This window comes from Caloenas nicobarica, chromosome 4 (genome assembly GCF_036013445.1).
Source record: "Caloenas nicobarica isolate bCalNic1 chromosome 4, bCalNic1.hap1, whole genome shotgun sequence".
NCBI classification, from domain to species: domain Eukaryota; kingdom Metazoa; phylum Chordata; class Aves; order Columbiformes; family Columbidae; genus Caloenas; species Caloenas nicobarica.
This window is the reverse complement of record NC_088248.1, coordinates 66,449,702-66,738,059: the sequence shown is the minus strand read 5'-3', so window position 1 is coordinate 66,738,059 and position 288,358 is coordinate 66,449,702. Positions and strand designations below refer to the sequence as shown.

General features: G+C 39.7%; 3 protein-coding genes across 6 annotated transcripts; 1 reads left to right on the top strand and 2 right to left on the bottom strand.

Annotated features, from left to right (window-relative positions):
* Positions 1–19,335: 19,335 nt before the first annotated feature.
* Positions 19,336–22,176, bottom strand: S100P (S100 calcium binding protein P). The gene is made up of 2 exons (XM_065634772.1): positions 22,004–22,176; positions 19,336–19,504 (listed from the first exon to the last, which is right to left on the bottom strand). The coding sequence occupies exons 1-2, from the start codon at positions 22,139–22,141 to the stop codon at positions 19,355–19,357; spliced, it is 288 nt and encodes a 95-aa protein (XP_065490844.1). The 5' UTR covers positions 22,142–22,176; the 3' UTR covers positions 19,336–19,354.
* A 24,171-nt stretch (positions 22,177–46,347) lies between these two features.
* On the bottom strand, positions 46,348–80,656 carry MAN2B2 (mannosidase alpha class 2B member 2). Of its 2 annotated transcripts, none has more exons than XM_065633541.1 (19): positions 80,253–80,656; positions 73,147–73,293; positions 69,415–69,520; positions 66,843–67,015; positions 65,463–65,578; positions 64,292–64,469; positions 60,949–61,147; positions 57,992–58,182; positions 56,949–57,135; positions 55,901–56,034; positions 53,533–53,789; positions 51,446–51,637; positions 50,262–50,514; positions 50,051–50,161; positions 49,746–49,938; positions 48,958–49,110; positions 48,494–48,606; positions 47,476–47,593; positions 46,348–46,583 (listed from the first exon to the last, which is right to left on the bottom strand). In XM_065633541.1, the coding sequence occupies exons 2-19, from the start codon at positions 73,285–73,287 to the stop codon at positions 46,489–46,491; spliced, it is 2,910 nt and encodes a 969-aa protein (XP_065489613.1). In that variant the 5' UTR covers positions 73,288–73,293; positions 80,253–80,656; the 3' UTR covers positions 46,348–46,488. The 2 variants fall into 2 exon arrangements, with proteins under 2 accessions (XP_065489613.1, XP_065489612.1); XM_065633540.1 differs by lacking the exon at positions 80,253–80,656 and adding an exon at positions 77,416–77,603.
* A 344-nt stretch (positions 80,657–81,000) lies between these two features.
* Positions 81,001–281,883, top strand: PPP2R2C (protein phosphatase 2 regulatory subunit Bgamma). 3 transcript variants are annotated; one of them, XM_065633579.1, is made up of 11 exons: positions 141,435–141,504; positions 155,521–155,535; positions 167,407–167,421; positions 225,100–225,197; positions 225,809–225,974; positions 230,242–230,354; positions 231,614–231,791; positions 253,059–253,223; positions 266,686–266,855; positions 271,547–271,638; positions 281,491–281,883. In XM_065633579.1, the coding sequence occupies exons 1-11, from the start codon at positions 141,435–141,437 to the stop codon at positions 281,780–281,782; spliced, it is 1,374 nt and encodes a 457-aa protein (XP_065489651.1). In that variant the 3' UTR covers positions 281,783–281,883. The 3 variants fall into 3 exon arrangements, with proteins under 3 accessions (XP_065489650.1, XP_065489652.1, XP_065489651.1); XM_065633578.1 differs by lacking the exons at positions 141,435–141,504; positions 155,521–155,535; positions 167,407–167,421 and adding exons at positions 81,001–81,138; positions 81,344–81,424; XM_065633580.1 differs by lacking the exons at positions 155,521–155,535; positions 167,407–167,421 and having other exon boundaries at positions 141,432–141,504.
* Positions 281,884–288,358: the final 6,475 nt, after the last annotated feature.

The following is a 288,358-nucleotide window of genomic DNA, read 5'->3' as shown; positions in this document are numbered from 1 at the left end:
TCCTGACTTTTAAAAATGTTGACTCTTTTTTTTGCTAAAGCTGTGTTTTTACGGTGAAGGCCTACTCAATTTTTTGCTACCACTGCCTTGAGCCTTGTGACTATGAGACCAGCGTAAGGCAGTTTATTTTGAAACTAAATCTGAAGACAATCACCTTATTTAAACTGCTTATTGAAGACTTTATGTACATCTTTTATGTGTTTCTTCCCTCAAGAGCGAATGAGGGAGACAGGCAGGATTTTATTCTTCAAATAAATGTAAGCAGTTATCAGGGCTTGTTACTGAACTTACATTTTCTGGTGGATTTTCAGTCTTCTACATGCCCATTCCAGCTGTCCGCTTTTCATGCGAACTAATAGTATGGTGATGACTAGTGTTTTAAGTTGATTCTTGTATTTTTTGCTTCAATTTGATTTACTTTTGTGATAGAGATATCAATCACTGTGTCAGTCCTGGTTTTGCATGAAGCAGCAATCAGCCACTCTCAGGTTGGCATTAAATGACTGTGTGGGCTGGATTCCAGAAACCACCTGAGAAGTGTGCTGGTGCCTAGATATTTAAAACATATTCATGTATAGCTCTGCTCAGTGTAACAAGGCTTATATGAACTAAATGACTAAGCGGCGTTTCAGAAGTGGCATAGATGCCGCCAGGTCTCAAGATGTAGTGTGACAGCGTGTAAAGATACCCAAATTAGTGGCAAACAAGGTCACAAGTAGAAAACAAGCCAGCTCTGGAACTGAATTAACCCAGCAGCCTGCCCTGGCTAATTGGCCCTGCTGAGAGCAAGTGTGCTGGTTAATCTGGGTGCAGCATCATCCTCATACCGACTTCAAGACCGAAGCTGCTATTTTTGACGGGGAGGTCACTGTGATTTGTAGACACAGTAATTTGTGCAGAGGCTCCTGGCAGGGCATGGCCTGGCGGGAAGGAATGGCAGCGCAGGTCCCTGTTGGCTTTGGGTGAGGTGGAGGCTCCTCAATGCCCACATGGCCTCAAACAGCAGAGGCACACCTGGGTGGCAAGGTACGCTGGTCCCGGCGGAAACCAAGACCTATTGCTGGCAGATGCTGAGCTGGTAAACCCCACCAAGGCCACTTGGCTTGGCTCCAGCCCTGAGTGCAGGAGATCCAGGCAGGAGCAGGAGAGATGTGGGGCAAGGTGGTGGTGACAGGTGGAGAGAGGCTCAGGGTGAGGAGGCAGCAGGAAGGTGCAGGAGATACAGTGAAGACAGAGAGGTGATAGCAGTGGAGCCTGGGTTTAGAAAGCAAAATTTTTTGAGGCCTTTTGGAGCCATGAACACCCATCGGTTAACCTCCAGGAGTGCCTGGTGGATTCACTGCAGGGACTAGCAGGCTGCTGCTTCGCTGTTCATCAAAAGCCTAATCGAAACCAGGATTAGGTTCTTTTGAAAATCCATCCATGTTGCATTGGGATAGGGTATTCTGCTTATCACAAAAATATGCCTTGATAATTCACCTAATCAGATGGGAAAAGGCAGAAGACAGTGAAAGCTGGGAGATGAAAGGGAAAGGCAAATCTGCTCAAGGGTAGGACTAATCTGACAGTCCATCAGTCCATCTCTAAGCTGAGAGGAAGGGCTGTAATCTTGAGACTGTATTGGTAGGGTACCCAAAGAAAGTATGACACAGTTGAAGGCTGATTGTCACCTTGCCTTGCAGCTCTGCCTCTCCATTGCATACTTTAAAAAATAAATTACTCCTTCTAAACCACATCCTAATACATCAGTAAACAGGGCTGGAAACTTTTCAGGTTCATTTTATCCTGTTGTGGAAGCACATAGTAACCATTCAGGTACTATTAACGCGTATTAGTTTGGGGCTCCTTAGACTAAGGCAACTTTGCACTTCTTAATAGAGGACTTTTGAACTTCTTAATATCCTTTTATTCATGGTATCAGGATAGAATTTGCATTATTTTTTATATTAACAAAGTTCTTCACTCCTCTGAAGTCCACATACCTCTTTAATTTTGCTGTGGTGGTTGTTGGACCTCTTCTAGGCTGACCTTTAAATCTGGGTTGCATCTGTGACCAGGACAATCCTCTGATGTACAACTGAGGTGGCAACAGACTTTTTAGAAAGAATAGAAGTTGTTAGTGTGGTTCCAGCATGGCCTCTTGCTCTCATTGAAAACTGGGTTGTTAACTGTAAATTAGATTATTCCAGTCTCACCATATTCCTACAGTACCTGGTTTTATGCCATTTGTTTTTGCTTACTACTTCATTAGTTTCTTGCTTTGGGGTGTTTATTTTTTTGGGTTGTACGCATGCACACATGGCATGCAGAACAAGCAATGGTGGCGACTATTCTGCAGAAAAGATGCTGGTATGTGTTGTTGAGACAAATAGTGAGATGGTTTTTAGAAGAAATGAAGTCAGTATGTGTCCACGGCTAAATTCACTTGAGCTGAAGTGCACATATACAGTATAAATGCAACACTTTCACTCTGGCCTTTGTATTCAAAGAATTGTCTGGACAGCAGGCACACAGCAAGAGTCGAACCACAGTGGAAACCTAGATGCTGGTCAGCTATCTATGCTTGTTAGCTTCTTAGAGAACAGGTGTTTTTTTCAGCTTAAAATTATGAGTTATTTCAACCAGCAAGAGAGCAATATATTTACCTTGAAAGAAAAAAAATATATATTGATTGTGAAAAAATAACTTACTGGAGAATCCTGGAAAAAAGAAAACTCTTATTTCTTGTTCTGCTATTAAAAACAATAAAGCACAGGCACTCTTTCCTGCTCTGTCACAAAAAAAAAAAATCAAAAAAACCCCCAAAAAGTTTCAGTTCTGATTTGAAGAGACTAGATATAGGCAGAACTTTCTCAGCTAACAGGTCCAGGTACCAGCAAAGGAATTTCATGAGGCCTGAATGATTTTAGAGTTGAATGGGTAATTTATATTGCATGTGCATGACTTATTTGCACTTTTGTTCAGTTCTGACATATTAAATAAATTTTTTTGAAAGTATGATTAATCGAAGAGACATCAGGCTTTGGAAAAGTGTTCCTGCAATGGAGCTACACCACAACTGTTTTACCAAAATGGAAACGCATGTTTTTCAACCAAAAGGAATCGAGTGTTAGATGTCTCAAAGATAGTCTGCTTTCACAGATTTGCAAAACTTAGGCGGGAGGACAGGCAAAAACGAGCACCCCTTGCAGAAAGGCAGATGACACTGTGAAAGCAAAGGTGTGAGTGAGTAGCAGTGAACTCGCATGAAGGAGGAGAGAGGGGCAGGAAATGCTTCGGTCACTGCCTGCACCTTATTACACACAGAATAACCCAGCACACAAAGCCTTCTGAAATCAGCCTTCACATGTGCTGTCAGTCAAAAATTATTTATTTGTAAGACACGCCTTGATTCTTGCTTACAGGCTGATGAAGCCGAAGTGTTCTCTGGAGCACAGATGTGTTAGCAGCCGTGTTCTGCACGTGCACGTCGAGTACCTGCTCTGTGATGGGAGGCTGCTCGGGGACCAGCACCTGCTCTGCAGACGCAGCACATCTCCAGCATTTCCAGTCTCCCCCTCCCTCATCATATTTTTCCCTGGGGTCGCAGTGCTATCAATGTCAGTTAAGCCCAAATATTTTCTAGCTACAGAAAAATTGTTTTGGAGTTCCAAGTGACATGGTGAGCGAACTGACGAGCTTCCACAGCGGCTGGCTGGCAGTTTGCTGTTGACAGGGAAAATGCCAGGCAGCAACTCCTCCTTTTAATCCGCTGTGCAGCTTCAAGAATTGAGGACTCTGCTTTCTGTCCTCCACTGAAGATATCACCCCCAGCTTCCCACCTCCCTTTTCCCTCCAGCAGCAGAAGCCATCCCTGTGCTCACTGAGAGCTCTGCCGCTTCCCTGCTGCCCGCAGCCCAATGGACCAGCTTGGGTTTTGTCCCTGGCCTCCAGATACGAGCATGCAGGGGCTGGAACACACTTCCAGCATTTTTCAGACAATAGTAAAAGGTGATTAACCTCAACCTGTGAGCAGTCTACAGTTTGGGCGCAGTTACCTGGGCAAGTGCCAAAGATACCTTGAGTTCTAGGTTATAATATTGTGCAAGCTTGTCCCAGATATTACTTTGCCAATATAAAGGATAATCTGTGTTTCTTCATCAGTGTACCCTTTGACACACACACACACAGCACTGCTAATTCAGAAGATCTCAATTACTGTGGTTGGTCCTGAAGCTGCTTTAAGAAGCTTCTCAACCCTCGTGCAAGTTGTCCTTTTGATTTCTTTATTTCTACAGTCTGCTTCCAGGGAAATAAATATCAGTGAGGGCCACAGCAGGAGATATACAGAGCCCTCTTCCCTCTCTTGAAGAGGGAGCTTCTTTGTTAAGAAGAAGATACAGCAGAAATCCCACAGGACTGGAGACCTGGGAAGTCATCTCCTCCATGGCCCCATTACCCATCAAGTGCAATGGTCTCGCTAACCTGTGCACCTCCATTTCGCTACCCCTGCAAAACCGGTCCTGAAAAAGCAATCGTGTGTGTGTGTGTTTTGGGGATGGCAATCTGAAAAACCTCAGAAGCTTTAGATAAGAGAAGGGGTAGTCAAATGAATTACTGGGCTGGAGGGGAAGGGGGAACCCAGAAGAGCAGCAGTTGATTCACACATAAATCAGCAGAGTCCACTATCACCCAGCCAGACTAATGAATTATCCATCCAAAACCTGGACAGTTTCCAAATTCTACATTGCAGTTTTAGCTTATCTAATTAAATGTGTTTCAGAGGCTTTGCTTCTCTGCATGCCTCCCCAGAGTTATTTTGCAAAAAATGTAGGAAAAAAAGCAACTACCATTCACACCATGAATCCCAAATCTCCTGTACTTGGGAGTGCTCGATAAGCACCAGCCAATAATTAGTTACTAGATGCCTTTATCAAATAGAATGGCCAAGATTATATTCAAGGCAATATATTTGTCACCTGTGTTTGAGAGGTCATGCAAGGCTGCAGTTATTTCTGGTTACTCCTTTCAGGGAATAGCTCCATATCCTCTAAAGCCAGGCAGCAGCCCCTAAAGGCAGAGTGTACTTGGAAATAGTCTTAGTTTCTTTCTCATACACCCACACCTCAACAGAAGTTATTATCTGAATAGCTTGAGTCAAAATGGCTTTAAGAACAGGTCACAACAACCTGTACATATTTTGTTGGGGTCTCATAGCATGAGTAAATGCTTCCACTTGCCTTGGGCCGTGCTCAGAAGTGCACTGGAGAGAGAGTTCGTGTACTGTGGGGAACGCGGGAAATTTTTGATGTGACCAAGTGACAATCCTTTTCCCAGGATAGGGAGGGCTTTGGCAGACCTCTGTGCTGCATCAGCCAGCTGAATCTGCGAGCTGTATAATGACTTGCTCCTTGCAGTGTCTTCCACAAGGCCCACGGATGTCCCTTGAACTTCTCCTGTGCCTCTACCAGCAGCAACCTGCACAAAGCTCCTCTTCTGTGCTTCTGTGTCGTGCCTTCACAAGCCCTCCAGAAATCAGGCTGGTACAGTGCCTTCTGAGGAAAGAAATATTCCACAGTTATGTCCTGCCAGGGGAGGAAGTATGATCTTTAAATATAAAAGCAGATTTATTACATGAGAAAAATGCAGGGTGCAATTTGTCAGTATGTTTTTAATACTTTCTGATTTGGAGGGAAAATATTTTATTACAGCAGCAGTTGCCAGACCAACTGCTGTGTCCCAGCCATCCCCATGGAGGGGGCAGCCTGTCACCTGGATGTGGGCACAGAGGCTGAAGGGAATTATAGCTTTTTAAAATCACATATCACCAGTTTTAATATAGCCCAGGTTTTCAGTGGTTATTTACAGGCTGTTTTGTGACCCTGGTGACATTACTCTGGATTTACTCCAGTTTTAGTAGACAAGAGCTCACATGCTTCACTGCTTTGTTGTTCTCAACCAAAAGGTCTGGACAGGCACTGAGGGTGGACTCCCAGATTACTGCGGCGTAGCCTGTGCATACCAGTGATGGGAGAAGCCTGGTCTCCCCTTTCTCATTGCCTTGAAAAGAAGTCTTGGTCATTTGACCACTGTATCAACTGTCAGGTTTCAGGATGTATTCTCCAGGAATTCTAGTACAACTCTAACGAAGTGAAGTGCTTGGGGACTTTTTAATGCTCATGCCATAGTAGACAAGCTTGGCTGGTATGCCTCTACCAGTTCATCTTTGAGATAATAGCAGCAGGAACAGGCGTTTGCTGTTGGTTTACTGTCTGCCTTCTTATTTATGACCTTGTCCTCATAGTCAGCACTAGAAATTTTATCTCTAACTCTTCTATATATCAGCCTGAAACAGTCTTTTAAAACTTTCTGTTCTACTTTCTGTTAGCAGAACCTGGCTCTGCAAGAAGAAACCTCTTCGATTCCTGGATGACTCCAGAGTGTAAATCGTTGGCCCTCCTGGGAGCTCCCCAAATATCCAGCTTTAGGAGTTTTTGGCTCTAGTATCCTTGCTTTGTCATTTCTTAACATGTGCATAGTAGGTGCATCATTGCTGCGCCACTGCTTCTGCACTCACCTGGAGCAGGTGAATTTGGCCCAGAGGACTGAGACACGTCAGTCCCTTTCCTCTGAGCTGGGAGCATGGAGTGACAAGGACAGGTATGTCTTTCTAAGCCCTCAGCAGCCACCACAGTTGTGCTACCCCTCTTCTTGTGTTTGATGGGATCTCAGCAGCAGCAACGATGAAGGTGTGTTTTTAAGGGATCTGTCACTTGCCCGTGGCTGAACTGAGGACAGAAATGCAGTGTGCTCAGTGTCACTTATGGCTTTTATTAGGATACTACTGTCATGCTACTGGTAAGCCATTCCTCCATCCTGAAGCTTCAGTTTCCTAAGACCAGCATATATAAGTGTGAGTGTATAATTCTTCCCCTTCTCATACAGAGAGGAAGAATTCAATAAATTCTCCTTTTACTTTGAAAAAAAAAAAATTCTGACTTTTTCTTAAACTCAATAATTTAAAAAAGCACTAAGAATGAGGAACATCGAGTCTAGTCTCCTCAATTTCTCTGAAAATCTCCTATGCATGAAGCAGGAGAATAAACTGAGATTATTTTTTATCCAACTTCTTTTAGCCCTTAAATTTGCTCACTATATATTACTCTGTAGTGGATGCGCTTGGTTATTACTGCATATCTCCTTTCTCCCCAAATACTATAGAATGCGATACTGTAAGCAGTAAAAGCATACTACAAGCTAGTCCTATCCTTGCCCCTAGAATATAAGCTTTATCCTAGGGCTGGGATAAGAGGGCTTGAGAGAGCCCTGTGAGAGGAGGAGAAAGGAACAGAAAACAGCTCTTGGGCCACATCAGTATCAGAACTGCTGTTATCCAAGTTTCTTTAATATTCTATTCTTCTTTTTTCTTTCTTTTTTTTTTTTTTTTTTAAGTGAGCATGGAAATTTTTTTTCCAGATTACACAAATAGAAGGATTGTAGACAATGGGCTCCATTTGGGAAAAAAAAATCAGTTATTGCTCTAAGTAGGCATGATTATGCACTATTCCAGCAAGTACCTGTTTGGAAAAAAAAATAAAAGTGTGCAAGTACATACATCACAAAAGCATGAGTTTAGGGTCTGGGAATCAGGGCAAGAAGAGAAGGAGATCATGGATGGTTGACCTTCCTGTCTCTAACAGTCAATTCAAGCCCTAGTTTCTCGTTCATTGACAAAAGGGAAGAGAGCTTGAAGAAAAAGTTGAAGTGTCCCATCAGGGTGTTGAGGGGCAGAGCATCCAAAGGAGTCCTCTGTTCTCTAGTGGTGGGGGCAGCCTCCGGTTTGGACTGGGCAAGGACCAGTGGGTTGGTCCGTGGGGTGGCTGAGCAGAGAGTGTGGCTGCTGAGCAGGGAAGAGACTCTTCTCCTTTCTGATTAATTTTAACATTCTGCTCTGAATATTAGAGAGTACGTTTGCAACAGATGTTTCATGGGGAGAAACCTCTTTAATCCCTTCCTTCAGGCTAAATAGCTTTACAAAATCCTCCTCGTGGCTTTGATAACCCAGTAAAAATAACAGCTGAACTACAGATGATCACTAATCTTGCTGTATGCGTTCAATCACAAAATGGATGGCCAGTAATTTCTCACATGTAAGGGGTTTTTTGCTTAGATATGACATAAGTTGCACTTCTAACATCTCCTGATAGAAATCAAGAAATTGTAAGATTGATTATGTACTCTGGTCATCAAACATCAACCACTTTGAATAACAGCAAGATGAATATAGGATCTATTGGGATAAATTATTTCAGGGCTGGCAGAAGCCTGAGTTAATGTGATATAACAAGCTAAATATTACTCCATAAGAGTAGAAAAAAAAAATGTATATTCATGTTGAGATCTCTTTTGAATGAATGCCTCAGTCACTGTAAGGAACAAAGTCAGAGTTAGACCAACACTGAGCAGTTTGGAAAATCCCAGCCCTGAAAACTGTTAGAAGACATGTAAGCAACTAGACACTTATGATGAGAGATATTATTAACATTTTTTACTTATCTTGCCATACTGCCTGGAGGCCTAGTCAGGAATATGAACCTCCTTTGGGCAGCATGCATAAATTAGAGCAGACCTCTTCAAATTAATAAAATATACTGTGTTTAGAGACTGTTTCATATCAAGAAATATGTTTTCTTTGTGCCTCCATCTATGCTTCTGCCATTCAGAACTAGTAACAACTTAAACAGTGATTTTTTAGATGTGAAATCATCAGCAGCACATGGTCTGCCAAGAGTCAGGTACAGATTAAACCACTGGCTTTAGGCTCTGCAGCTTCTGGAGTCACACAGCTACACCAGCATCTAAATTGTTTCTAAACTTAGATTATTTTTAAAAAGGCAGTTCAGCTTTGCCTTTTATTGCATTGAGCTTTGCTGCTCTATGTAGGTCAATGGCCAGCCCGTTGGAGCAAACAGTCCTTGATCTTGCAGAAGCCAGTCTGGAAAGAAAACGGAGGCTCGAGAGCTTTGTGGGAGGGTTCTTGTTAAGTGGAGATAAAACCTGTTGGCATAGCTATTAATTACAGTTTTAATTCCTGGGCTTTTAGAAGGCCAAAGCCAGAGATGTGTCTGCTAACTTTGCCTGACTTTTACAGAATCTCTCACTTATCTCGAGGCCCCACCTTATCCACATGTCCTGAAGCGTTTGCTTTCAGGATTTTCCAGGGCGGACTGGGAAGACGGAGTCTACTCCTGTCTGGTGTGTCAGGCTGGAACTGGTTGCAGGACAACAAGGCCACCACCTTCAGTCCTTCAGCTGCTGGTTGTGCATAGCAATTCTTCGCCTATGGCCTGTGGAAATGAATACATTTGGCTTTATTTGGCCAACAATGAAGGGGTTTGATCCTTCCTCTACAGAAAGCATAACTGCTGTCTTGGTTCAATGCCCTGAAAGGTGATCCTCCCTTCTTGCACCATCACCAGCAAAAGAGGACATGAGAAAGGGTCTAAACCAAAAGTGGACATGGTCCCTGCATCTTACCTTGAAGCGATGCAGCAAAAAAAGTACCTCCTTATCATTCACAATTTCAGCTCTAAATATAGCCATAGGAATCTAGTTTCTTTCTTTTATGCTGCTTCTCCCATCATCTTGATATTTTATTTTCCTCTGTAAGCCAAATTGTTCTAACTTGAGATCCAGGGCTGGTGGCTTGTTTGCTTTCATTGTCAAGTATTGCTTTCTGTTTCACTGCTGTGATCCTTCACTTGTACTTTGAAACAAAGGCACTATGTAAATAGAGAACAAATGATACCCTATAGCAAAGCATCTGAGGCTCTTTTGTATGTTATCATGAATCATCTTCTATCACCCCATATTGTTGACCAGTTGTGAAACTTAGTACTCTTTGCTATCAACTGGAATTGAGGACCCAGCACTTTTTCCGAATCTCTTTGAAGGCTTTTACGAGCAAGAATCTTAATCTCCATATCTTTTCGCCAAGGTCCACATCTTGTCTGATGGCAATATATTAGCATTCTTGTAGCCTGGCGAGAGGAGGGTCACCACTTGTGGTCCTAAGTATAGTTGGCATATGATGACGTTTGAAGAGATTGTGTGGTTTTAAAGTCTGACACTAGGTCTGTACATTTTCCTTTTCTTATATTATTTTCCAGCTGTGCTTCAGTACTATGAATGTTTCCAAAGACTGAAATAAAAATTTCAAGGGGAGATGGGTATTTATTGCAAAACATCTAAACTGGTTAGCCTTCCTAAGGCAGTATAAAAACCAATTTTCTAGTTTATTTTTAGAATGCTAAATGAAGCCCAGGTCTTTAAAAAAAAAAAAGCAAAACAAATACAGTAATAGGCACCACAGACCAGTAAATATACTAAAAATTTATTTCCATTTATTTGAAGATGACTCTTTCAAAGAAGAGGTAGATTTGAAAAATGGCAGAGGTCACACCACCAGTGAAAAGCCCAGCAGCAAATAGCCACCGCTAAACCCTCTGGTTTAAAGCTGACCTCCTTGGGTTACAGAGAAGTCTGTGGATGGGAGAGCGTGCAGCACTGCTGGGTCTCAGCCCAGGCGTGGGGTCAGGTCATAGCAGGCTCCAAACGTCATCTCACAAGACAGCCGCCTTCCAGCATGTTTTGCACTGCACTGAGGAGGCGGCTCTGCCTGCACTGATTCCTTTCACAGAAAGCATTTCCAAGCACGCGTATTGGATGTTTTCATCTCTGAGAGGCAAAGTATTAAAGTCGTCAAAATTATGCTTTGCAATAGTAGAAACCTATATAAAGCTATCTCCTCTCTCTGTCATCTTGTCCAGAGTCTCAAAGCCTTGTCTGTGAGGTGGGTGGTGGGAATGATACTTGTGTCCCCTTCCTCTTAAGGGGTTAGAAGCCTCGCTCAGTATTTTCTGAAGCATAGAATTATTGCTACCTGCATGCTGCTGTCAGCAACTGCATTCCTGATCCCCCAGAAAGCTGGTCTGGAGGTCTCCTGGATCTCTTTAAAAAGCCTTCTCACACCTTTCCTGAGTGCATGAAAGACTCCTATGGAGGAGAATGTTATCCAGAAGTGGGATTGCCAGAAGACCCTGGACTTGCTTGACAGAGGGAAGCACCACACTCCTTATCCCAAAAAGAATTATTAAACAGATATTTAAAGCTGTTGAACTGTCTCTTGAAGAGCCATCCTGTCCTAATCAAAGGTATCAGGAAAATAAAATTATTTGTCCCTCTGCTTTCCTTAGCACTGAGCTCTGCAGAGGACGGGCTGCCCATACAGAGGTCCTTAGCTCATGCTTCTGTAGACAATATCCCACATTAACATTTATTCATTTTTATTGGTCTAAAACTGGGAGCACTGCAAAACCAAACCTAAAGCACAGCTTTGTTTTATCTGAACCCTGCTGCAAACCAGTCCATTAATTAAGTAATTGGATATAGCCTGAGCAAATTGGGAGCAAACATTGCTTATATTCAGCTCCTAATGTGCTCATTCTCTGAGGGCTGAAGGACTGGGCTGCCATGCAGCAGCTTGAGTCTTGCTAGAAAGGACAATGTCGTGCTGGCTGAACTGTGAGCCAAAATAGCAGCTGCCTCTGTCAAGGGGAGGGCAGTTCCTTTGCTTGATTTTTGGGGACTTAGCAGGAGGCAAATGCTTCAGTTTGTTATTTACAAAATAAACCACAGAGTGGCTTTCTGCTGAAAGGCTCCTTCATATTTGGGCAGGAAGAAAACAGGAAGGAAAAGAAGGAGGAAAAGGTGGAGAGTGGGGAAAAACAAGAATAGAGCTCAAATTCAGCTGGAGAAAAGTGCCCTTTCCTGCAGGTCTGCCTCACCCCACTGCCTTGGCTTCATCCTGCCCTTTGTTATCTTCTCTGTTATCTTCTCACAAGGTGATGTGCCTGCAGAGCCTGTGAGCAAGGGAAGGCCGTCAGCGAGGAGCTGCTGCTGCCTTGAGACGTGAGAAAGACGACTGAGTTTTCCTATCGAAAGCCTGGTAGGGCAGTAGCTGCATTTGCAGGAATTGCACTTCTCCCTGCCAGAACCAGACTAAAATAATTCTGCCTCGGAGGTGATGCCTGGGAATGATCCCAGCCTAAGGCATGTGGCTTTCAGTACGGTGGCATGTGGCCGGGGACCCAGCTCCGTGTTCCGACCACGTATTCTGCAGTAGTGAAATCAAGCAGCAGCCTCGAGTTTGCTCTGGAATACGCTTTCCAGCACCCCAAAACTGCAGCTCTGGGCTTTCTCTTTCTCCCAGCCCTACCCCCAGGCTGAGCCCCAGGCAAGGCACTTGTCTTTGCCTCCAACTACAGAGCCCTCAGAGGACAAACCTAGCATCATCCCTGATTTACTTGAGATTTATTATTTACTTTAGAACCTTTCCAGCTCCCCTACAGCTGCAGCTCTGGGCTTTCTCTTTCTCCCAGCTATTTCATCTGGAAAGTCAGTGATAGGGAAGAAGAGGTTATTTTTGTCGTGGGAGATTGAATATTTATTTCAGACAGTCCTCTTAGTACCTGCAGCAAGAGCAGCAGAGGGCACGGGGTCTTCGGCCTTTTACTTGTTCTGCAGGTTTTACTGTTCAGCCTTTTAAACCTATTAACTTACACTGATTAATACAAAATCTCAGGAAAAGTATGGGGAGACTGAACTATCTGAGGTCAACGCAGGTGAGGAAGTTAATTCAGAAACACAAAATTGACTTTTGTGATGTATCAGTGGCTTTCAGAACATCTTCATTTGAAACTACTTTGTCAAAGTGTCACAGACTTAAATTACAGAGTAGCATTTGGAAATGAGGAGGAAGAAGGGAGCTATAATCACTATAACAAGGATTTAGAGGCAGTAAGGGAAAATAAATATTTGAACATTAAAATGCTTCCAAAGCAAACCCACAGTCCCGGGACTTCAAGCCTTCATCAGATTGAAACCCTTTCAAGTAGCAAGGCTAAAACTGTGGCAGACGCCTGAATGTTCGTTCAGTCTCTCTGTGCTTGTACTTACATCCTGGAGAGGAAATTCCTGGCTCTTGCAGCACATCTCTGCTCAGCGTTCTTATCCATTTCTTTTCAGGAACATTTTGTTCTTTCTGAATGCAACACTCAATAGCTACCTAATACTTTAGAGACCTACTTCTGCCTGTCATAAGACTAAAGAAAACATTATTGGCAATTACATCTAAATAGGAAGCTATAAAATCAGAAGGAGAAAAAAGAATCGGTGCATTTGTTTGGATATAATGGAAAGGTTTACTAGGCAAAACCAAACCTATTTATATAATATTCTGATGCCTAGTCCTGAAGCATAATATCGTGTATGCACCTACTGATCATCTGCTGGAGAGTGGCAGAACTGTGCCTTTAAAAAAATTAAGAGTTTTCTCTTCTTTTAGACAATTAGCAGCTTCCAGAATGGAGCTGTCACCCAGAGGTTTTCAGGTTAGTACAGGAGTAAAAAAATTATTGACCAGGGGAAAATAAAAGGAATGAGTCTGGGGAAGAAGATGGCCTGAAAAAGCTGTACGAAAGCATAGTCAATTAGCTGCTGGAATGACTAATTTCCAGGTGGGTGGATCTGAGCAGACTGCAGAAACCTGTGTTAAACCCCAAGGCTCTGCCCCCAGCATGTGAGAAAGGTATCGCAGAAAGGGACCCGAAAGCACATCTGTGGGGGAGCTGCGTGCACACAGGCAGCAGCAGGTCGTGTCCCAGAGGACACCAGGCAGGATCCAAACCTCGCCTCCAAATGCTGCAGTCGTGAACCCCCTTTAGCAAAGCAGGTATCTTGGTCCTTCCTTGCAGGTGTCTGAGCAGGAGCCAGCTTTTTTTTTATTATTTTTTAAGAGCTTCCCCAAGTGCTGCTGAGTGGCTAGCGTGGGGGAGACATGCCAGAAGGATGTTCACTCTGCTGGTGGTGGGCTGAGAATCACCCACTGTTTTATACTGTTTTACAGGGTTCACTGGCTGCCTGGAGCAGGATGAAGATGAAGATAAGGAGGAGGGGGTTGAGATGCTTCCTCCCTTCTTCTGTGAACTTTTCAGTCTGTTGTGGAGAATATGGTCCACGAGAGAGGACTGGAGCAGCGACCACAGCTCTATCGCTCGATAGCTTGGTAATTTACCTAGCAAAGAGGATCTTTTCAGTCATGCTGGCTGTGCATTTTGGATTAAGTAGGTATGGATTAAAATACAGAATTTGCCTGTAGAAAGTATCTGGGACATGGACACCTGCACTGCTGGCTACATACTCCATCTACCAGGCTACAGAGATGTGCGGCTTCTCCTGCCCCATTTTTCAGTCCTCCTCATCCTTGCCGGTCTCTGGTGTGATGGGGGGAGCAGGTGGCAGGTACCCTGGGCCTCCTGCCACCCGGTCCTGCTATTTAATGTGCTCAGCTGGCGTGTGTGGGTTTCAGCTGAGGAAAGGTTTGAATGCAAATTTCCAGCTCCTACGGGAGCATTTCACTGTGAGACTGCTGCATAAAAGGCAGGTAGCATCTCCTCCTCCTCCTCTACCCACCTTTTATAAGGAAACCTGCAGCTAAAATGTATTTTGTGAAGAGCTTGATCTTGGCACTGCAGGTCAAGTGTTGAAGGTACACGTTGCTAGTGTGGGATAGTCAAAGGGCCTGGAGAGAGAAATGTCAAATTTCCGCCCCCAAACTGGGTTTACTGGGGAGACAAACATGATGCTTGACTGGGTGAATTATTTTTTGCATGAGCCCTAGTGAACTTGAAGGTAAAATAATGAGGAACCTTCCTAGGTAAAGCCACAGCGTGACTCCATGTGACTTCAGGGTTAGGTAACATGCCTGCATATACACTCAGAGAAAATACTTCAATATGTCATTTTAAAAACTGAAGAGCCTTGACAGTACCCCACCAAATTTTAAAATGGCAACTATAGATACTGGAATATCTTCATCTATAGGAGGTATCTGCTGTTAATATGAATTTATATTTTTTCTATGTAAGATAACAAAAATACCAGTTGGCTGGTTTGCTGCTTAGCTGACTTTTTAACCTCTGCCTTTCAGCCTTGCCTAATTTGAAACTCTTCACAGATGATGATTTCCCATATTGTCATCTTTTCCCATACCTTATTTTCTGTTAACCTGAGTCAAATATGTCCTGCTCACAACTGTTAGCTCAAATTTGCTGAACTGCTCTTGTCTTTTCCTTTCTCTTATATCTGCCTTATACTGTTTCTTAAACTATCTAATTCACCTCAATACCCTTAGGTCTAAGAGCTGGGATTAAATGATAGGTATAAAACCAGAGCTAGCGTCTCAGCAACTTGAATCTTGAATGACAAAAGTTTACCCAGGGAAGGAAATACACAGTATATTCAGGGGAAACTGTGGGTTCATAGCAAAAATTAATGATACTGGAGAAGAAAATTAGTGGAATGGAAGATATTAAAGGGACTCTGCTGAGATGCTTTTAAGTTAAATAATACATTCTGAAAAATCGCTTTTATTCTATGATAAGGTGGGAGCTATATGTTAATTTACTTTATTCCTGGATCATTTTCTCTCTGAGGTGTCATCAGTTGAATTTTCAGTACTACATTGAAATGAATATTTATCACTGAGTTACAGCTTTTGAAAGATCTGCAGGGAAAAATTTAAGAAGAGAACCAAACCCAAACTCCTTTTCTTCCCCCTCTTTCTGCAGCTCTGAACATGCAGAGCTCCCTCTGGTTAGCGAAGCAGCACACAGCATCCTTGTGCCCCTGGGCACGGTCTTTGGGCTCTCCAGGTGTCCCTGCGGGTACCGGGGGAACCAGGAGGTCTAAGGAGAGTTAAACACAGGGGTAAGAGTTTGCAGGAACAATGAGAAAAATAATATCCCACTCGTTTCATAGTGCACTTGAGCTGGCTGAGGGATAGCTCAGGTTCTCCTTTGCAGAAGTGAGGGTGCTGGAGCTCATGGCAGGTGGTTGGTGCCCATTTTGGGAGGTGGAGCAGCTACGAAGTGTCTTCATGATGCTGCGAGCAGAAGTGCAGATAAGCAGAGTAAACCAAGTCTTCAAATGCCCTGTGAGCACAGGTAAAAGCTGCACAAAATCAGGGAAATGGGCAAAATGGCATTAGAGAGTGAGTAAAATTGTGTGGGTATTGGACACCAGGGCCAGGAAGTTCAGAAAATAAGAGTGAAATATGAGATAAATCACAGTATTGCTCATGATGATATACAGCTCTCACTGCTGAACAGCATGGTTTAAACATCCGATAGATAAAATACCAATAAGGTGAATCTCTGGGCTGATGACAGGAGTTTTTCACCGATACACTCTTTAAAATATGTATTTTAAAAGCGATCTCAATGGGATGTAGCATGAAACTACAGTAAATTGCACAAGGGATTTTCAATTTACATACAAAGGGAAAGAACTTTCATAAGGATGAAACCGGGATGCTGCAGCTAAGCCCCACTGAAAGCCCAAGAGGTGGAGCCTCCGTGTGGCTCTCAGCTCCTGCTGCTTCCATTGCGATCCCTGCTCTTGATGGAACACACAATGTTTGTTTAGAAAAAATTACCATGATGTTAAGAACACTTCTATGTGGTGGTTTTGTGTGTGTGTGTGTGTGTGTGTGTGGCGGTTAATCTTAACAAAAATTCTTTACATTCTGTCTCAATAATGATACCTAGAATCTTGGACTCAGCGGGTAATAAAAAGGTTGCATTTGGTGCCACCCAGTGGTAAAAAAAATAATTTCAATGAGAATGGATATCATGCAGCAACACTGAGAAACCGTTCAGATGGTAATGCTGAACTTGGAAAAGGAAAAATACATTTAAAAAAAATCAGGATACACCAATCAATTGGTGACAGGTATCACCTACATTTCCACTAGCTAGCTAGATATGCAATACATGAAATTTACTTCTGCAATTTATAATCACCTTCTTCGCAGTAAGGAGAGTGCTTTGCTCATTTATAATCTTGACAAAATAGTGAAGGATGTGATACTGGAATCTGACAGCCCTTGCAGGTGATGAGCTACATAGCAGTCATCAGGCAGGGACACATGTGATTAGAGCTGTAAAGATATATCAAATGACTGAAATTATATGGAATATTATCTGAAAAAAAGGCTAATTTGGGATCCCTGGATTGGGAAGATTTTTGCACATTTTTCGTAGTTAGTAGTTTTCTTGCTCAGGTAGCACAGAGAAATATTACTGTTGCCAATAAAGCAAGTAATGTTATTTCTGCATGTGTAATATATGTGACACAATTAATTTCCAGCCATCCGGGAACTCAGCAACCCTCTGAATGTTGTTCAGCATGATTTTGTGCCACACTGTCATGTCACAAGGATTTGGGGACAGAAGGAGACCCCTGCTCAGAACGGTCTGTTACAGGAGCTCAGGCTGTAGCAGCGCTGGAGTGGGGACACACCATTGCTGTCCCTTTCAGCAGGGGACAGTCACGCTCGCACACACGGGCAGACACACAGGCATACGCTTTCTCTTTCTCGAGCAGTCTCTTGCATGCAGATACTAGTTATGAAGTCTGTTGGAGAACAAGGAATAACTGCTCATTAGCTTTTTGTGGTGTGTCTACGCTAAGCTGGGCATCTGTTCTCAGCAAGGTGCCAGGGAGAAGGTGTGAATGTGGGCACCACTGGGTAGTTTTTGGTTGCATATTAAGTATGTTCTCTGATTTAACCATGACCGTAGGCTAACAGCACCCATTGCAGTGCCGTTTGCAGCTGCACCAGCAAACTGCTTCCAATCGCAGCTCTAACGCTGCCTGGGTTTGGGGTCCCCCTGCGGGTATCCGTGCCGGGCACAGTGCTGGTCTGCACAGCAGCCACACATGGTGTGAGGGGGAAATGAGGCTCTGGTGGGCAATCACATCCATTAAAGGGTTTTGGGACACTGTGCCCTTGGTATTAGGAATAAAGTTTTAAGTCGTGTTTAGTCCATTTAGTCAGTATAACCAAACTGAGGAACAAAATGCAGCTAGTTGAAAGGACAGCTGTAATGGTTAAAACAGAGTGAAATAATCAAATAGGCCCCAAAAAGATGAAAATTCATCTCGAAAAAGATAAATACACTTAAACCCATGTATGCTTATACATGGTGATGAATGGGTTGAACCCGTGGCTTAACTTCAGACTCGGGGAATGCAGCAAAACTAAGTTCTTGGTCCAGCTCCATGTATGAGACTTGACCAGTTAGCTCATTGTACCAGGCTTCAGCAGGAAGAAGAAAATGTTTTTGCAGTTAAAGCAGCACTCTGCAGCTACAGAGCTCCTGTTCCTACGTTTGCTGTGCAGCGTGATCCCCAGCTGGAGCTGGAACGTGCAGCTGCATGTGGAGTTGCAGCATCTCTACCTGCACAGCACATCTGCACATGCAGTAGGGCAGGGAATGACCTGACTCTTGGCATAAGATGAGAATAGCACCAAACCGGACCGTTCTGAAGATAATAGAACTATGATTGGTTTTGTTTTGGTTTGGTTTGGTTTGGTTTTGTTTTTTTTTTTTTTTTTTCCAGTTTGCACTGGGATTTTCACCTGCAAAGTGCTCTGAAATAGGACTTGGTTCAGTCTTGCTCCAGCTACAGAGTCACAGCTGATGTCTGTTGAAAGTAAACTCCCACTTCTCTGTACAGACTTTTTCAGGTAAAACCCAAGAACTGCTGTCATTAGTCTTGCTTCATGCAGAAATATTATGGCATGCTATTTGGGGTGTGTTTACATTTATTTAAAATAAAATGGTTATAGTGTGCAACCCTACCTACATTGCCAATGGTGTAGTAATATTATATTGATGCAAAAGCCTTATCATGTTATAGGAACTAAATCCATCTGAGCTGGGTGAGATGAGCCTACATGGCAGCCCTGCAACAACCACACAGCTGTGGTACCAAACAGGCACACAGGCAGCCCCAGTGAGACCCGTCCCCTCCAGTCCCCTCCAGCCCTGGTGGCACGCATGTGGATTTAGGCTGCAGCCTAATCTGCCATCACTGAAGCTTGGCAGCTTCATCCCAGAGGTGCTGCGGCAGAAAAGCAGCCTGCAGCTGACTCATGGCCCCAGCAGCATTTACCCTTGTGTTGCCTCTGTGCTGGGATGAATATTGAGCCTTTTGACTAAGAACAGAATTTTAGAAAGCAGAGAAAGAGGAAATACTCAGTGAGAGTTAGTGGGAGCCATTAAACCCAGGCTCTTCCACAAAGGAGCAGAAATTAAGATTCAAGACAGGGAAGTAAGCGCAGTAGGGTTTATTTTCACAGCCCAATATGCTTGTAAACTGCCTGGCAGTACGTGGAAGAAGTGAAGGCATCCGTACCGCTAGCATATGGAGCCCAGGCAAAGACAGCTTCTTGTGAGCAGTTTGACAATTATTTGGCTGCTTTCTGCTCAAAATATTTGTGACAGCAACAAGTCAGAGCTGCCACAAAGATGACAAATTCTTTGAAGTCCACTTGGGAATCACCGTTTTCATCCAGGTTCTTGAAGACTTTATCAATGGCATCCTTGTCCTTCCCTGACTGCAAAAGAAAAGGAGCAGGTTGAGGTGAGAGGGGGCAAAAATGGTAACCTGGCATTGTAACTACCCATCGTCAGCCCAAACAGGGGCCCTGAGTTTGTTACACCTGAGAGCTGCAGTCACGCACCAGCATGAAGCAGCACGTTTGCTATGTTTCAAACAACATTTATAATGAGCGAGCTGTGTGATGCAAAGCCCCAAGGACATTGCCCAGCTGAACTAAATGCCGTGTGCTCCCCGTCAGCTCCCGTGGGCAGGCTGGGCTGGAGCTCGGGCAGTTTGCTGTTCTGCAAAATGGTGTATTCCTGGGACAAATATCAGATTTAAGCTTCATTAAGCACTGTTACCCCAGAAAAGATGCAAAAGGCCTCAAAAGTGCTTTGAGTGCTCCCTCTGGCTTTGGTGCCCGGCACAAGCCTCTCGCGGGAGCTGGTGTCCGGGCAGGCACCTCCTGCCTCAAGCGTGATGCGGAGCTTCAGTTACGGGGGGGAAAACAGCCGAAAAAGCTTTTTCTTTCTAAGTTGACATAATTCTGACAGGCTGACTGAACTAGTCTATCTTGAGGCTGATGTTGAGTAAGTCACCATTCAAGTAAAAGGAGATTTTTTTTTTAATTTTGCCAAAAAATAATTTTTAAAATAAGGCTTTTTCCCCTGACGTAGCATACAGGAGAGTTTTTTGGCTTGAGTTCTGACACTGATTAATTCCAGTAATTTTAGAAAATGCAGTTTTAAAAATAAACAAGGGATGGCGGTAGACACCTATCTAAGGTAGGAAACAATCATGTGGATTTCGTTGAAACTAAACAAAAACCCCCAAATCTGACATTAAACTAGAAAGAAATTATAGAAACATTTGGAAAATTTTCAGGAATTTAAAATTATGACTACCTTAATTGAAATCCGATGGCACTTCCTGATCATTGTCTAATTAACTAAATTTCTCTTTCTGTAATTTTATGTTTCACTTTAAATATATGCACTTTTAAAATCACTAAAAATTGAACCAATTCCCTAGATTTGACTGACGAATGTGTCTGGAAGGTTTTATTCCTTTTCGCTTTGCATATTGCAATCAGTTTTAATTTTATAAGCAAATACTTTGAATTATTTAGTGAGATAGAAGTCCCTAAACTACTTCTGAAATGCACATGGGGGAATTATTTTTTTGCAAACTCTTTACAACTGAGTCCAATCCTTCAGTCCTGTGGTACGGATTTATTTCTGCCTCTGACTGATTCGAGACCTTTCCAGCTAGTTGTGAGCTGTGTCAGGTATCACCAATTCTAAGACCAGAAATATTTATGAATACTTAAACTCTGTGTCCCAGAACATTCTTGTAAATAAAAAAAATTGTACAGATGTCAGTAAAATGCAAGTAAAACTTTTTTTTCTGGAAGTCAGACTTTTTTTTTTCTTCCCCTTGCGGTTATTAGTCTGCAAGACAAGATGTTTTGGTTTAAATTTATTTTAAGTACTGGCATTTTTTTTTTCTTCATTGATAAGATAGGAAGATGGGAAGTGGAGACTAGAACATAAGAGGACATTCAGCTAATTACCTCCATGGAAAATTCCAGTTTTTCCATTACTTTCAGGAAATAAGTAGAACCAGTAAGAGCAGCTGTGGGGAACTGGAGAAGGTGGTGCCTGGTCAGTAACCATAGTCAGGAACAACCTTTGAGCATCATCCCATTTGGTAGTTGTCTAGTGCAGTGGCTCCCCAACTTTTTTTAGACCAGATGTGAATGTCCTGGAGGATTTTCATGCCCCCTTAGAATTGTGATTTTGTTGTTGATATTTAAAAATATTTTCTGGATTTTTCATGAAGGAAAGCAAATAAAAACCAATTGAAAATGAAAAGCATTTGTCTCCCAGGCAGCTAAAGCTTCTACTATATTATATTAAGCATTTTGGATACCTACTGAGATAAATTATTTTTTATATATATATGTGTATATATATAAGAAACCTACTTACATGCACATGATGTTTACATACAAGTCTATGTTGTAAAATACTTCTTCAGGTCTTTTAGTATTAAAGACAAATGCAAACCATTTTGCTCTGACTTCACCTGTTGTTCTTGTTTATGCATCATTTTGATGTGCATACTGAGTCTAGAGAAAGTAACTGCATACATATTTAGAGAGATTCCCCATCTTCAATTAAGATCTTCAATTGCTGCAATATAAGTACCTTCACAGCAGTTGTGACATGACATGAGCTTATAAATTCAGGGAGAAACAGAAGTAGGTGAATTCTGAAGATGAAACCCGAACTATTTCAAAGCCATCGTCCTGAATGACGAATTTAGTAAACAGGGAATGGCCCTGAATATTAGAATCAGTCTTACCCAATATGTACAAAGGCTTTTTAATTTAAATTTCTTCTACAAACTATCGCATATTTCCGGATGTAATTTCCCCTATAATGCACTAAAATCTGTCTGCAGTGAGCCCCTGTGCCTGCTACACAGGAATGATACCGCGCTGTTCTCTTACCGAGAGGAAGTTTGGGAGCTCTTTTTCCAGAAGGGTCTTCAGTTCTGCTTTGGTGAGGGTTTGCCTGTTGCCGTCAGTCTTTGCATACTGGTCAAAGACAGCGATGGTCATTCCCATCGCAGTTTCCAGCTGAGACATGTTGCTGCTGGAGTGTGGCTTCCTTCTGAACAGGATCAGCCTCAGGGCTCTCTCGGAGGATGGAGGCTGGTCTTGTTCTGAGGTGCTTTATGCAACTGTCCCATCCAAGCCTTGGTGGCACACCAGAGGGACAGTTACCCCTTAGCAAACATCCGTATCTGAGCGCTGCTGGGAGTACACACCTCTGTGCTGGCAGCTATTCAAAACCCAGGCTTTATCACCCTGGTGTGGCTGGTACAACCAGTAGCTCACCAGTAGAAACCAGCCTCTCCTTCAAGATACACAGTGTGACTAACATATGAAAATCTGATTTTGATACTGGCTGTTTGCTCAAGAATCAGATTTGTTCCTTCAGATATCCCCATCTGAGCAGAGGGTTGATGGCCCAGCTTTGGCAGAGCGTACGTCAGCCTGCTCGGGAGGAAGGGGAGCATCTCGCTTCTCTTTCACTGCCATAGCTGAGGGCTCTGCGAGGTGCTGCCTGTGCGGAGCCAAGCGCTCGGCTGCCCTCTCTGCCACACAGAAGACCTTGTTGCGGATCAGATGGCTCGCTAGCACGCACTGGGGGTGGGATTCGCCAGATCAAAAAAGAAGTCTGTGATGCAGCCAGCTAACAAGGCACAAGCAGACACTTCATAAGGCACAAGCCTTATGGGGAGCGGCTGAGGGAGCTGAGGCTGTTCAGCCTGGAGAACAGGAGCCTGAGGGGAGAGCTGATCGCTGTCTGCAACTGCCTGAAAGGAGGTTGTAGCACGGAGGGTTTTGCTGTCTTCTCCCAAATAGCAAGTGATAGGACAAGAGGAAATGGCCTCAGGTTGCAACAGGGAAGGTTCAGATCGGATATTGGGAAAAAAATTCTTTATGGAAAGGGTTGTGAAGCAGAAGAACAAGCTGCCAAGGGAAGTAGTGGAGTCACCGCCCCCAGAGGTGTTTAAAAGGTATATAGACAAGGTTCTTATGGACATGGTTTAGTGCTAGAGCTAGGTTATGGTTGGACTCAGTGATCCCGAGGTTCTCTTCCAACTGAAATGATTCTATGATTCTATTCTATGATTCTAACGTAGTCCCCCATGGCTTGCTGTCAGGCCAGAGTGGATGTCTGCAACAAGTCTGATGAACCAACATCTCTCCAAGGCCAGCAAAAGGAGCCTTGCAAAGCCACTCCACAAAGAACTTACTAGATGGGGATATCTGAACGAACAAATCTGATACTTGAGTAAACAACCAGTATCAAAATTCATCTTGATCTGTAGTGAAATAACTTGCTATTGACCCTATGATGCACCAAACCTTGCAATAAAATGGACTGTACTGAAAAGAAAAGGCCACTTCAAAGTCCTGTGTTCCTCTGTAGCTTCTGATGAACTTTGCAATTTGCTTGAACACTGTAGTCTCCCATCATTAAACGGCCAAACACATTGGACCCACATCTACACACACCAGAGCTGTTTGAGGGTCTGTGCTGGGAGGTGAGTGGTACGTGACCAGTGGTAGCTCAGGTGATGGAAGCTGGTCAGCTACAGCTGCACTGAGTTTGGAATAAGTTAAAATTTGTGGCCAAGCAGCAGGATAACTTGGCCTCTGGCAGAATCCAGGTGGCTACACTGGACCTGGAGGAGCTCATTTAAGGTGACGGACATATACACTAGTGTCTGCAGAGTGAACACACTGAGCAAGTTACTTGGGGGAACCTACCAAAACTAGGGCATCATGCATGAATAATGCTGATGGACACCAGAGTGCATTCTCTGTAGAAGACCCTGACGATGGATTCCCAAAACTAAACCTGACTTTGGATGTCTTTGGACATACCTCTGCATGCTTGAAGATAATTTTCCACTCATGCTATGCTGTAGACAAGTTAGCATAAAAAACAGTTCTTAATTGAGAAGAATTAAACTCCTTTCTCCCAGACGTCTACAGCCACCTGTTCCCTGGGCGAAATCTGTACTGTAACATCTATAACATCTCAGAGCAAGACTATACATCACAAGTACATGGAAATCTAGCACCTTTCTGAGACAAAAACCCCATGATTTTTCGTGTTACATTCTCCAACAAAGTATTTTGCATTTCCCAGAAAACCACAGCAACATCTCAGGCTGTATGTTTTATCCAAACAGTTCATTACAACTATTTGTTCCTGTGACTTCAACCTCATGACATAGTTACAACCGATTCACATTAAGTGGGTAAGGATTTTAGGTGAAGTTTGAAGTTTTTACAATAAAGTGCATGTTGAAACCTGTGGGGTTCCTTCAGAAGAAGGAACAAGAGGAGAGCAAACAACTGGTGTTTGTGAGCTGTGAACATCATTTGGTATTTTCATACACACATAATGGCAGCCGCTGGTGTGTCAAGGGCCAGGAATTTTTCTTGTCCTTTTCTGATATATATCTGTAACATGAATATTGAACATGGCCATTAAAGAAAAATCAGTTCCTCTCTCTAAAGGAAAACACAAGAAAATAAAATGTCTACTTCCTGCATTCTCATGACTTTGAATCATGAATATCAGTGTTAATTATACAGAAGAAAAAAGTGCCCCAAAAAGGCAGTGGAGAGATCAACAGGATATGTCAGTATGTCCACACCTTTGCCACATGATCTGACAGAAAAGGTGTCATTGACCCATTTTCCTCTGGAAACAAAGATCACACACAGAGCTAAAACACAAAATAAAACACAGGGCTTGAATTTCTATAAACTGGAAGGTCAGCATGGTAGCACTGCCTGGTTGGTGCTTTTTTTTTTTTTTTTAATGTGTCACATTTGTACTCATGCATGTGCTCACACATCAGTACTACTCAGACTTTTCAATTCACACCTTTTGTATTGTTTAAATATTTTCTACAATTTGTTTTCCATTAAAAATAGCAGTTCTGTGCGCAAGGCACAGATTATTACAACTGTTTGCAAAAACAAAGCAGAGTACAAATAGGAGGCACACACAGGAGAGCAAGCAGTGTTCTGATGGCAACCCATCTGTCCAGCTCCCCAGTGAGGTAAGCATTTTCTGTGGACTTGTTTAAATTTTCTATTATTATTTTAATTTAAATAATTATTTGCTTTTTTCAGGTTTCTTTCTTTGAAGAATGGTACAGCAACAGCTTGGATGAGTATTTACTGAGAGTTTGTAAAGAAATAGGCCTCGCTGTTCCTAACTTGGGCCAAAAGTTTAAATTATTTAAGTGATACAAATGTGGACTGTCACACACAGAATTTTCAAAAACCATTCAGATATACTCAAATTTTATGGCATTTGTTCAGATGTTCAGGCTTACACGAGATTTGTGTGACCTTGTGCGTATTTTCTCTTAGAGAATAAATGTTATCCTACACTTTTTGCAGCAGCGTCTGTTTTGGAAAAGTCTGAATAAATACGTTTATCGGCTCTGCTCTAAAGAGCCATTTGTGTCACAGCCAGCTGAACAGCTGAAATGGGGTCACTGAGATGTTAAACTTCTATTAGAGCTTATCATCCCTTAAAGCTTATTCGAAAAGGTGCAGGAAGTTACATGAGAAGGACTTTTTTGACAATTTCCACAAATCCGTTCAATATCTGAATGGAAGAAGCACAAGAGGAAGAAAACACAACCTGAAATGATGAATTCACTGTTTTTCTTAAGTTGTATCTTGGCAGCAGTAGGAAAAGCACTTTATTTTTCTCTCAGCAAGAGGATAACATCTGAACCATAAACAAGCATTGCATATTCCACACTGAGATAAAATGATCAAAACCCTCAAATTTTCCAGTATCCTGGATGGTTTTTTCAACTTAGAGTATCAACACACTTTGTTTACTAAAGAACAAGGTTTTCCTTTGCACTGCTTCTGAAAACTTGCTCTAAGTCTGGTTAACAGTTCTTAAGGGTCATTTAATTTCTGCAATGCATAGTATATTTATTTATGTCTAGTGATTAAATGATGCAATTACTACATTTGTTTTGCAAAACACAGAAAGGTTAGACTGAACAGGCACTGATGAGGCATAGACAGAAGAGGATTCATACAAGCAGCATGTGGTGGTCAGTGACACACCGTATAGGCTCTGTTAATTATCTACGTAGAGGTTTTCATTATTTTATTATCCTTTACTTCTCAATATAACCTTAAATATGTTTTGCAAATGCAATTAGTAAGTTCACATACTGTTTAAGGGAAGTTTAAGGGCAGGTAAAATGGAGAAGCCCCAGGTCAGCTAACCCGCGGTGTGACTTTCTGAGTTGAGAGTTGGGGCAACAAAACTGTCGTCTGGCAAAGCTCTACCATGGGAAACAGACTTTCATCACTGTGTGTTGACTCTATGCAAACACATTTATTAGTGCACTCCGCATAGCCATATTAGACTGTAAAATCAATGCATATATTACAGCCAATAAATTTATATTTGCAGTGTAAATACTTCTGTCTAGTTTTCAATGCTTGATTGAATAATTTCCTGGATGCTAATCTTTACAGGGTTTACTTAATACTGCAGTTTTAAGGTTCATTATATCAAGGCTTCCAAGACTCCTTTTTTTCTTTTAATGGTAGAAAGAGGGGTAACACCCTAGGGTGACTGAATATTGTCCACTCAAGTGCTGTAGGCATGGTTTCTAAGTACCGTGACTTGTCAGTCAGTCTCACACAAGCAGTCGTTTGCTCTACTTTAATGCTTATAAAATCCTACTCAGATACCAGCCCATCATGCTGAACTGTAGTGAGCACAGTAAAAAGTTGTTCTATGGCTTAGTCAGAAAGAACAGGAAAAAAAGACAGAGAAAAAAAAATAACCAGAAAAAAAACCAAAAGAAAAATAAAAAGCTAAATGAGCTGTGAAAGAGGATGCTTGTTTGTGAACTTTAGAACAGACTGAGTGAACCTTTTAAAAGGCAGTTCCTGTTTGTTAGAGAGAGGTAAAGACATGCCAGAATGACTGAGCTAATTCCAAGAAAGCTTTCAAGAGACTTTTGTATGCAAAGAAGAAAATTTTTGCTGTGTTAAGCTCTCATGAACTAAACAATGCTCTACAAAAACACCTTTTCTTAGGGAAGGAATCCTAAGAGAAAGTTGCTTCGTGTTGAGTGCCCTTGCAGGCAATACATCCAGAGAAAACCTTTGCATCTCCCATAAAATTTTTTTTTTTTGAATTTTAAAATATTAGTTTATGCATATGTTGAAGAAATGAGAAGGGCTGACCTGCCATCACAGAACTGTGTGTAAAGGGAGATAATATCCATATACACAGTCAGGAAGATTTACAAGGCAATTTGATTGAGTGGAAGTTCCCCAGGCACACACATTTCACAGAACTGGCTGCTTTTGGTTTCCAGAAAGTAATTATAGGCTGTAGTGTGACTGCTAAGAACAAATAGGGCTTTTTCAGAAGGCAAACACTGACATTGTTCTCTCATTCTTAATGGGGCAGCAAATGAGCACGCTGGGCTCAGAAATACTGAAAGGTGGGGTGGGAAATGGGAACAGGAGCATGCTTTTGTAACAGACAATTTAACTGCAGGTTTCACTTATCAGAAGAAGAGGCGGCCTTCAACAAACAGGGAAATAAAAACCAACCTGCACGGAACTGGGAGAGTCCTTGACTTGGAAGGAGAAACCCAGCCATGAACAGACTCTCACTAAAGCCAGGGGCTGCTCAAGTGAGTTGAGGAAATATGGTCATGGGTATAAATATAGGACTTGCATTATTTTGGCCAAAATTTACCTTTAAAATGTGTTTAAATCTATCTAGATGGACTACCTACTGGGTGTATTTAACCGAGTAGCCACGTGTGTGACAATTACTGGTTAAGGTGTCTTAAAAATGGCCCGAATCTGTCTCAGGTTCCCACACTCGGCGCCCTTGCTCACTGCTCACATAAGTTTGCTACCACACTGCAGATCTGAAGGTGAGATGAGAAACCAGCTCTTATTCTTTCTACCCAGAGGATATCAGCTCATTTTTTCCCCTCACAGAGCTTGAATGAAATGGTAGCTACTCTTTCCATTTCCTTTCTTGCTAGATAGCAGTCCTTGTTTAGATAAAACCTAGAGCCTTTAGGTTAAGGTTAGACTGTATTTAAAAAGAAACTTAAAAAGGTATTTTTGGAATGTCTGCCATCTTATTACCTGACCTTTGTCTACTGTCTTAATTAGATACGCTTATGATTTTTTCCCCCTCTCCAGAATTAAAAACTATAAAGTGAAAAAGGGAGCAACACCTATTACTTGCTTTCAGGATTTATTCCCACAGCAGTACCAGAAGCCCTAACCATGGACTGCAATTGCGTTAGGTCAGGCAACGTACAGGTACAGCATTCCTGCCTCACAGAGCTGGTCTTTCAAGTTTAGGACAAGACAAGCACATCAGCAGATAACAGAACATAGAGCATTTCAGAGCAGAGGTACCTGACAGACCCAATTTCTTGTTATTATTTTGAACCCTTGCACTGTTTAGTTATATCTCTAACCTGTCTTTAGTCTGCTAATAATACTTAACACAGGTGCTGTACTTAATCCCTCTCTGCCTTATCCTTTTTATATTTCTCTGCCTCTGTGGAGTTGAATACTCTGTGAGATGAAGTTATGAAATAACTTTGATAAGAGCAACTCTGGCTGTATAAGATGTTGCTGAGTCCTGCCAACTGGCTGTACTCTAGAAAAACGACAAGGAATTAATTGTTGTCATATCCCATCAGACAACAAAATCCACCAGTGCCCAGCACCAGACCACAGCAACTTAGCCAAAGCCTTGTTACTAGAATGTAGTAGTCCATCAAAATCCTTCCTCCCATCTCAGTATTTCATATTATGTAGAAAATTAGAAGCATTTATAGATTATCATCTGTCCTTTCTCTTGGTCAGAGAAATTGGTTAATGCTCTTTTGCTCTGTGTATTCGTCAGTTATATTTGCATTTTCCTCTTTACAAAATACTGAGACAAGACCACTTATTAAAAGTAATAATAATAAAAAATGCCTTTACAGCCTGTGGTGGTTTTGGCTGTGATAGAGTTAAATTTCTTCATAGTAGCTAGTGTGGGGTTCTGTTTTGGATTTGTGCTGGAAACAGTGTTGATAACACAGGGATGTTTTAGTTACTGCTGAGCAGTTCTTACACAGAGTCAAGGCTTCATTCATCTGGCCTTCATTATACAGTTGTGGGGTCACCGTCTCGCAAATGACTGAGTCTGGGGGCTGTTCGTACACTGGGAGAGGCATCTAGCAGTAAGTATTTGAAACTCTCCGTCTTGCCCTTTCAAGTGGTAAAAGTTTCATTCATGGGTGGTTTGTGGGTGCAGAGATATAGGGATTTCAAATTTGGTCCAGCTGTTTGAAACACCCTGTATACTGCAAGTGGACAGTTAAAATTGAGATCATACTGGACACTAGAATACATCCCAAGGTTACAGAGCTCTTTATGTTTTGAATCTATCAAAATAACCATGAAGAAGAAAAAAGCAGAATTCTGCCTGCCCTGGAAAAGCCTCATCAGAGTTTGTTGCTTCCAAGTGGTACAGAATCAGAGATGATATACACGATGCATAGCTGTCAAACTCTTGTTGACTGAGTAGGACAGCCAGCGGGAGCTCTGAAAATACTCTGCTGGCTCATAGCCACTGCCAGCCATAGATAAAAATAGGTCATGATAAACTGAGCGTACTCTTCAACTGCCAGATGTTGGAAATGATCACGTTGAGCAGCTGTTAATATGGCAGCATTCTTTGCTGGTAGGAACCATATTTAATCAACAATTTATTAATGGTGTTGTAATGAAAATATGATCTGGAGACTATTAAACTGTGGCTTGGTGGCAATCACTTCATTTAGTGGTTTTCCTTTAACAATCCTCATTCTGCTTAAATAGAGAAGTAACCAGTAATATATGGAAAGATCAAAATTTACTGCACCCACTTACAGCAGTTCCTTGATCAGGGACCTGGCCTGAAGGTCACCACCCCCTGTACTGATTGTCACTTTCTTATGCGGGGGACAAAGTCACAGGATTTGTGGAAATCCAGAGTCCCGTTGGTGAGCCTTGAAGGAATATGGCACATGGCAGTGTTCCACTATGCATTAAAGCAAGCTATAATAATGAGTTCCAGTACAAAAACCATCGAGATTTTCAAGTGACTGAACTTGAAAAGGAAGGAAAGAAAATCCTCTTGCTTTACTCAAGTTGTACATAAATATCGTGAGATGTACTATAATAGTTTCTCTCAGACAGCGTATATTCACAGTGCAGTGATTACAGTGTATTTGGGACAGCAGTATATTCACTGCAGAAGGACATTCAGGGCAGGTTACAGAACAACCCAGGAAAGCAGATCCACACCAAACAGTGACCATGGCTGAGCTACAGCAATTCGAGAGGTAGCCTTGTGAACTGTAGTCACTATAGCATAGACAGAGCCAGAACATGAGCTATGCTGTACGGCCACAAGGATTTCATTACAGGATACTGAGCAGCAAGGCAGCCACACATTTTGACTACACAAACTGTTTTTAAAGGCTCTGGGAATGCTCATCTGCATCTACTGCACTGCCAGGTACAAGGTGTAACACACTGCTGGAACAGTGAAGACATTTCTCCCTGCTTTGCAGGCAAGGTGATCTAACCTCCAGCTAAGCTCTGAAAAAAAGATATAACAGAAGACGAAATAACTCTGGTACATAAATACATTCACATTTCAGATATATGCTCTTAGTATTCAGCAGTCCTTGGACAAGTGCTGACACCTCTGTTCAGACCTTGGAAGCCAGGTTTTACTTAAATTTTCAGTTTTGATTTATTTCTTCAGTGATTTATTCAAAGTTCTAGAGCTGGCAAAAGTGGAACAAGTGTTAACATGCGGATCTCGTCCAAGCATCCCCCACAGTTAGATAATAATTATACATAATAATATTAGATATAGCTTCATTTAAACCTATTATTTCATTGTGCACAGGTGAGTACCTTCTCTGGAAGATTTTTCATAGTGTGTGAATGAACTAAGACTAGCAGTCCCTTTCCATGGGAATATAACCCTTTTTGACATACCACTTTTGCTATCATATGGTCATCACTGATGACAGTTTCAGAAATCAGACTCTGTCCTATGTGTAGTACTGTCTATTTGGTCAAACAATTACCACCATGTGCATTTTTTTCTCTATCTTCTGCTATCAATACACAAGCCGCCTGAAGTAATGTTTTTGTTAGAGAATGTCCAGAAGATTTTTGAAAGTATGACAATACATCCTTTATTATTTCTGGACATGGAGGAAGAGCTGAAGACAGTCTTCTAAAATGACATACCCTCCAAATTCACAGACTCCTTACTGTGTTTTGTTAGCGACTAAACATTCAGAGACTGCTCGGAACCAACCTTTTTTCTTGTAGATTGTCCCACTGACATGCTTCTGACGGGAAGCTCGTGTAATGTGTCCTTCAGCAGCAAATTATGATACTGTTTTCAGTTTCATAGTTATTTAGCCATATTTTGGTTATGACGTTGTCCTTTTGGTTCTGAATGTCAAAGTAGATGACAGATCCTTGCCTCATTCTTGTTCGAGACTTTTTCAGCTGCCCTAGTTCGTGGGCTTTGCTCATCTGCTGCATTGGATACAACAATCGCAGTGCATTTGTCATCTTTTCCTCTTGAGTCATTGCAAAAAAGAATCAAGTGATTCATAAAGTGTAGACACAGCCTTAAAATGCAAAGAAAACTCCAGTCAAAATAACTTTTACCCATGAAGTCTATTCAAAATGAACTTTTATCCAAGACACCGCATCTAGCACAGCCCAAGGGGTTATAATTTCAGAGGTAGAGAGTGTCTCAGTACTAACATTGAAAGGCAAAGTCTTCCTATGTTTGGATTCAATTACCTTGGTTAATTAGGTACCAGGCACAAAGTACTTATTTAGAATACCAAAGATGTCAAGTTCCAGTGTAAACAGGTTCTCTGAAATCTGAAATAATTTAACTCCAGTATTTCCAAAAAGCTTCATCATACTGTTCCTTCTGGCTGGATGCTCTTTTGATGCAGTAAACTAGCAAACTGCTGTGGTATTCAGAAGTTATTCTGGACTGTGCAAAAATAATTTCCTAAGCACATGTAGGATTTGGGATCTTCAGGTAAGTCCTTTAGCAAAACCTGAGAAACGTCTGCCTGAAATGTGCACGAAGACCTGTGCTCACAGACCTATCAAATCAAATTCTCAAGCTGACATGGCATGAACCAGTAAGAAGGTGGAAGTCACCAAGTGTTTGTTTTTTGTCCTCACAGTTATACTTTACTATGGGGGTTTACTGTTTTTGTTTTGATGAATGATGTTCAGAATAGAGAGAGCTACCTGCTGGCTGGATGTCAAACAGGAGGCATGGTACGTATGGCCAGCTGATCTGGATCATGCTTCTGTGCATTTTTGCACAACCAGAGCCCCTCAGGAATGTGCTTTTTGTGTGGTTCTGTAAGCTGAAAGTTTGCATTAATGCTACAGCAGTGCTTAGATTTGGGCTGGAACCTGCAGAACTTAGCAATGAAAAACACATCAACTGCTCCAAGAATTCCCTTAAGAGCGAAATTCCCTTGCAGCTGGCAGAAATGTCTGGGAAGCACTCCCTGAGCATCTCAAGTCAGTGAATACAGGATGAATCTCCAGAGAGACAGAGAGAAGGGCCATATAGTAAAAGCTGACTACAGCAGCCAGCTTTGCTGTGGGGATGTTCACTCTCAGGTTAACCTAACTTGGATATCTGGAGCTATGTGTTGTCACCTGGCTTAATTGCTCAGTGTTGTTATGACATATGATACAGGTGAAAATAAAATCCAGGCCTCGATTCAAGTTCTGTGATACAAGATTGCATTTGCAACCCAAAGAATCGCAAAAAACCATGACATAAATTGGAGACTGTAAATAGCCTTGCAGAGGCGTGCAGAACCTTCACGTTCTCTGTTCTAGAAATGATGCCCAAGCCTTCCCAGAATGTACAGTAAATTTCCAGGCTTAAAAAAAAAAGCATAAGCAAAGTAAAACAGTAGTGTGAACTTTTTAGAGACTTACTTCTGCACAAACACAAAGAAAAAAATTAAATTAAAGCAATCATGTTCTGCAACACAACTGAAAGGCAATGAGTGTAGCACCAGAGACACCATAATATTTGCTTATCACTACTGGTTTAATTTATTTGAAATACAGTGTCCATGCACATTGTATGTACTGGCTTTACTAATCTACTGGATCTCTTGAATGATTTATAAGATCCAGTTATGCTTTAACATTTTAAATGATGTCACTATGAAATCACTCTGCTTTCCTTAAAATAGCAAAAATGTCTGTTACACTGTGGCTCACAGATGCTAAACTATAAAGCAACAACAAAAGATCTTCTGTAATTGTATTCACACATTCTCTGGATGAGTCTTTCTGTTCATGCAGACCCTGAGCAGTTAATGGCTACTACTCTTCACTCTGCACCACCTCTGATGTTTGCTTTCCCATTCTCAACCTTGTTTTCTTATATCTTCATTAAATATTAACAAGTAGAAGAGTGATCCATTTATATCTAGTAGTTAGAATATTATATTACTATGACCGGACAGTCTCATGCATTGTATTTTTAAAATTTTCTACTATGATATCTCCTGTAAAAGCAAGTCTCTCAGCTTCAGTGGGAATCTACATATTATAAGGAATGAATTTTCACAGCTATACATTTTCTTTTTTTCAGAATGATGACTATTGCACAATAATAGATATTACTGTTTTACTACCTGCATCCTGATATTCTCTCACCAATATTTCAGTACCAATATGACCAAACCAAGACAGAAGCCACGTTCCCTAACAAGAGAATTCAGGAATGTGTAGACTCAATAAATGCTGTCACGACCATGGGCTTCAGCATTTTGCATCCCATCTGTGTGGCTTGTCAAAGCCTGTCCAGCTGGTTGTAATGGAAGTTGCGCCTGCCTATGCAAGAGTTAAATTAGGGCTTCATTCCCTTGTCCACTTTATGTTTTAATGTAATTAAAAGATGAATAACTGCCTGGAAAAAGGAGCTTGCCTGCAATCTGCTACCTGCTCTCAGCAAGTGCTGTAATGACCCTATGGCCTGAAGCTGGTCCAAGCCCCTTGAGCTTGATATACAATTATATGTAAAGGGACTTTATTGCCATTTTTTGCTTCTTATGCACTTCTTTCACACAGTCTCTATATTGATATTCTGCACTTTTTGCTGCCCTCTTTTCCAGGCAATTTTATAATGTCGCTAAATATAACGACAGAATCCAATACTTCCCTACTATATAAATATATTTTTTCTTATTTCTGAGTGTTGTCTCTTGCAAGAAAACTTTTCTTTTTTCTTTAAACCTTTCACGTGTAGCAAGATGCTGTCCTAGGGACAACATTTTTTTGCGTGCTTTCTGTTCAGCACACTCCCCACTGCCTCATTTGGAAAGTACTTCTCTCATAGCGAGAGTCTTTTTATAAACCACTTACCCACTCAGCAGAATTACATGATGAGTTTTCCTCAGCTGCTTCATTGGTGGATTCATTTCTCCCATGAAGTTCTGCAACTTCGAGCATCTGCTCCTCCTGATGCCTTCCTGGTGGCACAGCAAGCTGTGCAGAACCTTAGCAAAAACCAAATTACACTCACTGCTTGCTTAGTGTCCATTTCCAGAGTCACACTGGTACCCTGCCAGAGTTCTACAAAGCTCTGGGATGAGGAGAGCAGAGCCCTTTACGGTCAGTCTCAATGACAGGTGCCAGAACAGTATTCAGCTTGCAGATAAAATCAGCTACCTCCAGGTTTCTGAACTCCCCTTACACGATGGAGAGCTGGTCAATGGAGTTTGTGCCGTGAAAACTGATCAAGGGAACTAATCAGCTTACCCTTAGTAGACACCTACAATGGGTCACTTCATACAGTTGCCTGTGTCAACTCCACCGACCAAAAGAGGAGCTTAGGGACTTCACTTGTATAAATCCCCTCCTCCTGCTTTTTTAATCTGCAAGTTGAACGGCACCTCAGGTTACAGATATTCCACCTGTATCCCCAACGGCTCACAAGCTGACTAAGCCTCACATTGCAACCATAATACTCATGCTACAGTTACTTAAGAGGCTGCCTTAGGTTACTTAGTTTACCCACCGCCTGCAGATGCTCTACATTTATACTGGTCCTGTACCCTTGCCATTCACTGTTTGTGGCTGCTTCCATTGTTCGTTTCAGGATTTTGATTAAAAAACCACCAAAACAAAACAAACAACAACACAAAAAATCCAAACCTAAACAAAAATAATTAGTTAAAAAAAATTCATGGCTTAAAAAACTTAGATCAGATCGAAGTCCCCAAGGCTGGATCTTTCAGATGTCACTTTCAGGTATCACTATCAGGAGTAAGACTATGATGCAGACCTTAGTTCTGGCTCCTTGCCTTTTCAATCTGCTAAGAAATTATCAGAATTGATATCGTCCAATACCCTAGCCTGGTCAAGATCTTCAGACTAAGTGCTCGCTCTTCCTGGAAAGATAAATAATGGAGGCAAATATCTGCAGGAACACTCACTTAGCTACAAGTTGTGCCTTTCAGCTTGAGGTGTCCGTAGCAGATCAGGACCAGGTGAGCAAAAGTTACACACTGCAGTTCCTCTTGGTGATGCCTCTTAAGTGCGTCTGTCAAGCCATCTCAAAACAGGCATCTAACTTAGAGAGTACGTGTTAATGGAAATACTCACCAGAAAGCTGTGAGCGCTGTTTCTTTTTGTAGCAAAGATACAAGCTTCCCGCTGCCACTAAGAAAGGAATAACAGCCCATATTGGCAAATCCCTCTGTTTCAACGAATGAGCTTCTGCAATTATATGAAGTTATGTACTATTCAAAGATACAATAGAAGAACAACATCGTAGGAAAAAAAAAGCGACTTCAGGAGTGAACCAGCACATCCCTCCACCCAAGTGCAAGGTCATCTATACTTTCCCATTCCTCAGGGATGCACATCTGATGAACAGTAACATCAATCCCTCCAATAGCTCCTCCAGTTTGACAGTTTCCCCCTCAGTGTCTAATGTGAGTCTTTTCTTCTTGTAATTTAAGGCTATTACTACCTGACCAAGAGATCAAATCACTTAACTCATTTTAGGAGCTTAGATTATTTTAACTCTTTAATAGCCCCTTACTTTCATTTCCCACCCTTTTGAACACTACTTCATTCATTCTCTGCCACTGATGTTTTCTAAATCTTTGACAATTTTTCTGCTTCCCTTTGGACTACCAGTTGGCCAACAGTATAAAATAGTTTCCAAAACTGGACTGTGCTGGATGAACGGAAAAGTTACTTCCCGTGACTTGACCAGCTGATATATGAGTGATGTTTGGTAACGTTAGAGGTCTAGTCAGAGCTATTCCCCTAGTCTTTCTCCACAGTTGAGAGGTAGAAAGAGACAGGTAGAGATCAGCATCTTCAAGAAGTGATGCATAGTGTCTTGAGGCAGTTGTGTAACAGGAGTGAGATAAATTGTTTTCTAGGTATGACCCATTCTTTCCATAATTCAAGGTGAAATATACTTCACTCCTATTGCTGAAAATTTTGTGTTTGAATACTTATTGTATTAATGCTTTTCAATGCTAATTCAGAATTGGAACCTTAAATTCCTCCTCTGTAGAGGTTAACATATGGCTATAATAAAATAATAAGACAGCCTATACAAAACATTTTGTCCCAACAATTTTATGGACACAAATCTTTAAAAATATAGAGCCCATACTGCTCTGTCTTCCATATTGATTTATCTCCAACTTTTTATTAAGAACTTGTAATAAAAAGATAAAATGGTTACTGAAGGGTACGTATTACTGAACAGAGTAACCATACGATGGTTTCAGCCACTCCTTCCCGCAAGGCAGATTCATTCACTGTCTCACATCTTGCCCACCAAATCCCTCTGAGAAGGAACCGTGTTTGTGTCTTGTGTGAAATACCCAGCTGATGCACAGCTGTTCTGTAAACCTTAACTATAATAATAATTCCTATTAGCAAACCCTTAGAGAAGAAAACAAACGCTATGCTAGGGGTATTAAGGCAGAGAGCTTAAGTCAATTGTCATGAAGAGCTGTTCAGGTCCTCTCTGTGTTTATCCCATTCATCCTGAGATCCACAGCACTGAGGGAAGGGTGTGGGAGAGGGAGGAAATGTATAAAATAGTTCAAACTGAAGAGTCTTATGAGGACAAGTTAAATGGCACACGTATGTTCTTGCTAGCTTACCTTTCTCTTCAACAATCACTGTTGTCCCATTTCCACAGAGTTTCTTACAGAAGGGTATTTCAATAATTATCTCACAGTAGTAAAATCCAGTGTCATTTACATTGGCAGATTTTATCACTAGCACATCCTTTCTTTCATGGGTGACGTTGGATACATAGAAAAGTTCTGACGATACAGTTTTGGTTATGTTCTCTTTATTAACAAGATACCAGCTTACTCTATACCTCACAACAGATTTTTCCCAAATACAGGCAATTTCAGTGTAGTCTCCAATTGATAGATGTATTTTCGTTGGTGTTTGGATGACTGTTAAATTACTGGGACCTGTAGCTAGTGGAGAAATACACATAGATTTAGAAGTTAAAGCAGCAAAGAGATGAAATTACAGCTGTGATGTCTACAGTCACAGTATTTAAAATAATATTAATACTGTAAAATCATTACTAAATTATTTTTTAAGATTAGTTACTACCCACTTCTCCTATGAACAATGGCAATTACTTTCTGGCTAAAGGAAATTTTCAGTCTGGTGTGTTAAAGCTCTCCATCGTTGTCTGAGTGCAATAAATGAAGATTTTCTGTGTACTCACCAATATACTTATTTTTTATTTTCAACAAAAAGCTTTTATAATAGAGGTTGAGTCTGAAGCATATGAAACACTTCATCTGACAGATAAGGAATGACCAAAAGGAGTAACTCAGAAGGATTCATCAGTGAATACAGAAAGACTCATCATGATAAAAGAAAAATCCACTACAATTTTTGTCATCATGTAGTTGTCCTGCACGGCTTCTCACTAGTGACAAATGTACAGCATTTCTGAGGTGGGTTCTTCAATTTTGTTTGAATTTCATTAAGTTTTTGCTGACAAGTAGTTTATAGCATCAAATTCACCTGCTTAGTTTAATAAATATACAATATACCATGCGGACCAGAGTTGTCTCATCAGGTCTGTTGCCTGGCTTCTAGCGAAGGCTGACTTGGATGGTATGAGAGGAAATCAAACTTTTTACTCTTTCCTGTTTTGAATCTTTGTATCACTCACTGTCCACACGCAAAGTGATCGACAGGAGATATTGTGCAATACTGTACAAAATATTTTCTTCTGAAGTGAAACCACTGTGTGGATATCAGACAACCTTTAAAAAAAATTCTAATAACATTGATGCTCACGAAAGTGCTGATCCTAGAAAATTTATCCCCATGTCTTCTGAGACCATTAGTTTCATATGCGGCACGATGAATTATAATTTCTTTTTTTTCTAGCATTTATACTATTAAACTGAAGAACCACTCATAATGAGAGCAAACTGCATGATTTTCTTCCAAATTTGTTTGTAACTCAAGAACATTACACACCAGCATATAAGCAATGGGATGATTTTGCCCCTAAAATGGCATCTGATATGTTTTATCAGAATGATGCAAATAATTTTTTTTCCTTTGCCCTTAGAAAAAGCCACATATTCATCATACCTAAAGGAGTTAGGCACCTCTACTTTTTCCACAGTGCAGCGCTCAACAAATCGCAGAGATCAATATGGACTATAGGAGTAATATAAACAGCAGAAAAAAAAAGGGGGAAAGAATTGATGTAGTATGTAAATGACAACTTAGAAGCTGTTCAAGTGTCAGAGAATTGTTCACTAATTTCAGTTTTCCTGTTTATTTGTTTGTGATCTAAAATACAGTTGTGCTATAGGCTGTGCTACGTTTCCCTCTTGTGACTTTATTGTCTTTCTGAAAAATATTGCTGAAAAAATCATTTTGCCCTTGCTTAATCTCTTAGTTTTGCCTTCTCTTTCATTCCATTTTTCAGTTTATACTGAACATCTTCACTATTATCCAGTGCAATTTGTATTGAATAAGAAACATGAAACGCTATCTGCTTTGTATTTCAGTACCTATGTAATTGAGAACGAAACCTCCTTAACATTTTAAAATTTTACATTTGGTGCTTGTCGCAATAAATATTCAAGTCTGAAGGTCTAAGAAAAACGGTGCTTGCATTAACCTAACATCATTTTGGGTGTCAAAGTGTGTGATTTGTGCCTCTACACTTTTTCTACACCAATCTCTTTGTGAAAATACTTTTTGATTCCCCATGCATTTTAATTTTTATTTCAGTGTTATGAAAATATAGTTAACATTCTCCTTGTCACACACACAAGTCTATTTGAGGTGGACACACTGTGAGAAGCTTTTTAAATCCATCTCAAGGTGACTAACTGTAAACAAAACAAAGAAAATAAACAGCACTTACCCAAGGAGCCAAAACACATTGTTAAAAGAAGTCTCAGTGAAATGATGATCATCATGCAGGATTATTAGCATTTGCATCAGGGTGTCTTTGTTGAATATGGGTGAAATAACATATGAGAGCCTGTCAGATTCGTAGCTTAACTTCCTCTTCCCTTGTGTGGTCAGGATGATAGAAACTGAAATGCAACCCACATTTTCCCTACACTCTTTGAAACTGCTGTCACAGATGAGTCTGCTTTAGAGCCCAGCCAACCTGTCTGAAATCAGAACATTTCTTCTTCAAATTTTAAATTGTGTCCTAACGGGTTACTTCTCAACACTGGACGAGCCTCTCTTCTGATATGACATAAAGAACTGCTTTTCCCTACCAACAGTGGTCTCATGAACATTTGCCACCACACTTCTGCAATCCTTCATTTAAAGGCATTTTATGAAGATGAGGCTTCTTTAACTACTGCGCACATGCTTGTCAGCAGCCTCTTCCAGCCAACCGGATGAATCTTATCCAAAGCCAAAGAGACAACGATTGTACATCGGTTACTCTGATGCCAAGTATTACTCTTGTCTTACCACACATTTCGTTGCCATCTTGCAGAAATCTTGCCTAAATTCTTCCCTCCTGTAAAACGTGCTTTCCTGTTTTTGCCTTAGCGGTAGCATAGCTGCATTGGCAGGAGCGAGGGAGGAAGGCTGAATTTGAAGACCACACTCGCTGTGGCCCCAACGTCCCGTAACATCAGTGGGAAACCACCCAGGACACCACGCTGTGCGTGCAACACTGCTCACTATTACCAATATGGGTGCAGTTGCATTAATGCAATGCAAGTGTCACATATATTAACTAAGGCTTGTTTCAGGAAGACCACAAGTATGGGTTAAATAAAATGAGGTACAGTTACATCATCATCAAGTTAAGGGCCATGCTGAAAAACTTATTTGCCTTAAATTATTAAAATAAAATTCTACAAATACAGATAACTCTATGCTGCTTAATGTTCTCCAGTACTGATTTTTGGCTCCAGCCCAGAATCACTTATATTGCCTATCCAGAGAAGTGGAAGACAGAACATTGCTTCAATTTTCTCAACTTACCCAGCCTTATTCCCTTGACAGATGTTTCAAATGCAAAGGTGCCAGATCTCACAAACATGTTCAGTTGGATAACATCAAAATTGTAATGACAGAAGTTAAAGCAAAAAAAAATCAAGTAGAACATTCTGAGAACATGAATCAGTTACATTAAGAAATTGATAAGAATCTGATAAGAACCTGTCAATCACAAAATTTCTCAGGACTAACTGCAGCACTGGGCAGGTGTCCAGAAGGAACTGAACTGCAATTTGTAATGAAGACACTGCCACATTTAAAGCCTGAAGCTCCATTCCTTTCCATTTGTCAGCAAAAGCGGGATGCATCGGCTCACCTGCTTCTCAGTATCTGCCTCACAGAGGTAGTTTCCAGTGTTGTTTAGATGGCCAAGTAAAATTAAAAATGAGGCAACAGCAAAGGTAAATGTCACAAAGTGCTGTAGGCTATCTGAATTTCTGAAGTTACCACCTTTTAGAGCTACTGAGGACATAACAAATACCTTTTCCTTCAAGTGAATGAAAGGATATATTAAAACAAATAATTTATACTTAAAGATATTTTAAAATTATATTAAATAATTCTGTTAGCATTGACATTTATGTTACCTTTGGTATGACCGATCAAAGACGTAGAATAAATGAAGTGTGCATGCGTAAATTCAAGGGAAAAACTAGTCTCTCTTGTATTTAAATATCTACATTTGTGCATTTAGCATTGAGTTATGCAGCTGGCAGCCCCAGCATGCACAACATTTTGTCTAGAGACTAGGTGAAGCTTTTTCAATAGTGCTGATAGCTTATATTTACTGTGAAAGATGCTTTGGTTCTAATCCAAAGCATCTACTCTTACAGATGAAATGAACTAGCACGAAGAAAAAGAGGTTGTGAAAAAACTTTATTTTTAGCCCAGGTTACTTCATTATACCGTTTTCCAACACGACCTCACAAACTCTCATCACAGTACTGCTGAGTGGGTGGAAAAAGATGATGACAAAATTTCTTAAGCCAGCTTTGCTGCCAGGATCAGTGCATTGCACAAAACGACTATATGGCTCAGGAAAGCACCTACAACATAAAGATCCTTTAAAATTTTATTTCTTCAACTTAATCTTAGTTAATCCTGGACACTGCATGGATGAATTTGGAGTCTGCAAATGTGTGACTTTGCTCACCGATGTGCCAGAGATGCTTGCAGAGCAGCTGCTCATTGCAGGGGCTCCCTGTCCTTGGAGAGACAGTGATGGTCACAGCCAGGCTCTTCTGGATGCTTCGCACAAATCCATCTTGCCAAAGCTTTTCTCCACCATGTTCAATGAACACCAGTGGAAGCATACCAAAAAATACATTTGAAACTTTCAAACAAAGAGGACCTAAACCCCCTCCCACCTGCTTACCCAGATGTCAGACTTGCTTGAGGGCTTGTAACACAAGTATTAATGAGCAGCATTTTGGAAGCGTTACTGTCGGCTGGGAAAGTTACCACTTTCTACAGCAGCATCGAGGAGAGTCTGTGTGAAACTCAAGGTAGTCCAAACGAGTTTGTAATTCTGCTGCATTGGAATAAGAAGATGGAGCAAATACCATTTACATTTATTTGTTACAAAAACTTAATCTGAAATTTTCATACTTGAAATAAAATTCTGAAGTACTAAGTCGAAGACATGTTATCAGGTAATTAAAAAAAAAAACCAAACACATTTCCTTTTTCAACACCTTCTTCAAAACATAACAAATCCTTGAGAAAGTTGCACGGATGCCAAAAGAATGTTCTGATGAAAATGGAAATTTTCCTTTTGTTGTGCCTAACTCATGAATCTTCCCCTCTTCCAACTCAAACACAAGGTGAAAAACATGCTACCATTTGGGCTTTTTCATCCAGAACCTAACTTTAATGTAACAGACCTCATAACTTCTCAGGACAGTCAGTGGTGTTCTATGTGTTCTGTATGATACATACACATTATTAGTTTTGTCCAGCTATGATCCCAACAAAACCACCAAAACCTTAACTTGGTATTGACTCTAGGATGCTTCTTAGCACACTGATTTATTAGCAGAGAAAAAACGCAGCTGATTTATTTTCCAACTGTGAATAATAAATTACTTCTCAGTAGCTAAAACAGCTCCACAGCACAAATGGACTGACAAAACAAATATGCCACAATTACTTTTCAAATTGTTTTTAAGAATGCCAGTGATTCTTTTACCTGATCTGGTGATTAAAGTGATCTGCAAAAGTTCCCTTTCAAAAGAGCAGCCATGTAATCCTTACACAACAGAAAAAGAATGGTCAGGGTACTGGCTTCAATACATCAATCGGCAGGACTTTCTTAAACAAGATATTAATAAATACTAGCATGAAAAAGAAACTATTTTCTTTAGCTTTAATTTAGGTTTGCACCTGGCTTAATGTAAAATAGAGGTTCTCAATGAACTTTTCCTAGAAAGCAAAAAAGATAACAAAAAATTAATTTATTTTGTGAGTCCAGATAACTAATACCTACATTTCAGGAATGTGGATGTAACTCGAAGTATTGAGATAGAATATGGCAATGGGAAGTGGAATATAACTAACCTCACCATGTGTTTGCCAAGTAACGGCAAAACCTGTCATCTTCAGGGCCTGGCAGTATTTTCCTTATAACTTTGTAAGTGAGGCTTGCAGTTGTACAAGGCAAGCCATAGCAGATGCTGAGAAAAGCTAGAGCCAACAGAGAAAACATGAAAAAGTGGCCTTGGGTACTGCAAAAAGGAGATGGTAAAACAGGGTTTACCAAGAGCCACTCTTTGTCCTTGGACACAAATAGGACTCCACCAGCTCTCAAGGACATTCAAGCTTCTACTCCTCAAAACTACACAGAATGATGGAACAAATACAATTCAGCTTCTCAGGCAAAATATAATCATCTCCCACAAGACCCAGAACAGAAGCATCTCAGAGGGTCTGCAGCCAGGAGCTGTGGACAAAATTATCTGCTATCAGAAGCTTCTGCATTTCAGACTTTTTATATCAGTTTCACCCTGACTGCTGGTCACATCCTCTCCTTCCCCAGCACCCAAGTGCTCCGCTGTCTCCTCTTGGATCTTTCGCTCTAACTGCTACTTCCTTAACTCCAACCAAAATTAAAACCCAAGCTTAATTTACCATAGCACAAATGTACAGCATGCATGCGTGACTTTTTCCTCTGCTTATAACATTACCTCCACCCTCTTTTCTTCTGAGTGTCCCATCTGATATATGGTTTGAAGTAGTATTTAAGTACAGAGTGGCCTGATTTCTATCAAGTCTTGATGTAGCACTGCAATATTTCTCCTCACTATCTTGATACATCTGAGGGAGGAAAAAGGATGATTACTAAATGGGTCCTTCTACAGAGATTTGAATGCCTGCAGGCTTCAATTTGCTTGGGCTGAGATTTCTCAGGAAAAAGAACACATAAAATATGCAATGACGACTTCTTACAGCGGGAATGCCGTGCTTTTTACAGACTACAGTCTTGGATGCCTCTGGTGCAAAACAAGATTTGACTCTGGCAAATCATTCCCTGATGGCCAATTGCACTGAAATAACTCCAGATAAAATATTCTAGTTGGTTTTGTTTGGTGTTGTTCCCCCTTCCCCTCCCCCCAACAGATAAATCCGCTGGTAATAAGGTAGTCCTGTTTATAGTATCTTGCACACAGCAGGTTTCTGTAGGATTTGTTCTAACACAGCCTGCTAGAAACACATCAGCCTGACACATGGGAAAGCAGCGCCCAGAGTGAGCAGCTGTAGGATCCTTTACTGCTTGGCCAGGATCGACCATGCAATTGCTCACTGAAGATCCAGTTCAACTTTTATAATCTACCAGCATGACTTGCTGTTACCAATATGTGTACCAGTGAATATCTTTTCAGTTACAACATATGAATTGTAATCATACCAGCGTGTAATGTACACACTATACCCATTATACTACATGGCATAACCAAGCAGGGAACGAGAAAAGATGTACAAGCAAGGAAAATTACTTAGCTGAACACATTTCATTTCCCAAATACATGCACGAAACAATGAAAAATAGCTGCCATTGTGCTTTACTGCATCCTAGTTACAGTGCTATATACTTCTCCTTTGGGCTTAATGTTGCAGGAAAATGGCTTTTACTGCAGCAGGGCAGGTTCGATTGCCATATCACTAAATATTTATAGCCAAGTATGAAAAACAATCAATAGAAAATATGAAACAACCTTTCTTTGCACAGTAACCGAATGTGGCCATTTCTGCAGTGATTTTAATGAGATGCAACCAGTTACTATACACAGGCTGTCTACACAAAAAGAATGACCACCAGCACAGCTCTTCCAGCATAACTACTCCACAAGAGCTATTCTGGGAGAGCCCTTTTCACTGTTTCCTTTGTTCTTGAACAGTGTCTCCACATGAAAGAAATTATTGGTGAACAGCTGAAGTAAATCAGAACAATTACCACAATAAACCACATTTTTACATGAGTCCAGATCTGGAATTATTAATTGACTGAAAAGGCATCTATTTTCCTCTTTTAAATCTATATATTTCCTCTTTCAGTTTGACATTTCACTTGTCAAGGATAGTTTTGTAAAATATTGCACCAAGTATAATTCTTCATTACCACTGCAGTGAAGTGACTGACTTGACTCTCATCTCAGCTATGTGCATTTTCACGGTGAATAAGTAAAATAAGTAGAGATACCCAATGGCATGTGAACAGAATCAGATTCTACAGCTCCATGTCGATTAGAACTAAGAGGAAAAATAGAAAAACGCAACTTTTCTTTCGGACATAAACACTTAGTAGCTATTAGGAAAGCTAGTCACTGTTCAGGTTTCCTTCTGCTGCTGCTCACTCAGATCTGCTTAGAATCTGCACTTACTGCCAGTTTAACCCTGAACATAATCCTCCATAATGAACTTCGACTTGATGCTGATGAAACGCCAGTGAAGCGAAACGACTGTGCACGTTCTTTGAGCCTGAGAAGTATGAAACTTCACAGTGTCATAAGAACAGTGTTCCTGCTTCAGGTTACTTGATGAGTTAGTTACTGGCCACGTGAAAAATACACCTTCTGTGGACAGACTAGCCCCAGTTTACCCAGCACACAAGAATGAACATCCAGGACTGGGATACTATCAAGTAAAGCCAATCAGACCTGAACCTTAAGAGACACAATTTAAACAAACTTAGAGAAAAGGAATACAAACGGTACATTCAACTTCAGTTTACATCAAGGCACAAACTTTACAGTTGTTGCCAAAAAGACACAGCAGCTGAAACACGACGGGCATACTTCCTTGCATGTAGAAACAGCACATCATTCAGCAAATCACTATTCTGTGATCTGGAAGTCATCTCCTCTAACAATAACAACAAGAAAAGACTTGAGATCACCACTAGCTAGAAAGAAAATTCAAGACTGTAGGACTAATAAGACTGTCAGGGCTCCACAGTGAAGCATCATAGAAGCAATCACTTTAAAAACACCCACAGCAAACACTGCTACACCAAGGTCATTTCTGTATTTTTGAATTGAACGTTTCAGAAAAAAGTGAGTTGTAAATAATTAGCTAACAAAAATACCCACAACTCAAGCCAACAGTTTAATTAAATTTAGAGTTTATTCCAAAATTACTATTCCTTTCATTAAAAGCAGTAGAATGTTTTCCAAGATAATCACTCACATCTTGAAACAAAATTTGGAGGCTATTACATATTCACTCCTGAAATACAATGTCAAACTTCATTGACCTTGAAAGTACACAAAGAAAGTCCTTATTTCCTTTGGGTGAATAGTTACTGTACAGTTTTCTGAGGTCTCTGTACTTTTGGAGAATCCTGTAAAATACAAACACATTGGTAATTTATTCAAGAAGCAGCTTTACTCAAATGTACATATTATTCTATCTCAACAGTTTTAACTCATCCCTTCCTTGAAAGCCAATGTTTGAGCAGATTCTCTCCTTAAAGCCATAAATAGCATGAAGCCGAAGATGCACCCATTCATAATATTAAAATATACAACAATCCATCTACTTTTCACACACTGACTCACACAGAAAACGTGAATGACTCGTCATTTGTGCACCTTCTCTTCATCATGAGTAAACAGCAAGCAAGTTTCTAGCTGCTGGTCAAGTAGAGCTCTAAACTCCCACCTAGCCCAGCCCAAAACCTCCGCAAGCTTTTCACAAGGCACATACATGGATGTGACAGTAAGGACAATGTCCAAGCAACTAACTGGAATAAGAAATGAAATGAGGTCACCAACAGCCTTTGACTTGAGTGTCAGCCCAAACTTGAATCACATCCACACCGTCCTTTAAGCTGACTACAGTGAGGATTTTTAACTGCAGCTGTCTGGTTTTCTGCAGCCCAGGCTTACACTTAGATTAACACAACCCATCGGCATCTAACAAAATCAATCTGTGTCACAAATGTGAATTAATAAAGTAGCCATTTCTATCTGAACAAAGATAACTCTAGAAAGATTTCAAGCTTTTTAACACTTCTAGGCAAAACAAGCCCTCAGAGAAGTACAGCAGTCTAGTACTTGCAGGGAATCTTTGCTAAATGCTATTGCTTGCAGGCTTTGCCAGATACTAGGTCTGTCATATACAAGAACAATACATTTTTAGTTTTGCAAATATTTTTATATTTTTAATTACACCATTCATCAGCCTTCAACACTCAACAACAATACAGACACCAACAACCTTATTCCACCTACCTTTGCTTGGAGATTTTACAGTCTTCCATTTCCACCGTGTCAAAGCGTTTACATCCCAGGTGCCTGTGAGGGATCGCTCTTCCACTTGCTTCACTGATCCTAATCCCTGTAGCAAAGACTGTGAGTAAAGAAAACAAGGAATCAAACCATAGTTTATTGAAAAGAGCATCTCACTCACAGGTCTAGTACGCAGTTACACCAGAGTAGAACTTCCATCCCTAGCATCGATCTGTTAAGCAAAGCAGCAGAGATTTTAAAAAACCTGCTTGGTCATGCTACATAAAGGCAACTACAGATTAATCGGGCTTCAAACTAGGAAGCTGAGGTGCTGAGAGCTTCATCTGTATTGTAGCAAAGCTCAGAGCCTACTAACCTCTCCATTCAAGAACTGAAACTCACACTGCGCTTTTAAAAATGAAACAGAGAACCCTACGCCTTGTTCCCCATGTTTCCGTCATCACAATCAAAATTTCATATTTTAAAATAATAAACCCCTGCCATGTATTATAAAATAAACTACTTCTATATGAAGGATCAAATAAACAAGAAACTGAAAATACACACTACATGATGGAAGTGACCAAAGTTTCAGCAACTTGTAGAAATAACAGAGGAAAAAAAATGCTTGTTTCCTTTAATCCTGTCCACATTCCATTAACTATAGGTACAGCCTGAAATAACTAAAGCAACAACAAAACATTCCCATTCTCTGCACTGGTTAGGGTACTGCAGGAAGTGTTATACAAGCAAGAGCTCAACAGGAACAGTCCTATAGCTATTTAAGCAGATCTTCATGATGTGCCCATGGCAACTTCATCTGCAACAATGGCTTCCATGTTGCAAAGCTGAGCAAAAATAGGATCTGCTTCCCTTCGAGGTAAAAGTTATACTAGTATTTTTGTATCCATCTTTTGTGGAGTCTCTAGCACATGGTACATGGGATGTTTCATTTCAGAACCAGTTCTCTCTGGAACAAAACCACTTTAAGTGATATTCTGTTTTGAAGGATTAAATTTACCTTCAGATTGATGGTCACAGGTTGAGACAGCACAGGATCCTCTCCAGCTTCATACAAGTGCCTAATTCTTAGCAGAACACGACTGAAGTCTGCATCACCTTGCTTCTGTTTACCTTTAAGGGAAAACAAAATACAAACATTTTCTTACTTTAAAAATAAATTTTTCAACCTTTTTTTTTCAGCTTTACACTCTCATAATTTGAACTTAATTCCCATTTTTTAAAATTAGCAACAAGACTAAGAGCAAGAAATACCCAGCTCCACTGTTGACAGGAATGACACTAACAGGCATGACAAACTCATGCAGGAGAAATATTTTACTATTTGAGTAGAGCAATCATGCAATACAATTAGCTTTCTTGATAGAAGAATTCAACACTTTGAACAAATAAAAGTACTAGCCATAGAAGAGAAAGCCACCTTCTTTAAGTGTAACATCCAGCCACCCTGTTGAAAGCACCTACCCATGCGGATGCTGTGGACCTGCTCTGCACGATCAGAGCTGTATCTCCACCCTGGAATGCTCAGAGTCTGGAGATGAAGATTAGGTGGGAGAGTTACAGGTGACTCATGGACCGAATGCTGCTGAAGTTGTCCAGGTAGCTTTGGTTTACCTCCTCCATGCAAAGGGAAACAAAGAAAACATCAAAAATCCATCACGCACACAAGCCTGGTGAGGGTATTGTCGAAGGGTAAAGAGATTTTTGCTTTTTCTGCCAAGGCAGATGAAAGGCAGATGCTACGCTTTCGCTTGCAATGCCTTCTGAGATACAAAGCAGAAAGCAGCATGATTTTGACGGCTGGGGAAGTATATTAGACCTTTCGATAAAGCAAATTTCACTGCAGCTTGAACTTGCTATTCCACTACCAGGCTTCAGTTTTAGTTAACATGTCAAAGAAATATTTTTAAAGGAGTGACTCAAAAACGGTCATTAAGGACTCAGCATCCAGGAAGCTGTTATATGGTGCACTAGCTACTTGGCACTAATTCCCTCTATGGACATTTTGTTCTCATTAGATGTTTTAAAATTTATTTTCCTTTGAAAGTAGAGATAATTACCTAACAAGAGAAACATTTCATACACTTGGACAACATCCATGTTTAAAATTAATGCAAAGCAATTAGCAGGCTCTAAATCTGCCTCCTAACTCACTGTATACTAACTTTGCCACACAGGAGGCTCGAAGTCTACATTTACAAACTTAACAGCATAAATGAGAGCAAAATAAATAAGCCATTCAAATTAGTTACCTGATAATGCTCCAAACATTACTACTGGCCTGTGTTCTAGTGCCAGTCCACTTGTCCGATACAAAATATTGCTGACAGCCTTGGTTCCTAAAATAAGCCAAATCACAGGGCGAACCACTGAGGAGTCATTCAAAGTGAGATTGTTACTCAGGTCCCACTGATGGTTGTTCCACAGTCTCCTGTGAAGCATCACCTGTATTGGGAAGGTAAATGTCACGACAGTAATCATCCATCATGCTTTACTTATATTATCAGCAGTCATGAAATTGTGCTCTCCTAGAAAAAACGCCATTTTTATATGTTACCTCCACTTGTCCATTTCCTTGACTTGAGACACCATGAGCTCTTTCTGTAAGCAGCATCAGCCTTGTGGTATTATCTTCAATGTAGGCAGTCTGGACCATGGGATAATAGTTCTGAAAACACACAGTAAATAATGCAGAGATAATATTAACTTGGGTAACAGTAATGGAGAACAAAGACACAACCAATTTTGGATTACACCTTTGTGCCTACCCGAGCCACCGGGTTATCCACATATGCCTTGAATGGTCTTTTCTGGATCTGATATCCATTGTTGTCAGTGTAGAGTAGCTGCTTGGTGTTCAAATTCGTGCTTGTTCTTAGAACTGCTTCACGATTTATTTCCAAAGGCCCAACGCGGTATTCTTGCTCTATCCTATGGCAAAGCAAGTTCCCATCGTAGCCTTCTGGTACTGTATATATCCTGGTATATATGGCATATGTGTAATCCCGAGCAGTAACATTACTATAAAAATCAGAGGAAAGATATGCAGAGTTCATGAAGTGGAGCACTTGATCAGTTATGTCAAGACTTGCAAATCATTCGTGATGACATCCTACACATAGAAAACTTTCTCGCTTGTTTTCCATATATTTCACATACATATACAATTATTTTAAATTTCAGTTTAATTTTCAAATGTACAGATATTCAGCTGGAGTAAATGATATCCCACAATTTTCTTTAGTGTAAAGAGGACTCTTCATTTGATTTGAGAGGCTCTGTTTTTCTCAAAATTAACAAAAAATATTTAAATATTTATGACTCCCTAAGCAACACATTTACATTCTACAGAACCCATGTATTTTTTTCAGTCTGGGCAACATTAATTTTGATGCTAGAATTCCACTGTTTTCCAAAGGTCCTTCTCAACTACATTCTTTGTACAATGCCATGTGAAGCAAAAGGCTTCAATCAAATAACCAGATGTAAAAGTGGTTATAGACTTCTGTAATTTTAACACAAAAAAGTAGCTAGTTCATCAGGGGGCAGTGTGTCCTTGAGTAGGATTCATTTCTCCTTTCTCTAATTTGCTTACAAGGAAGATATTCACAGTTATAAAAATGAATCATTAAGTCCAAATTCACCCATGTAAGATGTTAGCTTCAATTTTCACTGAGTTGTATGAACCAGGATCCCGACAGAAGCTGCACTATGACGTTAACCACAGAAGATAACTCTGAACAACCTTCACGTCCCTCCCTGCAGCAATATGTGCTATTTAAAGGATGTGCTTGCTCAGCACTACATTTACCTGATAGATGCTAGTTATTTTGTCTGATTCTGAAACAGTACACAGAGCTCGCTGTTTAAGAGTAACTATACAGAACTAATCCCATATGAATCTACAGAGAATTAAACCTTACAGTGAAGTGAAGCTGTAATGGTGTTGTACCTGTAGAAATACTGCCGTATCTCTGTCATCAACTTTCCAGAAACCACTTCCAATCCCACTGCTTTTGATACTGGAACAGCTGGACCACTTGGGGCAAAAAAATAGTTATCTGAAATGGGTCCTTTTGTCACGTTCCCATTCACATGGTACTCAAGGAACTCCTGGGTCACCTGGACAGTCTGGTTAGTCTCCCTGGAAATCCACAGAAGAGGAAAAATTATACTACTTACAAACACATTTTGCACATAATAGCTACAAAGCTGAACTGCAACAGGAATGAGGCTGGGAACATAAGAAAAAAAAATCTGTTTCCTCAAGGTGAATAACAGATTTTATAAGATTTAGGAAATAAGAACAGCAGAGAATTAAAGTGCTTCCTGTCAAGACATCTGTCAGTGTGTGAATAAATGATTCTATGTTATTTTAAACTTTCGTAAAATGGAAACATATTAAGGCAGAAACAACATCCACAGCAGCTCATTGTTTTAATGTGAGAGTTGCTAGAGGATCAAAAACTACCCGTTGCACAAAAATGAGGTACATCTCACCACGCTGATGAATAATCAGGTGCATTTAACTGACTTTGTAGCTAGGTGAATCAGCATGATTCAAATTTCCACATTTAACACCGGTAACAAATATAATGGCAACAGGATAGCAAATTTTACACTCACTCAGTACCTACTTTGTTTCCTCCTTTCTCCCCTGAAGCTTACAGTTCAGCTATTCATGGCTCCACATCACAGTCTTTGGTAAGTCACATGAAGGCAATTTAAGATGTTATTGCCCTCAGCTACCAGCTCTATTCCACTTTCGGAGCCTTGCTGGCAAAATAGGAAAAAAATCACTTGCTCTGGCATATAAATTGAAACTGATAGCCATTTTAACAGTGACCTACAAACTATAATGACTCAGGAGCAAAACATATCCAAGTCTTACCTACTACTCCTGTTATAGGACATGTCCGCTGCAGGTCCAGGACCTAGAAGTTCTTACTCTTGCAGCTAAACTTCATAAGGCTTCACAGCCAATCCCAATTTTTTTTAACCTTCCCTCCCATTCTGACCTGACATCTCACTTTTTCCCATTATCCCAAAGCAAACTTCCTGAAACTCAAACATCCTGAAGGCTTGTAAAGAAAATTAATATCCCATTTCTCCTACATGCTGAATTCCAGCTCTTGCTGCCTGCCAGAACAGGATGGAGAAAATGGAACTTTAATATAGATTTTTGTTCTTCCTCATTATATTCCTTATTATATTCCTCATAGATCTGGAGGCACTTTGAGAAAGTACTTACTACAAGGCTCTTAGTTCCATCTATACTTTTAAAACTGATTTTAACCATACTGGACAACAAGTTCTTGCTCTAGGAGGCAGAATTATGAACAAAAACACAAAGGTGAAAGAGGTCTAGTAGTCACTAGGCCAATGTCAAAGGGGTCAACTCTTCCATCAGTATATAGCTGACAATCTGAATCCTGAGCAGGCAAAAAGTAGCACAGCTTCACTGAAGCTGAAGGAATTGGGCCAGTTCGCATCAGCTAAGAAAGACAACCTCGATCTCACCTCAATCTTGACTGTTCTTCCATTTTATCTGACAGATTAAATGGAATTTGCTTAGTTAACCTTTCAAAAAGTTTTGTAGTTTTCTACCACAGAAAGTGATACAGGACGTGCAAAACTACTGATTAGTAAGAGAAAGCTCTTGCTTTATCACTTAAGGTTCATTGTGCAGCCATAGCGTATGTGCTTATTTATTTTTAATACAAATACATATTCATAACCCTCTTTAGTTCTAAAGAACAATGAGATTATGCTGACCTATTAGTTAATACTGTGATATGTCACCTTAGACCAATTGCATGGTTAAACAGGACAAGAACATTACAGAAATAGTATGGAATCACACCTGTTAGTGTTGGTATTTCCTGTAAAAAGGAGGACAAATGAACAGGAGATAAAAGAGAACCATAAAGAATGTAAAGAACATTTTGTTAGCTAAGTCTCAGAATTAAGGTTGGACTTATTTTTACAAAGGCTTTTACAGAATCTGAAACATTATTAACAACAAGCAGGCAATCTCACCTCTCTGTAATGCTGTGCATTAGATTTGTGTTTGGGTCAAACAAGACCTGGTAGCAGTTGTTAACCACAGGAAGAAACCGTTGACTTTTTTGATCTGCACGAGTGATATCTTTTCGCTTATACTTCACTGATCTTCCAATAAATGCAGACTGCTTACCATTCAAGGGTTTAACATTGTATTTTCTGTAGCTCAGACCACTTATTTCAACTAGAATATAGAGATCATAGGCAGAACGGGACTCCACTGAGCTTTGAACCTGTATGTTAACATACACAAGAATGCTCCATTACAGAAAATTAATTAGCAAGGCAACTATCTCCATGTGTTGTAAGCCCTAAGTTACAAAAATTAACTACTACTTTAAAAATAAGTTTCTCAACATGCCATTCTTACAATTCCCAATTACAATGTAGATCTGTGCTGCTCTTAATTGGGAGTTTGGTGAACTTGGATTAAGCTTAGCCTTTCTGTGACGGAAAGAGGGCCACTAAGAAAATTACAAAGTTAGATCTTATTTTAATATGAACACGGAATCGTAGATCTTAATTTAAGATCGTATCGTGAAATGTCTATATGAGCAGAAATAATCACAAATTAAACTAATCAGTCAAATGACAGAAAAGAGACTGAAACATAAGGTAGGTGACCAGTGCAAGTATGAGAAAGCTCTTGACAAGAGAAGGAAGCACCCAGACGTGCCCTCGCCTTAAGCAACTGAGAGGGGAGTAGAAGCATGTAGTATACTTTTGAACAGCAAACAGAACACCAGTATTACTTAATATCAAAATACCTCAAACAACAGTTTTTAGCCACCTTTCAATTACACGTATCCTGCCCATTAATGTTATATAATTTAGCACTACTTCTCATTTGGGGTTAAAATAATGGGAGTAGAGAAATACTGTACAGATTACATGGACAAAAAGGTTAGTTACAGCTAACCAGAAATTAAAGCAAGTTGTCTGTACCTTCCCACTGTGGATTGGCATTTGTCCAGTTACTCAGACCACAGACCTCCTAACCTTAGTGGTATCAACAGGACCTTCTCTCCCTTCACTACACAATTGCAGAAGCCAGCAGGGCACTTGCCAAACCTCGGTTCCTCTCAGCCCCATAGTCACTTCAGGGTTCTGAGCTAAAGATTTCTTTCTCTCAAAAGGAAGGAGTATGTGATATGAATGTACTTTTGCACAGTATATCCTGGAAGAAAAAGGCCCCAAACCACCTTCTCAACACTGGTAAAGAGATTTCATTTAGCCTTAAGTGACTATCCATATACATATTTGGATAACTTATAGCAAAAGAGAGTACAGACCAACTCTGGAACAGAGAACTTTTGTCTTTTTAAAATAAAGAATGACAGCTTGACTTCAGGGCATCATAAATCCTGAACCAAATGCTTTAAATACATGTAAATCTCTTCCTTGTATCTTACAAGGCTAAAGTGATTCAGATGGTTGGACTTTTGGGAGGTAAGTGGGTAACAGGTAAGCATGACCATGTATTAACCCAAGAGGCTGATGGCTTCCAGATAAAGGTAGTATGGTCTTACGCCATCATCACATGTATATGCAGGAACAGGAGACAGCTGTTGTGTATCAGTACCTGACTACAGTGTGCCTTGGTGCATGGTGAGAGTCATAAGCCACAGATAACAGAAACTGTTTGGCTAGCAGAACCTGCTGAGCTATCTGGCATCTCAGGAACAGAGTGGGGCACCTGGGATTGTGTCAGGCCTTATGTGCAGGAGGTGTTCCTACAGGTTTATCAAACCACTGATGATGACGCACTCTCTACAGCAGATGCTTCTGAGAACGGCTTGGGCTAACTTTATTTGAGGCCGCTTTCTTCTCTCCCAGGGAACAGCTGGCCTTGTCTTGGAGCTTGGCTGTGACAGAATGATATGTCACATGGCAGCTGACTGTCCCCAGTTTCTTCTGAGCTTGTACATAAGACCTGTGTTTCTTAAATCTCTTCTCCCCAAGGCAACGTGTTCATTGTACAAACAAGACTGCCAATTGTAGGGCAGGGCTTCAACCAAAACAGCTTTATTTGAAACAGTGTTTTTTATAGAAAGAAAAGCAAGATAAGAAGTGCAGGATTACACAGAGCAGGCATGCAAATGACAAACCACAAACATTAGAAGAGCAGGAAGCCCTTTTGGACATTGAGAGAAAAAAATTCTAATTGAGATAACAGGCAATTAAGAAATATCACTTGAAGAAGAACTAGGAAAATCCCAGTTTGAACTAATACTTGTTTTCACTGTAATACCATATATTACCACACTTTGACAGGAGGTAGGATGAAGTCAGTGAAAACTGACAAGTGAAAGAAAAACAACAGAAAGAAACTAAGTTGAAGTACCTGTGCTGGTACAGAATGTCCCAGTTCATCATAGACACCCATCGCCGAGTGGCTGACAGAAACTGTGACAAAGGTAGTGATGTTCCATGCCAGTGGATTATAGACAACAACATATTGGTCAACACCTGTAGCACCTTTGCACACACAAACAAAGCTATCAGTCACTAAAATGATGTCTTTTTAAAATGTGATATTAAAAACTGTTTGAGAGAGCTGTCTAGATACAACCATCTCATAAAATTTTAACATAAAACCCTGCAGTAAAACTTCATGATTGAAAAAAGGAAAACATTCTATAGCACTTCCTAAAAGCCTCTTCTCTGTTATTCTTCTATTCTTTACCCAATAAAAAGAGACTGTGTATTTAGAAAATGACACCTGAGTTGAACGTAAATGCATTTAGTGAAAATAAGCAGCTTACCACAACTCATTGTCATGCAGTATTATCTGAGTTATACAGAAGATCAAATGAGAAGCATGATCTAAAAACAACCCTGTAAAAAACCAAATCAGTCTGTTGCACAGCCCACAGCACTACTTACATTTGGCAGTTTAAAAAGTTTCCAAAGTAAAGACAAAAGGCGATGTACAGTCTTTAGAACAGACTCCTTAAAAAATCCTTTACTGTTCTTTTACGCAAGCTGGCAGTACACTACAGCAGGAACATTTCTTAACTGTGACTGTGCTTCTTACTGCGTAATCTTATGTTGCATAGTAAGGTTAGTTTAGTAATTACCCCGATCAGCACCTCTTCCTTTTCTCTGTTATATAGTCAAGGTCTGAATCTGAGAGCCAGGTCTAATACATGCACTGGGGCAAGGCTCTGCCTAACATCAGTTTAAAGCTCCTGGTTTCAGATGCTCGAGTTCTGAGAGCTCATAAATTCATCTGAGTTTGCCTCACGTCTAGCAGGTCTCATAAAGAAAACAGGATTTTCCAGCCCTGGTTTGCAGAACTTAAGTGGTACAAAGTACACTGATTGTTTTGGAGGAAAACATGATAGCTTTCATAAGTTAGCCTGAAAATTAGAAAAGCTGTTAGAAAGTACCTGGTATTCTTGAGTGTTTATTGTAAACAGAAGAATACACCTCTCCATCCTTCTTTGCGTTGTTCATGTCAAAGATTATGGAAGCCATTAGCTTCTTTACGTTGAACATTCCATACATCAAGTTATTCGTATACATGTCCTTCACCTTGGGAGACTCTGTGCCTGTTATACCATCATGATGCTGCACCTTACATTTAAGAGCAATTTGAAAGGTCACAATGCAACAGGATGACAACTTCAGGTTTGCATTTGTATTAACATGGTCCACTAACCTTCAGACATATAACTTGAAATAATAGGGTATTACAGTTATGTTCACAGACTGACATTTTGCCTATTCCAAATTGCCATCTATAGAATGAAATGGTCAAAGACAAGTTGCACACAGATTTCCCTCTATACATATCCCTCTTTTAATAATTGGAAATTACTAAAGTTACATACTTAGAGGGAAAAAAAATACAAGTTACCAAAACCAAGAATGCAGCAAAAATACTGTAACAAGATACGTTTTAAATTTCCTACTAAGGTCCAGTTAATAACTTAGCTCACAAAATACTTATTACCAGGAAAAGCACTGAGCCCTGTAAATGGTTAACGGTATGAAGCTGATCAGTTAACTGCTGAACTCTGAAGAAGCAAATCTGTCCTTCCTCTTCTGACTTGCAAAAGTAGAGATTATCAGCAATTTTCAGGTAGTTTAGTTCTTGTTTGTTTATTCATTTTAAAAAACATTTTCTAAATAACAAAGCTAACATTAAGAAAAGGAATTTCACATGCAAAGTTTGAAACCACGCATTCTTTTACCAGCTGAATATTTGCCAGTAACCATGTCTTGAATGCATGGCTAAGGGGCTAAAGCCATGTTTCAAGACAGTTTTTTGAAAAATAGCTTTATTTTTACTTATGACTTGCTAAAGGGGAGAGTTATTTCTAAAAACATAAAAGCAACCTTCAGACACTCCAGCTGAAATGCTTAAGCAAAGCTTTGCCTTTAGGCAATAAACATTTTAATTCAAATTAAAAAATAAATCAATCTTTACCTCTGAAACTGCCCATCTAAGGCTCTGAAGTTGTTTTAAGGCTCTACATTTGCAAATAGGACCTGCTGGGTGTTTCTGGACATATTGTGTGAAAAAGGACTCTCCAGCATAAAGCAGTGAGCTTGCTCTCCTTGCGATTCCTTTTAATGTGCTCCGAGATGTATAAAACCCAGTCCATGCTTGAAATGGCTCTGTTAAGAGTTGAATAGATCCAATACGTGTCAAGATACCATTTCAATTATCACTTATTTGTTATTTATTAGACTACTACTGTACAGCTTCTTACATGAAACCTGTGCATTTACACTTCAGGCATCAAATGCAATAGTTGTTAAGTCCTACGAAGAAACACAGCCATATACATGTACTTCAGAAAATTACCATCTTTCCTACAGGCCCAGTAACAGGAGTGTTGATACAAAGCTGTTATCGGCTAAGTTAACCTGTGTTTGCAGAAATTTCTTCTTTGGGGGGCTGCACAAAACAACCTTAAAAGTTCCACTGAAGCATATTTTACTACTCATTAATAAAGTCAATTGTAATCCTTGGTTACTGCTTGATACAAGCTCTCTATATTCCGCCCTTTTAGTCAAAGGGATTTATCTTAAATTTCATTTCCTCAAAATGGAGTAGAAATCGTGATGTGATAACATGACTCCAAACTACTGCAGCACTTCAAACTACATCAAAAGATGCCCTCAAGTGGTCAGTGGAAAGTTCAACAGTTAATTTGTGCTAATACGCTCCAGTATCCTATAAACTAAGAAAACAAATATTTGCTTTCAAAACCCCGAAAACCCTACTTAGCTTTGTTGTTAGTAGGGGGTTTGGGGGAGTTTTTTAAAAATATACTACTGATAAATAGTTTTTCCAGAGAGAAGTTGCAGAAAGTGAGTTATAAAGTGCATATTTGCAACCGTAACAATCTGCTGTCAGCATAGGATCAAAGGCAACAATTAGAAAATGGGATCTTTTGCTCGAAAACTCCAGGAAAAATTATTTTTGGCCTAAAAAAATGCTAGAAGTTAAACCAGAATGAATTCCATTTCAGTTTTCAAGGTTACGAGCAGAAGAGTCGCATACGCATATGAGCACATTACAATGAATGTAGAGCAGAAAAAGGAAATACTTATCTGGGACTTAAAACTTGAGTTTCCAAGGCATACGTCAAAAGTGACACTGAGCCCAGTAAGTGACTCATAATAAAATGGCATACAAAGAATGAGAGAGGATTAATCATCAAGAAGCAAAATAGTATGTGGGAGAAAGTGCACTCAAATCTATACTGCAATTGCAAGGCACAGTAAGCTGTTTGGGAAAGAAATTGCACCTCTGTGTGGGCACCCACCTGGAACATTGAAGGTGCTGCTATTACGCAACCTAATGGCAATCAACTACTGCCTGTAAATTATGCCTAAAGATACAGGTAAGAGCCCAGATGTAAAAGGATATCAGCACTTAAGCCTGGCAGTGCATTTATCAGCAAGTTGTTGGATATGACATGATCCCTGGAGGGAGGTGAGTGTGTAAGGGATCAGTCCATGCAATGATTCACAGAAAGCAATAGTTATTTTTATTAATTTAAAAGTTAACAGACATGTTACAGAATATTGGACATATAAGCTAAGTTTGGATTCTAATAGCCTGAGATATACAGCCAGAGTGCCAAAAATGTGATGAAGTAGTAGAAGCTACAATTATATAGAAAGGTATTTTAATGATGCCAATGATATTTTAATGATAATCCAGGCAATGAAACAAATTAACGAGTTTAGAAACTGAGAAGTTAGCTTTTGATATGAGGCCTAAAAAGGTAAATTTACTAGGGAAAAGAATTAAAGGGATGTTGGGCATGGCATATCGAGAAGCACCCGAAGAGCTGTCAGACTGCCTTGGTCCCTTGGCTACCTGCCTCCGTACTCATTCAGACATTCATAGATTCCTCCATGTCATGTTTCCCATCTCAGCTCTAACCTACACATAATCCAGTTCTTTTAAACAATAATGATGGGACATGGCTCTATTTGGCCCTTCATCTGTTTCCAGGTATCTTTCAGCTTATGAGTTTCCTTTCAGTTCCCTGGATCCAGGAGCACTGTGTCCTTACTACAGTTCCTTTTTGGGGAAGAGGAGGAGAGCTGTAACATGCACAGCCAATACCGCAGGACACCTAGGTGACTACAGGTTATTTGTGTGTGCTAACGCGTGGGAGGCAAAGAATGAATTCCAAGTTAAATGTCCAAATGTGAAACAAATAGTCAAAATCTGTATTTGAAGCAGAACGAGTCCTAGGATCTCAGCTTTAGAGAGTTGACAGGACCCCTCCAATCTCATATTAGTTGTGCTGGTACACCTCTGCCAAGCACCTTTGCTCTCACTGCTGTCTGCTAACCGGTTTGCAGCGTGTTACTTACTTTGCAGCCTTTTTTTTTTCCTTCATCCATCCACTGAAATATCTTACTGAATCTCAGCCAGGTGGCCTAGGCGTACAGGTTTATCTCATAACTCACTGTTTTCACTGTAACAGAACCTGATTAATGAAGTATCTATAAATTGCTTCAGGTCATTAAACAAACTTGGATGACATCACACACATGAATACGCCTCATGCTCAGCTTTCCTTCACACTCCATTGTTATTCAAAGACAGCAAAACAAAAACCTCAAGGTAGATTTCTTGCCAAGTTTGCCCATTTCTATACTCATTCCTTCAGGGTCTTTTCCTCCACCCATTGCTTCCCATGGTTCCAAAGAAACAGTCCAAGCATTGCCCTACAATCTTTCTTAGACCACTAATTTTGGATCAACTTGTCTATTTGATGACAGCTAGTAGTGTAAATAAATGTTATAGGGAGATGGTGTTCTCCCTCTTTATTTCCCATTTTCTCAATTTCCCTTTGTTAAAATTTTAAATACATACATTTGAGGCAGACATTACACAGTTGTGAACTTAATTACCTGTTGAATATGGAAGAAAGTCTTGAGAGTCCCGAATTTCCCACGTAAGATTTCTGCTATAAATTGCTTGGAAGTAATCCCCAACAGTGGCATACTGGACAGTCACTCCAAGCTCATCAGAATGCTTGTTAATATAATCCAGCAACAGGTCCATGTTGGAGTACTGAACAGATGCATTAAAGAACTGTTTGTCACAGCCCTGAAATTCCAAAAACAGAACAGTCAAACGACTTTGGGTCATGTAATTTAGCAGGACATTTTTAACACTGGTCTATGTCAAAGTCGCATTTCTTTTGATCTTGTCTGCCCATATAAAGCTATTTGTTAAAAAATGTCAAGAATGGGTAGGGCTACTTGCACAGATCAGCTGATAACCAACCAGTATTACAGATAGAGAGAAGTGTGTTGACACACCACATTGTGCAAGAGCACGAAATTTTGTGGTAGCAACTGGAAAAATGCATGCATACATGCCCGGAAAGACGACCTTTGTTTCTTTTCACACTTCATTTCTCCAACTTAGCAGAAAATAAGGAAGTTCTTATTTTCTGCTCTTAAGAATGCTTACAGTTTTAGGAAGTGCTGAGGACATGATGTGAAACAAAACAATCTGGACAGAAATCCCTGTAGTACAAAAGTCATACAATCTGTTGCTTATATCCCATCATGACAGTAGACTATCGTACTTCTGATGCTCATCCAGATAGTTAAGAGAGGTGATACACTGTGTATTAAAGCGCCTTTTTTTTGAGCACACTTGCACAACTTCTGCCTCCTGTTGAAGGTGTCTTAATGCAGACCATCTGCACACACAAACATTTTTAAAAAGGCATAACTAGTCATGCATTTGTTCAACTACAATAGCTGAACAGGAAAATGAGAGTCGGTCAGCCATGGCACCACGTGTATTCTTACGGTGTAGGCATCCATCTGAAGCCCAGCAACATGCTAAGAAACCTTTGCCATATAAAAAGGCCTACTTGAAGCCCTCCAACACTGAGACCAGATTAACGTATCCTCATCTTCATTTCTCTGTGCTTGAGATAGAAAACACTGCACAAGTCAATCTTGATTTCATTTTCAAAATAAAGATACTTTCTGCAATTTGCCTTCAAAGCTTAGCAGATGCTTGAAGAAATGGCCAAGGAGGCTTTTTTTTCTTTGCAATTCCATCTTCTGCCCCAGCATTTACCTGATGAGCTCAAGGAGTTTAACCTGATGAGCTGAACCCATTCAACTCACGAATAAGCTGAACCTGATGAATTCAGTTGAACTCAAAGGCAGTTACTCTCCCCTCTCCCAGATATGAGTGTCACTCCCATCCCTTCCGCATTTACTAGATGTTCCAAGTAAAGTCACCGTCACATCCTTCATGAATCCTAGTGCACATGCCTGTCCCTTGGACCTAACAGGATAAGTCACTGATCGGAGCAGTGGAAATTCTACTTCCAAACCAGAAAAGTTCTTCTGAGATACCCAGAGATGATCTGCATGCATATAGAAGAAACTGGAAAACAGCTTCAAACCAGGATGAGCTACTGAAATGTATCAAACCAAATACTGGAAAGTATGGCAGTCAGTGCAAACCAGAGTTCCTAATGCTGACTGCAGCTAAATTTGTGGGGAAGAACTAACATGTTTACCAGTCAAAACTACTTCATGTTTATAGAGCATTACTTTCAACTCATGATCCAACACGACTTCCTCATAAAAAGCAGACTCTGTGCACCACAGCAGGGGATGTGGTGGGCTGGCAGACTCTGCTTACATGGGCACAGAATAGAGCAGCCGAGGAGCACTGTAGCTCTGTAGAACAAGGGACATCCAGGAGAACCTGCTGTAGTTAGTCATCACGTCCACTCACTATCTGAACAAAACTTTGCACAGGAATGTTATACATTACTGTACAGTCAGTTCAACCACACAGGCCAAAACCATCTCAAGGATCAGTTCCAGCCCTCAAAACAATTCCATACTCTCTTCTACAGCTCCTGCTATGGCTTCTTAAGAGGCAGATTTGAACTTCTACACCGCCCCACAGCCCAGTGCCTCCTACTGCACAACTAGGCACTTCATATCATGAACAAACACTTGTTTGTCCATATAACTCATTATAAAAGTGCCAATAGTCCAGATGTGAAGTCTAACCTTAAATGGGAAGGTGTCTATTTCCTGATTTTTTTAACTGAAGGAAAAAGAATATCCAAGTACTCCAAACTATTTGTAATCATGAACAAATACATAAGCTTAGCTATAGAGGTATCCATATATCTATTCCTCTCTACTTCTTTACATAGCACTATGAATGAGTAACAAGTTTTTATTACTTTGTTTAAAGCTCATTATTACAAGCACATAAATCAGGAAATCAGAGACTGGAATTTTCTTACATTACTGCAAAACCACAAGTTTGGATCTAGACATTTTTAATTTATTCGAGCTATTCAAAACTCTCTCCCATTCCTGCATAACTTTCACTATAGCACTAATAGAGAGTATTATATCCCATTCTCTCCTCAACCTCTACCAAAACAAACAAACGAACCAATATAAGCAACAGTGTCACAAACACAGGAGAAAAACAAATCAGTGACTCAAAGCTGCATCAGTCAGAAAATGTTTTTTCTCTTTGTAACAACAGATACTGTGGTGAAATAGCCACCTTAAGAACACACGTCATCCTTTGGTATTGTAATGACGAGACATACAGAATCCACCACAATTCAAAACCAAACTGTATATTCAGTTTAGGCAAAGTTATTATTTTGTAAGGATTTAAAACTAGTGAGAGCATATCAGTGCTATGTGTATGTGTAGGACGTAGTTAACACAGCATATTGCTGAAATTGTTTGGATGACCAAGCTGGGGTATGTTTGTGTTTCTAACTAAAATACAAGGATTGTACAAGAAAACGATTATACACCAGTTAGAAAAGACCTTGTGTATATAATATGCAATACATTTTCTTGTAATGCTATCATTTCTGTTAACATGTTGTGCTAAGCAGTTATGTAAAAAGATCATTTGAATAGACAAGGAGAGAGAAAAGGAAGCAATATTGCCATATATAGTTTCACAAGAGGTTATGTTTACCACATTGTCACATTTCTTTCTCTATTAAGTAGGGGGGAGACTTGGTAGACAGACCGTACAAGGAAGTTCTAGTTTTCGACAATCATTAATAATCAGACATCTGGACCGCACTTATTAGAAAAATGCTTTACTGACATATGGTTTGTACCTGCATTTTTGCAGTACCTTCTGTAGCAAAGTACCATCTACCTCCTGTCCACACTGCAGGTGTACCTGCCACTTCTAAAACAAATGCTGATCTGCACTTACCCATGGCCACAAAACATCACTTGTTCGGAACCAGGCTGCTCTCTCCTTAATGTTTGCCACCATGGCTTGTGCGTACAGATGGATGTTAGTATCTGTAACAGGGAGACTCATGTCTGGATAAACACCGTCTTTCGGTGGATCTGGGAAAACTGCAATTCCATTCCAATAAAATCCTGATCTAAGTAGAAGAAGAAAGCAATAGGCTATAAAGAGGATTTATTCAACTCAGAAAAGCACATCAAAAGGAGCCCAGATAAAATGCAGACACATAGGGACAAAAAAAAAAAAATCAGTTTATATCCATTGCTACTATTTAGGTTTTAGTGTTTATTTGGAGGCAGAGGCAGGCAGAAGTTTGTCCAGTTTTCTTTTCATACTGTGCAACTTTCCAAGTCCCAGCTGCTTGCTGGCATAGAACAAAGAAATCATAGGACAAAGCAGCAAGCTTTGTAACAATGAAGATAATCCCCCAAGTAGAATTTGTTTACAAAGATTATTTTACTGGATAAGCCAGCGAATAAAATAAAGTTTTCAAGAGCTCCTGGATATTTTTCACAAAGTAAATGGAAAATTTTAGTCACTTTAGTTTATACACAGATAATAGACATAATCGCAGCCCAATATAATGCTGAGAATCTCCCAAAGAAAATCAATTAGCAATAGCCAAGTCCATACTGAGCTTCCTGGAGTTTTAAAATCTTAACTTTCCAGGCAAAGAAACAAAAATCCAGTCCTGCTTTGGACATTTTCTGTTTACAGCAATTGATTTGTTTGACATTTTTATTCTACTTTTTTTTTTTTAAAAATGACTGACATTTTATACATATGCATAGATGAAAGTACCTGTGCTCCAAGACTCCTGGTGCTAGAAAATACTATTTCTAAAGTCTGTCAATATTTTGAAGTATTTTAAATGCCTGTCAGTAGTGTCACTTTTGAGCATTCAATTGTTAGATACTGAGCAAACTTCATTATTGTGGTGGGTAGCTGGGGCTGCATAATAATCCTGACTCAGATCTATAGAGTCTAGACATCTCCTGACTGGCAGTAGGTCAAGGAGAAAGCAGTAGAATACTATTGAAAGAAAATAGCCAAAGAAAATGGTTAAACTCCAACAATATAAACTCTTAGAAGCGAACAATATTTCTGCCTATTTGGGAAATCTTCAGACCTGTTTGAAAAAGGTAGTTGCGGTGGGGTACAGTAGCTGTACTGATCCATAACATGGGTGAAGATCTCCTGTCTTGCAGATAAGGAAGGAGAGCCCTGCCACACAAACTGAAGCTTCTGGAAAACAAAAAAGGTAAGAAACCATTACCCTTGGTGACAAGTGCAGAAATACCATAATTAACAACTTAGGACTTCAGAGTGCCCATCTTGCTTTCCACCACCTGTAATACTTCAAGTGCTTTTATAATACTTAAGACCAGCCAATGTCACCCCAAGCAAGGTCCCATATTCTGTGCAGGAGGCTACAGTGCTGCCTCTTTCTGTTTGAATTGATGGAGAAGGAGGAGGCAGCACACTGCCAGCGTACTGCTAAAACCCAGATTTAAGCCTAGCTTATCCCAGGCATTACATCTTACTTGCTTCAGTGGAAGCTGAACATCTCTAAGCTAGGAGAGACCCAGATGTGGCCTGGATTGCACTGTAGTCACTGGGAATCGATGTTTAATCAAACAGAATTTTCACAGTTTTGGAAGCCTCCAGACTGTCAAGTGCCAGAAAAAAAATTAGATGGAAACGATTGTCAAAAGCACATAAAAAATTTTAGCAGAAAGTAAGTATTGCAATTCACTGCAAGCATAAGGCGGTAGGTCCTGGCTTCACCAAATTCAACAGGAATTCTGTTGTCTTTTTCAGAGACACTTTTCACCCAAGATTCATAAAAACTGCCTAATGTCCAGCTCATACTAGTCAAAGGCCCTTATTTTCACACAATTTAGTGTGTAAAACTGATGACTGATCAGGATCCAACATTATGATACAAAAAGAAAAACATTTACTATATATGGGACACTGCGTGAGAGAAGGCAGACCATGAAAAAAAACCTGAATTCAGCAAAAAAATTATTAGCTGCCACGCTGACTTAGTATTATCACTTTTACAGGCATAAATAAATGTTCCAAGCATGACAACTACCCATACATACATGTGCCCAAACATGCATACTACACTTTAAAACAGTCTATAGAAAAAACAACCTATCTAAGATTTTCTCAGGTGAAACTGAAACCCATTCTAGATGCCTCCAGTTCCAATACTCCTAATTCAATGTCAACTTACACCTTGCCCAACTGCCCGTATTTTGTGTCTTCTTCAGGCTAGACTATACCTTATCTGTGATCAGAAGTCACAAAGACATTACTTGACAACATTACACAGATTCAATATATTTCACCATTACCAGCTGCAATCAGCATGTGACTTTTCAAGAAGAAATACCTACATTTTCTTGCACAGATCAGAGAGAAGCTGATCTTAATGCCATGGTGTAGATTACTGTGAGTAGAAGCTGGCCATGGGTTCCATTCCTAAGGGTGTTTTTACCTTGTTTTTCTGCATGTCAGCCTTCAGATCATAGTCAATCCGAGAAATAAGATGAGCATTAAAACCAGCCAGAGCAAAAAGAGTTGGTGTTGTAGCTGAAGCTCCAAATGGATCAACGTGCCAAGAGAACTGAGGCCTGATCCCGAAAGTTTCATACAAAAATCCATGGCCTTCTGCAAAGCAAAATTGATTTATGTTAGGAATACTTTTACAAGTTCATTTTGTAAATTTAATAGGCATATAGTATTAGAGATAAGCACTTAAAGGATAGTTCTTTGTTGCTGTTTTCCAAAGCATTTAAAGTTTCAGGAATTTAATGATTCACAACAGAAAGTCTCACACTGACAATATTTATTTTGCTATGCCAAGTATAACTTATTAACTTCATAAAATATGAATAACACAAAGGAATTATGATTAGAGACAGGCCTGGGAAAAAGTAGTTAGATGCAGATTAATGCTAACAGCCAGGTTGGAGTCTGCATGAAAACAACAAATTGAGGTTTAGTTTGTGTTTGCTCGAATCATACCACCCATTTTCAGAAAATTTCAGTCTCATATCAATGACAAAGGGACAGAGAAGCCATCCAGTAAACAAAACTAATACGAACATGATCCTCAGTTGTAAAAAAGAAAAGCCAAAGGTTAATAGCAATCTTGATACGAGACGTTATTTACAACCAATGTTATTAATTTTGTATTGAAATGAGTTTCAAAAAAAGAAACCCCAAACTAGAAAGACCAGACAATAGAATAAATTCAGACAAAACATAAATGAAAGTAAATCAAGCAGCTAAGCAGTAGGTTTTATTCAGAACTCCAGTATATCGCACTAGGATTCTCATCATCAGAAAAAAAAAAAAAAAAAAAATCTCAAATCTTAATTTCATAGTTCTGGAATTGTGCTCAGAACTATTTGTAAATACAACCACATATTCCTCATTTTGGACTAACTCCATTCCAAATTTTAATATCACATTTGAATAACTGAGGTTGCAAGGCATTTTCTTTTCACTTCATCTTACCCATGGTTAATGTCTTCTCTATGGAAAATATTCACAATGTGTTTATTTTAACTCTTCTGACGGAAGCACATTTTAGGCAGAGTTTGCTAGGTTATTCCAAAACACAGCTGGCTGGACAGACAGGAGAAGACATGAAATGTAGACCCCAAATGTCTGCACTGGCTTTGTCTTTTTAAGATGAACTCCACATACAATGCAAGGATATGTTTTTTTAGTTTGTATACTCAAATCTAAGCTGAGCAGAGTGCTTTCAGGAAAAATAAATGGGGATTTAAAAATATATCAATATTCTTGTTCCTGCTGAAAAATTTACCCAACTTGAATTTTATTTTTTTAATAAAAATGTTTCTACACACAATGAAATATTAAATTAGAAATAATGGGGTTTTTTTGCAGCTAACTCCAATGAAAGAAAAAGCTGTATTTGTATTTAACAAAAGGACTCTTGAGTCAATATTAGTATTTTCTTTGGAGAAGTCTTAGTGTACTTAGTGTACTAAGCCCAAATAACAACCTTGAAACACAGGAGTCAAATGACAAAAAAAAGATAGCGTTCATCCCCTCTCCTCCTCTTGGGCAGCGTGTGATGTGGTGACTCACTGAGATGCAAAAGCAGCTGCTGATAAACACTGATGAGCAAGGAACAAGGCCAGTGGTGCTGCAGTCAGATCCAGCAAACGACACGTATTTTCTGACCTTCGACTCTCGCATGTAGAAACCTGCCCAGAGCGCAGCCCTGGAACAAGCAGGGCTGTACCAGCCCTGGCAGACAGCTGGTGCTGCTTCATCCCCTCCCACCCCAAAAACACATGCTGCTCCCTCATGCCATGTTACAGGCATCTATAGCACAGTGGTGGCATGTTTCTTTTTTTCTGTTGCTTTTTTAATTAACCAGACGGAGATATATCTAAATACTAAAAGACTCTTCAAAGCATCCAATGGAGAGGTGTAACAAACAAATGGCTGAAAGCAGAAGCTAGAAGATCAAAATGAGAAATAGCGCATCCCTTGGAAATACACACCTATTTCTAACAAGGATGCTGATCACGATTACAAATGGAGGTTTCTTCATCAATCAAGTCTTTCAAATAAGTTCATATGACCTCAGTGATATCTATAGCCCATGTACTGCAGACTTCGCCTAAACGATACAACCTCCCCACACTCTGAATTACCACCAGGTATTTTCTTTCAGAGCGTTTCATACCCCCAATTTCGCCACAGCTACCTTCCCAGCAGCTTCAGCTTTCAAACGCATGCACACAACAGGCCTACACTGCAAAGAATTTTATAATTGCCATTGATTAAACTTCAACCCAGCTTTTAGGAACCCTTCTGTTTACTGCAGAACTGTTGTGTGGTGTGGTTTTTTTGAAGCAAGGATTTTTACACAGATAATCCACAGGCAAATAAAAAATAAAAGATGCTTTAACCAGTTCTTAAATAGCAGAAAAATAACAGCGAACTTGGAGTGGAGAAACGGAAAACAAACAAAACTCTCAAGGTCATAACAATGAAAAATAAAAGTTAAATGCAAATATGCATACCCGTCAACTGTAAAATTTGATCATCAATAAGTGTCACAGCTTCATCATGCATCACTTGCCCTCCAATGACAAATTCCAATCGGCCCTCCTGAAGCAACTGATGGACCTATGATACGGAAATTAGACACTGAACATAAACATCATTTCAGTCTTAACCAAAAGGCTGAAGGTTCATTTCAGATCACAGCACATTACCTATACACAACGCTTGTCAAGAAGGCATCCAGGATGAAAGTGAGATAAAAGGCTGTCTGTACCAAGTGCTATCAAAAGAAGAAGGGGGGAAAAAAGCATACTAATGTGCTACACAGCGCATTCATATACCCAGCTTACACCGAAATCAGTTAGCAGGCACAAAGGACACACTGCCAGGTAGACCTTGACCTTGTGCTGTTTCTCAGTAGGGCTGTTACCACGGCTTTACACCACCTAAACACCAGACCTGTCCGCATACGCTGCACTGGCAGCAGCCTCGGGTCCTGCCTCAGATCAGCTAGAGCTAGAGGATTAAATCAGAAGAAGCTAGTGCTTCTCCCAAAGTCTGCCTTCTGCTGCACCTGTCTTGGCTTAGGGAAGGCACTGAGTGGCTGGATGAGAGAGCAATATGCCACCTCATGCAAAAGACATGGCCACCCCCCAGGGTTTCCCTTCATCTACTACCTCTGGTACAGTTTGGAGACTGAGATCTGAGGGATCCAGGAGAGAGACAGAGGGTGCCATCGCACTGGGGCCACAAACACATCCCTTCCACTCTGTATGCATCTACCTTGCCTTCAGAGCATGGACGGGTTGCTCATCTTGTGAGAGACAGAATGCTTTATTAAGAAATAGTTATCCCACATGTAGCAGGTTTGCCTGCCCGATACACCCACTGGCTAATGTTCATTTCTGGTCTCTTTTTCCTAGTTTAAAAAAACTGTCAATATATTATGACCTGTTCAGCTGTTCAAGGTTTATATATTTTTTTTCCTTAAACTTTCAGCTGCTAGAAACCAGAATTAAACAAATATGCTGACGAGTACAACTTTCAGCTAATGTGCTGGATGATGGGGAGGCAGTGTTTGGAGGGAGTCAGTAATAGTCCGTGTTCCTTTCTAAAAGTGTTAGGGAGTTTTCTGTTTTTATTATAGTTACTTCACTACCTAGAACTTCAAAGATAAACTTCTGAGAAAGGAAGTTTATATAAATATGTTTTCTAATCTCCGCCCCCCCCTCCCCCCCCCCTTTTTTTAAAAATCTGTCATGTAAGATGCCAATTCCAGAGCTATTATGTTTATTTCCCCAGGAACCTTCAGTGAATGCCCCTGTGTCTGCTCAGATATGATGCCAGATTGTCAATTTTGATTATAATCATTTCTCTCGTTCACAATGTTGTGAAAACGCTTCAGGGCTCAGCATTCACAAATTAGTTCCAGCCGACTGTGGTGACTGATTAGCATGCTGGGAGACCAGATAACTGGTATCTGGTGTCAGCACAAAACTGGTCCTGACCTACATGAAAAGCATCTCTGACTATTATTCCCTATTTGGATGGATGTCCAAAAAAGATACCTCTGATCCAAACTTTATGACATGGAAATGTTTATTTAATATAAGTTTTGTGGAACCACTGAGAGACTGAAAACATGAGAAAAATATTTCAAGAAATTTAAATAATCTGATCCTAGGAAAAAAAAAATTCTATAATGACAAGCACTTCTGCTGACCAGAACTGGGCAAAATGAAGGAGGAACCTGGGAAACGGCCACAGCAGTACTACAAGCAGCAGGCTGCTACAGTCCCTACAGGCTACTACTATCCCTACATCTACTCACCCCTACAAACCAGACAGAAGTGGCTACACATCTTTTTTTCCCCTAGTTAAAACAGCCAGACATCAAGACAGGGTAAGGCAATGGGAATGGTTCACACAAGAAAATACTGTGGAAATAACATGCACTGAGAAATAAGAAGTTAATATCTGTCTGCATACCGCTGCAATACATTTCACTCCTATATATTCTCTTGTTTGAATTGTAAAATCAGCTTCAGGACCCAGGGTACACCTTTTACTAGTTTTTAATGTTACTGCTCTAATCCAAAGCAGACATTCCAAAAGAAACTAAAATTAAATCCTGTATTCCAGGTAAAATACTACATTAAGAAAAAAAATGGCAAAATTAAAACCAGCGAGGCTGTACTACAGGAAATCATTAAGGCTGGAGTTCAAGTGGAAAAAGCAGGACAGTAACCAGAGTGACCTAATTTGAAGGCCTAACATTTGCAACTTGCTAATGTTAAAACCATGTTACTTATCAGCAAGCATCATAGCTCTTAAATATTGTTAGAGATTAAATGTTTGATGCAGGTTTAAGAGGAATTTGTTTTTAACAATTCTAATTTTCAGAGAAGCAAATATAAAGTAACTAGAGAACTGACTAAAATGCATAAAAGCAACAGTTATCAGTAATTAGGCTAGGAAATTAAAGGCTGAATCATATGTACTAGTTTTGCACTACTGAGGTGAAATGTGATACACATTTACTCTCTGGATTCCACATAATAGCTAGAATAGACAGTAGAAACATGGGCCTTTACTTTGTATTTGGGTTACAGCAACACGGCATGCTTGAAATATTGTAAGTTCAACTTACCTTAGAAAGTTAGAGTACTCTTCTGTTCCTGCACAGAGTAGTTCCTATGGTATTTTTTTTAAAAATTCTCCCACCCCAGACTTACAATACAGTTTTCTAATTAAAAATAGACATGAAAATTGCCCTGCAACAGGCAATTATGGGCAAAGTGCCCCCACAAAAACAGGGAACTGCCTATACACAGCAAAACCTCTCAATCAAAGGTCAGCTGCCCACAGGTTGTACGCTATTACTTCAATTCTAAACAATAGATTCAGAATTTGGTGACAGACTAGGTTAAAAAAAAACAGGTAAGAGGTGTTTTTTCTACACGACGCTTTCAATATGTAGTGCTTTAAACAAACTGAAATGCAAAATACTGCAATTAATATGCTGCTGTCGGCTGGACCCTGGTAACAAAACAGACCACGGAGATCTTAGTGAGTACCTGTGGGAAGCTACACCTGTATACCCTTTGGTTTTAGGGTCCAAAACTTAAACGTCTTGCACTGCAATGCTAGGCTACCGGCACAGTCGTTGATTTCAGGGTGCTTGTTTTGTGCCAGAGGAAAGAAGAAATGACAAAATTTCACAATGTCTTTACTAGGACTAAAGCTCTAAAAACTGAAAAGGATCATGGCTTATAAATCAACAAACCCAAGAAACAGTTATTGCTGTTGAATCTACGGTCACCTCTTTGCTGCATTATCGTTGTTCACACATGGTAGGTTTTTGAGCAGTACTTAACTGGAAAGAAAAAAAGTTCCTTCTTGTGAGCAGTGTTAGGCAGCACTTTACGAGCTTCAGATGTTTAACAGATATTGGTGTAGCCTCTTTCAGAGGCCCCCAAATAAGAAAGTCACTGATGAAACAAGAACTGCGAAGTGTAAAGAGTCTTCAGTGCAAAGGTTACTACCTCCTCCTGCTCTAATCTATAGCTGGGGTTTTACCCTCTTGCAACTGCCTTTAGAGTTAAGTTCCTTTCATAAGTACTGGATTCAGACACAGCTTATACAAGACCTGGGTAAAAAGCAAATGGTGAAGTACTTTGCCCCTCCTTGCCCCCTAAAAGGAGTGTGGATTCTTTGTTAGCAGGAAATATGGCTCCAGCACAACCCACCTGCTTCTTGTGCTTATCTGTGGCTACTCCATCCCACCAGAGTCGAAAGAATTCCTGCTCCACAGCAATAAATTTGCGCTGCTTTCCGTTCATTAGCTCTTCTACAACAGTTGAGTAGACATTTGCTGCATAAGCATGCATACTTTCCTGAAAAAAAAAAAAAAAAAAAGGAGAAAATAAACTCTGTTTTTCTCTATTAAATGGGCTGTTTTGAACACTCATTGGGCTGGTGAAGTGAGAGATCGAACACCTCACATTTGTTGCACACCTCCTTTGTACGCTCAGAAAGACCGAGGTGTCTCTGATTACATACAGACTATGGGCCCTTCTGCTCCAAAACACATTCTCTGACTGGGGACCTGACTCGATCATGATGTAGCTTCCCCACGATCTGCAGACACCAATACAAGCTTTCTTTTTGATGTAATGGGAAGAACTCGCCTTGTCTTTCATTGCTTACCTTAAATTAACAATACCATAAATGATAAGAGTTCGCAACAACATAGTTTAAAGACTCACACACACTTTATTATTCCATTTCTGCTCTTCTGATGGCCTGAATTATCGGAGTTGTTTCTTCAGAGTGAATATGACTCTGTGCTGTAGGTGTGTGTTGCCAGTATAATATAGTGATACATATAATGTAAATTAAACCATTGTGGCCCTGGAAGTTTCAGTCATGAAAAATAACTCTATTCTGCTTGTTTGGGATAAACTAAAACCAAACTGGCAAAGGACTCTTAGAGGGAGTTTGACTGTTGATGTAGAATCACACAGAATCTCTGCGCTTACCCAGTCTACAACATTCCTAAAGCAACCTGTGTTCCAGAATAAGGCCTATGGATTTTATTGAAATGCAAACATGACAGCTGTATCCATCAAATAACGTATCACATGGTCCTATCCTATGGTATCAAATGAACAACACAACTTTAAAGCTGTGCACATGAAGATACTTCGTATACACTTATCCTTGCCAGAACAACTTCTGCTGACAAGGTCCAGTCTTCCATCCCTTACTTAATTTCAAAGTGATATACAATACCTAAAGGCAACAACAAAGATCCCAGAATTTCCTGCAATTGCCATGTTTTCTTGTAACGAAGTTATCTGCATGTTATAGTACAGTTATTTTAATACTAACAAGAACACTTTTCTACTTAAACTACTGGTACTTGCTTAAGAACGCATACCACAATATATACACATACATCTGAAAGTGATTGACATATAGATCTCTCACCCACCTAAAAACTAATAGGCATGATATGTAAAATATGAATCCAGAATTTTAATTTAGGCATTTCCTATGTGAAAATCACATTTTGAATTAGGAAGGGGATGATGTGATCCAAATCAGAAATGAACTTTTCCTAATCACTTGCTTTCCACAACTGAACCCCAGCTTTCTTTGTGAAAATGCTGAAGTGTCATCGGAAAAGGGAAAACATGTAGTGCTCATCTAAATAATTACTTGTTCAATGATTTCTCAATCAGTTGCTAAGGGTTTTTTAAAATCAAGATTATGATTAGATGCTTAATACAATGTGAAATTTTAAGTAATGGAATAGCTTCTAAGTTTTATTAATACTCAACAGTAACACACTCAAATGATTGCCAAGGAATTTTCATTTTTCACTGGCGATTGTTTGTAGCAATAGGCTACAAACAATACATCCTAAAACCCAGGTATATGTACAATGATTACAACACCAGGCTCAGTTTTACTTCTTAATAGTTAAGTGGAGTACACTAGATTTTAAGAGCTGAACAAGGCCTTTTCAAATTTAATACATTACCAAAATATTCCATGTGGTAACTTGCTGAAAATATTTTCTTGGGGTATTTTGGAGATAAGGCAAGCCAGTTTTTATTCCAAGGCAAAGTACACTGGAACTAAACAAGAAGATATTACCCAATTCTACGAAGTTTATTAACCCCAGTCACCTGTGTGGGAATTGAAATAATTGTTCTCACAAACCAGGATACTTGAAAGCAACAAGGCTTTTCTTTCCAGTTTATGTCTTCTATAAGCTAATGAGATACTCCATGCAATATGCAGTGACCCAGTATAAATAATAGGGTAAGATTTTAGTTATTTAAATATAGATCTTAAACTTCTACCATGGTGTAAAAATTGTTTTGTACTGCATTCTAGACACTGGTGAGGTGTATTTCACACCCATGGTAAGATATGTCCGTGAGATGCCACATCTCACGTACGTTATGGTACCACTGTTATCAGACTGCCACAGATAGCTTGCCTTGAGAGGCAAAAAAATATGAAGTTTTGTTATACATCCAATGCTGGAATTCTCCATCAATACTGTAATTTCCAGCCCACAATGAAGAGATTGCTGTTCTGATATAATAAATAAACCACTTATTTTTCACATTATAAATGGAGAAATGAAAAACTAAAAAAAATAGTGTGTTGTCAGTCATGAGTGAAACCTAATAACCAAGCAAACCCAAAACATAAAATAGGTTTGGATGACATTAGTATCCCATGGAGAGTTTCCTTCATGTTTCACTTTACTACAGAGGCATTTGAAATGATCCACGGGTAGTCTCTGTGGTTTTTGACTACAGGAATTGCTGATGCTTGTGGTATAACTGCAGAGGAACTGAGGCTTCAAGCAATTGCATCTTCTCAAAAGAAAAAAAAAAAAAAGTGTTTCACTTCTCTCAGAGGAGATCTTGGAGATCTTCAGCTACTAACTGACCTAAAATCAAAACTAGTTTTGTGTTTTTTAATGAAATTTCTGAGCAGGAGTTTGAAGTATTAAAGAAGAAATTCACTCATCTTTCCCCAAAAGGGAAGACAAAATACATGCACAACAAAGATTCCTTGCTGAGCCATTAGCTCTTTTTTATTATTCACCCTTTAACATCTGATGCTGTATCACTCTAGTGAAAGAAGTATCCACAGCATCTTTCACATAAACAAAAGAAATTCATGCCAATGAAGAACAATTCAGGATTGTGACTAACAAACAGAAAAGGTATTGACGCCCCACCTGATTTATTTTGTTCTATGTCTCATTTATTTAGCAAAAATGACTTTGCTACTACACTGCCATGGCACTAGGCTCCAACCCCACCCCAGCCATCAGGACCTGGGATCCCATCCTCCTCCCCAAGAAAAGACAGAAAGTTTCCCTGGGGTTTTGGCTTAGTAGAATCATAGAGTATCCTGAGTTGGAAGGGACCCACAAGGATCATCGAGTCCAACTCCTGTCCCTGCACAGGACAACCCCACAGTTCACACCATGTGTCTGAGGCCGTTGTCCAGTCTCTTCTTGAACACTGTCAGGCTTGGGGCCGTGACACCTCCCTGGGGAGCCTGTTCCAGTGCTGCACCACCCTCTGGGTGAAGAACCTTTTCCTAATGTCCAACCTCAACCTCCCCTGGCACATCTCCCTGCCATTCCCGCGGGTTCTGTCACTGGTCACTAAAGAGAAGAGTTTGGCGCCTTCCCTTCCTCCTCCCCTTGTGAGGAAGCTGTAGCTGCAATGAGGTCTCTTAGTCTCCTCTTCTCCAGGCTGAACAAACCAAGTGACTTTAGCTGCTCCTCATAGGGCTTCCTCTCCAAACCCTTCACCAATTTCGTAGCCTTCTTCTGGACACTTTCTAGCAGCTTAATATCTTTTTCATATTGTGGCGCCCAGACCTGCCCACTGTGCTCCAGGTGAGGCCGCACCAGTGCAGAGCAGAGCGGGACAATCACCTCCCTGCCCGGCTGGCGATGCTGTGCTGGATGCACCCAGGACACAGTTGGCCCTCTTGGCTGCCAAGGCACACTGTTGGCTCAAAATTAAAGAGAAAAAAAGACCGAGAAAATTTGCCACATAACCAAAGCTGACCACCAAACAGATTGAAGATTTTCTTTTAAATAAATAAATAAAAAAAATCTATCAGGAATATCCTGCAGAAAACAGGCATATGCAACCCCAAAACTCAAGGGCACAGCTCTCAAGCTAACCCTGCCTCCCCGAAGGAGCGCCGGGAACCCGCACTGCCAGGCGATGTGCGGACCCCAGGTCAGACTTGGGGCAGGAGCGACACCCCAGCCGGGTTACCCCTCACTCAGCAGCAGCCGGACGCCCCGCCGCCGGCGCTACACGGCTCCGGGCAGCTCTGCAGGCTTGAGGGCGCCCATGGGGCTGAACTGAGGTCGGGCAGCGGACAGGGCTCAGCCCCACCAGCCCACAAGCCCACTCCTACCCCGGCAGCCCCCGGCCAGGCTCGCTCCGCCGGGGCCCCACCTGCACCGTGTAAATCCAGCCGACGTCCATGTGGCTGTGGGCGACCACGAAGACCCGCAGCCCTCCCCGGCCGTCGGCCCGCATGGGGAGGCTGAGGAGCAGGAGGAGGAGAAGGAGCGGGGTGCCCATGGTGGCTCCGCGGGCTCCCCGCAGCGCTTCCGCCTTCCGCCGCCCCGGCGCCGCCTCCCGGCCCCGCCGCCCCGGGGCGGGGATGGGGGAACTGCCGCCGCCTCGGAGCCGCCTCCCGGCCCGGCCGCCCCGGGGCGGGGATGGGGGAACTGCCGCCGCCTCGGAGCCGCCTCCCGGCCCCGCCGCCCCGGGGCGGGGATGGGGGAACTGCCGCCGCCTCGGAGCCGCCTCCCGGCCCGGCCGCCCCGGGGCGGGGATGCTGGGGAGCTGCCGGGACGCGGCACCATCGTCACCGCACGAAGGCGTCGGTGCTGGCTCGTCAGAAGGAGCTGCTTTGTTAAAATAATAATAATAAAAGCTACAGCAGTTTTTCTTTCAAATGAGCGAATTTGTGTGAGCAGCGGGAGCTCTCCGGCTGAAGCCCCAGCCCTTGGGTCCTTATAAAACTATATTGCTCGAAGAGATAAACCTAGATTGCTCAAAGATACGTAGAGCTCTGCATCTCGGGCAACTACCCCTTTTTTTTTTTTTTTCAGGAAATTCTTTTGAATTGAACGCAACTTCTCAATAGTTCATTACAGATTATCGTCTGCATCTTTTCTGAAGTTGTAGCAACATTAAATTTTACGTGGTTGACCTCGTCCCATTTAAATTTGTTTTATCAACTTGTTTTATTGCTGCTAGGAAGAGGTGGACCCTATGCTGAGAACCAAAAAGATGTGAAAAGGGAAAAAATTCAACCCATAATTTAAAAAATGTTATAGGGAAATGGAGGCCAAACAATCAAACAAGTTTTGTTTGCAGTTGCTCCAGTTTCTGCCCAATATATCATTGTGATATTAAAAGTCAAACTATTTTAAGCTATTTTTGTAAATTTTGACTCTTTAAAACACACAGTAGCATAATTTGACTACTTAAGTTCTAGTTCGAGTAAATTATGTGCTTTTAACAATGTTACAATCCTGATATGACAAAAAAACACCCCAAAACATACCAAACTCTTAGGACATTTCCAACAGCGCAAAAGTAAAGGACGCCATATGAAGGTGGTACCTGCTCCCACCTCCAAGTTCCTTTGTTGATTTAGCATTACTGGTTTGCAAACTTAGTTAAACCAGTCATCCTCTGAAGGAAAGAACCACAAATAGCCTACGAGTGTCCATCTTACACTGATAAAAGACGGACTCATACTGGACTGGCTGGCACTTGGGTGCGAATCAACCCATCCCAATATTCAAGTCACCTGCAGAAACAGATCACATGCTCTAAATGTGATTTGCATCTATTCCCTCATTTTAGAAAGAAAATAATGTGCCCTGCATTACATGCCAAACTGGGTGAATTTTTGAACGTATAAAGTTTGTAAATGTTCGAAGTCCAGAATGAAAAATGCTATGTAAGTAATATAAGGTTGATCAGCATAAAATTGCTACATTTTATAAAATTTAAATCTAATATGAACGGATTCTCCCAGAACGGGGCCCTTGCTTTGTAATTAATATGGTAGACTAGAGTTTTCTCCAAAAAGAAGAGGCTATTGCTGGAATACTAAAGTTAATTTTATTTATAATAATACCTTGTCATGAAGAGCAATCAAGGTCTGTAGGTAATTTGTAGGGGGAATTAGTATCACTGTAAGCAGCTGGATGAAGCTTTACTTTAACACAGCTTTATGACAATTTTTTTTCTTTTCCCCTAAATCATCAGCTTAAACCTTTTCAGTTCCAGGAAAACTAGTGCACATCCAGCAAACATATTGCTGAGGGATATTTATACACACACTGTCTAAATGAACTGGTGTTCTTTTACCTCAGAAGGCATTATGGTCTTTGTAATTTAGGTGAAGTTCCTGGGAAAGCTTAAGCATTGGCGTTTTGCTTTGTTTCTAAAAGTAGCTGAGAATGTTTGCAGAATGTTAGTCCCATTTTAAACCTGTCTCTTTCAAAAAGTGTAATTGACCTCCTTATTCTTTCACAGAGGACACAGTGTGACATTGTTTTGGATGCACTGAAGAAGAATACAAATATTTGAACAGAATACTTTTAGTAGGGAAAACTGAAGCAAACAGCCCACAGTTTACACATCTAAAGGCATCAGGAGGATCTTCACTTGCTACAAAAAGGGATGAATGCAGGTATATCAAGTAGAATTTCTGCCAAAAATAACACTTCCCCACCATTTCCATACCGTTCCACAAACAGCAAAAAGGTAGACGGAGGAGCCAGTGTAATTGCACCATGACAGCTGCCTACATCGATATCGTATCTTCTTCTTGGCTCCTAATCTCTTAGTATGGCTTGATTATGGTTTTCTTGTATTATTTCTTAAGGTTTTCTCAATTGCCCATACGAAGTGTGTTTGCTCTCTTTGACAGGAGCTGTGCTATACGTGGGCCTCTGACACTGTCACCTCAACAAGGCAGGAGACGTAGGCAGGGTGCTGCCAGCTATAAGCTAAGCAGTCACAATTATGTTAAACTGAATATCAAGAAAGCCACCTGGTGAACAGAACAATTAATGTACCTTTGCATTTCCCTCCTGTTGCGTTTTTTTGGGTGGATGTCTGTAAGAATAAAGGCATTTATTAACATAAGTTAATGACTTTCAGTTTTAAAATTTGCCATTCCCCTGAAGATTTTCCAGTGGAAGCAAAGGTCACTACAGAGAGCACTTCAGCTTACTCGATGACAGGCTTGCTTTCCTACTTACCCGTAAAGACAGTTTGCAGATCCACAGGGGTCCATGGACCAGATGAAAACCACTCTGCAGCCTTGCACTGATTTCAGCCTACATAAAACCTGACAATTCACATGGTGTTTGCAGCCTTTATCCGTAAGATAGCCTACATGGCACAGGGATGGTAAGACAACTGAGGTGAATGTCGTGAGGAAAACGCAGCTGCTGGTGCTTGGTGTGGCGAGCTGGGAGAGATGGTACGGATGCTAGCACGGGTGACACCGGCGAGGCCCTGGTGTGTGATGTGCTCCAGGGGTTCTTGTGCGTCCAGGCTCCTGACTGCAGCTGGCGACACGCACTTGCGTGCCAGGCTGGCTGCGCCGCGGGCACCTGTGGCTGGGGCACTGTGGGGGGACTCGGCACCGCCGGGCACCTGACGGGGAGTTCGCGACTGAAGCTGAAGCGGGGGCAGGAAGGATCCTCGGCCCCGGGCGGCGCAGGCAGGCCGGCAGAAGGTCGGGCTGTGCCGCCGTGGCTCGGGCTGGCCTCAGGCAGAGCGGCCGCCCAGCCCGCGGCGCCCCGCTGGGCCGGCACGGCCGGCAGCCCCCGGAGCCCCGCCGCGGTGCGGGGGCCGCTCCGTGCCCGCTCGCACCTGTTGGGGCCGCGGCAGGGCCGCTGGGGCCGGGAGCGGCGGGTCCTGGCGAGGCTGCGCCGCCTCCGCCGGGAGCTCCGGGCGGAGCTTCCCCTCCTTCCCGTCCGCCCTCCCCGAGCGCCCCGAGGCAGCGCCGGCTGCCTGCGCCGCCCGCTCCGCTGGGAGAAGGAGGAGGCGCCCCGAGCTACCGGCGCCGGGAGCGAAGCAAATAACAGTTCAGAGCGCTGGGCGCCTTTCGGAGGGCGACACACATGTCCCACAAACAGGGTACTCGGAAACGCCCTCCCTTTCCCCGGCTCTCCCTGGTGCCCTCTCATCCCTCCGTTCACTCCTCTGCTCCCTCCGTCTCTCTTCCCCACTCCTCCGGCTCTGCCTCTCCCCTCCACCGCCCCCTCTCCCGTCTCCCCTCCTCACCCTCTCCCCGCGCCGGCACCGGGTGCCCCGGCTCACTCTGCCTTTCCTCCCTGCCCAGCTGCCGGCGCCCCGGGTGAGAGCACGGTTGACTGGTGCCTCTACCAGCTCAATGGAGCAGCCGAGTTCGAGGTCTCTGAAGGTGGGTACAGGGGTGCTGAGGCGGGGCGCGTCCCCTCGGTTGGTGGCACATGGAGAAACGTGGCTCGTTGGCGGGAGAGCAGCTGTGGCAGAAAGTGGCGGCTGCCTGGGGTGTGGGGCCTGTGGGGCGGCGATGATGGCGTGTGGGCCCGGTGGGGAGGTGGGTACCCGGGGCTGGCTGCTGTTCATTTGTGTGTGTTGGTCCTCGTGTGTCTGGGCTTGTCGTCTTGTTTTGTTGTTTTTTTTTTTTTTCTTTAGGAGAAGTTTGATTTCACAGTGAGCGGCCTAGAGTGCATCAGCCCTCTTGGCCTTGGCGTCGGTGGCTACTGGTGCGGGGGAGGCTGCTGGAAAGTTTTCTGGCCTTTCTTTTTGTTCTCCCTTAACTTCGAAGGGAAAGGTAGCCTAGAAAGTTTTATTTTTGCATATTCAGAAAAGGAGCAGCCCTTGGGTGCCAGGGCAAGAGACTCTTCCCTCTGTCTCTGAATCACATATGATTTTGAACATGCAGAGTATTTAAACTTAGGCATCAACCTATATTTTCTGGAGTGCCAGATGATGTGTGGTGTGCAGTGTCCGTGAGCATGTTGCAGTGTCTGGTTCCAGTGAGTTCAGTGGAGCTGGGACCTCATCTCGGTGTTCTGGTCTGTTGGTGTAATGCATTTCTGAGGAGAATGCATTTATGTTTGCAAGGGCTTAAAATGCGTCACAAGTTCAGCTGGACTGAAAAACTTTCCAACGCCGAGGAAACTGACACAGTGTCATAGATGGGCTTCAGGTTAGACAGTAGGGAAAGCTTTTCAATGGTGAAGGCACTGGAATATATGGGGTAGGTAGACAATGAAATTTTACTCACTTGAGATATTTGAGGTTTGTTTCACAAGCATGAGTTAATGTGATAAAGCTACAGATCTTGCCTTAGGGCAGGTAGATAGAATATCTGTTTAGGGTCTCTTTTAGCTTTATTGTCTTGATTCTGTGGGATGTGAAGTTCTGTGTTAACGTCTTGCTGTTTGGAGGAGTGATTTAAACCCCAGTGTACTAATAATAACCTACATCTTGATCAAGGCTTTGGAATAACTTTATTTCCCCCCCCCAATTATTCTGTGGTGGTTTATATATCAAAGTAGTAATAGTGTGTGTCATTACCCGCACTTGGATACTAAAGCGTTTATCAAAATATGTTATGATTTTGTGCCTAGATTTTTTTTTTTTTTTTTTTTTTTTTTGTGAAACTGCATACCAAACCAGATGTGATGACGATTGGTGGGGGTGGAAATTACATCCGTGTGAGAGAGTGTAATGAGTGAGTGACAGCATTTCTTAGGCATCACAGAATGTTGAAAACAAGCTTTAGGTGGGCATTTCCTTCATTTAAAGACTTGAATAAGTAAAATACGCTTCTTAACCTTATTTGTCTGGGTAAATACCAGTGTTTCAGCACTGCTTTGAGACTATAATGTTTTCTTCTCAAAAAGTGTTTTATTCCTTTGATTTTTCAGGTCATCTTTTGTCACATGACATAATTTTAAAAATTAGTTCGCGAACCCTGACTTCAGTTTTCTTTAACACTGGCAATTTATGGATGCCCAGTTTTACTCCATTACTTAAGTGGAAATGTTACATATTTTCTCTTCTTTACTCAGCATGGGAATATGTGAAATTCAGAGGACAGGAAACTGGCTGAAGCAGCGTAATTTGCTCACACAAGCTCTAGAGTTAGAGTCATCTGTGGGTAGTAAACCCCGTTTATGTTAATAGGATTATATATAAATATGGCATGCATTTTCCAGAATACATGTCGTCTGTTAAATGCCACTGATATCTAAGAACACATACAGCAACATGATCACCACACTTTGAAGAACTGAAAACCAACATTTGAAGGAAGGACTGCTATGGCAAGTGGCTTGACCTCTTTTGCATGCCAGTGTTTTGGATGAAGTCCTTTTCCTATGCTGAAGTTTACCTCAGATAACTTAAATTACACACAGACAAACAGAATCCTTAGCTTAAAATGGATTGTTCCTATGATTTTTTTTTTCCTATCCTTATCCCAGTTCTTTTTACTTTTCAGAAGGGCTACAACTCTTGTGATTGCAGCTTCATTGATTAGGACCACCCAACCATTGAACAGAAGGACTAACTTATGTATATTAAATATTATGTGTTTATCTATCTAGGTATATATCTGTATAAATAAACATTTACATATTAGTATTTTAAGTTCAGTGAATCCTCTGGGCACCTCTTGCTGCTTTTGCTATTGAATGCATGCAGTGGCCTATCATTGCATGTCTGGCTCTTGTCAGTTAGACTTCAGAATTGTGTTCTGCAACATTTTTGTCTTAGACTAGGAAAGAAAATTATTCTTTTTCCAAAAATAGATGTGTTAGATGAAAAACATTCATTTACATAACAGAAAAGCAAAATTGCATATTTCAAATGCAAGGGAAAATAGAGCATAGTAAGTAAAACATCACAATCAAAGCAAAGATAATAATGTTTGATTTAGTCTTGCTGCCTTGAAACAAAACCCTGTTTCAAATATTGCTAGTTCTATAATTAACATCTAAGTGCAAAATATATTTTATTCATGCTAAAGATCTCAAAGCACTTTGCTCACATTAAGTGCAGCCTCACAAAAGCTGTATGAAGAACAGTATTAGAGTATCCATTTACTGGCTAGCAAAATGAAATATAGAAGTTAAGGATGTGATTTTTATAGAAGCTGGATGTCAGCTATGAAGCAGTTAGTACTTGGCACTTCTGAAAAGTCAAATCTTGCACCGTTTGCACAGACTATCTAGTGGACCCTTTGCTTTAAGTTCCAAATCCCATTGGGCTTCTTGCAAACTTTGTATAACTTAAAGTATGTTTGAAATATTTTATGCTGTGAATTCTAAGCTGGCATTACATAATCCTGGCTAGCATTACATTCAGTAATGATTATATGATTAATGAAAAGTTTGAGTCAAAAATAATATTTTTATTTTTCAGTCTTAAAGTTAGGTCATCTGAAACTTGAAATTGGCTTAAAGTGTAAATTTTCTTTTTGTCCGTTTTGTAACTTTATGCTCTGAAAGCCCCGTTAGCCTTAGTGCATTGTGAATTGTGATATGAACTTTCCTTATCTTATGCTGTTCTAACATTATATTTTATTTCTGAGTAATTTTAAGATATATTTATTAAGAACATGGATAACATACTATTTTGTTGTAAAAGTTTGTTTGAATAGTGTAGCATTTGAAGAGACTAGAAGACTTGTGAACTGATGACTATGAATTTAATCACTGTCAGGTTTACCTCCAATAGCTTTTTGTTTACTGTAGTTTTCAATCAAAGACAATAAGTCTGGATTTGGTTTAATACTGTCTTTTCCATTATTACACGATTTCCATGGAAAGCAATGTGATTGCAAAAGCTTACAACTGAAGTAATGTCCTTGTGAGTCATGCCTTCATTAGTAAGGTCTAATTAAATAGGAAGTCTCCATCTATAGATGCTTTCACATCTCAGTTCCTTTTTTGGCTGAGGCAAGCAATTTGACTTTTTCTTGATCTCTTATAAAAAGGTGTGGTAGCAGCTCTTTCCTTAACACTTCACAGTTTGCCAACATTTATTTTGATCACCATGAATGGGTGCTGTCTTTCCACGAGGCCTTAGTTGGATGGATATGCTTTACAGTTCTGCGCTCCCAGTTGTCCAGTTTGGAGATTTAGCGACGTGAACCGTGTGCCCGTTCTGCACCGCATGATTCTGGGTTTCTTCAGAGGAAGCCAAAGTGCTTGGAGGGGACTGGTGTACCCCTTGTCTCACCCCAACGTACATTTATGACACTACCAGCTTGCACACAGCACTGCAAGGTGTGCCACAGGGTTTGCATGTACTCTAATATACCTTCTGATACATCCCTGTTTATACATGCAACAGCTCCCTGTATTTCATCCCTCTTTATTTTACAGTTATGTTGGTGTTTGTTTGTTTTTTTTAACTATCACTGATGTCTGGGTACTGCTGCAGCGCAGGGAAAGGGCTCCTGTCTGAAAATTATCATCATCATACTTTGCTCCCATTATGACATTATATGTGGCTGTGTAAGACCAGACTCAGTAAATTACTCTTTACAAGAAAATGTGAGTATTTGATTATACTTCTGTTTGTTGCTACACAATCTGACGTTAAGTTTCAATATGGAAAGTTCAGCATGCCAGACAAAAAGAAAGGATTAAGGTATATGAAGTTATATTTATTCATATGATAGCTTTACTTCTAGTGATATTTATTTACAACAATAAGCCATTTTGTGATATTTTTATATTTTATCGAGTCTTTGTTTACACATGACGTGGGTTTTGTAAGAATCTTTCATTCAAATATTTCCTTAGATTACTATAAAAAAAGACTTCTTGAATGATAATAAAGTACCAGAAAGTATATGTACTTGTTATGAAAAGGAAAAGGTGAGTGGCTTATTTACATTTCTCATTTGTTGTTTCCTAATTTTGTGTTTTGAGTAAGAGTTGGTTTGATTTTTATGGAGTACATTGAGTACTTAATTAAGTGCATTAAGATGATTTAATTGCAATGATTTATAAACCCCTGGCTTTTAGAGTGTTTCTATCAGAACTTAATATGGGTGCTAGAGTGTGTTTTCACCTAAGAGTAATTAAGTGTCATTTGACCATAAAGCAAATACTTTGTTAACACTTTGTTAATTTTTTTCTTTTGTAAATATGGGACTGAAGATGTTAGCTCCTTTCAGTAACCTAAAAAGTGGTGTTGCTGTTTAGATGAAGCTTGAAAAACAGACTAAGTTTTTTTTTTTTTTTTTCTTTTTTAAACCTGGTTTTCAGGTTTTCCTGCCCTTTTCAAAGACTCAACTCACTCCCTCTAACATGCTGTACTTATTTAGCTAATTCTCTAACTCTTTGACATCAGAAGTTGCAGCCTTCATCATCTCAGTTTCCAGGATGTGGTTTTCAGTCAGTTGCCTTTTTACTCTCTAGTCTCCCATTGACCCTTCCCCTTCCCCTTCCCCTTCCCCTTCCCTCTTTACTTACATATTCAGTTGGGTTTTCAAGTTTCTGTTGGTTTCCTCAGTTTTAATTTTACTTTCCCGTTGTCCCCCATTTACTGTCCCGTTGTCCTCCGTAACTCCTCTCTCTGCTAAGGGGATTGTGGGGGGTCTCAGTCCGTTGTCTGTTGCAGAGTCTGGCAGAGGGGTCTCCCGTCTGTGTCACTGGAAATCTGCCATTTGCAGCAGGTGCCCAGACAGCAAATCTTAGCTGTTCCCTCTGTCTCTCACTATTTCCAGGTCTACAAGGCTTACCATTTTACATGATCCTTTCAGTTCCATCCAGATAACTCCTGGCAATTTTGGTTTTGTCCATGCTTGAATGATCAGAATTTCCTTGGGTGTTTCAGTTGGCTGCATCCTTTAAGATGCACTCGGTATGTGTATCATGAAAGATGAAATCGCACTGTTGTGCGCCTGATTATGCAGGTATTAGCAAGTCAAAAATCATGCTTTCAAGTTACCTAGTCCAGAATTTAACAGGGACATCTTTTATGCTCCTTCTTTCTTATTAAATATGGAATAATTTAATTTATGTTGTGATTTTTTCATATAAATAATAACACTGATGAAGTAAACAGTGATTTCATTTGGGCCACAACTTTGCTGTTTAGACTAATTTTTGTAGTTAAGTAAAACATTATCATTCAGCTTGAATAGGGATGGACAATTTAGAGAGTAGACAATTGCCTGTGGTTCCAGCTGAGAGGCAGAAAAATCACCAGGTCTTTCCAAAGCCTTCTCTTCCATTATAGATCAAGTCAGAAAGCCTCGCTTCCTTTAGGGAGCTGAGCTTTATATAGGGGTGGAGATTACTCATTTTCTGTTTTTTTTTTTCCAATTCCAGTCTCTAAATGTGTGCAGAAATTGTACAAGCTCTCTGAGAGAATGTCTGAATAGCTGATGCACAGAGTTTTTCTTACTGTGCAGTTTTTTTCTGTATGAACCTGTCAAAGCTGAAAGAAATTCCAAGAATATAAATTCTTCTGTTTCAAGAATTATAACCCAGAAGCTTGACTTCTGCAAATGTGAATTCAGAAGTCATGTTGCAGGCCATACAGGTGGGAAAGTGACCTGTTTTTAATATTCTTGTTTATTGGTTCTTTTCAGTGAAATACAGTAAAATGCATTTTTCAGCAAAATGCAGAGAGATTTAAAGCAGAAATCAATGTCTTTTCTTTTGCATGCTCGTATGATGAAAAAATTCCAAAATGATATCAAACTATTCAGGGGTTTCAACTACCTTTCTCTCTTGGTATGCTGCTCAGACATAAACTCCTTATTCAGAATAATGGTCAGTAGCTCGCATCTTTGTGAGCCTTCTTGTGATCACCTGATGGTGTATGACAAAACCCCTGAATAGTGAAAGGCGTTATTTACTAGCCAAATTCTGCATCTTGCCATTTAAGTTGAATTGTCATTGTTTGGTGATCCAGAAGAGGGAGCTACCTCATAAATTTCTAGCAGTTTTGAACTTACAAGTATCTTTTACAATCCCTTGGTGTGTGGTGGTTTTTTTTTTTTTTTCTTTTTTTTTTAAAAACTGAATCCAGACATTTCATGTGATGCCTTTTTGGTCACTCAGTTCATAGTTTGCTTATTATTTTATTGTAATTATTATTATAATTTAGAACTGCAATGCCGTTTACAATGATTTAATATACCATTTGTGGGATATAAAAGTAATACTATGAGGTACTGGAAGAAAGCATTATAACATGTATTTATTTAAACTTGTAATGATGGGCAGGAAGTAGAACAGACTTTTCTGGGCATATTTTAAAGTGCATGATTTAGTTAGGTTCTGGTATTCCTTGGTTGGCAGAACTCGAGATTGCTGCCTGCTGTAACGATAAATCTTGTCAAAGCTATCATACCTCCAGGTTCATTGTTGCTTGTTTTGTGTTAGTAACTGATGCAGTGATGTGACTTCATTTCCTAAGATAACTAGAGTACTGAGAAACAGGTGAGTCTTCTCTCAATTTAATAATATGTTTTGAAGTTTTGTCAATAAGAGGGAAGGATGATGCTCTTAGTATTATGAAGCTTGTCTTCGTTTTTCATCAAGAAGAGTGAATACAGCACTGTGCTGCTTATTTCTTTGTGGGTGATCAATGTTATACGTTTCATGTGAATTTTGAGGTGTCAATGGAGTTTTCTTTTTCTGGGAATAAATGCAGGAGTAAAAGTCCTTAGAGTGCTGCTGATGGGTGGGAATTAAGCCTTTCATTTGTGATAGACACTGAATATTGCTGCATGTGGTAGTATTCTGCTGTTGACTTCAGATTTCCAATCAGTAAATCTCTAAATATGACTGCTTTCATTCATACCTATACATGCTGTTGTCATGTAGCCTTCAGGTTACATGTGCAGACTACTTTGTTAGAACATTTAGACATGACATTAAGAAGTCATGTACAACATTCCAAAACTTAAACGTACCAACATGAAGAACTCTGTGGCTTATTTTGAGTTATTTTGTAAAATGCTTTTGAAAATTCTTTGTGTTTTTTTGCATGCACACAAACATACCTGCACACACTTGCACTTTTTTCTTATGTTCATGCAATATATGTATAAAAATCTAAGAAAGTTAAATTAGATCAGTGTATGTGTGTTTGACATTTTCTTCCTCCAGGAGGTTTCAGAATAAGTACATGAATAACTACTGGTTGTTTTATATACATAATATTTTGCATATGTGTGATACATGGCTATTATAGTTCAAATATATAATACAGGGTGTTTCAAAAAGATATATACTGCTTTGGGTCCATCTTTTTGAAACAATCTGTATTTTAAATACTTATATTTCCTTAAAACTGATGACCTATTTGTATGTTTTTAAGTCTTCCATTAAATACAATTTCTTTTCAGAATGCATATATTCCCTGGATGTTTTGGCTATTTTTATTTACAACCACATTTTCTAGAGGCTCATGTCACAGCAAATAGAGTTGACAGTTGGGCTGATTGCAGAAATATACAAAATGTTAACCTCATAAATCTTTCTCCACCTATAGTATATAGTATATTGTAATTTTTACCAAATATTCAGAAGTATGCTGCAAGAGACTGTTTCATTATTTTAGCTGGAATTATTTTGGTATTACAGTTAAAAATGATGTACTAAATTCAGAGACAATGATATCTGGACACTAACAGAGGCCATTGATTTGATGTTTTGTTCATAGAGAGGGTGGGTGTCATTCAAAAGGGGGTTGTAAAACTATTTAGCATGGTTGCCTTGCTAATGACGTGCCTCTCCGTTTTGAACAACCACCATTACTAGTTACCACATTTAGTAGGAGGAACCCTGAAACAAAAATAACCCACAGTTTCTTTGGGAGATGGGAATTATATTAAGATTCATTCTCTTTATACCCAGGATAAACTCCTATGTTATGACTAGACTCAAAGATGCAGAGCCGAGTGTTATTCTTGCAAGACTTGATGGTTTCTTGTTAGATCTGTCTTATTGAGTAAACATAATGGTCTTTGAAATTTTTAATACAAAGAGTGTTTGTTGTTGATATTTGTTTTTGTCTATCAGATAACTCTTATTTTTGAAGGTTCTCTGGTATGCTCTTGTGTTAGCATTATAAACTCTGCTTTGAAATTGAATGTTTATTCTGGGAATATCCCATGCTTCAGATTTTTATTTGCGAGAAGCCTCGACTTGGAGTCCTTCATAATGGTATGCAAAGTAGATATAATTAATTTAAAATAAGAATCAGTCACATTTTAAGAATAAATCTTATTTTTTATGCACTACAATTTGAAAAATTAAAAACGTGGGTTTTTTTCTCTTAAGGTTTTTCATGTGAACAGATCTTTTTTGTTGTTGTTGTTTCATAAGCTTGGTAAGCTTGTGCATGTGTCTCCTCTGTTCTAAGCCAGGGAATCACAGCCATAGTTCACTTCGACTGCTTTTCCTGGGTGTCTTAGAGACTGTGCTCCTGAGGAACACTTGCCCTAGTGGAATGCTCACCTTTTCTAAGTGGAAGTGAAGGACAACTTGTGGGTCTGCCTAGTGTAGCTGTGCACTGATATTTCTTCAGAAAGGTACCACCATGCCTCAGGAACTTTGTGACTTTATGTTGCTTTTTGATTTCCGTCTCCTCATGCTCCTCCCCAATAATTAAAAATCTTACTTAAAATATAATACCTACGTTGACTTTTTGTGAAGTGGCACCTGTGCGATGCAATTGCAGTATTTTTAAATTGAAATCAATATTAACTTGGTGTTTCCGATTTCTAATCTTACGATTTTAGAGGCATAATTGTTCAGTGGCAATTCCCAAAATACACAGAGGTGTGTTAAAGGACCGACTCCCTTTTTCCTGATGATATCAAAACATAAAATGTACTAGTGGGTAAATAGTAAAAAGAATATTTTGGTTCAAGGAAACTGACCGCAAAGTTTGAGCTTTGTTCTACTGTGAGACAAATCATCTCTGCTAAAGAAGACCTTTTGTAGGGTAAGAGGCCATCTCTCCCTCTCCGGTGCTGAAGTGAGTCTCTGTAGCAGCTCGTGACCCGTCTTACACGTCAAATATCAGCGCTTAATGCTCTTATGGCAGAAAACACGTCCTTTTACTGTGTGTTCATAAAGTACCCGGAGCAAATCCAGTGCTGACTGGGGCTGGGCAATGCCGACTGTGACAGCCCTGTCACACTTGCAAAGCGCACTCGCTTAACGAAGGAGCTGCAGAACATCTGACACATACATATATATATCCTTGCATCAGATACCTGAAAGAAAGCATGTGCTCAAACCTTGTGGTTAAAAAGTTGAACAAATAAAGGAAGATTGCGACACCCAAACTTGTAATGACATAATTGCATACTACTAGGTACCTTGCTGCATTAGACTCACAGGTTTGATGTGTCTCTATTTTACTTTCGTGTGTGCGGCGTGAGAGTAATTAGAGCACTGGACTTCTCCAGACATGGAGCTGTGTGTTGTTTCTCTGGTAAAAATAGTTAATATGTATCCACCTATGCAGGTTATTTTTTCCTTTCTCTGGGAAAAAAACACAAAAAACCCAAAACCAAACAAAAAACTCCAACGCAAATGCTTACCTCTGTTAATGTAATATTTGAGTTCAGATGATAGCACAAGTCAAAAAATTCAAAAGATATAGTTCCCACAGCAACCATAATTCAACCTCATTGCTGTGAAAGCATAAAAGCCCACACCAAATACCATGCAGAATGCTGCATATATGCAAGCGTGTGAGATACAGTTGCTAGGAGAGCCATAAATTTTAATTTCCAGAGGTTTTTTAGATTCACATCTTATATCTACTACTATTATTTTTTTTATTGAAACAGTGCAGTAATGAAAAACTGAGGAAAACAGCAGTTGGGTGAGCATATCTTTTTGCTTTCTTGTACAAACAATAGATTCTATTATTATCTCTGCCTTTTTGTTGGGTTTTCCTTTATTTCTAAGTGAGTAATATTGAAGGTGAAATATAATCTGGCCTGGTTCCTTATCTGATTCTATTTTTTCTCTTTGTTTAGCCCTACTCCTGAACTGCCACTAATGAGGTCTATTCGTTTGCCTACCAAGGATAAATAAACCAGATATTTCTCTGCATGTAGTCATACATCTTGTTATTCAACCACATCCATAGCTTAAGATTCCATTGTAAAATATCTTGAAGCATATGGAATGTATTTCTTTTCAGTATCTGTTAGGATTCTTTTGGTTTCTTTGTTTGCCAGCTAGGTCTGCCAGTTCCCTGATTTGGTCATGTTAGATATGTTTCATTATTATTACAGTTAGTGAAGAGATGGAAATGTCCCTGTTTTGAAACTAGAAATATGTAAATATTTCAACTATGATACTTGCTTGGCACGGAAAATGTTTTATAAATAATATTTACAGGATTTCCAGAAGTTGGTTAGCTGAAGTATCTATATGATATGTTTTACTTAACCTTTCAGATGTGGCCAGTGGGGAGAGAGACGGTGATGCTGAAGACCGGTATATTAAGTCCCATTCACATGGGTACTTATTATATCTTTAGGCTGGATTGAGCATTTGTGATTATTTAAAAAAAATTCCCTTTGACTGAGAGATATGCTAATACCTCTTAATTTATTTGAAAAAAAAAAATCACAACATAATTGTATCTCACCAGTTATTTAAGAAAAAGATAAGGAAGTGACACAGGATAAAGAAGGTTAATGATTAGAGTTTCTCTTCAGCAAACTACAAAAAATTTAATTTGGACTTCATCTAGTTTTTCTGGGACTGATTTTTCTCAGCCCTTCATCACATCTTAGCCTGCAATATGAGCCCTTTTATGGACTGTCTGGGCAGAGCTGAAAGACTGATTGGATGTGGAAATGTTCTCCTTGGGAAATCCTTGGATCCTGCCCTTCCCAGACAGTTGGGCAGCGTGCTCTAGGAAGCCTGTTCTGACAACGCCTGTTATCTCTGCCAGGCAGAGTCCTGGAAGGACTGTCACAGTCTGCCTCAAAGCCAGGGTTAGGGGAATTCACTCTGCAGCCCGCCGCCTTCCAAAAGCTTTTGTTGTTCTCTTTTGTTTTGTTCAAAAGCTAGTTATGAACTGCACACGTATTATTGTACATGTGTTTAAAATAGAGTTGTTAGTTTATGTGAAATGTGGGTTTCCTTGTGTAAAAATGTATGAACTGAACTTTAAACTGCAACTGAAAATTAAAGCTAAACATGCCCTGTGGCTCAATTTCTTAATAGATAAACACAGAAAGGTTAGTTAAACTCTGGCTACCATCTGATCAAGAGTTGATCTAGTCTTTCCACAGGGGTTTTACTGTTTCTGAAATTAAGAAGGGGACTGGGAATTGTGAGTCACAGGAATTCTTCAAGGGGCAGGCAGAGTGCTGGAATTTGAGTGGAATTCCAGGTAAAAATTTGATGCATATGGCCATATGTATGGCTGAAACAAGATCCCCTTCAATAAAGTGAATACCTAGGATATTGGTTTTGTGTAAGAACTGTGTTATGATCATAATCTCACATCAACATCCTGATGACTTTTCTTGCTCTAGTGTATCTGGCTAATAATTTGGGGCTCTCCTGAAGTCTGAATAGTTATTATACAAGGGTGGTTTTATTCTCTTCTGTTTATTCTCTTACACCTAATAGTTGTGGTGTTAGTATTTCAACTGAAATAAATGGGGGCAAATTCAGTGGAAACTAAGAACTGCATTGGGAGGGTTAGAGGTAACTGGAAAACAGCAAAACTTTCTACTTGAAATCGAGCTATTGCTAGTAAATGGTAATATGTAAGTAGACGCAGGGTCTAGAAAACACAAAATTTATATTCATACTTCATTACAAGTTGATTAATAACAGTGTTGCTGGATGATTTGGTGCATCTATATGTTGCTATTTTATACAATTAATTGCTCTGGTTTTAGAGCCGGGGAAGTGAAATGCACAGTCGATACTGCCAGGGACTACTGGTGAGCTTGGTGACCTCGTTTTGAGGCGATGGGGATGCCGTGGGAGAGGATGGCTGAGCAGGGAACTGCTTTCTGTGCAGTGGCAATAGTTCCTAGTATTGTGAACAGGGTCCTGGTTTCAGCAGTTACCGCCATCAGAGGAGAAATTTTGTGTAACTCTACTAATGCAGATATTTTTCCTCAAGTATGTATCTTCCTTGGTGCGCATATGGCCCCAGAGACATGGATTTCCTAATGGAAGGTAGGACTTTGATGAATGTGGATGGCCATGTCACCTTGCAGTTCTCAGCAGAGAAGAGAACGTTCCTCGGTGGGATTAAAACCATCTGCTTGTGTCGTGGGCTGTTAGGTGTGAGATACGATTTGACTTTAATTTGTTAGTCGCCATTAGTAGAAGATGGAGGATTGGTATGTAGAATACAATGTCCCATCTGTTAGGGATTTTTGTCATTTCTCTTCATTTGAAAATATGTATTTTAGTCAATTACAGTTAGCTGGAAAGAATTAGTGAAAAGTTTTTGCAATTTTTCAATTTAATTTTTCAGGATTTAGAGTACTTTACGTCTATCTGCAATCATTTATTCTGTCATCTAGTCAAAATTACCACAAAGATGTTTGTATTATACGTGTTAACTCTGACAGAAGTTTTGCAGAGGAGTTGGTAGTTCTCTGTTATTGAAGAAGGCGGTATATACTGCCTTTTGCAGGATTGTATTTCCAGTTTCCTACTTTGACCAGCTCCTAAATGTTGAGGTTAACAATAATTTTTTTCTGGGTTTGCTTCAGGCTGATTTTTCACAGAAAATTCTAGTGAAAACTCTCTACTTGACTTTAAGCATAAGCCTCACAAGAAAATGCTTGGTATCCTTTTACTTATTAACAAAAGAAAGAATCCCATCAACCTTTCTTTCAAAAAGCACTAGTACTTGCATGCTTTGAAGCAGGAACTTCAATTTGACAAGGTGAATATAGTCAATTTGACTATATTCAGGAGTGTCTTTCACTATCCCTGTATATACCTGCTCTGCTTTGACCAATTTATAAACCTCTGAAAAAACGACAGTTCAAATAATCTCATTTAAGCATTGTTAGAGGTGGGGAGATAGTGGTTGTTGGTGTATGGTGGGGTTTTTTTGTATTTTTTTAAAATTTTCTGGTGTTTCTGTGTACAGTGAATGTTCTCCAGTGCAGAACTGAATTGGTCTTTCTCTGATTGCAGTTCTGGTCTGATTCAGATCAGAGATTTTTTTTTTTTTGGTATTGAAGTCCTACACCTTTCTATTCTCTTTTGAATGGCATTGGAGCTTTCTGTCTGCCAGAGGGAGGCAGAGTGAAGGAAGAATCTCTGTCTGTTTTGACCCAGAGCGGGAACTGGCAGCCAGGAGTACCTTGGAAAAGGATACTGGGGGAGGAGGAATGGACTGGTACTGCGGAGCTCAGGTGGAAGGAGATCCAGGTGTGTGGACGGGACTTGTAGTACCTGGTATTTGCGGTGATGTGCAGGAGCTGCCTGAACAGGGGCTGGGAATGGGGTAACAGCACAGGAAGCAGCATTAGTGGAAGGGGAGGAGAGACTTGGAGATGAGTCTCCTACAGAGCCCAGAGTGCAACACATCCTGCTTAAGTGCTGCTTCACTTCTGATGGCAGAAGTCTGCACGGCATCAGTGGTAGCATCAAGGGAGTCTGTATGTACTTCAGTAAGGTGCTTGTGGACCAGCTCCTCATTAAATGCACAGATTGTTAACTTTCTATAGATAACAGTGATCTCCTTGCTTCTAGAAACAGGGAATTTTCCAGCAGACTTTATGATTTCAAAGTTGCAGGTGATCTGGGAAGGTATTAAGTTTCCCATTATCTGATGGAGTACTTTTGCTTTTTTAAGAGCTTGGAAATTTTATACCTTTGAATACCTTTTAAAGAACACTTCAGAATTGCTGTATCAAGCATGCAGTTGCCTGTACAGCCTCATTTAAATGCCCTATGTGTATGCATTGTAGTATAATAATTATATGATGAGTGCTGTTTTAATTTTCACCCTGTTGAGCAGATGAATCAGAGCAGTGAAATGAAGAAGGCTGTTCTGTGGAAGCCCTGTCTGATCTGTTGTGAAAATTGGAAGACATGTTGTCAGCATTTTGTAGAGCTGTAATCTATCGCTGTCCCTCTAGTGAGGTTTCTGTGTAAGGTGAGAAGCAGCACAGGTTTAAATGTGTTGTCCGTTGTCATGTGTTTTTACATTTGAGATATCTAGGTTGGGATGCTGAATTGCTGAGTAGATGCTCTTGCAACTGAAGTCAGTTGAAATTTGTCTGTACAGAAGGATACAAACAATATAAAATAGGTAAGGGATTGGGCCACATATTGAGTAGTGTGGAGAAAACAAGACAACTGCATGTATGACATTAAGTGAGCTATATCCATTGTCTGTGCTGACTAAAGTAAGGCAGAAAGTTTCAGATGTCCCAGCATGTACCAGTCATGGATGTATGTACATTCTGGCATTTCTTAGTTTCTGGGTTTGTTTTTTTTTTTTGCATTTGCACTGTTGGCAAATGACTTCGTAAGAATTGCGTGTATGAGAGAGAAAGAGAGACATTTCAGGCAATAGTTGTTTTTCTTTAGGGAAAAATTGTAAAGTATTTCTTGAAACCATGAAGTAGTAGCTGCTGTCTTCATTCCCCTCTTTGGGGTGGAATTTAGGGATATAGAACATAGATACATCTGCTTTCTGAAAATGCTGAAGTGTCTGTTAAATCACAGCTTTTCAAATCCTCACAGAGATTTGCTTAGGATTTTTTTTAATACATGTAGTAGATGACAAGTAATAAAATCAGGAGGGTTATTTGTTGTATTTTTATGGTTGAGTCTGTCATATCATATTTTCAGACTTGTCAGTGGACAGTCAGCACTGCCTGAAGTCTCAGAGGTCAACATCTGAGCACTGTGGAAAGGCTGTTTGCGCTGCCGTTTGTAGAGAAGGGACTTAGGTTGCATTATGATGATTTACGTTATTCAAATGGGAATTCTGATTGCCACAGCTCAGATGACTTATAACGTGACAGGCATGTAATGTATTTGATTGTAAGATGTGCTGATAGAAGGAGCTAGGGTGACAGAAGTGTAATACAGCACAACCAGTTCTGCAGTGTGGGACACGGTTGCTCTTACTAAACTGTGGTGTTGTGCTGGCCCACTGGGTCCCTTTGCCAGCCTGCTCTGATGTAGCTAATCAGCTAATGGGAGATTTTCTCCGTTTGATTTTCCCAGATCGGGTGCAGTGATTTGACTTTTAGCAAAGTAACAATATATCATGTAGAAAAGGAAAATCTCACTAGTAGGAGATGAGTATGTGATAAGGTTTAAGCTCTGTGTCCTTCAAATACTGGGAAAATAAGGCAACAGATGTGCAGGATTTAAAGTGGTTATTATTCTAGTGCTGTAATATACACATATAATTAAAGTGTCATTTTTACAGTGTCTTGAGTAGCAAAGAGATTGATCTACAAATATCTTTTGATATTGCAATTGGTTTTTGTTCTTATATGTTAGATGTTTGTATTCCTCAAGGCACGTTTTTTCTGAATTACAGAAATAGTTGTTTAGAATCTCATACTTTATTTTTTTCTTATTCTTCAGGTTTTTTTCATGCATTCTACACTATGGTTAGAACTGTGCCTGTAGCCACTTCTTTATTCCGTGCTGGCATGGAGAGGATGCTATATTTTTTTGAGTCCATCATAGTGACACTTCTACTCAACAGTCAACATGGTTTCTTTTTATTCAAGTCCTGTGAAAGTACAATTTCAATTGTATGGGCTATCGCAGGTCTTGTGATATGTCCAGAAAATGGAATCTGCTGACCTAAGGCTGCAATTATTATACATTTTAACTGACTATAAAAAAACTTTTCTTGGAGACATTGATTTCTTTGCAGGCAGGTAGGGCGTTTAAAACCATTTATAATGAATGCAGGTAGCACCCATTAAAAATTTGATCCATCTCTATGAAATCCTGTCAGTCTTTGGATCTAGTTAGAGATACAGTTCAGTTCTTGTCAGATGATGGTAGGTGTGCCCAGTTGGGGTGGGCTTTGTGCTCATAGACCTCCAGAGGTGAAGAGCAACTGTGCCAACCCACCACCCCCATCACCTCCAGTGGCTTAGTATAATTCAAATTCCTGATGGCATCATATGCAGAGAAGTCTAGGCTAATTGTAACTTTAATGAGAGCTACTCTGACGTTATTTAAAACTTTCCTCGCAGTATGATACTGTGTAAATATACATACTAGATTTTATGCAAAGGCTCAGGGCTTAAGTCTCCAAACATTTCTGAGTACACTGGATTTCAAGGGCAATTGTCTGCTTTCACTGTTATATCATGGTGTTTTAAGTATCAGGAACAACCTTTTATAGATTTTTAAATCAGTTATTTTTAAAAAGAAAGAACACAACCCTTATTTTACAGCTTTTTTTTCTATATATGCTGTGTACCTCTGCACCTGTACTTTTTTATTTAAAGAAGCGGCATGTGCATTCAGATTTTCTTGTTTTAGCACACAACAGAAGAAAGCATTTGCTATTTTTGCTGGTAGGAGGAAGAATGCAAACTCTTTATTCGTTGGGGAAAAGTCTAGCCGTGTGTGGCTTGAAGAGTCCTTTAGGCCTGCTGATTTGGTGTGCTCACCGTGCCTTGCCTTGTTCTGAAATGTCTGACAGAATCATCAGAGATCAGGCAGGTGAACATGTCAACAAAAATCCCTCATCTCTTTCTAGATCTGTACATCTGTTTTCATATAAAAACCAAAATAGTTCCACTCAGGCCTAACAGTCTTTATAGTGATACTTTAATGCCTGCAGATAGAATTATTAATTATCAAGGTCTTACATTAATTTGTCGAACGTTTTCTTGTTGCTTTTTTCCTAGTCCTTTTATATAGCACAGTAATCTTCTGTGGATAAACATGCCGCAGAATATATATTTAATTGTATTTTCTGTTTTATTTTTTTTCTTTGAGTTCTATCATTTGTTGCTTGACTAGAGATGCAGTATTTTACTGCATTGATCGCAGTTTTTCCATAGGGATATTTATGGGTAAAATTTAGAAACTACTCTCTAGTTGCAGATCAAATGCAGAGTATGAGCCGAATAGATTTGGATTTTGCAGTTTCGTTTTTGTGTAATTTAGATTTCACATATACAAATTAGGAAAACATTGTTATGCTACCTAGGGGAGATGTGTATAAAATTAAAGTGCTGGAAACATTGTGCTCAGTGTAATTGCAAATTGTCACTGCTTGAAAGTTAATGTTTTTATTAGACAAGTTTAAAAAACAGCATGAAATTGATAGTAACTCACTAGTGAAGGGAGGTGTTCAGTAACTTTCAGGAAAATTAAAGAAAACCCACACACTTTGTTGCTATTCTGTGCTAGAGAAAGTATAACATATAGTTAGGAAATACTGGTTACTCTGGTTCTTCTGCGTAAAATGTTGCTGACATTGTTGGGGTACAGGCACTGAGTGACTTGGGATAAATTAGAGGCTATAGCTGGACTATTTTGATGACAGTTGCTATGCATTTGATCTGTCTGATCTCTAATATTAAGACACTAGTAAAATAAGTTAAAAATAGTTAATAGAAATATTTATTCTGCTCTTTGTTTTGTGATTTCATTTATGAAAGCTTCTATTGGTGAAAGTTGTCACTTGTAGCTTTGATATTACAGCATCAAGCTTCCAGAGAGACACTGAAGATCAGAAAAGGGAACTGATTTTAACAGTTATGTCTGGCAATATATAACGCAAGTTGTACGCTGACTGCAGCATTAAATGAATAATTTTTGATAGAGGTATATAATTCTCTTTCTGTGAAGACAACTTTTAGGCTGCAAACTACATTATTCATCTCACTTTCATGAGAAATAGAGGTCTTAATTTTATGAGGAGGCCTGTGTGGGGATCAGCAGTTCTCCTGTAAGTTGTAAAACTGAGGACCTAAACAAGCAAAGTGCTGTTTGCTTTATTGGGAATTTGCTTCACTGAAAATGGAAAGGATTTGGCTCATTTACTTTCAAGTACCTAGGTGTATAGACATCGTTTTCAGTGTATTAAGATGCTCTATGATGTTTCTCTTTGCTTTTATCCCTTTTTATTCCTTGTATACCTGTTCAGTATAATTGCACATGCTGGATGCTTAACTGAGGCTGTTCAGCAACTGTTGCTCACATTGAGTGGCCTTTTATGTGAATGAACAGTTTTCATCCACAAAAGGAGAAATCCAGTTCTGTCCTTCCTCATCAGTTAAGGATACCACAGTATTTTAAAATCTATTTTTAAAGCTTCTGCTGTAATGCCAGCTGGCAGAGTGTGTAACTAGCGATGGACAGTCCTCATATGCCACACTCAGTTTCTACATTTTGTACACCACATCTTTGTGGACACTGCCTAACTGCCATTGCGATTACCTACTCTTCTTTGTTTCATTGCTCTTTTGTTATGTGCTTAAGAAGTTACATATATGAATCAAACAACTGTGTTGTGACCGTGAAGTTTATTTGAAATGTTGTTCCATTAAACCTCATAAAAATGATGTTTACTTCTGTGGGGATTGTTTTGAAATTTGGAACATATGTGCTACATAGATTCACATTGAATACTGTGGGAAAATCTAATGTGATTTCAGAATGCGTTTTAGGCCAATTTGTAAAATAACCTCGGCTGTAGATAGCATGTGTTTATTTGGTAATTCTTTCTGATCTCAAGCAATAGAACATGGAGGTGCAAGTCATCTTCTTCTGAGAAAAGCCCAACCAGCCTTGGTGCCTCTGCCAGATATCTCTGACTGTCGGCTGAAATCATTGTGTCTTTGCGAGGAACGTCATAAAACTAATTTTTGTCAGGCTTTTGCCCACGGCCTGAACAGCAGAGTACTTCCACAGATGATTGCTGATTTATCTATTCTTTAACAAATGAACTTCAGAAATTAAATGACAGAGAATTTTAATTGCTGTGCACTAAAGCCCTTTGCACTTGCCTTAGAGCAACTTCCTGAGGCATGGAGGGGTTCTTATTTCACAGAAAATGTATTTTCCAGTCCCATCTCTGCTACAGAAGCCTATCACCTCTGGTTCCAATTCTATGTATTAGTATAAAAATTGAGAAGTACCACATGAAAGCAACATCTGTCAGCATTTATCAAAGTCTTACTCGTCTAGCTGATATTAAAGCCACCTGATGATTTCAGACTTGCTATATTGGGCCAATAGGGCATTAAGGGAGACCTGTGCTATTTTCCTCATAGTAATCACTTCAGTGCATTAGGTATTAATCATCATACTCCTAAATGCTTTATTTTTAAAATTAACAGCTTAAAGGATGTGTGCTTAGCGAAGCCCAAAGCTTCCTGTCCTGTTTGTATAACTGTTTGTTGGTTTGTATTCAGAGCTTACGGTTCTGTATTTGAATTTTAGAAGCTGAGAATCAAGACATTCTTAATGTGGTGTTGACTATTTTCCTGGCCTAGTCTGTCAGTGCACATGATAACTGAATCATGTGCACAAATTAGCTGCTCTAAAGCAAGAAAAAAGGCCTTATACAAGCTGAGAAGGTTCATATTGCTATTTCTCAAGTGTGTTAAAAAGAGAAATTATACCAACCTGTTTCTTATAGTTCAGTCTAGCTACTTTATGTTTCTACTCAGGAACCAATGAATAAATCATAACTGTTACATATGTGTTAATCTAACCAGATCCTCAAGGAAGAATAAGTAGAGCAGCTGTTATTTTTACAGCTGTAGCTCCTAATTTGAGTGCTTTCCATTTAGCTAAGTATTCAAATGCTGTCTATTTAAATATAGTGCAGGATTTATACTTGTGGTAAGTGTATTGATACATCACATCAAGCCTCTTTGCTTTTTCTGAAGATCTAATTTTGTACCTGAAACTAGCTTTTAAACTAGTTTAAAATTAACTTGTACCATAATTCCTTTGGATAAGGCTTATGTCTTCATATGTCTCTGCATTGCTTAGTTCCATTGTCAAGTTGAAGCTGTGAGTTACTTTCTCAGAATAAGTATTAAATAAACCTGTTAAGCTCTGGCTTACACGCAGCTCTCCAGTCCAAGGGCATGGCTTCACTGAGCTGAATCTGTACATGTTGAAGAAATGACCTCATAGATATTAAGGGAAGTCTAAGCTATTATCTGCCAAGTCATGGTTAAGTTTAGATAGGTAGAACACTTGCTGTTTTGGTTTAGGCAATGGTTGTGTTGGTAATTTCTTTCACATAAAGAGTGAAGTTTTTGGTGTTTTGGCTAGGCTTTTTTCTTTCAAGACTTAGATGGTGGCCCTGAAAATTGATTTCCCTAAAAGTTATTTATGAAGGAGAATGAGATAATCTATATGCAACACATATGGTAAGTAACTACTATTTTATTCAGATGATTTATGTATAAAATATTGTTATTAATTTTCTGTTTAATATTTAATTTGTCTCAAGTGAAATTTGTAGTAAAAGACATAAGAAAACTCACTTTCCAGCTGTGTCCTCCTCTCATAGACGTTGTATTCTTTGGTAGTACATTCAAGCTTTTAGAGGAATTATCAGTAACTCTACATGGTAGAGATAAAATACTTCTGTGTGTTTGAACAAAAAAGAACGGGCTTAGAAACAATTACGGCAAACTAAAATTTTTCTGCTGAAGTCAAAGGAAAGAAACAATTCATTATGCCAAAGATGCAGTGTTGTGGCCTAGCATACTGGAACACCAAAGAGATTTCTGGTTTAGTTTCGAGGCTGGTGGCATTAGGGTTATCATTCTGTAAATAGTCAATGAAAGGCTGGGAGCTATAAATAAAATCTAATTTGCTACCAAACATGCAACTGAAGTACATTTTTTTTTAATTTGGTTATTTGGTACTCCTCTATTCAACTGTATATGTCATTTAAATATAATAAGTAATTCTTCAGTCTGTAGGAACTCTTTATGTAATCAAAATGAAATATTGTCATGATTGCTTTTGAAAGATGAGGATGTAGATCTGGGAAGGAGGGAAAAGGCCCTAACATTTCCCATGGCTTCTAGTAATCAAACAGGTAGCATGAACAATTTGTTGATGAGCGATGTCCTATATAAGTATACTTTATGCCCAATGACTGTGTATCACTTTATCAGTGAAGGGGGAAACTGTAGTTGATTTCAGGAGGTTGGCACTGCACTGTGAATACCTTTAGGTGATATTTTCAGACTGGGCCCGTGAGTTGGTAGCCCCAGGAACAAGTTCACTGCTGATACAATTCTGTCTGGGACTTTCTTGCAGTATAACACCATAAAATCAGCTTTGCTGGCTGCAAATGCTGTGTTTCTCCTGTTTCACCGGGCTGGGGGAACCTGGCACCATCAGCTGCCCTGTTGAGGGGAATGATCTGTGACCTTCCCTGTGCTTTTCTGTCCCAGTCTGTGCACACAACAAAGTCCCTTCGTGTCTTGGCCCTTTGTGAGTACTTCTTAAGGACGCACAGGCACATTGCTGGGAGCGCTAGATGTTTTCTAATTAGCTATGGAAACAATCTTATTTTGTATAGCTTTCTGTAGCTGTGCTTCAGATCTTTGGAGTAATGACTGTTTCCGTTCCCTTCAGTGACTGTGGAGCCCTTGGCTGCTTCTTGGCTGGCCACTTTGAGCCTTCTTTTTCACTGCACTGAAAGCCTTATGCCTTTAAAGCATCAATACACGTGAAGGACAATTCAGTGGACAAGAAAAATGAAGCTTGTTGAAAATATGCCACAGTTGTTTCTCTCTAGGTCTGAATTTTGTCCCTGATCAGATCTTTGGGGTTATGAAGCCTTTTGCCACCTAGGGACTCTAAACTGAGGTACTACATCAGAAGGTTTCTGCGTCAGCTTTTTCTGCTGTGTCATAGGAATCAGACCTTGCAGTTGTTACTCAGGTACTCTAAAGCTGTGTTGCCATAGTAGGGAGCTGAGTTAGGATGGAGTCTGAGAGGAAGAGACTTCTGTATTCTCGTTTTGGCTCCGATCTGTATCTATGCTTTGATCAGAACTATATTTTGCTGCGGCCATGGTTGCATACTTAAAACCAACTTTTTTTTTTTTTTTTGTGATTTTTGCACTTTCATGATTTCATTGGGAATTAAACCATTATGAGGTTGGTTGGTTGGTTTGTTTATTTATTTATTATAAAGCATCTGAAAGACCTATCTTAGCCTTTTTGGCACCAAAGTTTAGAAAAAGTCAAGAAGTCCTTAAAATGGTATCCCTTAGTACTAAAACATCAGAAGTTCCTGTTATTTTGGTGTGATTGTAGGACATTATTTTCATTATTCCACAATACGCTGTAGCAGTTTATAGTGTTGTGAGGTCCAGAGGAAGCTGGGACCTGAAGGGTCTGTCTGCCTGATGAATTCTGAGGTTCATAGCACGAGGTTTTGCAATGGAGACTCGGCTTGTGGATCACAGAGGGCAGAGGGTCAATTCCTTTTTGTTTTGCTCTGAGGGGAAAAAGGTCTAGGTTTAACCAGATTTGGATGTAGGTTTCTGTAGGGGTGTTATTGACAGCGGCTTCAGAGTTTATATAGTATTGATAGAAGCAGAAATCTCATCTTTATTTGGAGTATTGAGTTCATTGAGTACTTGGAAGCAGATGTTTTCACTATTGTCCATGTTTGTTTGATTTCCTTACAGAAATGATGATGTTTGTTTGCTTTTATTCATTTAATCCAATATGACATTTTATGACTATTCCTTTAAGAAGCTGAAAATATAGCAATAATTATTACAATATTAAAAACTTTACCCAGCTAAGTAGCTTAGAAAAATACTAAGTAGTCACTAAGTGGGAAATACCTAATTAATCAAGTTTCATCTCCAGAATAGTTCCTTCTTTATAGGATTTGATTCTGAGCTATAGCAGATATATATCTTGCCTTGAAAAAATATGGAACCATATAGGTTGGGAAAGACCTTTAAGATCATCAAGTCCAACCATAAACCTCATACTGCCAAGTCCACCACTAAACCATGTCCCTAAGCACCTCATCTATGCATCTCTTAAACACCTCCAGGGATGGTGACTCAACCACTTCCCTGAGGAACCTGTTCCAGTGCTTGATAACCCTTTCAGTGAATAATTTTTTCCCAATATAACCTACTATTACTTATTTTCTTGTTCCAATGTTCACCAATTTATAAAAGAGGTATAGGATTTTTTGAAGGATCTTGTCTGTGTAATGGAGAATTTTATTTTTTTAGTATAGTTTCATGTGATAATCAGGAGAATACCAGGTCAATACTGTGCTCAATAGACAAGGCTTATGATTTCATTAATATTTATAAGTTAATACTGTGCTTAATAAGAAATGCTTTCATAATTGGACTGTAGGTAGATTAAGTAACTAAATATGAAATGTTAATTTTAGAAAGTAACTGTCAAACTAAAGGAACAGTGTTTATCAGCTGTGGTGCTTGCCATTCTGTTCAAGATGGTGTGAAACAACTGTTGCCAAGACTATTCTGGGGGAAGGGATGAGGCTTCTTCCAGGGTTCAGGTTAGGTGAGAACAGAGGCAAGCAAGTATACTGTAGTTAAGTTCTTATACATATGACATTTTGAATTACTTTATCTTAAAAGCAGCAAGTTCAATAATGTAATTAGATCATGGCAGCTTTGGGAAGTTAAAAATATAATTTTAGGTAATCTCATGTTCTCTATTTTCTGTAGCATGAGAACTTTTAATGATTTCTTAGTGAAAAAAAAAAAAGCAAAATCATTCTCGCAAAACACAGTAAAAGCACCTTTTCTTCTTAAAATGTTTTTGATCATCTTTCCTTGCATAAAGAAAGCTTATGTTTTCCAGGCACAGACAACTGCATAAGTGTTAAAACGACTTTCTCCTGAAACATTGTGTACCCAGGGGAAGAGAGTAAGAGAGCAAACATCACCTGACATGACAGAGGATCTAGAAACACACTCCAGGGAGGTGTTTCAGATGCTTTGGAGGTGAGAATAGAAGACAAGCTCTATAGATTAGAGGAACAGTGCTTTTCACCTTATTTCTCCCATCCTTTCTGGCTGTGCTCACTTGTCCTTCACAGTCATGCTACAGGGCACTAGGCAATTCAACAGGATAAAATCATCAGCATTTATGAGCAGTTAAAGTCTACTGGCCACATATTTCTTCAGTCTTGCCTTGATTGACAGTCTGTGTATCTCTGATTGTAATGTGCAGGGAATGACAAACTCAGAACCATGTTTCAGAATGGCTTTCTCATACTGATACACAACTATAATTGGAGCAAAAAAACTACATCTTCCAAATCCCCCAAGGATATTTCTTTAAAGGATTTATCTACCTTCAAGTATGGAGAGTCATTATAAGAAAGACTAGGGAGTGCACTGTGATTACAAGATAAATCCTTTGTTGTACTTCAGTTCTGTGGTATCTTTGGTTATTTGGCTTGCTGGCTTAGTCACAGAAATGGTAGTTTGAAGGGATATTCACATTATGTAGTCCAGCCTCCCACATGAGGCATGCTGGATTGTGCAGAAGCCTTTCCTGTAAAGATCAGGACAAAAAAGGCATCGAATCTTTCTCATGTCATTTGTCACTGTGTTGTCTCCTGTATCTGTCACCCACATATTTTCTGAACCTCCCTTCACAGCTGTCCTGCCCGTGGCTTCCCTACTTGCTACCCGAAAAGTCCCTCCCTAGGGAGCTCTGGCCTCCCTGAATTTGTCCCCAAGTTCCTGAACAGTGCTTTGTACTCTTCCTTTTTGTCTGTCTTTCTTTTTATTTCCTCAGTTCTCAATAAAAATCAGGGAGCTCTCCTGGGAACTCTTCCTCTTTGTGCCTTTTCCTCTGGGATTTTTACCCTGCTGTTCCCTTGAATAAGCCTAAATCTGCGCTTCTAAAATCCCTCCCTGCTCTGCTTACCTTCCCAGCCTTTCTCTGTACCGTCAGCTCAGTCTCTTGTGCTCACTACAGCCCATCCCGCTGGACAAGGTTCATGTGCCGGTTCATCCCTATCAGTTGACGGTGGCTTAAGCAGTGTTCCTGCTAGTGAGCCCCTTAAGAGGTCGTGTTAGGAAACCATCACCGATGCAGTGCAAGAGCTTGGACTGCCAGTGTAGTCCGGTGTTGTCAGGTGGTTTAAACCCCTCCACTTACTTGATCAGGAAGTCAGTAACACAACCCTACCCACAGCAGTAGCGACTTTTTCTCTCTTACCTCAGGGCCTTGGCCTCTATTCCCTGAAAAAAACTAGTTTAAAGCCACCTCACTGGGGTTAGCAAGCCTGTTTGCAAAGATGTTCTTCCTGGTCCAGATCAGGTGGGTTCTGTCTCTCCCCAGTGGTGGTTCTTCATCTCAGACAAGATGATGTGATTGAGGAAACCAAATCCTTGCTGATGACACCAGCTCTGCACTCTGGCGATGGTCTATGGATATATTTGCTGTTACCTGGGCCTCTTCTCTGGTGAGGATTTGTAACACATAAGGTAGTGTGGGAGCATCAAGGATCTGGCTACAAGGTGTGGAACGGTGGGAGGTCTGAACTGCAATCTTTCCAGGTGCGGTTGAGGAGCGAGTTGAGAGTCTGTGGGTGAGAATTAAGGGGCAGGCTGGCAGGGGTGACACTGTTGTGGGAGTCTATTACAGGCCACCAGATCAGGGTGAGGAAGTTGATGAGGCCTTCTACGGGCAGCTGAGCGTGGCCTCACAGTCACAGGCTCTGGTTGTTATGGGGGATTTTAACTACCCTGATGTTTGCTGGAAGGACTACTCAGCCAGCCGGCCTCAGTCTAGGAGGTTCCTCCAGTGCATTGACGATAACTTTCTCATGCAAATGGTGGAGGAGCCGACTAGAAGAGGTGCGCTGCTGGATCTCGTCCTCGCTAACAAGGAGGGTCTGGTCAAAGCAGTAAAGGTGGGGGGCTGCCTTGGTTGCAGTGACCATGAGATGGTGGAGTTCAGAATCTCCTGTGGTGGGAGCAGAATACCGAGCAGAATTGCAACCCTGGACTTCAGCAGGGCCGACTTTGGCCTTTTCAAACAGTTGCTGGAGGGAATCCCATGGGCAAGGCTGCTTGAAGGTAAAGGGGCCCAAGATAGTTGGTTAACATTCAGGGACTGCTTCTACCAAGCTCAAGATCAGTGCATCCCGACGCGCAGGAAGTCAAGGAAGGGAGCCAGGAGACCTGCGTGGTTAAACAGGGAACTGCTGGGCAAACTCAAGTGGAAGAGGAGGGTTTACAAATCATGGAAGGAGGGGCTGGCCACTTGGGAAGAATATAAGGCTGTTGTCAGAGGATGTAGGGAGGCAACTAGGAAAGCTAAGGCCTCCTTAGAGTTAAACCTGGCGAGAGGGGTCAAGGACAACAGGAAGAGCTTCTTCAAATACATGGCAGATAAAACTAACACCAGAGGCAATGTAGGCCCACTGATGAGCGGGGTGGGTGCCCTGGTGACAGAAGATACAGAGAAGGCAGAATTACTGAATGCCTTCTTTGTCTCTGTCTACTCTGCCGGAGGCTGTCCTGAGGAGCCCCGTACCCCTGAGGCCCCAGAGCAAGGCAGGGCAATGGAGGAGTCTGCCTCAGTTGATGAGGACTGGGTTAGGGAGCAATTAAGCAATCTGGACATCCATAAATCCATGGGTCCAGATGGGATGCACCCGCGGGTGCTGAGGGAGTTGGCTGAAGTCATTGCTGGACCGCTCTCCATTATCTTTGCCAAGTCTTGGGAAACGGGAGAGGTGCCTGAGGACTGGAGGAAAGCAAATGTCACTCCGGTCTTCAAAAAGGGCAAGAAGGAGGACCCGGGCAACTATAGACCGGTCAGCCTCACCTCCATCCCTGGGAAAGTGATGGAACACCTTATCCTTGGTGACATCTTAAGACATATCAAGGATAAGAGGGTCATCAGGGACAGTCAACATGGCTTCACCAAGGGGAAGTCGTGTTTGACCAACCACATAGCCTTTTATGAAGACGTAACAAGGTGGATTGACGATGGCAGAGCAGTGGATGTGGTCTACCTTGACTTCAGCAAAGCATTTGACACCGTCTCCCACAGCATCCTCACGGCAAAACTGAGGAAGTGTGGACTGGATGACCGGGTAGTGAGGTGGACTGCAAACTGGCTGAAGGAGAGAAGCCAGAGAGTTGTGATCAATGGGGCGGAGTCTGGTTGGAGGCCTGTATCTAGTGGAGTGCCTCAAGGGTCAGTTCTGGGACCAATACTGTTCAATATATTCATCAATGACTTGGATGAGGGAATTGAGTGTACTATCAACAAGTTTGCTGATGACACCAAGCTGGGAGGAGTGGCTGACACGCCAGAAGGCTGTGCTGCCATCCAGCGAGATCTGGACAGGCTAGAGAGTTGGGCGGGGAAAAATTTAATGAAATATAACAAGGGGAAATGTAGAGTCTTGCATCTGGGCAGGAACAACCCCAGGTTCCAGTACAGGTTGGGGAATGACCTATTAGAGAGCAGTGTAGGGGAAAGGGACCTGGGGGTCCTGGTGGACAGCAGGATGACCATGAGCCAGCACTGTGCCCTTGTGGCCAAGAAGGCCAATGGCATCCTGGGGTGTATTAGAAGGGGGGTGGTTAGTAGGTCCAGAGAGGTTCTCCTTCCCCTCTACTCCGCCCTGGTGAGACCTCATCTGGAATATTGTGTCCAGTTCTGGGCCCCTCAGTTCAAGAAGGACAGGGAACTGCTGGAGAGAGTCCAGCGCAGGGCCACAAAGATGATGAAGGGAGTGGAGCATCTCCCTTATGAGGAAAGGCTGAGGGAGCTGGGTCTCTTTAGCTTGGAGAAGAGGAGACTGAGGGGTGACCTCATTAATGTTTATAAATATATAAAGGGTGGGTGTCACGAGGATGGAGCCCGGCTCTTCTCGGTGACAACCAACAGTAAGACAAGGGGTAATGGGTTCAAGCTGGAACACAAGAGGTTCCACTTAAATGTGAGAAGAAACTTCTTCTCAGTGAGGGTGACAGAACACTGGAACAGGCTGCCCAGGGGGGTTGTGGATTCTCCTTCTCTGGAGACATTCAAAACCCGCCTGGACGCCTTCCTGTGTAACCTCACCTAGGGGTTCCTGCTCTGGCAGGGGGATTGGACTAATTGATCTTTCGAGGTCCCTTCCAATCCCTAACATTCTGTGATTCTGTGATTCTGTGATCTTGTGAAAGAAGAATCATTTTAGCCTACTTTGGGTTTGTCTTCCTTTTCCTCAGCTGTGCTTTTTTGAGCAGGCTGAGCACTGCTCTGTACTGCTTGTAGCATCTAAACTCATTTGTCTCTGCAGAGCATTGTGTTATGAGTAGAGTATGCCTCTAATCTGATCTTCCGCATAATGGAGACCAATTTATTATCTGTGTACATCTTCTATCTGATTTCCTTTTCTGAGTTTGGTCTGTGGAACTGGCCTCAAGACCTTACTGTCTTTTTTACAGTTATGGTTATCATCCAGTTATGTTTTCTTCAAAATTACTAGTTTTCTTTTAGGGCTGCTGACAGGTTGGAGCTGCTAGGCTTTAGTGTACAGACACTGCATGTTTCTCTGTCAGAAGTGGAAAGTCCTGTTTACATTTTAAGCTTTACTCAGCAACAGTGACTGGACTGGAATATCCTTCTAATTAGTTCAGAATATAAATTTCTGGAAGATTTACAGTGCCAATTCTGTGTGGTGCCTAGTACATAAAGCTCTGGTCTATCACAGGAATCTCTGGGCACTAGTTAAGTACAAATACTAAAATTCACTGTTATAAAGGACAGATTTCAGCTGTTTCAGCTTTTACTTTACTCAGCGGAGTGCTCAGCAGTGTCCTGGAGGACTCTTGTAGCCTTTCAGAACCACCTTTGTATAAGACAGTGCTGATTTTAGAATTCAAGAATGGCATTTGGGTTGACATCTAAAGATGTTTTCCTGATTATAAATTGGAAGTTCAGCCTGGCTGCTTCTTTAAGTATTTTATAACAACACACAATCCAGTAAACTTATTTGATTGCTTGGCAACATGTAGATTCAGCCTGCACTGTTATGATGAACAGACAACCTGTACCAGTAAGAAGACTTTCAAATTATTCTTATCTGTTTGAAGCCTTTTCCATCATAGCTGGGAAAATACCATAAATTTTTCACTTCTGTTGAAGATTGCTTGCACAATCTATTGTTGCCTCGTGAAAAGCTTTTTGAAACTACTTGCAAGGCAATAAGCTAACTCATAATACAGGACTGCCAACTAATGTCTTCATGACCTTGAGAATGAATATAGCAAAATGATGTTTTTCAAGAACTGATTTTTTAATTTGTTTATATAAAAATAAAACAAAGTGGTTTGCACAATTTCTGGGCAATAGAAATTGACATAGGAACTGAAATAATTAAAAATGTGAGGAGAGATTTTCGCAGACGTGGATTTGACTTCAAGAAATTGCATGGTTAAATATGATAGGATCAGCAACAGTTCATTAAAAAGACAAAAAAGGAAAAAAAGAAAAAATCTTTAAATAAATGTTGATGAGGAAAAGTTTTAGTTTTGGAAAATGGAGCTAAATGTCATCATAGGGCATAAAGGAAGAAAGATGAGGGAATCCCTATCAGGTAGCTCTGCTAGAACCTGACACAGAGATGGTAGAAATGGGTGAAAACACAGCTAATCTGTAACAGTCCTGATGGCTAAACAACAACAAAAGGTATTTTGTAATTGGGAAGTAGATGATGGATGGTTTGTCTCTTCAGGTAACTGGCCAACGGAAAATCTAGTTGTTAGTAAGAGTAAATGTAAGTAGGCATATCCACCCAGAGCAATGCAGAGGCGCTGGAAGCAAAGAGCCGCGTTGTCCTGCTGCCCTGCCCTGTCCAGTTTATTCAGCTAGAAATTGCGTGGTGTGTTCAGGGGGTCCGGCCGAGTCACCCGGGGACTTGCTTATGAACCCTGGAATCGTTGAAACTCATCAGTCTGTATCTTTCCTCCATTGATCTTTATAGAATCAAAAGAATAACTGTGCTAAGTGGAAGCAGCAGAAAATGGATATAAAATAGCCACAATTTCCAGTGTCTTGTGGCCTTTTTGGAGTCTCCTGAAATGGATGCTTTCCACATGTGTATACTGGTTACAGATATTAGGTATGTCTAATGTAGGTAGCTTCCAGAATAATTTTGTCTAAGATTTTTAAAGCAGTAATTGGACCCTTTTTTTTTTTTTTTTTTTTTTTTCTCTTGTCTGAGAGGTTACTTTTGAATCTCTGGAAGAAAATAAGACATGAGCATTGCTGTGAATGAGCTGCAATGGCTGGCTGAAAATACTGAATTCAGAGCTCAGAGGAGGTCATGAAAGGTATGTTTTCTGGGGGCATAATAGACCACTCTGTCTTTCAGCTGTAAAGTTTTCACCAATTACCCTATCTTTAACCTTCCTTTTATTATGGAAAATTAATTAGAAGGTTCTGGAGAGAAAATGGGGACTAACTGGGGTCTTTATTTTTTATGGCCTATTTAGCTTTGCAAGTGCAAATTAAAGTATTTTCCTAATATTTATAATGAAATCGGTCCTCTCATTCTCCTGTCTTGGTGATTACAAAACAAAAGCCCAGACTGCAAGGCTTCAGCCTGTATAATGGAACAAACAGCAGCTATGTCTTTCCTGTGCCAGCTGAAACAGAAGCATGAAGAATTTAACCAAGGCAACATGAGATGTACTGAGTCACAAAAGTCCTTTTAAAACAAAAATGTTGGTATTCACCATGGCTGGAAGCTGAGAGCTAATGTGGGATCTGGCTTCAGCTATAGTGTTGAGTGGAGATTTAGTCAGAAAAATGAAATAGACTAAGGTAATTTAGGTTAAGCTTACATGGACTACAGCTCCTACTTAAATATTCTAAGGTTATTTTTAGGTAACTGAAACTGCATACTGATTTTCATCCTCTTAAAATGCAGTTGTCCCTGTTTGAGGAAGGAGTTTACAAAACCATTAGCAACACTATTCCAGTCTCATTACCCTGCACAGGTTGGAAGTCTGTCTTTCTGTTTTCGGCTGACATGACACCTCCCTCACAGCTTGAGTCCTTGCTGCAAGGTGGTGTATCACAGATTGATAACCACAGAGCAGATGGAGAACAGAATGCCTGGGCAGTTATTTTATGAGAAGATCAGGAATTATGACTTTATAATCTTTCTGCTTGCTATTTTGGAGAGAAGCCATGTTTACTGCTTTTACGGTTAAGCATTAGCATAGCAAATTATGCTGTCAGCCATAACGAGCTGTGCTAGTGGGAGAGGAGGCAAATAGGGCGGTTGTGAAAGAAAAACCTGAACCTGAAGAGTAGAGAATCCTGATTGGAAGTAAGTGTTCTGTGCACTGAAACATCAGTGTCTAATGGTGCGTCAAGGCTGAAGAGAACCGAAACCATTTCTTACTCTATTTCTTTTACCAGCATCTGCAGACAAACTGAAACAGGAGGCAGGTGTGTTTTGACATGTTCTTGTTCTTTGCAGAGAACATGGACAGGAAGCACTAAAGGAAATGGAGGGCCTTCTGCAGAAACATTTTAAAATACAAAATCCATTTATTATTATTATTATTTTTGCTGTTGGTATTCATTTTTAAGTAAACATACTCCAGCTTCAGCCTTCTGGAGTCAAATTGAGAAGTTATTTATTTGATTCCAATTGTAACATTTTTATACTTGTAGAACCAAGCTGCAGTGTTTGCTTTGGGTCACAAATATATTATTTTTTTTTTAATCTGCGTGAACTTTTTCTTATAGTGTGTGATTCAGGTCCTTTACATCCCCATCATCTTTCCTTTCTACGAGTCTGTTTTTCTTTTGCCTTTCTTCACCTTCCTCTTGCAACAGCTCTTCCTGTTCTAGAGATCAGTACCATAATGGTTTAAAAAATTACAAAGTGGATACTAAGTGTCTCCACAGTACCTGGTACAGAAAAAGGAAGAATTTCAGGGATGTATTTGTTAATGAACTCCACTTTTGATAAATGGTTAAAATGAAAACATTTCAAAATCTTGTATCTGGATATAAACCAACTGCAGTGCAATGCTGTAAGCTTTGCAGATATCATAAAAAAAGAACTTAAGGCAAAGGTAGTAGTCTGTCATCTCACATATGCTGCAAAGCAAAATAGAGCTCTGGGAACTTCTTATATAGCTATTGATTTTGTTCCACTTCTGTACTAGCAGAGGGGATTTTCGTCTTGTTAAATAACAGTGGCACATGTCGTCTTTGTTCACTGCCATTTTGGCCAAGATTTTTCTGTATTGAACAGGAGTTCACCCCAGCATACTTCAGTTAAGGCTTCCTGCAGGAGATCACAACTATCTGTTGCCATTCTATGAACCTCAGCTGATGGGCTACGGTGGGGGACATAATTCTGGAAGATGTCTTGTCCTTAGTGTAACCTGAGAACAGGTTACATTTAACAGGCTGCCCAGAGAAGTTGTGGATGCCCCGTCCCTGGAAGTGTTCAAGGCCAGGCTGGACGGGGCTTTGAGCACCTGGTCTAGTGGAAGGTGTCCCTGCCCATGGCAAAGGGGGTTGGAACCAGATGGTCTTTAAAGGTCTATTTCAACCCAAACCATTTTATGAATTAAAAGACATAATAATGGCAATCCAAAGCTTTTGTGGACGTCTTGAACTCCCAATCCCCATTTTGTAAATTACAGCAGGTTTCTGCAAAGAGCTCTCTGAAACTGCAGAGCCAGCTCCAAAGTGACTCTGAAGACTTGTTTATCATCCCATTTGCATTAATAGCTTAATTATTGTGATTTTCAACAGTGGGTCTCATGTTTTCTGATAGTAATTCAAGAATTTTATTGCTAGGATTAATGACAAGCTTTTATAAGCAGGTTGTTTGATCCGCAGTTCCGGAGTCCTTGCCTGAAGGTGCAAGAGAAGAAAACAAGCATAAAATTGGCCATTAAACACTGCACTGGAAGACACATTATAGTTATGTGAAGAAATACAGAATAATGTGGATATGAGAAACAAACAAAAGTCTGAACTGGGAGAACAGATCTGGGTGAAAGCACCTTCATCATGATCCCATTAAATCTTTTGAACTACAGCCAGTGAATTAAAACAGTATAGTGTTCCCTCAGTTGATACAAATGAATATATGGATATGTCTCTGGAGGTCTGCACAGTTTACATACCTACTCAGTCTTTGGCTTATCTGCTGTTGGCGGGTTAAGAGATGCCCATTCTTCTGATGGTGTGTGATGTGCAAACTGGTTCAGTCAACAGCTGAACTGAGTTTGTGAATTCATTTTACACTGTTTACAGAACAGTTGTCAGCTCTGAAATACTGTTCATTTGTGATGGACTCAGGTCAACATCTAGATGTGAATGTCTCCATATTCCTTTATGAATACCTTGTGCTACTCATCTTTGATTTGTTTTAATTTGTTACTTGGATTCCTGTCTCCTTTGTAATTTTTCACCTTTTAAAATCAATCAGGAATAAAATGTAGTGCAAGACAGTAGGCTTTCAGAGTGGAAATACTTCTTACCAAGTTTTCCTAATCCAAAGTTTTATAAGCCTACATTTTTAGATTTGAATTTACTGGTTGTTTTCTAAAACTATTTAGAATTTGGTTTCAAATGTCACAGAAGGTAAGTTCTCTATTGGAAGAAGAGATTTCTTTTTGGCTTTTAAAATTTGTATGTGTTAAAACACAATAATTTAAAATGTTCTTGCTTTTCCCCACTATATTGGAAGAATGTTTCGTAATAATGTGATATACCTTCAAAGATTAATCACACAAAATGTTTTCTCTATTATTTTTATACATTGTACCAACTCAGTTAAGATCCAGGAGTAGTATCTAGTATTATCTAGTGTGAAGCTTGTTTCAGGATATGAGCCTGATCTTTTTAATGTGTTTAGGCCTTCTTGAAATACTTTTCTTTGGCAGTTTCCATACTGTGCACTTTTTTAGTTGGTCTGTTTTTGTCATTACTTTCATATATTTTATTATGACTCCTGTACGTGATTATTTTTGGTTAATGCTAATGCTGATGTTATTTGCGCTTCAGAAAACATAAGTTCAAACATCAATCTGAGCAAATGTTTTTGCAGAGCCCAGGCAAAATGAGGAAAGTAATAACAATCAAATGAGAAAAAAACCCCAACCAGACGTTAGGGATTAATTTAAAAGCAGAGAGGAATATATTTTTTTAAAATTAAAAGTAAATCCCAAATGGATTTGCCTGGAAAGTAAACTTCCAATATTGAGAGATTAGTTGCTGAGTCCTGAGTGATGACAGATTCATAGCTCTTTTACACCTCTAAGAACTAATTCAGTCTTCTTTAAAGTGGATAGGGTATTTTTTATTAACTTCGAAGTAGTGAAGTAGTGTTGAATCAGTCCTTTACTAATGCATTGTAGTCACTGGAGAAATGAACCTGCTTTCTGTTAGGTACAGCATTTTCCTTAATGGGCTTCTGCTGACAAAATCCTTGCAACTATTGACAACTTCTCCTGCCATCTGTAAGGAAAGGTAGTAAAAATAGATATTAACATACTTCTTGCTTTGTACTCATTACCCATTTCATGTACAATAAATTACAGAATTTTATGATGTTTTTTGTGCTGGAACATAATGTTTTTGTGTTTGTCGTTTCCCACCCCCCCACCCCCCCAATTAATTCATTAATTTGGTATAGATAATAGCATGTGTATGGGTATGCTTTGACATTGCTTCTGTGAAAAGAAGGAATGTATAGGAAGGGGTGTGATCTTGCTTTGAGCTGCTAGCTCATGTGGAGCTACGAATGTGGCTGCAGCTGTGATTGAGAGACAGCACTAGTAAATAAAAAGGACCAGGATTTCTGCTTTGGCTCTAAAGCCAAGAAACATAAAGATGTGCATCCATACAATTAAACTCTGTTACTCTCCAGACTGAAGCTGGATTATACATCTGAACTACCCACTGGTGTGGTCCCTGGCCCATGTTACCTCTGAACCATTGCCAGGCACTGTGGAGGAGAGCACTATCCAGCAAAGACAAAAACGATTCTGGGAGCTGCAGTAACAGCTTGGCAGTACAGAAATTGCATGCCAGCACCTAGACCCATTCTCTGACTCTTTAGCTTAGCAGCATAGACACAAGCACAGTGTCTGCACGGTGCCAGTTTGGCTCGACCCCCCTGCTTTGCTCACTTGATGTGATAATTTAGCTCCTGTACTTCCTTTTGGAGTAGTTCCCTTCAAGAGAAAACTCCGGCACAGCAAGCGGGATGGTGGACTCAGGGTCTGCTCCAGGCAGTGCAGATTTGGACTGTGCCCAGCGTGACCATCCTTCAGCACTGTCCCAGCACTACTGCATCTTCGCGTGCCCTGGCCTGGCCTGCCTGTATGTACGTGCCTTTGGCATCGTGGGCTGGGTGTGGTGTGGTGCAACACAACTTTCTCACAGATTCACGGAATGGTTGGGGTTGGAAGGGATCTCTGGAGATCATCTAGTCCAACACACCTGCTAAAGCAGGTACACCTAGAGTAGATTACACAGGAACGTGTCCAGGCGGGTCTTGAGGGTCTCCAGAGAAGGAGACTCCACAACCTCTCTGGGCAGCCTGTTCCAGGGCTCTGGCACCTCAAAAGAAAGAAGTTTCTCCTTATGTTCAGATGGAACCTCCTGTGCTTCATTCTGTGCTCGTTGCCCCTCATCCTTTCGTTGGGCACCACTGAAAGGAGTCTGGTCCCATCCTCTTGACATCCACCCTTCAGATGCTTGTAAGCATTGATAAGATCCCCAACATTTCATTTCTCAGCATTTCAAGCACTTTGCGCTGAAAAAAAAACCTGAACAAAACAACATTCATTGTGTCTCAGGGGCACCATGTGTAGCCCAGAGGAGTTAGAAGCCAATGTGAACATGGCTCTAGCTGATCTGAAAGGTGCTGGTCTCCAGCCATAATAGACATGTACTGCTGATGGTGTCATGTTTCTGTATGAGGCAAGTTGCTCTTGTTAAGAGACAGCAGGTGTTCCAAATGTAGCCATTTCTTACCAAAAGTTGCAGTATGCTAATGGTCAGATTTAAAAGCCCTAACGGATCTTGCATTTAAAAACCACTACGTTAAACTCTGAGATACTCTAAACAAAAAGCTTTTAACTTCAAAAAATGCATCCCCCCGATTTTCTGTTTTCTGATTAAAATGTATATGGTTATAAGTTGGGCTAAAATTTCTCATGTGGAAGTATCTCTATGCACTGATGGAAATGCCCTGACTGAGGACACTTTGTGGACCTTCTTGCCACAGGGCGGGACATCAGTGGTTCTTATATGCTCAAGAACAATTGGATACATTCATGGAAGAAAGATCCAGGAGAGACTGAAATCCAAAAGCTGTGTACCGAGGTAATCCCTGACCTACAAATTGCAGGAGCCCAGGAGAGGACTCTCTCTGTTTGCCCTGTTCTTTATATTCATCCTGGGCCTGCTGTTCCTGACAGGATGCTGAGATTAGGGGGCTTTGAGCATGTGTGGCTGATTTTATGCTTTTATTTGCAAATCTCAGTAATATTCACTGTTACAGCTGTTGGATTTTCATTCTTCTTTATGCTCAAATATACTCAATCTCATTTTAATAAAGGGAATAAGAGCTGTTTAAAAAAGAGGCTGCTGCAAATGAAAAATAAATTCTGAATGTGTATCTTGTTGACATTGTCCTTTACAGAGCTGGAAACTTTGTCATACCACAGCAGCATTATGTAAGAGAATGGCGGTGCATAAATGTTGCTGCAAAGCATATTAATATTGTGTCTTGTCCTTGGGGCTGATGTTCTGAAAGGCAAAAAGAGAACATGAGTGTAGAATGAGAATGCAACATATATGGAAAGAAGCACACCAAAGAATTGACACAGTTTGGTTATGTGCAACTGGTGGTATAGGTCTTCTGTTTGCGCGTTTATTAAATGAAACTAGAGATAGCAATTTTTATAATGTTAGTTTATACATTTGATATGTTGGCAATTAAAACAGAGGGTGTGTGTCTGGAACTGAGCAAGGTGGGAAGGAAGCGGGAGGGAGGAAGGGGCCAGCACAAGAAGCCAGAGAAATCCTTTGCTTCCATCAAGAGCAGAAAGGAAATCTCGTGGCTACACCATCCACATGCTTTCTACAACATACCAATAATAGGGACATTAATTTTGGCTTGTAATCGCAATTGATAATAAGTTTCACAATATTTTTGTATTTTATCTGACCATTAGATATTTGAGAACCGTGGCTAAACTTTGTTTTTTAACTTGTACTGGATCATATATATGTGATGAAAAACACTTCATGCCTTACTGAGCGTATTGTTAGTCTAGAAGGAATTGGCATTTGAGTTACATTTGTGGGTTTAAGTATAAACTACTTTGGCTTATAGATTTAAATTGATCCTGGAAGCTCCTTACCTTGCTGTTACTGAAGTTTTACAAGTATAAGTCATTGATTTTCTGATGATTTTCGTCTTAAAAGTCAGAGGCTTGCTGGTATATCACCTTATGCTTTACTAGTATAATACTATGGTGATGTAGATTATTGGTTTTGTATTTTTGAACAAGTTGCTGAACACCTTTTCCATTCCTTGTATAGTGGTTATTCGCTTAATGCACAATTTTTTTTGCCGTTTCTAAACTCATCTTTTCACAGTACCTATTGATTTTGAAGTGACGCTTTTGCTTTTATCCAGTTTTTGTGACCTGGTTGTATCTCTTGAGTATTGCTATGGTAATAACTTCTATTTTCTTTATCTACTATGTGTATTAATTTTAGTCTGTACTGATTTTAGCTATAACAAAAAGAACTAGAACAGAAGCACTGACCTATTTGTATTGTGTTAGATAATATGCATCTTCAGTATAAAGTAAGGTGCATCTTCAAAATGGGTCATGTCCTGAAATCTTGAATAAAGTTTACTTGAAATTCAGCATATTTTTAAAAATTAAAAAAACCCCTCACTAATACGATATGAAGTGAGAAATTCACCTGTAACTGCTTTTTCAGTTCACAAATTGCATAAAAATATTTTTAAAGTCATGACAATTAATTGTGGGTCTGTTCTTCCTGATTTGTCTCTAAAGCTTCTGCATTTCCAAATCATTTTACTAGCTGTTATTTAGTTGATAAGACGTAAAAGCCAGCTTGTTAATCTGTGAATATAGTAAAGATCTCTGATTTTTCTGCAATGTTAGGTAATGTCCAGTTACATAACATGTGCAACTTTATATACCTAGCTTAAATGTGACTTTAAGATAACATTCTATATAGTGTTTAATATTGATGGTGCTGTTCAGATGATTTCTTCATAACCTTCCAACTGTGTAGCTGATTTTGAACAAGAGTTGATATCTTTAGAGATATAATTTTGTATTTTAAGTGTACTAAGTTTATTAAATATGCTATTTAAACAGTATCAATAAGGTCAATGTCCTGTCTGTCCTCACAATATTCATTGATGTTTTATCTTTATATATTATTAGATTCTTCATGTTTTGTCCTTTTAAAATTTCTCCATGCAGAGGGCATTCCTGGGATTGATAAAGGCATAGCCTGGCCCCTAGGCTGTAAGTCCTTAGGCTCACTTTGAAACTTAGAGGCAGACGCTTTCTTAGCCTGTGATGCTTACATTAAGAAAACTTTTGACTTGTTCTGTTTAGCTGTTAACATTTTATAGGTGTGCAGGCATGTCATGAAAAAGCCACATCATGGTTTGCTCTGGCTTCTTTTTCATTCTTTAAGTTCCTAGTGGGAACTGTAAATCCAGGTTCAAATGTGTTATTATCTTGTGTTCTTCACCATTGCAATGAACACAGGAATACCTAAGTACTCTTATGAAGAAAGAGTCAGATTTCCATTGTTCATTTATTCTAAATCTTCTTTGGAAAATATTAGATACATTCAACTGTTCCTTCTGCATCTTTTAAAAATGCTTTAAAATATATTTTTTTCTTTATTGTAGATATTTTGTATCTATTTGTATTGATTATACTATTATCTATTTTCTTCAATATAGATCTTTCTCTAATTACTAATATCTGGGAATGAATTTGAAAGTTCAGAAGGTACATTTGAGAGAATCTGTGTTGTAAAGATTAGCTGCTTCATTAGATGGCCTAATGTCTTAATGGCACATATTATATATAAAGATACCTATGAGACCTTTCATTGCTTATTTGGGTTGTCTGTTTTTAGCGTAGTTTTTCAGACTTGTCATTAGTTTCTGTAGAAATACAATGAGGCTTTACTAGAATTTGTTTCCTGCCTTTCATTATAAATTATGATTTGATGCTTAAATAGACTTGGTAAAAGTTCTTTCATTTATGTACTGGATATTGTGCTTTAACATGTGTAGTGTAGTTGAATTGTGTGTTTCAGAGTTTGTTATAGTTTTTGTTTGTTGTTTTCAGAGGTATTAAAATTACAAATTTTACATCTTATAAAAGAATTTTCAAAATGATACTGTCAAAATAAGAAGCTATGCCACTCTTGCAGTTTTATTCCATCTTTGGTTCTCTTCAAGGGCCGGGGATGTGCCCTAGAAAACTCTTGAATTTTAGAAATGTGGGGTTAGTGCCAAGTGTGCCAAAGCAGGTGCTTATTTGTATAAGATCAAAGCAAGAAGGGCCCCAATCTTACGTACTCTGATCCGTGCAAAAGTTCCTATAAAATCAACCTGCTTCAAGAGGGTGTCCTGTGTGAAATTGGTGAAGGTCTTTGTGAAATAAGGAATGGGATCAGTCCTTGGTGTAGAGCCTTGATTTCTTTATATGGAGCTGCTTTGTTTTGATAGAAAAAGGGTAAAAACCTGGATGCAGAATACTGCAAAAATACGGTATTAAAAAGTAGGATAAAGCAGTCATCAACTTTGTATAATTCCAATTGCTCTGTTGTGGTGCAGTTTTAAAATACATTTGCATTTAAAATATTTTATTCTCACTGAAAATTAAAATCAAATACAGTGATTCACTTTTTATTTTTTTTTGACAAACCAAATAACTAGGCATATTTCCCGTACGCCAGAGTGTTTAGAAGCAAGGTCAGTTTTCATTGTTAATTGTGTGTTTGATTACAGTTTACAACATTTAACTGTAGAAATTTTTCTGAAAGTCTTGTTAGATAGGAAATATTCCTCTTGTAACGTTACTTCAAAAATTGTACTTGGAACTTTTAATCTGTTTGATCCGTAGACCTTTAATACCTTTATGAAGAGTCCCCAGAACTTGACAGAAGCCTATTGGGCAACAGAGAGATCAGCGGCAGCACTTTGGGTGGAGAAATGACCAAATTAATCAACTTATCCTGGAGACCCGTGGCTTTTGATGAAGTTGTCTTACAACTGTTTCTTCGATGTGCTTTGCACCGGTGAAGGGCTTCATGCTGCGTTTCCTTATCAGCTGTGATGTAGTTAAATTGTCTGCCCTGAATGAAAACCTAATTTGCACAAGTTTTTGCTTGGGCAGTATTTCCCCTTTCTGTTCTGTGGCCCTTGGAAGCCATTTCCTTTGATAAGGCTCCTACCTCAATAAAAGAAAATCCTGCTAAGAAGAAAATTGATTGGCCTGACCCTGGTGCTTGCTTTGGTGGGTGTCAGCGAGAAGCTGCTGGATGTGATGACAAGATCTAGTGAGAAATTAGCTGAGAATAAGATAAATAGCTTATGAAAATAAGCTAGTAGAAATTTCAGAACATCTTTGATAAGTACTAATGTAAAACTTTAGACACCTACATATTGCGCAAGAGAAATGTGCCAAAAGACACTGGACGTTCTGTGTAGCAGTCATTACCTTCAGAATCCACTGCAGGAAGATACTGCACTGAGTGTGCAGCTTTGGATCCCCATGCGCAACGTTCACTGATGTAAAAAACCCCTGCAAATAATTCCAAATGCAGTTTGCCATTCAAAGGCAGATCAATTGCATTAATTTGCTATACGATAAGAAAGGGTAGTGGTAGCAGTTGGCTGCTAATTATGAATAAAGACATAGCGTTTTTTAACCTTGCAATCTTCAATTTTGAGTGCTTATTTTAGGGATTAAGCTGGAAAAGGTTTGGAAGCAAGCCAAGTGTCAGTGGTGTTAATGTTTTAGACTTTATCGCAGAATCCAGTCCAAAGGATGGATCAGAGTCTTCCTGCACTTCTAAAGCAAATCCAAGTGGTTTCTTAGGTTTTGCCAATCTACCTATTCCCTTGTTGTATTATTCTTTTTTAATTTTACAGCCAATTTTTGATGGAAAACTCCCCACCCCTCTGTTGACTGTACTATCAGAAGGAAGAGACGTCAGAATCCTGTTAGCTTTAGTTTTAGGATTTATGTGAATTTAAAATTTGCAGCATATGGTTTACTTGTCTTGTAAATTGCATTTGTGAGAAGACATTATCTTCTGATCCTGCGAAGCTGAGAATAATGATCTGCAATGTGAGGCCTGTGAAAGACACAATTCAATATGAAGAGTAAACAGAAATATTAAGATGCTTATAATGATATACACTAATCCATAATTTCTAGGTATTGTTGGAGAATAAAAATAAATAAGTAAAGTCAGAACAAAATTCAGTAACCATGTTTTTAAAATATGAGAAATATTAATATTTTTAAATAACAATATGTATTAGTGTTTTAAAAACTGCATATTGAGTTTTTTTTAAATATAATTTTTAATTAGCAGCTACATATGCCATTTGATACTGTAAAATTGGTTTCTCTTATTTTGGTACAGAGTAAGTAATTAATGATTCATCTGTTCTTATAGCTAGCTAATTTATATTTTATGTTGCCAGCTGGTTTATGATATGTCAAAGACACAGAGAAAGGTGTCATGGGTCTACTACATTAAAAATACAGTTTTAATCTATTGATATATAGATAGAAACTAGTCAGAAAGTGAATTATGATCTTGCATTTCCGAAGATCTAATGAAAACTGCATGTTTTTAAAATTATGACAAACAGCATGTAAGCAAGAAAACACAAAAGCACTTAGTGGTTGCATTTCTACAAATGAGTGGAGCTTTCTGTAACTGGAAATGGAGCATTAAGTTACTTGCTGATGAGATTTTTTACCAGCCCCCTTAACTGGATCATCAATGTCATATGTTGGAGGTACTTATATTACTGGATGTTCTCTTTAATTTTATCATTTTTACTGTGTCAGCTTTTATTATCATTAACAACTAGGCTCAACAGACTCAGTTGTGTCCCAGCAGGATTTCAGATTATTCTTCAAATTACAGTGATTTGTCATGATGTCAATGTTTTTTAACCTATAACCCTAGGTTACCTACAGAGTCTGCAGAGTCCGGATTTCACATGCCACAGATTCAATATATATTGTATGTAAACAACTACATTGCTTCACAAACAAACAAAAGGCAGGCAAAGTCAAAACTAAGGGTTGAGGTCTAGCTTGCCATGAATCCATTCTAATTGGATTATTTTTTTCTAAACAGAATATAGGCAATGCAACAGTAGCACCTCTTCACCATAAAATGAAGTAGGAGTGAGTTAGTTTCTTGTTAATGGCAGAAACTCTAAGGTTGATGGCAGCAACAGAATTTAGAAGAATCATTGTTACACCTAGTATTTCTCATGATATGTGACTTTAAAAGTTTTCAAGAGTTCCAATGGTACTGTAAGAAAGAAACAAGCAAAATGATCTTGAAGCTGAAAGAAAGTTCTAGTTCAGGGACACCCAGAGCTGGGGAGGAGAGTGACTCTTCATCCTCTTGTAGCTTGTGTGACATCCTCAGATGTCCTCAATGCTGGGGATGGGCGGTCTGAAAGCCCTGGATCAGCCCTGCCACCTACGATGGCCAGAGCTGTCTTACAGGACACAACTGTGCTGACACTTATCTGCACAGACGAGCTGTAGGACACCTCAGCTGCAGAGTGGATGTTGGGACAAATTTACCATCCTCACAAATTGTGTGTGATGTTGAAGTGACTGAGGGGGAATCTGATTGTTAAATGTAATGTAGAATTGCATTTATTTTTTTTCTTCATTTTTTCCTATCTCAAGTACTGCAACCATATGTTTACTTCGCTTTTGTTCTTTACTTTGCCTATAACGAAGCGATCTTACAGAATCACAGAATGGTTGAGGTTGGAAGGGACCTCTGGAGGTCATCTGGTCACCCTTGCTCACGCAGGGCCACCTAGAGCTGGTTGCCCAGGACCACGTCCAGGTGGCTTTTGAATATCTCCAAGGATGGAGACTGCACAACATCTCTGAGCAGCCTCTACCCGTGCTCAGTCACCCTCACAGTAAAAAAAGTGTTTCCTGAATGTTCAGAGGGAACCTCCTGTGTTTCAGTCTCTGCCCGTTGCCTCTGGTCCTGTCGCTGGGCACCACTGAAAGCAGCCTAGCTCCGTCCTCTTTGTACCCTCCCTCCAGGTATTTATATACATTAATAAGATCCCCTTGAACCTTCTCTTCTCCAGGCTGAACAGCCCCAGCTCTTTCCTCATAGGAGAGATGCTCCAGTCTGTTCTTCATTCTTGTGGCCCCATGCTGGACCCTCTTCAGTCTGTCCATGTGTCTTGTACTGAGGAGCCCAGAACTGGACCCAGCACTCCAGGTGTGGCCTCATCAGTGCAGAGTAGAGGGGAAGGATCATCTCCCTCCACCTGTTGGCAATACTTTGTCTAACACAGCCCAGCATTCCATTACCCTTCTTTGCAACAAGGGCACATTTGTGGCTCATGTTCAATCTGGTGTCCACTGAGACCCCTAGATCCTTTGCTGCTGAGCTGCTTTCCAGCTGAGTGGCCCCCAGCCTGTATTAGTGCCTGAGGTTGTTCCTCCCCAGGTGAAGGACTTTGCACTTCCCCTCGTAGGGTGTCATAATCTTAGAATTCTTGGGCAAATTCTAACTGTTCCAGTGAATAACTGGGAACTTTCCAGTACACTCTCTTCAATTTGGCAGAAATTCAGTTTTTGTTAAATAGCTGGGTAACGTATTCTCCTGCATCACTGCAAAGTGCTGGGTTTGGGGAATGGTGATGTGGAAATGTGAGTTTCTAAGAGGAGAAGGGATCAAAGATTATCTCATAACTAGCAAATATCAAATTTTCCCGTGTGTGCTCTCCATTGTGTTTCAAGGACAAATAGTGCTTCTCAAAACTTTTTTCCTGTTGGGTGTTACACAGTCTTTTCTTCATCTGATTTTAGTTACAGCTGAATGCCATCATTATTTCATGAGTTCACATTGTGGTATTTGAATGATGTCATCATAAAGTCTTAATGACCTCACAGACTTACAGTAATTCAAGCAGTAACAATTACTGGTATGGTCAGATCTCAAAAATAAGACTGTCAAATGTAAATGTGAAACATTAACGAGGTATCTATAGAATACAAGGTACAATATATACTAGTTCTGATTGCATTTTTCTTGACAATTCGCTAAGAGTCTAGCAGTGCTATTGAAATATGCTGCTAAATAACACTATTGAAGTTTTTCCTAGCTTCAAATAACAAGTTTTCCTTTAGGCACATTGTTTCTGCAGTCCTATGTCTGTACTGTTTCTTTTTGGTATATTTACAATGGTGATAACAGCTGTTAATTCCAAGGGCTGGAGTGATTTTGCCTCTTTAATCAGCTTTATTGCTCCCAAACTGTGTTTTCTGGTTGTATGTGGTTCCTCGTCCCTGGTGATGGAAGCTGTGAATGTGCTTGAGCACAGTTTTGTTTGGCAGCACCAGGCAGGGGACTCTGCGCTGGCTTTTTCCTCTTTCTGGTTACTGTCACCTCAAAGGTGGAAGGATTGGTATTGAGTGGCCATCTTATATGAACTTCCGTACTCTCTGAAGCATGATTAACATTTTCACCTTGAATAAACTTTTCTTACCATTTGATTCTGGACTATTTCCATTTTGGAAAATTTAAATAACGTGGCAAAATATGGAATTCCAATACTTGTGTACTTCAGTTCGAAAACCAATTTGCATTGCAACAAAATGCTGAATTTCAAAATGGTAACATGCAATTTTTTTTGGATCAGAACACAGAATCATTATTATGGGTTGTTTCATGCAAAAAGATTCTTTCTGTCAAAAAAAATGCTGGTCTTTCAGAAGTTTGAGATTTAGGAGTCTTTGCTGTTGGAAATCATTTGCAGTAAAGTGAAATCTTCGTAAACTCTTGCTATGGTGAGTGCGCTGTGATCAGGGGTCATGCTGCAAAAGTGAGGGCCATGGAGTCAAGCTCAGAGGTCACTCAGTAAATAAAATTACAGGTTTGGGATTCTTGGAGCATTAAACATTTTATCAAGTGATTTTGGTGTGGTGTTGCAAGAAGGGGGAAAAAAAAGCTTTCTGGTGAAGCCTTGACTAGAACAGAATAAACTGAAAATGGTTATATTATCAAAAATCTCTACAGTTAAAAATGGTTGGTTTAGGGAAATAAGGAGGCTGGATGTGGCTGCTATGCAAAATGGGGGGAATGGATTGGCAAAAATTTGATTCATCAGCTTCCAGACCCCCAGTTCTGTGGGGCCATAGCTGATGGTGAAGAAATGAGGGGCTCTGCCTCCTTGGGATTGCCAGAGCCCATCTGCCCACAGCCTGCAAGCTGAAACCCACCTCGGCCCAGCTAGAAGAGGCCAACGAGGCTGCAGTTCGTAAGTGTTTTTATAAATATGAAGTGGAGATCAAACCTCTGTGTTCTCAGCGTCTCCATCACCGTAAGCAAGTAGCTAGAGAGTGGCATGCTTTTAAAAAGGGATTTAGTTAGCTGCAGTGTTGTTGAGGAGCTTCAGTTAAGCTTTCAGGTTAAATTGCTTTTGTGTTTTCTATTGTACTTACCAATGCATATGGATTTACTCTACTTTCTCTGAAATTATATTGTATTAAATTACAGTTTATTCTTGTGTTTTCTGGCAAACTCAAAATGCTTACTTCTCTCCCTTACATTTGCACAAATGAAAGATAAATCTTCCCAGTCTGTTATAGATAAATTGAATAATTAAGAAGACATTCTTAATTACTGTCCAAGGAATCATAGAAGTTACAGTTCCAAGTGTGTTACCAAGTAAGTCTTTAGATTAAATGTCTTTAAATAGAACTATGCAAAATGTATGCTGTCAGAGGTTTCTGCCACATCTTATTTTAAATAATCTTTTATAATCTAATTGCATCTGGTTAAAATTTTTAAAAGTGCTTAACTGTTGTGAGGATGAGATTTATGGTTAGATCCTAAACACAGGGCTTAGGTACATGCTTGAATACAAATGTGATAAATACAGATATAAATAATCAAGCTCATTGGCTGCCTATTTGTGGAAATGGCTAAACTTACTAGATTGTTCCCATTGCTTCACTGAATTTCTGAAACTAAGTAGGGTGTTATCCTGGAAGCTCAAGCCAGACTTAGAGTATTTCTTGCATACATACATTAAACCCGACAGAAAATGCAACTGTATTTCCTTTTTGGTATGTTTTTGACACTGTATTAATGTGAGTTAGCTTCTGTGGAGGAGGTGCGTAACAGTAATATCTGGCAAGGAAGGCTGGTTATATGAGGAGGTAGATAGGATTTTTAGCAGCTTATCCAGGTTGACAGTATTTGTGGGCAAAGCAAGGCAAGGACAGCCGAAAATCAGTGGTACTTAGCTATGGGATAATCAGAACTACTAAGGATCACAGGCAATCTCAGCATTCAGACTGTGAGGTAGGTAGTGATGAGATAAGAATGGCAGTGGATGCATTGACAGAGGAATTCTATAACTAAAGAGATTACATTAGTGACAGTGGATATGAGGAACAGCCTATAGTCATTAGCATATGTAATTTTCTAGTTATGGTAGACACTTTTACTCCCAGGTGCTTAAGCACTCCCAACCCCTAAGGTACACAAGACCCCTCTCTTGAGCCTTACAGCCCACACTCGTGGCAGGGGGGATCGAAGGACATCCCTCCTGGTGCACCAAGGTCATTCAGGCAGTTGCTCACCTCTGCCTCAGTCATTTTTCTGCTGCTGGGGTCTGCTGTGTTGATCTTCTGCTGCACCCACCTTGATGACTTCTGGATTTTCCTTTATCCTGTCAAAATGGCCAGGACCCACATCTTATTTCCCTGGTTTCCCAGACTGCTCACATCTTGTTTTACTGTTTCCACTCCAGTCCTCAGATCACTGGTCACCATGCCCTTAGGCAAGGTGTCTTGTAGATGGTCTTCCTCACCTCTCCCCAGGGAGTGGTTCCTTGAAGAGACATCGCTTTCTTTGATTTATAATTGTCTTAAGCATCCCATTAATGCATTACTTTTGCCATACTCTTGTCTTTTCATTGTGCTGGCTCAGCAGTTCACTAGTTTAAATTAGTTCATTCTGCTACAGACTATAGATATTTTAAGGCCTGGTATTTCTGCTTGCTCAGCAGCTGTATTAGTCCCTGTCTAGCTGTAAGGTTAAATATAGTTTTACAGAGTTTAGCAAAAATTGTACCATTAAGTGGCTACCCCTCCCCTTCGTTTTTGTTAAAGTGGTTGCTGACATAGCAGAGCTTGGCTTTGCTTAGCAGATGTGTCTCTTCCAACAACACGTCACACTGGGGCATTTTGGCCTGTGTTGAGTGGAGGCTCCTGTTGCCTCTTTTGCCAGTTGAATTTCCTCTTACACACAGTCGTGTGTAGCTGTGCTTCCAGATCCTATTTGAATGACTGTTTCTTTTGTGTGCATAAGGTAACTGCAAGTGCAAAAACTTGAACTGGCCTCAAGTTGGGCTCAGAAAGCCCCAAATTTCCCTTGCTATGGTAAGTGTCTCAATTACTAAGACACAGATTTGTGTTATTTTTAGTTGGGATCATTTCTGGTTTCACAAACACTGCATTTTTTTTTATTGACACCTGGTGTAACTTCAGCAGGAGGTATGGTAAATGTCCATACTCAGAATTTTTTTCTCTTGAACTAAAATGAAATTATATTGGATTTCCCATACGAGTTATCAGCATGCTATATGTAATAAGGTAAGGCTGTCTCCTAGTTTTTTTCAGGGACTGCTTAGTGGCACCGACTATTTAGGACTCTTATTAATATCAGACTCTAGGTCTTAAATCAGCAAGCATGTCTCCTTTGTGATCTGATTAGAGACCTCTCAGCTCCAGAATGGAACACACACGTCTCTGTGTTTAGTGTTTCAGGATGCTGGTTCTACGGAGCTCCTCCCGAGCCGGCCGTGTCTGCCCTGGGTAGGCTGAGCACTGCACCCCACCTTTCCAGATTCTCCCTGGGGCCAGGCCCCTCTGCTGTTTTCATTGCAACACTTAATTTGTAGCTGCTTAGTCCTTTATTAGGTTGCAAAATCAATTAATAACTTTCCAGTTATACTCTCTATTGTAAGTATGGCTCAAAATCAGCAATGTGTCTTCCTTTATTTGATTTGTGCTTACTATGTCCTGATAATTCCTTTTGATGTTTGTGCTTCCATTCCTTTCAACTTATTCCTACGAGGAGTCTTCTCAGTCATTGTTTACCTGGTAATTCTCTCTTTGCAATGCCAAATCACCTCTGTGATTCGCTCTTTTTTCAGAATTTTGTTTCCTGCTGTTGGCATGAAGGTGGCAAGAAGTGGAACACAACATTTAGGTGCATTTGCTTTTAACTGTAATGTAGTATGAGGTTTCATACTCCTCAAAATTTGGGGTTTAGCATGTCTTGAAAACTTTTATTTTCATTCAGTGACAGCTTTCTTTCTACATTTCTGCTTAGATTTTTTTTTTCCTCACACCATTGAATGCTTATGTGTTTGTTTTCTGTTTTTTTTTTCTTTTCTCTTTTAATAACTTGAATTTATTTTTAGCTTTTGTTTTACCAAGTGAGTACTATTTCAGAGATTGAAGCTCTTACAGCAGTATTTCAGATGCTATAGTAATTTAAATATTTGGATGATCTGGAGGAAAGTCTAACAGCAAAATCATTGTTTATATTGACACAATTTGGTTTATGAGAGATTTCCTCTGTCTTGAGGCTGTACCAACCATATTGCAGTACATTTCATGTACAGGGGGAAAAAAAAGCACTGTATCATTTTCTAGAACAGCTTTTCTTTTGTTCTGCAGCAGTTCCTTCTCACTGTGCCAGGATGGCTGGGTCTGCAGGTGCTCCCGAATCACTGGATTCTCATGTCTCCTTAGTTATTGCAGAACAGAGAAATGTGTAATTGTTCTTTGTGGTGTAAGTTAATGCTGGAGAAAAGCTGTTTGCACTATGCCTCTCTGAATTAATGAAACATACTGGTGGAAGGAAGGAGTCAGGATGAATGTCCTGTCATGTGTCCTGTCATTTCTCTTCAGTCTTGTGAACAGCATAGTCTTTTGGGCTAAGTTCACTTCCAAGCCATCATCTTTGTATGATTATGTGTAGAATGCAAAGACAGTAATAAATAATCCTGTATGTTGATTTTGTTTAATAGACTTGCCATGTGCAGGAATTGTTCCTGAATTATTGTCTCCTGAAACATTTTAAGTTCTGAATTAACAAAACGTTAGGAAGAGTGGCTGTGATTTGCTTATTAATGTGAAAGCAACTACAATCTGCTACGTTGGTTTGATTTTTAATTATTTGCTTAAGTTGCAAAAATGTTTTAGAGGTATAGCAAGTTCTCAGGCAGCTTCTGATATTTTATGACAGCATTTAAAAGAATTTTATTTGTTTCCTCTCTTGATCTTGTGCAGAAAGTTTGTCTCTTTGTACTTGCTTTGGTGGTTTTTCCCTTTATTTTTTTTTTCTGTTGAGATTATTCGAGTTCCAGCTCTCCAGGATTTCTATATCTTGTCAGCTTAATCCTTTCAGAATGCCGATTTTTGGAAGCTGTTTTAGAAACTGCTTTCCTTTTGCAGTGATTTGACTGTGTAGTGGTCTCACCACTCAGGTGCCACATCAGGATACTACTTAAATGTGTGTTCCAGCCCATTGCTATTCATTATGTTTTATAACATAATTTCTTTGGGTTGTGCAGTACTTCCAAGCGACAATTTTATAATTATTTCACACCATGTGCATATTCTCAGGTTCTGTGTTAGTCTCTTCTCAGGCTTTCCTGTCTCATCTGGTTTCACGTGTCAGTCCAGAGTCTGATATCTACAGAGTTATTTAGGGTGTGGGTCATCTTGTCTCGGGGTATGAAGTTAGTTTTGTAATTGCTGTCTCGCATGGCTGTGGAGTGACAGGTATTGTCTGGAAACCATTCCTGACAGTGCGTGAAGTGCCGGCGCGGCAGCGAGCAGTTCAGCTCCTGAGCTGCCACCGTTGTGACAGTGCCCATCAGCAGCCGCCAGCACTGCCTGCTCTGGTGCCTGTGACCCGTTCGTCATGAATAGCCACTGAAACATCTTCCCTTCCTGATTTCCAGCCCTTTCCAGCATGATTTTAGCTACCCTTCTTAGGACCTGTTTCTACTTTGCAGGTTCGTGATTTTTTTAGTAACATAGGTAGATTTCCTGCTTTTTGTGTGCATAAAGGGATGTATAACAATGTTAGTTTGGAGAACCTGCATGCATCATGTTTTTATAGGTTTGCAGGCAGAGGCATAAATTTCAAAAGTTTTTCTCCCCTGAACAACAGTAGAATATAGTAGTGAGTTGCTGGTGTTGTAGGGTAATTGAGAGGGAGGATGTTGTCATGGGTATCACTTTAGAGAGTGTCCCATACACACCAGGCAGTGCTAACAAGGTCCATGCTGCCTCATATAGTAGGCATGAGGCAGCATGCAAGTGACGCTATAAGTACATAAGTTAATGAACATCTGTAGAAAATATTTGTAAAACTAAACTAAATTTGCAAAATGAATAATATGTTTTCTCCAGCATGTAATGCAATGATACCATGCAGTTTCTCATTTGGAATATATATGCATATATATATATATATGCATATTTGAGAATTTGTTCTTGTATTATAATTTGAGAAACTGTTAGGAGCAGAGTAACCTTTGTTGTGAGTAATGGCTAAGCTGGAAGCATTTCTTTCAACAGTTGTCCCCAACCCTGCCTTCCTCCTCAGGCTCCAGTTTTGTTTGTTCGTCAGTGTGCCTGGCTTGCTTGGCAGTGACAGGTCCTGTCAGTAATAGGTTTTCTATTTGGGACTCATCTTGAACCCTTCTTCTAGGAGGTTGTAATTTCTACATCACTTTTTTCTGTGGTGCTGTTTGCTGTGGAGTAAATAATCTACCTTATGTTTTAGAGGATGTGGAAGCTTGCATAGGAGCAGCATCTCATAAGTATCAGCATTGCTCAGGGGTCCTGCATGAGTCTCCATTTGATGACTTTAGAGGAAAACTAGTGTTTATGCCCATGTAATTTTTGGTTAAATAGGTAAAGCAGAGGAAGAGTGAAAAAGAAGCATAAGGAAAATGACCTGGCTAAAGCCTCACAGCTGGAATTAGTGTTTAGTCTTTGATTCCTCATCCCCTACCCTTTCCCTTGGACCGCTCTTCCTGATGCAGTCACTGAACAGGCTTAATCTCCAAATTAGTAAATTCTGGGAAAACTTCCAGCTTCTCCTTTTGGCATCTTGCCTGTTCTTCCTGCTTTTCCTTCCCCTATAATTTTGCAACCTTGCTTTCCATGTCTCTAGCTAAACCTAGATCCTGCTGGAATCCATTACTGTATTCTGAAATTTGGCGAAACAAAACTTGCCCTAGAGTGTGCAGAACTATTCATGTTGACTGCAGTTTCTTCATGCTCTTATTAACTTGTTCCTTGCACTCATTAGCTGGTAGATTGCAGGATTTGGTTTAGATGTGATTTTAAACCACTGAAGGTTAAGGCAAAGATGCAGTCAAGATGTCCAATACAGTGTTTCAGTGCCATCCAAGGTTCTGAGCTCATGGAATTTGGGCTCTTTTGCACTTTTCCCCATTGCCAGATGCCACTACGAGTCCTGCCTGGTGGCTCTGGCTCTTTGGCTGCAAGCTTGCTCTGATCGGGCTCAAGGCAGTCGATAGGAAACAGTTTATCATTGCAGTTTCTTCCTTTCTCTGAGGGAAACACCTGGAAGCAGGACCAAGTGTAGGGTTGCCAGACTGCAGCTAATGTGCCAGTATGGAGCTGGGAGAGGGCTGTGGCATATGCAGCTGCTGTGGTAGGATGGGGAAACCACTGACTTCCCAGCTGAAGTGACACAGTGGCCCTAGAGAGGAGACAGGGGGGCACAGGCATGTCGTGGCTCTGGGCATCTCTCCTGCCTCAGGGGGACTTCTCGCAGGAATTATTATGCCCAGATATCCTGACTGCTTTCTCTCAGTTGTGGAAAAGATCATTAAACTAGGCCCAGAGCTCTCCATATTGGTCAACTCCACCACTTTCACCAGCACACCACAAGAAAGAAGAGCAAAGCTTCTTGTTCCTGTGTGAAAAACCAGGAGCATGGTGTGGATTCAGTTCATCCTGTGCTCTGGCTGTCTGCAGACCTGAAAGTGGCACGGACTCTGCTAAGGGCCCTTATGTTCACTGGAACAGATGGGGTGGAAGATGTTGAAGGAAACTGTCTTCTGTAATTTAAATTACTTAACGATAATTTTTAATTGCTTGCTTTCTAAAATCTCCAGGTGCTGGGAGGCATTAGTTTTATTATCTGTCTAGAGTATCTAGGCTAAAAGTAAATTATTTATTCTGAGGAGTTGTTACTTTTGGATTTAACACAGCAAAAAGTAGTATGCTGAATGAAGTTCCCCTTTCTGAATAACATAATATTTTCCAATTGTGATAGCAGCCATTAGGCTTTTCAGAATTGTTGGACCACGTCATAATTTTTAATATTAAATATTCAATTTAATATATAGTAACTGAAGAGTGTGTGTTGAAATATAAATGCTATAAATGTAAAGATTCTAAACAATTGCTGTCGAGGTGTTAGAATAAGACAAAATTATTTACTTTTTCTTGAGAGCTATGATCAATATAATTTTTCTTTTATTACTTTTTATGTTAGATTTTGGCAATATCTGTTTTTGTTTAGCTGTCAAAGAATCAAAAATGGAATTGCATGGTAGTGCTGTATATGTTATGTTTGGCTGTTGGACAAATATTAACAAGACTATTCAGAAATGTATGACCATACAGAATTTTATTTTTAAAGCAAACTCTTACCAGAGTCATTTATGATACACTTATTACCATCACAAAGCTATTGGATTAATTAATTTGCAAGTATGCATCAGGTAATGGTGGAAGGATGTTTGTACCATTGCTACTTTAATCTCATGCAGGGCAACTTCCCTCCAAGGTGTTCAGCTCCCGCTGCGCTCTCTGCCATGAGGCTTGGGCTGGACTCTGAGATCTAACTTGTTTTAACTTAGCTTGGCTGTTTCTGCTGCAATTTGCAATGTAGATCTACTCTCAAATATAGGGGAAGGTACGACCCAGACTGAATGCTCATTCTGGATAGAAGTACGAAGAGAGGACTAGATAGTAGAGAAAAACATTATTTTAAAGTTAGCATTCTCAAATAGAAGTAAAACTACTCAAACCCAAGGGAGTGGATTTGCTGTCTTATCCGCCGCTCAGAGCTCTGAGTCCCTTCTCTGTCGAGGGCTGGAGGATGGAAGACTAGGGGAGCAGCTTTTCGTCACATTGTCATTTCTTGTTGCTTTATCTTTTTAAATGAAAGGCAGCCAGTGAGCTCTAGTATTTCTAAACAGGAGTATGACTATATTATATAATCTTATTTTCCTGGACATTATGAATAAATAAGCAAACAGCAAAACTAATTTGCTGATGGCCAAACTGTAGAAATCAGTAGCTAAACTAGATGTGCACAAAGGGAGAGAGCATCTGGCTTATAAATATTCTCTTTTGGTAAGCAAATTCAATTGCAATGAAATATAATCCAAAAGGGTGAGCTAAGTATTTAGTTGTATTTTTTTCTGTAGCTGACTAATTGTATGTGTTACCTTATTCCATTTGAAGATGAGAAGAGAAAGTTCTCCCTGTTTCACATAGTTTGCAGATGGTAGGATATGGTTAGAAGCAAATTTTGTCAAAGCGCTAAAAAACTTCCAATGACTACAGAAACATTAAGGTAATATTTTAAGATAGCCTGCTTTTGGTGCAATTTGTGTGACTTCTAAGGTTTTTTAACATCACAGTACTTTAAATATCTTGTTCTTCAAAAACAATTGCAAGTTCTTTGCCAATTCAAAATTCAGTTCCATTTCATTTAAAGCCATTATGTTTTACTAAATGAAGTATGAAATGATCTGTGTATCAAAAGTTTTCTTAGACAAAGAAAATATTGAAGTATTAAACCACTATTTCTTTCAATTGCAGTTTAAGCTTGATTGCTCTGATTCAGACGGAGTGATGAATTTGGGAGCAGTAAAATGGAGGCTTGGAGTACCTGACGATGCTCTATTTCAGATATTGAGAGTTTAAATTATTAAAGGCTGTGCTCTGATGTGTCTAACAAAGCTAAACAGAAGCACTTTCTGAGATTGTGTTTAAGAGAAGAATAAAAACATTCTGCAGGAGCAAAAGAGGAGGGCCAGGCGTTCAACAGGTGTTTATAAATAAGATAATGCAGGAACCCTCAGGACCAAGTGACTTCTAACACCTAATTCTTCCCTCTCATGCTGCAGAGCTTCCTGACGGAAATGCAGTGAGCAAACACGATCAACAGTCATTCAGCCAAAGAGTTGTTCTCATCTTCAATTCCTGATCTGTTAGGCTACGCTGTTACCAAATCTTACATTCTCAATCCCATTTGTATCTTTGTTCATTTTGATTGCTTCCTCAGGGTCCTGGCTGCCTCCTTTTTCAATTTCTGGGTCTTTCCTTTTTTTCTTGCTCTACCTTCCCCTTTCTCTCATCTTTCTCCCCAGAACTCTGACAAAGTGAGATACTGGTTTCTTCCTCTCCTCAAATTATTTTCTCTGCCTGTCCTGTCAGGTTTTATTCCTCCTGGCACAGTTCCAGGTTTTGTTTGCTGTGCTCCTTTCAACACTTGTATTTTCTTGCTGACACCCGCAGTCTGTATTGGCACCTGTGTCACGCCTGCCCTTGTGTTTTGCTTTCCTCCTTGTCTTGTACTTTCCTCTTTACCTCTCACTCTCCACTGACATTTCACTGAATGTCTTACTCTTTAGAATGCATCTTAATACACTTAGTCTCTTCCATTTTAGGGGAGGAGATAAAAAAGAAAAAGCTCTTGACCTCCTGGGTGGTCTTCCTCCTTGCTTGCTCTGTTGTTGTTATGCAGTTATTTTTCAGCCTCTTGAATCCAGTTTTTGTTTGTTGCTGCACTCCACAAGGTCTCTAATGACCTTCTTTTGAAGAAAGCTCAAAACCAGGACTCCATCCTCATTACTGACTCCCCGTTTACTTAAATGTCTCTGCTGATCTGTATGTAGCTCTTCCATTTTACAGTTTGCTTGTAAATTCTTTAGGATAGGGCACTCTTCTGTGTTTGTACAGTATCCAGCTCAATTAGTGGGTTGTTTTATGGTTAGAACTGTTAACTCCTGTGAAAATACAAATAACTAATATGTTTTTGATCAAAGGTTCCTTTTGCCCCATCCTCTCCCTGGATATTTGACCAGACCAAATTATGTAGGTTATCAGCGGGATTGATAATAAGTAGCATTTTAAAATGGTACAGCTAGTTATCCGCAAACATTGTTTCACAAATTTGCACTGTGCTACAAATTTAGAGCAGAATTTTGCTAATCTTTCTCATGTGAGCTGACCTACTTAAGTCAGCGGACTACTAATATTTGCCACAGAGAAAAGATTTGGCTCACAATCTTGGGGAAAGCATTTGCATGCACACAGGGAATATTGTCTAGTGTTTTTGTTAAAGGCTTCTTCCTCATTCCATTCCTCCTTATGAAATTTTTCTTTAACTTAAAAGTGGGAAGATCACGGTAAGTATGATCTGATCCAGATGTGATACCTAAGGAAGTTGTCTGTGAACCTCTTTAATTCAAGTCGTGAGAGGAGAAAAATATCTCTGGATGGGATTTATTATTTTGACTTCACAAAAAAAAGTCCACTTGGCTCCTGTAAAAATGAAAACACTTTTTAACCGCTTAAGTTACACCTAACAAATAAGGAGAGGAGATTCAAAATGAAGGACCATAGAAATCATGAAGTTTCAACTGACTGAGGACAAATAGGGGACAATGATTGCCAAGCTTATGTGGAAGGGCAGGAATATTTTCTAAGGCACTGTAGAAATTGCAGACACTGTAGTCACAGAAATTTAAAGGTATTTACAATGAAAATGACTTGCAGTGGTTTTTCACAGACTGCCAGTGTGGCTTTTTTGGACTTTATATGTAATTCAGGTAATTTATTATCTATTTTAAATAATAACTTTTTTATTATATCTTTTTCTTGGAAAGACGAGAACAAGTATTAATTTTCGGTGTGTTTATAGATAGAAATTATTCCTGTGCATTTTTACTCAACTGTGTTGCTTGATTTTTGGGATCAAATGCCATGGAAGGTGACGTTCCTTGGAGTTTCAGCAGTCATCACAGCAATGGGAGGAAGCTGCTCAGTGTTACCTGCACAGAGGAATCCACGCTCTCTAATGCTGCGTATCTAACTTGGATGCCTGACTGAGAAACTTAAGCACCCAAAAAATAAAATGGAGAAAGAGAGGTTTCTGATTCAGGTACTCTTAATTGCCCTCCAAAAGCTACACTGAGTGTGTAGGGAGCTCAGGTTCCCAACAGAAGCATCTAGGTTATTCTCCTAAGACACGAACAGTTTGATTATGTCCTGCACAGATGCTGAAGGGAAGTGGCTTCTTGACCCAGACTGGTCTACCTGTGGCATTAAGTGCTTGACTGTAAGCTTGCTGTTTGTTTTACTCTGCCACTGACTTCAGCGGAGTCGGGATTTCATGTGCAGTGTGTATTGCTCGCATACCCTTTTGTCTTTGGAAGAACAAAAGCAAGATGATAGAATAATGTGGCAGGGAAGGGCAAAGTAAACCAGCTCCATCACATAGATTAGAATCCTTTTATACAAAATAAATATCAGCATTTGCAAGGCCTCCTTCCTCATTTCAATTACATTCTAGGTATGGTTTCTCATTTGTCTTATTTACAGGTTCTCACAGTTACTTTCTGAATTGTAGCTACTCTTGTCATCAAGTATTTATGCTCTACTTGCTTCTAATAAACAGGTAGAAAATTCAGAATAATAGGATTCACTGTTGTCTACCCAAAACTGTTGGCAGTGCTGGATCCTTGTTTTGGGTTACCATTTCGTACATAAGACTTCAGCTACGTGCCAGGCCACGCGTAGCCGTGAGGAAAATGTTGTTGGTCGTGAGGCAGCAGGTCCTGGTTGGTTTGGTGTTGCTGCTGGCATGCCCACCCTCTAAACTGAGACAGAGAATGGCTTTTGTGCACAGCCTTGAAAAGTTGATGGTACCAGTGTGTAAGCAGACAGGACACCCTGAAGCTGAAAGGATGTGGTACATGAACAAGAATGGGCAATGAATGAGGAGGGCAGGGCAGGCACTGGAGAGCTGCCTGTACCACCACAGTATTGACCGATGCTCTCAGGGCAGAAATAGCATTTCCAGTATTGTGACTGACAAAAGATATATATAAATCAAATGTGTTCTATACAGGTGCAAGTACTGAGTAACTTCTTTTACTTTTCTGCTTTCTCAAATGTTTTTTGTAATATTTACTTGTCAGGTTGAAGATGGTTCTGTTTTATTTTGTTTCATCAGTGAGAAACGGAAGATCATTCCATTACTGTTCTTTCTCCCCCAACCTTACTTCATCCTGAAATGAGATATTTATCCCTGGGCAGGTTTTTACATCGTTCTCTACTTTTTCTAAAGACACATGCCCATTTTATAGTAATAGCTGGGTACTTGAATTTACTTTCAAAAACCATATGTCTTAGCTTTATTAAAAAGAAACAAAAACAAAACCAAAAATTGTGCAAGATTTGTGTTAGAGTACACAAAATGCTGCAGTAATGCTGACAACCGAATTCTGTTTTCTGTGTTCAATTCCAGGGCCTAAACCACAGGACTATCCTCTAAATTGGTTTTGTGACTGCATACTCTCTTTTTGTGTTGTTGTGGTGGCTTTGGTACACAGCCATTTGTTTTCTATTCAAATTTCTAAACTTCTGTGGTGCTTATACATTTTCAGAATATATGGCTTCTGCAGCAAACAGTTCATGGTTTTGTGAACAGATACTGAAAATTTAAGGAAACTGCTTTTCTGTTCAGTTGAAAGAATTTTGCTGTTATATAAGCCATTAAACACTTGGACTAAGGAACAAGCTTTATTTTATAATACAAGTAATTTTCCTCTTCTGCTTGTTTTCCTATTTCTGAGTATACTGATTTCAACATCGCTTTTTCAAGGTGATGGAATAATGCAGTGAATGAAACTAGCAGGTCCAAGAAAGCCCTGTGACCTGCAGACATTACCTCTGTCCAGCCGTTTTTCCTGTACAGGGAAGCCACAGAGATTGTTTTCTGGCCCTCAGTTTTTTCACACTTTTAAATTTGTCTTTTATCTACAAAACTGGCAAAGATAACTAGATAACAGCTGTTCTATCTTATTTTGTTGAATGGTGGCCTCGCCTCTAACGATTCCGTTTGCATAGGCAGGTATTTGGCAATTTCAGTAATATTTGTACAGGCTGACATTGAACGACTGTTGCTTTTGCTGCATATGACAGTATCGACTAGCACAAAATTGTGGTCGCACGTTAGTGTGCTGTATGTGTCAATGCAAACCCATTTAAGCAGCTTGAAGTTTTTTTTTTTTTTCTCCTACATCCTACATCTCCTACATCCCCTCCCTTAATTTTTTTTCCTTAGCCATCTTACCAGCAGAAGAGCTAAAATAATTACCTGCAGTCTCATTTTTCACTTTACTACATGCAGATCTTGTGCGGTTGGGCAGCGAGCGGCTGACGGGGAGGGGCGTGCGCTGATGCAGCACAGGCATATGACAGCAGGAGCAGCCACAGCGGCCCAAGCCCTTCTCTCTCCGGCGGGTTTTGCTGCAGTACGCTGATTGCCACTTGACAGCAGCCAGCCAGACCCCCAGCAGCAGGCACTCGGAGGAGACTCTGCGTGGGCACTTGTTTAAGGAGTACCTGACTAAACAATTGGGTTATTCTTTAACTGCGGGAGAAGTGCCTGTATTCGCTTCACGCAAGCTCCCTACTGGCTTTCTGCATTCATAATTTATCGGAGCTGCTTCTCCCTCCATCTTTCTCCCATTACTGCTTTATTTTTTTTCTCTTTTTTTTTTTTTTTTTTTTTTTGCGATCATTATTCTTCCCCCTCCCAAATCTGTGCTGCATCACTAGCTCTCATTATGCTGTGCTCAGTAGCCCGGTGTGTTCTCCGCCTCTGCTAGGCAGTGGCAGCATGGATGGTGCTCTTGTGACGACCTCTGCTGATGCTATCAGTCCACTGCGGATAGGCATGCTGAGTAATCCTGCTGTAAATGGGCGAGGACACGGACACACGAAAAATTAACCACAGCTTTCTTCGAGACCACAACTATGTGACTGAAGGTAACAGAAATGCTATCGTTATTCTCTTCTTGCATTGCATATTCTGTGCCAGGAATGCACTGTCATGTTTGGAGTTGCAGGCTGTTCCTTTTTTCATCTTCTTTTTAAACAGGGGGACTTTCAAGGCATTTTTCTGTGTGATGTAGCAACAGAATCTGTTTGAATTTGCTAAATCCCAAACACATTCTGCCATGCTACGGCAGTCTATGAAACTATATGGGCTAAAGAAGGTCTTGCATTGTGCTGAGTTTGTGCTAGTGAGGTGTGCAGCACCTGGCATTGAATGCACAGTAGCTGCAGTGTGGAAGATTGGAAGCAGTTGATCACTTAAAGATGAAAGATTTGAGAGCACTAAAGTAAGAGAAATAATCTGTGAAGTTAACTGTTTGCTGGTGTGATAAAGGTTGTGTATCTCATTTTGGTAATTATAGCTTGAGCATCACCGACATTGCTGAGTTGATTGTTCCCAAGAGGACAGTATACATTTAGAAGGGATATGTGAGCATCTTCTTTTGAAATACTGCTGCCTTCTTTCCATCCTCTGTGTATGTGCAAGGTACATAAGAACAGAAAATTTACCTTCATTTTAAATCATTAAATGGCTGGTAGCTTATTACATAAAAAGAAATCTTCCTGCAGGTGACACACGTTAAATGCTATGAGAATTTACCTTGAGACCAGTGAAATGGCTGGATCAGGTATTGATCCATATTTTCTTGCCAGAAAGTTGGTTTTAGAGCAGGCCATTTTAAGATTGTTTGATTGAATGGGAGAAATATATTTGTAGGTGCTTGACTTTGCAAATATATTTGTGTGTGCAGAGTTTTAACAGCACTTAGCAGCAGCAGAAACACTACTTCAGTGTAGGCTTATATAATATGAACATACTTAACATCAGGGTCAACCAATACTACTTGAGACTCAGTCTCCAGATTCTGTCGTCATTTGATCAATGCTCGGTCACTTAATACTCCCATGCTGCATCCTGAAATGTGATCAGCTGATGCTCTCTTGATTATTGGTGATTTGCATTTTTTTAGAACGTAGAAAACAGCAGGATGATTTCACCATACTGGAAACACAAAGCAGATTTTTCAGAAGAAAAATTACAAATGCTGTGTACTTGTGTACTGTAACTGTTACCACTGGCTGGTATAATTGTTTGCTAATCTTGCCTCTAGGACATTCTTTGCATTCTCGTTCATGTTTCGGTGCATTTTTTAATTGGTTAACTCTTTTTGTCTGAATGATGATTTATGTTTTAAGATGTAGCCATTTTTAACAACATTCGAAGAAACTTTGTCTTAAATTTATAAATTTATGCCTTAGATTCTGCAAAATGCACAGTATAATTACTGCAGTGTACTTGCTACATGGTGAGACTCAGATGTATATTTAATGGGCATGTGCAGCTGTGTTAAAATTTGGACTTTCAAGTCTGTCAGTTTTGTAATCTGAGGAAAATAATCCCTTGTGGGTTTTGCAAATCAATATTCTCTCCTTTTGTATGTTATGGGTGTTTTAAAAATTAGATGGAGATTTTTAGTATTTTGGGGGACACTGCTGATGCAAGTTTTAGATTCTTCTCACGTTTTATCTTCACTTGATATTTGGATGAGAAAGACTGGATGTTCTTCTGTGATTGCACATGGAGTGGCTTCTCTGAAATGGGTCAAAATACACCTTGAATATCGATGTCAGCCTGTGTTGTATTTTCCCTGTGATCAGAAGTTATCATGAAATCTGTTGACATCTGATTTTGAGGTGAATGAAGTACGGGAAACCTTTAGTAGCAAAGTGTTAGTTCTTCGGCTCTGACTGTGTAGTGTTTCTTGGGAATGCTCTGTTGGTTAGCTGTAATAAAATTCTTCACATCTGTTACATCTGACATTGCCACACTTTTAAAAAGATAATGAAAATCATGAGGGGATGGTTTTATCTGTGAAATTTTTTCAGAGGCACCTTCAACTCAAAGAGGACCATCACAAATTTCAAATTCTCGTTAATATACTTCGTTTAAAATGCATAATGAATATGTAAGTTACACTGGTGCTTAAAATGTGCCTTTTATTTTAGTTTTTTTTTAATTTTATCTAAAGATTTGGTTCCATGAAACAACCTTTAACACTTTGCATCTGTAATGGCCTGAAGTCCTTTCACAATCTTTGCATTTGGTCCTCTATGTTAGTGCTGCCTGTGTGACAGTAATATACATATAGAAATGCAGTTGCAGGCACTAATGCATTGCTTTGTTATATTGGAAAATAATTTTATTGAGACCAAACCCAATTCTTTCTTTTGGGCTCTTTGGCTTTTGTAATCAACTATTTAAAACAAAGAAATACTTTCTATTGTATCCAGTGTATTAGAGAAGTTACTGATTCATTGTTGTCTATGAATAACCACAATTTTCTCTTCTGTTTTCAGAGTTTTAAAATCTCGGTAAGGGGTGTCCCTGTCCTTGCTGCTCCATGCAGCAGACTGAATTAATTTACAAAAGGAGGTATTTCTGACCTTTTATATGCACTTTCTTTTTCTCTGTTCCCTGAGGAAAGTAAAGCAAACGATAATAAAGAAGATGTGGGTTAACCATAGTATTACTTTACTTCTCTTCCTCTTTTACTTCTTCAATGATTAAAAAAAAATCAGGTGACATATGAATTCACAGGGTATAAGAAAACTGGGAGCCAAATCTGATGGGCTCTGCCCTCGCTGAGGGACCTAGCATGTTCCGAACGAAACTGCTTCCTTGAGCAAAGTCAAATTTCATCTCTTGGGCAGGTCATTATTTTGTAACATTGAGATTACCTGTATCAAACGTGACTTTACCTTGACTTATGGAAAATTGAATTGGTTTTTAAATCTCAAAAATTCCTTGATGTGATGGTTCATGTTTTACTGTTGTTGTTATACTGTTTTTGTTAATAGGCATTATAGACACACAGTACATGGCAACAGTGAGTACCTGCACTTGTTTCTCCTGCCACATTTGCATATCTGCAATAAAACCAATGGAGTTGAAACAAGCAGGACTTGAATAATTTTGTCATTTTAAGTCTTAAAAATACGTTACAGTAGCTCAATGGAAAAAGACTATTTAGTTGCAGCAGGAATATATGGCCAATTTTTCAATGATTACTTTCAAAAGTATTTTTTGAAGGAAACTGCTTTAATTGGAGTTGTTTGTGTGAGGAAAACAGAAAAGACCTGATGAGACTTGTAAAGAAAGAGAGGAGAAAGACCTGAGGCCTGGAAAAATGTGACCTGTGAGGAAAGATTGAACTTTTTAATGCGAAGGTGGTGATGAAACACTGGGGTATATTGCCTAGGGAGCTTGTATACTATCTATCACTGAAGTTTTTAAAAGCAAGTGGTGCAGATGTCTGTAAGAAATGACACGGGGATAGCTGAGCCTCCCCTGGGGCAGAGGGATGGACTGGATGACCTCTGAGAGCTGTTCAGGCTGGTGATTCATTGCAGAGCTGTGCTTTGTCTTTATTGCCTTTTGCACCCCAGCTGTGGGAACCAGCTGCCCAGGAGATGTTGTGTCAGTAAAATATATTATTTCCACAACACCTTTAGAAGAACAGAGAAGAGAGGAGAGGCACAGTGAGATATGGGGAAGAAGATGGGCTGGACAGGAGAAACATGAGCCTTCCTTCCTCACAGGCAAAGTCTGTCAGGGGAGATGGTGAGAAAATTGTAGGCAGTGAGCTGGGAGAAGGGATAAAGGAGAGAAAAGGCCTGTGCGTTTTTGGGGGCAGAGAATGTCCTTCAGCCCGAGAGTTCCCTTGACATTACACATGCTTAAGATTAACACTAAAACTGACAGGACTGCTGGTGTCCTTTGCTGTCTGAAGACCTTGGGATCAGCCACTTAGGATCTGATTCAGAGCAGTGAATTGCATGGTGTGGTTGCTGTATTTCTGGCAGGGGTAATAAGTTCTAGGAAATGACGGTGCTGCTGCTTTGAGCAACTGTGCTATTAATTCAGCTACTTTGTATTTTACAGTTTTAATGACTGACAGAGAAATAATGAACAAAATTCACTATCCTTACCAAACTGTGTTAAAGGATGCAATTCGTATCCGTGAATCCAAATTTCTCTGGAGAAATGCTTCTCTGGTGGCAAAGGCTTTCTGCAGGTTATATGCAGACATGTCTAGCATTCCGATTCATCCTACCTTTTTATTGATTATCCCTTCTTGGGAAGAAATAACAAGCTTCTTATACTCTCAGTTTCTAGAGGGAGATGGGTTCCTCCCTTGGTCTAGGCCTGCAAATTCAAGTGAAGGCAGCGAAGTTGCAGAGGGGCAGTGGGGCAGAAGCTGACCTTCACTATCTAGTCATTTATATGGCCAAATGGTGCAGATTGGTTCCATATGGCTTAACTTCTATTAAAAAGTTAATCATGTTAATGGTGTATTAACCTCCTCAAATGTGATATTTGAAGAATAATGAGAATTACCAATGTAGTGTAAAACATATTGAATCATAACCATGTGAAACATTTATTATAGAGGATGAAAAACGCCATTTTTTCCCCCAAATTATTTTAAAGGAAAATCTTCTGCAGATAATGAAAACAGATTGGGGGGGCTTTTTCCCCCTTAACTAAAGAAATTATTGTCTCTGTTCTTCCTTAATCAAAGTTATAGGACATGATCCATTTTCATCTGCCAAGAAGAAAGTTATTTATGAACTTGTCTTTCATAAAAATCTCAAATATAGTATGAATAGGAGCTGACTATCTGAGAGTATTGGATGAATACAGTGAACAGGTACTGTTCTGCTGGCTCGGGCTCACCATCAGTCTAGTCTGTGCACTTAATTCTGAGAATGGTTGGTAACGAGCTTATTAAGAAAAGTGCAGGAGGTAACTCTTCCTGTCTTAACCTCCAGCAATTCAGGATTTATGTTGCGAATATTAGATGATTTTTATCTTTTTACAAAACTCATTTAGAAACAGTTTTGGAATGACCCCAGAAATAATTGCTCATTCTTATTCTAGTCACTTGTGTTATTTTTTTTTTCCTCAAGTCAAGTACGAACAGAGGTAAGCCTTGTTGAAGCATAACTTTGCCCCTTGTTAAACAGGATGTAGTGGTTTCTTTTTGTGCGTGGTTTTGGTGGTTCTTTTATTCACAGTGCTATTCACATGAATGTTGTAGGTAGCCTTGAAGAGTTGGATTAATAAGGTTTATTCCATCCAAGTGATGTTGCTGACTTTGTAATCAGTGTAGCTGGGAGAAGCCGTGGAGGCAGGGCTGGAGCACAGCTGTCACCCCGGCTTGCATTGAAGCTTGAACCGTTTGCTCACCCGCTCAAACCTGCAGCTGGATACGTGGTTCGGCATGCAGGGAAATCAAACACTGGTCTGACCCGAAGCTTCGATCTGCATAGCACAGGTACTAAGGCAATGTCCAGTATGGGCAGCATGGGGCAGCAATTTGTTCACACAAGCCTGGAAAAAGCAATAGAGATTTAGCCGAAGTGAATTACACCGTCAGCAACACGTCACTGTACAGTACCAGCAACACATTCAAAGTACTTCACAGATAAAATTTTCATCTGTTAGGTACTCATAATATCATTATCTCTATTTTGCTTTCTATTTTACTTGCCAAATCTGCTTTCGGAAGAAATCGTAATGAAGAGTAGGATTAGGACAGTTCTGACCCTAGACTGGGACTTTGGAGTTTCTTAATTTGCTATTCCCAGCATTCCCAGAGTGGAGGGACATGTTAGTGTTAACTCATTCCAGCCTCCTCAAAAGACCTGCCTCTTCAAGGAATTTAGCGACTGGCTGTTAGATCTTTCTAAGAGGGCACTTCAAGCCACTCTGAGCTGCAGGACATGCTTAAAAGGCACAGAGTTAACTTGGTTTGGATCTCCGGTTAATGTCGTGCCTCCACATGACAGTTATTCACCAGAGTCACACATACCCTGTAAAATGCTACCACGTGTGACTAAACTGGGTTGCAATGTTCCCCATTTGCAAAGGCATAAATCTCTAATGCTGGAGCACTGGTTTCGGCAGGTCGCCCTCAGGGACTGATGGCAACCTTGGCTCTCTTTGCATGTATGTATAATCAACAAATGATCTCCCACTCAGTAACTAAATAAGCTATATATAGCTGCTGTGTAGTGTTGGAAGTCCTGCAGTAGTGAATAAGATGTATTAACAAAAGAAAAGAACCATCTAGAATGTTAGCTACATGATAAACAAGCCAAGCTCTTTCCATGACAGTGAGTACACAGCTGCAAAAGAACCTGGTTGTACCAATCTGGGTCTTTTCTCAGGTGCCAGCAGTGTCTGAGTGGCACAAAAGACCAGTTAGTTTCAGCAATTTAGCCTTTATGCAGTTTATTCATGGGTGTATTATGATATATAGACAAATACGGACTAGAAACATTGTAAATAGAAATGTTTATAGGATATTTAAGTACATATGTAATAATTTAGCTACATGTAAACCTTAAAAATGGAAGTTCAGGAGGTCAATAGTACAGTGTAAGTGTAAGATAAAACGCAGGCATAAAATGTGATCTATGCAAGCTCGCTCTCTGTGCCAGATTTCTTTCTAATTGAAACTGACAATTCAAAAGCATTGAGTAATGTAAAACTAAGCAACACCGTGCAGGTAGAGTCAGTGTCATCGTTCACTGCAGGAGCGGTTTATTTAGCATACACATCATTATGGAAAGAAAACTGTACTTTGCAGTATATTTTGTTTTCTATGTAGACCTCAGACATTTCAGCAATGTATCGTATATTTAAATGGTGAGTTTAGAGAATAATAGATGTGGTGCTTACATCAGATTAAAATGCGAAACGCAACACAATAACAGTGAATATTTTATAATAGAAAAAGAACTGGGTATCTTTTATTACAGCCATAAAAAGGTAATCAATTGTTACTGCTTACGCTGTGTTACTACATCATTACTAGTTTCTAGATATTCGAGACTTTCCTTCCACAGTTTATTTTATCCACTGTAGTAAGGCTTTGTATAGAGGAGTAGACGCTCAGAGGAAGTAAGGTATTTGCTGGCTAATTTCAGTGTAGTTGTTTTGGCCAGGGAAAGGGTGGTAGAGTAGGTAATTTTCTCAGAAAAATAGAGGAAATTACGATGGGGATTTTTGTTTTTAAACAAGAAGGGTTTGAAATGCCCTTCTAGCCATATTGAGGCACTTTCTTCATCAACCGTTTCTGTAGTTCTTAGGTTAACACAAAGTTTGCCTTCAGTAATGAACGTGGTCTGTATTACTGGTTCCTGGTGAAAGTTCTCCAATTCTTTACCAAGAACAAAAAAGCCACCTAGCAAAGCAGCCTCTCTGTGGTAAGAGAGTTCCTATCCTCAGGAATGTTTCTTTGCTAAAAACTATTGTACCTGTTATTTTTATTGCTTAAATGCGAATAAGAGCAGACCGTATTTTGCCAGTGCAAATACAAGTAAGAAAAATGTACCTTAAGACACTCAATTCCTAATAAAATCTTTCAGCACAACACGTAATGCAGTTCAGTGACTTTTGTGAATTATTAATATGACAGGGGTTGGGGATCTGTATTGTTAAATATAGCCGTGCTTTTCCTTTCATATTTACTGATTCATTTGTTTAAAAAAGAAAAGAAGATGATAGAAACATCTGTGTGTAATATAATGATATTTCTGTCTGTTTTACTTAGGAGCAGAGTACAGAAGAGAGTAAAGGACTGAGAGTTGGTTTATTATCCTCTAGTTCCAGTTCAACTCAAATCAGAATAGAACTTAAATAATTGTCACCTTAATTCTTCCCATTTGTGGTGCTTTTGATGTTCATGTGACTCAGGTGTTGCAAGTAGTCGATGGCTGTGCAAAGTTACACCGTTTGTATAAATTCTGAGGTTAATGCTGCCCTGTGATAGTACTGATTGCATTCAAGGCAGCTGTGGCACGCCCTGCCTGTTGGGCCAGTTTCTACTAAAAATAAAGATTATCAGTGTTCAATTAAAAAAAATGATTGCTTATTTCCATCTCTTTGTTTTTAGCATGTCTATATTATTTTCCCCTAATCTAAGACTTCAAATGAATATTTCAAATAGAATAGAAATAGTTCTCAAACAGTGAGCGGGTCACCAATTTTCAGTAATTTATTTCTAAACTTGTATCCAGTCCATGCAACTTCATATTCTATTAACTCTGAGAGGTTTCAATTTATGGTAGAACTTGGTACAAGGTCTTTAATAAATCTTTCCAGGGTTTTCAAATTTATAGCTGTAAATCAGACTCTATCTGTCATTATTTCACAAAAAATTTCTGATAGAATGTCTTTATTTATACATTGTGCTATGATTGAGAAGAAGTAATAAATTCAGTACTAATAATTAGTTAGTAAAATTCAACAAATAGGCAGAGTGGACTGGTAAATGCAGGGCAAAATTGGCTGCCAAGCTAGCACACAAGACTCTCGTCTTGCTACGTTAATTTTGACACCCTGTTTGATTTGATATCTTTCATTTCTGCATGCAGATCTGTGATACGGGAATAACCAGCACAAGATGAAGTCAGATGTGTGTTCTATAGTCTGCTTTTGAGTGGAAGATTTAGGTCAAGTATATTCTCTTTAATCAGCAGTGAAGCTCAGAGCAGAATTCACATATGCAGTGTCTTGAAATAGGTAGCTGGGAGTTATCATATGTCTAACAGAAATTCCTAGAACACCTGATGCTAAGAGTCAGCTAGTGGTCATATGGATGGTTCTGCTTTTCATTGCTCAGGTGCAATGTGAATATGAATTGTGTGTGTTGTGTGTGCTCACGCTTCCGTATATATGTTACACTCACAGAAGTCTTGTGAATGAGTGCTAGTGTATGTTTTCTGGTGTGTCTCCAGTTGCTTTGCTTGAAATGTGAATCTGGAAGTATTAATACGGCTGTGTAGGAATTTCAGCATTGGGAGATGGGACAGCAAGAGCTTGTAGGTAGGCCGCTGTACGTCTTTCCAGTCCCATATAATTCACAGGTTATTTTGGTCTATGTATGTCAGTGTTTGCTGAACAGAGAAGTGAAACTTGGTCTGTGACTGGAGCGAAGCTTTCCTTATGCCAGGGGTGTGAGAAGCAATGTCTTTGCATTTCTGATTGTCCTCAGTGCTGATGATGAGTTGCAGTTTTCTGGAAGATTGATTACATGGGCATGGATTTTATTTTCCAGGTTAGGTCTGTACTTAATTGTTAGATTCAACATTTCCGTGCTTCTGCTTGCAGAAGATGGGTCATATGGAGTAGAGGCCTTTGGTGACACCATGTGAATGTTACAAAGGTGCTAGATTAGAAACAAATAAGTGGTATCTGTTAGCAGTGATGATATTGCAAATCAACCAATTATAGTAAAACTTTAAGACTGATTACCTTCAAGAATTTACTCTATGTTCAAGTGAAGGTTTTCGGTTGCTTAACCTTTGAACTGTCCTGCTGAAATTACTGCAGAATATGATTTGTATGGAGTATAAACAAACAGTTTGTTGTGTTGATCTTTCCCAGTTTTCAGTTAGGTTGAAATACTGAGAATGTTTCTTTTACTTTTTCATACCTTCAAATTAATTTCAAGATATTTTAAATTTGGGGTTTGGTTTGAATCTGCTTGTGGATGTAGTTATTGGCAGCAAATAGCCCGTTCCCTAGAGGAAGGTGTAGCCCTGGCTGCCCTTCCTTCGTTCTCTGCTGCTGTTGGAGCCTGTCGCATTGCAGGGGGAGAATCAGCAGAGAGGAGACCAGGGGGAAAGAGGTACTGGTTAGCACCCCAACATAAGAGTCCAGCTTCTTCAGAAGATGCCAGCAGACTTGTCCTGTTTTTAGTCCCTTGCTATTTGTCCCTTGCTAGCAGAGAGGGAACCACCCTGAGAACATGGGTTGCGGTGAGCGGCGCTAACTTACCCAGGTGCAAAGTTGCCGTCTGCCGTCAGGGTCCCATCGCTGCTCTGTCCAAACTGAAATAGAAGTGATGCTTATTGTGATGCTGCTTCAAAACCGCCTTTTTAAAGGCTTTTGTAATATTTATGCACAGTAGAAGCAAAGGGGAAAACACAAGCTATATGGGTATTGGAAGAATGTTTGACAGTCATCCTGGGAAATGGTTGTAATAGTCATAATGTTAAACCTGAAAGCGGAAAGCTTTGATGCTTCTGCGCTATAAATAATTACTAACAAAGATGATTGCCAATGTGGAGACTGGTTTGCAGAAGGATTAATTTCTGATTGTTAAGTGTAAGTATATTTAGACAGGAGGCGATTTTTTGTTCCTGAAAGCCAAGGAGTTGGTGTAAATTGGAGGAATTAGTGATTTGGACTCCGCAGAGCAAACATCAGCCTGGTTATTACAGATGAGACATGATAGATGTCATTATATTGTGGTTGGCACAGGAAACTACTCCTTTATTTTGCATTTTAATGACAGAATTCAGTTGTTATGGTCAGCATATTGTTGTTAGCAATTGAATTTACACAGTTTTCTTTAAAAAATACAAGTTTGGTACAGTTTCCTTTCTTGAAATTTTGCAAATATTTCCAAGCTCTTAATTTCCCTCTTGCTAAGTCACCTCCACTCCAGAAATCTCCATCCATAAATTTGTTTGTGCATATGAGCATATACATTCATAGGTCTTAATTGTCTGAGACAGTAATGCATCCAGTAACTCCAAACACTGCTGAAATTTTAAGACTAAACAGGAAAACCTTATCCAAATTTTGCCAAGATTTAAAGTGTAAATTTCTATGTTAAAAATGGTTTTAACTTTAGAGCTACCAGTAACCATCTTAACTGCCTTTAAGTCTGATTTTTCTAATATATTCATCTGTCAGCTACCATTTCTAAAATGTTATTTAATTCTGCAGCTTGACAAATTTAGAATAACTGATGAGAGTATATGATTTCTGCAGTTTTACATTCTTTGGAAGATCTGTATCATAGGTTAATGGAGTCAGTATTTGAATTAGCAGGTTGTTAACTGAGTATGCCTAAAATATATACTCTATCGCAATAATAGAATCCAAATAATTGAACTTGAGGAGGAATAAGGGAACTTACCAGGGTCTGCTTTCAAAACTGAACAATGGAAGTGCTCCTGTTCTTTGCCTTTCGCAGTTTTTCAGTGCAGTCCAGAAATTGTGACTCCAAAATTAGAGGTTTTATTGTGTAAGTGAAACCCTGTAGGAGTTTGCAAGGCAGGGTCTATTAGTTAAATAATGCTAATATCTGCATCCAAAAGAAGTCAAAGGTAGCTAGATGAAATTTGACGACATGTGACAACAAGAGATACCTAAACATTTTAACAAGGACTTGGCATCATGGGTGGAACCTGCTGCTGGAAGAGGTGCGACACAGTTGTAGCAGCAAACATGAGCATAGTTGTTTCACCTAAATGTAGTAACTCCACCTGTTTGCTCATCCAGGACAAGGAATTTAGGGAAGTCTTGTGTTTTAGCTTGTAAGTGGGGGTTCTCATGCATTTATGTAAAGAGTCATTATTTTTTCTGTTCCTTGTCCTGTAAGAAACCTTCTGCTGGAGCATACGAAGATTTTTCTTTAAGTGTTTTAATTTTATTTTTCAAAAACTGCCTTTACTGATGGTTGAACAGAGTTTATTGACAGAGTGCAATAGTAGCATGTAGGGCAGAAACAGAGATGAGGCAAAGCACCTGTTCGTCCTAATAACTCTTAAAAGCAATAACCCAACAATTCCCTGAAGCTTTTATCCAATTCAGAATCCCCAAGAGCTCCTCTTTTCAACTCCGGAGTACCCAGATCATATCCATTGATGGTGTATTTCTTCTTTAGAATCTAACCACTTTAAAAACTGCACACTTTTGATGTCACGTTTCTGTAAAATAACTGATTATTTTGAGGGCAGCTTGTTCCTGCAATTCTGTGAGGGTCCCAGTGAAGACATGTTCTCGCCTCCTCCTCTGTATGTTCTTTCTCTGTATAGAAAGAGGGGAGAAGAAAATGATTTTGAAGGTTTTATTAGCTTATGTTTCAGAGAGGAGAGACTTTCTGCGTTGCAGATAAACTAAGTGCCGAAGTTCATATTAAAACAGGAATGCTTTGGAAGTCTAGTCAATATGGGAATAATAAGCATGTGGATTCTGTCAGTGCTCCGTATGCTGCTCCTTTTCCCATTTGCAGTGTGTGATGGTGGTGGTGGGCACACCAGCTTCTCAATGCACCCCTGCATTGCTGCTGCTACCAGCCCTTTGTGTGACAACATTGAAAAGTAACAATCACTTTTTTAACCCTTAATACTACTTCTAAAGATTAAGTCTCTGATGATGTTACAAAAAAGCATGGTTGAATAATGAGCTATGTGTTGCTGTGGTTGGTCTGTTAGCAGCAACCAAACATGCCAGGGTCTTCAGGTAGTTTAAAGCTATCTAGGTCTGCCTGTACCCTATATAATCTTCCCAAATTTACTTCTGTCAGTTCCTAGTTGGGGTGAATTTCATCATACCAGGTTTTTGAAAGTCTCAGTTTACCATCATAAGTACTCATGCCTATTTCATATATTTACCACAATAAATGTGATATAAGACATGAGTTATAGTTTCTCTGTGTTTAATATTTTTTAATTTACAGGTAGCTGACATTTTCCAGAATCTGAATCTCAAATCCAGTAACATACTGCACTTGAAGAAAAAGAAGGATATGCTGATCAGTTCTTATAGTTCAAAAATTGAGCTGAATCTGAAATACATCTGTTCTTCTAGATGTCTGTGGTCAAGACTGGAAATTGTAGAAGAGAGTATGGATATTTTGGGACTAAATATTTCATTTCAGAATAATTTACATTTTCCCCTGGTTCACATAGCCTTCTACCCAGACAACAGATACTTTCTTAAACCTAATACTCTGCCTTGAATTTCCCTTTCGTGTGTTTCTGGTATGTGTCTTCATGCTGCTAAAGTTGCTTTGATCTCCTTTTGGCCAGTTTCCAGACCATCTTTTAATTCCTTTGATGAAATTTCCATACCAGCTTAAATTTCTGCCAGAAGACAACTGTTCCATCTCTGTTCAAGCAGGGGCCCAAAGCTTTAAATTCTCAACATGTCTCTCTCTGGAAGTAATACTCCCTGCTCAGACTTTGGAGAAGTCAGGAATATGTAGATCCAAGCAGTGCTAGAGAAAGAAATAAGGAGACAAAAATATAGTAATTCCTTCCTTGACTACAATTTTTCTCTTTCTATTTGCTGCTTGAGTTGATTGTAGTGATACTTGGCTTTTATCTGCAGTACTTGCTACTCTTCAAGCTCCAGAAATCTTTACCAAAAAAATGGAAAGCCAGCCAAAACCATGACTTGTTTGGCACTCTCTGCTGAGTTCTTTCTGCTCTCAGTACTTCGATCCATTGAATCTTGTGAGTGCAAGACCTGGTGTTGCCACTCAGTACCATTCTTTTACTGTCATCAAAGGACACAGATGTGACTCAATCATCTTGGAGTGATTGATTAATTTGTATATGATCCTCAGTTGCAAGGAAGGGGCCGTTTAGAAATTTCAAGAGTCCCTACTTCTACACCATTCTACTGAAAAGGAATTTCTGACTTGAGAAGGAGGCCTGGCGTGCTTCCTGTGTAAGGTCCTAGTTAAATAGCTTAGTATCAACAGACTTGTGTGAAGAATGGGGTCAAGATTTTACCTTATTATTATAAGGGAAAAGCTAGTGTTGTTTCCTTTTTAAACTTTACCACTCTACTGTAGAACTGAGAGTGACTGGAAATAATGGAAGTTGTATGAAGATTTTTTTTTTTAATTCAGTTTTCTTTTTTCTACTCTGGCAGGTTTTAAAAAAAAAAAAAAACAACAAAACAGAAATTCCTTACTTATTTTTGTTAGAACACTAAGATCTGTGTTTCCACCAAACATCAACAATTTCTTCTTTAAAATCCTGCCAGGCTGTTACAGTCTTTATGTAATTGTGATTTAGTATCTGACGAATTCTGTTAAGATCCTGCCCCTGGCTCCAGTGGAATTAGATCAGGGTGCCTGGCTTTACGTAGCTGTATTCTATGTACATATCGTAAGTCCATAAAAACACGTGTCTTTGAGAGTCCTGATTTTAATCTCTCTACACCCATTTTTTTCTAATTACTTTATACAGTAACCTTAGTTACTTATGTCTTTAGTGCTACATTATATACATTGTGAAGTTGTAGTATATAATCCCTGCTTTCTTGAATTGTTTATCTGACTCAGTGTAAGAATGGATAAAGTAATAGCTTACCAAAAACCTTTCTGGGAATCTCAGTGTGCTGAATCTTCAGAGATTCAAAACCATTACTGGTTTTATTCTTTAGGACAAAAATAAATAAAGGTGGAAATTTGGCTTAACTTCACTGTATTCAGAAATCTTAGATTCTACAAAGCTTAGATTTTTCTACATGCTGTCAGGAAACGTAAGTACACTCTGCAGTTTCACAAGAAAAAAATCCTGGGAGCTGAAATAATGTGGATTTGTTAAAGATGTTAGTTCACTTTCTTTAGACAAAAGAGCAGCATTTCTGTAGCTACTATAACCATTTAGAATAATTGTTTTGTTTCTTTGCATAATGGGCTACGAAATCTACTTGGAAATTCTCATGAATAATATAATCTGTTAAATTTAGGGTACTATTAAGGTTATCCTGTTGAATACTGTGACATTAATACTGTCTTTGCAAGTTTTCTTAAGAGCTTAATGTATTCAAATTTGTAATAACAAATGGATACAAACCCATTTCTTTTTCTTTGACCTTTTTGCCTATTCCTTCTCTTTGATTTACCCTCGTTGCATATTGTTTTTTTTTTTAAAGACATTTATGGCCTTGCTCGAAGCAAAGCTACTGTCCAGATTTTTTCTTTGAGGTAATGTTGCCTCAGGCTACTTTTTAACTTTTTGAAATGCAAAGTAATTGTAGTTCAGGTTTTAATTGTATGCCTTCTTTTCAAAAATATACTGCCTGGACACATTATCAGTTTGTTATTTAAAGAGTTGATAAATGTGTCTAAGTTGTATTAATTTATGTTGCAATAGAATTCAAATTAATGCCAACCAGAAGATCTTTCAATGGATGAGTTACATGAAAGGTATAATTAAATCTCTCTGAAAAAACATACAAGATATTTAATGAATGTCAGTAACATAATTTCAGCCCCTAAATAAATTTCTTTATAGATATTTTTCAGGGTTATCTCTACCAGAACTACAAAAAGTGTACATGTCTTAACAAAACAGTAATTCTTCACCTTCATCTACACATTTGGGTACTTTTGGATTTGTGCTTATTTGTTAGGTTCATATTGTCCCTCTAAATTATAATTTTACAGCTTCCAAATAGTTCATATTGTGGTAGTATCATAATAACACAGTGAGTTTTATTTGAGCAATGTGCAGAACATTTAGGTAAATACTTGAACCAAGGAGGAGTCTCCCTGTAGTTGGTGATTACTGTTAAGAGCATTCTAGAGTGCTTTGGTTGGGGCATTACCTCAAAGATTAACCCACTATCAAGGAATAGGCTATGGCTGAAGAATTAGCACAGTTGCATTGTTGGGATGAAAAATTGTGTGCCAAATGCAGAATTAGTCACATAGAATCATTTAGGTTGGAAAAAACCTTTAAGATCATTGAATGAAACGATTAACCTAATACTGCCAAGTCCACCACTAAACCATGTCCCTAAGCACCACGTCTAAACACCTCCAGGGATGGCGACCCAACCACTTCCCTGGGCAGCCTGTTACAGTGCTTGACAAACCTTTCAGTGAAGAAGTTTTTCCTAATATCCAATCTATACCTCTCCTGGCACAACTTATACCCAAGGTGACATCCAACCATCACATTACCCACAAGTCCTTCTTTGTTCACAAACAACAGGTTCAGTGGGGTGCATTGCCTAGTTGGCTCACTGACCAGCTGTGTCAGGATGTAAATGGTTTACTCCTGCTTTGCCACCCAGTGCGATGGATTGGCTCCCTTGGTGCTGGCCTTTGTGCTTGTAGACATGACGGTGCTCTTGGTGCCTTTGTGTCACTGAGGTGCACACTGGGTGCAGCAAGCAGAGTGTCTAGAGCCCCACTCCATGCTCATGGTGCTTGTTCCCTGTGCAGAGGGCTCACCACCCAGAGACTGTGATGTCCACCTCCCAAGGGGTTGCCTCAGGGCAATGCTGTTGGGCTCCCAGAGGTTGATTTGCCCCAAGTTTGTCTGATGCAGGCCTCCTGCCAAGCACAGCCACCTGGAACAGGCTGCCCAGGACCATATCCGGGTGACTTTTGAGGGCTGGAGACTCCACAGCATTCCTGGGCAGCCTGTGTCAGTGTTAGAGCATCCTCAGAGTCAGGATGTGCTTTCTTCTGTTCAGATGGAACTTCACATTTTTTCATCTGTGCCCATTGGTTCCTGTCCTGACAGTGGTCACTCCTGAGAAAGGCCTGACTCCTTTGCCCTCATTCCCTCCCATCAGGTATACATGCAGAGAGGCATCTTCTCCTTCAAATGGAAACAGAGCAGAAAATGGAAAAGAATGGAAAAAGGCTCAGGGCAAGCATTCTGTTTTGGTCCTGCTTATCTCAAGATGCTGCCCCGCTTCCTCTGCATCTGAGCAGGCAGCAACCTACAACCTGCCCACATTCCCCAACAGTGTGTTGCACAGACACAGCCAGAGGGTTTGTTCAAATGAGGCAATTTATTGTCATCTTTATGTCACATAGAGGTCCCAGAGGGGATCAGTTCTTTCCAACAGGGTGCGTGGACCCATCCTTTTACAGGCAGTAACAGAATCGTCAGTTGCAGTGGTGTCTTCAGCTGGACTGGTGGAGATTCCGCAAGCTCTGGTGATGCTGAGCTCCTCTTGAGCGGTGCCACCTCCATGCCTAATTTGCTCAGATCTGCAGCACAGACTCCCCAGGCAGTCTCTGGGATGAGCGAATTCTCTGTCCCAGTGTCCAAAACTGTCGCCGGGGCCCAAGCAGTGTGAGAGGAAAGTAGGTCTTCAGGGCCACTGGCATGGCTGGAAAAGCTTGTGAATGACCAGGATGCGGGTGCAGAGCTGCAGACCTCTGAGGTGGAAATTGTCCCGCTTGAACATGCCTCATGGTGCGTCTGACAAGCGGCATCTGGACAGCAGTGCGGGTCTCCGGCCACGGTGCGCTGCTGGTGAAGCTGGCCTCTGCCTACTCAAGGCTCAGGTAGGCAATGGAGCTCCCTTGCTGCACTGCAAAAGTCATCTCAGTGCAGATGTTCATCTGGGAGGTGCTTGTCAGCTGGAACCTGCAGGACTGGGAGGAGGGCAGCACCGTTAGCTGGCAGTGGTGCGACTGAGGCAGAAGCAGCCAGGCTAATTTCACCAGCTTTTGGACCCAGCAGGCTAATTTCTCCACGTCTAAGCACGAGCATGTGCAGATGGTATGTAGGAGGAAGGAGCTCTGATCCCTCGGCAGCTTGTCGTCGGGGTGGTGGAGGAAGCACAAACCATCCCCCAGCAGCTGCTCGCTCGAGCACATGCAGTCCAGTGCCACGCGGATGCCGGAGTGCCTTGGTGGCAGCTGCCCCGTGGTGTCCAGCTCCACGCTGAAAGAGTGTCCGGGGGGTGGCTGCAGGAACACGAGCAGGCAGTAGGCGATGCTGTTCTCGTGGACTCCCCAGGATTCATAGGCACCGTCCATCCCAATGGCTGGGTGCATCTGCGGCATGGAAGTCCTCTTGCAAAGCACTCGGCAGACACCAAGCAGGTCACCCACCAGCTGCTGCAGCACCCTGCACGTGTCAGGTAGACCCTTCATTAGCAATGGGGTGGACACAGCCAAAGACCTGAAACTATCGTGTGCGCTGTTGAGGTTTTCCACCTCCTCGTTGTCCTCCTCCTTGCGGCTGGAGCTGTCCTGCTCGCTGCGGTTCTCAAAGACAAGCTTCCTTCTCCTGATCAGCCAAGAGGCCACAGCAAGCAGGACCAGGACTAGTGCAACAGCCAGAAACAGACAGTGCTGCATCACGGAAAGGTTCTCTTCTGTGCTCCTGCGCCACTCCATCTCCTGCAGCAGCCGATCCATCTCCTGATGCAGATACTCCTCACGCTGCCGCATCCGCTCAGCCGTAGCCACATCTGTCTGCGGCTCGGGCTTCAGGACGTGCTCGACAGCCAGCACAGCCAGGGCGAAGGCGATTGCCGCAGCCATGGCCTGGAGGAGATGGGAGAAAAGGGGCTGAGCAGGGCTGGGTGGGAGGGAGCACGGGGCTGGGGGAGAGGGGCAGGAGGTGCCTGGAGCTGGGGGCCGGTAGGAGCGGGGGTGAGGGAGGTGGAAGGGAGCAAGAGCGGGGTCTGTGAGCCCTGCACGGATGGGAGCCACGGGCTGCGCCAGGAAAGCGTTTGGGCACTGGTGTCGACACGCTTGAAGGGGCTGCAGGCCCTGGCCTGAGACAGCGTGGGGCCCATCCTGCCCAAGCCGCCCCGATGGCCAGGCCCGGGCTGGGCTGTGCCCCGTGAAAGGACACGGGACACCTGAGTAGACGCTCCCGAGGCCCCATCCCTGCCACACAACCATGTCCTGTGGAACCAGGAGCACCCGGCACATCCCCAGAGCCTCCCTGGGCAGCCGCCACCACTGGGAGCCCCGAGCACGTCTGCCCCCAGCCCCGAGGACGGTCCCGTGCCCTGCCCTGCGGGGCTCGGCTCTCGCTCTGGGGTAGAGACCCCCCGGCCATCTGCCTCGTCCCCCATCCAGCCCAGCCTTCCCCTGCATGCTGCACTCACCAGTGGCACAAGCCAAAGTGCAGCAGGGCTGCCTGGTGATGGCCCTGGGGACAGCTCCCATTGTGACCTGTCCTCTGTGCCATCACAGCCACCAGAGCAGCACCACCCAGCCAGCACCCCCAGCCTTCGTCCCCACCACCCGGCTCAGCAGCTCCTGGGCATCACACCGAGTACAAACCTGCCTGGCAGGAGCGAGCACCCAGGGGCTCTCTTGACAAAGCGGGCAGACACCCCCACAACCATAACCGAAATGCAAATGGGGAGTGTAGGTGGGTGTCCCTGACTTATGGAGAGAGGTGCAAAGTTTTCTGGGCCAGGTGGTCTGACTCCAAGTCATCTTGAAAAGAAGAGCTACGGGCCCTTGGGCAGAGACACAACTCCTCCTCCCTCTTCTCCTCTTGGATTCCTTCTGCTGGGTCAGGATTTAGCCCTACAAATCCTAATGATCAAGCCAAATGCGAGCCATGTCCCTGGTGCAAGTGGAAAAGATCCTGTGGCTTCTGTGTCTGGCTACTAGCTTGCCTCCTGCAAGGGCAAGCGAGGGAGCTGGAGAGTCCACGCCAGGGCCTCTGCCTCTCTGCTCCCCTGAGGTTTCCCCATTTCAGAAGAGTCCCCTGTACACCATGCTCAAGTGATCTGCTGCAGATTGTGCCTCTGAGAAGTGTGGCCTGTACTGCATGAGCACATGCCTTGAGCTCCAGGCACCTCAAAAGCTTTCTTTAGCCTTGCTGCGTATGTGCCAAGACTGACATGGGCGCCATGTTTCTGTCAGTTCAGCATGTTCAGTGGAGGCTTAGCAAAAGGATTTTGTTCTAAGAACACCTGGGAGTTGCATGTCTTATAACTGGCATTTTGTAGAAGTATAGAAATGGTGAATGTGAGCCACTCTGCAAGTCCATTGTCCCACTGGAAGCATGATCTTGCCAAAACTATAGATCAGATTAGCTGTGGATTTCTATAGCTGAGCCTGACAAACCTCCAAGGATGGAGATGCCACAAGCTCTTTGGATAGCCTTTCCAATTCTGTGCTACCCTCCAAGAGAAAAAGCTTTTCTAAGTAGCCAGTCTGAACCCCCCAAGCTACCAATCAGTTGCTTTTGACCTTGCAACATCATGCACCACTACCAAGAAGTGTTTGGCTCCATTGTCTCTGTAATCCCTGTAAAGCAGTTGAAACTGCTATTAAATTGCCCTTAGCCGTCTCTTCACCAAGTTAAACAAGCCCAGCTCCCTCAGTGTCTGCAAATGTCCTAAGCACTTGAGCAACTTGGTAGGTGCTTAGGACTTTGCTGGATTTTGTCCAATTTCTCCACTTCAGCTGGAGGGTGGACACAGTGTTTGAGGTGTAGCCTCATCAGTGATGGTTAGAGAGTGATTTCCCTCTTTCTGCTGGCCACATTCTTCCCAGCATTAGCCCAGCACGTGGCTTGCTGATGTGAGCCCACTGTTGGCCCGTGTTCAGCCCAGCATCCAGGATGGCCCCAGGTCCTTTCCAGCTGGGCTGCTACGTTGCCAGTTGCTTTTCCGCCAGACGCGTGGTGGAATTTTTGTCACTTCACAGCCATTTCTGTATTCCTTTAGTTTCTGAGAGGTGAAGCACTGAGTTTGTATTGTTAGTTTTATCACCATAGATGTGTTTAGATTGGTGATGTCTTGCAGTTCATGGTGAATATACACTAAGTTTGGATGGCACCAAAGTGAATTTTCTGTATGTTTTTTCATGAATCAATGTAAGTTTTTGACTACCTCCAGCTGAAATATACCAAAGAGCTTTAGACATTTTTGCTTCACAAAAGACTCGTTGATTTTTTTCTTAGTAAGGAAGATGGCATTTTTATGTAATACCTCAACAGGAGTAAGAATTCCATTTAGTGTGCCTTAGACTTGAAAGAAATCAATATTATTTTTAGCTTTTGTAAAAAAATCATAGATTCTTTGCAAAAACATAGCATATAGTATATTGAAACAGTCATCGTTCCTTTTTCTGTGGAGACTTTCCATCACAGCTCAGCTACTAGTAACATCATTTCTGGATGCTGGAACATAAACATGGGCTCCCTAGCAGTGCTGGCTAACATTATTCAGCTGTAGGTACAAATTGTCAGGCTCATTTTTCTTCACCAGCTTCATGTTCATGGGGAACACCCAGGTTGGACTACAGCCCACAGCGTTACTGTCCTCACACACAGGGAATGGGAAAGGTTACGGTCAAGCACCACCTGAGTGTTGTCACCGGATGAAGGATGGAAATGATGAATCCACTGCTGCAGCCATACATTCACAGATTCATTAATCTAGAGGTCCATATAATTGACTTCTTGCCTTTTTCCAGGCATGGAGACTGAAAGTTAGGTTTTCTTCATTTCTCAAAGGCAAAATGAACTGTAAAAAACCCAGTGGTTTCCATAGGACTCACAGGAAAGTTTCTGGTGGGCTGCAGAACTAAATCCAGGACCTATATTACAGTCCTTATGTACACAATAGATTCTACCCAATATTTAAACAAGGAAGAAGAGGGGATATTCTAGCTTGGATATGGTGGCAGGATGTGCGTTTTCCCTAACAATAGCATGTACTTTCTGCCATGGAGGAGCTTTCTGTTTGAATTGGACTAATCTCTGGAAGATATATTTTTCTCCTGTTCCTAAATTGTTTTCTTTTTTATTCCATGACCTATTCTCCCAGACAGTGAAAGCGATCATACTTTTTAGAAATATCCTGTATGGTTGAAGTGCCTCTTGAAGTGCTTGGGTACGTAGGTCAATACAGACTGTATGGGAGGTTTAAGAACAATAGTTAACTTATGGGGAGAATATCAGGAAGATGTAAGCATAGGAAAGGCTTTTTGAAGCATTCAATGCATAAGGTGCTTATTTTTGAATGCTTAAGGCTTATTTTTGAAACAAATGTAGATTACCCTCAAAGTGTGAAATGCTTGGCATTTGATGTTTTTGTAGATTACTAAAGCAAATAAGCAAAAGTCCACACTGTGACTGTTTCAGCTCTTTCTTTCAGTTGTAGCTTTTTTTTTTTTTTTTTCAGTTTTAACTTTTACCAGTTTCCATTTGACAGGGGGTAAATGGAGTAACAGTTGTGGTTGTGGGTGAAACCTGTTTCCGCTAATGCCAGTCCATCCAAGGATTATTAGAAACTATCCCCAAACATTTCAAAGCGTTCGAGTTCTTTTCTCTGGAGAGAAAAGTATCAGTGGTATCTGTGCATTGTTACTGTAATATATGGATTATCTATCTATCTATGATGGTCTTTTGGGGGCAGCTTTTTGTTGACTCTGAGTGGGGTTTAGGCGGTATGTAAAATCTAAGGGCGAGGTTCCATGATGATTTTAGTTCTTTCTTACACTCCTAGTATTTGTCACAGGAAGGAAAGGAGCATATTTACTGAAATTCCTGTTACTGCTTTGAATAGTTACTGTTTTAGAAAGTGAACAGAAGATCTAGCTGTAGTGCTCACTGTCCTATTCATTTGAGCCAACTTGCTGTATCTTATTTTATGTTTGAATACTGGGCTTATTAAATATGGTATTGTATATGTGACCATTTGTTATTATTTCTCTTGGAGATACCTCATCCAAATGTCTTGGCCACAGTCTGTTTATAATCTTAGCCCATGGGCAGCCATAATCATAGTCCAAGGTAGTAGATATTCAGAGAGACAAACTGCTTTGTTGCTTGGAAGTGGTTAGTATGTTGGAAACTGGGGACTTTGTGAAGAGAAAAGCAGTATACAGTGGCAAATAAAAACATAAAAATAACAATTAGGTAGATACCCTGTCTGGCATCTTTGTTAAGGAAGTGAGTGATGCCAAAGTGTATTTTGCCCAAATAAGAAGTAAACCATTTTATTTACCCCTACATTTACTCTTTATCATACATCTAGCTGAGAAATTGAGCTTAAGTAATTGATACAATAAAAGATGTGTGGTCTTTTTTCCTAATGTAGTGCCTCTGCCATATTCTTATAATCATCATTTTCTTGGCTTGCTTTCCATGCTTTTCAGCAGTTCTGAATTATATAAACCTCACATGTATAGGCTTTGTCTTGTCTCTCAATTCACTTGAAAGATTAACATTGCTGTTGACCAAAGTTAAGCAAATGCAATGAAGGCTGGTGTGTTTCCAATTCATTACTGGAAATTGTTCCTGCCTGTGAACATCAGTATTCAGTGCACACTCCTACCAGAATAAAATGGTTGGTCATTAGCTTCCAATTCTCTGTATCTAAACTTGACATTTCCTCCAACAAAAAACATCACAGTACTCCTGAAAGATAAGCAGAGATCACTTTTGGAAGCAAATACACTTGTGTTAGTAAGGCTTTAGAGAATTGGTTTTGAAATTGTAAACCATTGCATTCATCACCACACTCAAAAGAATCATTTATGCACGTATTTCAGATAGGGTTTTTCTGGTCTCTTTCTCTAATGACTGCACTTTAATATATAGAAATCATTTGTATGTGTCACACTAAAAACTGGTGGCTGAAAACCATTGTCTTAGCTGGAAACCACGAGAATAGTGGAAAGTTTCTTTTTTTCATTTAAAAGTTATCTTTGTTAGGATTGATTCTTGTGGTAACCCTATTTAGGTTACTGTGGAAATAAAACAAAATGCCTCTACGGAATGGGTGCGACAGGAGAAGCAAAAGAACTGCTTCTCTATTAAATAATTCATATGGTAATGGTTTCTGTGAAGGAAATGTGTGAAGAGCAGACTAAGAAACTTGCCATTTTGAAAGGGAGGTAGAGGGGAGAGAGTTACCCAATGGCAAGTACTTGTTCATGTCAGAGTTGAGAGATTAATTTAAACATGATTTCCTTATTTATTTTATTTAGGCTGTCTAGTTAAGTTGATTCTCAATGGCCATTTTCCGGCTTGCTATTAATATATAGGTAACTGGCAAGAGCATCATCAACTCATGAACCAAAGAATCCAGCTTGCTGGCCGGGCAGACAAATGGAGCTCCACAGAAGATGCAAAAGTAATCAGAATACTTCCGTAGAAGATGGGTGCTCTTCACCACACCCCAGAATGTACTTGCTTGAAGCAGGCATTGTCAAATTAATCTCTTTTTTCCTTCGCTTGTAATGTGGAAGGTGCTGACTGACAGCCCTGGAAATTAAGTCCTCTATTTCTCCACAGGACAGGTATAGCAAGGGCGGCAGCAATGCAAGCTTCCCCAAATTGTCCTGCCAATGCTCCTCAACCCAGTACTGAAGAGGTCACTTCTGGAGGTGAGTGGGTGGAAGAGTCTCTGTCCATGCAGTTATTGCTGCCAGTGGTTCTTGCAGGACAGGCTGCTGGACGGAGACCTCCCCCTTGTCTTGGATGAACCACCGGTCTTTAACAGATGATCACTTTATGTATTTTAAAGCAGCGTGGGCTGGATTCATTGAGGTTGCATTATTCTGCTTGACTGCTGTCACATTTTGATGTTTCTTTGTGGTTGGATGGCACCTTTGCTTTTTTTTTTTTTTTTTTGGTTTCGCACTGTTTTGTTTTGAGAGACTTAGTCCATGCTTTATGTACCTGTCGACAAAGTAGCATGCGAATGGCTGAATGCAGTCTGGTTGCAAATATGATACAGAAAAGCAGTTACTGGTGGCAGCCATGTGTGCGAGAGGAGCTTTAGAGCACTAGACCAGGAGGCATGCTTTGAAATGCACCAAAAATTGATAAGAAAGTGAATGTTGGTTTCCAGTATCTAAATGAACTATTAGGTTTCTGTTGTAAAGCCGTATCTTAACATTTTCTCTTCTCATAATTACTATGTAATTTAGATATTAACACCAATTAAGCCAGTAAACTAATGTTCTTTTTAGATTATTTTACAATTAATGAAATCTGTCTATCTGAAGTTAGACATGCAAGATTCTACACTATATGAAAGTAGCGGGCATGTATTATTGTTTCAAAAGATAGTTGTCATCCAAACCAGAAGATATGTGATAAATTATGTGAGAGGAATTAATATGACTGATGTGAGTTTTCAGAATAAAAATAATGACCTCTCACAAGTTTGGCAAATGAATTCTCATATACATTCCTGGATTTATTTAAGTACTACATACTTCAAATACAGTGAGGAGTTGTGTTTTCCGCCAAATTTACATCTCTTAAATACAGAAACACAGTTGAGAAAATGGAAACAAAGGCTTAGAAAGACTGTTAGGTCATGGTGAATTACTTTTGTAGCTTCAGATGCTGTGTAAAGGATTTGCAATGACTTGATTGTAGTTTGGAGTTGAAGCCTGTAAGTCTGTTTAACTCTGCTTCTATGGCTGTTTGTAAACAGGTATGATAACAAGAAAACATGGCATAATTCAATAATTGTATAAATTTAGCATTATTCCTGACTGTTTCCCCAAGATCTAGAGTAGAATAAGAAGAGTTAATTTTCCTAACCGGAATAGACTTCCTGAAGGGTTTTCTTGCATGTTTTACTTGAAAGGATATGAATCAGAACAGTATTCATTCCATATATAGCTAAAACAGTTCCCGAGTTCTTTTTTTTGTCAGGGTGGCAAGGATTACAGGATTTGGTTCCTAATAAAAATGAGTAATAGAGTCCTGTTGGGAAGTTATTTGGGACCAATTCATACATTAATTTTAAGGGAAGAACAGTTTGAGGATCTTTGTCATGACAATATATGGCATTAGGTAGTATAATATTAGGCATATTTGCTGCTAAGTCACCTTACTTAATGTTTGCATGGTGCCAAAATAGGTCAGGTGGATTTGATTTTTCAGCTCTTTTGAATGCAGTGCAGATTGCTTATCTCTCACAGTCACTGACAACGCCGTAGAGAGGTCCAGAGTTGGCCTCCCACACACCTGTGTCAACTGCATCCAGAATTTCTGCTCAAACCTGGCTCTGTGCCACATAAACCTTGGAGGATAATTATATACCTTATCACAATTAAACCTTTTTTATAGTAGACTTTATTTTAAATTCAAGTACAAAAATGCAGTTAAATCATTGTCAGTACAAACATGAAAGAATGGTCAGAGAGATCATTTTCTTCACACTGTATTTTATTCATACTGCGTTCATCTTTCTGTCTCTGCGTATGCTTTCTGTGAATTCTAATTAATATAGGGCCTGATTTTTCCAAACAGTTACATTGAATAATGGTGATCTAAAAGAGCATACTTGTAAAACAAGGTATTACCCAGAGCATCCTACAGCAGGATAGTCCTCCTAACCTTGGTCCTGGAGTTCTAACTTGTGTAAGTAGTTCTGTTGATTCCACTATGACTGGTCATATGAGAAACAGCTTCAGCATTAGGTTCAGTTACAGATCCCTATCTTAAGAGCTTCAGCCTTTCTTTACGTCCAGTTAGGTACTAGTGATTGCACAGCCTCACTGGTTATGTCCAAGGACTGTGAGCAGAGTAAAGTTAAACTAGTCCTCGCAGAGGGTATATAAATATCTTTCCTGAATTCCAGTGAGATGGTTTGAGGCCTCAGGCTCAATTCACACTCATTTTTCTTACTAGCCACTAGATAACAGAGTTTAAGGGACATACCCAGAATTTTAGGTCAAGTGTCAGAGGGAGAGATTGCAAACAAGGAAGAAGCAGCTCTTTAGGTTCACATTGAATAATGTATGGACTGTGCATGGTCACAGTTGGGAAACTCCCATGCTAAAACATTGTTTCTTTTTTGTCTTTCCATGTGTGAAGATAATACAGACCTGTATGTATATGTAGGAGATCCAGCATGACTTCATATTCGCAGTCTGCTGCAGGTATCTCTTGAAAAGCGTTTCCCTAGCAGGTTTGCAGCTAGAGCAGAGTACGTCAGGCTGTGTGTGGTGATCTGAAAGGAACTGTGTAATGTTAGATTGTTCAAAAGGAAGCGTTTATTTGATGGACTTAGAAAAGTTTCGTGTGTCAGCTCTGGACTTCTAAAAATAAATGATTGAGATGCAGCAGAAGGAAATTCCTTTTAATCAAAACTTTATGTTGCTGGTGTCTGTAAGTAAAAGCGAGACTCAAGTACCAAAGCTATTGGAAATGAGAACTCATTGCTCAGATAGCACCCTGTGCAACTGATTTCATAAATTTACCAGGTAGTTATCATAGGGTCCTAACACATTGCAGTTTAGTAGTATTGTGATTGTAGGAAGGAATTTGTCACCTGTCTCTCCAGGTTTCATGAAGGACTAAGTTTTTACCCTCCATTCGTCTCCAGGTTGACAGTTTTAGTCCAGCCAATTAATTAGTGACCAGGATATCAGTATCAATCAACAGCTTTGTAACAGTGTATATGAAAAATGTTTGTTTATATATTTATTTAGTTCCTAGTAGTCTGTGGTATTGCTATAGCATCTGTAAAGGTTCAAGTGTTGGCACACGTGGAACTCATTGCAGGATCATTGCCAATGCTGTGAACTCTTACAGGGCAGGAAATGCGTTTTTTCTGTTTGCACAAAAAAACCCAACCCTGCCTCATACTTCGGATAGTCCTGTAATGCAGATAATATGGAAATGTGTGTTTATGGCAGTCTCTGTGCAAGGAACAAACAAGCAAGTAGTCCACCAGATCCCACAGTAACAATTTCACCCATTTAGTCATTTTCTTTTGAGTGCCCAGGAAATTGAGGCCTATTGAAATTGCTTTTGAGAGTGTCAACTTTAATCAGAATATTTGAACTTAAACATTGAAAATAGTTTAACAGAAAAAATACTGCGAAGACAGGATAAGTTATGCAGACAAAAATGAAAAGGTGATACAGAATGTAAATCTTCTTTCAGAGGCCTTATGAGAATGCCATCTGATTATCATCCTCAAAAATACAAAACAGGTACCTCTTATCCTCTGCACTCTATAAAAACCTAGCTCATAAATCAGTCAGGTTTTCATAAAAGTCAAATTATCAGATTGGCCACAAAAACACATGTAAAGTGTTTTTGGTTTTGTCATTCTTCTATTCCTAGGAAGACGAGTGAGAGCTAACAGCTCAATTCCATTGAGGTTGATGGAATCTAAACTTTCAGTAGAGTTTTTTTCTACTTTAATATGCAGGTTCAGCAAATTAAAAGTTAACAGTTTGCAGTTTCTTTCTCAGGCTCATCTCTCTACATTTGAAGTTCATAAAGAATTTCTCCTGCACTTTAATTTATATTGTGCCAGGAAGCTGTGAATTTTTGGAGACTTTCTTTGGTTGATCAAATGCTTTAGGCTCTTCTAGGGAGATGAGGCAAATTAGGGAATGTGTTCTTTTTTTAAACACTTAAGGATGTGCATCAGGAAACAGAAAACTTAGGGGTTTTTTTGAAAGAATGGATGCATCTTAATAAGCACTTCAATAAAAATTAAAGGATTGGTTAAAATTCTTCTGTAATGAAAATAACCTGTTATTAAATTCCAAGGAAACTGAACTTCCAGGCAAAAAAAAATCTGAGATGTTAGCTGGAATCTTAGGACAAAGATGGCTAGAATTTAGACAGTTTGCTGTAATGTTGTCTACCAGATCTTATCTGTGGATATATGTGTGGAGTGCTGAATGACATAGTGACATTTATATTGCTCTGTGGTTTGTCAAAAGAAAAAAAAAAAGAAGCGTAGTTTTCTAACTAAGTAGGAGAGAATGATACAGTGTATTCTGGCAATTTGTGACCAGGCTGAGAGAACAAGGTCCTGTTTGTTCTCTAGGATGGGAACAGCAGAGGGAAATCCTGAATGAAAACATTGATTCTGGATAACAGGGTTTTTTTTTTAAAATGCCAAGATATTTTTATTATTAGTGTCTACACCAACACTGTAATTTTGTGAGGAAGGAGTCTCAGTGCTAGCTTGCTTAATTTTGTAGGAGTGCTGAAGTGAAGGCTGCTTATTTGCGTCAGTTGGGGCACGATGTGACAGTGTTCTGCAGCCTCCAGAACTACAAAAAAACATTCAAAAGAATCCATGTAAATGGAAAGGAAAGTTTAATTGTAAAGCATGTATTTGGTTACGGTTTGGGGGTATTTTGGAGGGGTTTTGGGTTGGTTTTGTTTGTTTCTTTGTTTTAAATTGAGGCTTGGCTGTCCAGTTCTGAATATTTGGGAATAGTTTGAAGGTCTGTTTGGAAGAAATCGATTCAAGGTCATCGCCTGCCCCAGTGCTGCCCAGTGGCTGGTGGTGTGTGCTGCCCCTGATGGGGCAGAGGACACTGGAGGACTGTGCAGCTGACAGTGCACTGACTGTGAGCTTGGGACCTCTGCCTTTGAACCTCACAGTAAATGTACAGGGATTTCTTGTTTGGAATAATGGCCTTTGCTGTGGGTGGCGCAAGTATGTGTTTTCTCGTAGCTTGTAGAGGAATCTGACACAAGTTCAGAGCAGATCTTACATTGGCCTTGAGCCGAACACTTCTAAGGAACAAAACGTAAAAGAAGCTGCAAGACAAATTGAGTTGTGCCTTGCGTGCAAGCAATAAATTTTTTCAATCCACAGTATTGCTGCTTTCACACTGATAGGGATTATTATTTTCTAGTATCTCCATCATGATGGTATTTTCCTTCCTTAATATTTATACTATTTTTCTTGTGCTGTTAGCTTGGTTATATAGGGTCTGTGTGCTGGAACTGCTTATAAATGAGGCTGTGTTATAGAGATCTGTTTCATGCATTGACCCCAGCCATTGCCTTCTTTTCACAGGAACAGGACATGAAAAGATAAAACATTACTATTTTAATGTTAGATACAGAAAAAGTCTTCGCTGTTTACAGGATCAGTTTTGTAGTATCAATGTGCAAAAGCAACAGCTGAACTGCTGTTTCAGGCAGCTGGCTGTAGAGCTGCATAGAAATGGGACTGAAGGAGTGATTGGTATTAACAAAACCCAAGGCGCTGTAAAACAAAACTCTCCCACCCTGGAAAGAATTATAAACAATGCCAGTGAGCAGATCTATTTCTCACCTGACTGGGGCTTACAGTTTAGGTTAGAATTTTTGTAGTAGAACAGGAGATCTTGTTTTTGTGTCGTCTACACAGAGTATGTGACCAGTTACGCTGTGTTTTATCTGGACAGCAAAGTATGTCTTTTTCTTTCTTTCTATGAGGCAGATAAACCTGAAATCTAAACTCAACATTTGGTGATAGGGGAAAACAAACAAACAAACAAACTTTGTTGCTCACATTTTTAACAAGATCCAGTGCTGTGCTAAAAGGCAGAGAGCAGCATGGTATGAAACCAAATATTTCACTGAGGTCAGTATTACTAATTTCATCTAAGTGAAGTTTTCCATGGGCTCCATCTACAACTGAGTATAATCTAAATGTTACATGTCACTTAAAAATATGTGATGAATAGTGGGGTGGAGACAGAGATGAATAGTGGGAAGGGGAAGGAAGATGAGACTGTGATAGTAAAACTGTATGTGGTAATAATTTAGGATCACCTCACTCCTTGGCCAGTACCATAGAGACAGAAAATCCTAATCATGCCAGGACCATGCACAGCCTTGCTTTCAGTAGAAATAGCAAAGTAAGAAAGGGAAAAAAAAAAAAGCACCTTATGAGTATCCTTGAGAAAGCATCATATACAGAAAACTCTTGTGTTATGTTCTGCATCTGCTCTGATCCAGAAAAGAACATCTGTTGCCCTTCTGCACAAGCTGGTGCCTTCAAGAGTGCATTTTACAGTTGTAAGAGTGGGAATGTGTCCATATAACAGGACAGGCTAAGCCAATGAAGCTCTAACTTTGCAATATATATATGTATATATATATGCAAAAGATACATGCCTATGTATTTGTAATATATATGCATTTTTTCTTTCCTCAAATTAGAATAAGGTCTTGCATTTAATTTTAAATGTTTCCTCTTTGATCTGCCTCTTTTGAGTCTGATTGAGGGAAACAGCATGTTCCATTATTGAAGCATAGGCTGCTCTGCCATGAGTCTCCTATTTTGAATGCTTTAGGATTGTTACAGGCTTGTGTAGTAATAAGTTAAATAAATAAACCTGTAGCAGCAATTTTGAAGATACGAGCTTAGTGTGCACACATCTGTTGTGTATATTTGACACTTCTCTCCCCCCGCTCCCCATCCAATAAGCTTTTGTAGACGTCTTTTCAATATAGTTAACCTGCGGTGCTTGGTAATGCTGACCATGGTTCTGTGACCATAACCATAATATTCTAAATGTAAAAGATAAATTATTTTATCTGTTCATTTTTCTCCTCCTCCTCCTCTTACAATGGAGAGTGTCTCTTCTGGTGAAGTGCCTCTTTACTGAGGACTCCACAGCAGGTAAAGTTAGCACACTAAAGTCTTCAATCTTGCTTGTGGTAGCTTCTACTGTTTGAAGATTTGGGAAGGACTTGGCAGTACCTGAGTGTGCACATGAATGCTTTTTCCTCCCCGCTGTTCTTGCTGGCGGATGATCCTTGAGGGACTTTTGCCAGCCAGTGCAAGTCAGCACAGCCTCTAGAAGAGACCGCACCGATAAAGGTATCAGGCAGCCTTTCCTCCTTGCTGAGCTCAGCAAAACCAGTCTGCCAGTGACCCTGATCTATCATTTTCAAAGTCATTTCATATTTTTCCCTCAGTAATCACAGTAGCTGCAGAGGAGAGTATTTAGCTCCCCATGAGAGTTGTCAAACATAAGAAAATAAGAAATTAAATGATTGTTACAAAATAAGTGCCTGGAAGAGTGAGCTTTCAGTCTTAATGCTTCTCTGAAATGACAGAGATACCTTTTAAAATATAAGCTCTAACATAAAGTTTCTGTTCAAAACACATTCCTTCTGAAACATGAACTCAATTAAAAGAGTTTTGCAGGTTAGAATAATTTTCACGATGTCCATAAATACTGTTCTGTAGCACTGCTTTCACTGCCATAATAGTTCTCTAGATTACCCAGTTTTAACCAACAAATATCTATTTAATAATTAATAGTTTCTTTTTGTGTAAAATAATGGAATTTCATTTTGTGGATGAGAATTCCTCTTTTTATGTCAGATTCTATTTGAATTTATATTTCTCATTCTGTTTTTAGTTTGTTCCAAATCCTCCCCTGAACACTTGCCTCTCTCTGACCTCTAATACTGTGGATTAAAAAAAAAGCAGAACTCCAGATGGTTCACTTCATAGAATGAGGGCACCTTTATTTGAAAGGGATTTAAGTATGAAACCAGTCATGTGACTTAAAAATCCAACAAAGAAAATAAAGCGTCTTCATCAGCAGTCCTTAAAAATTATGTATGCAGTTTCAGACATCCCTGAGTAGTAGTACGGCATTGGATCTCAAAGACTTTTAAACATCTTCCAAATTTCTCATGGGCTGAGAGCTATCTGAACTGAGTCTGATTAAATGTCTTAGAAGCCTGTGTTACAGTGGTAGGTATCCCATACGTTCTGATCTCTTTTCTAATTACTATAGTAGCATGCTGCTTTTCCGCAGCTGTGCAGAAGTGGGGCTTGGTGTCTGGTCATCAGTGAGTGGTTACAGAATATAGCAGAGGGCAGTCCCATGTGTGCCCCTCATGGAGCAAAGCAGATGTCATTTAGTAATCTTTTGATGGATATCTTCCAAACTGCAGTAATCTGAATTCTAGGTCTTACTCTGTGTGCCGCTGGGCTTGGAAGAAATGCTTGATAGAAAGAGATTATTTGACAAAATTGCTGGTGAAAATACTACTCTTACTCCCATTTTATGTGGTTGTGGAAATAACTGCAAGGTATCAAATGATGAGTGACTAAAAATAAGTTTTTCTATGTGAAAGAAGATCTGTACCAAGAAGATACCAAACATGATGATACAATAGGAGAAACCCTGGCCTCAAGAATAGTAATGATAATTCAGAGATTTAATTGAATGTTGTTCAACTCTCTGTTGTAAATCATGATCAGATGCATATCTTTCTTATTATTCATGCTGTGGTAGCACTAAGAGTCACTAGGCATAGCTGGTTCTCTAAACACACAAGAAGAATGTGGCCTCTGCTCAGAGGAATGTTAGTGTTAATTATGAGAGAGAAGACAACATGAGGATATATTAAAAGAGGCAGAACATGAGGTCATGTTAATTGTGCTGGTGAGCACAAGAAGCAACTGGAGGATGAACCTTGCTGTCAAATGTCTTTATTTGATGACAATCTGTTCGGTGCAATGCCGTGAGGGATATAGTTTGTTTTAGCTGAGCTCAGAGTTGAAGGTGGATCAAGCAGATCTTTCAGTCTATGAAAACATTCTTCACATTAAAAATATTTTCATGTTGCTCTTAATCACTGTTTTCTGCAAATAACCAGGCAATAATAGTCATTAACATTATAATAGCTGAGCAACTGTACTCACACAGTTGTGTGACAGTCTCCTGGGACACCCTGGGGCTCCAGTGTTACCCCAAAACCTTAAGATAAGCTAGAGAACTTTGCTGGTTACCAGCGAACTATGAAAAACCTTTCCTCTGATCTCTGACATGCTGGTTCTTCCTTCACCCATGCAGCAAAATATATAAAAACACACCTGAGGGTTCCTCAAATTCTGCAACATAAATACACAGAAATAGGGAATCCATGACAGTTTGAACAAACTTGGAGGACTTCAAGTGTATGAGAAAGTCCTGAGCAATTTAATCTTAGTAGATTGGACATGGCGGGGTTTTGTGTTTATTTAAAAGATACGTACTGCAGAAATTTGGAAGTGTATTGTGTAGCTTGAATGTAGTGCAGTAAATCTATAAGCCTCATCACGGGGAGCTGACATGCCTGGAGTGCTCTGTCTGTCCATGAACAGCCCTTGGGTGAGGCCGGGGACTGGTGCTGCAGGGGTCAGGAGACAGCAAAGTGCTGCCCACAGTGGCTTTGCAGCAAAGATGGTAAGATACTTAATTGTCCACTACCAGACTCCAGGCAGATTCAGTCTCTCTTTCTGATGGCATCCTGTGCCATAATTGATTCATAATCTGTCCTTGGAGAGTTTTGATTACTCCCTCAGTTATTCCTAACTAAACCGGATTTGAATTGTGTTCAGCTGGACTCAGCAACAGATGTCAGGTATCACTAAATAATGAACAGTCATGTATGAGAAAGGCAGGAATATTCACTTCTTCTGTAATCTTGGCCAAATTAATCTTTTACTCTGCATATTTTTCAAAATAGCTTTGTGTCTTTACTATTAGTGAAATACTAGGATATAGATAATGTATAAGTATTGCTGTGGAATTGAATACAATTATCTTGGGGACGTGTCTTGCTCTGGTTTACTTTAATTCATTTTTCACCTATTATTAAATGTTAAAATAAAAAATAAGAGAATTACAAGTAGTGCCATAAATCAATGTGTCCTGAACTGCACAGCAAGTCATTTTTATAAGAGGGTAAGCCCCAGTATTTTTAATAAATCAAGTTCATTATCTTTTGAGCTTCCTGATTAAAGTAATTAGTCATTTATGCTGATACAAAGCCATCAGTGAATACGCTGCTTTGTTTCACAAATATTGAATCTTAAATTGTTTCGTAAGGGTCATTGGTTATAACCAGCTGCACATTGTAATGAAAATTGGTTGTTTTGTTGGTGGGGAAGTAGTTTCCTCTAACCCAAATTGATACACCAAGCAACTCTCCAGTGGTTAGAACAAACTGCCTTTAAGACTGCAACATGAAAACTAATTTAAAATGCCAGATAGCACATAGCAGATGGAGTTAGGCAGATGATTAGAGCACCTTTCTTGAGAGACTGAGAGAGTTGGGTCCGTTCAGCCTGGAGAAGAGAAGCTGAGAGGCGATCTCATCGGTGTTTATAAATATCTCAAGTATGGGTGTCAAGAGGATGGACCAGACTCCTTTCAGTGGTGCCCAGCAATAGGATGAGGGGCAACGGGCACAGAATGAAGCACAGGAGGTTCCATCTGAATATGAGGAGAAACTTCTTTACTCTGAGAGTGCCAGAGCCCTGGAAGAGGCTGCCCAGAGAGGTTGTGGAGTCTCCTTCTCTGGAGACATCCAAAACCTGCTCTGCAGGGAGCACCGGTGCTGCGGCTGTCCCCAGGTCTGCAGCCACCCTGCTTGTACCTGCTGTCTCACAGACAACTGTGGAGAGCTCTGGTTAGTGCCACTCGTCAAGTCTTTGGGAAGCTGGGAACTGCATGTGCTTTTATACCTCTAGAATACTGCTGTTACCCAAGGGGCTCTGGTTTGGAATGCGAGTTCTTCCCTCCAGCTAGGCATAAAACACAGGACATTGCCAAGCTAAAGTTCCTTCTCTTGAGCTATGGAAAAGCACGCATGAAATAGGCCTTCCTCCTTTAGCTGTTGGTAAGATTAGCCTGTTTTGAGCTAGGCTGAAGCACAGCTTAATTTTCCATATGAAAACATTGTGTGCATCTGGAATGTGATAGTTTCTCCTCTGTTTCCAGACATCAATTCTGACCAATAAGTACTTGGTGTCATTTCCACAAAAGTTGTCCTTCGTCTGAAATAAATCCATACATTGAGGACTAAAGGCGATGCTTCCCTGGAAGAGAAGGTCAGAAGTCTCCTGAGTGGTTTTCTGGTCGTTACTTGGGTATGCCTGTGCTCATAGGTAGAACTAAGTAGGGTGAGCCAAGTGATTTCAGAAATCTAGCTTTTTCCTCTGATGGCATTTTTGGTTTTATCAGTACTGCTGTCCCAGACTGAGTGCTCCCAAGAAGAATAATGCTTGTGAGCAATATAATTCATTGCTAATTAATCTTCACTCCCTAAATGAGATGACAATTCTGGTTCCAAAATAAGTGACTTATTACATATTTAAAGGCTTCCAGTAAGGAAGAAGGTAAAAGTTGAAAATAGATGGAATGGACTATGGCCTTTCACTGGCTTCTTCAACCTGATTCTTTTACCATACTTTCCCCTGTTCCACAGACTGTAAACTCAAAATGTTTCCCTCTGGCTTTCAGTAGCTGGTTTGCAGTTACTGCAGACACTTTAAAGAAAATGAAAATGAATTAAGCTGTTCTTCTGTTCTTTGTCCTTTAAGTCAAAAGCATTGCCTAATATTAAAAAAAAAAAAGAAGTGGATGTTACAGTAAGAGAAGAGTATGTTATCTTTTTGAATTGTGGACACAAAGCAATTATACTGACTGCTTGGTCAGGTATTCTGAGAATTGTTCCAAATTCTGTCCCACACCAGGGGGTACAATGTCCGTTTTCGTCCTGTACAGGGAGTGCTGGCACGTCACGTTGGTGCCTGAAAGCCACAACAGCACAAATATGTTCCTTTGGATGCTGTAGCTGTGATTTTTGTTAAGAACTGAAAAGGGCGTTTCAGTTTGGTTCTTGATCTTTTTTATTTATACTGATGGCAAAACTTTCACTGATTGAGGACTGATCACAACATGTTATAGGATCTAGTGAAAATGTAACATTAGAAAGGACCAGATGATCAACTAAAACTTTCATTATGTTTAAAGGAAGCAAGTCTTTTTCTGATTTGGTATCTATGTAAAATTCCAATTCAAGGGTGATTATGAATCTCCAAATTCTTTCATTTCATATTAGATTACATCCTTTATTTAGGGTTAAAATAAGGGAAACCTTCCTATCAGTTACTTTGGTCACCTGCTGTGCAAACTAAAAATGCCATACTAATCTAAAAAGGAGAGTCACTCATAGTCACATTTGAATTCCAGTGTAACAGGAAGGAAACAATTAGGAGAAGGAAATTAGCTGAACTAGTGCTATTTTATTCTACTCAATTTTAAAGTCTGCAGTCAATCAAATACATCAAGAATGGAAGGTATGTTTTTAAACAGGTACAGGTCTGTTTACAGTGATGGTCTGTGAATTTTAATTGTAAAATATGAATACTGAGATATTACTATAGGTGCTTTTTTCTTTTAGCTTATACTCCTGTGAGAAATAAGTGATGACATATAGGGTGAGGATTTGAGAGGTTTGTCTTAGAAGGGAGGGTAGTTGTGACTAAGTGCAGGGTTAACACATGAGCTCCGGCATTTTTCTTCCTGTTGTTAGTGCTGAAACACTGAGCAATTTCACAAGGAAGCTTAAATGTGCATTAGAGAAAGATTTTGCATATGCTAGGACAAAGAAAATAGATATTTTTCAGAGATTCTGTATTTCTAAGCATTGTAGCATTGTCCATACTAGAAAGCAGGCAGACTACAATAAGTCCTTTAAGAGAGTGAACATTGTCATTTGAAAAGAAAATGGGTACTCGTGACTGTTCACCACCTGGGTATTAATGCAGCCAATTACTGTGTCCTGCCTTTCACACATTATTATGTTAGAGCAAGAAAAGAGCCAATATTGTATTTTATATGACCTTCCTAATGCTATATAGACACATATAGATTTGTGTTATTTGTCTCTTTGATTCACCAAATGTTTCTTATTTGTGGCTCAAGGCATTTATTTATTGCAAGGCTTCAAGCTGTGGTAAGCAAGGTCATAGATTAAGAATTGATTTCCACAGTTGCTCTAGCATACAAACTAAATTTCTCCTGGCTGGTTATGAAAACTACAGCTGGGTATAAATTCACCTTTTCAATGTTGTCTTGAAAATTAACGTTAAAGCACATGAGAAAATAGTCCAACTATGTATTGCATGCTTATTTTAGGCCTTCGGCTAAAACCTAAGGAAAGTAAATTGTTTTTATGCTGCAAGCTTCTAAGTAAATACATGCTAGTACTAAAGTTTTTTATTATTTCACTTTTTGTTTTGTTTTGTTATGGCTTTGTCTCCCGTATTTTTTTTAAATAAGATTTTCTGTATAGTTTTTAGCAACTCATGTTTTGATCAATATGTTGATTAGTTCCTTGGTTTTACCATGTGCTCTTAGAGTCATTGCTAATTACAATAAGAATGTAGGCTTCAAAATGGAATATAGTTTCTCTCCTTTGGAAATAGACAGAAACAGAAATATTGAGCTATTTTGTAACCTTTGTCTCTAATGTGAAACACAGTATCTTGTTAAACTGAAGGAATATTTAGGCTATAAACCCAAAACTCACTAAAATTAAGGAGGTATGTTTTGGGGGTGTTTTTAAGGTGTTCTTTGTGGGTTATAGTGTGGGGTTTTTTGTGTGTGTGTGTGTGGGGGGTTTTTTTAAGGTGTGCTTTGTGTTAGTAATGATAGTTGAGCTGCACTGTGCACAGCAATCAATTTGTGTAAATGTCAAAGATGTATAACTCTGATAAATCTTTGCTACAATACTCAGATTCCTAGTAGCTATATAATAAATTTTAAGTTACAGAAATTGGCTTCCTAGACACATCTTTAAAGAAAATATTTCTGATATAATACCCTTCCACTGCTCTCCATTTTTGAATGAGTATGCCTAGAGTAGAAACCATAATATGAAGCGTATGTTTTCAGATCATAATCAACATCATCAGGTGGCTTTACCAACATTAGTGTGCTCTCTACTCTTCCTGCACACATCAGCATTCCTGTTTCTGCCGTTAGCAGAGGAACCAAATTGCACATTATTTTTCTAGGATAACAGAGTATTGTATTTTTTCAATGGGAATTCTTGGTTTGCAGTGCAGCGTTCACACTGTATCTTGTGTCAAGTGTTCTGTGCTACTCTGTTGTGCTAAAATAGAGGCCAGATTGCCAACGCTCTTGCACACTAGTGCATGAAATAATTTTCTTCACAATGGTCACAATATGTACGTAAAGAAAAGCAACTGGAAAGCAAAGTGCTCTGTGTGATGAGTGGTGAAACAGTTTGGCAGCTAAAACAGATACGCAGTTGTTTTAAAATATAGTCTTTGTTAAAAAAAAAAAATACGTGCAGACATTAAGTACCTCACACTTAGAAATCATTCCTCTTTCCAGTTTAGATGGATATTTTTGAGGAATGAAGACGTGAAATTCGTCTGTTGGTACTGAATCTTATCCCATCCGCGAGCTCTGTTTTGCAGGGTTAGAATTCATGGATCTCCTGTCATGGCTGTTCCCAGAAAGCCATTTTGTTAGCACTTGATCTTATTTTTGCAAAATCTTGAGTTGAACCCTGAGGATTTTGTCAGTGTTTAAAATGCCCGTGTCCGTAATGAACTTCCTTTTGACTTCCTTGAGATTTCCATACAGACATATCTCAAAACACGCAGCTTTGTGGTGAAATGAGGTGAATCTATTCAACTCAGACTTCCTCTGAATAATAAAACAGCCCCACTGAAAGCCTTGTTAGGAAGGAATTACGATTATCAAGTCTGGTAGTCAGGAAGGCTTCTCGTCAGGGTATTACTGCAGGACTAACTCAAGCATGGTTATGCCTGACTGAATGCAAGATTTCCGCCCATTTCCAAAATGTAGATTTCTTTTTTTGAAAAGCACTTCAATATGTATGAAGAATCTTGGACTGACTGATTAACTTTGAATAAATTCCTCTGACAAATGAGGGAAATGACAAGAAAGCAGGAATTGTTGTGTGAGGCTGGCTGCCTGCAGAGGTGCAGGGCTGGTACAGCTGTATCACCGGTAATTCATTGCAGATACACCTGACAGTAAACTGTGAGGAATAGAACCTTTTCAGGAGTAGATCTGGCACCAGTCTCCTCTGTACTGATGTAGCAGGACAGATTTCCAGATCTTTTTTCCCCACCTTGCCCCAAGACAGATGAACTAGATGGAAGAATTACTGCTCAGTTTTATTCTACTCCTGTGATGAGGTTGGTACAAAGACATAATAGTGCTAGAAATCTGGCATTCTACTTTTTGATCCTTCTTGACATCAGGTATGTTCCTAAAAGCTGCAAGGTCAGTCTCTGCAGTCACCTAATTCTCATGCCCAGTATGTTCTCACATGGAACCATTCTCCAATGACACCCAGTGCAAAACATTAAAAAATGGTGTTTCCAACAAACAGAACAGAAAAGGCTGGTGAGCAGGGAGAGTCTCGCCATTTGTGCCTTGTGCAATGTGCTCCAAGAAAATAATGGAGGGGGGTGAAGAGAGATGAATGATTTCTTATATAAACTACCTGAAAAGACCCTCTGAGATCACTGCAGTAGCAAACTTCTCTGCTAACTCAAAGACCTCAGCAGTCGCACACGCATGCTGTGGGTGCAGTTTTTCAAACAGCATCTTTCACAACAGATTCCTACATAAGCCCAAACTTCTAGGCTGCAGCTAGACAGACCTTCCCTAGGTGTATACTGCTGACTCCTGCCCATAAATCTCAGAGGGTCTACATTATGAGAGCCCAAACTTCTAGGCTGCAGCTAGACAGACCTTCCCTAGGTGTACAGTCTGCAGTGACTTCCATCTTCCCTTTGCATTTTAATTCTGGCATGTTTGTTATCTCAGCACACTATGCAAAATCTAGCAAAGTCTGTGATCTTTCTGAGTTTAATTGGAAGTTCCCTGAAAGTTTAAAGTGTGTAAATATAAATATTATCATACTTTGATTTTTGTGACACAACTTGTGCTTTTTCAAATGTTATCATAATGTACATATACTCCAGTGGTAGTATTCTGTTACTTTAGTGGGGATTAATTCCCCAAAATCCAATATCTGCAGCTGGAGGGCTAACCAGATCATTTCAGAAAGATCAAGGGACCACAGTCATTTACATTTGATGTGGCTTTGTCATGCTCAGGCAGGTCAAAAAGATTGGGGATCACCACTGTATGTGTGGCTGGGGATTCTTCCAGTCTGTGAGACTGCACAGCGATGCAGGGACAGCATGTGCAGCCTCTGTGCTCCCCACTGCGCAGCGCTTGGGGTCGGGGACTGGGCTGGAGAAGGCAGCTAATAACAGGAATTCACCTATTGCTCTCCCATCTGCAATCTCCTTGGGAATATAACTCCTTGGCATATGCTAAAACAGCAGTGAGGCTTCTTTAACTGCTCTGAGGGGAAAAAAAAAATAATCATGCATGTAGTACCTAGTTGTGCTTTCCTGACTTCATCCTCCTGCCACCCGCTGCCTTGCTCTGACATGGATGGTTCTGCAAACTACACTCGGGCAGAAGTTGTGAACAACTGCTCTGCTGAGACTCTTCCCAAGCCTTCTTCCATGTGCTGTTCCCTCAACACCAGAAACAGCTTCCCCAATAACTGGCAAAGACTTCAGATTACAGAATTTAAGCAAACGTGTTCATTGCTTTTTTTCCCTCATGATAGCATTTTCACCAAGGACCAGATGCCAGCACCAAATGATGGTTTCATCCCAGGTGGCTTTACTCTCTGGTGTGATGGTGGAAAATGGGACCTACTGCATGGTATTATCAGGGGAAAGGAATTGGATGAGCAAGAAGAAAAGGCTGCCAAAAAATGAAAACATGACCAAAGGAGTCCTGGTACCGTAGTTTTCAAGTGATCTATAATTTAAAAGAAGTATCAAACTCATTAGTGCATATCTGTTTTAAAAGAGCTTTAGTCATACCCCATTCTTCACTGCTTCTCTGCCGTGGAATTTTTCTGCTGCGATAAGGCTCATTGAAATGTTTCAGGTTTTTGTCTCCCTAGTAGAAGGGCTCAACTCCCAGCCAGCAGAGCAGGGCGTGAAGCAGTTCTGCACTGTGCATTCCATCTCTGTGCTTACCCCACTGCTGTGGTTACATTTGGGCAGCTCTAGATTTCAGTACTGACGCATCATTTTGTTTTCAGTTTTTAATTAAAAAGTTTTCATGGCCAGGGAACAGCACAATAGGGGATTTCGTATCCACCAACAGTGCTTCTCCCCCAAAAAAAAGGTTCGTCTGTGAGTGAAATGCTATTAAAAGCAACATTTGTATGGATGCCAAGTGGGAAGAGACAGCAAGTTTGTAATAAAGAACAATTAATTTGTTCCAGAAGGAACATATGTAAAATAATAAATTATTTAAAACCAGTTTTTCTTCTGTTTTTCTTATTTTAATCTCAGTTTTCCGTAAGAATAGTAGTAGTGATTTTCTAACTAGGCAACAAAGACTTTGGTTCTACTTAATGTCTCAGTAACCTTGCACTGAAATGCTAGTATTTCACAATACTCATATCTGATTTTAGGAATCAGCCTTTATGCATTGAATGTCTTGAAATTTGCTACTTTCTACACTTAAAGGATTTGATGAAGGCATGCAGACTTCATTTAGTTCATCGCCATAGGGCAGAATGAGACACTTTATGGATTTTTTTATAAGAACACACATTTTTGTTTACAGATGGGTAAACACATTGAGTTGTGTAACGCCTGTGTCTAAGTACATGTAGCAGCAGTAGGTATTGATGCTGGGCACAGGTTATTTTGTAGGTTATATGTAGGCATCAAGCCTGGATAAAAACGCAATGTTTAGTTTTTAGACATTGAACCAGGTCCTTTGGTCAGGTGTTACCTTACACAAACGCGGTTTCTATATTGCTGTGCGGGAGGACTGTAGCATTCATCATGAAACCCAGCGCTGGCAACAAGAAGATCTGAGCAGCATGAGAAGACCTTTCCAAAAGGAAACTTGCAAGAAAAGTTTTCATTTGAAAGGCTGTGGTTGACTTTCACAAATTATGGTTGTTTGCTCATCTGATCCATTTGTCCAGTAAAAATAGTACTAAATCCTGTGACATCCGCAGTAGAGCTTTTTTGATCATGGGAATCCAGTGTTCATTGCTTGATGGCATTTGCTTTTATAAACAAGAACTACGATTGTTAATGTTCTTGTGAGTACCCTAAATCAGCATTTGGAACATACATATTTCAGGTGTGAATGTGCAGCCAGAGCTTGATACTATAACCACTGTGTTCCAGTTATTTATTTGGTAAGTATTTTTGTATTTTAAAAATAAAATGTATGGATTTTTTTTTACCAAATAAAATTTTTGCCATGGATACTTCATCACTAAAAATAAGCATTATCACGGATCCTTTCTCAGTCTTCAGCCTTTGCAAGTTGCAGTAGCACACCTTCTGAAAAACATGAATGCTGATTTAGAAGAACACCTTGAATCGCTGATGCGAGTTTCAGAAGAGGCATCAGCAGTGTAAGATGGCTATACCACAATTTTCGCTCCATGGGAAGTCTGCTCAGTGTTTTGCAGTGCCATGCATGCTCTGTTACATGGTATACCCATACACTGGCTCAACCAGCGGAAAATCAACAAAAACATGCAGATGCTGAGAGAGGTGCTTGAAGAAGTTGAAGAAATAGAGGTCATCTGGTGTGAAGCTTCTAGGTATGCCCTTCTTTTTATCAACACAACGACATAGTACTTGAACTATTTATTTTCTTTTACTTAATGTCTGAATACAGATTTATTTATAATATTTATTGCTTTCTTGTTGATAGAAAGTTGAAGAAGAGAGTTGAGCAAAACATACAGGGCAGTTCATGTTAGTACAGAACTTTTTTCCCTTTTTTACCCTCTCAATAAAATGCAGTGGCTTGGGACAATTTGAGTGCAGTCCTAATGACAAGGAAAAGCAAAAGAGAAGGCCACAGAATTGCAAATACAAATTACATGTTACTTGCTCATTTGAAACTGGCAAGGAGACAGCCAATACATTGCTCCATGGCTAGTTCTAAGTTACTACTGGTGCCCCAACTGTGTTTTATATATATCACGTCATTCATGTACTTGATCATCATTCTCTCATCGTGTTTTATGTTCTTGGCCTGTCCAAGTTCATTTGTGGCAGAGAGAAGCCTCTGTGCTCTTTTTGAATGGCTTTTGGTTTCTGTTTTCCTTTGTTTTGAAAAATAATCAGATTGCAAATCTTACATGGGGGGATTAAGTGGTGGAGCTCATCCTTGCTTTGCTGTCTAGAACATGAGCATCTGATACATGATGGTTCTCTGCTTGCTGCAAAAGTACTCTAGCAACACCATGCTGTTCTGATTGCTTTTTGTCTCTTTTTTTGCCTCTCAAAGGCACTAATGTGTGGATGTTTCCTGATTCATTACTACTTTTTAATTCATTGAAAGCTATTTCTCTTTTTGAATAAAAGAGAAGGAGATAGTAAAAACTAGCTGCACTGGAGTAGACCAGCAGACAATCAACTAGCTATTTAGGCTTTGTTTAGGGAAGACAGATTTTGCTCCCTTACTGTCTTTCTCTTAAATAAACCAAGAGGTGGGTTTGTTCTTTTTTACACACCCACCTTTACACTTTCCTTCTTTACACTTATCTGCAAATCAAGTCCATTGCTAAATTGAGGTGCTCTCTCTGCCTAAACTTAAAGTGACCCTAAGAGTAGTCTTAAGCAAGTGAATCTACATGATCTGTGTGTTTTCAGTCTGTATTGTTGTTTGCAACCTGAATGTAATTTGGTTTCACAGTACCCACAGCGTGCCAGAGGAGACCTAATCCTGCAGATGGGTAATATATTGCCCATTTCAAGTCCTGTCAGGCCATAATTTAAGCATGGGTCTGTGCTGAAACTTTCTCCTCGCCCCGCCCCTGAGTATAATCCTGGAATTTAGGTTGATACAACCTCTTTATATGGAGTGAAGGGTTTGTACGGTGAATGGCAGTTGAATTTGCAAGTGAAAAGGAGCTCAGATACCTGCTGAAAAGACTGTATTGATATAAGGAGCTGAGATATTGGATGTAGAACTAACTGACACACAGTTTTGAAAAGCTGGGGGCTTATGGGAGAAATTAAATGACCTCTCTATTATATAGCAGAAGTGGGTCAATGGCTTTGTTTTTATGTTTTTGTTTAAAAGATAACACCTGCTGGCTGCAGAGTGGGTGGATTCAGCTTCTGTCTGGAGCCTGAGCAAATCACTTGAGGAAGATCTTGCTTTCTGCTGTATCCTAAAGACAACATGGAAGGGGAGAGCATCTATGAGGTTGATTCTGGAGATGGACTTGGAGGTAAGGATGCCTATCACCTGTTGTTTTCATCTCAGATGGCTGGTTACAGGGAGCCCTTATGACAATGGACCTCGGAAACCACAAAAACCAAATGCGATAAAGATGTCCACAGTTCATTGATTGTATTATGTCACTTACAAGCAATGAATAAAAACATTTGAAAACTATTGTGTCCTAGAGGAAGTGACACACCTAGACACTGCGTGTTCTGTGTGTTGTTATTCAGAGTCTGAGATGTCCCAAAGATGATGCAAACCCTAAATATTTATAATAAAAGTAAAGGCATGTAGCCTTTTCTCTCTTTCTTTGTTTCTCATTTTTCTGTCTCTCACGTGCTGAATAACTGTATTGCACACACTTGTCTGTTTTGTTTCTATTTTTTAACTGGACTGCAGAAAACAGCATGAAATGGTACTGACTCTGTCTCTGTGCTAGCCACCCATGTGCAGACGAAAACTTTTCATTCACCTAAAATAAAGAGTTCTCATTCTTGCTTAGCTACTAGTTCTACAGGTGTCCTTTGGCAAATTAACTAATGTCGTTGCTGTGGTTTATTGTTTTCATAATGGGGTGAACAGCTTATCAGAGAAGGTAATATTACATACTTCTACAGGGCTGCTCTTCTTTGCATGTAATGCAGGGGACCTTTGACAGAGTTTTTGATAGATCCGTCTGTTTTAAATTCCTGTTTTACACAGTTTCTTCTGAGATTTGACTAATCAAACACCTTTATCTAGTTTGCAGAACACCTTGAACCGCCTAGGTCAGCTCACTTTTGAACTCAGAACTAAATATTATGGGAAAGAATGAGTTTCTACATGAGAATGTTGTAATAATATAAGGCTTGGTATGCTCCACATCAGTTTGATGGTTTAGATGTTTTCCTGTGTCTGGATTGTAACCAGGCAGATTGGTTTTTGTCTGAGTGTACTGTGCTTGTGCTAAGATGCCCCCGTTTGTGTTTAATACTTCTGCAATGTTTTTCCCTAGTTGTATCAGCAGTACTGTGTACTAGGAGGAACATCTTCTACTGTCTTACCACTGAGTTGCCTTTTAGTTGCTTCCAGACACTAATCAGTTGAGCTAACATGCGGATATGTATTCTTAAACGGTTTACTTTTTTTTTTTTTTTTTAAGACAAAAAAAACCCTTGTGGTGCAAGTTATTTTTAAAATTCCTTATAATACTGTCTATGAAATATTTTTTCATAATAAACTTTGTGGCAAGAACAATAGAAGCATTTATGTTCAAATGGTGCCTTTATGCTAGGTGAATGAAGGGTAATAGACTAGCAGCATTCTCTTTGGCATTCTGAGCATTTGTGTTGCCCTCTCCCAAAGTTTTTGCCACAGCTGAAGCCATCATTATGACTTTTACCAATTAGGTTACTTTTTCATTTCATATCCTATCTCAAGCACTAGTTTTGCCCTTACCATTATGTCCTTCAGTCACTCAATCTCTGCTGTGGTCCTGCATCTTTGTCATTTCTTTCATGCCACTTTGAGCAGGGAAAAATTCTTTCAGAGCTGAGGTCAAAGACAATTTTGTATCTCATCCCTCCTTGAGTCTGACCTTTGTTGCTGTAATAAGTTACTGTCCTTGATCTACATTTTTCTAATTTACATAGGTAAGAGTGAGTGTGTGTAAGTACGCAGAATCGGGAACCATATTTCTGGCTTGTCCTGCTTTCTTCTCTTTGAATTCTGACTTAAGATCATAAGCTCTTCAGAGCAAATTTACTATTTTTGGGAAATAGAATAGATTGTAATTGACACAAATGGAATAGAATTACTGGTACAAGAACAAAATCTGATCTTGTGTGTGAGAGGGCCATACTTACAGGAGCATGTTGGTATCTCCAACGTACATATATTTATGGTGCTTTGTTGGATAAAGTGTGCTTGCATGAGTAATACTAATCACAGAATACCATTTCACATTTTTCTGAAAACAGGTGATGTTCTCTCTGTGTGAATTGCTGGATAGCAGCTCAAGTAAAAAAAAAAATCCCCACTTCATCCTTTATAAACAAAACAAAGGTATATCAAACTCACCAAAAATTCCCATTTGGAAAGTAGGAGGAATGAGCAAGAGCTAGCACCCTGTTATGATCAGCCCATCAAGCATTCTTATCTGATGAGTAAGGGAAGTGTTGCAAACTCCTATGTTTTAAAATCAAGGGCAACTAAAACTATGAATGTAACTGTGCTAAGTCTCTTGTATTCTCTTTGTCCTGTTTATCCTATTTCTACTTGAGATACCAAAATGACAAGTATATGCTGTTTATGGAGCCAAACTAGGGAATTTTGCACTGTTTTATAGAATGCGAACTAAATAAAAATGTGACTTTAAAATAAATATCTTTTGGAAGATAAAGGAATTGGTACATTCTGAGATAGTTACGTAGTTCTCAGTAGTGTATAACAAAGTCTGTATGCACTGTATGTATTATAAATACAGACATACCTTGAGGTATGTACATATCAAGTACAAATGTAAGTTTACAAGTAGGCTGATTTGATGTCTGAATTATGATATATCAGAGATCTGGAACGAAACAGAAAAGTGCCTGTTTTCAGCAACGTGAGCAGAACATGTCAAGCAATTTACCAGTGCTATGAAGTCACCTCCAAAAAACAAAGTATGTTTTGTTAATTCAAGGTCTGTGGTCTCTGAGAGTAGAGTTTCCTGGGACCATGAACTCCCTTTGAGACTGCTGGAGTTTGAGGGTCAAAACACCTTAAGAATTTTGTGGCCATTTCTTGTCAGATAAAAAAGAATAGTATTAGCAAAAATATTACCCTATAGTTCTTTATTTCATTAATAGAAAATCGGGTCACTACTTTCAGGAGCCCAAAGTAAGTTTCTTTCTTCTCCTCATTTTAATTGCAAAAAAGTGTTTGGATTTTCATAGATGTAGGTGAGTTAATGCCAATAAGAATTCCTTAATGCCAGTAAAATTCCTTAATGCCAGTAAAAGCTCAGGAATGATGCTTATAGAGGTCAAGTAAATTAATTTGATACTGTGGAGTTATGTACTTAACTCAAACTTCTTTGGTTTAAAACTTAGCCCTAATATTAAAAGCAGTTTAGGTAGCTGTGCTCTGGGCATTGTACCTGGTCTTCTTGACTTGCTGTTACTTCATAGCAGGTTTTGAATGCCTCTTAAATGATGAACAAAGAAGAACGGAGCTGACTTTTTGCCTGTAAAGCCAAACTGGCGAGGGTCCTTATTATGCAGTCTAATAGTCTCCAGAGTACCAGCCACCGCACACATGGTAGAGAAGAGGCAGGACTGTAATTCTTCATTCTGCGATGCACTGAAGAGCTATAAGAGCTGGCCTAGAACAGATGGACACATCCACTTAAAAGCAAAGACTTTGTAGCTTCAGTTCCCTAGGAGAGATTGATGCTTTCCTCAAACTCAAGAACTCTGTGCTGGGTGGCCTTGGCTGGCTGCTCTCTTACCCTCCTCAGCAGGACATGGGAAGAAAATAAGATGAAAGGATAAGGAGAGGGACATCACTCATCAGTTACTGTCACAGGCAAAACAGGCTTGAGAAAGAATAATTTATTGCTAATTAAAAATGTAGTAGGTTAGTGACAAAAACCCACCAAACTAAAGCCATCTTCCCCTCACACCGTTTTCTTCCCAGACTCAACCTCACTCCTTCCTTCCTAACTTTTCTGCCGCTGCCAGCCAGGAGCCTGCGTGGGCTTTCCATGGGCTGCAGTTTCCCTCAGGGCACCTCTACCTGGCCTGGGTGGGGTCCTCCAGGAGCTGCAGGAGGACAACCTGCATCACCATGGTCTTCTCCATGGGCTGCAAGGGAATCTCTACTCTGACACCTGGAGGACCTCCTGCCCCTCCTTCACAGACCTTGGTGTCTGCAGGGCTGTTTCTCTCATGTTTTCTCATTCCTCTCTCCCAGCTGCTGTTGAGCAGCTTTTTTACCTTTTCTTAACTATGTTATCACAGAGGTGCCACCAGTGTCACTCATGGGCTCAGCTTTGGCCAGCGGTGGGTCTCTCTTGGAGCCGGCTGGAACTGGCTCTGTGCAACATGGGGGCAGCTCCTGGTCTCTTCCCACACAGGCCACCCCTGCAGCCCGCCCCGTCCTTCCTGGGCCCATCCCAACCGTAACCAAACAACCTTGCCATATAAACCCAGCACCGACTCCTACTGTTACTCCAAAGCAATATACAGGTTCAGGTGTATTCCTTATAGAAATGATGCAATTCTTAGAGGGTACTGTCATTAAGTGATTGTCTCTATTGCCAATATCTTGGCTACTTTGCTGTGTTCCTACAAGTAGTCACTAACTTGGACAATGTAGAGTTAAGTACATTTGGAGATGTGTCTTTAGAAACTTTTAATCCTTTTAATTATGGAGTGAGATGATTATTAATTAAACAGAAGATCAAGCTCTATTATTGTTCCACTTCTGTGACTTGATTTTTCAAAATTTAATCCTGTTTGTTTTGTTAAAGAGTCTGCAGTGTCTAGATATGTAAGCAGAATCAATACCGTAGCACACATTTTACCTTGTTCCCTGTAATGTATTTTAATAAGAACCTGAAGATTTGCTGCTGCCCAAAAGGTATTATGGGGAAGAGATTGGGAAGGGGTAAGTGACTTTTGTGGTTCTGTTGCATTGTTGATACTGTGCCAGATCTGCTTTTGGCCTGGTATTTTCACTTGTAGCTCTTGTTCAAGTAAAAAATCCTTCCTGATTGTTAGCAAGGCTGTGAGCCAGTTGCTATGGTATTCAGCTTCTTTTTTTTTTTTTCTTTAACCAATCGGTTTGGTTTTGTGATGATTCAGCCCAGAATAAGAAATCGGTCACACAGATTAAAGCTGTGATCAAAAGAACAGCTATTGTTGGCTTGAAAATCTATAGAGGTTGGGAGAACAGTAGAACTTGAGTTTCAAGAAAATATTTATCACAGTCTGTGTTTATGGTATATATTCTAATGTGTAATTAAATCCTAATAAAGGTGGTAATAGTAGTAGTCCTTTTTCAGGATGATGATAAAAATTGAATCACTGGCCTAATTTCTGTATGTTGTTTTATCACCCCAAAGGCATTAGTATTTTCCAGCTAAAAAAATATCAGGTATTGTTATTCTGTGGCCATTTTTGATTGTTTTTCTTGTGTTACTAAATGGTAGTATGTTTCTGAAAGGATATTGTTTGCTAGTGGTATATTAACAAACTCTGCTGCTTATCTTCTCAATTTTAGTGTTGTTGTTTGGCTAATCGGCAAATGCGGGAAGACTGCTAGATGATGTAGAAGGATTTTAAAGTCATAGTGGTGCTGATATGAACCTGCAGTGATCCAAGGATAAAAGAAAGACAAGGTCGTTAAAGAGAGGTGTATTCTAAAAGATGAACTATCCAAAAAGGGAGGATGGACTTCTGTGGGTCTTCTGCAGGTTTTAAGAAGCTCTTGTCTGCTTGAAGGCAAGGTTTTCCTGCGCACCCTGTCTGCAACTGTAGCAGCAGGACAAACAAAAGATACTGCTGCTTTCATACAAAGTAACTTCTTTCTGAAGTAATGGCTATACCACAAATAAAACTGTTACATTTAGAATTTGGATTTAAATTTAAGAATCACTAGAAATCACACTGGTAAAAGACAGTGTTACATACCAAAAGGCCACCAAAATCTAGACAGTGCACTTGATAACAATAAGTATGTGAAAACACGTATTTGAATTTGGAAATAGCTAGACAAAAAAAAAAGATTTCCCGTAGGAATGCTTTTGGTTTGTGTGCTCTGTACAATACAGTGGCACAATCTTTTCCCAGTGGACAGAAAGATCTCCTGAAGAAGCCTTTGCTTATTGCTCCCAGAAGTGTCATGAGAACTTTCGTTTTCTTTCCAGCGCCTTGCATGGTAGCCCTTCTTTTTCTGTGTGCAGGTAACAATGTCCCACTGTGGACTAAAATGTGGGCAGTGAATAATGGTATCTCTGCTCTCACTGACTGTGAACAAAACCACCTCGCAGTTATCAAGAGTTTGACTAAGAACAGTAACTAAATGATGAACTCGAATCTTGGAGAGGCTTTAAATGATGCTGGTAGAGACCATGAACTTTTCCACCTCTGTAATAGCTCCATTTCAGTGTCTGAATTCCTCATTGTCACTGGGCATCCAGGTAAACCTCAGCATGCTGTGTATATGCCACCAGAATAGTAAAGCAATCAGCTGTGATGTTCAGGAAATACAAGTTTCTCAGCACATGGTACATGACTTTGCAGGAGGTCAAGAGGAAGATGTGCATCAGCTCATCAAACAGAACAAAAAATCCACTTTCCAAGGTAGTACCAAAAAAACCCCCACCAAAACCAAAATCCCCAAGACTTTTCACAGCAAACTAAAAGGAAGAGTAAAACTCGTACTTGTTTATAGTATGTAATAAGTCTTAATTTGTTGCACTGGGATTCCTCTGTGCTGTTAAGTGGAATGTGGAGACCTCACTATTGACCGTTTAGCTAAACAGGATGAAGTCTTTTTAGGTGAAATATTAATTTTTATTTATGTCAAATCTCTACTTTAAACACATGCTCAAGGGCCAAACTCCCATGTTTTTCAGTGAAATGAAAATGCTAGAAAAATCTGGATGGCTCAAGAGATTTTTTTAGAGTTTATGGTTTTGGATGGCCAAATTTAATGTGTGTGGTGTTTCACATTTTTAGGTGCCACTGGACGTCTGAGAACATAAAAAGCATACATCCAAGAGATACAGCTTTTAAGCATGTCCTCTTTTAACAAATGTGATTTTAATGGCACAGTTCACTGATGTTTTATCTTCTGATGTTTTCATATAAGCTTTTTATTTGTTAGATGAACTTTTTATTGTTTATTAGTGTTCTTTAACTTATTTTTAAGAGCTATATACTAAGTTACAAGATATGTACAAATAACCAGCAGTTATTATGGCATTATAGTCATTAGAGTATGGCAGATAGTTTTGCACTATAATAAATGTAGGATATTTTATATAGGTTTTATCTTCATTTAGAAATAAATTTATAAGTACATGAGGGAGAGCAAAAAATGAGAGTTGTTCTTCTTGGACGTAGCTTTTTGGTGGCTTGCATTCAAAATGTATAGAGGGCACCTATGAAAAATAATGGTAATTTGTAACTGTTGCAGATATTAAAAATACTGTGGAAATCATCCTGAAGATGATTATGAAATCAAAATACTCATAGGTACATCACTGACAATTGATTACTTTGGTCCGTGTTTTCACTCAGTGATGGGGATATGGTTGAGTTTATTTGCGATGATTGATTGAACTGTAAAAGTGAAAAATCTCAACAAATGACTTCTAGTGAAATGACAGAAATACAACTTGCGAGAGTTCTTGTAGAGTTGTCTGCTGCCAAAAAATGCCTAGATGAGGTCTTCCAGTGGTGGCATAGATGATCTAGAGGTAAATTAATTTATTCTTTATTCAAGCACCACAGTCATTGATCATATAATTTAAAAAGTGTTGAGCATCTAAAATTCTTAAGCCAGAAGGTGGACAAGAATATTCAAGCTGTTGAAAGTATTTTCTGTTGTGGCCCTTGCATTTTAATACTTTTGCAAGAACATCTATACAAGATATTAATTTTAGTAGTTTTGGGGGTTACGTCTAAAGTACGTGTTTATTCCTATATGACTTCACTTAGAAATTGCCCTTGACTAATAATTGCCTGTGTCTACTTGCTCCCCAGCTTGTAAGGCAAGTCATAAGGGATGGGATTTCATTTAGTAGAGCTCTGCCTTTTTAGGGAAGGTGCAATGTAAGAGATGGGAAGTGTATTTAAATTTGGTTATATAAAAATAGTCTGTGCACTGATCTGTTGTTCAAAGATGTAACTTGCTGCCTGTCTCTTTATTTGCCTTTCACATGTTGTATACGCATAGTGATAGTTCTTCACTACTTACACTGAATATTTGCGAGTAGTGGTAGACACCAGTGCCCTGCTGGTGTAAGTACTGCAACTCCACTGCTTTTGGAAATTGTAATAGAGATATGATGGTCTACATACCCAGAGGATGTGCCCCATTTCCACCAAAAGAATACTGTGGATTTGATTCAGATTCACCGTTTATTAGAAGTACTGCTTTTAATAGTGCAAATGTAAGTAGAAAGAAAACTCTCTTATGAGCAGGATGATTGCAGATACACACCTGAGTAACTAACTTGAATGGATTGCTGCTCTCTGGACTGGATTCACATAATGACAAATGCCTTCATGAAAAGGACTGCTTTGATACGGCAATTTATCTTTCTGAATTTCAAAGTTCTGCAAATTTAAATAGAAGTATGGGTAAATAAGCATTGAAATCATCCTGGCATGTAGAATAGATTTTTTTTTTCCTATTCAGGACTTATATGTATTTGCTTTCCAATGTATCTTCTAGAAAAGAAACGGTTTTGAAGAAAAGTGAAAGATATAAATTAAAATGGAGAATATATTTCCACACAGATTCATGAGGTTTTTCTCTTTGATGCTATACAGACCTGGGATGAGGCGTTGATGCTCTGCTTTGAATACCAATATTAATATAAAATGGGTTCCTTAACTTCCTTCTCCTATTCTGATGACAGAAATAAAGTTTATTTCTCTGAAATGGAGCATTTTATTTTATGCTTGTATGATTTTTTTTCCTTATAACTTTTTGATTTTTTGCTAGGAAGATCCTCCCTTTAAAAGGGAAAGAGTACCTGTTCTCTAGATCCTGTAGACTGATTTTCTGGGTTCCATTTTAAATTTTATTGACTGAGGCTGTTAATGCTTCTTAAAATGCTGCTTCAACAAGCATTCTGTTGAACTGTTCTTGATGAAGGGTAAACTGATTAATGAGTTGAATCCCTTCAACATCTGTATAATGGGTTTCACACGAAGGAATTTTCAAGGTACTTAATTATTTCAATGACTTAGATCAGGACTGACCTATCAGCACCTCCCTGGTAATTCTAAAAATAGTACCTACTTCTTCAGGATTAGGAGTATAAGAGAGGAAATTCTCTTGAGTCTCAACTAATTACACTGATGGAAGTCAATAGAGGAGCTGGAAAGATCTGGGCTGCAACTTGTGACTTACACTCTTAAATCTGGGAATGCCCACTGAGGAAGTATTTTTCTTCTGTGGAAGTTATTGGGAGAATAAGGTGCTTGTTTGCTTACAGAGTCAATAGTTTTGTTCCTACTTGAAAAATTATCTTTAGATGAGGAAAGTTTTCACCGTTTTTTTGTCTTGAATTTCTTTGTTTTTTAGGGAAAGCTATAAGGAAGCTTGTGCGCAAGGCGACTCTGGTGGCATCTAGAATCCTCAGATTTCCTTGACTGAATCCATCTGGGTTTAGCCCTAAATATAGTAGACAAGCTGCACTGCTTGCACTGATAGATTATATCTTCCAAATGATAGACCAAGGTACAGTCATGTATACTAACCATTTTTGATCTCATTTGACTCTTGATTCTGTTGCTTTTGGGGCAGTTGTGACAGTACGGTCTGTCCCTGTTGTTGCGGACTATCTTTTCATCTGTACTCTCAAAAATAAATTAATTGAAAGAGACTTCTGGCCTGGCTCTGGCATTTGATGTTGCCAGCTCCTTACGAGTCTGCAGCTTGGTGGGAAACATCCTCTGCTGAGATTTACAAACTTGCCTTCAGTGGCAGGTAGACAGAGGGACTGTTGGCAGCATAACTTTATTTGGTGTTACTACCCATGGAAAAGAAAAAAGTGAAAATCTGAAACAAAACTCCATTTCCTTTTTGACGTGTATTTTCCATTTACTTTGTACGTTCAGCAATCATAAAACAAAAACAGACAATGTTCTAACAAAGCATAGATTTTGACTATAAAATAACAGCTGTATCACCAAAAGAAAAAATAGGTCACTAGATTACTACTCTAAATGATAGTTAATAATTAAGTTTCTTTATATCTGCTTTGGTATCTCAGCTAGCTGTTGGAATGAGCAAGCAATCTCAGTGCCAACTGGCCTACTTTCTGAGGACAGAACTCTTTGCTTTTGTTTTAGATGGGAAAAATCTTCTGTCTCCTACCTGTGTCTCTTCTGAACTGTAGGGGAGATAACTTTAATAACACAGAATGTTACCAGTTTCAAGATGTTTTTGGAGTGGTGGTGTTGGTTCGCATTTTAAAAGACTTTGGTATCCAGTAGAATTTATTGCTCTGCTTGGATTGTCCATAACATCTAAAAATTAAGACTGATTAAGCATTTTGAGATTGTCTTATTTGAGCATGACATGGGTTGAATATTAATATTGATTTTTACATGATTTAGATTTTGAGTTGGAAGACTTCAGAGCTGTCTTTTCTTTTGACCAAAGATGGGGGTGAATGCTTCCTGCCTGTGTCTTCTGTTTCTTCATGCATGTTGGGCTGCTGCTGTTCGTTGCCTACATCTCCAAATGTTGAGCTTTATCCTTGTTTTGGTGTTATGCCTAGATAAAAAACCTCCCAGTGGCCTCTCCCTAGTGCACAAAGTACTTGGGAGAGCATCTGGGGTCTGGAACGGGTGGTTGCAAGCTCAGATTGGCTGGCACATTTGGCCAGGCCTTGCTGGGGCAGATCCTACATCAACCATAGCCTAAATCATCAGCTGACCAAAACAAAGAAGTCTGTAGGTCATATACAATTTGTAAGCTGCATATGACTTTGAAGTTGATACAGAAAATCTGTTTTCTGTTGTCCGGCAAAAGAATATTAGAATTAAAGAATGAATGCTACTGATATTCAGCCTTGCAGAATTGGTCTACAGATGGTTCTCCTTTTGAATATAGTTCTTTTAAAATATATATACTTGCTAAGAGGTTAATGAAAGGTTCCCATAATTCTCCTGTTCAATTAGTACAATACAGCAAATAATTGAAGAATATGTCTATCTTTTCAATGGACAGCAACAGGTCACACCTTTGGCAGACAGACTATTGTTAATTTTCTGTGTGTATCATTAGTGGAACAGAATATGAGTAAATCTTTGTTTGCTGGGTTGTGGTAGTGTCTATGATGTCAGTCAGATGGTCTATAGTGGTCTGTGTCAAATGCTTCTCTTCCTTGTCCGTTGCCAGTGTTTTGTGATATGTCTTATATCTATTGTATATCTATCTATTCAGCATTTGGCAGTTCAAAGCACTGGGTGAGGTAAATAAATTCATTTTCCTTGTTCTAGGAAATTCTGATGTTATTAAATGATTGGTTTGGGTTATAAAGTATTGTGCTCCTCTCTTTATTTACAATCCTTAGGAAAACTCTGACTGCCAACAAAATAATTTCTGACCAGGAAAAGCCTTGAGAGAGGTTCCTTCTACTGCAAGAGAAACACTGGACACCACATTGGGAATATCTGGGAGCTGGCAAAGGAAATTGAAGTTAACCATAGGCTTTGGCATCAGGCTCTGGAGTTATGCCTGCTGTGGACAGGCTGTTCCCCAGCCCCTGACAACGGAGAGGAGGGAGGTGGGATGGGCTCTCAATCATGCACTGCAGCAGGACTAGGGCTGTTGTGGGACAGCAGTTGGCTGGCAGTGTAGACAGTATTGTAATAGTAGTAAAATGCTGAAGATAGTTTTAAAATCCAGCTAATAATTGAAAGGGATTTAATAGTCACTGATTACAAAATTTAGAAATACCTGAGAACCGGGAACATTTTTAATGTTAAATGAAAAACATGTCTTAATGAAGTACCCAAAAGCTAGGAAAAGCTGGAAATTTGCTCGTGTTGGTTTTTGTCAGCAGCTTTTGTATTCAGCTGTATAATCACAAGCTAATTTTTCTTTACCTTTTCTTTACCTTATTAATTGTATAGAAAGGTATCTTGAAAAATAGTCATGACAAATGAGTTTCTTCTATCATTGTTTTTGAAAGCTTGATCCAAAAGTTCTCCCTTTATTTAAAAGGTCTTCATATATAACTAAATGCTTTTAATAGAACTCAAGATGCTCCAGTTAGGTACTGGCTTGAGTTAGAGCATGATGATATACAGATCATCTTATTACCTCCAACTGTTCAGCACAAAGGGCTGAGGACAAATATCACCAGAGGTAAGTAGGAGAGGGTGCAGATTTGAGGTGTTCAGTGGAAGAAACCACTAAGTTGGTTTTGGAGAGAACTGGTTGTGCTAGTGTAATAAGCATACACTAAGACAGAGAGACCTTATAATGTAAGGAGAGAAAGGTTCATTTGGATTTTCAACTAGTAATGGGATTCTATGGAGATAAAGCAATTATTAATAGGGCCATGGATTTAATACAGAGGGTAAATCTGATCCATTTAGAAAGAACTGTCCATATAGTCAGAGGTCTCTGCAACCAGTGGGCCTAATGGATTTGCTGCATTGATGAAATAGTGCGGAGTGAGAAACATGGTGGGAGATAAGGCAGAAAACCAGAAATAAGCAGATCTTTAAATCTCATTGAAATTCATGGCAAGAGCATGAATATGCCTAAATGGAGAGTTTCCACATGAGGCTTCAGTTCCTGTTCTGTTAATATACGAGGAGTGAATATAATAGCGTTGCATGATGTTTGCTTTTGTAGCGGTTCATTTTATCTAACTGCATTCCTGTCTAAAACCACAAACGTGGTTAAAAACCAAACGTGGTTAGCAGCTAAACTGATGGTTCTTCAGCAGCAGTATACTGATATGAACTTTTCTGTATGCTCGGCGCTGTAACGTCACTGACCGCTTGCTCGCTGCATTGCTATTTAATGCTGCTCTAGTCGCTTCTGACAAGGTGATGTACTGGCACATCAGGATCCTGTATTGGTACATCATGGGGAGACAGGATGATCGGTAACCGTGTTCCCTCGCAGGGCAGCGGTTACAAATACACTGCAGGAGGAGATCACTTCTTAGCCTTCTCACTCTTTCAAAAGATATTTTCACTTTTCTGCATTATGGAGATGGTGCTAATGCGAGCAGTCTCATACTGCATAAGCAAAGATACCAAAACCTGATATGCTCTCTTGTGTCTTTGATTATGCAGTGCTATTTTTTTGCCATTAAAATGTGCAAGTTTAATAACTAATGAACATGCATTTCCGCTAACTTACACACTTACGCACCGTTCTTTTGTTATAGAAGTTAAAAGCTAAATACTTGGAATTTCCCTGGGAAAACAGGTAATTCTTACCTTTGAAGAAAACATAGAAAATCTTACATCCAATACTAGTCCTAGTTATTACATTTTAGTATTTTATTCTCATTGGGGCAGCAATTAATGAAGATCGGTTTAAATATTAGCTTTAAAAAAAGTCATCTGCCACTTAGCAGATAGGACAAGTCATGATTAAAGTGTTAATATAATGACTAGGTAGCACACTTGCTCTTCAAAGTTTTAAATACTGTGTGAGCAAAAATTATGAAGTGGCAGTCACTTTCAATAGCTGATAATGTACCCTTATCTTCATATATTTAGAAATCTAAACAGCCAAGCTGATTTCTGTCTCAGAAGTTGTATAGAGTCTTTGCATGTTCTTGTGTAGCATGCAGTCAAGACATATTCTAGCCCTCTTGTAACTACACTTAGCAAATTTTTGTTATCTGCTTTTTGTCAGTATAATTTAGATAGCTTGCTTTAATAATCATAGTCATTAATATATTGTTGCTTGATTGTTCTGCAATGAGGACATATTAATTTCTGATTAATACGATGACTTAGACTATAGCACATGGTCAGTAAAGAGTAATGCAGTAAATACAATGAAATGCAAAAATTAAAATGGAACAACCTCCCCCTAAAAAATAATAAACAAACCAACCGACGAACCAAAAAAACCACACAAACAACCAAAAACCAAAAAACAAACCCCCAAGCCCCCCCCAACAGAAACAGAAACCCTCCCCCAACCTAAAACTGAGCAAATCTCAGGTTGACTCCTCTCCATTTCCAAAATAAAATCAACACACACACACAGTAGTGTATCCTTTGACAGTCTAAAAAAGGTCTCATTCTGGAAGCGGATGTTAAGCTGTCGCTGAGCGGTACTTCCTAATGCTATCAGAACATTCTGCTAAAGGGGAAAATCCTCAAACTCTAAGAGGCCTTAAGGGTTATTGAAGGAGGTCTGCATAATTTCTGTTAAATTTAATCAGGAATTTGGAATATGTTTATCTGTGTTTTACCCATTAAACTTTATGACTGGTAAGTTTAAAAGCAAGCATTCCATCTATAAGGTAACTACTTTTGATACCAGATTGCTAAATGCAGAGGCAGTTAAGTCATTAGGATGTATGTATTCTCCTCTGTTCTTTCCTAGCATTTTCACTGAACCTACAACATAAATAAATGACTGTATAAGCTCACGATATCTGGCTATGTTTTATGTTTAATGTGTATTTTAAATAATTTCTGTGCTGCTGCTGCTGTGGTAAAATTAGGATGTTGTAATGCTGCTCAATAAAAACTAGGGGCCCTAAGGGCAGTGGCTACAAATAGATGGAGTTAATTCACATTGTTTCGTATAGCAATTAATTATATTTTAAGCATAAAACCTGTTGACAAAAACTAGCCTTTTAATTACCAAGTAACAGAAGGCCCAGGTTAAATAGTGGGTCATTGTTTGTTAAGTCTTTGAGCCATAGGACGGTCTATGGTGTTGGTGGGTTTGTGTTTTTTGGGGTTTTTTTTAAATTTATTTCTTTCATTTATTTATTTGTTTATTTAGCTATTGTCCTTTTTTTTTTTTCTTCCCTCTCTCTCTGTCCACAAGGACCCTTATTTTTGTGTGAGAGCTAGCACAGCGGTCCCATGAGCAGAGCAGCTCCTGTGGAGCACCGGCTGGGGCTCCTTGAGCATCCCCAGCCTGTTTAGTTATGATGCAGCTTTGGCACCAGTACTTGCTGAAACCACACTGTTCGCAGGGCACTCTCATTGAAGTCAAGCTGTTATAACACCTGGTGTCAGCATGTGGAGGAACAGAACAAGAAAACAGAAATTGTGGGTATGGAGAAATTAGGCAGCTATCATTGCACTGAGCATTGTGTCTGCTTGCTGCTTTGTTTCTGCCGCAGTTGCAGCAGGAGAAAAGCTCAATGTGGTTATTGATGTCTCGAGTACAACAAATCCCTATCTTTCTTTCTTATCTGATGTTTAACTCTTAATAATTTGTAATAAAATATTCAGCTTTCTAGTCCACTGAATAATACTTAGCTGATCTGGTTTCCCTACTACAACAAACTAAACCAAACCAAAACCTCCTCATATGCAGATATTACAGCTGCATTGCTCACTGAATTTGTTAGCAGATTGTTCCCTTTGTTTCCTGTTGATACAACCAATAATACATTGGATTTTAATCCAGCTTGTAGAAAACTATTTGATTAACAAATGTGTTATGTAGGAAAATGAATATGATTTTTAATAGCTTGGGAAACTGCTATGTTGTGAAATGCTTTTATGAAAACTTTAGTAGGCATGGACCTCTTAAGGAAACAGATATAAGGCAGGGGAAGAAGAGACTGCTATGGAGACTTAGTTTGATTAAAATGTTTTGGTAAAGAATCCTTAATTATTTTAAAGAAAGCCAGTGGGGTCTTTTCTCCTGTGCTGATAAGAAACTGGGAAGTTTTCATATTGCATTCAAATGTGTGATGTGAAATGAATTAGTTATTAGCTATATCTCCTTGGGGCATAGGCACTATAAATAGCTTTTCCAAGTATATTGCTTTATTCTGCTCTGCACTGTATTGTCAAATTGCAGAGTAGAGTAAAAATGTCTCAAATCAGTTGCACTCTGAAGCAATGCATATGATACAGATTTGGCTTTTGCAGACCACGGTTTATTTTAATGGCACACAAGCAAACAGAGGACTCCGTGGTTCACCAACCTCTAATTTTCAGAGTCCCAGAAAAAACAAAACACCTGTTTTTAGTATCATCTGTGATTGTTGTCAACAAAAACAAGAAGGAGGAATCTAGGTTTAATTGTTGAATGAGATCTATAATACTATCAATAAAGGTGAAAAAAGGCTTTTTCATTAGGGCTGCAAAAAGCCCTTACCGTGAAGGCAGCTGTCAGCTGTATTTACTTTATATATTGTCATAATAGGAAATACAAGTGAACCGGGGCCAGAAATTATTTTACCGCTTTGGACTTTGAAAAGGGATCTGATTATAAACCCAGAAGACCATGGTGTTTTCTGTGGTACATGAACTATGGCATGCTGTTTATCTAAAGTTTTGTTTTAAGTGAATTCCCTGAGCTTGTGTTGAGCTCTGTGTGGAGCTGCCTGGTGAGTGTCCACCTTGTTCGGTAATGCTGTAGAAGCAGGGGAGAACATGGCAGGAGGAGGGAGGACCCTTTTCCATCCACTTCCCGTGTTGAGGCAACTTGGGAAAGGGGAGAATTTGGTTTCAGACTTACCCTGGGGAGTCCCAAGGCACTGGTTTCAATTTTACTTTCTATCAGGTGAGAGGCAAAGTGGGACTGAGACCTTCAGTGTCCCTGCTATCAGCTGAGCCACCACCCTGGGTAGTGATGGACAATAGGATCTGTGGTCCCACCACAGCAGGCTCTGAGCGTATCCCGTACCAAACATAAAACCGACTGCACTGTCACTCATCCTGCTCTGCATCCTTGGTCTCACTGAGTGTAGCACTTTGTGGCATCACAGTATTTTTTTCTATATCAGTATCTCGAGGTTTAAATTACTACCAGGTGGCCAGGATCCAAGAGGTGAGAGTTGGGAAGAGAATAACAAAGGTAATTACAGGTAATTGAGTAGTTAGCAGCAGTGTGGGGAGGTAAGCAAGTGTGTTTAGCTACTCCTCTCGTTATGTTAACATTCTTGTTCATTTCGTTGCATCAATAAAATACTGCAAGACAAAACATATATTGCTTTACACTTCCTGCAAATTTTCTACTGGAGTGAAAAATAGTAAGTATAGGTTTAACACATATTAAATATTTTCATGTATTATGGTGTATTTTAACTTGCTCGAGTGATCTTGCATGCTGCCTTGGAGAGATATATCATAAATACAATTATTATTATCCTTTGTGCCAAAATGACATTGATATTGGTCGAGATTCTCACGTGAACTGAACAGCATAGCTCCAGTGAAGGAAAAGGACAGATTTGGTACCTTCTGTTTAAGTTGTCAAGGTTGGCTGAATTCTCAGTTAATTTAAAATCCTGCTTTATGGCCTCTATTACACAGGTTTCTGCCTCCTCCTTGAAATCTCTCTTCTGGAGTGACAAAATGGAACCATAAATGTTGTTGCTTTTTGTAGGTATTTTTTTTTTCCTGCTTTATCGTAAGTGGCTTTGTTTTTGTTCTTTTTAAGGTAACAACCCATGTTGCTTCATAGGCTTGTAGGGAGGTCTTTCTACTTCTTTTTGCTTGTAATATAAGTCTTTAGCACTGGATGAAAAACCAGACGATTCAATTTTAAAATGCAAACGGAGTCCTTGTTTTCTGTGGCTGGCAAACTTTCCCATTTATCCCTCAGCCAACTTCTATCCAGTCCACTGGTTCTCCTCCTCTGCGTCATGCTTGCTAACTTTTGCAGATTAGTTTTTTCAGGGAGACACTATTAAAATGGCATTGGAGATCCACATAAATTATCTCTGCAGCTTTCACTTGCTTTTTGGTGTTGTGAAGAATTTACTAATATTTCTCCAATGCAGCCTGTATTCTCTAAATCAGTACCAAGTGTTTTTCTAATTTGTGTATTAAGCAGTACTTTTAATGAAGTAAAATATTAAGTAGGTTATGTAAACTTTAATCATGGGGGAAGGGAAGCAGAGAAAGCATGTTAATTTTGCTTTGTCATTTCTGCGGCTATTAAATCTTCCTGAAGTAAATTCAGCTGAGCCCTCCCTGCCAGGAGCAGCCCTGGTAGCTCTTGTGCCCTTGAGGAGTCTTTCTGAGGTGTGATTCTTTTTCTTTGTTTCATCAAAGTACGGGGGCAGCAGTTCCTGGTATCCTTCATTAGCAGAAAACTGTGAAATGAGGCTTTGCTTTTCCCTGCCTCTTCAGTTTGTTCCCACCAGAAGAGAAGAGCAGACAGAGGCTCCCTTTGCTCTTTGAGATAGCTGTCCTTGAGCGCTGGAGTCTGAGCAGGAATTTATACTCACACGGGAAGAAAATACGAAATAAGTAGTTGTTTTGTGTGTGTTTCACTCTTCAAAGTCAGCAGAGAAATACCATTTGTTTGCAGTGCCCCAGTGTTTTACAATAAATGACTAGAGCAGAGAATTCCTGTAATCCAGGCTCCAAATCTGATCAAAACTGCAGGACTGGAAGGTGCAGCCCCCGTGGTGCTGGGTGACAGGACGATGCAGACTAACGGGAGGCTGGCAGGGCGGGTGTGAACAGCCTGCTTGCTCCCGAACTCGTAAAACATTCACTGCTGTGGTCTCCGAGATGATGTTTTTTTTACATTTGAGACAATAATGAGCGTCCTTAACATTTTTAAGAGTTGGCAAAAATGATACAGTTTTATTTATTTGTATTGTGCAAAGCTGTTCCTGCAGGCTAGGTGTGAGCTAGCCCTTTATTTTGTTCTGCAAAACAGAACAGATTTTAAGACCTAAAAGTCTTCTATAAGGTAGAACCTCACAGATTATTTCAATGTTCGTTTCTCTTCCAGTAAAATTTTAGAAATTTTCTTGTGAATGAATTGTTTCTGCTTTGTTACAATTTCATTTTAAGGGACTAGATGTTATGTTTGGGAAAGCTGATTTAGGGCCAAATTCACCAAGTGAGTTTTTATCATCTGAGAGCCTTATAATTTGCTTGCAGTTCCCTTTTGAGCTGCCAAACTGAACAAAAACTGAGCCTCTGTTACTTTTCTAATGTACCTCAAAAGCATTGTAATTTATTTAAGGGTTTCCTAACATTTATGATTGGTAGGTAGTGCATGTATAGGTATGAAGGTTAATTAAATCAAGAGGTGAAGTTTGTAGAACAGGGAATGCTTCATTAAGCCCTGTGTGAATTAACACGTACAATCTGTTCACAATACCCCAAGTGCCATTCACTGAGACAGTGTAATTACAGCTTACACACAGTTTCATTAGTTTGTGTTTCTTCTACTGTGGTTGACATATATGTTGTCTTCACTGAAACCCTGGAATGGAGGAGGGACTGCTCGCTGGTGGGCATCTGAGCATACTGACATTCAGCAAATCATTTTCCCTTTGGGTTCTAAAATGTCTTATCCCAGATGTAATTAAGCTTGTAATTCATCAACTGACACTTTTTTTTCCCCCTCAAATTCCAGATCCAGCTGAAGACTTGTGAAATGGCCCTTGTACGCTTTTTTTTTTTTTTGCTTTAAACAGATGGGAAACAATTATCTTTTCCCACTGCTAGTAGTTCATTTTTGTTTGGGTTGTTTTTTATTTAAAGTTAATTCATTCATTTTTATTTCAGGGCAGAATATTATGACAACCTAAAGATGCAGTCTTTAAGACATATCTCTCTTTAATGTACGTGGTGTTCAGGCAACTATAAAATCTAGGTGACCGTGAAGATACGGCGGCTTCAGTGAAAATGTAACTGTATAGATTCCCAAGAGTTTCTTTTAATAACAACTTCTGCTACCAAGTGTGAATGCACTTAAATAGACTGAAGTGTTATCACCAGTCCAGGCACATTTGCCTCGCTTTTGGTATGTATTTAGTTGATTCTCAGAGAAGGACTCTTAAAGCTCCAGTTACGATCTCTGCAAGTCAGAGGCCATATGCGTACATAAAAATCCTGGAAAGTCATGTGAACATACTTACCCTTGTGGTAAGTCCCATGGGCCTGTTCAGGTGAGAGAAATTAAAGATGAGGAAGCACTTGAATGGACAGGTCTGTAGACAGAAAAGCAATATTAATAAGGGTGATAAAGACACTAGGAATGAGCTTTATTGCAAATCTTATCTGTACATTATTTCTTTATATTAAAAAAACCCCTGCATAACTGTTCTTGTGTTAAGTTGCTAGACTGATGAAAGAAGAGAATACAGCTGGGATGTAACAGAGGTAGCAGTAAAACCAACCTTTCATTGTCCTCTTAATATATTTAAATTTAAAAGGTTTGTGTTTAGAACTACTATATTAAGAGAGTACATGTTATGTCCGTGCCCTGTGGTATTCCAGCTCTGCCAAACAATGGCAGGTGCCAGAGTGGTTGTGATCTTCTGCCATCAGTCCTCTGGCTGTAGTCTGAAAATACTGAAAAGCTTAGAACCTGCTCCGGTACTGTTTTACCCTTTACTACCTATTGTATTTTTTGGTATCTAAGAAAGTAATATTAAAACATTTCACAGAAACTGCCTCCCTAAATTTTCTCATGCCAGGGGCTACAGTGTTTTGTTTTGAGATGATGTCCTTAAGTCAGTGTCTGTGTTCTTTAGCTTTTCAATAGATTGTGTATATCTCCTAATTTCAGTGAGTTCTAGTGTTGTTCAATACATTTCCTGTAAGACCATAGCGATAAAACATGTATGAAATTATACATGGACTTAAGTTAGATATTAACAATATATAAATTATTGCACAAACTTCACCTGAGGTAACTTCAGAAACCATTATCTGCCAAAACTATCTTAAATCATCTGACAGTGTTGCAGAAGTAGCATGGTTTGGGGCGGAACTTCCAACCTTTGAACACATAATGAAGAGTCAGAGGAAAGCAGATGAGGGAATAAGGGAACTAAAATGTCATCGATTTGCATCACGTTAAGTCCAGAAATGGGTGTTGGTGCTGCTGCACAGCAGGGGCTGGGTGGCAGGCAGACTGAGAGAAGGAAAAACTAGCATGACGGCTCATTTTAGGCATGGTGTTTGGTGAATTTATGCATTGGGAGACTATTGACTATTAGCTTTAGGATGATGCATAGGAGCTTTTAAAATATATATATTTTTAATATTTGGCCTTTGAAGTGAAGGCTACATTGAATTGAGGCTGTCTTTTATTTGGGTCAGTGCAACATATATCATGACTAAGAGCAGTTAGTTGTGTCTTCTCAAAATAAAAGGCCTTCTGTTATTTATTCACTTCAGTGTCACAAGAGCGTATGATGCCTTATAGGTGATTAAAATGAACATGCCACCTGAATCTTATAACTTCGACAGTGCACAGCAAGAGGTGACAAAAAAAGGCAGATAAGTACAGGAAGCTTGAGGGTTACACTGGCAAAAGCTCATGAAAATGCTTTCATATACCAATAAAAGCTTTCACTTATGCCTCACATATGTTTCCTCACTGCATGTTGCCTGTGTGTCTTGCTGGTTATTTGATTTTTGGTTTTGTTAATGTATTCTACTCGCAGACTTTGGTCCTGATGTTGTTTCCCTTGAAGTCCTTGGAAGGAACTCCTGGTGATTTAAACAGTGTTGGATCAATCTCAGTAAGCAAAGACTGTTGGGATGTGGTAATGGAGAAGGTGGCACTTTAAACTTCTTTTAAAAGGAAGTGTTTTGTTAGAATGAATAATGAAGCACCCTATAATTCTTGTTGTTAATGTAATAAGTGTAATAGTAATAAGAATAACACATGCTTCACCGTAGCCACCCAAATGCAAAGCGGAAAGGTTTGCTGTTCTTCACGTTAGCATCCCACTTACCTCTAAGTGTGTATCATTTATCGGGAAAAATGTTTTATTTTCCACAATGTTGAGATTATTGTTGTGAGGATATGCAATTGTTTTGGGTTGGTAGTTGCCTATTTAGATAGATCTTTCTGTCCCAATTAGTGAACTTTTGTCATAAGAAGTGCTCACTGTGGATAAGTGCGTGACTGCGTACATCTCACTTGAATCCTATTGATCTCCTTGTCTCAGTGATACTTTGTAGCAGATTCCTAAATACTTAGTATAGAACATTGTTATTATTAGCTTTAAGTATGATGATTTTTGCTTTTAATGAGATTTTTCTTACCCTTGTATCATAAGAAAATTGCAAATGATTACATTTGCACAAATTGATGCTTTATCACGTCTTACATGTTATGCCTCTAGTGTTAAGCCTCTTGCTTGTGTTCCATCTATTCGTTTTGTCCTTCTGTTTCTGCCATATCCTTTTAGCAGTATTGTAATTTCTTGTGAATTTATGTATAATAATGTTTAATTATTCTAAAGGATTCTCATTAGCTTGATGCAAATTTTGATTTTTTTTTTTAAGTTTAAAATCATTTAGACTAATGTGCTCTGCATTGACAGAACATATTCTCAAAGGCATAAGACAAACAAGACACATGTACATTATATGCTGTAAAATGTGGAGATAGGAGCAGACAACTTTGACATTTGTTTCTGAGTAGCAAATGGTAGAGTCTGCCTTTGTAACACGTATATTTGTGTTATGAAGTTTACATGAAGGAGAACCACGGAAGTGAAGGAAAACTATTTTCCTTCTGTGCAGATCCCATTATTTTTTGTGAAGGGGATTTGAGGGAGAAATTTCTTAACTATTCAGGTACCTAAATATGCAGACTGATGGCTCATGACAGCTGCAGAAATATCTGCCTCTCTTTAAAATATTTTTAAACCCCGTTTGTTTTTGTCTTTTATGGCCCTTCAAAAAATATATCACTGCCGATTTTGTTGATGGTATATACCTAAGAAGCACCAAACAATACAAAAACATTCAATGTATGGAATGGAAACAGATGTTTAATAAAACGTAATGAAATTTATTCACCTGTTTATGTGAGTGCTGCACATGTTTAATGGGTATAACTATTTATTAAACAGCTCGTCCATGTGTTGCCAACTAGTGGATTAAATTCTAGTAAGTCTGCTTATGTAGCTCTGTGCTCATGAATATGACATTTAGTCTATTTACACCTTTCCAACTGGGTTAAAATGTCAAAAAGATGTATTTTTGTAATACAAGTATCTCAATTCTTTTTGACATTATTTTCTCTAGCTCATTTTATATGCATATATTTCTTTTATATTATCATCATGATGGTATTAATTTGGATGTGCAAATTAGCTCTTCATGATGTTGTCATGTCAGCATCTGGATTCAAGATGTGCTGTTTCATAAGCATCACATCCTATTGCGTTTCATCAGAGAGTCCCCCTTTCCTAATCTAATTATTCATAAAGAACCTTGGGGATTGTGCTAATGGGCATGTGAAGCTATAAAGAGTAATGAAAGTGGTTGTGTTACTGCTATGCAATTAAGTGTATATAGAATACCATTCATATAATTAAATTCAGAATTTGTACCACTCTTTTTCTCCTTTATAGTACATTAATTATTTCTCTGAAGTTAGAAATAATACCAGTGGAGCTTAAGAGCTTTTTAAGAGAGCTGTAGCATTTATAGTCACAAGTTGATTTTGGCTTTTATTTTTAAAGGCTTTCGGCAAATAAGTAGCCAGTCATATGAAATTATTTTTATGGATTTTTCATATTTTATGTGAAAAAGTGAAGGATGTTTCTGACTGAGGCAGAACTTGAACTGCTGGGAAGCTGAGGGGGGATGTGCTCTGTGTTTCCCATTTAATATTATGTCCTTTGGTTTGCTCGAGTGCAATACACATTATGCTGCTGCTGCTGGTAATGTGTATCAGCAGCCATTGCAATTTGTAAGTTCAACATGACCTTTGGTCTGGGTTCAGTTTTCTGTCTTTGTTCATCTGAAATAAGTGTTTTGATGAATGAAGATAAAGTATTTAGATCAACAAGTCAATGTGTTTTCCACTGATAATTCCATATTAATAAGCACTGATGGTTAGTGTCTTTAAGGTCTAGTGACAATCTGATTGAGATCAATGACAGCTTTGCCTCACTTAGCTCAATGGGAGCAAGAATGAATCTTTAACCAGCAGAAAATTATAAACACCAGTCTCTGTTCAGGTGTCATTCAGTATGAACAAGAATTTTTATGGTGCTGTCAGGCTGAAAAAAAAATCCTTTTCTTTTTTGATAACAAAGCTGCATTTAGCTGAAGCAATCCCTAGGTAGCCTGTTAGAGGTGTTCCAGCTTTGTTATTCCCAACAATAGGGAATGGGGCCACTTGCTGATTCTACTTAAGTAATGGTTGCTGCTCAAAATAGCTTGGGAGACTGCTGTGCTGCTGAAATTCTGCTGCAGACACCCTGCATTAACCGAGTTATCTTGAATTTTCTAGTGAAATTCAGACTTTATTTTAATGCTATGGAGTACATGATGATAAATAGGTTGTGCAGTTCTGCTTTCCAGAACACCAGTGACAGCCACGATGTTCCATGGCAAAGCAGAGGGCAGGGGTTGTGGAAGCACTCTCTGTCTATGGTTATACACAGCTGCTTGGGATCCCATCCCATGTTCTGGACTGCCTTCCTTTTCTTCACCATAAAAATCCCCCTATAATTGAAAAATTGCTCATCTGCATAGGAGCCTACTGCAAAACTGAGCAGTAGCTTAATGAAACAACTCTTCCAGGATATCCTCTTAGTTTTCTTCCCAGGTACCCACCAGGAGAAAGGAGCTGTGAAGTTTGAATGAGAGTTTAATAGGTCCAGGTCCTGTCTGACCAAATGACAGAATGTCAGAGGGGGACTGACAGCTCCTCTCTCATCATCGCTATAAAAGCAAAAGGAGAGAAGAAAGAGGGAGGAAAGTGCACAGAAAGCCTGGTCTCTCGGTTAGATTTCCAGATTACTTAGGGCTTTAAAGGTCAAACCCAACATCTTCGGTTAGTACCTCTGTAATTACTAGGAGACAACCTTTAGAGCAGAGGAATAGCATGCTTTTGGCATTGCTCAGCAAGCATTTGCACTCTACATGAGTTCATGCTTTAAAATATTCTTAAGTTATAGCAGTATATTGGTAGGCCATTAATCTACCCTTACAAAGGCAAATAAGTTTTGCCTCCAGAAGAAAAAGTTTTGTTCACCTTACTGTCTGGACAAAACGCTTTTGGTGCGTGGTCCTATCAGTGATCTTCAGAATCAGGTTAACACTGCTAAGTTTTATACTGTGATTAAGGATTCTGATGCAATGACTGACAAATTTTCTAGCCGTTTGCTGCAGCTACCAATGCTGTTCCCATTTGCTCTTGCAGAAAACTCAGCTTTGCTTTTGCATACCTTCTAAGCATATTCTCTGAGATAACAGATATGTCTGAAAAATGGTAAATGAGAAAAGAAAACCTTTAACCCACTCAAACAACCTTTTTTTTTCATTTTACAATGGTAAATTTTATATTTTTATATTTAGATTTTTCTCCAGTAAATTAGTTTTTTCCACATTATTTTGGTTTCCTTTGATTGCAGGGTAAAATCCTTCATTCTCTGCATTAATGTGTTAAATAGTGACCAGTTGAAATAACATTCTCATTGGCTATTGGTTGCTTCCTACTGTCGTTATTACTTTTACATGTTTTTCTATGTAAATACGAAAATAATTGTTTAGAACAATAAAAGATCTGATTTTGTATTCCTGCCCAGTGTATACATATTTTTACTCTCAATAGACAGTATTTCTGGATATTCACCTAAAAATTTAAATAAAGCAAGCCTCTGATTGAACCTTGCATGTGGTAAGTCATTGCTTTCTTAGGCTTGCCTTGTAATAGTATTCTTTTGTTCTTGTACTTCATATACAAATTATTATTTTAATGATCCTTAAGTTTAATTTAGTGTAAATCAGTTATAGGGGAGTTGCTGCCCATTTCATTGTCAAATCAGTTTCTGTCTCTCCTTTTAAAGCCAATTTCCACACACAAGTTCAAATCCCTTAGATCAAGAATATGCTCATTTAGAAAGATTATAATTGATTTTTTGGCCATGTTTTTAATACTTTGCACTGTAAATGACATCCCAGTGGAGCAAAATCATCATACAGATGTTTGAAAGCTCCTTCCTGCCGAGTATGGTAATTGAAGTCTATAAAGTGTTATCAGGCTGCGCATCGTTTCTAATTAGTACAAGGCAGTTTCTCTTAGCTTTGTGTAGTTTTACTGGCCTTTTTCCTTCATTATTTTACCAGCTGGCTAGTAAAGCTTGTCAGTTAATCAAAAAACAGATGACAAGAATGAGTGCTTCATAGTGTCTCGCTTTCCTTTATCAAAAATATCAATTTTTATATGATTTGATGATGACTTTCTGAAGCTATCAGTATGCTTGTAGCTGCAACTGGCCAAGTACTACTCTGACATCTTTTGAAAAACTCTCATCTCACATCATCAGGAGAAACACTAGTACAACAATAAATTTCTTTCCTCATAATAGGGCCTGTATGATAATGATTCTCATTTGTATGTTTTCTGAAAAAGGAACTTTTTTAGTGACTGCTTGATGGTTGGATGTTTATGGCAGACAGTTTTCCAGGTTATTCTTGGAACAATCAACAGTAGGATGGAAGTGGGCAGATAAAAGAATTTTCTCTATTGAAATGAGCTAAAAAATCTATGCAAAATCACTGGGAAAATAAATTTTGCTGCCTGTTTAAGCTTTCCTGTGTCAGTGTCCTCAGGTACAGGTCAAATCCTGAGGTCCCTGTTGGGGGCTGGATTGTGCCTCCAAAAATGTACTACATCCCTCTAGTAGGTTAGTTTAGCCAAAAGCCATGTCCCTGTATTTCCTCATGTCTTCCTGCAAGTTCTTTTTGCCCTGAACAATCTGGGAGTTTATAGCACTTTAGAAGAGAGATACAGAGATAAAGAATTTGCAGACCCTGGCTGCTTTCTTCAGGCATCCATTCTAAACATGGAAGACCAAAATAAGAGCTGCCTATCTTTGTGATAAGACTCTGAGGCAGGGCTTGTGATGATTTTCGATTTTTTGAATATGAAATTTGTATTTCTCCCTTACGTGTGGTGAACACCTTATCTGAATATTCAGATAGCACATCCAAAATTTGTTACGATGCATTGCTTACACAATTTCTTGTTGATTCCAATTGAATGACACTCCAATAACGTAAAATTCCACATTTTGCTTGGAAATTGAGGAGGTTCAAGAACACCTATGTAAACAGCTAACAGACAATAATTTCTTGAGCTGACATATATTCTAAGGCACAAGACTAAGATTTAGGAGGCTGATCTGATCCTCTGTGAATTACAGCATCCTGAGGAAATAATTTTGTTTCTACAAAATTTCTGTGTTTGGGAAGAAAACAATACTCAACAGTTGTTATCTGGAGAAAGCCTCCAGAGTAAATAATTATAGAACTCCTTCCTGGTTTCAGAGGGATGTATACTTAGTACTTACAATATGTTTGATATTGTTTCACACTAGACCCTCTGGTTAGTGCAAAGCACGTGTAGAAGCAAACCTCTTTCTCACATGAATTAGCTGCTAATTGTGCAAGCTCATACGAGGCTATTAAACTAAAACCAGCATGTATTATAGCTTCTGAGGTTATGTTCCAAGCCAAGTGCAGTGACGTGTTGCTTGCTGAAGTAAGAAGAATTTATGTGCTACTTTCCTGATAAGTATTGCGACACTTAGGGATAACAACATGAGATGAAAATGTTGTAGTGAGCCAGTTTGTTCCAGGGTTAAGTGGGCCTGCATGTGTCCCCTTCACGGCAGTTTGAGGTCGGGTGGCAACAGCAAGCTGGTGCCAGGCCTGCAGAACACAATGTCTCTGTCCACTCAACCAGCCTTTGGCAGATTTTCCAGCATCTACTCTGCGATTCTGACTCGGGTAAAACTTTCCCGGTATCACGGTCCTTTGAACAACTAACCAGTGTGTTTCTCTACTGCTTTGCCTCGGAGAAACCTGTCAACACCTTTTCTCTTCATTCTGTGTTTAATGGAGTTGTCAAGATTGCTTAATAGAGGATGGGGAAGAGGTATGTTGTGTAGTTAGCTCTGAACGTGGCAGCGTGTCCTGCCAGCCGCGATGTCTCGGCCGCGGCATCGCGCTAACGCTGTTGTGTGGGCTCTGATGCCATTTCAGTCAGTACCAGCTCAGCTATTCCTCTGCACTGCTCTTCTGCGGCGCGTAAACACGCCCTCATGCAAACAAAAAATTCAGAAGCATCTCGACTAAATATCCATCATTTATAATTACAGTGGGATTAAAATAGACTTGAGGCTTCAGTTGGCCTCATGCCTCACAACTGCTGTATTGCAGCAAAGGCCGCTCTGCTTCGAGAGCGCGGCAATAATTACTGTGGACTGTGTTTTAACAACCGCAGTGATTGTAGGGCACAGCTTCGAGGGTATTGGGAGGAGGTTGGAAGCTTTGCACTGCTTTCAAGGGCTTAGATGTCTAAATGTTATCTGTGTGGGTTGCAAATTAGCAGCTCTCAAACTATATGGCTCTGGGAGGCATGGCTTTGGGGAAAGTGCCTGCGGATTCATGAGCCATCACCATATGCTTTGAAGCCCCCCTGGTCTGGGCAGGCTCCTAAGAAAATTCCTCTAGGTCTATCTTTGTAAAGGAGACAGAAATCTGACCTACCGATGTTTGTTTTTCCAGACTATTCTTTTTTTTAACTGCTCAGCTTTAGCGGTATGCTGGCAGAAGCTATATTTTGCATTTAACCTTTTGATGAAGAACGAATGATTGCGCTTGGTGTTAAAACATGATAAGCTTGGAGCTCTGAAGTCCATGTTCTCCAGTTGTGAACTCAGTGTGAATGGTCTGAGATTCCACTTGAAATATTATATTATTAGATTGAAAAGAAATGTCAGGGCTGATCTCTCTAATTAATCGGTTACCTGTATGCTGCTACATTCCTCAGAGAAGGAAAAAAAATCTAAAATTGCCTGACCAGCAAATAGTTGCTGTTTTAGACACTGTCCGCAGCATTTGTAATATATGCTGATCCAGTTCTGTTATGTAATTGATGTCCTTTGGGAATATTCCAAAACAGGAATGTTTATTTCCTGAGGCTGTTAACAGTGTTTGAAGTTTCTTTATCAGACACGGACTGGGGAAAGGTGCATTGATTTTTAATGTCTTCTGTTCTTTAAGTAATTTTTTAACGAGTAATTATAGAAATACGATGCTTTTAAACTTGAGGGCAAATTTATTATTGGTTTTTGCACACTCCAGCCATCTTGAATTCAATCTTACAGGGCCAGGAGTTCCTCTAGTTCCTGACATAATAGGGGATTTAGCATGCTCTTCATTTTAAGTACATGAGTAATCCCATCTTTCCTCACATTTATTTAGTTGTGTGTGTGTGTATATATATATATAATGTATATATACATGTAAAAGTAGACTTTGGCCTTTTGTGAACTGAATCTTATGAGATGAGCTTTCGCAGCAATGTAAAGTTGTTTAAACCACTTTAAAATTTTTATATTATTTCCACACTCATCAAACTTTAAAACAGTAGGGTTGATAGTGAAGCTGATACAGAACAGGTCATTTTTAGACCAGCTTATGAGCAGCATTTGGTGTTCTATCAGTAGCAGCAACCCATGTTAACACCAAAAAGTCTGATTTTTCTGGTCTTGGGATCATTATATGGACTTACTGAAGAGATCTTGATGCAAGCAAGAACTAATTGCATGATCTTCAAGCTTGGCTTTAGTTTACACACTTAAGCCAGCCACACTACCTGGATAATTCTGAAAGCTCACACACACTGATTTCAAAGGATGCTTCGAATGGATCTTATGTATTATGATGTGCGTGATTTTCATCAAAGAAGATCTGGCACTCCCAGAAGTCCCACAGTTATATGATCTTGTGACAGACCCAGAGGCAAATTCAGAGTTGTCAGCTGAATTGCCTTTGGAGCCTGCCAAGCAAACAGATGCTGATGTTAGATGAGTATCTACAGGGCTCGGCATGGAGCTCCTGTGGCAGCCAACAAGCCCTGTGTGTGACCTTAGCTTGCTGGCCCGCTGCTGGGAGTCACAGAGGAGATGCCCAGTGATGTACAAGTTAGACCTGTGTGTTGCTTATGGTATTTGGATGTAGTTTATTTGGATCCTGTAGTCAAAGTGTCCTATCAGTAGATTTAAATACTGCTATCTACTCTCATAATTTAAGACTGTGGTTTGTTTTCCCTGTGCTGGTTCTACAGGCTCCAGAGCCCCTTGTTCCCTGGGAAACCCCGGCCTCTGCCCACTCTAGCAGAAAACCCTGCTATAATTTGGCATAGCAGAGTGCGAGTGTTGGTCTGTGTGCAGCGTGGGTTCCTATGAGCTGCAGTCGCTAAGTATTGATACAACTGCCTGAGTAAAGTGGATATTTGGGAGCGCTGTGACCAGGAGGCATGGAGGGGCCGGTGTCTCTGAGGGTGACATTCCGCTCTTTCCAAAATGTCGTGGCTGTGTGCGTGCGACCTGTTGAGAAGCGTCCCTGGCTTGTGCTGACCTCTGAGCCGCAGCAAAGTGGTGTTTGGGGGAGAGCTATTTATCACAGCCAAAAGCTTGTCAAGGTCCACTCTCAGCAATAAACCATTATAAACCATAGCTCTGCAAAGCCCGAGAACCTCCTGAAGCTTTCTTTCATTTACTAGTGCCAAAATGGCTGGTGTGTCTCTGCTTTCCTTGTCATCACTCTGCACTTACAGACTCTGGCTCTAGTCCAGCTCCTAGCTCCAGCCCTTCGTGATTTTTAAGATTATATCTCCCCCGCTTCACCCAAAAGCCTGCTCAATGGGGCTTTTTCTTCCTTGGCATGTGATCTTGTGAGGCTTTGTTTGTTAGGGCTCTATCAGGATATTCATTTAACAACATGCATACTCATTTGGACTGAATGCAGGAACATTTAAGTCTCTAGACAAGTGATTAAGAGCTTTATTAAATAGAAATGTTTTGCTGAGCCACAGCCTGGATTATCTGTCCCTTAGTATGAGTATAATCAAAACTGCTTCTCTGATCTCAGATAAAAACTCTGGAGGATCTGTTTCATTTTTCCTTTTGTGTAAAATGGGAGTGCTAACATTTCCTTACTGACTTCCTTGGGTGGCTGGGGGCTTTAATGCCAGGAAAGCACTTTGAACATGAGAACTGCTGTGACAGAATTACTGAGAGCTCTGCTCCTGGAGTTTAATTGCTCAGTTAAGGGAGGGGAAAAAAAAAAAAAGAATCTCAGAACCAGCTGGCAGTGAAATTCCATTCAAGTTTGTATGTAATACATGCGAAATAACATACATATTGAAGCTGGTTATTCAGGATTGATTTTAAATTTTGGATGACTTTTCATTACTCTCTGATTTTATTTATTTATTTTTTTTTTAAACAATGATTTTTCCTTTAAAATTCTAAATATGGGTGGGGTCTTTTGTCCTTGTTTTATCATAACATTTTAGCAAATCTTGATGTTTGCTCATTGTAAATCATTGCAATTATTCTCCAAAAGAACAACCACTTCTGACAGTGAAAGTAAAATTAGTGTATTTTAATAATTTGTACACTTTCCATTTTTGGCATTTATTTGCTCCAAAATGAAGGGTGAGGTTCAGAGTCTTTCTATGCTCTCGATAAAACCCGGTTGCCTAGCATTTTTAGCACTTGGCAGCACCATTTCTAATCTGTTTTTTGCTGGCAGCCAGGCTGTGCAGCTCCTCGGTGGGAAGTACCATGGAGCTGAGCAGGGGCTCCCAGCTCAGGCAGGATTCCTTCTGTGAGCACCAGTTTAAACCCCGCACTGGAAATTGTAAACACATAATGTGATGCCCACGGCGATTTTTTTCCTTTTTGCCCTTCAGTGTTGTTTGGTAAGAGGAGTGGACTGGTACGTTTCCTAATTGTGCTGATGTCTATGAAGTGGAGTGTTTTAAGCCTGTTGCTGAATCTTTAGCGTAGATGACTGCCTCATCTGACAGTTAACCCAGAAAGAAAGACACCAACCTCTGGCTGCACTTTTTTTTTTTTTTTTTTTGTCCCCAGAGAAATAAGGAGAATAAGTTGCTAGTGTGTGTTACACAGGGTCAGCTGTGAAGAAGCTTTTTGTGACTGTGAAATTTAGAAGCTTTCTGTGCATACCTTTATGCGAAAATAGAGAATGATCTGCAGTGTTTTCTTAGTTTCAAGCGTCGCTTGTAAGAGCAGCATTACCAAACGGCTTAGAATTGCCAAAGGTGAGAGGCTGAGATTTCTGGTTTGATTAGGTTGAACAGGATGGAGGATCGGTGCTGCTCAGGCTTAGCTGCTTTGGACATCCCTGGCGGCAGAGGTACCTGCCAGAAGCAGAGTCCCCCCGCGTTCCCTGTGAGCACACAGGGACTGGTGGTGCCACAGCACCCAGAGGCTGCTCAGTTTCTGCAGGCGATGCAGTACCGCTATTCGGGAGCCCCTAAATAGGTACTGAAAGGAATTGTAGCAAGATTTTTAGCAGTCCGCTGAGTATTTCAGATTATGAAGGCACACTTAGTGACTTTGGTAAGGATAATAGTAACGTTAATTAAGTATTCTGCAGAACTAACGACTGAAGCTTAACAGTCTCGATCTAAGCAGGTCACCCTGAACTTGGAGAAACTGAAGTGCATGTAAACTGTAGCTGAAATTTTGAGAAATGTGTCCTAATTTTCAGCTATACCGCATCTGACAAATGTTCCTTGACCTTATTTGCTACTGAAATAGTGGGAAACTTTCCATTTACCTCAATGGGCACAAGGTCGAGTCTCTTTGCCTCTTTTCCTGGAGGCTTTGTACTCTGGAGGGATCTGGGTGCCAGAACCTCTGAAGTAAGAGCTTTAAGATTTTAAATTAGGAATAAAAATGTGGGATCTCTTAATGAAAACCTGAATCTCAGTGACTTGTATTCAGCATGAAGTGTTTTTAGCATAGAGCACAGAACCCAGGTAACTTATTTTACATATTTGTCGTGTCGACAAAAAAAAAAAAAATCACGTTGACTGTGCTCCAATAGTTGGGTGTTGTTTCTTGATTTTTCTAATTTGAGAAATATAGCTAGAAATTAGCATGTGGTTAAAAAGCTGTTGTAGACATTTTCTAAGCTCTTAAAATAAATATATACAAAAACATTGGAGGAAAAACCAGCTGTATTAAAGCTTGAAGCTAGAAACAGTAAATACCAGTGGTTATAGGTGCTCAGAGGGGGTGCAAATTTTGGATTTGTTTTTTAGATTCTGTTTCAAGTAAATTATCCCTTTGAGTGAGCACCGAACCTGCATTCAAATGTTCTGAATGGGAAGCTGCTTTCATCTCATGATCAGCCAGGCCCAATGCATATGTGTACCATTTTTAAAATCCAAAAGCAGCGTTTCAGGAGCTGTTGAGCATTTGACCCTGTGGTTTTGGGTTTCACATCAGGAGGGGATTGTTATGCTCAGGAAGAAAGTTGATATTTAGCCCAATAAACTTCCTTGTTCTTGCTTGACAGGACTAAATGGGGCTGTTTGGATTTTGCCCTTGATGTATGTCCTTGCTAGCAATGAAGCCAGGCTCCAAGGTATCAGCTAGGAAAACAACTACATGAAGTGTAGTGGACACACATCTCTGGATTTTATTCCGTTATTGATTGATCACCTTGTTTCACTGATTCCTGAAGCACTTCCACTATTAGCATCTATGCTGAAAGTTTGCTTTGGCCAAAATCAGCTGCCTGTTGTGTTTTGCATTGCCCATACACTGAACATGGAGCAAACAGCGTTTTGCAGCAGAAACACCTTCAGGTTTTTAAGCCATAACAAATGAGAAGAAAACAAACTCCAAACCCAATAAATTAACCAAAAAAACCCAATCACCACCAACCCCCCCCCCAAAAAACAAACAAAAAAACCCCACCAAAAACCAAAACCAAAATGAAACAAAACAAACCAACAAACAAAATAACAACAACAAAACAAACAAAAACCCCACAACCCACACAAAACAAAAGATTTTCCAGGGTGACACATAGATCCTTCATTTCCAGCTACTTCTTATCTTCTGCTGCGGCATTTCCTTGTGCTCTTCCATGCTCTCTCAAACTCGTGTGTCCATATGCCATCTCACATATGCTCTTTTGCTCCCTTTCTCATGCTGTTGCTCTTTTTAAACGTTTGTGTGCTCTCTCTCCTTCTCTCTCCATCTCATGCATCCTTGCACTCTCTTTTTCTCTCCTCTGTCCTCATATGGCTGCCCAACTGTGTACTGGCTTGTATCCTGTGTTCTGTTGATGACTTGGAGAGGTGACCAGGTCATTTCTGTGTAGGTCAACAATTCGTCTTTGTTACCAGTAGAGTGGAGTTGGCTTTCCGGCATGTTGGCTTTTAGTGTTGAGTTTCTGACCCAACCAGGCTGACAGTGTGATGTGTGAGATTTTGCGTTGTGTTTACTTGAATTTTGAGGGGTGGTTTCTGGTGTCATACAATCCCTGGATCCAAGACTGTGAATAACACTGCTGTGAACCAAACTGAATGCACATTACAGAGTCTGCTGCTTCAAGTAGGAAATTTTTCTCTTGTCAAAGATCTCTCCACTAGCTATTTTAGAAAAGAATTCCTCTGACCCTCATACCTTTGAGGTTTTGCATACGTTGTTTTCTAGCTGCTTCAGAAAACCTTTGAAACTTCAGTTTAAAAAGAAAGGTAAAAGGTAGCAGGATTTTTTTCTTTCCATCCACTTTTTTTTTTTTTTTAGTCCAAGTCTAAACTAAATTCTGACAACACAACTCACTGTTTCGGCCTTCCCTTCACATGAGATACTGTAATACTGCTCCTCTTTTATCTACTGTTTGTCCTTTTGTTTTACAGCTCTCTTTCTTGCAAGCTGCTTTGTTGTTTCTTCCAGATTATGCTCCTCAGGGACTTTCGTATCAGTCTGACTGAACATTGCTTGCAGCCATGCCAGATTGCGCTGTGATCTTATTGGATTTCACAAGCCAAGGTTAGGCCAGGTCAGAACTTAGTTGAAATAATGTAGACTACAAGATTGCCAGCTAGCCACTGGGAGCAGGTACAACAAAAAACTGACCTAGATGCTGATTCAGTCAGCTCAGGCTGACGGAGTTGCCGTGCTGATTGCGGTGGATGTGATATAAAGGAGAAGTTCTGACCTGTTCTGGCTGCAAGGATTTCACAGCTTTTTTTTTTTTTTTTTTTTTTTTGAGAAAAATACTGATATTAATTCCAGTGTTCTGGCTCATTCCAAATCCTTTAAGTCTCTATCAGGATTACACTGCAATTCAACAGAATATTATATTCCTTGATCTTCTTTTCCCTCTACTGTTGTGTGATGTTGTTTGCCCTCAAAACTTGCTACTGCTGTCCGAGAAGCTGCATTTCTGTGCTGGGTGAAATAGTTTCAAAATTTTCTTTGCTTTTTCTTGATCTTCTGAATGAAAATAAAGTATACCAGGGCCTTCAAATGAAAGGCCCCAGAAAGGCAGAAATTATTAGTAAAAGTAACATACAGAAAACTATAGTCTGGCATTTCTTAAAGTTGCTCGAGGTTTCTGACCAAAAGACTGTATGAAGATGAGTATGTTCAGACATCACTGAATGCATACTAGGTAGAAAATGACATGCAGTTATGCTAGAGTGCCCCAAAATGATGCAAAGATTTATTATATAGATAAGGCTTTCCTGATTATTCTAAAGGTATTTGGACCTGATGTGTTATATAGGAATAGGCAATTTAAAACCCTTAAAATAAACCTGTAAGAGGCTAGAAAGTGAACATTGAAAAGTATGTGATGGTGTGAAATAAAGGTCAGAATTAATCTGTGCTATGTGTACCAAACTTTGTTTCATCCCACACCACAATGAGCCTGAGGAAGCCATTAAGCACATTTAAAGAGTGTAAATTGTGAAGCTGCAGAGGAATTAGTTGATGAGGAACAAAAGGACAGAGGTGACCAAGAGTCAGGTAATGAAATACTTCAGATTGGATCAGGAAAAACTTTCTGTCAGTTTAAGCTGCAGAGTAATGTGATGTCTTTCTGTGAATATGTAAAATTAGTCTGGAGAATGAAGTCTGTAATGCGTAGTACCTGCTGGAACAATTGCTGTGGCAGGATGTGGAACAGATGATCAGGTGTATCCCGCTTTGGAGTATTTTCATCTTTTGTAGCTTTTTGATCTGATTTTCTCAGTCAGCCTCTGTGTTTTGAATGTCCAGGTTGTCCTTTTTTAACAGAGTGAAAATGTTGAGCATCATGACTTTTAAATCAAAGTTTAAACACATTTCTGCACAGACAAAATGGGGAATTTAAAAATGGAGCAGGAAGATTAATACTGGATAAAAGTTGGGATTGAAAAAGTCTGATTGGAAACATTTGCCCATTGGCATTGAGGTTACCCATAATTGCTCTTAATAGGTAAATTATCTCTGTCTCCGATAATCCTAGTCGTTAATGCAAAGCTTGGCACTGCCAGCAGAGATACGGAAGGTGTAGTGCAAAGGAGGCTGGAAGGAGTCTTTCATCTCTGCCATCCCTTGCCAAGGGCTTACTGTACATGCAAATTCATCAGCCCTTCCATTGTCGAGCATTTATACATCCCAGAGAGGGTGAAATCTGGTAGTTAACTGCTCTGTATGCTCAGGGGGCTGTTCTCCAATGGAAGAATCTTCAGGATGGGGCCGTAGTGGCTGATGTTGCTACAGCACTGAAAAATATGTAGGGGAATGTTCTGCAGAAGGGTATGAAGAGCCGCTTTGATTCTGTTCCTACCTCCTCTGTCTTAGGAGCCAGCCTAGCTAATCTTTTTTATGAAAACAGCATGACTAATGTTCACCTGCTGAACAGATACACTGGATGAGATTTTTTTTTTTTTTTCGGCTGTTGTTTTCAGCTGTTATTTACAGGATCAATAAAAGTGATTTTACAATTCAAGGATAGTTTTTTATCAACAAACTGCATAGCCTCTAAGGTTGGAATATTGGATTTGCTCTTTTTCAGAACAAGTTAATTTAAAAATTATAGGTAGTTTACAGTTCAGAATTAGTTTTTTTTCTGATAGAAAGAAGGGATGCATCTGGAAGACACACCTTGGGAGGGAAAGAGACAGTTTTGCCTCAGAACAACATAATTACACACTGCCCACAGATACTTAATGTTTTAGCTGCTTTTCTTTAAACAATGATCACTTAACTGCACACAATGTTCAATGACAAGTTCAATATAATAAAATGCAGAGCTGTCTTCTTATAACCCTGGTTCAACTACTGCTGAAGTCTGTGCAAGTTCTCCTGTGGACTTCACTAAGCATTGGCTGATGTCCGCTGCAAAGTGCGATATAATATTTTGTGAACACTGTGACCATAGAGAAGAGTATTTCATGCCATTGTGGAAGTATTCCAGGCCAATAGCAAGTGTATTCACACATATAGGTTCAAATGCCATTCATTCCTTTTATAGACAGTTATTTTATCTTCCACTGGAAGCACTACAAATGAACTTTACATGACAGAAAAGCTGATTAGATTTTTAGATTAAAAAAAACAAGGCAATTTTTTAGATCAAACTCAACGCATCCCAAGCCCCAGATCATCACCAATCAGAAGCAGAGTCTCACTACTCTTCCTAAGTACTCTAATAAGACTAGAGCTTTTGAGATAGTTACCTATAAAATACAGTCTGTGGAAGTCCACGTAACAATCAAGTGCCATTAACTTTGAAAAGCTTTGAGTTCGTGCCCAAAATATTGCACCTTGTTATGTTACATTTTTCTCAAAGTCTACACATCCATGCATTTTATTCAGCAAAAACCAAAATTACAAACATGCTTTATGATTCCGTCTTCTTCCTTTATGTATGTAGTATGTGGAGGAAAAAAAGAGGAAAGTTGGTTTGGTTTTTTTTAGACAGGAGAACAATTTGTTGGTGAAGTTTTCTTAAAAAAAATAAAGGATATTTTCTTTAGAATGATTAAAGTTTTCTGTTTTAGATGATGAATTGTTTATAACCTTCCAGTAAGAATCTGGCTTTTGGATGGCTGTGTTGCTGATGAGCACTACTGGCAATAGAATCTTTCTAACACTCAACTGCTAGTTTATTAAAAGAAAAATAGGAACAGATGTTTTCAATTCATAAAATGTATCAAGTAAATGGTACATCCACTTGTTATTTCAATTCCTTTGAATTTTAGTGAACTCATTTGGGGCTAAGTTTTCAAAAGAGCTTAGCCCACTGTTGCCTCGTTCTCAGTATGAACTGAGGGATGATGAACGTGTTTGAAAACCACAGCTTTTTATGCCTAAAGGGGAGCTGCAAACTACTGATGCTTCTAAAAATCTGGCCCATGTTTCTGATGAGTGAATGCTGATCATTATAGAGGATTCATACACGCAATTGCTGAGTATTACCCTGCATTTGTCTGTGATTTTATATATGATGGCTTCTTAATTTACTATTGCACTAGGCATTTTAATTTAAATTATGCTAATAGTGTAGGATTAACTGTGGATTATGATGCTAGCATTTACTGTCATACAAATGGAAGAACCAGTTCTTTTGCCCCCACAGTCTCTTTCTCCCTTCTCATCCTGATATATAGTAATTTGTACTCAGGCTGGCCTCAGGTTTTGATGAGGTCTCTTGTATAAGCTGATGCAATTGCTTAGGGAAAGGAAATTGTTGAAAATTAGAAAAAGAAGAGACTGGGATCTTTTTATCTTCTGATGACACATTTTTAAGGTGCTGAAATGATTTACCAAAAATGATGATTTGAATGTGCTCTTGCCAGCACTGCACGAGCAGGTCTGGTTTTGTCTTCATTCTCCTGTGGCAGGACTGGCTACACGTACTTCGCTTTTGCTCTCCTGGCTCAAACACGTATTTGAGAAAACTAGTCCTAGGGGGTTATGTTAAAACCCTCATAAAGGGTGAAGAATAAATAATACATGTAACAAGACTGAGAAGTTGGTCCTTGCTAGGGGAAATAGCAAGAGGCCAAGGCTGTTGCTATGTCCAGTACTGAAAAAAGCTGTGTAGCAGCCTGAAATTGCTCTTCTTGAAGCATAACCTCTCCAGAGGTCTCCTCCACTCCCAAACTGCAGATGTACCAGAAACACAAATTTGCCTTGTTATGTTTGCACTTGTTTCATTGTGTAGCACCCTCAGATTGTAATGGCATGCAGCCTGTTTGCATTAATGACTTGCTGTTGAATTCATCTGTACTCCTTCAAATCCCTCATTTGTTGCATCTTTTGTGAAGTGCTTGGTGTATTTCTAATGTCTTTGTGTTGTAGTAGCAGTCTAAAATTGGCCTTTTTCTCTCTTTCCTCTCACAGCTGATATTATTTCTACAGTTGAGTTCAATCACACTGGAGAACTGCTGGCTACTGGTGACAAGGGGGGTCGGGTTGTTATATTCCAAAGGGAACCTGAGGTACGTGAGTTAGCAATGTAGTCCTTAATAGCATGCCAAAACCTTGTCTTATTTTTAATACTTTAATGAGATCTAACTAACAAACTCTTTTATAAGCTCAAGATTCAGTAAAATAGAATGTCCCCTTTCTGGAGAAGAAGTGAAAGAGGGTAAGGATCTTTTACTCAGAAGTTTGCTATTGCAAACAAAAATGCCTCAAAACCCCAAAATTCCAAGCTAAGAAAAAAGAAAGTTGTTTTTGTTTTACTTCTATATTCTTTTAATAGATTTTGCCTGTTTGATGGAACCATTCCATTTAAAACAATGGCTTTGCTGTGATACCTTTATGTTTCACTTTTAAATTCAGTCCATCTGGGGTATCTTTTGCAGAAAGCTTTCCTGAATAATTGACATTTCTTCAGAAATTCTGTCTTTTATTAAATGTTGCTTCAATACTTACCGGAAATTCCATTCTTGTAGAAAAAAATCTGTCAATATAATGTTTTAAATGATAAATTAAATTACACTTTCAATATTTTTGCATTTATAACGCTACTTATACACCTTTCCTAAGAGATGGAGATATATTGCCATCATAAACCACATGTTTTTCTTGTTCTTGTTCTCCATAGAGTAAAAATGAGCCTTACAATCAGGGGGAGTACAATGTTTACAGCACTTTCCAGAGCCATGAACCTGAATTTGATTATTTGAAGAGCTTGGAGATAGAAGAAAAAATAAACAAGATCAAGTGGTTACCACAGCAAAATGCAGCTCACTCGCTTTTATCAACAAATGGTAAGATAGATGGGAGTATATGGGACATACCAGCATTTTCCTCTTGTGCATTTTAGTGCTGACTATATATATTTGTTCATTTTAATCTACTGTTTTAGTAATTTCCTCTTTCAGAATTTACCAAGAATGTCAGACTAATTCTGATATCTGTTATTCTTGTATTTTATTTATAGGGGTTTTCATGTTGGCTATCCACAGACATTTAGAGTGCTATCCGTTTTTGCTATTAAAGTGCAGTGCTACCCTGAAATAAATTTTGTGACAAAGGTGTCACCTGACTCAGCAGCTGTGTTTCACTGAGGATTTAGAATTTTGTCTGCTACATTTGTCATAACTTCTATGCTTTGTAGATGTGTAAATGAATGTAGGTGAGATAGATTAATTTATTTTTATTTATTATCCTCAGAATGGTTTATTTAAGTTCTTAAGAGTTACACAAATCTTTAGAAGGCAGTAGGAATAATAATAAGATATTTATTCTGACTTGTGTTTCTAACATGCTTAAGGTCTGTTGGTTAAAAAATTGCAGTATTATCGCTAAGAGGGGATATGCAGATCTGACATAGGATCCATTCAGGTTTTTTTCCCCTAAGATGTAATTTAGGAAACATTTGGACACCCACAACCTTTATTACTGCTGGTGGTGCATGAGACAAAAATATCTGATTTTAAGTCTTAGATATCATTGTAATCAGAGGATAAATTTTCTCATAGAAGTTTCAATATAAACGGGATTTGCTGATAGAAAAATAGTGTAATTTCACCTTTGGGAATTAATGTTTTAGAGCAAAGTGATTACTTCTAGTTAAAATTTATAGCAAAAAATAATATTTATATTAATTCAGAGTAGATAGCAAATTATGTTTTGTAGTCCATTTTCCTTTAAGCTGTCTTTTGACTTTTTGTGAGCACTGTTGCAATATTTGAAATGAAACGTATCTGTTATATTTAGGTGATTTATGCTAATTTAATGATTAGCCAGCTAATGACCATAGAATCGTAGAACACCAGGTTGGAAGGGACCGTGAGGACGATGTGGCCCAAACTTTCATGGCATAAGCAGAGTCTAGACAAGATGGTCCAGTGGCCTGTCCAGCCCAATCTTAAAAGTGTTCAATGCTGGGGAGTCCACCACTTCCCTGGGGGGGTTTATTCCAATTGCTCATCTCAAAATAATGAAGTCTGGGAGTTTACTTCTGCACTTCTCCCTTGGTCAAAATATCCCTTCTACTTCAGATAACTTTAAGAACAGCTTCTTCCAAGTGCATGATACAAAAGCAGATTATTACAAGTAAACCTCTCCCTTTTAATTTTAAAGTGGGTTTTTTGGACACACTGAGGAATACAGCCCAGTCCTCAAATATGCTGCTTTTACAATTGGCCTAATAGACCTTCATATCAGTTTTCTGCTTGATATTAACATGGGAGAAAGAAAGAACCAGTCTTAGTGTTGCTATGGGTTAATCCAGTTGCAGCAAACACTGAGCAAGCCCAGGACCTGGCAAAATACTTTGACCTCAGTTTTTCCACCTTCTTAATTCTGGAGCATCCCGGCAGACCTCTTTATGGTGAGGGGAACGGAAGTGGTGCTACTAGCAATACGTTTGGATTTTGGCTTTGAATTACAGAACATTTCTGTGTGTCAAGGGTTCCTAGCTTCCTGACACAGCACGACTGAAGTCTGAAGATTCATCTCTTGGCATACTCTTAAAGATAGTTTTAACTTCAGGATACAGGAGGTCCAAGTAGAATTCCTGGCTGTCTCACAGATTACCTGTGAGTAGCCATTGAAATGTATATCAATTCCATGCCTATAAAAAGGGATAATAGTATTTTCCCTGACTTCTAGAGAATGAGGGCATTACCTGCCACACATGTTCATACTGGACAGGTTGTAGAAACATCTTGACTAGTGGTTTTATTTACTCATTTCTGAGCCTGGTATTTTAATGCAATTTTTGATATTTTGGCCCAAAGCACAGTTTTGGTCAGAAAAATGAACTGAAGCAGCATCCGTTGTTTCCAGTGGCACAGGTAGACAGTGCCAAGTGAATTTGCTGGAAGGAGCATCCCTCTGCTAGGGAACGTGAGGAGAGAGTCCGTCTGAATATATGAGACTTGGCAGGTCTGCGCCTGCCCAAATCTGCTTCTGTCCTTTGGAGAAGGACTTTTGTCTGAGGCTGTTCCTGCGCAGGTCATGTCTCTTGGAGGGGATCTTGGTTCTTTTCCAGTTCACACATTGGCACCAAGTCATCAGCTGAGCGCTCAGTGCAGTGTCTTAATTAAAGGAGGTAGAAGGAAACCACCAAGGCTTTCAAATCCCGCTGTGGATGTGCAGTGCTTGCAGTTAGCAAATTTTTTGTTTGCGTTGTAAACTGAACTGATTTTGTAGTATAATAATAAATTGTTAGGATTCATAGGTATCTTTTGTACCAGAATATATTTGGGCCACTTTTGATGTGAGTTACATTGTGTAGATCAGAATTTGGCCCATGCAGATCCTTTCATCTGAGGATTGCAGACTGCTTACCAGACGTTAATTAATTTAAACTTCACAACGCCCTTGAGACTGAGTACTGAACTTCGTAGAGTTTTTTCTGTATTTTGCAAAATATAAGCATGCTTAGAATTTCTGGGGGGTTTTTAAAGTCCAGAGGCAGGTGATGAAGAAGAAAACCAACACTTACGATGCCCTTAATTGCTAATAAAATAGTTTTCTCTCAGGAAAGAGATTTATCAATAGTAGTCAAGTCCAACAATGAAAAATAGTTTTTTCTTATAATTCATTTTATAATTGCTATATTTATAAATTTTAGAGTAGATAAGCAGGAATGCACTATTTACATGTAATAAAGATCTGAAGTGCATGACATGGCCTATATCTATTTTTAATAATTAATTAACATGACTGATACAAATTAAATGTATTGAATATTTAAAGGGAGCTTTTCAGTTGCAGATTGAACTAACCTGTTGTTCTGTAGGTTGATCAATTGTAGTATTTTTGTTGCTTGAAAATTAGGATATCAATATCATTAGGAGGTGCATAATAGTAAAAACACTCTGAGTAGTGGACGGATTGATTTTAAAACAAAAAATTATCAAAGTTAAAGTTGCTGTAGAAATACAAAGTGATTAATGTATTCATATATCCTGCCTTTAAGATGATTTGTACTAACATTTGAAAGAAGTATTGGATCAGCCACACTGGGGAAAGAATTATGCTTTGCTGTGTACCTGGGGAAAGAGGAGTAAAGGAAGAAAGTGGGATGAAATCACAAATGGTGCAAGAACTGAGATTAATGAAAGCTGTGGTGGCATTTGAAGTGCAGAAGTTTTGGAAAGGCTTTGGCTGCTCCATGAACAGATGTGTGAAACAACTCTTAGGAACTTGGGGGCAGACTTTTTTGCAGGAGAAGAGTTGGCACTGGTTCTTCAGCCTGGGGAGTGTTAGGATTGGCGGGTTGGGCTCACAACCAGAACGGGAGTGGACGATCAATGTTAGGGAAATCTGCAGCTTCAGCTACTACAAAAATGAGGTCAAACTCTGTCTGAAATGTTTAAAACTTCTATTTGTTGGCTTCAGAGGTTCTTTGCTAAACAAGAGGCATCCTAATTCTATCATCATATGCTTCAGTTGTCATGAAAAAAGGGACAGTTTAGCTTTAATTCCATTCCCTGTGAGATCAATATATTTTTCTCCCCACTTCTGTCTCTTACCCTTACAACACAATTCGCTCAGGTTTTTTACTCAGTTATTTCTCAGCTGCTTTCCCTCAGGAGGGAGAAATGTCTCCAGCCTTTCATTTGCTGGAGCTCACGATGTTATACCAATACACCACTGCCCGTTCCCACAATGGGTCAGGCAGGTATCAGTGGTCTGTCTGTCTACACCATGTTTGTAAGTAAGCTAGCAAACTGGCTTTAATATCAAGATTATTTCCTTGCAAAGTCAAATTGTCAAAACTGAGCTTCAGCAGTGAGAACTGAGTGGTTTTGGTCTGTTCTACCTGTTGGATATGAGAGCAGCTTGTGCTCTGTGTGGTCTGTCAGATGCCAGGAACCTCTGACTCAGTTTGAAAGTACGGCATGCGCTTTATGAGGTTTTTTTTTTGTTGGCAACACTTTCTGGATGTGCAAAATTAAGTTTCAGCAAGGGGCTTGTTTAAACCAAAGTGTAGAAACTTCTTTAGGGAATATATTGTGAAAGGTAAGTAACCACATTCAGAATTCCTATGCTAACTGTTGTTTGTCTTCTCTTTTAAAGATAAAACGATCAAGTTATGGAAGATTACTGAAAGAGATAAGAGACCCGAGGGGTACAACTTAAAAGATGAAGAAGGAAAACTTAAAGATCTTTCTACAGTGACATCACTGCAGGTAAGCTGCTGTCTTTTTCCAAAATCCAGTTGTTTCTGTGTGAAGAAGGAAGTCATGGGAGCTAAGTTTGTAGAAGATTTAAATATGTACTAATGCTAAGCATATATATGTTTGTTCTTGAAGTCTGAGCTGACTGATAACGGTCTTAAATCCATGACACATTTTCAAGTCTCAAACACTTTATGGTGTAGTGACCAACACAAATATGTTTAGAGGGTTTACATCAGTTTTATTCTCCCTGATAAGTCCCTGATGACTTAACATGCTCTCACACAGGATTCTGTAGCCTGATGTGATGGAAGCATTCTACTTGCAATTAATATTAAACAGTGTTCTTGCCTCATTCAGAGCAACTGAGTTAAAAACAGTACACCTGATTTCAGTCTACTCTTTATTTCACTAGTATAAAGGAGTTATCTCCTATCTGAAGAGCGGGATTTACGTTAGTCTGTGCTCCCATGGGTGCGAGGCTCCTTTAGTGGCAGGCTAAACTCAAAGCGTTAACTTCTCTGTGTTCTTCTTTAAGCTATCTCGCGGATTGATGTATGATAGGTTGTTTCTGATGCGTGTTCAACAACATTGAATAGTCTTAATAAAGGACCACAGCCTTACAGTATTGAATGCTTTAGCAATGGGGAGTAAATTGGCAGTGTCTAGTTATTGAAGCATGACATTGAAGTGACACACAGGGAAACAAGGAGGGTGCAATGATGAGTGATAGTGAGTGGTCTTGGCTTCTCAGGAGTATATGTATATGTGTGGTATGTCAGTACACATGTTGGCTTTGTTCTCTAAGGCTTCATTCGTTGTGTTTCACTGAGATGATAACCTTCTAACCACTTGACTTTTTATAAGAGAGACATCAAGTAGCAAAAGAAATACTGGAAGTGATTTACAACTAACAGCAAACTCTTTAGCAAACACAAAATACTAGGACTTCGCTGCTTGTCAGAGCCTCCTGCATATGCAGGACAGTGGCTCCTGCTGTGGGACTGGCCTGTTCTGTGGCAGCCGCCAGTGCCACCGTTCCTGCAGCGCTTCCCCTCGCTCTGCCTGCCTCTCCTGGCTCTCCCTTCCCCTTGGCAGGAGTGGCCTTGCCCAGCCATTCATCCATGGGGAAATTCAGCTTGCGTACAGTTTTGGGAAGTTTTATAATGTCACTGTCTTTGAATGCTTGCTCTCCACTGAAACTCTGACCCTAGCAGAAAAGTATTTAAAATCTTATTCTCTTTCTCATTTGTGTTTTGTTTTTTTGGCAGGTGCCTGTATTGAAACCTATGGATTTGATGGTAGAAGTCACTCCCCGGAGAATCTTCGCTAATGGTCACACCTATCACGTCAACTCAATATCTGTCAACAGTGACTGTGAGACATACATGTCAGCGGATGATCTCAGGATTAACCTCTGGCATTTAGCAATCACAGATAGGAGCTTCAGTATCCTTTATTATGGTTTCTTGCTCAGTGTTGATAGTAGTAGTGGAGTTTAAGAGACCTTTTCAAAAAATATTTTTCTGCAGATTTTAAAATATACCTTTACTTAGCAGAATCCCTGCAGTATTTGTAACAGAAAGTACTCAGATATCATAAAATACAGCTAAGAGGTTGCAAAAATCAGGAAATTTTATGTGAAAAATAGCAGTCTTGGAGTTGGTTAATAACAAGTAAATAGGAAACTGATGCCAGCCGAATGGTAAGTATCCACCTGACAAGAATACTCTTTACAGTTATTTCATGATGGCATTTTATGCTGAGCTACTCCAGCTTGTTTTGCTGAAAGGTCAGTCCTTACCCCGACTGTGCCCCCGGTTCCCCATCATCCTGCTTCCCAGAACCCTTCTGTCCAAGCTGTGCAGAGGTCGGGGGTGAGGCTCACCTGCTTGGGGTGGGTTGTTGGGTCTGTGATTAACACAGTTATTGCTGTATCAAGTGCTGGCATCATCCTGAAAGCTGTTACAGGATCGGTCCAGTCATCTGTGAGGCTGCCCCTTGTACTGCAGCAGGGTGGCTTGGAGGAGGAGCAGAAGAAAACGTAGCCAAGAAAAGTGTTGCTCTGTGTTTTGAAAAACATAAAGGAACCAGTAAGAAGAGAAACAGGTTATGGGGTCAGCCCAGAAGAATGTGTTCCTTTTGATGATTCTTCTTAAGCATTTCAAAAGGAGTTAGATATTTCTCTGTGGATTTGTACAAGGGACTATCAGATGTCAAAGTGAAGTTGTCCTATTGGAGGCAAATTCCTAAAAGAAAGCACCTCTCTCTGGTGATTGTTTATATTTCTTCCTTCATAGGCCAGATCATCTGTGGAGCTTAACCCATGCTTTGTTAATGTTGCAGGAAACAACTCTTAGTGTACTTACAAAGCTGCCTTTGCAGGATTAAATGACAGATGCCTTTACCCCAGGGACTGCAGGGAATATCTTCTCGTTTCTGAGCGCATATTCTTTTTCTGTCTTTGACCTGTCTAGATTAAGCAAGGTAAATGGTGCCCTATTTAATAAGACTGTTTGTATAGGGCCAATCGATATGTGGCTCTTCGAAGAGCAGCTATGTCTGTCTTTGATATCCTTTAGTAAGAGAGAAAGAGTGGGAAAATTGTTTGCCAGCGCTTGTGTATGGAGAAGCAGGGTGGCTCCCCACAGCATCGTCCTCACTGTAGCTTCAGTTTCCAGTTTTGTTTCTGTCCTGGACACTTTTATATGTGGCTACTGTGAATTCTTCTCTCCTGTGTCTCCTCCTCATGTAAAGCAGAGCAGTGAGTCAGAGCAAGCACAGCAATCTCTCTGTGTCTGTGTATGATAACCAGATCACGTTCCATAATACTCATGCAAGATAAGTCTTTGCTTTTGGCAATGCCTTTTATTGTGTTAAAAGCTGTTTTGTGGATTGCCAAGAGAAATGTTTCTGACAACTTTTAAAACAAACAAATAAATAGTTATTATAGTTTATGAGAACAACGTGAGTTTTTATTAAGTCGTTTGTCACGCTAAGAGCTTACTGACAGAAATATCAGCCACAAATGAATGTTTAAACCCCAAATGTGTGTAAATCCTTGAAAAGAACAGCCTTACTATGGGAGTTTCGATACAATCAGAACAGAAGTATTGCGAATATGGTAGTGTAAAATAATTAAAAGGCTGGTAGATAGATGAATTTGTCTGCTATTTTGTGGATAAGGAAATAGAGACAGAAAATGTAAAAAATGTCTTCGGAAAACTGTACGTTTCATAGCCATGATTAACAACATTTAATTTACCCTTTGTATGAAAACACTTGTATGCAGGCTTCAGAAGTGCTTGGCCTCCAGTGATGTTTCAAATTCTAGCAATATACTAGGTAAGAGGTGAAAAGCAGACTGAGTCTTACAATCGCAACTACTACCATATGTCTTGATAGAACAACACGGACAGCAAAATTATTTGAGATGGAATAACTGTTTAGTATGTTATTGCTCCTGCTCATGTATGTTCAACCCCTATATTCAGTGACAGCTGTGTGGGCTCTGTTTCAAGCACTAGCACACTCCTGTCATTGAATATTTACTGATTAAAAAGTGTTTTAGAGTTTGTGGTTGAATCATTAATTTAACTCTTAAAACATGATACCATTTATAGTAGCATGCTCGGTTTCTGAGTATGTTCTAGGAGTGATGAGAGAGAAGTTAAGAATCTGTTTATGAATTTTAAGATAGGAAACTTTTCCTGTATCTGAGACAGTAGCTTTGGGATACTTACATGGATGACTTTGGGATAACTGGATTTCTATCCTGGATTGGGATACAGATATTGCTGCTTCTTTTGGATGCACATGAACGAGCATCTGGGAGGATTGTGATGAGAGCGTTTAGGCAATGATAAGAGAGAACATTAGGTATAGGGATGATCAATGCTGGGGCAAACCATTGTTGCTATGCTGGCAATGGTGGCAGTAGATTGACTTTTGTGGCTGGATACCAGTACATATTCATGAGAGTAGACTGAGTTAAATAGGCTGTATCTACTTCTGTTTCAGACAGTACAAACTGTATCTGTACTCACTTGTCCTGTCCAGATCATCAGGCAGATTACTTTTACTTAACTCTTTGATAAATTGAAAAGTTGAGTTAGGTGTTCCAAAAGAAGGTGAGATGGTTACAGAATAATACTCATATTGGAGAATTTACTGGGAGACCATCATAACTGGAAAAAAGAGGATGAATAAGTTAAACTTGCTTCAATTTTTTCACAGGTACCTTTTTGTCCATATAGAGGCCTGTAAGTCCTTGGAGAATTGCAAGGGCATGTTTTCTGATAGATTTCAACATCTGTCCCATAAAGAAATTGCATATCTGTGCCATAAAGAAACTGCCTTTCTGTTCTACAGAAAACCCAGTTACATAAAACTGTCCTGGAAGTAGATGAGCTTCCGGTGGAAACATTGAGTGTGCTGGTTGCAATTAGGACTAAATGTATTAAGATGAAAAAATTCTGCCAAGAAAACACTTTAAATTATAAATGAATGTTGCTAGGCTTGGTGCCTTCTGCAACACACTTAGAGGGAGAGAGGCAGGAGGAGTCTCGGGCAGTTTTAAAAATGCTTGCTTCACATCTTCTTGCTAGCTGCAAAATGGAAATGAAGCATCTTGCTGCTTTACATACAAGGCTTGATTGCTTGAAATACGTGTTTAAAACAATAAATAGAAAACATTTTGGTTTGAAATGGCATTTGTTAATAAGGGATCTGGCAGTGATGTGTGTTTGTCATTCTACTTTCCCTCAGAGGCAGGACTGCTACGTATAATGAATCTGTTTACCCAAGAGGCTGGTTGTGACAATGACACAAACAACAAATACAGTGCTAGAATTTCTGGACATTCAGCTCATGTTTGAACACATTTACAAATTGCATGGGAGATACTGGAGAAAGAATGGATTACCAGCAGTATGCTAGGGTGTTTTTCAAGTAAAGTACTCTATCTTATAGAATTTAATTTAAGAACAGCTGGGTCATAACCATTATTTTAGCAGTTTTACAAATCACTGAGAATTGTTCATTTATTTGAAAATGAAAACACAAAGCAATGCAGATCTTAAGTTAATTCTCTTTCTGTCTCCTTTGGAAAATATTTTAAATCAGCCTTGCAGAATTCAACCAGAATATTTGCCTTAGGTAAAGCCGTAGGCAAATAAAATACAATTAGTGGTTTTCTGGTTTGCTTTTCTATTAGCATAAACTGGGGTAAAAAGCAGGCAAGTGATTTTCATGCCGTGGCTGTGTAAATTTTCATGAGGAATGTGCAAGCCTTCTATACATTGCTTCCCACGTGCGAGCAGATTTGCTCAGTATCGTTTGGACAGGAGGAGGCAAGAGAGAGGAGGAGGTGAGAGAAGAGAAAGGGGAAAGGTCAGCTGGTAAATAGTTGCACATATGAGGCTTTTCTTCACTAAAAGGGTTTAATGTGTTTGGTTTTGTTACAGAGAAGGAGAGTCAGTGTCCTTAATTATAGATGATATTCTTCAGCGGAAAAAAAGGGAGGTAAAGGTTGCTTTATTTGTTAATGTTCAGTCTGAAATGGCTTAGCAGTGCTGCCCACAGCTTAAGCCTTTAGATAAGTCATCTTGGGTGTAGTGAATGAGAAAACAGGACTGCTGGAAGCATACTGATAAGGTTTACTTCACATCAACAGCAATCTTTGGACTATCTAGCTGTACTAAATATTCTTTATGAGAATGTGTTGGGATTGCTCACAGAACTATGCAGCTCATAGCACTTGAACTCCCTTCATTTCCTGGTAGCACACTATTTCACTCTAGAGGCTGTCATGGCATTGCTATGGAAACAACATCACTGTTTCCAGCATGTACTCATCTTGAGACTCATCTTGACTAAAATACTCATTTCTCAGTCAGATCAATATAGTCCAGGGTTATCCCGTTTTAATAAAAAATTCTTTCTTCTGTGTCCCAAAAGGGTTAAGCTAATTAGCAAATCACTATTTGGCCTTCTTATAGTCTAATGTATTCCAGTATTTGAAGCATATCATGGATAGTCAGATCGTTAAGCGCCGTATCTTGGGGAAATCTATTTACTTAAGAAGAAAGCAACAACAAAAAAGAAAATAAATAGAACAAACAAAATAACATGGTACATTGATGGAGACCAAGTCTGTGGCAGCCCATTGTGCAGCTGAATATAGTGCGTATATAGGGCATATATAGTGCTCTGGGAGCAGCCCCCAGGCTGGGGAAGATAGCTTGCCTTAGGAAACTCTTGTTACCTGCCTCAGTTCTATGCATTTGGATGCTGAACTGAAAGCAAATCTACAGTATTCTCTTGACATTTGTGGAGCTGTAAGCTGGCAAGTTTATGCCCTTGAGTGAGATAAGGCTGTTTCTATAAAAAGTCCTCAGCCAGGATGACTGTGTACAAGCTGTGGGCACAAGGACGCATTTTCTGCGCTCTCAAAAAAATGCCTTTACTGTGTGAAAACCTGCTGCCACCCCGCCCCGGCAGCACTGTTTTCCTCAAGCATACACTTTGTGTTTGGGGAGTTGGCAGACATCATTTCTCTTCTTTTGAGAGCTCCACGAATTACATTTTAGTACTTCCTATTCTATCAAGAAAGATTCTGCCAATCTGTATCACGTATTTAAAAAGTATATATTATACCATGGAATCTTATTCTCACTGAGTTGCTACTAGCAACATATGAGTAGCTTTAGCTCAAATTTGTGGTCTTCTTTTATTCTTTACTTCCCGGAGTCTCTCCTTCTCCCACATGCATTGTCGCTATCTCTCTCTCCTTTAAAGGAGAATGAAAATGTCTGCAAAGCTAAAATCAGGTCTGTCAGAAGCAGACAATTGCAGAGGTACTATGTACCCTGTTGTTATGGTTTAACACTCTCTTTTAAAGTGTAACTATTGAGAAATGGTTGCTTTGCTTTTCTAATTAAAACACTGCTATGTGAAGAACTGAGGAAAAAACCCCATATTTTCAACAAGCCAATAAGATTCTGGATTGATGTAACGTACTCTTTAGTCTCTACTTTTTTTTCAGCAGGGGAATGCTGACCTTCTAGTAAAAATAAGAGTTGACAATAGTAAAAATAAAGATTTTTTGACACTTGCATCTGAGTACTGTCAACTGGAGGTTTTCTGTGCATTTTGAGATATGTTGAATTGTGCTGTAATTGAGGTAGACTACTAGAAATGCTAAGGGCTCCAGTGCCCTATCTTACACAGCCATGTAAGATGAAGAAGAAGGGAAGAACAATATACAGAGGAAAAAAGATAAAAAATTAAAAAGAAGGAAATTCTATTGCGTGAAATTTGTGAATACAAAACGTTCATACCAAGTATCAATACTTAACTGTTAGATTCTTTGTTGCATTGCCATTTCTCATCTGTTGATAATTATATTGTAAATTGATCATGATAGAGATCTTTCCTCCTCTGTATTACTGAAGTGCTTGACATACGTTAAATATTTTTATTGCAAATTATTTGTATTAAAATAATTATACTAAAATTTTGAAGTTAGTGAGTCTTAGCTCCACTTTATACTCAATGAAACAAAGAATGTTAGAGCTAAATAGGTTTTCTGGAATTTCAACCAGAATCTAAATGTTGCCCAGTGAGATCCCACTTTCCATTACTTCCATCCATAATCTAATTCTGCCTTAGATAAAGTGGCAAACTGTTCAGGAGAGAGAAATACTGTAAAAAAGGTAACAGAGGTGAAGAAACAGTAGGAAAATGGTTTCGTTTTGGAAAAATGTAAGTCAGTGTATGTTTGCTCCATAGAGGTCTGTTAGCCGCCAGAATGCAGTGGGGTGGAATTTCACTGAGCACAGAGGTTTTTTTGCTGGGCATCACTGGCTTTACTGGACAGAGGAAAATAATTTAGTGGGTTTTTTAAAAAAAGATATGACAATTCTAACCTTGCAAAAGGTAATCAGATGCAAAAACTTTGACTGAAATGAAACTTTACAGTACCCATGCTTAGCATTTAGTTATTTGATGGTGAATTTAGGAAAAGGATTGTAGTACCTAACCCTGCTTATCTCTCCCAAGCATTTTCCTTTTAAGTTACTCTTATCTGAAGCAAAGGAAAATATTTTCATTTGAAAAATAACTATACTAGATGGAAATTCATGATTATCTTTTTAGCAATGATTAGCAATTAAATTCAGGTTGGTTTTAAGCAATCTGATTTTTGAAGCTCTGCAAAATGGCAGTTTCCATTGACTTTGCCTCTTAATTTTTGGGTTTGAGATCTTTCAGCTTAGAGTCTTTGTGCTTTAAAAATAAATTATTTTGAAATTACCTATGCAACTGTAGATACCAAATCACCCAATAATTTGAGGAACATTTACACTGCTGTAGTTCAGTATTTAGTTTTGCTAAGATGTGAATAATAGATTGGCAACAGGTACTGTAGTTCTTACATAGTTCTTATTCCTAATGCTGAGTATTTATGTGTCAGCAAAGCTTCGTATGTATGAGTAGCAACAGATTATGGGTCATATACCAAGGCTCAGAAATAGGAACAAGCTCTAGCATGAGGCTTATAAAGTGCAGCTAATGGAACCGCAAGAAAGTGCTGTCCTGTATACATATGATGGTGCTTAAGGGTACTGAAGAAAATTCTTGAAATAATGAAAAATAATCCCTCATTTCTGGAAAGATTCCTTGCATTAAGTTGTATAAGCAATAGTTTTTTTCAGATGACTCAGAAAACTAGAGGATAAGGTTCTGTTTTGTAGTGAGGCCTGAGATGTCTTTCATATCTAACTAGCGTTTTCCTGCTTTTTCCGTACTGACTTAAAGCTTAACAAACACATCAAGTTTATAAAAGCTTGCTGGAGTTGAGCTCTTGCAGACAGTATTTTTTGACTTTTTCAGTTAGTATTGTGGATATGGAAAAGCAAGTACGACTGTACTATTTGATCTGGCTGCAGTAGTTTTGAGGAGGAAAGCAGGGGGGTTTGCTACTGTCAAGGTGAAGTACATATATATTATTTCATGTCTAGAGTGCTGACCCACCCAAATTCTGATATTCTCCTTTTATTTTCTTCTTGGGGGTTTATTCAGATATAAATCCTTGATTGCATGAAAGTAAAAAAGTCACTTTGTGTTTTCTTTAGTCGTTGGGAGGACTTCCTCGTTGTGCTGAGAAGTTCACAAATGATGGTATATGACATAAATTCCACTGGAAATCAAGACACAGATTTGTAATCATATGGGTTTAGGATAGCTTGAATTTCCAAGTACCAGAAGTTTACGTGTCATCCGAGGACAGGGATATCAAAGTCATTTTCACCGGCAGCCACATCAGTCTCATGGTTGCCTTCAAAGGGCCGAATGTAATTTTAGGACTGTGTAAACTACTCCTACATTCATACAGTCCTAAAATTGCATTCGGCGCTCTGAAGGCAAGGGCGAGGCTGATGTGTCCCTGGCGAAAATGACTTTGACACTCCTGTCCTAAGAGATCCAAAAGCTAGGAAGGTGTCTGACTCTTTGTTAGCTGACGTAAGAGTTACAGTAAATTTAATCAGTATTTTTGGAGACAAAAAAGGTATTAGTGAAATGCATTTTGGCCTCTTTTATGTTTTTCATGCATCAATTTGCATTTACTTTTTATGATGTTTGTAACATTAAGCCTCAAACTGTGATGATTTAAACAAAGTACAGTAACCACTTTATTTGTGTTCAAATATTAACTGCATACTACACCTTACCTATGTGTACAAGCAACGCTAGGCAGAGGTCCAATGTCAAAATTGTATATGCACTGTAAAAAGAATATTTTGATATACATTATACTGGAGAAAGACAGCTCTTCACAGGATAAAACCCAATCATCATTTTAATGGAGCTGTTAAGCAGTATTACTAGATATCAATGATCAAATAACTCCTGATTTTTCTTTAAACCTTTTTAGATTCTGTAGGAGTCCATGCTAATTGGATACGTAATACTAGATAAATAATAATTAAGAAGAACATAAAAGGAGGAAAGAATTCTCTGCTAGACTGGGGTCCAGGCTGGCTTTATGGGTGTGTAATTAAACAATGCATCAGGCACCTGTTCTTTGTAACCACTGTAGTCAAACATGGTATAAAGAATTTTAAGCTTTAAACAAAATATCTCATGTGACCACCAGAATAAGGATTTTAGAAATGTGGTAGCTAGGAAAGTTCTTTTTGTTGCTTGTTAGGAGAATGCAGTAGGGATTCTTTTATTAAAAATCGCACAAGAAGTGTTTTTAGTGTCAATTGTGGAATAAAATTAGTGAATAGGTAAGTATGTGTAACTGTAAGTTGTCATCTTCTCTGAACCGTTTAGAATCCTGATAGTAAATGGAGCCTTTCATGAGCTCTCAACAGACTAATTTGTAAGAAAAATTCTGTGTGTCCCTAGTGCAAAGTGCCAAGAGTGAACTGCATTTCTAGGATCACCTAAATGACTTTGTCTTGTAGACACTAACATGGATACAGCTTCCGCAACAGGCTTTGAATCAGTTCTTCTGTACTTGTTGAGGTAAAACTGAGTCTAGTTTGGACACAACATTATTTCTGATGTGGTTGTCATCTATTGTAGAATACCGTAATTGAGTACAGTTTTTAAGCTTTTTAGAACAAGAGCAGTCATGTGTTTATATGTTATCTTGTGCAAATTGCACTCTTTATAACTAATTGCTGTAATTCAAATAATAAGTAATAATTCTAGCCAGTAAGGTTGTGTGAGCAGGAACTATAAAGATCTTAAGGATGATTTGTTTCCAAGACATACAGAGAAGTCTCAGCATCTTTTAAGAGGCTTTAGGTCCAGATTTAGGAAGCTCTGAAAACCATGAATAAATTTGCGAAAGTGGTCTTTCAAGACTTTTGTTTGGTTTTGTGTCTTGCCAGAGGATTCTTTATGATCCTTGTCAGAAACAATTGCTTTTTAACTATTCTCATCACCTTAAATTGACTCCTATCTCAGGAATTTGACTGTCAGCCAGTCAGAGAGCACTGGATGACAGAGCAGGTCTGATAGCCAAAGGAGCAATATCAGAGCTAATTAAACAATATTTTAGCATTGAATCACTGCCTGAGACCTTCCTGCCAGACAGCTGAAGTGCACAGTGCAGCAAAAGCAAAGAATACATGGCTGGAGTGTTAGACATCAGGGTCTTCAGGGCCGGGGATAGTGCTATGGAAATATTCCCTATCTAGCTGTCCCCCCAAAATAAATAAATTGGAAGAGTTGAGCCTGGCTCTGAGAACTAATTATAGCTGAGGCCTTTGCATTCTTGGCAAAGACCAGTTTCTTTTTCTGGAGTTGCTTTGAAAGAAATTAATGTAACGTGATTTGAGATTTGCTATAGCCTTGGGATAATTACTGCACTGCAGATTTTTTGTTTAATAAAAATATTAATTTGATAATCAGAATACATAATTTTCTTACTTATCACTCCTGTCCATACACAACTGAATGAATAAGTATGTGATTGTGTTATCCTTTTAATGGATTTCTTTATCTAACCCTCTGTCTCCTCTAATGCAGTTGGCCCCAAATAGAGGCCCATACCTATTATTTCAATGATGCATAGGTAAGGAAAAACATAGCCAGAGGCATTGAAATACTCTTGGTTTTTTTAATACTGTATAGTGACTTGTGAAAAGGAAAAAGAAAATTGACTGGAGTTGCAGCAAATGATGAAGAATAGTGTGAAATCCTGACCCCGTAAAAGCCATTTCAGAACTGAGCTTTCTCAAGTTTATTGCTATAAAAGAGAGAAGGAGCACTTAGTAGACCTGAAATGAATGTTAGCATCACCAAACAGATTTCCTTTTTCACCTTAGTGGTTTATTACATTAGAATTTTCAGGTTTTATCCAGAATCTGAAATCCTTAGCAAAGAGGGTGTCGCAAAATGAGTGGTATGCACCTCACTCAAAGGAGAGAAGCAGCAATGTGTTTTAGTGAAGTAAAATAATGACTCAACAGAATTAATGAATTGGATGCAATTTACCAAAGATAAGAGTGGTTTATGAGGTTCACCAAGTTTGATGGCAAGGTTCACCTTACTAATTACTTCATGGAGGAAATATATAGAGGGAGATTGAGTTAGCCTCAAGTTAGAATGATTTACACAGAGATCGGAGATGCAGATGGTAAGAAAGTGGTAAGGAAGACCCCCCTGTTGAGTCATGAGGTTCAGAATGGACCCCATTGCCTTCTAAACTCCTTATGGAGCCCACATGTGGCTAGGTCCAATCTTAATCCCAGACTTGGTCAATGGTATATGTCGAAGGGTAGCGATACAAGGAATAGAGTTAAGGAATACAGAGGTCGTCGTGATTAATATTGAATGGCCACATGGATTGGTAATGTTTCATTACTATCGAGTTACCAAGGCAAACTCAAAAATACCGTACTACAAGGTTGTATGTGATATTGATTGCTTACCAAAGATCTGACATTGGTGAAAGGTCTCTAGGTCTCTCAGAGCAACCTTGAGAGGTGTCCCAGCTCAAGGGTAGATCACCCCCATATAGCCACGCTGCCCAACAGGGAGAGCTCCGAGAAGGCTCACCCAGGCTGTCACATTTATCGAATAAAGTAGTTGGCTTGTAGTCAAATCATCTGTGGTGGGAAAGGTGCGCATGAGACTCCTTGTACCCACAACTTTCTTTATTCCTTGAGAAATGAAGCTTGGAAGACCACGCACTACTCATACGTCTCTCGGATGATGGGCGTTCTGGGCCCACAGGCACTGGTGCTCACTGTGCCACTCTGCTCCTTTGTGGGGGAGATGGAGGAGTTCACGGCCCAGCCACGGCTCAGGCCTTTGGCTCCTTTGGAGTCTCTACCGAACCACCGCCAGTCTGGTCAAGGGGGTTGAGCACACCCATCACAGAGGGACTTGGGAACTATAGCAAGGAATATTAAACTACAGATAAAGGGTCACATAATGGAGCTGATACTCAGCCAAGTAGCACTCATATTTTGGTGTAATGGGGCTGCAATCAATGAAGTTATTCCTGTGGAAATGGATAACAGCATTCAGTCCAAGATTTATTGTCTTACTAATTTTATTTCTTCAGTTGATGAGTTTTAATCAGTATGGTGTCATTGTGGAAGCTTTTAAATTGCATACTTCTGTTTCCCTCTGGATTAATTTCTCATTGAAGCATTTTAAAAATGAGCCATTCTTTGTTGCCACAGGTGCAGGTGATATGTCCAACTTAAAAAACATGTATTATGAATTTATTGAAATTTAGACAAAAAAACCATTTACACAGTTCTAGGTACAATTATACAAAAAGATAATGTATAAATAATTTAATCAGCTCTGCCAGAGGGGAGAATTCTCTTAAATGAGTCTAATTATTCTCATTCCCATGTGAGTTTGGACTTGAAATTAACCTTGCAAAGCACAATCTTTTGCAGAGTATTAACATGAAGAAGAAAATATAACTGGCTTTACTCATTGGCTGAAACCTTTTATATTGAAAAGTATACCGTACAGGAACAGAGGCATCATAAATATACTTACACAGTCACCTTGAGTATTGTAAAGCTTGCAGTCTGTACCGCTGTGTTCTGTTAGTCTTTAAAACCTGAGACCGCGGAGGTTTTTCTCACTATCGAAGTAGCTGGGGTACTTCTCGTTAATGTAGGCATTTCTCTCTTATCTGTTGTCATAATACTTGCAAGGACTGCACTTTAGTAGTGCCGTTGCATATGAAATTGCGATAGTTAAAGGAGGTCACTTTTGGGACCTTTGGAATAAAAATGCCTTGTAAATAAAGGCAATATTAACTTTAACATGGTTACAGCACCAGAGTTAAGAATAGGTCTATTTTAACTGTTTTCATACTGACTACAAGCTGTGTGACTTGTCTGGAATCAATGTTCTGAAAGCACATCAAGCAAACGAACAGGCATACAGCTGTGAATATTGAACCCCTTTGCCTTGGAGAATAATCTTGGTGTTTCAAAACTCCTGGAATCCGTATTTCTCTGCAGTGCCTAGAGACCAGGCTGATGGGCATTTTTGCAAATCCTTTCACATAAGTTAAGCAACTAGTTAATAAATCCTGCCAAAAGGTTTTAATCAGGTCTCTTACATAATTTAATATCGATAATTTGGAAAACTTTCACTGTGGAGTTTTTGATGAGAACTGAATCTGTTCCTCATTTTCATTTTCACATTGCTCTCATTCAGTGATTTCTTGGCAGTGCAAACTTAGTTGCAGTCAGAAATATCAGTATAAATTCTGAATGTAAGCCTTTAGAGTTTTTAAAGTACCTATTTTTCATAAGTATCTGGTTATTTTTTATTTTGATAATTTTATGTGACTACTTCCATAACAAACATGTAGGGAAGGGGAGAGCGTGATGCTATAGAAGAGACTTCTATCTAGCTAAATTTTGCAAAAAATTAGTCCTTTGTGACTTTAATTGTAACTTGAGTTAAAATATGGAATTATTCTACTCTACAGGGGTACAAATACTGCTGTATTGGGCTTTTCTGAAAGGTATATGGAAGACTAAATTGCATATAGGGAAATAAATTCTCTAAAGAGTCTATACCCTCCAGCTGGAAGTTCTGTGTCTGCCTTTTAATAGGCAGATCTTCCTCAGCTGCATGGGATTTTAATAATTATCAAGAAGAAATTTCTTTATGGTATTACGAGTTAGCGCATAGGTTATTCATTAAAAAAATTAGATATGTTATCTCTTCTTTCCAAGTTTTGTGGGAAACTATCTCTGGCTACTTTTAAAATGGAGTTTAGAAAGTTATATATGTTGTATTTCTCTTTCTTACCAGGGACTGGATTCAGCAAACCAAGCAAATCCCTCTCAGTTCTCTTTTAAACATCTCATGGTTTTCAGGAAAGCAGATTTGTGAATTATGAGATAATATTGCTTCAGTTTATAATTTGTCCTTGCCTTACTGTGTTGAAGTTGCACTCTTTTCTTGGAACCCTTGCTAGTATGTCATACATGGTGCCACTTATCCTACTGCATAGAATAATACTGCCTAAGAGAAGCTGAGATAGGTGACTTAATAAGTCTCTTCTATTAATAATTTATATGTACCTGAGGCTCTTCTGGTATTTATGTTCCAAATGTAATGTTAAACATCCCACAGTAGTTTCAGACAAATCACAATTAATTAAAAGGCAAATATATCAAATAAATACGACTCTGCAGCCTTTCAGTGATTGAGCACTGTACACAGGAAAAATGCAGATGTGCATTTGAAAAGGCAAGTCTTCCTCTGTTGACTCATCCACTTAATTTTGTTCTCAGCTGCGTATATCCAGATAATTATTTCTTTGCTCTTGAAAACTGGCATGTGCATATGGTTGTTGCTAAAGCAGGCATGTGACTGTGTCTACAGATGAAAATGCAGGTGTTTTACTAAATACATTTAAAATATGTCGATTATTTTTTTCAAGTAATATTTGTGTAATGGAGACTTGGCATTCTTGCTGCATTTTGTTTTTATTCTACTGAGATATTATAATTGGAGTGCAAAGTAATTCTGATGTTACAAAGATCAGAATGAGATCTCTCAAATTCAGAATGAGTCTTTAGACTGGTCTGCATTCTGGGGAGAAATTCCAAAAGACAGATGTAATAATAACAAAAGAACCTCTCAGAACCAACTAACCAAGAAAAGAACTGTGTGAATACTCACATGCCTGGAGTGCTGTGGATAGAGAGGGGAGAGACCACTAAATCAGAATCCAGAACTATTGCTCTTGCTGGCCCTTTAGCAGACCTTTGCCAAGGCTTTGCTACTTCATGCCTCAGTTTCATTATCTGTAAAACACTGACACTGACTCTCCTTTGCTTTGAACTTAATGAATGGAAAACATTTCCTAATAATACTTGCAATTTCTTGCTAAGTATCCCGAATTCTGAATGAAACTTGAGATGGGAAGTCCAGGAGTTGCGGTTTTGGTTCAGAAGTTTGGCATTGAAGTTCTGTCCCTGGCTCCTGTTCAGCCGTGTATAAATCTTGTTAGTCCCTTAGTGCTCAAGGACCCTGGTTCCCATCAGCTGCCAGTTAAAACAGTGCCATCTTGATTCTTAAACTCACCTCTGTGCTCCTCATGTTTTGTAAGTTTTATGGCGTTAGAAGACAGAAATAGAGAGCTAAATCAGGCACACATCTGGCTGAAGCTTGAGATATTAGATTGTGAGAAGCAGGGGCCATCTTGTGCTGACAGCGGTGCGCTGAGCATAACTGTGAGGCTGTTGCCAAGGAGCACCACTCCAGCACACAGACCTCCTTCTTAGCCACACTGTGTGAATGTGTTACCAATAAGACAGGAGATGTATTGAATATATCATCCTATGTCTGGGTGAGCAGGATCTCAACAGTAGCTTAGTTTTTATACCTCCTGTTTACCTAACACAGCCAAATTCTCTTTCATGGCTAGTTCTAGCTGAGCAGCTGGAAAGTTATTGCTAGTGCAGCCGCTTAGCTATGTCCATGTCTTTTCTTCTTCCACTAACATCTCTTTTTCGTCTAACTTAGGCTATAATCCTTGAGTTAAGAAACCTCAAAAGTCCACAGAAGTGTGTTAATGTTACCTAATCTCTTCTTTGTATGCACTTCGTACTTGTTCTTTATATTATGAACAACCCATTTACTTTGTGCTTGCACAGCACCCAGCATAATTGTCTGTGACTTGTCCTTCCACATAGACCTAAAAGGCCCCATAGCAGTTCTTATGCTTTCTGAATCTGGCAGCCCTGATATGAGGAAAAATACAGAAAAAAAGCTGTCCGAAGCCTTTGTACTATCATAATGGCACCATCTAAACACCTTTGATGGAGACGTTTAATGGCCAATCAAAATCAAGCTATTTAAGTTAATATTTTCAGCAAATCACCACTGATGTGAGACTGTCGCCAGAGTTCCCAACTCCAGTATGATGTCTGTAGAATCATTTTTATAAAGACCATGGAATTAAAAACGGAATCGGGCTGATATTATACCACTTAGTAATTTTCAAGTACGGATCAATACCTTGTATTAGCAGATACTAGGTCCAAGACCACTTGAAGGAGTGCATGCTTATGCAGCAGTCTCTGCTTTTGTGGTTCAGAAGAGTCCAATGTTACAGACAATGTAACTGCAACTCTCTGAGCTTTTAATAAAACCTGTACAGTACATGCTTTTAGTGGAGCAGTGGGCGAATGCTGTCTCATAAAAAGCATTGACACTGTGGCTATTAGGGGTATTTAGAAAATAAACCCTGGGTCATCTCTTTGCCTAAGGTAAAATTCCAGAATTTGAATAAAAGGCCAAATCCATTAACCTATTGACAATCCATTCCAGAAGGCCTTGACTCTGGGAGAACAAGTCAGAAAGACACAGATTCAGAAGTTGGACCCTATCCAATGGTGTCCTTACTGTCACGACATGCCTATGTAGAATTGTCATTCAACAGTAAAAACATACAGCATATCTTTAAGAAATGAGAAGAAAGGAGTAAGTGGGTGGTTATTTAAAAGTTAGGGCTTGCTTCTTGCTTTCATAAAAAGATTGATGTAATGACATCATGATGTTATAAAGCATACTGAGGCCTGATTCTGCCTCTGCTCCCCTGAGGTACACGACCTGGAAGAACACTGTAGGCTTTTGGAATTAATTCCCTCAGCTGGTGCATGGTATAGGAATGACATAACCACCATGTAGGAAGTGTAAAACTGGTAGAGCTTGATTTGTAAGCACCACAGTTCCATCCTTGCAATGAAAATAGTGTGCACTAAATGACTGACGGAGGAAACCACTCAGAAAAATGCTTATAGTAAAAGTGTAGAGCCTCAGCAGGACCACAGTAATCAATTACCTAAACTGGAGCCCTGGCAGCTTCTCTGAATTGCTATTGATTTCAACTTCTAGTCAGTGAATCTTTGTAGGACTAGGCTAGAATGTGGGTGTGAGATGCAGTCAAAATTAGGAGCTGGAACAAACCTCTGTGCAAAACAGAGCTAACAGCCAGATTTGGGAAGATATGTTATGCTGAAGTTTACATTTTGAAAGCGCTTAAAAATTGCGAAAGCCCAAGTCCCACGAAGTGGTAAAAATGAAGTATCACACTAGCATATATTGAAATAAGAAAGATAAGAGTTTTAGTTTTCTTATTATGGAAAATTCTGTCTATCTTTCTAAAGAAAGCTGCTGTCCTCCATTACAGTTGAAGAAAGGGGAGTTAATTTTTTTCCTGTAGCCTTCATCTGATGCATTTCCTTGTTGCATTGAACCCTCAAATCATATAAAAATGATTCCAAAATAATGATATAAGATTCAGTCCTCTATATGCTACAGCTTGTGAGTTGAAAGTTTGTTGTCTACAAAATTCAGTTTCTTACACAATTCATTGATGTTTTCAGGAAGACAAAGCAGCTATTTCTTTATGCATACTGTTTGCTTCAAAGGGAATTTAATCTGTTTTGAGGAGACTGCTATGTTTCTATTATCATACAAGGAAATTCATTCTGGAACCTTTTTGGCTCAGCAGGAACCGTATGTATTTTCCACATTCTCGTTATACGTGTTTTGGCATGAGCATAAAGCAGGCGTGCTCATTTATATTCTAGCTGATCAAGTGGAGAAGTCTGATTAATGCAAATTTTGGATCAAGGTGAGGGTCATCTTTGTAACCTGCGCTAAAAGGAACTCTATGGAGTGACTTCTCCCATGGGAGGATACTTCTCTTAGATCAGTGGCCCAGAGGCAGTAGAAGAAATCTTCTTCCTCCTGTCGTACTCATTTTAATATCAGCTGCACAACAGCAGCACAAAATACTGGATGAGAACTGAACATACCACAGAACTGAATCGTGTACTCTGATCGCATCCCTCACGCTGCGGGTTGTGCAGGTTGTTAATCGTGTCTTTCCTTATGCTCTTTCCTCCTTCCTCTCCCACTGTTTTCCTTGCCTCAGATTTTTCCTCAACGCCTCCTTTCTCCTCTCAGTCAGGTCCTGTCCTGCCTGCTCACTCTCTTGTGTTACACCTCTGTTCTCGAATTATTTTGGGAAAGCAGCATAGGCACTCTCAGCTGAAATTAAAGGATACATTGCCTTAGAGTATCTTTGTTGCCTTTCCAAAAATTAACTCCTGGTCTTGTAGCTTTACTAACCCAACTGTAAGAACATCATCTCTCACCATTGTGGTCTCCAAGCATACTAGACCCTTCATTTCCATCTTGCTGTGGAGAACATCTAGAAAATCTGTTGGCCTCTTCGTAGCTTTATCCCATTTCACTGAGCCAAGCAATGGAAGGGAGAGCTGGTATATAAGACAGCAAACAGCTGGGTTAGGAGGGACAGACCTGTTCTGGTTTTCTGTGAGCAAGAAGGTATTTTCTGTTCCTCGTTTTAATGTTAATGAATTAAAAGACTGCCAATGCATTCCAGCCCATCGCTGGCAAAGCGCCAGTTCACCCTTCCCTTAGTGCAAGTGCCTACCAGGGATCAAAATGCCTCGTTCTTGGCAAACGTGTGGGAGTGAAAGTAGTGGGAAGATATTTTTCATTTTCTTAGGGAAATTCCTGCCATGTTCAGGCACAGGGACACCAGCTTTTTTGGGACAACAGAAGGGCACTGCCAATGATTAACTCTTTGGTCTTTCTGTCTCTTAGAAGTCTTTGGTCCTAGCTGTTTTGTCCACACTCTGAAAATGTACCACGTTACATGTGGTACAACAGGAGTTGGGTGTGACTGGTATTTGGATGTGAGTGGACTCGCGGAGAAGGACTGTGGCCCACTCAGGATGTATCTCCAGAAGACTGGATTGCAAGGGAAGCCATTAGTGTAGGAGGCGACTCTACAGATTTGTGCCGTTTGAATACTTTTCCCTTTAGCAATGGAATTTTCATTTAATCAGTTTCTGCCAGTTTCCCTCTTCTTTGAGCTCTTCAAGTTCACCAAAGGGACTGTTTCTGAAGCAAGCTGTCTGGTCCAATTTTTTTATATTTTCCTGCTGTGCAATGTTGTACTTAAAAGGAAGAAAAAGACACAAAGGGAAAGCGGAAAAACAGAAATGCGAAGTGTCCCATGGGAGATGCTTGCCCTTACCATGTCATGCTCGTTTAAATACAGTTCCCGCACATCACATGTCAAGCTGTACCTGAGTGTTTTCAAATAGATGGCAAAAATCATGAGAGGAAGAAAATGTTCTTTTGTGTAACATGTTCTTCTTTTGATACACTGGGTTCTGTAGCTGTCAAAGCAGAGGCTGGTTTTCCATCTATTATTACAAATGCATTTGGGGTAAATCTCTTGTGCAACTCTCTGTTCCCTTGATTGTTTACTTCAATACAAGTGTTATTGTTTTATTTTTTCTAAATCTAACAAAATGATGAATTTTCAGTGGTGTATTTTCTCTATGATCCTCAGTAGGCAAGAGGTTCTTTCTCAGTGGAGATTTAGATCACATCTGGAAATATAGCCTGTTTCAACTATTTCTGTTTCAACTATTTTCTGCTTTTCTGGCAGGAGAATGGAATATTTAATTTCATTATTCAGCATAGGATTATTCATTTCATACAATGAAGGGAAATTCATCAATATTGTCTTCAGCATCTAGAAAAATGATACTTACCATGACTGTTTCACACACTCTATTTATATTTTATATCTTTCTCATCACTCAGTAATTACTCATCTCTCTGCTGAGAGGTGAAATCCTTGTATTGAGTTACTATAATTTCTCTGAACTCCTGAAATCAATTTAATCACTGAAAGCAATTGCTTTTACTTAAAGGTATTTCTTGAGGCAAATTCACCAAATACAAATAACTGAATGAAGGTATTTTTTCCTTTTGATTTTCAAGAATATTTAGTGAGGCCTTATAAAAGAGGTAAATAAATATTGCCACATCTTAATATCCATTACACTAATATTAATTGCGATGGATGCAAATGTGATAGTGCAAGTAAGTGGGAATGCAGTTGAAATGCAACATTAATTCATTGCCAGTTAATAAATGTCAGAAGATATTAATAATTTTGCTGATATTTTCCTTTTTGAACTACTTGGTGTAAAAAAAAAAAAGAAAAACACAACCCATCAGTGTGATGTATTTGTCTATGCAAAGTCATCAAGATAATTATCTCTGAATCTTTTGTATTGTTTAATTTCATTGAGTGCCCCAGATCTACATTTTTGGGAAAGATCAAAGTACAGAGTGTAAAGGTGGTGGTAGACTGTACCCCATTCGCACAGAAATCAATTAAAGGTCTTCCATTTGGGGAGCGGGAACAGTGGGAACAGAAACAGGCTTCGTATCACGATATGTGATTTCTCTTGCCATCAGTAAAACAGATTTTCTCATTTATCTTATCCTCTGAGATGTTTAAATTTTGAACGTCAACTGATTCAAATTTTATGTTTAGGGAATCCAGGCACTGAGATGATTTGTGTTTAGGGCACTGAACTGGGACGCAGTAGATCTGGGTTTGTTCTGTTGTGCATTTCCCATGTTATCTTATGCAAATCCTTTATTGCCTCTCGCACAGCCTCATCAGTAAAATAGGGTAATGTTAGTCTTCTTATTTGAAGGATTTGTTAATGTTTGGATGGCTTATCTACGGTGGATTGCTGAGGGCCATATGAAAATGTACAATCTTATTTAAGTGTACTGCTTTACCTATATATCCTTATTTCATTTCATGCCTCTACACCTACTGTTTTCTTACAGGCCCTTCATGGGACTCTCTTTCATACTTTTCTTTATAAGCAATCTTCCACAGGCTGGCTGCCTCCTCCAAATACATGCTAATAGAGTCCTGGTTTTTAAGCTCACCAAGGCAGGTAAATATGTACGAGTGGATATATATGTGTTGGAGATGCACTATGTGAACTGTACTTCATGTGGATAATCTTTGGTGATCCAACTGACAGGTTTATGCTTGGGAAACATGATCTTTCATGTATTTTTATTGGTCATATGTCCACTTAAATGATTCAGATGTCTAGTTCTCAGGCACAGAAATTCATATTGATTTCAGTAGTGAGCATCGTTTACATAAAAAACCAAGAATGCTGTTTCAGATGCTTCTTTCACAAGTATTCAAATAGAAAAAACAATACTGTGCGCATTTTTTTAGAAAGGATATTATATTAGTATATATTCACACAAATCTATTTGTATAAATTCTTCTGTATTTGCTGCATTTGCCTTATGCAAAATAGTACATTTATTGTTTGAGGCTGTTAAATTAAGCTATATGTATTTTTTAGGTTAAGTTGCATGATCGTAAAGGCCAGTGAGCCTTTACTGGAGTGAGCTGATCTGAGCTATACTGTGTTCCCTATCAGTCAGTATTATCTGCGATAGAGCAGTGATTTCAATAGCAGCTACAGGGGATACAGCTACCTGCTCTCTGTTAGTTTTAATGAAGGTGATAATTCCAATCCCCTGGAATACTGTTTCTTTGATGTCTTTGCACAGCATGGACTAATGTTCACCTATTAATGGCTTCTGCTGTAAAACTGTTGTTGACTAGTGGCTCTTTGAGTTTGGTGCAGATGGTGTGAAAATTTAAAAACACCTTACTGCCAAACAAATTAGTATATCTTTATCTAAAAAGCATTAAATGTATGGACATTTAGGTAACCACGCTTCCTTCAGGAAGGCAGTGAGAGTCATGGTTTACCTGCATATAACTGGATTTTCCTTAAGGAAACTTCCATTCAGACATCGTAGATATAAAGCCAGCCAATATGGAGGACCTGACGGAAGTGATTACAGCCTCTGAGTTTCATCCCCATCACTGCAATCTCTTTGTCTACAGCAGCAGCAAAGGATCCCTGAGACTCTGCGACATGAGGGCATCGGCTCTCTGTGACAAACATTCCAAGCGTAAGTCCTTGATTCCTTGAGCCCCAGATGTCATTAAAGTCTTATTATTCATGGACAGCATGTAGATGTGTGCATACCCCAGTGTATTAGCTTCTCAGTTGCAGGCACAGTTGAAAAGAAAACAGCAAAAGGAAGAAAGTTTTCTCCTCTGTACAAATATTACTTGTGAAAGGGAAAAAGGAAAAGGAAAAAGAGAAATATTGTCTTGGTATAGAAGGTATCATCTATCCTAATTTGAATTTATGTAGCCTATGAGACTTTAAGACGGAGTTATCAATTCATGGCAATTCATATCTGAAACCTACATAAGAACAAGGAAGTAAAATGTTAAAATGTGAGGCTGTCTTTGCACTTGAAGTAAGGGATGAAGTAAAATGCATGTTCATAATGTCTTGCTATCAGCTCTTCATAGTCTAGATAAGACAGTATGTGGTTCTTCCCGCTATTATAGTAATCTGGCAAGACTGGGCACTTGCCTTGTGCAAACAGACTGTTTATTCCTGATCTTCTGAGACTGAAAACCACCAGATAAAGGCCTTGCGTTGTGTGGTTGGTTCCTATGAGGAGCTGAGAACTTAATGAATGAACTGTGGTGGGTGTGCCACCTTCAGGACTGGGGTTCCAGGGCACTTCCACCTCACAGAATTGAGACTTCAGTTTCTTTTGTAATGTTGAAAGACTGGGAAGGAAATTCAGGAGAAATTCTCTTAGTCCCAGGTACACATGAGAAGTTTTATGTCAATTAGTTTGTACTTTAGCCTTTTGAGTTAGGTGGACCTTACTAGTAGGGACAGGAGGAGGTGAAGAAAACACTTGAAGATGTGAGACATAAGTGGTACACAGCTTTAGCATACAAGCTAATTTTAACTGAAATAAATGTAGTAAAAAGCCTATGACTAGGCCTTTTGGCTACAAGGAGAAGTACACATGCTCAGAACCTCTTAGGATGTGGTCTTCAATTATAGAAAATAACTTCTCAGGACAATTTCCTAAGCAGAGCAGTGTTTTACATTTTTTAGCTGTATCCCCTTGTACTTGTAGGGGAAATTCAATACCATGAAGTGAAATGCAAATGTGACACAATCTGGCACATTGTCGTGAGTTATCCTGTCCTGCTTAATTGTTTTATTCCATAATACTTTCATTTCTTCTTGCTAATAAGGCCTCAGTTGCCCTGTGCCAAATGCCAATCATAACTTATTAAACAACAATACAATAACCCTGGGTGAAAGAAGGCATTTTATGCCAGAAGGGAGCACAAGGTCTAATGGTCACTGATTAACCCCGTTTTTCAGATCTGTGAGTTAGAAAATAGCCATTTAAGGTAGCATTGCTGCACTAAGCTCAAGTCAAGCTCACTGAGAAGCTGAGTGTGTCTCTACACACATGCACAATACAAAATTGAACTGCCAAAGTGCTAAAAGGAACCGACCCACGTACTGCTGATTGGAGTTGTCAGGGTATAGCTCTCAGAGGCAAACAAAACTAATTATATAAAGCCCACAGCAAGCTAGAAGGATATGTCATAAAAACCAATCAGTCTGGGAAATCAAATATTTGTACGATTGTCTCTCTAGTACCTTCACTGTGCACCCGATTCCTCTTTAGAGTTGCTTTACCCGTGATGCATATGCATGATCGGTGCCCTACTCTCCCAGGTCAGCTCGCATTTCCACATTTCCCCATAGCTGACTTCACTTCTCAACCAAAACAGTGACAACTACGGTCACTGTAAACTCTCATGTTCTGCCCCACAACCGTGCATTCTTAATTCAATCTAATATCACTATGTGCTGGATTTCAGATGCTGTTCTGAGATTGTGATGAAGTAACATACAGGGTATTTCAAAAAGATGGACCCAATTTGAAATCCCTATATGTCTGCAACCACGAACTACCCATGAATGGAACTCCTACCACTTGAAAGGGCGAGGCCTGGAGTTTCGAATGATTACCGCTACTGTTTGTAAATTTTTGTGTAATTTTAACATGGTGCTATTGTGAAATACAGTGCTTTGAACCTGGGTCAGTCTTTTTGAAACACCCTGTATTTTTAGGGATGAAAGATCTAATGTAAAACTTATAAAAAATACCTGGAGGCTGAGTGTATGTTGTAAACTTTTGGTTTTACTCCTTTTTCAGACCGTTTGTTATCCAAATCTCTACAGCTGGGCTAAAGCCATTTGCAGGTTTTGGGGCAAGGGCCCTTCCATTTATACAAGCCTAGAGAGTGCCATGAATAATCGATGTGCCATACTGTATAAATAAATTACATACATCTGTATTTAAAATACATTACATCTGTAGTGTAAGTCTCTGACACAGAATGTTAATAAATTCTAGTGTTCTTGAAGATTTCTGGTTTGCTAAACTCAGTGGCAAAATCTCCCTGTTCGGCATTAGTGACAGCAACACTGCGAGGTTTCCCTTATAAATCTTTCATGGCTGTGACACGGAGGAGACAAGAAACTTCTTCCATATCTACTCATCCTTGGTGCCTATACTGAGATTTATTAGCAAGCTGCCAATTTGTGTGATGAGTTGTAATGGAGACCTCTGTCCCTTAGGAAAAATAGTCTCAGAGCACTAAATCCATCCATAAGGCATTGACAGAATATCAGGTCAGTACCTGAGTTTTAAATGGTCATTGAGATACTGATAAGGTGTGATAAAATACGTTGTTTTTCTAACAGACTACCTGAAACTGCTTCTTATAACACCTCTTTAATAGATCATGCAATGCTGGGTGAGCAATCAGAAGCAAAACATGTGGACATTACAAATAGATATCCAGGAAAGCCCAATCTGTAATCATAGGAGAGATACATATGTAATACTGTTCCGTGGTATTATCAGACTTTGTAAGTAGTGGGAGAAAATTCCATCAAAATATTCTAGAAAGAAGGTGAAAAAAGAGATGCATATTCCTCCTTATTTAGAATATTAGAGAGATGGGAATAAAGAAGAAGGTGTTATTGCAGTCCCATGGGGTTATAGGTAAAGATTTAAAATATATATGAAAATTAGACTCAAGCAGAAAGAAATAGGGAATTAAATAATATGGAAGCTTTCATCAAAACAGTGTATGTGGCAAAACACCATCGTGGTTAAGGTGTTATTCAGGCAACATGCATGGCAATGCAGTGTAGAAAGAAGGCAGTATACTGGAAATTGGTGACAGCAGTGAAACAAGGGAGGCTAGCAGCTGCAAAAGTGTCATTAGAGCAATTAGCTGGGAACATCCAAGAAATAAAAGACCTACTCCCCACTCCAAATTCCATAAATTCTCATGGAAGTGATTCAGGTTAACAGGGAAGACAAGCACAAGGTTACTATTGCAGTAAGAACATCTTGATTAAAGAAATCTTATAGTGGTGTAATATGCGACTGTTCAATTAACAAATAGTTGCTAATTATTTTTTTATCTTATCTTGCTAATGTTGTGTTCAGAGGTCCTTATAAGTGTGCATGGAGATAATACCCTTCTTCCAAACAGCTTGCAGACTGGACCAGTCCATATGGCTGTTTCAACAAATCATCTAATAAAGCAGCCAGCTAAAGAAAACTGAGCTTGAGCATGTCAAGTTGCTTTTTCAGTAGTATGTCAGAACTATTTAATTCAGAATTAAGTGCTAAACAGAAGCTGTATAGTTATGCAACATGGAAATTTGAGTCACTCGAGAGTATAACTCCTATTGATATTCTATGTAATAGCCTTAATATCTTGAAGTCATTGCATTCTTCAGAAGTTGTGATCTATTTAAATACTGTATGTTGCTTTAAGGGGTTTTTTACTGTTCATTTCTTAATATTTGTAGACTAAAAAAACCCCTATGTCTAATAATCCATTACCCATGTGCAAAATTTACAACAAAATACTTCAAGGAAGGAGGAGCTGCAGTTTCAAGTTTTTCTTCATGTGCCGTAGTGGTCTTTAAAATATAAACTTTGGGTTTACCTAATGCAGTTAGTCCCCCTCACCATCAGTTCACACTTTCTATCCTCTGTATAGACTTCACAAGCTGTGGACATCTGGGTCTATAACAGGGTCCATTTAGGGTCCCCCTCCCTTCAGCCGAAGAAGCATTTTGTAGATGATGGGCAATCCTAACAGTGATCTTCTCTGGGCTCTCCCTGAAAGGGGCAAAGCATCTCAGCTGGTACCTACCCAATCCCATGGCATGGGTAACCATGATCTTAAAAGTATAAATGGTCTTTGGAGCAATGCAGAGTGAATTTGGGGTTTGGTTTTTGACTCAAAGGTGTGGTACTATCATCTTCTTTTCCTTGAGAGTCCTTTACCACATTTTTATTTGAAATCCAGGTATGAAAGAAATGCCAGCCCTTCCCCAAGGATATAGGCCAGACTGACAGGATAGTGGCATTTAACTCAGTTTGGTTATCTGCTGGGATTTTTTTTGATATTTCCTTTGACTTTAAACTTAAGAATTCATAACTGTGGAAGCAGCCAAAACAGAAATCAAGGATAATCTACTTGAACATGTTGAGTTTTAAAAATTAAATTAATTATATTTGCCAGTTGTTTAAAGGAGGTTGGAATTTCAGAGATGAGACAGCTTTCAGACCACTAACTGAATATGGATTATCTTTCATTTGCAGCAGAGAACAACCAGATGCACAAAAAAAGCCCATGACAGAATATCCCTGCTGGATTTGCTAATTAATATTGACCTTTCCAAGTGCATGATGCGTATTGTATGACTGGAAAAGAGACAACTTGGTTTTTTTTATGTGAGCTTTACATCTAAAATACACTTCCTTATTTCTGCATCTGGTCTCATGTCAGGTTATCATCTGAGAGGGAGACAGCCACCATTCTCCCGTTGTGCACTGAGAAACCACTGTCAAAGTAATGTCCACTTCAGGCAAAATCTGCAAGGTTTCATGTGACAGGAATGAAACTTACCTCAGCTTCTGTAATGATTTGACCCTGTGCTTTAATAAAGGCTTGTTCTCCTTATCCTAATGCTGGATTTATTTTATAAAGTAAAATAAAATTTTAAAAATTTATAAAAATAAGAATCACTACAAAGGCATATATTCATTGCTGATTTTGTATCCCCAATGAAAAAATGTGCCTGTATCCTGATAATTTCGTAATTATGACTGTCACTAAAGATCTGTTACTACAATTTCACACATGCTAAAGCAGATCCTAGAAGGGATCCCTCCTTATGCAGGAATCCCGTTGAAATTTGGTAGAAGATTGCCTTTAGCATGGGCTCTAAAGCTTCCACTCTGCTCAGTTTCAGTGAATGTATAATAAAGACATTTAAAACATCGCTAATGAAAATTCGAAAGTCTTTCTACAGGCATACAGTTATGTCTGTATAGTATGTCCTCCAGTTGTGCAATACATGTTAAAATTAAATCAGAGAAAGAAAAAAGCCTGATTTATGTACTTCTAGCTATCAAATAGCAAGAGGAAAGAAAAAAGCCTGAAGCAATGTTAAATGATTTATGATTGAAGAGGTGTTTCTTTAACCCCTTTCCCCCAGTCACACACAGATAAAGCAAATAATTGCTGTACGATTGCTTTAATTACTTAGTCTATTAAAATTCTTGTCTTGTTTGCTTAATTTTTGAATAGCACTGAATACTGCTTTTCAATGTCTCGTGAAACCAATATTATTCTTTCAAGATCCTGTCTCGGAGAAAAAAAAAATCAACACACTTATCACTAACCTTATATATCAAGATCGGAAAGACTTATGCATGAATTTGCCTGTAGAGTAGTTGTAGTTTTATGTCCCATTAACTCCATGGGATTGCTCACAACATGTGGTCTTAAACACACACATAAGTCTTCGTGAGACCAAGGTTTAAAGAGGCTTGATCTCCTAGATTAGCTTTGCATTTTTTCACTTCCTTGCTCTCTTTAGTGCCATTTCTTTTTATTAATAAACTCACTGGCAAAGTTACATTAATATAAGCAGCTGCGTAGTGAAGTTCCCACCCACTGACCTGTAGCTATTGATCTGGCTTTGCCTTTCAGCGCTAATGCACTATCCCTTGTGGTTTGCGACAAGCTGCAGCAACTCACTGCAGATGGTAAAACAGATTCTTAAATATTGATTTGAGGCTCCACTTTTAAAAGCCATAATCTCTAGAGGTATTGATGAGAAGCCTAGTTTTAATATTGGGTCATTGGATAAAGGAATGCTTTATGGTAGGTGGAATTTCAGTCTTGTGGTGTGGAGGTAGCTTCAGAGACTTGCTTTTACTCAAAGGAGGAAAATGATGTGTAAGTAACCAAGGCATGAAGAGGTGCTGTCTGAATTACATAAAAACAAATATAAAATTGAAATATAAAAGGATACTACTTTTTCAGTTTAAAACAGGGTAAGCAACTACAGACTATGCTAATATAAAATGTTAAATAATTGTGGTTAGTTGTTTATACCTCAAGTCTAATAAAATAATTGTATTTTAGATTGTTTATGAAGGTGGACTCAAAAATTCCCACACACGTATAACCATATTAATCAATGTAGAATGTGAAGGCAAGATTGTCACATTAGCAAAACATCCTGATCTTGAAAGAGAATTTCTGAAGGAGGTGCATGTGTGAGTGGATTGGCTTAATACAAAACAATAAAACATTCAGAGGTAGTTAAAGAGTAAATAATAATGGTAAATCAAACTATAACCATAAACAATGAAGTTAAACAGCATAAAGAGACCATGAATTTCAAAGGGAGCTTTGTCATTGATCTTGATTCACTTTGAATGAACTCAGGAACTCTTTACTATGAAATCCTAAAGTAGATTTTAAACAGAGCATAATAATGACTATAGCTGGACAGACCAGACATCTTTCCCAGCCAGTGTTCTGGCTCTGATAATGGGCAGTAGCAACATCAGCAGAAAATGTAGAAACAGAGCAAGTGTATGATCTTCAGCCTCTGCAATCTGCAGTTGGAAACTTGGGGTTCAGAGACTTTAGTGAGGGTGAACTCGATGTATATAACAACACTCAAATGGATGTCTGGGGATTTTTTTCCTTGAATTTGTGCAGTTACTTTTGAACCTGTGTATAATTTGTACCATTCACAATATCTTTCAGTAAAGTTTTTCATGGCTTAATTAGGCATAGTGTGCAGAACCATCTGCTCTGTACTTACCCTTTTCTTAGTTTCACTTGGTGACCCAGACTTGTTGATTGGAAGAGACAGTGTACAAGTGAACTGTCGTTGCCCATTCATCCTTTCCATGCCACTCCTAATTACAAACACCTCAGTCTTTCCTAGACTGAGGAGTCCCAGTCTATTTAGTCATTCCCTGCATGGAACTAATTTGATACTTCTGGTCATTGTTATTGCCCATTTTTGTGTCTTCTTGAGACCTCTGCCACGTTAGAGGTAAGACCAGAACTACACAGAGCTCAAGATGGGAGCACATCTTGAACTAAATGGCACAAAAAAAATGGTGCTTTCTGTGTTGAAGGATAGTAACAAGCGTCATGGACTTAAAAAAAATGAATATGATTAGTACTTTTATATAAATTCAGTTAAATTTAGCTTGGGTTTTTTTATAGTAAACTTTATTAAATATATATTGTGAACAAAATCACAGCTGTCCTGGTGAGTGGTGCTAATTTGCCATCTAAACTTATTATAGTTAAATAGTTTGTAGGATTTTTAGCTTAGGATCGTGTTTTGTGAGAAACTTTTAATTAGTATAACCATGTATACCAGAAAAAAAATAGTTTTAAAACGCATTTCTTTGTCAGCTATCAGGAGAACATATTGATTCTTGTTGCAAGTTGCTGTGGCTAGTCTGCCAAGATGGGTGAAATTCCATACGTTTTCAAAGTACTCTTTTCCAGTACATTTTAATTAGGTATTGCAGCCATTCTCATTTGGAATCTGAAATGAAAGAGAAACTTAATTTAGACAATAAATTGTTTGGCCTGAGACTGCATCTGTTTTCTGTGTTTATGAAACTTAAAGCCCACTGAGAGATTATTATACCTGATCCACCACCAGTATTTCCAGGTCCAGGTGAGATGCACCTGGTATATGCGTACATGTGTAACCCAGAGGTTATCTGTAGTAAGTCCTTAATTCAGCCTAACTTCAGACTGTTTGCATGCTTGGATAATAGAAAATTATTCTCCCTCTCTTGTTCCAGCATCTTTGCTGGTTCTGGCCTCTGTGGTCCTGTCCCTCCTTATCAACTCCACAGCCCTTTTTTCCAGTGTTGACAAAACCATCTTCACCCATTTGTACCTGTGACCCCCCTGAATGGGAACTGGGCAGTTTTCTACTTCCATTAGCTGTCTTTGGAGGGAGATAGTTATTTCATGGTGCAGGATTTCCAAGGGCTTAAATCTAAGTAACAGCACTTAAATGCTGTAAAAAAAGTTTTCAGAACAGGATACAAACTATTAATAGTCATATTCTAGGAAAAAAGCTTTAATAAGTTGTTATTTGTTCATAGTAGAAAGAAAATAACTTCGGAAGCAGCTCTGCTTTTCTGCTATGGTGAATGACTTTTTAAGGCTGGTTATAATTTTATCCTATGGAATTTTTTAGCAAATCTGTGCAGCTGGTAAGCTTTCATATTGAAGTTTTCCCTGGTTTTGTTTTTGCTTCCTCCTGGATGATCACATGTTCTGCAATATATGTAAGCATGATTCATCTTGGCTTTTCTTTTTAGATATAGTTGGCTTTATAATAGCAAAAAGTTGGTTTTATCTGTAGTTCTGCTTTTGCTTGGGAGTAAAAGAAATTTTCGAGGTTCACATCTTTATGCTTTAAGGGGGTACATGGCATTATCGTTGAGGGTCTCCTCCCTTGCTAGTTGTCTTTTCTGGTTTTTTTATTTACTGATATTTCACAGGAAACCCTTGTAGTTATCATCAAATGCTGAGGCCATGATAACTAAATTTTGCCAAAGCTTATACTCTACATTTCTCTCTTTTAAAAGCAATGGAAGATTTGTTTAACTGAATACAGTTGACATTTCTTTTATGCTATCAATCCATTATACACTTATAAATTCAGGTCAAAAATAAAAAGTAGCTCCAGATAAACTTTCATTATATTAGATAGATAGCTTTTCTAACCCCTACTCCATATTATCTCAGGTTCTGTTATTGCTTTCTCTTTAAATAGATCATTCTTCTTTGTGTTTTTGAAAATGTTATGATTTTGGGAAGAATGCAGCATTTTGTACACTACGTTGGACTGTGACACTGCACCCACCATATGAGCCGTTTTTAGTATTATTATTATTTTTTAAAGTTCACATATGCCAGAATTTACTCCCTGCAATGATTAAAGCTCTGGCCAACAAACAAAAATATTAATATTCAGTGGTACTGGAGTCTGGAGAATACCAATTATTCAGTGGTACTGGAGTTTGGAGAATACCAATGACTTCATGAAAAATATGCGTCTCTGGAAATGGAACAAACAAAGACAAAAACTTTTTATAAGAACATGGGTTTTTTTTCTGAGGCTGAGATATTTTTGGCTATTGTTGGGTTAATGGTTGGTTGACTCCTAAAACATCATTTAGTTACGATCTGCTCACTGTTTTTCAGCAGAGGGTGCAGAGTAATGCTGTTTGGTTTGTTACTTTCCTGTGTTCCTCACTGTTGGATGTCTGTCTTTCACAATTGCTTTTTTTGGGGAACTGAAATATTGTACAGCAATGGAAGGTAGAACATGAAGCTGAAGAGTTGGCTTTTTGTGTTGTTATTGTTGGGGTTGGTTTGTTTGTTTGTTTTTCTTCTTCTTTTTTGGATGCATCTTGTCCAAAATATATAGCTTTCAAGTTTGTGTAATTAGGCCCACATTAAATGAGAAGCTGCGGTGGCACTTCAGACATCTGTGTATATTTCTACATGATAAAGGCACACCTTAGGGATGCCTTTTCTACCCACTGATTCTAAAGAGAGTCTCCACGTCTATGTTAAATCAAACAAATTAAAGGAACACTAAGGATATTTTCTGCAAGTGATGAGAATTTGTTTTTCAGCATATGGCAGTTCCTTTTCAGAAAGAAACAGCATATTTCTAGGCTGCAGATTTTATCCAGCATTCAGGAAAACAGTGCTCTGGCAAGTATCCTTCCCTCAACCCACCCTTCTCTCTGAAGCCTGGACTTCTGTGAAAAGCCACCCTGTTTTTTAACTTTTGAGCAGGAAGCCATGCAGAAAGGGACTGAACATTTTTATTCCCCTAAGCAGACTTCCCAGCTTGCCCATGTATCTGCCAGTGGTGTAAGGGGCGGGATTAGCTTCTTACTTGGAGGCTCCTCTCCAGCACTGGCTGTACTCAGAGAGATGCTCAGCTTCCCTCTGTAATCCCGCGATATTTCTGTATTCCACAGTCCTGTCATCACGGTTATATTTAAGTCTGGGCAGTGGAATGTGAAAGCTCACCACACCACACCATTCGTGATTCCTGTGGTCATTAGTTTGCAACTAGACAGGTAGATTTGTGTCTTTCATATAACTAGCTCTGTGAAAGTTACAAAGAACAATATCAATGAAAGTTAAATACCCTTTTTCATGGCAAAAGTTAGTTATTAAGAAGTTAATTAAGAAATTAATCAGAGTATAATAGAATTTCTAATCAAATCTCAGTACAGTTTCTGATTCCAAGTCCTAGTCCAACAAGATTTATTTAGGTATAGAAAAGTAAGCCAGATTTCGAGTCTTGTTGTTTGGGTGCTGATTGCCCCCTGGCATAAGAGTGGCCTCCAAAAGATAAGTTTAAGCTGTAATGAACATAAAAAGTGTTTTCAGTGCAGACTTAGCAAGCGGTGGGCCGGCACCATGTTTTCTCCTGTCAGCTTGGAGAGGCTGGGGTGGAATGTGAATTGCTTGCCTGAGCTGAAGTCCAGGTCACATGGCTGTCACTGCTGGTCTGTCTCCAATTATTCAACTTGTATTACCCAAACTGAATGAAGACTATGCTTTTTTTGCAGTGTATGCGGAACCTTATGCTAATGCTAAACCAGATATAGCTGAGACCCAAGGACACTGTATCTCACCTTCATTTCCTGAGGCCAATGCCTCGTTCTGGTTGCTCAGGCATATGCTGTGATTTGCTAAGCTTTTCTCTGTAACACTGGGAGCTGCTGCTTAATTTCCTGTGAAAATTTTCCTGGCTTGGTTATGCTGACTGTAGGAGCTATCTGCAAAGAACTGCTGTTACTAAAATTTCTACCGCTATCTTTCTTTCTGTAGTGATATGAGGCTTTCATGCCTGCATTAGTTTCTGCAATTAATTAATCTAAGGCTAATACTTACTGTGGTAAGGATAGAAAAGCAATAAACAGTGCAGATAACAGATGAAATGGTTTAATCTCATTAATTAACACGATACAGAGTATCCAGGTATAAATATTACTCCTCTTCTAATCATTGGGAATTAGGTGAGACACATACAGCCAAGAAAATATATCTCAACTATACATGAAGGTGTAGTTCAGTTAGTATTTGTTCCTTCTTTTCTTTCTTTTCTTCTTTCTTTTCTTTCTTTTCTTCTTTCTTTTCTTTCTTTTCTTCTTTTCTCCTTCTTTTCTCTTTCTTTTCTGTTTCTTTCTCTTTCTTTTCTCTTTCTTTTCTCTTTCTTTCTCTTTCTTTTCTCTTTCTTTCTCTTTCTTTCTCTTTCTTTTCTCTTTCTTTCTCTTTCTTTTCTCTTTCTTTCTCTTTCTTTCTCTTTCTTTCTCTTTCTTTCTTTCCTGGTTTTAATAGCAATTTCACATCATAATTAGGAGGATGAAATTCCTGCCAGCCACATACATAGTTTGGACAAATTAAAGGGAAGAGGTATGAGAAATGATAATTGCTTTGTGCTCATCAGACTTCTATTGAAAATCTGACAGGATAATTACAAGATACCTGCTTTGCAGAATGTCTAGGCAAATTTTGAAAGAGCTATTTAAAATCATTCATTTACGGTCTGTCTGAAAAGAAAAGTTTTTCCCCCCTTTTTGAAGTAGTTCATTGCCATTTGGGTGTGTGGCACATGTTTAAATATAGACCTTATTCTCATATGCACGCATGGCTGCATTCCACTGCCCTCCCCCAGAGAAAATTGCCCATAATTTTTTGCATTACCCCACATACTTCGCCCACATACTCACCCTTAACTTTCAGCAGAACATTATTTCACCTGATGGAAACTGTAACCTTGTTGCTTTCAACAGTCTGAATCATAGTCACAGATAAATTAATTGAGAGAGAAATGTTCCAGTGGACTTCACAAAAAGCTCTGTTTTGACTGACAGTAAAAAGTTGTTCTACTATGAATTTTTATGTCTCATCACATGTCTTTTCTTCACCTGCTTTTGAAACTTGAAAATGATACTCACCAAATTGCCAGTTTTCAAAGAATATTCTAGACCCGGGTGCCAAAAGCCTACTGATTTTGCTGAGCACTGAAAGACCCCGAAGGCCTGACTTTCTTCTAAAGTTCACCGCATGCGGTCGTTTGGATCACAGCGTCACAGATACCTGCAGAAAGGCAACAGAGCTGCTGTAGGCACCTGGCAGGCAGGGCTAGAGTTAGCACAGGTGTTTTGGGAAAGGATGAAGAGGCCTTGGTGATGAGTGGACTTGTAACAGGTGAAGTAGGAGCCCACTGATACCATTTGTTTTAAGTCCCTGGAGTTCAATGGAGTCATCCAGTATCATCATTATGTACTGTTGAACAGGGATGACCAATCTCCTAGCTACAGGCGCTGAGTGCTGTAAGCAATATGTCGTGATCCCCTGCCTTGTTGGATCATGCGGTGTACAGAACAGCTAACTGGCACATACAGTGAGATTAGTGCTTTCCAGAACCGTCAGCAATTGCACATCAACTAAGTAGCTCACATATCCACATGGTAAATCACTGTCTACTTTCGGCTTACCTCTCAGGAAGAGGTAATTGCAATTTGCAATTGCTTTTCAAAATTCTCGTGCTTAGTCTCAGATGCCTTCAGACACAACCAGTGAGTAGCCTGCAGACCGGCCAGCTGGTTCTGGCAATCAGGGCAAGCTTTGAGTAACCACCATTCCTGGGGATGCCAAGACCATTGTGAGACCACATGTACACCTTTCGTGTGACAGGGACACCTGAATTTTGGTTATGTGTCTGGAAACAAGGACATGGGGACCCCAGAAAGGATGGCCATAGATGAACTGCCTTGCTAAAGGTACCTGTAGTCAATGAGCTGGTGTATTTACATAATTTTCCAAAGTGATGCTTTGGGTCCATAGCTATATGGTTAATTATGGTAACATTTAAAGCTTACAGGTTGTATTTTTATATAAAGATAAAAGAATAAATTAAGCACTGGGCATATAATTAATTCTAGATCATGTTCATTGGTGCATTGAACTATATTGTTTCACAAGAAATGTACAGCATAGATTGTACAACAGAGCATTTTTATAGAATTCTAATTTCTTGCTTGCTTCATTTTCTTTGAACAGTTTATGAAGAACCAGAAGACCCCAGTAACAGATCATTTTTTTCAGAAATTATCTCTTCAGTGTCAGATGTCAAATTTAGTCACAGTGGTAGATACATGCTAACAAGAGATTACCTCACTGTCAAGGTTTGGGATCTGAACATGGAAACAAAGCCTGTAGAAACGTACCAGGTAGGTATCTTCTGTGTCTTGAAATGCAGCAATATAAAAGCATCTCACTATTCAAAAACTGAATGTTTTCCTAAGCTTCTCATTGTTTGATCTGAGAAGGAGCTAGCTAAGAGAGCTGCTAATCAAGGTGGTTAAAATCCTCACAGTGGCATACTTGTAGCTGGAAAAGGGCAATTTCAGCATTAGTAAGGAAGCGTAAGGCCTGGGGAGTCAGGGTAACGCTCTCTGTAGATTTGGCTCTTGAAAGAAATTACGCTTCTAACAAAGAAAATCTTCACTTTGGCATCTGTTTTCAAATGATGTATTCCACTATTAACATTTAAAAGTAACTGAGGAAAGGATCTTGTGAATTGTTTGGTATTCTGCTCGCATTGAGACGGCTGAGAGTTTACACCTTTGTCATTTCAAAACTTTTTTATAAAAACTTCACCTCTGCGTTCCTCCCTTGTGCCTAGTTCTAGAAGCGATCAGTGTTAAACCCTGACATCACCACTGACACAGCAGTTTGCGAATGCCAGACAGACACATCTGGTTGCCTGAATTCATTGTGATATTATCCAGACAAAATGCCAGTGGCTCCAGCCAGCGCTGGGTTTGCTCTCTGACATCTGTTCGGTTTGGCAGTAGAGGGCTGAGCTTACGTTTTTTAACTCTGCCTTGATGAAGGAAAATATGTCTGTGACACAGAAACTGCTTGTTATGAAAATGCAATGAGAAAAAGCTGTTAAGCTACCTACAGAGGAGGACACAAAGTAGGAAAAATGTCATTCATCTCGCTTTTACTGCTTACATAGAGACAGTCCTGTGACACTGCTGGAACAGCCCCTTGTTTTCTGTGTCTGTGTAAGGGCAGGTGGGATACAGGACTTTACAGTAGCTATCATGAAGATTGGTTTTAAAATAACACGTAGTGAGAGTTTGGCAGTGTGACACGTCAAAACAAATAAAATTTGACATCAATAACATTGGAGGTGTTTATTAGTTAGTGTTTAGTAGACAAAGTGGGCCCCAGTGTTTTCCAGTGCACTCATTACGTTTTGGTCACTACTCTTCAGTGTGTCTCTTGTTAGCGTTGGAAAGTCTGAGCCTGTATACCTTTAAAACTACAGAATTGGTTTTGCTCTGAAAATGGCCACGCTTTTAATCTAAATGTGTTAGGAATGTTGAAATGCTGTGAAAACAGAGTGGGAGCGTGAGGGTGAGACTGTTTTATATAACAGAAGCATATATCAGATTTTGGGAACTTAGGTAATATTTTATACTTATGCTAATGGAGCAGGCAACCTTGCCCCTGGAGAGGAATAGCTTGGTCAAGCCAACCTGTTTGTCTTGACTTTGACACCTGCTTTTATTTCCTCACCTCAGCAGCTGTGAAGCAAGCTGGCCACCTTTAAATCAGTCTGACACTCAGCAGTGGGGCCAATTAAAAAATTATATTTCTCCATGCTGAGATGGGAAAAATGACCTGTAATGTAAAATTTTCAGTACTGATCATCGAGATCAGAAGCTTATAGAAAAAAAAAAAAGATCCACAACAACAAAACCCCTGCAAATGTAAGTGTTCTTGCTGCCTTCCTTCGACCTATGGATTGCCTTTCATTTTCAAATATTTATTCAATGCCTTGTAAAGAGTATACAGATGCATTGCTGGGCATTGCAGTGGACTAAAGGAGAATCTGGAACTCAGGAGCCTTAGGAAGCCAATAGCACAGGACTCCATAGGATTCCCACCGTCAAATTGCGCTGGGCAATCCTTTGTGTTTTTCAACTGCAGAGATTAGAGAATTCTAGTCTTAAGAAAAAGTGGTTTAAATTACTCTTTTATAACAAATAGTTTGCCTTAGAGGTATCTCACACATACCTAAATCTCTATATATAAACTTGGAAATCTCTCAAAAAGTTTCTGTGGCGGGTCACCCAAAAAGCACGAAGTAAACCTAACATTTTTAGTTATGTATTCACATAATTATGATGACATGTATATCATTAAAAGATTAAAAGATATTTATTAAAAGATTGAATTTCTCGTTTTATCCACTGCATGGTAGCTGCTTAGATATCATCTAGCTGAAAGATGGATGAATAGGGTCACAACAGGAGATTTCTCTACAGGGTTGTAAGAAAGAGCAAAGTGTATAACTGTACTACTTCACTGTCAGGTTACAATTTCAGTATTGAAAAAAAAAAATTTGAATTTTTCATGCAAGTTTTTTTCTTCATCAATGCTGTGGCTAAAAGAATGCTATTGCACAAAGCAGCCTTGCCGAGACATGTTATCTGCTGACAATAATTCAGCATTATCTTCCCCTGTCTATGCTTGACATAAATGAAGAAAGGGCAGAGTATCATGCACTGGACAGCACTAAAAGAGCAATACAGTGGAATGGCCCCAGCTTGAAAGCTGCAAGATAGCCCTGCCTGTTGGGATACTCTGCCAGGTGAATTATCCCAGCAGAACCATACTGGCACCAACCAGAGCTGAACATGTTCATAGCTGATAATAGCTTGATCCCCTTTTGTCAGGGGCTGTTGCACAGGGATGGGGACTGATGTGTCACCGCTGCAATTCCTGACTGTGACTGTTCCGTCCCAGTGAGACAGCTCCCCGTGTAGTCATGTTGCTGTGTTAGTCTGAAGCACAGAATGGCTGGATAGTTCCCCAAAGGTCTGACCTAAACTAGTGCAATGAAGAAAAGGAGAAAGCCCATGGTAATTAGTTAGGAATGAATTTGGTTGGGATTCAAGTGCTATGCATATGTGGTAAGAACAATATGTAACAGACAAGGCAAATCAGTGGCAGATGAACATGCAAACAAGGTAAAAATGAAGTGTTTATTCTAGCTAGTTTTTCATAGTCACTCTGAGGGTCTGAATGTGGTCAAATGTGGTAAAGGGTCCACATGAAGAGTGAGCTGGTTGTTCAAGGCAGAAGTGCAAGTTTGCAGGCAGTTAGTTAAGAAAAAGGAGCCGAGACCTTGAAGAGATCAGTAAGTTACGTGAGAAAGGAACTTCAAAATGCTTTTAGACAGAGCTGGCAGAAAGGCAGAGCTCCAGGCTGTGGGGTTGGACGCACTTTGCAAAGGGAGTATACAGGACAGTGGTCATGACAGATGGCTGCTAGAAATGGTAACAAGAGGAAGACCTAGAAATGACAGTCAATGAGGCGAATGTGGTCTACTTCTTCCTTCTACCTTACCCGACTTTTATATTTCTTCCAAGTGTTGGGAGCTCATGAAGATGACAAAGGAAAGAACGCCAGTTCTGTAAGAAATTACGCTGCTAACATAAAGTCTTTAAGTAAAGAGAAAATGAAAGGATTTAATTACAGAGAGTGCAAAAAATTGCATCAGTACTAAAAATGTTCTGACTTATCACTTGCCATGAGGGTAAATGCATTTAATTGTGAAATGTTTTTTCTGCATCTACCATTTGCCTATTATTTGCTGTGTAAGACATTGTCTCTTGATATGCAGCTCAGTGTTCACTCATCTATTAATGAAAGTTATCCATGACTAGAATGTATAATCCTTCATAAACTTATGTTACAAATATTCTTAGAATACTGTACAATTTGGCTATTGAAAATTGGTTAAAGAAAATATGAGTGAAAGGTCATTGTCTCTCATCTGGTCTTGATAGAAGTTACCTTACTAGAAGAAATGTTTATACCCTCAGGCCAGAGGAGGAAGGATGCTGAGCATCCATGAGCAGAAATAGTCTCCCTGGACTTGCAAGAACCAGTACCTCTGTATGCCAGAGCTAAATTATGCCCCTCGGCTATTGGATTGGTATGTGTGCTCTGAGAGGCCATCTACACATCTTTGTTTTACAGTTTTACAACAGCTAGAAGAAAATATGAGGAGTGAAAGTGCATTAGTAAATTTGTCTAGGTGGGGATTTCCTAGCTCATTATTTCCTTGAGGAATTAAACCAGCCATCCAGAAGGAAAATCCATAAAATTCAGCAAAGGATTGAAACAGTTTTTTTGAGATCTTTATGATAACCTTTGTTCAGCAGAGATATGTGGCCCAGAGGAGAAGTCTTCTGCTGGTTAGTCCCACTTTTCAAGTATGTAAGTGCAAATTTACAATGTTGTTTTTAAGTCTCAGCCAAATTGGAGATAACCTTGGGCTAAATTAGTGTTCTAATTTGCAGCCTGTTCAACTGCAACCTTGTACTGTGTTTGGCTTCTGAAATACCTTACCCAAATACACGTAATACCACACACCACAGCTTCTTTTAGTAGAGCCACGTTCTTTCTGCCACAACAAATGAGAGTCCACCCATCTTGGAATATGACATTTTTGTTACTATTTAAATTAGATTTCTTGCACATTAATTAGCACATTTAGGGTATCAGCTGGTGAAATGTCTTTGGGAATTAGGCTAGCACTGAGAAAATCACCCAAGCAGGAAATAAATGTGTTGAAGAGGGGTGGTCTGCAGCCTGCTGAGGGAGGTATGCTTTATGCCTTCCTGCAACAATAATTCTGTAACAACTGGTTAATTGGACTGTGGAAAAGTACAGATATCTTCTTTAGAGTTTAAACTCAGTATCTTCTGGAAAGCTACCAATCTGTGCAGTGTATTTTGAAAGTGAACATGGGAGATAAAGCAGAGAGTGGGGTGCTGGTTGTGGACTTTAATATTTTGTTTTATTTCAAGAATAACAGTTATTTTCTTTGGAACAGGTCCATGATTACCTTAGGAGCAAGTTGTGTTCCCTGTATGAAAATGACTGCATCTTTGACAAGTTTGAATGTGCATGGAATGGATCAGACAGGTAATCCATCCTTTTGTCCATCGCTGTCTTCATTTATAATAGCAAAAGAGCTCCCATGTGATGTGGAACAATCAGAAAGTAAAGTGTTACACATGGTTATGTTCCATATCAATTTACATTGTCACGTATCAGTGTTCAGGTGGATAAAAGGTGTTTAAATATTGGTGTAGTTGTGTCTCTGACCTCATTAGGCATGATGTTGTTAATCTTGGCTCGTGCCTTGGGGGAAATGAACCGTCAAATTCTGTCCATTTTCACCAAAATAACAAGTAGGCTGCAAAAGTTTAAAAGGATGCTGCCAACTTACACAGCCCCACCAACACACTAAGGAAGTTTTTGTGATCCTGTATTTACACATGAGCTACCTCAGCAGTCCAATCCATTTACTGGAAACAGGGAGTGAGGAAAGGCAGTCACAGGCACCCACTGATCCTCCACAAATTGCTGCCACCTTCCCACTGACATAAATGATGTTTTCTTCTGACACCTGTCCCACCAGGGCAGTCCTTTCACCTATGCACTGAAGGAGGGGTGCTGGTTTTTATCTTGGACATCTTGGACACAATATCTTGTTGGATATTTTCATAAGAAACATTAGCACAAGTCAGAGAGTTTGAGTGAGGATGTAATGTGCTAATGCCATCATATTAGTAAATGACGGCAAAACTTTGGGGAGCAGGAATATCGTACAGGAAGAACTGAGCAGCCGAGAAGATTGGGATAATAAAAATTGATGAAATTCAAGAGTATAAGGCAAGGTGAGGATTTTAGTTGAAAGAAAACACAAACCTTCATCTTACCAGTTAGAAACAACTCACAGGGACATTCATGTGCTAGATGACTGTTGAAACGATTAGCAGTCTACAAAATGCATTTGAAAGAGAGCACAGAAGCCAATTTTGAACGGCACACAGTGACTTCTGGCTCAGCAGAGCTAGGAGCCAAGAGGCAAAAGTTTGGCACTTGCTGAGAGCCTGGAACTGTGCCTTCAGCTCACGGTCCGTGTCATTGTACTTGAAGCAGGTCTGCTCCTCTGGACTGCACAAGGACTATGAAACAGACTGAACAGAGCGTGGGGCAGCTGTGAAAAAGGCAAATACGATCCTCGAACGGGCAAGACTGGGATATCCAGCAGAGAAAGGAGTAGTGATGACATTATGTTTGGGTCTTACTCAAAGACCTTTGGACTGCAGTTACACATTTATTGTCCCTCATCTCCAAGGTGAATGAACTAATTGGCAAATGGACAGCTGCTCTAAAGAGAGGAGAGGGCAGGATTTTGGTTTTGATCAGCTTAGAAGAGAAGGCAAGATTATATTTGCTTCTAGGATGTATATCAAGGAGGTATACATAGGAAGGAAGATGATCTAGCTAAGATAAATGTGAATAATGGCACAAGAGCAAATAGGTATTGAGTGACAACGGGTAATTATAGCCTGGAAATTAACAGGTATATGTGACATTGGTTAAAATGACAAGCATCTGAACTTGGAAGTGCAGAACAAGGTGTCTTCCAGTCCTGTGTTCCACAAATGCAGATAAAGTGTAATGCTGTACACTATGCAAAGGGTGTCTTCTCTTTGGACTACTTTCCTTCGCTCAGTTCTTGTACCTGCCCAACGGAAAGATTCTGTCTTTACTAAGAAATAAAACTTTTACCTTGTATTATTTATTATGCAAATGAAACTATATACTTCCATTATCTCTGTTGTCTGCATGCCAGGGTAATGCGTTTTCTGACAAGGATTTGACTCGGCATTGAGTATCCCCTGTGATACAAACTGCTGGCCATTTAAAATGACACACATTTGTGTGTGGACCACATTGGGCAAAACCCTTCCCAGATTGCTATGAGTGCAACTTGGGCACCAGCTGTTGTGGAAATGGCTTTGATATGGTTGGAAAGTGGGAATTACCCACAGAAGTTTTAGGGGAAGGTTCAGGTTTTGGAGCTTTTCTCTGAACCTGCCAATCCCATCCATGAATGGTGCTTTAGCAGAGGGTTGTCTCAGTAGGCTGGTTACTGCTTGAGTTTGGTCCTATTGGAAACACCAAAATTAAAGCCTTTCTTGGAAATACGGACAGTGCTGGTCCCTACCTAAATCTGGCACAGAAGAAGAGCGCAATCGAATCATTCAGATTTTGTGAAACTTTGACAAAGATTCAGGGCTTTTCAAGTCCTTTCAAACCATTTTGCTTATCCTTCATGGGAATTCCCAGTGCGTTGTACAGGATGGACAGCCACATGTTCCTGGACCCAGAGTCTTTCTCCTGCAGTTGAATGAAATGCTGCCATCCTCATTAGTGTGGTAAGACCACTCTCTGGGTAGCTGTCTGGTAATAATAGAAATATTATTCAATATCAGGATTTAAAGTGAGCATAATATTTTAGTTCCTGCTTGACAGATTAGAAAGATCAATGCAGTGAGTAATTTTTAAGTGGGAACATTAGATTGTGGGGGCTTCATTTATTGTAATGCCCAGACACTGGGGCGTTGTTAGTCGTGCACAATTACCAAATCTATCACTAAACAGAAGACACTGCTCTTGATTGTAAGAAACTGTTGAGTAGAACAGCTGGAAACATTTGACAAAAGAAAAAAGTTCTCTTTATTCTAGTTGTTTAAGAGTCAAATGTATCAGCATTCATGTTCATTTTTTGGATGAACGTTCACTCTTTTGAGCTTCTTGCTTCTGTGTGTACATATTGTACTGTTTTGCTGCACACTACAAGTATTTCTTTTAGTGGATCATGATTTAAATTATATTAGGGTACCAGTAACTCTTAAAGAACAGCTCATTTGAATAGTAAGGTCACTTAATTTGATCCTTATGTATTTTTTTAAAAAGTACTCCTGCTAAAGGTAAGCAATGCTTATTAACAATGGTACTCCTAAAAGATGCTGCAATACAGTATTTATATTATTGATATGTATACATAACAGTAATGACCGCAGTTCTAAACATGTTACTTTTATCTTTTGAAAGCTTTAAAGCTACAATGACAACTTAAACTGACAAGATTGTTCAGTTAAAAATGAAAGCATATTTATTATTTAGGTGAAAATATTTTTTATTGATATTTGTCATTACTAAGGAGTTAATCTAGGCTATGATAGAACCTGATAGTGAGGCTGTTTACAAAAAAAAAAAATCAATGTACATGAGCTCTGATTAGAATGTGATTGATGCTCAGTTACTCCAATGAACAGGAACTAATATGATCAGACAGAGCCGATCTCATTTGCTGAAGGGCACATTAATCACTATGTACTTTGGCAGCAACAGTGGTCAGGGAGGGAGTCAAGCAGAGGTCTTACAATAATTCAAGCAGATGAGCACATATTATCTGTAGTTGAGTATATTACACTAAATTCATGCCATCTTTATTATATATATATCATTACATGACTACGTAGAACATGTGAGCCCTATTTATACATGAATTTAATTTAGTTCTTCCATTTGCTTCCAAAGTCAGGTCTTTTAATAATGACCTGCAAGACACTGTTTTCTTCTCACTGTCAACCACACCCATTTGTTATTTCAGTTTTACCTCAAAAATTAGCACTTCTGGAGCTCTTTGTGAGTAACAGGAGAAACCAGTAAAAGAAAAAAATAGTGCAGTAATTTTACATGGTAGTAAGTGAATACCTTAATTGCTATTATGTTTTTCAAGATTTCTAATTGATGTATGGGAACCCTTCCAGGGAAACTTCTGAATACCGTCGTGATAAGTGACGTGCTGTGAGCAGATGAGTGAAGTCACATACAACTGTTCAGTCAGTCCTTTCCTACTGAACTGTCATTCATCCCACTGAGTATCTGTCAGCCTTCACTCCAATCAGGCAGAATTGGCAGGTCCCAGTGGATGAGATGTTAACAGTCTATTCCTGCCTGGCAGCACACTCCATGCTGGAGAGCTAGAAGACATCATTTTGTTCTCAAGGCTCGGTGTGTAAAATATTAGCTTGGAAGGACTTGGGGATCCCCTGTTCGAATTCCTGGTCTTATCCCAGCCAGCTGTACCAGAGTCCCGCAGCCCTGAATCCCGTGTCTTGAGCTTTCCCATTGGAGCTCCCCAGGAACTTTAAAGAAGTTCCTTCTTTGTGATGGGGAGTCAGTTGCTTCACACAGTGCAGAATAAAGGAAAATTCCCCAGTATGCCAACAGGCTCCCACCGTTTGCAACAGTCCTTCCTCCTTTCCCGTGGTCATAATAAATCTCATTTTTCATTCCCATGAAAAACTGTTTTTGAAGAGTTTTCCTGGAACCAATCCTGTCTTTTTGTTAGGTCAGCTTGTCATGAAACCAGATCTGACGGGCCTTATTGTCAGTCCCAGGAGAGTGCAGATGTGCTGTTCTGCACCAGTACACGTGCTAGTGAAATCTTGCAAATTTGGAGGCTCAAAATATAATTGGAGGGATGGTTTCAGGTCAAAGAAATGGTCCCTTTTCATGCTGGGTGCCTTGAGGGACTCCTTTGCAGAGATTTACCAGTCTGGAGGCAGTTCTGCTGGAAGCTGCTCTGAGTCTCCTCCCCTCACACTTGCTTGGATTCAATGTCCTGCCTCTCTTGCTGCAGGGAATGAAGTTCTGCTGCCACATTTGCAGTGAGGGGCAGGTTAGCAGTCCTGATTTAGTTTTTCTATCATCCTTAAGCCTGGCATTGCACTGGTCCTTGAAGCCTGCCCACCCCTAGTCCTGTCACACCATCCCATGGCTTCCACGGGCTCTTGAGCAACAGTTGAGGGAGGAAACTATGCCATGAGCTGGATTTCTCTGGACGATAGAAATCTGCAGGTGAAGAAAAATTTCTGTGCCTCTAGGAAGACTAATCTGGTTCAGAGTTAGCCCAAAAATTATTATGGAAGAGTCTTAAAAAACCAAAACAAAATACCACCATTAACAAAATCAACACAAAACAATGTGAAGCTAGTATGGTTTGGTTTTTAAGCAAGCTTTAATTGTAGCTGATGTCCCCAGAGTTTCAGGGCAAACCCTGACATCCAGGAAGGCAGCTGCATGGAACAATTATGATAAAAGCTGTTGCGTACAAGGATGGCCACAACATGGATGACATTTAAGAGCTTGGCTTGCGATAAAGAAATCTGAATGAAGTGTGCGAATAACAGAAATGAGAAAGGCAGAGATATGCCAGTTCTTACTGACTGACATGTCTGATGGAATGTTAATGTCTAAAAAATATTGTAGAAGATCTCTTTGAAGTTTAGGACAAATGATGAAGTCCTATTCAGATGCCCTTGAGGTTGGTGAACTAGGGAATTTGTTGACCTTCCAACAGAAGCAGAATGTTAGAGAGGGAAGCCACATACTGAAGCATTTCATTTAACAAGGAGTCATTACCAAAACCGAAATATTGAGAGCTAGATGTTTTAAGGTATTAAGATCCTTAAAGATGCTGAAGCCATAAGCAGTTGTTGGAGTGGTGCTGTAGGCCCTAAAACTCTGGCCCTAAATTAAACATCAGTGGTACAACTACTGATTGTCATGTTCAACCCAAAGGAGACAGCGAGGATGGAAGCCCAAAGCCCTCAAGGGCTGAGCAAGTTGTCTGTGAGAGTGAGCAAGACTGGAGGTAGTGGGTTATGGCAAAGAAAGGGTGAGCAGTGAGACCTGCCAGAGTAAAATGAAGAGATGAGAGGGAAAAATAAGGAGCAGAGAAGGGGAAAGGACAGAGTGAAGCAAAAGAGACAAGACAGAGCAGGGAACAGAGGATGAAGCTGAGGGGGACTATTCACTGACAGGAGAGAAAAGCAGATAAAGTGTTTTTTAAAAACTGTAGAGAAGGTAGAGGGAAATGGAAAAAGAGGAGAAGAGAAGGAAGAGGGGGAGGGAAAGGAAAACCTAACCGGGAATGTGGTAAAGACCAGAGTAAAGATTGTAGGAGAAGAAAGTGAGAAACAACAGAATGGCAACTAGGGATAGAGTAAGAAGAAAAGTCCATATAAGTAGGAGTGGCCTGTACTGGGGGTTTCTTCTTTTACCTTCTGTAAGAATACATTTGCCCTGCTTGTAAAGAAAAAAAAAGGATAAGACTTTGGGCCATAGTGATCCCACATGAGGACTGGCAGTGACATGCCTCAGATTGTGTCCTGAAGAAGCAAGAAAGCCCCGGTGTCAGTGCAGGCTGGATGAATTAGTAGCTTTTTGTGTTGACGCGCATTTGAAGCATGGTCAGAAACCCTCAGACCTTACTTGGAGCAGCTCTGACAGGGGGAGCACAGAGCTCCGTGTGCTCTGCAGGGCAGCACCGTGCAGAGGGTAAAACATGTTCCCTTCGTGGGGCAGCCCAGGGGTAGCGTGGAGCTGTGCAAATGCATTTACAGCCCTGCAGATACGGGGTGTTGCCGCCCCTTCCAGAGCACCAGCCAGGCTGCCCATGTGTGAAATGGAGGCAGTGGTAGCCATATCACTGCCATTGGTGTTTTTTCCTGCCTTTATTTTTGCCTTTGTTTAAATTATTTTTTAAAATCCTGCTGCCGGTAGCTGTGGTGCAGTCCATCAGCAGCTTTGCTCCAGCCTGAGCTATCAGTGCGCCACTCCTCAGGGTGCTCTGGAGCGTGTTCTGCATCCTAAATACCCCTGCACGGATGAGATGACGGTACCTCTGGCTGTGGGTAGCACAAGTTGTAAACCTGCTTTCTGAGTGAAATTAAAGGTGGTTAGACAGAGCTTTTCAGGGCTGCCCCCTTACATACCTGTGAATTAGTGTGGGGAGGTTTTCGGGGGGAGGCTTAATTTGGTTTCTTGAACTAGCCGCTGTTGCAAGGGTGTTGTGCAAGCACTCATAATAACACTGCTGTGCAGAGCAACGAGTCTGGAAATATAGAACAGACTCTTCCTATACTCAGCTACAATTTTTGTTCTTATATATATATGTATATAATTCTCCTTACCACATACATTCCGTTATTGTATTTTATATTATCCTGAATGGGAATAAATCGCAGGCTTTGATCTAATTCTTGCTCTCTTTTATTGTTATTTTAAGGAGCAGGTAAGGTTATAATCCATCTGTGTTTGTGACCTTGAACAAGAATGGGCACTTTCTCATTTACATAATACTATTTTTTACTGAGCCATTATACTGCAGAAAAACAGGGCCAGCATGAAAAGTAGTCATCTACATATGTTAAAAAAAATAATCGCAGTAAATCCAACCAAGAAAAAAAGCCCCAGACTTTTTAAAAAAATATGCAAGAGTTAAAGAAATTAAAAAGCGAATGGACTGTAAATGCAGTTTTACTGCAAGCAAAACCTGCTAAAATCGGACTCTTGACAACATCTCTCTGTGCGTTTGGTGCACGGGTGCTCTGCCTGTATGAAAACTGCTGCCCTGACAGTTTCTGCCTTCATCAGGAGGGATGATCCTCATTCCCCCGGGGACCACAGCTCTGCAGCCCATGGCACAGGCTGCCCTGGCATTATGAACCTGTTTCAAAATTTTGCCTGGAGGGAAAAAAAATAACACAGTACTGTGCTGGGCTGTTTGCATCACAAATTGTGTATGTTAGCGCCGAGATATGAAATAACCTCAGCATTCTCCTGTTGTGAATAACCATTACAGCAGGAGCCATAATGACAAGACACGGTGATTTGGAAGGAGTGAAACATTAGATTTAGTGCTGTTGATTCAATTTCTGAAATGGGCACTAATCTTGATCAATAGGTTTTCTGCAGCTTCTGGGATACATTTTATCAAGCTGTCACACTGATTTTTTTTTTTTTTTTTTTTTTTTTTAGCTTGTGAGATTGTTAACTTGTGCCTGGCCTTTTGCAGGTGGGGAAGGTATGGGAAACCTCCCTGCAGACAACCCGCGGGTGCTTACTGCTCCTGCCTTCTCCTGCGCAGCGAGGCAGGTGCCTGCCAGGGCTGGTAGCCACTCTGTATGGACAAGAGCATCTTGGCCACCCCCAGCAGCAGAGCAGTGGTGCTGCCAGCTGTGTGCTGCCTGCAGAGCTTGGGGGAGCAGCCGCCTCTCCACAGGGTGAAGGCTGTAGGCGAGCTGTGGCTGAGGGCAGCACGTGCCGTGTCTCCCTGCTACGCCCCTCTGATCTGCAGCAGTTTCCTTTAGCGCTTTAGGAGCTGCAAAAAGCTCGGTGTGGAATCAGCTGTCATCAAATTCCAGTGCGCCATCAGCAAACGTGGAAGGAAGATGGAGCTGGCAGTTCTGCTAGCGATTCACAGTATAGAAATCCAACTCACCTGCGTTCACGGCATAGAAATCCACTCACCCTACAGTGGCTCTGAAGCGAGCAGAGCTGCTGTCAGGCGGTGGTGGTAGTACAAAAACCATTAGCTGCACAGCTCCCATTTGTGCGTTTTGCAGTATATTATTCATTTGTATTACAGTAGCTTGTAATGGCCCCAAATGAGATCAAGGCAGCACTGGCTGGAGGCTGTGCACATAGTGTAAGACAGCTCCTGAATCCAGGAGCTCCTAATCTAATCAGCTAGGGAGCATCTGTATGGCAGAGAATGTAGTTTATTCCTTATTCTCCCACAGTTGCATCTGCCATGGTTTCCTGCTAGTGTGCTGTTCGACACAGATTCCCTCTAAGTGGGAAACAACAGCAAATGTAACTGTCATTGGAGATTGAGGTTAGTTTATTATATGCAAAACATGTGAAATATGCTCCGTTGGTCTGTACTAGAAAGGAAAATAGTTCTTGATTGTCTGAGGCTTAGAACTGTGCAGCTTCTCCTGTGGAGATCTAACTGTGCAGTGGATTCCCCTTCCAGAATGGAAATTCAGAAAAAACACCCTATTTGGGGCTGAGACAGGAGAGCAGATCGTGGCTCTGGCTTTGCATATGGAAAAAGTTCACAGGAGGATGAGCTTTTGAACAAGGCTCTGAAACCCATGATTATGCTAATCCAGTAACCTGAGGGCCATGGATGAAATCCTGAATTCATTAAAGTTAGTGACAAAATATCCTCCCCTTGGGACTGGGGGAATGAAGCAACTGGCAATCCATTATTTCAAACTACAAGCTGATTAATGGGGTAATTTTTATACAGCTCGAGGTATATTTTCTGTTCCTTTCTCCCAGACCCAGAAATATATCCTGACTTGAATCTTCATTCAAACTTCATACAAGAGATGACAGAACCCTGTTTATCAATGTGTTTACTTCTAAGAAGCATCGTACATACAAATTGTGTCTAGACTTGCAAGGTCTATGGCTTCACGAGGGAAAAGGGTTTACTCTGGATATAAATTTACTTGTGCAAACTCAGTGTGATTTTTTCAGAACCTTTTAAAAGACCTTTCTTCAAAATACTCACTAAAATATGTAATTATGTACTAAATCTTGCTATTATATCACAAGGTTTGAAATACTTGGAATTTTTTTTTTTAAAGACTTTTTCTGGAAACATGTTAAATCTCAGCTGTCAGAAAAGGTAAAGCTCTGGAGAAAGAAAAAAGCCTGAAATATATGACCCTTAAAAGCTCATAAAAAGCTGGAAGGTAATTAAAAATAACTTATTAAAACATATTACTTTTATTGCCTTTTGAAGTCTGTCTTGTGATGTCAGGGTTCTGACATTTATGCATGCTTCAGAGTGCTAGTTTTGGGGTAACTGTAATTTTCATTGAATACTGTAATAGAGAAGGGGAAGACATTGCTGGAAGAAAATTATTCACTCTGGGGAGTACTGGGAAAAATCCTGTTTTATATTCTTTCTCAGCTGAAGCCAGAAGATGTGTAGTCTCTAGGTTAAAGCTCAACTGTCCTGATCCAGTCATGTTGGTAGACATCCCACAAGCTGCTGTTTAATTTTGTCTTGGTTTTCTCTCTCCCTCTCTCTCTTTCTCTCTACAGTGTGATAATGACAGGTGCATATAACAACTTTTTTCGAATGTTTGACCGAAATACCAAGCGGGATGTTACCCTGGAGGCATCCCGAGAGAGCAGTAAACCACGAGCTATTCTTAAGCCCCGGAGAGTCTGCGTCGGAGGCAAACGGAGGAAAGATGACATCAGTGTTGACAGTTTGGACTTTACTAAGAAGATCTTGCACACAGCGTGGCACCCAACTGAGAACATCATTGCTATAGCAGCGACAAACAATCTGTACATATTTCAGGATAAAGTGAACTCAGAAATGCACTAGATTTATCAATATCCCTCTATATTTACAAACCAGCCTCTTGAGAGTTGTAGAAGGATGTTATCTTCACAAAAAATGTGGCTTCTGTGGTGGGATTTGTAGGTTGCATCTTTTCATCCCTCAGCCTGTATCATTATTGGTGGCAAGCCAACTATTTTCCATCACTGCAACTGTATGAGTAAAAGGCACGACTGCAAATCCAGTACTGTGGTCCGTATTGGTTCTTTTACCCAAACAGGGGTAATTATTCACTTTGGGAGCGTTCCTGAGGAGGGCTGAGACTTCTCAACGCCCATCAGTCCTTTTGAGGGGCTCAGTGGTTTGCAGGACCATGCTGTTCCGGTGTGCTGCCTGCTTTTGCAGTCCACAGCATTTACCACATTGTTAGAGCTTTTCGCCTCAATTTTTTTTTTTTTTTTCAGCAACATTTTCCTGTCTCTCAACTAGGCCAAGCCTTGTGGAGCGACTGAATAGCCACATCCCTTTGAGCACGTGGCACAAAGGAGGGGCCTCATGACAATTATAACTGGAAGCAGAATCTCTGCTGCTGAAAAGCTGCCCTGTCTCACTCATCCTATTCCCTTCTTTACAGCACCCTCTTAGTTATTTATTTATTCACATTACTAACCTTGTGCTACAACTTAATGAGTGACAGACTGGTATAGTTACTCAGCCAGCTTATTTTGAGAAGTTCATTCTCCATAAATCTCTTTGCTCTGTTTAAAACAATAACTAGTATCTTCGTCATGTGGAGGACTATAAAAAAATCTTGGTATTGCCACTCCAGAGGGACTGACTGGTCAGACGTAGCCTGGCAATTAACACACAAACCCGTCCTACCACTTTGGGGTTGGAGTTATGGAAACCTTGGCTAGGAGTGCTGTCCTTGCAGGCAACGATCGACTTAAGTGGGAATAAAGTTACGTCACTGCTAGACACTTCGGAAAGTCCCTCATTTATTTACTGCAGCATGGTTATTTTAATCCTGGCATTAGGGGAATACAGGTGATGCCACGGGATCTGTGAAAGAATGGTGCTGTGAGATGCAGCACTGCTCAGTGAATTTAAATGAGTCCACTGCTGGGTGACAAAATTATTCCTGGAAGAATATGAAAAATCGAAAACTCCAAACCAAACAAAAGCTTTTTCAACATAAATACCTTTATTCAAATAAATAGTGATGTAAATGGAAAAAGAAGGTACATGCAAGTGCTATACCACATGCAGGAATTACGTGGGAAGGGTGCAGTGGACAAGGAGTCCTCTTAAGTTCTGTTGCATCCCTAATAGCTCTGGCAGAAAAAATAAGATCCCAAAGGATTTCTCCTCAAACCATGAATAAAAGAGTGCAACTCACATGACCTGTTAATCCGCTCATACTAAAACTCCTCAGGAAAAAAAAAAAAAAAAGGGGAGAGTCTTGAAGCCATTATGCACTGATATCTTGGGAAGTGGAGAATGTTCTGGTGAAGGGATCTGCATGCTTTTGTATTTTGGTTTGAGGGAAAGGGCAGATGAAAATATGCTTGCAAGAACTAAAAAAAAAAAAAAAAAAACAAACCAACACAAAACCAAGCCTACAGCTTTTGTATGACATCTTAAACACATGAAATCCGTATGTTTGAAGTTTTCTAGATCAATGCTGTATATTTTGTGTGTAGAAGCACAAACGCATGTGCATCAGTTTCCAGCCACACTAAACACATATGGTATGAAATGTGTAGGTTAATTCTGAAGGGAATGAGGAATGTTTGTTTATAAAATACTGTATGCTGTAGCAGGCATGGACAGTATATGTACATATTTATTCTAATGAAATTTAACAAAATTGCTTTTCTTTTCTTTTTTTCTTTTTTTTTTTTTCCTTGGAAAAAGGTTTAAGAATGTGGTAAATTGTATAGCGAACTTGTTAATGCCAAACTACTGCTTCAAGGGTGTCATACAATTTCTTTGACTTTTGGCCTCCTCCATTAACCTTTGCAGCTCAAAAAATAATTTTAAAAAAGCTATTAGCTCATATTGGCATTTACGGCTAGAAGTACTGTAAAACATATATTTAGCTTTTAACATTCTCAAGTAAGATTCTATACATAACTTATTATAAAGCAGATCTTAATACAACAATCTTTTTTTTTTAATTTGAAGTACCTTACTCTGTTACAGCTTTGGGTACCAAAAAATACCGTGTTAAAATTAAATAAAGAAATATATCTTTGGAGCTTTATAAAATTAATGAAATGCCCAACCAAAATACCATGAAGTGATTATACAGGAAATCAATAGAAACCTTTCAAAGACCAGTAGTCCATTTCTGTCTTTGACATCACTACTATGGATCGGTTTCTTGAATGTATGGAAAGTTAACATCGTCATTGTGAACGTTTCCAATTTTCTTTCTCTCTTTAGTTTGAGCTTTCAGTGGTGTAGAGTAAGTGATGGTAAAGTTGGTAAATCTGATTGTTTTGAAAGCTGTTGTTCATGGCTGCATTCTTTGTGTTGCACAAATTAGCTAACTGTTGTTGAATAAAAATATAAATATGTTAATACTAGCTTTTTCAATAAAACTACAACCAAAAAGGCATAAATAGATGACTTCAAGGCACAGCTTATTTTTAAGCTAGAGATAAAAGAGATGTTTAGGTCCTTTTACAAAGGAGGAAGAGTCACAGATCGGGACTTCCAGGGCAAGCTACGGTGTGAACCTGAAGCGTTGTGGCAGGTAGAGAAGTGAACGTGGTGCTGTGGATGGGGCTGACGTGGGGTTCGGGCTCATGAAGAGTGTGCGCAGTTCCAGCAGAGCTGGAGACGTGCTTCTGGTTCACACCTTGGACCAGCTTTTTTGTCCGCTCATAGCCCAAGTTAGGCTTTAGGAACTTTGAGTCTCAGTCTCCTACAGATGGAATAAGAGACACGTGCGATGTCAAGGGACACGCAGAGCCACAGGGTGAAAAATGGCATTAGTGCCATCACTGACCAGGCCGGGAGAGCTTCCAGCACAGAAAACCATGAGGGCACGTCTGGGGCGTGTCCAGGCCTGGTCTCCCGTATGAGACAGACATTGGTCCAGGTGACAAACCAAGGCCTACCAGCAGAGCAGCATCTGCCTTTACTCCCGCCACTCTATTTCTACCTCTACCCCAGGAGAAAATATGAAACAAGCAAGCAAGCAAACAAAAAACAAAACAAAAAAAAAGGAAGAAAATGAAAAAGCTGGCTCGGCATACACACTTTAAGCTGGGAAAGCATTCACTTCCCAGTCCGAACTGATGCCTGACCCTCCACGGTCATCGTGATGCTTGCCCCAGAGCTTGGGCTCTTCTCTGTAATCCCAGTGTAAGGCAGCAAACCCTGCCTGCCCGTTCCACACAGAGCCTCGAGGTGTGAGAAACCGCCTTGGCATCAGTGCATGCAAGTTAGACACTGAAAGGCTAAGTCGTTTTTCTGGATACAGACCAGAATAAATTTGCCTCAGCTGTTAGATTAGGCAGTGTGTTGCTTTGCACAGCTCCCCCAGAGCTTACATGCTAATTTTTTTTCCCCTCTTTTTGGGAAGACGCAGTCAATCCCACTCATTTAAATCGACAAATATGACTAGGCACTGAAGAGAGAAATCTCAGCTGAAAATCAACACATCAAGCAATACACTATTTACTTTTCCAGTTTCCCTTTTCATCCTTAAATACCCAGCAGGAGCCAGATGGCCAACTCTCATGCTTTTGAAATTTTCACATGCATACTTAGTAGCCCCATAAGGCAATTTAACCCTTTATGGTTTGGGGAGATATTGGCATGAGCCACCTGCTTCTCCTGTTTGCAGCCAGCAAGTCGTCTTGTTTTCAGGCAGATTTAAGTCCTTTGGAGTCTTCCAAGGTTGTGGTTATTAATCCCTGATGAGAGGACAAGTATAAGGATTGTTCACATTCTATGTCCAATTTTCAGTGACATTATTATCATCAATTTGTTCCCATTCCCAATAGAAATCCTTTCCCATTTGCAGTTTTCTCAGCAAGTTGCATTAAGTCTAGAATTAGAGCATGAATTCACATATCTTGCTCATGTGGTAGAAACTCAGAAGGCAATAGGATTACCAAAGTGGGTTGAAATTCAGGAACCTGGGCCTGATTTTATAAGATATTGGGACAAGGTATGTTTCTTTGGTTTTGTGAAGCCATGAAACCAACTGGATATTCTGTACAGACAGTTTGCCATGGGTGCTGCAAAGGTTTGCTTTGGGAGTACACCATGAGAAAGCTTTTCTTAGAAGTGATTTTTTTTTTCCTCCTCTCTAAAGTTGGATGAAGATCAAACTTTTTTTCATGTGAAAGTGAGCACAACTCTTGAGGCATTTAGAGATCCTAAATCTGGCTCACGATGCAAAGCATTTCATGTGAAGCACCTGACTGAGCAAACTCCTCAGTTCCCTCAGCTATAAAAGCTGCCATGAATACAGACCAGCCAGGCAAGGTACAGTTAATTACTTGTCTTGCCATTTGCCAAGTGGAGACAGTCAATGAGTAGGACAAGATCCTTAAACCAACAATGCAATTAAAAATTAATTTTAATTATCATGGTGACCCTATATATTCTTTTTATAACACAGCCTCTAAAAAGAATAAAACCTACACTAGTGACTCTATCAAAGGATGTGGGGTGGTTTTCTGGACAGCCACTCCTTGTTTTAAAACTAGTACTAATTGTACCAGTGCATGTCTCAAGCAGCAGTCTGAGAGCCAAGATACCACAACAGATCCCAAGCAGATAAACTTTAAATATAGGACCAAATTCTTCAACTGGTAATAAATTGAAAGTGCTCCAGAGAGAAGAGTACTTACCTTGGAGAACCCCAGAAGCCTCATCACCACCCTCCGTGGCTTCATCATCATTTCTGCAATAGAATGAACAACTCTGGGGGAAAATTCACTGTAAGTGACAAATAATAAGTAATTGAAACTGGAATTACGGTGTCAGACACTGGGGCGGTGGCAGGGAGGGGCCAAGATGTTGGTATTCTTCCCTCCTCCACCTACAAAATAAATGCTGCCCAAGCAGGACACCAGAGTGAGATGCCACTTTCCATAACTTGTGCCGAAGTGCGAGCCCCACCAGGCTCTCGCTTTCATTTCTCCTTGGCGAGGCTTGAACACCCCCAACAGCTCTGCCAGGTGCCCTGGACAAGGCTCCTTCTCCCTTTGGTGGGAAGATGCAGAAGGAAGCAAAGGTTTCCCTCACATAGGACAGCTACTGGCATTGTGATCTCTTTGTGATATGGGAGGCAATGCTCATTAGATTTACACACCTCGGACTATCTCTTGGAAGAGGTGGGGAGGAGAACATTGCTGGTTCAATTATCGTCCTCTGACATCCCTCCTAACACCTCTCTGAGCTGAACAGCTGCACTCTCTGTTTTTCACAGCTATTGATCTGCAAACCCAGACAGAAGTTGCTGCATCAGTTGCACTCTGTCAACGTGTTAACAATATTCTCTGCAACCTTAGCAGGTAAAGACTTACTTTAGTATGAAATAAGAGATAAGCTGCACTATTTTACACCACCTTCCTCCACATACTTTGTGAACAAGTAGGGCTCAGCTAGGCTTCTTTTTTAAAAGTTTGTCTATTTTGAGCTGCTACTGTCATATTGATAGCGAACACCCGGGAATCCAGTGCTACTTTTAAATCTGGTATTGCCTAATCACTTTGTGGAGCTGCTAAAAATCTCTTCTTGCACAGCTTTTCCCAAGGTCCTGTCAAACCAGTCCCAAACCCAGACTCTCCTGAGTTCCACCCTTCATTATGAAAGAGCAGAGAAGATGGTTCTTGCTCGGGAAGAACTGCAGCCTGCAGCTATCTGAAGTGGGGACAGGAATATTTCCCTTGTCTGTCTTGCCACCTCATTCTATGACTCCCCTCATCCTCCCTTTAGCCTCCTTCTTGGGCCACATCCAGTGGCCAGGAACCACTAAAATCCCATCGACTCCCCACCACTGGACCACCAGCAGCAACCTCTGCAGGCTGCAGGAGCAGTTCCTCATCCACATAATCGTAAGTGCCCTGTAATCCTCTCTCCCGAGCTGTCAGAGAGGAAAACCCCATTTGCCAATATACTATATTTCAAGTGGAAGATTTACAGAATGTGAGAGATTGTATCTTAGCAACCACCAATGCATTAAGAAAGCAGTTTAACCGTTTAAACCTTCAATTAAAAAATCCGCCACAAAGAGGCAACTGTCGTGTATGAGGCACAAAGCCCTTTTAGTGATTCACCAGGAGGTTCACAACCACTTGCCCAAGTGACCTCCTGTGAATCGTTTCCCTTCCCAACATACGCAGGTCGGGTTATGGCCCATACCTACATCATTTGCTCTCTCGCAGAAAATGAAGTGGAGAAAAGGCACCTTTTTGCAGAGAAACCCTGAGGGTTTGGATATTGGTCTCATCCCGTAGGAGCCAAAACAAGATCTTCAAGAGTTTCCAAGGGGAAATAGAGAAGTCCCACAACGAAAACTCAGAGTAAAATAAGCACAGGGCTGTGATGGCGTTGATGCAGCACCTATTCCCTATTTGTACAGATTAGAAATGC

Excerpts from the sequence above, each read along its gene's own strand:
- S100P (XM_065634772.1), bottom strand. The coding sequence starts at position 22,141 with ATGTCTCAGCTGGAAACTGCGATGGGAATGACCATCGCTGTCTTTGAC. Across the intron at positions 19,505-22,003 it reads AGCTCCCAAACTTCCTCTCG|TCAGGGAAGGACAAGGATGC; the intron begins GTAAGAGAACAG and ends TTTCTTTTGCAG.
- MAN2B2 (XM_065633540.1), bottom strand. The coding sequence starts at position 77,544 with ATGGGCACCCCGCTCCTTCTCCTCCTCCTGCTCCTCAGCCTCCCCATG. Across the intron at positions 73,294-77,415 it reads GCTGGATTTACACGGTGCAG|GAAAGTATGCATGCTTATGC; the intron begins GTGGGGCCCCGG and ends TTTTTTTTTCAG. Across the intron at positions 51,638-53,532 it reads ATGCACAGCATTACAGAGAG|GGAGACTAACCAGACTGTCC; the intron begins GTGAGATTGCCT and ends GTGGATTTCCAG.
- PPP2R2C (XM_065633579.1), top strand. The coding sequence starts at position 141,435 with ATGGGCGAGGACACGGACACACGAAAAATTAACCACAGCTTTCTTCGA. Across the intron at positions 225,198-225,808 it reads TATTCCAAAGGGAACCTGAG|AGTAAAAATGAGCCTTACAA; the intron begins GTACGTGAGTTA and ends TGTTCTCCATAG. Across the intron at positions 271,639-281,490 it reads GCATGGAATGGATCAGACAG|TGTGATAATGACAGGTGCAT; the intron begins GTAATCCATCCT and ends TTCTCTCTACAG.